Raw genomic sequence first — 288,358 nt, 5'->3', positions numbered from 1 at the left:
ATTAAAAAAAACTTTTTAGAAAACCAAAAACCATGATATAGTTTTTCATATACAGTATCTCTACATATGTCTCTATGTATTTTCTGTGAAGCTGCTTTGGAACAAGGCAAAACTGTGAAAAGTGCTGGAGAAATAAAATGTATATGAATTTAACAGCATATAATTATACTGTACATACCATCTGCTGTGTAAGTTCAGTGATCATCTTCTCTTTGTTTCTGAGCTCATTTTTCAATTCCTGCACCTCCTTCAGGAGCAACGTCACCTAGAAAATAGGCAGTTTAGTTAAGCAGAGAATATAGTATGCGTATTTGTCGTGCTGTCCGGGGAGAGGGCTCCGGGGTCGGCATTCTCTCCCGACCCCGGAGCACTCCCCCTTCCTGCACCTTCTTCAGGAGCAACGTGGTGATGTGTCTTTAAGGTGAGGAGTCGGGGTGGAGGTGGGATACTGCGAAAATTTAGAGTGGAAGAGGTAAGGCGATTTCACTATTTATAGAGCTCGCTCTGATTTGGTAGGACGGGTGGCGTGATTGTTAATTCCTGGCAGCTGCGTAATTACTTGCACGTGCTCCTCCCGAACTCTGTTAATAAAACATCATTTAATGACATGATCATCTTACTTGGAAAGCTACATGTCAAAGAAAGTCAGGGTCAGCTAATATGATGACAACGTACTGTAAGGCACGATATCTTCAGGATGCCAAAGAATGGCTTTAATTTCCCATCATCCTGCTGTCTATGGCATCTTCCCCAGCAGTGAAGGTGTTTTGGTCGAAATCCAAAATGACTTTCTTCCAAAAGCGTGTTGAAAACTGCCTCTGCCACTCTAAACATATGGCTGGAAACTGAAAATGTCCACAAGAGGAGCGGACATATGGGCTTATGCATTTGCTCACAGGCAAAGCTCAGAAAGTCTATACCGCCATGGAGCAAAAGCATGCTGATGTCTACGACTTGGCTTGTGTCAAATGACCAACCAGAACACCCACCAGCAAGAAAAAAAAGAAGTTAAAGAAGTCCAATAGTTTCTTAAGCCATTCATGTTGATAACCTTCAAGTTACATATGTACACTGTTAAACACAGCATGGGTCAATGGAAAAACCAGACTGATGGAAAATGCTGGGTTATTTTAACCCATTGTTTGTTCTAATGTAAACATTTTTCTGGGTTAATTTAGCCCAATGTGTACTGTAGGTTTGTCCCTTTCTGACCCAACTCTGGGTTGAAAGTAACCAAGCATTTTTAAAGTGCACCTTCCAATAAAATCAAGCTTCTCTGATACCCTGTAGACTAGCTGTCCCGACTACTAAAGCTCATCGGTCCTGGGGGGCAGCGATGTGACTCTTTTCTCCCAATAAGCAGATTTGAAAGGATTCACAATCGTTCTCCAAAGGTCTGTTTTTTAATAAAAATACTTTATTCATTTACAAATCAAATTGAGATCAAATTGAAAAGGTGCCACAGGAGAGAAGAAGGGGTAGACTTTCTGTGCCCCATTATGGGATGCCAAATGACTTTGGGGGCAAAATCTATTTCAGAGTGACTTCAGTAATGAACAGAAGGTCAAACACTGGGAAAAGCTACTTGTATAGTAGACACTGCGTTACAATACATTATTGTGTTATTTAATGCCACTTTATGTTTTTTAGGAAATGTACGGTTTTTAAAGTTTACGATAAAGTTTAATATGACCCCAAACTACTAAGAACCTGGTACTTTTTGAAAACCCTATCTCTCAATACACATTACAATTACGGATGAGAAACATGGATTTAAGGAAGGTGATGAAAAAATTTAAAAGTATAATTGGACTTTAACACAGGATCTTACCTTTTCTTCAAGTAAACATTGGTCAGTAGAATCTGGAGTCTGAGCCTCTAAAATCTCTTCAACTGAACCATCTTCCTTCATCTAAATCAAACAGGGGAAAAAATCATCAGTGTGTACTACATGGGGTGGGGGTTCAATTTACTTATGGCGAAATGTTATGGATTTGGAAAATTAGGGATTAATTCAGGTTTATAGTTGTAGTATATGTATATAGTTTTTGATAAAACTATACTGTATATAAAGAACTGTCAAATAGTTTGTTCAATAATCACAGTCTCCTAGACAGCCGCCAGAATAATAACTCTTCAAATAATGGTATGGGAGAGCCTTTCCTTCTTTACTCTGATCCCGGGCTGGGGGAGTGTTTGAAAAATGTCCAGCTGATAGTTCATTTACACAATAAATCCTATGTTAAATAATCTATTAGAATAATGACAACAAAAAATGTGCATATCATGCATGCAATGAGCTATAACTAGAAAAACTGTTGCCCAATGTCCAATCACAAGACCTAAATGCAGCCAGCCTCTGATCTATTGTATCTATCTCTTACAATCTTGCTCATCCTTTTATCCCTTCCAAAGCCTTTAAAGCTTGAAGTGTGACTATGGGAGTCTTAACACTCCTCCGAGGAGCTCTTGAACATGTCCCTCCAACCCAAAATGATCCACAGTAAGCTAAACAGAGACGCTTGAGATCTCGCATCTTACGGCAGGCTCAACAGGCTAAATCATGTTGGACAATGATATTCTAAACCTGTGACCTCTACACCAGGGGCAAATTCTCAGAAAGGAGTGCCTCCTAAAACAGAATATTAGATTAGAAGTAATACTGTTCTGAAAAAAAGGGAATGCAATGGGAGTCACATGATTTGATCAGAGCTAGACATATCACACAACTTTCAATGATACTTTCCTTTCGACATTTGACACCTTAACTATGAGTAGTTTGGAACCAACAGTTTTATAGCTTCCAAAACACTGTACTCGAACACAAATTAAACAGTTTCTTTCAACTTTATTGGTTTTACAGGCTCCTGTCATCAAACAAAAGGAAAACAGAAAACTGTTTTTTTTCTAATAACAGAACGCAAGTACTCTCTCTCGCATCTAATCAACACAACCGCCATTAAAACGACAATAGCCCTAAAAGGACTTGCATTTTTCCGTCTTGACCCAGACCACAGAAAAAAAACAGTCGCTGTAATCGCTGATATTGATATTTCGTCAGCAAAGAAAAATAATTGTGGTGGGTTTTCAATTTTTTGGTGTTGTTTGTTTGTTAGTCTTGCGTGAAAATTGCATCTCTGAATGTGACGCACACAGCAGCATTCATTCAGGGGGAAGCAAGTCAATATTATTTGTGCCATTCAGAAAAGTGATGGAGGATGTGAGAGCAGTGAAGGAAAGACATACCTCGCCTCAGCCTCATAAATCAAAAGAGCCATATAACACTGGAAGAGAATGATTTTGCTGCAAAATTGACAACCTGTTGGTAACTCGGGCAAAGTCGACCTTCGCTGACAGATGAATGTGCAGAAAATTACAAGTAGACAATTAAATGCATTAAAATGACGCTGAGGAAAGTAAATCGAGAAAGTTATCTTACTTGAAAGTTCACTGTAAAAAATGACACTGCTATTTACTTAAAAGTATTTTGTGTAATATTGTTACCAAAAGTACTTTAAAGCATTTTTAAACGCAACATCCCATGAATAAATCAATTAAAATTACCTTAATTATTTAAGCACGTCACATGATAAACTTAAAAAAATCAAGAAGAAATACTAATTTGAGCATTGGAGTTACTGTAACTTCTTGATCTTTTTTAACTTCAGTTGAACGTTTATTATTGTTTACAACATACTGTATATGACGTGCAAGTAAGCTGAGAGTTGTCTCAGTACTGGCATTAGCACCATTACTGTTCAAACAACTAGATTAACAATAAAAAAGAAATCATCCTTTGAAGTGTAGAGACCTAGTCTGAACTCAATCCTATCAATATTTCAGTGTTTCTGACACCAGTCTGAGAGGCCAGACAACACAGCAGGTGCCGATCAGACCCTCGCTCATTCCTTCACACCTTCTGCTTCCTGGTGCGTACGTTTTGTACCAACCATATGACTGCAAAGCTGTCTGGTCAAGATGAACGGTGCCTCAACTGTTACGAGCAAAATTCAATGCAACTAACAAAACCATATTTAACTAGACTTTTGATCGTTTATGACAGACATAAGGACAGGCTCAAACATTGAAACATGATATCACTATACAAAATCAGATTTGAGCAGAGCTTTGTGGTTTTTAATGCATCGTTATGGTTGCATGCTTCTATAGTTTATAAAGAGTGTTGTGAGTGGTTGGAAAGCCATTTATAAGCAGCTGCTATTGTTTTTAGCAGTTGTTAGCATGTTGATATGTGTTTGCTATGGAATTGTGGTAGCTGCCAGGGATTTGCTAAGTGCTGTGTGGTTCTGCGTGATTGTCTGGGCACTGCACAAGGAAAACACAAGTTCTCTCATGCTGTTGCTAGGACATTGCTATGCAGCTACGGTGTTCTTATTGAAAATAGCATGTTGCTTTGTTATGGCATTGGGCTAAGGGTTTATATAAATCTCCAAGCCAAGTATGCTTCAAGTATTGCTCCAAGTATGAGCAATAGAAAATAAAAATAAAAATCAACCATACTATAGTAACCATAGATTTCTGATTTTATTTTAATGTAAAATCATAGTAACCAATAGAGATGAATTTCTATCCTTATACCAATAGCCAATTATTCTGAGTGATTTCAGCCGATACGATATTGATTCTGAAGATTAAATTAATATAAATATAAAGAATAGATTATTATAATTCACATAATGACTATTAATATTGAATATCAAACTAGTGATGTTTCTTAACATTTTCTAAATCCATAGCAAAGATGCCTTGCATTTTCCTGTCCTCTTTTGATTGACAGAATGTATTAGTCCTGACAATCAGCTGTTTTGGGCCAGTAGCCAAAAAATTAATTCGACCGATACCGATTATTGGCCGATATATCAGCCATATCTAGTAACCAATATAGTAGTTTTGGTAACTCAAATGTAATGAATTCACCAACAAACAAAAAAACAATTTTTTTCACTTTTACTATAGTAAAACCAGTGGTTAACACCGCTTATTCAAAGTTTCTGTCTGTCAATTACATATGCTGAAAATCTTCAAAATGTTCATCTACCCATGTTAGTGCGTTTGTAATATAAGGGCAACATGCACGAAAGCCATTAAAGGTTACATCTGCACAGTATGTGTTTGTGTCTAACCTGAAGCAGTGTGTTCAACCGAAGCAGCTGCACTTTGACAGAGGAGCACTCCAGAGCCATGTGGTTCAGGGTCAACTCATCCAGCGTCACATGGTCCGACCCCGACCTCTCCAACCCCTGTCCCTGACACCCATCAAATGACTGCAAAATGCCACTTCTGCAGGCCAGACAGAAAGAAAGAGATCAGAGAACATCTACATGTACCAGGTCAACCAAACGCCTTAACCTACATTTAGTCATTAACATGTGGAATAAAGCGTTAGAAACAGTGTTGCCAACTTGGCAATTTTGTCGCTAGATTTAGCGACTTTTCAGACCCCTTCAGCGACATACTTTTCAATAAGCGACGAGCGAAAAAATCTAGCCACTTTCTGAATAAGCCTTGGCGACTTAGCGAAACATTCTGCTTCACTTCCACTGCCCTGTGCGAGTGAGTTTTTGCTGTTCAACGAAAGTGACTGTTGGGGCGTAGTTTTAAGTGGTCGAGTTCACTCACTATTACTATTACTATTACTATCTGTTGTCTGCCAACAGAAACACAAACATAAGTAATTAGGAACTTATTTATTGTGCATTTGGGTGTATTGTTTTAATTTAATACTGTATAGGACAGCTCATAGAGTAGAGATATGAAGGATACTATGTGATGACGTCACTGATATGCAAATTTGCCGTCATCTGGCGACATTTAGCGACTTTTCGGGCAGGCTTTAGCTACTTTCCATTGAAAAGAGTTGGCAACACTGGTTAGAAAGGTCAAAAATGACAAGCTGTCCAAATAAAGGCATGTTTCCCAGAGTTCCCCATGGTCTGGCACGAATATCTGGGGCATGCTGGCACAGGGGTCTTTTGAGGACGTGCCTTTCAGAACAGAAGAATGGAAAGGTGTCAAAAAGTGCTCGTGTTTGCTCTGATTTCTGAGACATGAAAATGTATAGTAAGACAAATTTGACGTTTTAGGGAGCATACACAGGTGTATCCTTTGTGGAAGTGTTTTATTATCTAAACCTGGGCGTGCTTATAAATTCTCCTCCAACCGGCACAGCAACTCCTGCCACAGGCACCCAAAAACATGTCTTTTAAGTTGTACTGGGGATTATGAACTCTACTTAAAGTATGTATTTAATTGAACTTTTTTATAGTTTCAATGTGCTATGTACAATCATCATTAACTGACGACGCTTTGAAGTGAGGCAATTTCACTTGATTTAATTCCTCGCATCCTGAAGTGGTGGAGCTAAGACTCGAGGAAAGGAAGCAAGGGAAGCAAATGAGGACGCATACATAAGAATTGAGAAGCGCCCTATATGGGTGATAGAAGCTAGTTGTGGGGTATGAGCAAGGTGGCAGTAAGTGCACTATTTAGGGTGCACACCTTCACTTAACAGAATAAAAACATGTCACTTTGAGCCAGACAAAATAAGCTATCACTAGTGATTCATTTATAGACCGCCGCTTATCCACATCACCACTTGTTCACAAGTATGCGACCGTGCACTATGGGTGGCACAGATACTGCATGTGCCTATTACATATATGTGATTGTTAAACACATGAACGATTTTTATAGACAACTGATTTTGAGAAATGGACCAAGTATGCTCAGAAAGGCTTGCACGCTATTCAGTGCGCAAAATGTGACAGCACACAAGAACACCAGCAAACCTGTCCTAGCTTTGTGAGTGGTGCTTCTAACCTGAAATCAAGATCTAAGAATATGTGTGACAAATACTGACATTGTATCTGCATCAATCTCACCAAATAACATTATGCATGGATGAAAAGGTTACCTGCTTTCACGGCAGAACTGATCATGTCTGCTCCAGAGCTGCTGTCGTCTCCTCCTCTGATTTGAAAAGCCTCCTGTTTCAGAGCATTCATGAAGTGACAGCTTATCGGTGTCTGCAACATATACAGAAATGTCACAAACTGCTTTTTAACATTCGCTGGTTACTGTTTTTTAACATCTGAAGAAACATACTAAATTTGTTTTAGTCAAATCTTGACCTCTGCAAATTCTTTGTAGCTAAACGGTGTTGTAGACACTTGCTAGGGTGTCGCCAGGCAAGGGGTTCTGGGTGATTGCTTACTTGCCAAAAGAGATCACCACTAGTCTCTGAGATTTTGGTGTTTGAACAGGACTCAGGTGTAGACTCAACCTTATTAAAATCACACATCTTTTTACGTAGGGAAGTATTTGCAAACCTCTCCTCAATGAGCCACATGACTGGAAGGACACTATCATTCATGTCTGTAGCACAAATAATAGTATGATCTGGCATATGTACAGTAGCATTATACTTTGTGAAGTATAAATGAATTGAAAAAAAGCCAAAAGAGTGAACATTGACAGGCTCTATATTCAGTGCTTAGATTTTTACATTATGTGAAGACCAGGCAGAATAAGACATCACAACCAATAAAAGCTCATAACTTTGTGTGAAGTGTAAAACTCATCTCAAACCACAGAATGACATCAGGATGTCAGTATGATGGTATTGATATGCTGCACTCTTATCTTCAGTAAAATTGAACAGCCACTCAAGCTGCACTGCAAGTCTAATGACACAATGAATGGAAACTGTCAGAGTAGCTAAGCATTAACTGACTAGAAAAAGCAGCTACAGTTCACACCAGAAAGAGACGAGAAACAAATGTGATCTAGAAACACCTCTGAGGACTGTTAATATGCAGTTTTTTTATCTCTGCATTTTGAAACCCCCTTAACAGCTATGTAATGGTGGAGAGCAAGGCACAATGAACACTTTTTGGTCTTGGCTCAATCTCTTAAAACTATTTCTGTTTAACCCGATTTCTACAAAAGCAACATACAGTACACATCTCTGCTACAAACTAGAGTAGCGACCTGTTCATGTGGATTCTTTGCATTGATGTATAGAATGATTTTATGTAGAAACAGTAAATCACAAAATACTTTAGCTAGGTTTTCACAAGCAGGGAAGCAACTATGTTTATTTACACTCTTAAAAGTAAAGGTGCTTCACGATGCCATAGAAGAACCTTTTTTGTCGAAATGGTTCCATAAAGAACCTTTAACATCCAAAGAACCTTTCTGTTTTACAAAAGGTTCTCTGTGGCGAAAAAAGTTTGTTCAGATTATAAAAAAGATAAGAGATTTGACCTTTGACTGAATGGTTCTTTGTGGACCCAAAAAATGGTTCTTCTATGGCTCAAGCACCTTTACTTTTAAGCGTGTATGCTTTTGTTTAATATAGCGAATGTTAAATCTTTGTTTAAGAATGTTGCGTTTTCTATGAATATTTTATTCATGTACTCATGTTCTATTACATTTACATTTGCACAGTAAATCATCTGCTAGCCACAGCCATGGTAGGTCTCAGACTAAATACTGATACTTAGTGGTCAAAAACAATAGCAAAAGTAACTAGATAGGTACATTTTCTGAAGAAAATGTGAGTTATGCTTTGTGGCAATCCTCGGAACTAGGCACTAGAGTGATAACACATTAAGCCACGAATTAATCTAACCAATCCCCATGTCTCTACGATGTTCTGATGCAGAGATATACATATTGCTAAACTGTTGCTAGGCTAATATGTTTGGTTGCTATTGGCGTGGCTTGGCATCTGCACTTGATAATACTCTAACCTATGAGTGAAACAAACCAACCTCCGTGTCTCTATGATGTTCTGATGCAGAGATATAGGCGTTGCTAAATGGTTGCTAGGCTAACCTGTTTGGTTGCTATGGGCGTGGCTTGGCATCTGCAATTGAAAATACTCCAACCCAGTGGTCACCAACCCTGCTCCTGGAGATCGACCGTCCTGAAGATTTCAGCTCTAACCCCAATCAAACACACCTGAACTATCTAATCAAGGTGTTCAGGTTTGCTTGATAATTACAGACAGGTGTGCTGAAGCAGGGTTGGAGCTGCAGTCTGCAGGACAGTCGATCTCCAGGAACAGGGTTGGTGACCACTGCTCTAACCTATGAGTGTAAAGAACCAACCCCCGTCTCTCTACAATGTTCCGATGCAGAGATATAGGTATTGCTAAAGGGTTGCTAGGCTGACATGTTTTGTTGCTATGGGCGTGGCTTCGAAGCTTCATGGTGATCCTGGGACACTGATTGGTTGCCTGAGTAAAACGAGCCCACCCCCTTGTCTCTATGACACTGTGTTGCAAAGATATCCACATGGACTTTTTATAATGGGAGTCTATGGGATCGGTTGCTAGGTTGCTGTAAATGGTTGCTATGGATGTGGCTTAATAACTTCATAATGATCATGTCACACTGATTGGTAGCCTGAGTAAAATGAGCCCAACCCCTTGTCTCTAAGCGGTTGTACTGCTAAGATATTCAACACGGGACGTTTTACGCCTTATATGGGCATGCTTCCTGTGATTGGGAAATTTTGGGATTTCCTTACACCCCAGGGGTACAACTTACACCCCATTTTGAGTGATGTTCTTACAGAGCCCGATAGCCTCTTCAAATCGTGTATTATTTTCATGTTTCTACGATAACCTCACTCGGAGCTACGACCCATCAAAGTTGGGCGCAATGTTAAGTCAATGGGATTTTTCGGGTTTTTATTCGCCCCCCTATCGCACCCCCCCCCACCCGATCGCTTCCAAAAGTCATCACACACCATTCCTCAATGGGCCGCTCGATTTGATGTAGTCATTCATGGGTCCAAAGCGAAAAAATAACGTGTGAATATATAGGTATCTAGGTTTTGAATGGGAGACTATGGCCGCCATTATACCCCAGGGGTGCAACTTACACCCCATTGTGAGTGATGTTCTTATAGAGCCTGATAACCCCTTCAAATCGTGTATTATGTTCATGTTTTTACGATATCCTCGCTCGGAGCTACGATCCCTCAAAGTTGAGCGGAATGTTAAGTCAATGGGATTTTTCGGGTGGTTTTTCACCCCCCTATCGCACCCCCCCCACCCGATCGCTTATAAAAGTCATAGCACACCATTCCCGAATAGGCCCATCGATGTGATGTATTCATTCATGGGTCTACTGTACGTCAAAAGTTGCGGGACAAGTAGCGTGCCAAACTTTTGGCGGAACAAGAATAATTATAAGAAGTATGTATGTTCGAATAACAATATTTATGCTTTTTCAAAGCATCACTAATTAGTCAGTATTATTAAATTGCAGACAATAATTTTGGACAGTTGGCTTGTATGTGTGGTGAGGAATGGGTGCGGTAGGGGGCCCAATCTCATATTCTTTCATTGGGCCCAAAATTGCTGGGAGTTGCTCACATGTTTCAAAATTAGTCTACATTTTTGGCAACAAGACAATGATTAAAATATTATATGGTTGGATTTGGTGACACACCCAACTCAAAAATTAATCATTATAATTTATGCCGCCAAAGCACTCCATGTCCAGTATCTCCACGAAGAAACATCAAAACTTTTCACATCTTTTTCAACACAACTTTTTTTAGAAGACAGTGAGAGAAAAATACCAAAGGCACAAATCACTTGACACCTGCATAACATTGTAAAAGGTCCTTGTTGCAAATAACCACGTGTTAGGTTGTGCCTCGCTCACCTCAACATTGTTTTAGTTAACTAACATTGTGTTTCTGGCATTTGTTCATTGAAACACAATACCCATTATACTGTATATATATTTAGAGCTCATAAGCAATTTTTAAATACTACATCATAACTTTCGGACACCACTTACCGCTTTGTAAGGATGCATTTTCAGACAGGTCTAAATCCAGCATGAGGTCATCTTCCTCCAGGTCACATGACTCCACATTCTCAAGGTCGTTTAGAATGTCCTTGTAACAGGTAGAAAGAGACAGAGAGAGTGAGTCAAGAATAGAGACACAATCTTGTCATTCTATCTGACACGACAGCAAACTTCAGTCCTCAAATTTGAACTCCAGCTTTTGAGAAGAGACAAATGGATATGTGGCAGGCAGTGAATTCAGGTTAAATCTTTTTATGGCTAATGCCTTCGATGAAGAAAGACCCGTAAAACCTTGTAACCCTAAAGGATATACACTTCCCAAACTGCTAAATTTACTTGCTTTTACTTTCTGACATAATCATATCTATATTTATTATATCTATCTGATATTATATCTGCATCATACGGACATAATAACACTATATAAGCAGCATTTTACCCAAAAGAAGAAAACAAATTAAAGATAAGCACAAGGTATATTCATGGGCAGAGTACTACAAAGAGGGAAAATGACAACTGATGCGTATCCAAGCGAAGAACAGTTATCGTACCTGAAGGAAGCCACCCTCCCCTTTGCACAACTCATCTGTCTGAGAGAAGGCTTAGTCCCAGCTGAGAACCTCCGTTAAATGACTTTTCCCCATGACCAACCCCCATCTACCCATGGCATGACAATAAAGCACTACTCAGAACGGAACAGCCCAACTGGAAAAGATACAACTGAGAGGTTTCCTAGAACAAACTGAAGGGCGAATTCACTAAACAGGCATGCCACGTTGGTGCCCAGTGTTTCAGCGCAGGTGCAAAATCCCGTGTCTACCCACCTGCGTTCTGCTGCTTGTGTTTGCACAGCTAGCTGATTTGCATAACTTCTTTTGTTAACCAGCTGCTAAAGCAAATGACACAAACAGTGCATGTACATAGATCATGCTATCAGCAGGTGCAGTTTATTTATTTGCTTACTTCCTCCATGGCGTCCTTTGGTTAACCTGTCACCGCCCCCTATTTCAGCACAAACCATGATAATGACACGCCCACAATAAAACGTTTCTTAACATTCAATCGTGGTCTAAAAATGTCAGAAGGTGACAAACACCACCAAAGTCCATGGAATTGCAGATTGAAGTTTTCAAATGTTAAGGGCTAGGGGTTCTGCCAAACCTGCTGGTACACACGAGCGGTGGCTCATGGACTGTCAACATTCCGCCGGTGAACCTAGTGCTTAAACTGTCACACCACAAGTACCGTATCACACCACATTAGCATCTTCTACCCCAGGCATGGCCCATTCTAGTAAAGGACATTATCCTTTTCTGTCTCCATCAACCATCAGTAGAGTGTGCCAATCCATTCCTGAATGGCTACCTGAAACTGCTAGTCATTGCCAGGTGGTTTTAGACAGAGGCACATTCTCATAATTGGATTGTATTGGAAATGCACGCAAGACGTAGATGATGTCACGGACATTTTTAGAGCATTTTTCCTAGAGAAAGGAAAAAAGCTGCTCTATCTTTATAAATGTCTGCCTATCCATTGAAATGACGACCTTGCCAACAGAAACAAAATAACAAACCTTTCTGCATTTCATTGACAATACATCATTACGTCACTCTTTCTGCAAGCTCTCAGGGCAGCCTTGTTTTTCTCTGCTCAAGACACAGGAAATGCTACTGGATGAACTTTACAGTCTCTGCTCCATTTTTTGGCTTTTTATTCTCTTAGAAAGTAATTTGCCATTTCATTGCACTTTTTTTCCAATGAATGCAACAAAAGGGCCATTTCTTATATAGCCTCCACATAGAGGTCTTCACACAATGGAGCCTTTTTGAAACCATGTTTGAAAGGAACGCAGCCTTTTAAACACGGCCCAGATGTGATCGTCTCTATTCAAACACAATTCCCTCACTCAGTCAATTACCTTGCTCATTGGTTACACCAAAGATAGTTGCTTGACTGCGCTCAGCCTGTGATAACCGTGCATGTCTCTGTCAACTTTTTAGAGTGTGGAAGTTGTCAATCATAAATAAAGCATCAACTAAGATTAAATGAGTTAATTTAACCAAACACTAACTTAATCCGTGTCAACTTGCTACTGTAAACAAGCGCATGTTTACATTAAAAAACAAGTACTGCAGTGCACTGGAAATAACGCATTCTTGGTGAGTGTCCTTTACAGTCTCTCTCTTTCATTCACACGCACGCCTTGTCTCATTATTTCTCACTAATAACTTCACTGAAGCAGCACAGTGCAAATTTAAAAGACGTGACGGTTTGGAATTAGTAACGGAGGTTTGTTCAACTGTTATGCTGGGCTGCGTTTTTTTCTGATTTATCTACACACTTGTTCGTGTAGTTCGTATAGTCGTGTGCTAGGGCTCTATACCAGTACGGCTTTGATTGCCTATGGCCTAATCACAGCCATGCTGATATAGAGCACTATCACACTCCTACTCGAGCGATATTGCATTAATATATATACACCTTGCAGAATATGTAAAATGTTGAAAATTTAGGTAAAATATAGGAATTTTTAAAATTAAGGTTTGCTTTTAATTTAGTACTGCCCTGAACAACATATATCATTCTTAACACAGAATAATAACAACATTCAAAAGTTGACTTGATACCTGATTCTTAAAACTGTACAATGTTACCTGGACAATTACTGATAGTTGTTATGTTGTGTAATAGTTGATAAAAGCCATTAATCTGTCCATTGGTCTTCAGAAAAATCCTTCTGATCAATTAGTGTTCAGGTATAACGGGCCACAGAAACTAGCAGAAAACTGAATACTTTAATAAAGGGATTGTGCGTACATTATGTGGTTGTGACAACAATGATTCATCAAGTGATTATGAAGATAGAGCAGAGTATTATAACTGGGCATATATCCAGATGTGTTATGTATGCAATTTCAGTAAATTACAGAGCCAATCCAGGTGACAATACAGTTTTAGTAATATATGCCAGATGGCAGTACTGCTGCATCCTTCACAATTCAGCACTCAGAACAAAACTCCATGCCAGGCAACAGCCTAGGCAAGGTGCGATTAGCACTAATTTGTGGGGAAGCGACCTCGAAAATGATTGATGAATCAAGGGGTTAAGAGTCTTCAAAACAGCCTTATATTACATGCCAATAAATGAAAGACTCATCAACTAACCCTGCATTTTTAGACACAAACTTGCAATTTTCAGATTTAGTTATGCCATTATGAGTCCTGACAGCCAAGTGAAACAAACGAGAAAATACGACCAAATTGATTGATTACTTCAAAAAAGAAAGAAAGAAAAAATAAACAAATCTGTGGCTTTCAGAAGCAGAGGGAGAAAAGGAAGTCACTCTGACTCATCAATATTTCAGATGGGTCCATGTGCCACTGGTGTGTGACAGCCTGAACACAAAATATTAAAATTCGGTAGTGTTTGTGTTTTAGACAAAACAAAAGAAAATAGGCAGGGTGGATGAAAACTAAACTCATCTTGTGTAACGCCTATTGTATTTAACTTATTTATTTTGTTAACGCAACCGTTTCAAACAGTCAACTTATTTATTAAAGAACACAGCCTCAAGTATACAGCATCTTTTAAAGGTCCAGTGTGTAGTTTTTTGGAGGATCTATTGACATAAATGCAATATAATATACTGTACATAACCATGTCTTCAGGGGTGTATAAAGAGCTTAGACAATGACGCATTATGTTTTATTACCTTAGAATGAGCTATTTCTATCTACATGCAGCGCAGGTCGCCTCGCATTGAATTCGCCCAGTGCTAGCTTACTTTCTGCATACACTGTGGAATATCATCTTGCCTTCTAGTTTGTCTTGTGTGCTAACGGTTTCTCTTTTAAGCGTATATACTACGATTCACCGAGCAACCTTGGTAAGTGAGTTGACCCTGTGAGTTATGGCTTCTACTCCTATTATTGTTACTTGCACCTCATGTCATATGTTTATCTTAGCCTTCTCTGTCAGCGGCGAGGGTTTTACATGCGATAAATGCAAGGAAATAGTTAGGCTGACAGAGAAGATCTTAGAATTAGAGTCTCGCATCCAATCTTTATTTGAGGATAGTAAGAGTGTAAGGACTAGGGATGCACCGACACCATTTTTTAAAGACCGAGTACGAGTACCGATACTTTCTTTCTGGTACTCGCCGATACCGATACCTAAAACCGATGCCTGTATAATGTACAATTATGTTAATAAACCAGTATCTTACTGGTACATTTTTTTCTTTTGTTTTTAGGTCTACTTAAATTTAAGTACTATTTTTAAATTAAGTTCAATTTTTTATGATAAGTAGCGCAATTTTACTAGCACATTTACTTCAGTTTGCTAAAGTAAACAATATACTCTGTGGTTGAATTATAAAAAATTCAAGGGGGGTGGTGTGGTAAAATGTGAGTGTATTATAACTTGTTCAAGTCAACCAGACTTTTATTTTGACGGTACGCCGCAAAGAGCATTTGTTTATGTTAACTGGACTTTTATTTTGACGGATCGCCGCAAATGGTGTTTGTTATGTGTTCGTGTCCTCGTGCAGTGAAACGCTGGCTCTGAAAGCTCCACAAGCACAATGCGTTCAGGTTCAGTACACGCAACCGCACCACTCTTTCACACACAGTCACGCAAAACAAGCAGAATACATATTTAAACAGTATCTGAATATTTTGTTAGTTGTTAGCGGTTCAGCGCTAATTTCTTGTTAGGAAATAATACATTTGCCAGATTCCGTGTCATTCCGTGTTGTACAGCAAATTCTGTTTTTATGCCTGGATCCCTCTATTCCGTCCGCGTTTTCCGCATTGCGGAAATCATAGGGCTCTATGTATGTCACGTGAGGTATCGGTCTTTGGTATCGGTGTGTCATTACGAGTACGAGTACGAGTACATGAGCTTGGTATCGGGCCGATACCCGATACTGGTATCGGTGCATCCCTAGTAAGGACCATAGAAAACACTTTGGATGCGAGCAACGTTAGCGCACACAGCTCGGTTCCGGTTGAAAATCCCCTGCAGCTGTGAAACTTTGTGACTGTGAGACGGCGTAGTTGCAGGACAAAACATCACTCAATCGTTCCGATTACAGTCTCGAACAGGTTTGTCCCGCTCAGTGACGCACCGACTGAGAAACCTGCTGAAAGTGCCCTGGTTATCGGTGATTCTATTGTTCGGGACGTTAACATAGAGGCACCAGCCACCATAGTCATGTTTACCGGGAGCCAGAGCGCCTGACATCAAGTCAAATTTAAATGTGCTGGCTAAGGCTAATCGTAAATTCAGCAAGATTGTTATTCACGTCGGCACAAATGACATTCGACTCCGTCAATCGGAGTTCACAAAAGATAATATTAAAGAGGTGTGTGAGCTCGCAAGCACGATGTCAGACACAATAATATTCTCTGGCCCCCTCACTGCTTATAGTGAGGGGATATGTGATTTATAGCAAATTATCTAAATGGCTGGTTGTCTGAGTGGTGCCTGCAGAATGATATAGTTTTTATAAATAACTGGAAGAGTTTTGATGAGTCTGTCCCCCAAGATTATTATTATTATAAACATGAGCCTTGTCTAAAAGGTAGAGGGGGAGGTGTCGCTGCACTTTACAATAACTCTATTAGCATTTCCCAGAAGTCTAACTCTAAATACAATTCTTTTGAAGTCATGGTACTTCATGTATCAACACCTAATACTAAGGATAAAACTATTATTAACTATTACTGGCTATTGTATATAGGCCTCCATGGCACCACACAGATTTTATTAAAGAATTTGGTGGGTTCTTATCAGAACTAGTACTGGCCGCAGACAGAGTCCTTGTCGTTGGTGACTTTAACATCCATGTAGATAACGATACAGATGCTTTTTGGAATGGCTTTCAAAGACACTCTTAACTCCATGGGCGTTAGACAACATGTGTCAGGACCCACTCACCTTTGTAATCATACTTTAGATTTAATACTGTTTTACGGTATAAATGTGGATGACGTTAAAATCCTTCAGCAGAGTGAAGACATTTCGGGTCATTATCTGGTATTATGTTTGCTTCACTGGCCTACAGCTGCAAATCAAACTCCTTGTTACAAATATGGTAGAACAATAACTTCAACTACCACAATTAGTTTCAAATTATCAGATTATAGTTAGGCAGATTATCGTTTCTCTATAATCTGCTTGAATTGTCTCAAATCTCTAGCATGAGTAATAGCGTTGAAGATCTTGACATTACCATTGGAAATTTTAACTCCACCTTCTCGGAAACGCTAGACACAGTTGCTCCTCTGCATTTAAAGAAGATAAAAAATGGCAGCCCAACACCGTGGTATAATGAACACATTCAGGCTGTAAATAAAGCGGCCTGAAAAATGTTGCACAACTTTAAGAAAACTAAATTAGAGGTATTTCGTACAGCATGGAAGGATAGTATTCGAAAATACAGGAAAGCCCTAAAACGTCTAGATCCACCTACTTTTCATCACTAATAGAAGAAAACCAGCACAACCCTAGGTTTTTATTTAACACAGTGGCTAAATTAGCAAAAAATAAATCATCAGCGACTTCAGATTCTGGATATCATCATAACAGTGATGAATTTATGAACTACTTCACAAATAAAATCCAAGATATTAGAGAAAAAATTATAACAATGCAACCAGAAGTGAAACCCGCTGAACAAACTAACTACAGCGCCCCTAAGGAGAAATTGCAATTATTTTCTAACATAGATCACGATGAACTGTCTAAAATCATTAGATCATCTAAATCAACAACATGCATGCTAGACCCTATACCTACAAAACTACTGAAAGAGATGCTCCCAGAAATTATAGATCCTTTTCTTGGTATTATTAACTCATCTCTGACATTAGGACATGTGCCTAAAGCATATAAGGTGGTTGTTATAAGGCCCCTTGTCAAAAAAACCCAACTCAACCCTAGAAAACTAGTTAACTACAGGCCTATATCGAATCTTCCTTTCATATCTAAAGTTCTGGAAAAAGTAGTTTCAACTCAATTATGTTCCTTTTTGGAGCATGCCACAGTACAGAGACTGCTTTGATCAGAGTTACAAATGATCTGCTTTTGGCGTCTGTCAAAGGTTGTATCTCATTATTGGTGCTGCTAAACCTTAGTTTTTTTTTTTTTTTCTTTTTTCTTTTTTTTTTTCTTTTTTATTTTTTTAAATTTTTTCTGTTTTTAATGTATTTTTTTTTAATTGTTTTAATTTTTTTTATCCGATCGTTTTCAATTTGTAGAAATAAACAATGAGGTGTCACGCAAATCGCAAGTCCAGTACGGTGTACCACAGGGCTCAGTCTTAGGGCCTCTGCTCTTCGCATTACACATGCTACCTCTAGGAGATATAATAAAGCGACATGGAGTTAGCTTTCACTGTTATGCTGATGATACTCAACTTTATATTTCCTCGAAGCCTCATGAAACACAGCAGTTCCATCGAATAATGGAATGCATAGGCGATATAAAAACTGCATGAGTAACAACTTTTTATTACTGAACTCGGACAAAACAGAAGTGTTACTTATTGGACCGAAAACCGCCATAAGTAACAACCAAGAATACTGCTTAACTATTGACGGATGTTCCATAAAACCCTCGTCGTCAGCAAAGAATCTTGGTTCTATTCGATAGCAATCTGTCATTTGAGAGCCACGTCGTTAACACCTGTAAAATTGTGTTTTTCCATCTTAAGAATATATCTAAACTACGTCATATGCTGTCAATGTCAGATGCAGAGAAGTTAATTCATGCATTCATGACATTAAGACTAGATTACTGTTATGCACTGTTAGGTGGTTGCCCTGCAGGCTTATTACAAAAACTCCAACTGGTCCAAAACGCGGCAGCTCGAGTTCTTACACGTACAAAAAAGTATGAACATATTAGCCCGGTTCTGTCAACCTTGCACTGGTTACCCATAAAGCATCGCATTAACTTTAAAATCTTGCTTATTACCTATAAAGCCTTACATGGTTTAGCTCCTCAGTACTTGAATGAACTCCTCTTGTATTACAGCCCTTCACGTGCATTACGCTCTCAGGCGTCCTGTCAGTTGGTAATACCTAGAATTTCAAAATCAAGTGCAGGTGGTAGATCCTTCTCCTATCTAGCGCCTAAACTTTGGAACAGTCTTCCCTGCACTGTCCGGGAGGCAGACACACTCTGTCAGTTTAAATCTAGACTAAAGATGCATCTTTTTAATCTTGCATACACTACACTTCCATAATATAAATCCTCTTGAGGGTTTAGGCCGCATTAGTTAGTTCAACCGGAACTAGGAACACTTCCAATAACAACTGATGTACTTGTTACTGTACATCAAAGAGTGCAGAACAGTACTCTACTCTCAGATGTCTTGTCTCATTGTTCCAAGGTTACCACAGCGAGCAGGATGAAGTTCATGGCCAGACCTGATGGTAGAGCGGAGAATGGAAAGCAGCGACCTGACAAGAGCTGAGATGATAGAGCTGGATAAAGAAACGCGGCGACTTGACACATCTTCACTACAAAATTTCAAATGCTATTAGATTATTAATGATAATCTTAAATCTATAATTTACCTTATTAGTAAGTTTATTTATTTTTATTTAGCCTTGTTGTGCAAGCACTGTCGAGCTTGTGCAAAGGCAGCAGCTTTTGCCAGAGGGGAACTGGAATCCCCTGGTTGGGCCTGGGTTCTCCTGAGGTTTTTTTTCTCTATTGGAGTTTTGGGTTCCTCGCCACCGTTTGCATACTGTTTTGCACTATTTGCTTGGCTGGGGGGGCTGCTTTACAATTAGAATTTAAAAGTTTTACTTAATTAATATTGCATATAGGAATTTATAGTCTGTTTAATATTTTACCTGTGTTTCTCTCTCCATTAACTTAAATGTGTGCTTCCACTGTGCGCGTGCGTGCGTGTCTGTGTGTGTGTGTGTGCGCGTGTGTGTGTGCATGTGTGTGTGCCTGTCTGTGTGTTTGCGTGACTGTGTGTGTGTGTGTGTGTGTGTGTGTGTGTGCATGCGCGTCCGTGTGTGTGCGCATTTGTGTGTGTCTATGTCTATGTGTGTTAGTACGTGTGCATATTGTGTGTGTGGAGTGTTTTGTATGTGGGTATGTCTGTCTTCTGTGTTTTCAACTTTTTCTGTGTTTTCATCTTTTTCTTGTTTTTACATGTATAACTTTAATTGTTTTGCTTATAGTCAATATGTCTCATGTACAGCTGCTTTGTAACAATGAAAATTGTAAAAAGCGCTATATAAATAAAGTTGACTTGAATTGACTTGACTATTTCTACAGTAGCCCTAAACGGACAAACTGCTCTACAGACTGCGTTTTGTAAAAATGTGTTATCTCCTTCGGCAAAGAAGCAAAAATGTGACAACATGTTTGTCCTCTGTCAGTTGCTGTAGTACTTTGAAAGGGAGGGGTGAAATGAGACAATTGCAATTGCAATTCGCAACCTCACAACTAGATGCAGCCAAATTCTCTACACTGCTCCTTTAAGCAAATCTTATGGTGCAATGGTCAAAAGTGTTTATTAAAATCAGATCAACCAGACAGCATAGCTTTCTACACCCAGGCTCTCATCGGTCGGACAAAAACATTTCACTTGTCATTGTCATTGAGCCATACAGTTGATGTCGGACCTAAATGGTAGACCAACTGAAAGGCCTGTTTTGCCATAACATCACGGCACTGCGCGAAGTGTCAAACACAAATGTTTTGTGTCGTTTTTGACTGTTCAAATCGGTCAAACCATGAAAGGTGTTTTTATGGTGCAGCAAAAGTTTATGTTCATGAAGGGGGGAAATGCGAGTATTGACTGAGAAACGGAGATAAAAGTGGCTTGTAAACCTGAATCTGCAGTTGGAATGAACCGAGCCGGATGACTTTCTAAAACGTTTAACGAGGCTTAACGTACTTAAACAACAACCAGGTAAGCTCAAATTTCTGTCAAACATGGTCATGAACACTAGCTGCAAAGTTCGAGTCCTGATTAAACGGATAAAGTGATTAATGAAGAAGAGGACTGTTATGGAAAGAGTGAGAGAAAGAATAAGAAGAGGTGGAACGATTTTAGCAACAGAAACCCAGATCATCAGATCAGACAAAACAAGACAAGGTTACACAGTAGGAGGCCACACGTCGTCCTCACTCCACATGATGGCTGTTGAAGAGATGTTCAGGATGCAGAGGAAATTGAAGGATAATGGAATTGTCAAGTAGCATCAGTAAAGTGGAGAGACAGGTCAGGACCATCACAGCGTGTGATTAGATCAGAGCTCAAGTAACTCCACACGGAAGACAGCAATCCCACAGCCACTAGACCCACGTCATTCACCAAAAATAGCGAGTTCTAACACATCGTTTAAGGATTAGTTGACCCAAAAATGTTAATTAGAATTTACCAAGACACAGGACTGAAAAACTCAAAAGATTTCTGGATTTCTTCTCCACTGAAGTTCTTAAATTCCATTACTTATCAAACAGACAGACTGTTATGTATGTTACGATGCTACAGTACATTTACGGTACTTTCATGGTGCTTTATCCTGTCATTTTTTAGATACTTAAAAGAAGAGAATGTAATTCTGTGGTTTGAAACAAATTAGGGTGAATAAGGAAAGAAAGAATTGTAATTTTTGGGTGAACTATAAAGAAGTCTTCATTTGGCATGACATATCTTGCTGAATTTATAAGGAGAGTTGTGCAGTCTCAGTAGCTTCAGATCTTAAATGCTCAGCTCTGTCAGGTCCCTTATGCCCTGTAAATCTTGTTCATTTAGCACAGTTCCAGAGGCTCGGGTAGTTTTATGTCTATCCTAATGACTCAAAACAAAGCAACTTAAAAGCCAACCTCATCTCGCAAGCTAATGAACAACCCATAGAGACCTCACAATGGGCCGAAGAACAAATAGTCCAGCTCACAGGAACACGTCACAGACAGGGTTGTAAAAGCACACAGATGTTGATGCCAATGAAATGAAGTCTGGGGATTGTGAGACTAATGCGAACAGGAATGAAAAAAGCCAAGAGAAAAGCTTTCTTGACAAGGGAAGTTAAAATGTCTTCACGCTTGTCAACAAAGAGGGACAAGCCAATTGTTTTAGCATTTCTGTCTATTCCATCAATTCCCAAATAAGTAGGGTTTCCACAAATACATGTTCCTGACGTGTCCAGTTCTAGTATTTAAAAATCATTAAGAGCAATTTCCAATACAATATTTTAGAGATCAGCACCGTATATGGTGAATGCACATAATGAATAGCATGGAGCTATCATGAACTAACAATATACCATATTTTCGCAGAATTTATTGGTCTTTGTTAATACAAAACAAATACAGTTGTATGAGGCGCCGCATAGGGTTTAAACTTTGCTAATCAATACATACACATATGTGTGTTTTCTGAAGTCCACAGTCAACTCAGCCATCTACCAGGAAATTTTAGAACACTTCATACTTTCTTCTGCTGACAAGCTTTATGGAGATGCTGATTTCATTTTCCAGCAGGACTTGGCACCTGCCCACACTGCCAAAGGTACCAAAAGCTGGTTCAATGACCATGGTGGTACTGTGCTTGATTATACTGTATATCGTCGCTGTCGAGCGGAAACCTCCTATGTCCAAATTTGGTCAATTTCATATTTTTTCACAAATCGATGCTATTGGTCAGTCCCAATGTGGGTCTGTTATTTTTACAAATTATTAACCAATCTAAAGTGTTGAAAATAGCTTGAGAGCAAATCTCTTAACTCCATTGGACACTTCAACTGTCTGAGAAGTCTCGTAACTCCACCTCTTCTTCACTCCGCGGGAGCTTCTCGGCATTACTTCTCCTGATTGAAAGTTTTTTAAACAATAACGAGTGAAAATAGTTAGGTTAGGTACATTTGAGTAGGTCTGTTTTGTTCAAAATCGATAGCTGTAATGCTTCGGTGCAGAAGGAAGCCCGTGAGCCACGAAGGTAAGTTTGCGAGCAGATTCGGCTAATTTCTGCCTATTAGACAGCCTAGTCAGCTCATCGTTTTTTGTATTACATCACTTATAGTTCTTAATCCTTTAAAATAGAGTTTAGGAAGATGTATGTAACCACAGTCGTTAGCTTTGGTTAACAATTGAAGCCTTTTCTCTTGTCAAGAGGCTCAACGCGACCGCCGACTTTATTTGCGTGCAGATTAATTTCCGCCTATATTAGACAGCCTGTTTAACGTTTTATTTTGGTATTGCATCACCCATAGCTCTAACGTTTAAAATAGAGTTTAGGAAGATGTATGTAACCACAATCATTAGCTTTCATTAGCTTTTAAAGCCTCGTCTCTTGTCAAAAGGCCCAACGCGACCGCAAAGATTTTGATGAACACTGCTGGCAGCAGCGACGTCTGTGTCCGTACCATTCTTATCAATGACAGTGTAATCTCGTATCTCCCTGCTCCCAAGTTATAAACCTTGTATCTCCCATTAAACATGGTTTTGGGGAAATGTTGTGTTAATGTTGGTACACAACAGTATATGATAGCAATATAAGGTATAATACCAACTTTAACGATACAATGTTTAATAACTCAAAAAAATGCAGTTTTTTAACTTCATGAAAAATAATGGTTTTGGAGATACGAGGATTCCGCCCGACAGCGACGATATATATATAATATATACTGTACAGTATACTGTATATATATATATATATATATATATACAGTATATATTACTCACATATATAGGTATACTATCGGATGTTCAAGCAAATACATGTGAAATACATGTGCATACTAATATGAAATCCATACCAATACATCTTATGTTGTATTGGTTAAGTATGCATATAACTTGCATATGCATGTAAACTATTTGCAGACATACACCTATAGACACTCGCTTATACATATAAAGTCGATACAAGCATATATATCTAAAAACATTTAAGAACAAACTTGTTCCATGCATACACGCATGTAAAACACTCGCATATATGTATATGCGTATGTTTATAGATGTACTGTATATGCATGTAGTTTAAATGTATACGCGAGTGTCTATAGGTGTATGTGTGCATGAAGTTTACATGCATATGCGAGATATAGTATGTTAGTATGCACATGTATTTCACATGTATTTGCTTGAACATCCGATAGTATACCTATACAGGGCTCTATACTGCGACCAAAATGCTCGCAAATGCGATCGTTTTTTTATAACGTGCAAGGTAAAATTTCCCAGAGTCGCATTGGTGCGAGTGCGTAAAACGAATGTTTGCCCCGCCAAAGAATTATTTTAACATTTAATGTGATTTACGAGTAATGAATGAGGTGCTTGTGATTAGTGCAGGAAAGAGCGAGCAGAGAGCTCGTGCACTCCCTCTGTCTCCAAACTAAAGTGTGTGTTTGACTTCATTCGGTGTTGCGCAGACCGAACGGCATAAAAGCATCGGGACAGAGCGCTCCATATGTTTTTAAAACGCTCTCACGGAACATTGATGTGATATTCCGATCGTTCTGCGCAGAGCTTAATGAAGTCGAACACGTCGGTTTCTGAACTGTCTCTCTCCCTCACATCTTGATCAAAAGCAAGGTCGGAAGACAGAATCCATGTTTCACGTGGCGCATTCGGAGAATATTTTTACCTGGATTGCAGCTGGATGTGAATGTGCTCAAAAACATGTTGCCTTTTCTTCCCTGACAAGTGTTCCGCACAGGCAGCAGACATAAAGGAAAACTCCTATCTAGTGAAGTGTTTTCCATGTTTTGCGATGTCCTAACAGCTGTGAAAAACAAATGTCCGCTCAATGTCCGCTAATGTCCGGCGTAGTGACTCACTTGAAACGATTCATTTTGTTGAAACAACTCCTATATCAAACACTGAACTCATGAGACTCATTGAGTGCGTTTACATGCACAGTCTTACTCCGATTAGCTTAATAAACTGATAAAGTGTAAGTCATGTAAACGGGAAAGCTCATATACGGAGTAAACAAACCCGCTCGGCAGAGGTAGTTTTTTGCCCATTACTCCGATTTCGCGCTGCATGTAAACTTTACTTTACCTTAACTTTACCAGCCTTTACTGGTTTTCTCTCAGTTTTGTTTATGTGCGCATGTCTGACAGCGCTATAGTAAAAGTCCCAAACGGAAGTTATAGTAAAATAACGCATAAAAGTCCACTCTCGAATCATGCAGTTGAAGTAAAAACGTCAAAATGAAGAACTATTGTTGCATATGCAAGTGCTGCGGACATGAAAAGAGATACAAAAATACAGCTTCTGACCGTTTTCCCGCTGCATTTTTAATTACAAATCAGACTTTTAACTATGACGTCACTGCACGTGAGAAACCCGGCAAGTCTCAAGCTTCCATGTAAATGCGGTTTTCTTCATAGCCGGTTTATTACTGTGCATGTAAACACATGAAAACTGGTTTCATTTTAAGTTGATTTTTGATAGATGTCGGTTTATTTTTTGCATGTAAACGCACTCAGTGACTGAACCTATCATATCAGTCACTGAAAACACATCAGAACTCAAGCTTGCTTAAACCATTTAACAAGAGTGGTTAGTAAGATTAAGTATTTAAAGTTTATTTATGACAAAGTGTAGTAAAGTACATATATAATAATTTAGTTCTGAGTTACTTTTGAGTTTTGAGCTAGCTAATTTGATTTAATTTTATGTGGTAAAAATAAAGAAGGCCAGTAGCAAAATTACAGCTTTTTGCAAAGAGGGCAATAAAGGAGGATTGTGAAGAGTGACAGGTTATATTTGTGTCATCATTTCATTGCCAATATATAACTTGAATATAAAACTAAATAATAACAACTGTATAAAATAACAAATACACAAAGTTTCTTTGCATTTATTTTGGATTAATTGGGCTTGCAAGTGTTAAAGCGCAAATTTGAAGTGGTCTATAGCCGACTATTTTAAAAGATAGAGTGACAAATTAACAGAATGATTCATCAACTGAGGTCATTATGCAAGGTCTTTATGAATACTATAAAAAAGGGTGCGACCAAATTTTAAGTTGGTGCGACCAACTGAGAAAGTGCGAAACTTTATCCTAGTTTATATATGTTTATATGTGAATAATTGATATGTATATGCATGTGTTTTATATGTATTCATAAGCAAAGTTTGATTTAAACCCTATACGGCGCCTCATACAATTGCATTACATTACAATACAATGCAATACAATTGCATTAACTAATGTGAACAGATATCAAATTAATTGATTTCTTAGTAACATTTATTAGTAAAAGTAACATTGACTAAAAATAATAAATGCAGAAGAATACAAGTTTTGATGTATGATTTTGTGTATGTACTTAAGACTAAATCTTAACTAAGACAACACAGGGAAGCTATTCAAGGATTCACGTTTTCTACCGCCTTTAAAAACTTCGCCCTTGGGTCTTCATCTCCTTGAAAACAAAGAAGTTGTACAATTCCAATACTAAAGAACCAAGGACGCTTGAATTTACCTGGATATGTTCTCGATAGCCAACACAACCTCTCTGCTGCCTCCATCAGGAGCAGCAATGCTCCTACTGCAACATTAAATTTGCACTGCTCTTTATAATTGCATATGATCTGTATAGCTGTTACAGTCTCAAGGCTGAGTGAAGACTTTTAGTGAAACCAGTCCAGGTTTTTTATCAAAAATAAGACACACTTGTTTTCAGGGTCATAGTAAGGGCACTTAAGTGAAACCAAAACAACAAAAGGCTCTAGAGAACTTGGGAGCTGTGTCAAGCCCATATGACGAAACAAATTAGAACGTTGCATTGAAACCCCATATGACGACTAAAAGCAAGAAAGACAGGACAAGAGAACAAGAGATGTTACAACCTTTCTTTTGCAGCAAATTTGCTTGCAAGATTACATTCTGGACCAACACTGCCCCCTAGAGGAACACTGTCAATTCACATCACAAAGAAAAAGTTTACCCAATAATTTGCCACCTTTTACTCCATTTTTTTTGTGGCGTTAAAAGCCATGGTCACTGTTTTCTTTCATTGCATGACAATGAACAAGAACAATTGTACTTTTTTTTATTTTTGTTTCCAGTATTTGAAATAACATGCAGGTGAGTAAACAATCAGAATTCTATGAGCCATTTAAAGAAGACCTGCTAGGAATACACAGTTTCTGGCCAATTGAATCCAAAAACTGAAAATCAGATTGTTGATTATATTAACTCAGTTATCAGCCAAAACTTGCTACCAAAAAGACTAACTACATCCATCAGTTTGGGGACTGCTATACAGACATCCAAATAAAGCACATAAATTGAACAAGTGACATCACTTTGGAACAGAGTTCTATGACTTTCAAATCCTTTGCTCAGCATAACGTAAATCACTCAGCAGGTGCAGACTCACAGGGACACTGGGTCAGCTGTACTGTCTGAGGAAATCCACATAGGCAGTTGGCAGGAAATCATCCCTTCTGACTCAGCCAGAGGAGGAGAAGCACTGATATCTCAGCATGACAGACGTTCCATCAAGACAGAACGGAGGAGAGAGAGAACGGAACAATGTCGCTCTGAGTTTTCCCGCTTGGCTGGGTCCTGAGAAGCTTCTGTGCTAGGTTTGACACGTGTGTGCGTGTGTGTGTGTGTGTGTGTGTGTGTGTGCGCGCGTGTGCGGGGTTATTTGCTGAACTTGTTAATTGACTTCTGTTTGACCAAGGATTCTCCAAAACTGATTGTGTCTTCAGAAAAATGACAAGCTCATTAATTTTAATATGTGACTGTGGTGAGGGGGGCGTGGTTTATCGAGGTCTTCGGCAGGAGAGAGAGAAACAGCCTCCGGAGAGGAGGAGAGAGAGACAGCCGGGAGGGGTTTGCCAACCCCAGGGCACACCACCATCTGGTCTTCTGCCAGTTGGATGGCTGAGTCCAGCAACGTCGGGCGGTGGCACTGGACCCACTCGGCCGTCCTCTTGGGAAGCCGAGCGATGAACTGCTCCAGCACCACGCGGTCGATGATGTCCTCGACGTCGCCTTTCCCAGCCAGCAGCCATTTGCGGCAGGAGTCCCGGAGCTGGTGGGCCATCACGAAGGGCCGGCGACTGGAATCGCTGACTATGCTCCTCCGGGCTACGGCCGACCCTCTGTAGGATGGCCCTCTTCAGGTCGTTTAAGACCAGGAGGTTCTGGACGGGCAGCGGCCGGGCCGCCAGTTGCGCTTCCCCCGACAGAAACGGCAGGAGTCGCCTCGCCCAATCCTCCGGGGCCCATCCGCTAGTCTCCGCCGTCTTCTCGAAGAGGTCGAGGAACGCCTCCGGGTCATCCTCTGGCCCCATCTTCGATAACGGCAGGAACGTGGCGTGTGTCGCTGGTACGGCCGCCCCTGCCCGAACTCCCCGGTCCACCCAGCTCCGGAACCTGTCTTGGTCCTCTTGTTGGGCCTGGAGGATCGTCTGGAAGCGGTGCTCCTGGTCACTCCGAAGATCCAGCAGCGCCTGGTGTTGTTCGCGGTGGAGGACCGCGTGGGATGCGATGATGTCCGCAAACGGCTTGCCCGATGTTGCCTGCATGATGGCGGTGGCCCTCCTGCTTCCTTCCTGGGTTTCGGCACCAATGTAGCAAAGCTCAATAAAACGGAAAAGGAAGGAGGTGGGAACCGACGAACATTCAAACACTTTAATCAAAAATAAATAAACAATAAACAGCAGTAAAAACAGGCCGGCAGCCCCTCACGGACGACTGCCGGCCACACGAACATAAACAAAACTTAACATTTCCGGGCCCAGTCCTCTCTCCTGTCGTTGTTTGTTGGGTCTTTATATACCGTCTCCCTGCGCCCTTACTGGAACGAGACACAGGTGTTGGTTGTTTGCATTTGCTCCACTCACTCACCGCTCGTCTCCTGGCTCTCTCTCCTGCCGCAGACCTCGCTAAACCATGCCCCCCTCGCCACAGTGACCCATTGTGTTGAAAAGGTACCTATCTATTTCAGTAACTATTTCAATGGTTTATGATTTGATTCTTAGATTATAGATTTATCATATGACTTAATGCAAGGGAAACAGCGTCGGTCAATCTAATATTCAAATGATTTTACAGTTTGATTTAACAGACCGTAACATGTCAGTCTTGTTTGTCTTTATGTCTTTTATTTTGAAGTGTAGTTTTGTAGTTCAAGTGTATGGTCACTGTAGTCTTTTTGTGTTACCTCACTTTGCCTTTGTCTTTTCTTAAGCTATGTTCACGTCAGTCACTATTGTAAAGTGAGCATTATGTAGCTAAGCCATGTCTTTATTTTTGTTTGTTCCACTGTAAATAAATATTGCACTAGGTTTAATCAACTTTCAGCATTCAGTAGACATTTGTGACACAAACAATAACACTATTGACAGACAATTTGTTTCTATGTTCATTTCAAACAGGAGACAAATATTTTATATTCTCTATAATAATATCAGCACATATAATAAGGACTTTACATCATCTAAAAATACATATTCATCTTCAGTTCAGTTAAGTTTGTCTTCCTGAGGTCCACGACTATTTCTTAAATTGAACAGCTTTTTTGTGACAGTTATCTGTAACAATTAAGCAAAATTAAAGGGATACTCCTCCCAATTCTGTCAGGAATAACTCACCCTCATGTTGTTCGACAAACGTAAGCCTTTCATTTATCTTCATAACACAAATTAAGATAGTTTTGTTGATGACAAAGCTTCTGACTAGGGATATAACAATTCACTGTGAGCCGGTTGAAAATCAATTATGTGACGATGCATGTTTTGAACAGCAAGGGCCACTGTGTTTACTGCAAACTTCGTAAACATGGATATGCTGATATTTCTTAAAAAATCTAACAAATTCAAGATATGAAAAGCACAAAGTCTTAGTTTGTTTATGTTAAAGGGACTTTTGTATTTTTATTTATTTATTTGGAAGTGGTATAAAAGGGATAGTTCACCCTAAAAAAATGTAAATCTGTCATGGATTACTCAACCTCAAGTTGTTCCAAGCTTGTATAAATATAAAATAAAGACCATTGACTACCATAGTAGAAAAAAATAACACGGAAGTCAAAGGTGCCCCAGAACTGTTTGTTTTTCCTAAATTCTTCAAAATGTTTTAGTTTGTGTTCAATAGAACACGCACACAAAAAAAGATTATACAATATTTTTTCTACTATGGTAGTCAATAGTGCCCCAGAAACCTCAGTTGCTAACATTCTTCCAAATAACTTTCTTTGTTTACAACCAAACAAAGAAATGCATACAGGTTTGGAACAACGCGAGCGTGAGCAATTCATGACAGAATTTTCATTTTTGGGTGAACTATCCCTTTAAAATTGCAATTTAGTTTTGTCGTGTGACAAAGATATTTTTATTTTACAAAGAAAGGTGCAGCATTTGAGCAATAATAAAAGGGCACTTCTTAATTTCTAATTTGTGTTTACTGATTTAGTAAAAATGAAAGCCGACCACCTAAGCTGTGGTCTTCACTTCCACTGCCAATGGAAATCAATCTGAAGAGACTCACAAATCGTGTTTTTGGATGGCATGAAACACAGAATCTATACCGGATGCAAACGGATGTAAATCTGTTGTAGGTGTGCTAGACGTGCCATTTGCAGATCGATCTGAATACTGTATATCGAGAGTGTGTCGATAGTGAGAGAGAGAGTGAGTCAGTACTGCTTTCAAATCACTCTCATGATAGTTTGATGTCATACGTCACGCACTGCATAAAGTCGCCACACAATTTCTAAAAGGAGAAACCGAGGAAGGATAATCCAGAAAGTATGCCATTGACAAGCGGCACAATGAGGAGGAATGTTACACTGGTTAAAATGTGATTTTTTTTTTTCGAAATTCATTGTTGAAAACATTTGGGATAATGTAAGTACGTAAATGAACAAAATATATAACTCTCTTCGAGTGTTTTTTGCAGATTTTAATAAAAAATCCTACATATTGTGCCTTTAAAGGTACAGTTCGCCCCAAGATGTTTTATTATCATTTACTCTTCCCGATGATATTCTAAACCCACTTAAATGTCTTTCTTCTGCAGCACACAAAAGTAGATATTTTGAAGAATGTTGGTAACCAAACAACACTGGACCCCGCCGACTTCCACTGCGTGGACACAAAACCACTAACGTTTATCTCAAACCATCTTGTGTGTTCCACTGAAGAAAGAGTCATAAACAGGTTTTGTACGATCTAGGGTGAATACATGATGCCAGAATTTTAATCGATTTATTTTTTGCTGGCAATTCAAAAGTTTGATATCATCATAACAGCACAGAAAATGTGTCAACCAGATTAGAACTACAAGCATGAAGATAAAACATGAAGAGCCAGTAATAAGATGAAAAACAGCTTGAAGACAGGGTGAGCAGAGGGCGACAAAAGGCAGGCAGAATAGATCAGAAAAACCTTTTGAACAGTTCTTATCAAACACAGCATGTTGGTATATTAAATAACATCATGATAAAAATGAGGGGATTTGAAGTGCTATCAAGACAGAGCTGTGTACCTGCACTGGAGACATGGGTAACTTTTTCAAGGACAGTATTGTACAGGTGGGGACAGGTGGCTTGCAAAAGGTGTAACAGGCCCCATCTGTATTTAGCCACACTTGAGAAAGGCAGATGCTGTCAACTTCTCATAACACCCCAATTCACACCCTGACAAAGCCCAGCAGACAATTATTATGACATTGTCTGTATTTTAGTGCAATGCATTCCTCTTGATCAGATACAGTAACTCACATGAGCTTTAAAGCATCTTAAAATCAACGGTCTCAACCCAAACTCACTTTGGCTGACATTACTAAACAATTGCATGTGTATCTCACAAAACCTAGCAAAAAAAACGGTTGTTGAAACATTATATCTTTTTTGATATTACTTCCACCTAGGATTAATCAATTCAGGGCTCGCAAAATCTATCACTGCCCTGCACACTATATAAATATTTAGTACAGTATTCTGCACTATAGTAAATTGATAAACTGTAGTAAATAAATACTTTATTATTTACTATGTTAAGGTTTAAAAACACTACAGTATCTAGGATCGCGTTATTTCATGTGGACAACTATATTACTACTGTATAGTTAAAAATGGAAAAAAAGAATTCAGAAGATTCAAAACATAAAAAAAAACACTTTGGGAAAAATAAGCTGGATTTGGGGAAAAATTAAAATATATTTCATAGGGCCCTGTGAAGACCTTGGCCTGGTTGCATAAAGCACCTTAAGTTTTTCCCTTAAGTGTGACACTTAAGGGGTGATTTTCCTTTACCAAAGACAATAGGAGAATAACTTAAGTAAAACTTAAGGTATAAGGACACACTTAAGGGAAAATTACACTTAAGGTGCTTTATGCAACCGGGCCCTTGCCTTCTCTTCTTCAAATGTTTGGAAAAGACAATATCTCTGATTCAGATTCTGGCACGGATTTATTCATGTACCAAATTGTTCACAGAAATTTCAGTTCAGTTAAAACCGAATGCATATTCGCAGCGATGACTGCAATTCGATAATTTTATATGTTGATATTTGTGTTTTGAAAATGTTTTTCATTTATGTTCCAACTCCTATCCAGTTTTCTACATAAAAATACAAAGTCATTTTATTTGGGCTAGTTAAATTCATGTTGGGCTTCCACAATATGCAGAATGCCTGCCCGAAGGGCTACGAGGGATTTTCAAAATTTGCGAGCCCTGACTTTGTTGTTCCCTTCACTCTTAAGGTCGCTAGATAAAAACATCTAAATGTCTAAATATAAATAAGATGTAAGTGAAAAGGTGAAAAGAGATGCACTTGCACCCTCATAACGCGATTATAATAGGATTTTATTACACGTTACCTCATGTAAACGCAATAATTTGATCTAAATGATGTGATTAACCTCATAATCGAAGCAAGATATGTGGCGTACGGCGGTTTTAATCGCAAAAAGAAGGCATGTAAACGCTTTAATCGCATTTATGCTGCTCTGACAAATGTGCATGTGCTTCTGTCACGCATCTTAAACGCAAATTGATGGTTTTACCGTCAACACAACACTGTCACTGTCTCTGATCCTTTTCTTCACACAGAAACACAATAACCATAAAATACACCAACTTAACGGTGTTTTGCATTTGACGCGAATAGGCCTATATCGAAACGAGTAACACACACCTATTGTATTGATACACATCGTTTGTGCTGTGTATATAGCAAATAATCAGACTCATAAAACTTTCATGTGTTCTCATGTCATGTAAACATGTTACTGCGATTAAGTTCTTACTCTGTCTGATTATTGGAATAATAGCATTATTGGTGCGCATGTTAACGTAGACTGGTCTTGGTGGTAGCTAGCTTTCCAGCTTTAATCTTTCCATTTAACCTCCTTTTATATCGACATTACCATGCATTTTGTTTTGGTAAAATACCTATCCATTCTTGACCTGGAATGCATATACACTTTCATTCATTTTCTGTTCTTTTGAAATATGGCCGGGCAAAAAAAATCGACTTGTCAATGAATCGTTTTTTTTTATGTGGTTGATTCAATATTGATTCTCATAGTTTCTGCAAACGTTAAATGCAACATTAGATGAATGTAAATGTTAATATTTTAAGGTAATACAAATGAATGGTATAATCAATCAGCAAAAAAGTACAAAGTTACTATAGGTTATGGTTATTTTTTCTAAGATTGAGCATACTGTTAGTCCTACTGTTTTTTGACACTGTTCATAGGATTGCAGCTTTCATGTTACAGCTAATGTTTTGAGATGTATATCTTTTCTGAACAAGGCATGCAACATCTCTGACAAAATTATGGCTACTCATTTGCAACAGAGAGGTGGCTTCTGTTTTAGTGTTTACCTAAAATGTAATATCTTGTTTAATATCCAAATTGCTTAATATATATCATTTTTTAAATTCACCATTGGTAACCTGAAGTTTACTGTTCACTTTTAGAAACAACAATATTTTTAAACTACATAAATTGAACCGAGAATCGAATCAAACTGAAATCCTGCCATAAAAAATCTATTTGACTTTTGCTTACACGGAAAAGGGATCTGTTCACACAACACAAAATGGATTCAATGTACAAACAATTTATGCTCTTATTTTCTGTCACATTTGACTTTCATCATGTATTAAATGGTTACTGAGTGAGCATTTTTAAACACATAGCCTATACAAGTATACACATACACAATTTGATGATGCACAGGAGTGTGGGGAAAAAATCTGTTTTACTATCATGTCTTTCCTATCCCAATGACAGCTACTCTCAGTTGCTGTGTGAGAAAGTATTTTATCATTGTGTTTATTACTATGGCAAATGTATTAGATAATTACTGTTAAACAATTAAATCAGATTTTATTACTAGCAAAATGACAGTGCAGAAAATGTGAAAAATGGTTTCTTCCAGCTATGACATCAAATATCCAGAAGATGGCCCCCTTGTACCAGCCATTTACTCTATGTGGCATTAGTTTGCAGTCAGCCCAAAAACAAAACACAAGACATTTGATAATGCAGTGTAAGTTGCTTTGGAAAAAAAGCATACGTGAATGCCTGTGTGTTTAGTTGCAGCAACTTGTCATTCTGTTGAAAACTATGAAAAATTCCACCCTTGCAGCAAATTTGCATAAGCGTTTGCCCAAGTTTTCCTGAACATACAGAGCAGATCTGGTTATACAAATTAAAACCAGTATGAAAACAGTTTGCAAATTAATGTTTCTGCTGCGCAGCTAGAACACATGTATACAGCGGGTTTAAAATCCTGAAGCTATCAAAGACATTTAGCATTGGTGTGTTCTCAATTAAATGGCTTTATCCAAAGACTTTCAACCATGTTTGAAAGATGAGATCATAGACAGTCAATAAGCCATTGGTCTAATTACTGTATGTAAGGGCAGAGTCATTATTTCATCTCACTATTTACTGACTGGCATGCGGTTGACAATCTCATTGGCTACTTTCAGTGGAAAGACATATGACTATCAACAAAAACCAATCGGAGCACTGTGAGTGCTATGATGAATCAGAGCCGCACCTCTTTATCCAGTCACTCTCGGAGCTATAATACGAAATGTATTTATTAATAATGCATTGACTCACTATGCTGTTGAGGTCAGAGTCAAAGCTCCCACATGGGTGTCCAGAGCCTCCCAGTGCCTCCATCCCCTCTTCATCCCACATGTACGTTCCACCAGAGCTGACTGAGGGTGAAAGGTCCAGAGATGAACCGTGTGGAAAATCGCCCACAGGAGACAAAATCTTGCTCTCAAAGTCATCTTTGCCAGCTGAAAAAAGACAGATAGGCTGTGATATAGGCCCAATCCCAATTCTACCCCTTACCCCTACACTTTCCCCTACCCCTCCTTTTGGCGCGTTCACGTGAAGGGGTAGGGGTGTCTCAATTCTCTTTTGGTTGGAGGGGTAGGGGTAAGCGCCAGATAGCCCTTCAAACGAAGTTTTTTTGGGACCTCACTTCAAACGAAGGGCTAAGAGAAATTTCCAACATGGCTGCTCACTCGAGCAAGCAGACCCAAATGTAAGTATTAATTAATTAATAAGGATTTTTATGACAATTTTTCATTTTATTTATGTTACATTCAATCTTGTGTTTGTATTTACGGTGACATTCTTTTAACGGTTGCAAAAAAAATCGCTAAAGTTTGTTAGCGTACAGCACTGATTGCACGATTTTAGAAAATATATTTTTATGTCATATACCCGGTGCATCGGCGCATGTCCTCTGACGTGAGATAGCAACGACGTATGATGACGTATACCAGTGTAGTAGTGGTGTCCCATTTCTTAGCGGAAAATTTGTAACCCTTCCCCTTGCCACTTTGTTTCAAGGGGCAAGTGGAAGGAGCGAGGGGTAGGCGAAGGGGTAGAAAATATAATTGGGATTGTTTTAAAACGTTCTAAAACCTGACGGAGCTGCCAAGTAGATAAATGTGCACTTCAGACATTGGTTGTTCATGAAGTTTGGAGGTAAATGCAGCCTCAACAAGATAACAGACCAAACATGGGTTAAAAATTTGGTTTCTTTTAAGTTGGAACACTTAAAAGTAGGCGGAAGATTATGAGGCAGCTCACTAGGGTTTAGAACCGAGTGAAAACATCAGAAAGTATGGGTAAAGTAGTTTTGAGTTTACCAAGTACAAAACAGTTCTTAGTCACACCTGTAAGGCCCATCCCTGCCCAATCAACAGTTTCTGACAAGAAGCTGTGCAGGCTGGCCGCTGATGAATCCTCATTGCACTTAGTAATTAGAACGCTGTCATCCTCATGCAGTCCTGGAACATCCAACCCCTCCTTGTGGACAGACAGCAGCAAGATCTCACCTCCATTACCCAGATTGTCAAAGTCATCCATATACTCTTCACTAGTGTCATTGTGCTCCAGGGAGGAAGAGGAAGAGAAGGACATGTCCTCTAAGACGTCCAAAGAAGGGCCCAAACGGTGCTCTATCTCTGCTTCATAAGGTGTCTTGTCCATGGTAGTTTCGGCACTTTCAACTTTGCTAGTTCGATCGAAACAGTTTTCTGAGTCTTTGTTCTTTTTACTTACCTCTTCTTCATTTTGATCAGCCCTGGCTCCAACAGTGCCACGATACTTGGTGAGTGAAGGGCGTGTAAGTCTATAGCTAAGTGACGAAGGCTTGTTACTTGAAAAGCTTGGTAATAAGGATTTCTTCATTGTGACCATTGGCTTAGAGCCACCACTTGTACTTCCAGGTGGCCTTAAAAACCCAAACTTGCTTGATTTTTCCCCTGTTAACACTGGATTAGGCTGAATAAGGGGTGACCTAGCCACTGGGGATTGTGCTAAAGGCCTGGGAATTTCATTAGCAAGTTCTGTAGCTTTGTTAAAAGAGAATGAACGGGTCATGGGTGGGTGGGCGGGGGATGCTGCCCTCTTGAAGTGCGTGAAACTCTGAGAGCGCACTATGTTCTCTTTAGAGGCCGACTTGAGGCTGTCATTGGATAAGGACAGTGGGTTATCCAAGGTTCTTGGCTGGGATGAATGACCCAGTCCAGACCCTGAGGAGCAAGATCCATTACGCCCCTTAACACCGGTCATTCCATTTAGAGTGGCTGTGCCATTATAGAGGGAATGCCTTGTGGAAAGGCATTTGGGGGTATTCCTCTGGGGATAGGTTTTGTTGGCCTGGGGTACAGATTTGGTAGCACTACTCTGTGCAGTGGGGACAACAGTCTTACATTTAACTGTAGCAGAGGATGGCTTTTGAATTGCCATTACAACTGGCTGAGGGCATGCAATTAAACTGGTCTCTTCCAAACTGTCAGTGTGCTGAAACTTATTTCCCTCTTCACATTTTCTCCATTTAAGGGATGGCACGCATGTCACACTATGTTCCCCCCCTAAAGGTGCACTTTTGCAACCCACAGAAGAGACAGGGAGGGCAGATCCTTGAGGAAGGGAGGTTATGGTGGTGCCTGGGGGACGACTAGCAAACTTGGGTAGTCTGGAGACCATGCTGAGCTGTTTGAGCGAGTTTCTTTCCATCGGCTAACTGCACCACCATGAATGTGGAGACAAAAAGATCTGCAAAAAGAGAGAAAGAGGAAAAAATGAAATTTCGGTCAAAGCAATTGTTTTTGCTGCACAAGTCAAGATCTTAAAACAATTCTATTATCCAAGGCTACAAATCTGTAGTCTTGGATCGCTGGTGTTACATGCTAACTGGCAGCTGATGAAAGGTAATTAAGATGAACATTTTCCTCCAATAAAATTCTGCCAGTGTCAAACATTTTGAGAAGCAAACTGTAGTGTGGCTTTCAACTCCAGATGAGTCTTCTTGCATGGGTGCGTTTTAAAAAAAGTCTTCCAACAGTTTTACCTGGGATTGTGTTTGTACAGTGTGACAAGCAACGATAATAAAGGACTATTTAACATGTACTTAGCACAGCATCAGTTCAGTTCTCATTTTCTAGTTCACACATAACGTGGGAGTTTAAGGTACTGGATGCAAGCTACAGGGGAGAGAAAGTGCTGCTGACAGGCCCATTTGTAACCCATCATCCGATTTACTCTGACTAATCACTACAAATCTGACCACAGCCCTAGACTGACAATGACTGCACCCTTATGACTGAACATGTAGTTGTATATTAAGCTTACACCTTAGACCTTCCTTTGCTTGATAAGGCCAACATGAAGATGAACAATAATAATAAGCCATTAAATGGTTTAATACTAAACTATAATATTAAAGACATCATATGAATTGCTTAACCTTTTAAACAATACAAATGAAGAGGTGAAGGCCACATGGGTACTGTAGGATAACTTGATTCAGGAACACAAGAGTTTATTCTTCAATAGATGATAAATGTTCAAAAACCAGCAATAATTAATGCACTGGAGGGAAATATCATGACCAAGTAGAGATATCACCATATCAGATAAGAGTTGGAGAACACAGAGTATCTATTCAAGAGTCAGACAGAGTGATGCTCCCGTGACAACAGCCAAGATCAGTGGTGGAGTCATGATGTTTCTCAGCCGTTAGGCCTCTACTGTGAGTATACAACAGGTAAAGGTTCTACTGAACTAAAAGTAGAGACCTTCAAGAGCTGTTACAAAATAACAAAACAAAGAAACATCTGTGAGCAAAATATGATTGGGGTGTGCCATGACTGAGCTTAGAAAACAGATTTGTCATCTGCTGTTGTGTAAGCCTATCTGTCTGGATGAGTATGCTACCCAGTTCTATTTATAAAGGGAGAGTGATGCTGCAAGTACCGGTATCAAACCATCAATTAGTTTCACATTTACTGTCGTCTGCAGGGAGAAAGAGGCAGTAATAATCTGGTGCAGAGACAGACACATATAATGGATATCTGAAGACCATAAGTCATAACATTTATGAGGAATTTTGTACCCTTGTAAACAATTTCGTGCTCTAGTGGTAATTTAATAACTGGCTGCATACAGTACATATAAATGGTGATAAGAGGGCACACAAGTCACATACAAAGTGAAAAATACAGATTCACAGGGATCACAAAAGGTTAAATATAGAGCATACATTTGAGCCATCGGAGTACTACACTAAAGGTGCTTTAGTTCTTCACAGCGATGCCATAGAAGAACCATTTTGGTTCCACAAAGAACCATTCAGTCAAAGGCTCTATAAAGAACCATCTCTTTTGTGAAACAGAAAGGATCTTTGGATGTTAACGTTTCTTCTATGGAACCATTTAGACAAAGAGGTTCTTCTATGGCATTGTGAAGCACCTTATTCTTAAGAGTGTAAAGTAAAATTACTTTCCTTTGTTAAACTATTTTATTTTTAGAATACTTAGAATACCTATTATTATTGATTAACGGTTATCTATTATTATTGATACATAAATACAAAAATGCATACAAAAATACATACTGGTCAAAAGTTCTGGATCACTTAACATAAATGTTCTCGTGATCTTGAAAATCCTTTAATTTCAAGGTGTTTCAATGTTTGACATTACTTCTGTAGACAAAAACATCATTTGCATTTTATAAAATATATAAATATATATATATATTTTTTTTTAATGGATTACTTGGACCAAATCTGAATTAAAAGCAGCCAATAAGAGTTCAGCATAGATGAAAATACCTTCAATACTGTTTAAAACGTTTCCCAGGTTGAGACCTCAGGTAGCTGGATGATACAATTTTACGAACAAATACGATATTGCAAATTCTAGGTAAACGGTGACTACTTTGAAGATGTAAAAATATAGAGTACATTTATTTTGGATGCTTTTAGTTACAACATAATTCCCGCCATTACAATTGTGTTATTCAATGGTTTTGATGGGTTTACTATTATTCTAAATGAGGGGGGGATCTGTTTAGCTAATACACATTTATGTGGCCAAGTGCCCTCTTTGGATATTAATCCTGGCTGGTGGAAAGCAAATGAAACTCGCTTCCCAAGACGTTGTCTCTGCATTCCCGGGACATTCGTGCCATCTGAGAGGGTGTTTTCTCCGCGGGTCTAACTGTCAACAGGCTCCACACTGTCCCCACAACACGTAAACATGTTACTTTATTAAATAAAAACTAGCCAAGCTTTGAATTGAGGTAGGCCTGCTATTTTTATTTGATGAAAAAACTTTCTGACGGAAATAAACTTTGCCGGTTCTTCTGTGTTTTCGTTTGTCATAATTTATTAATTATTTAAGTTATTTTCTTCCCTGTTTATTTTATGCTTTGGATTTATATTATTTTATTTTTTCACGATTGTCCAAAACGCTGCAGGTTCGTGAAAATGTGGTCATATGTGAATGCAGGTGCTGTTGTTGTTGATCTATTCGTCATGCTGTTGTTTGCATGTTAAAATAAATCTGTAAAACAAAATGTTTTGTATTTTTAATGCGTCACAGTCCCTCGTCAATTGTAGCTGCGTCTCATTTCGAAGTTTGCGTCCTCCGGAGGCAGCATGTTTTTTTATTTATTTCCAATTTAATATTAATATCTTATCAGTTAACGGTTTATGTTTGGATAACGAGCATCTGTTCTCGATTAGGGAAATGAACCGAAATGAACATAACTAGTGGTGATAAAATAACAAAACAGCCCCTTTACAGACCACAGCAAACACCAAAACACTTTTGTAAGTTGTGCCAAAGGATAAGAAAAAGTAACACCCAAAGCTCAATGTTTGAGTCTGACCCTGTCTGTCTTCTCATACTATAATAAAATTCAAGGCATTATTCTTCCACGTCCGTTCAAGAGGGAACGATGGAAACTAATATTGCTGACACATGAGCAATGGCGTTGCCTTTTGAAGAAATGTGCATTAGTAGCTGAAGAGTGGCTACTCCTCTTGAACTCCTCTTGAATCTTGAATGACTTTCTCATCAGCCGAAACACACTATAAAATAACAAAATGCCCCAGTGTATAACATATCTTAAAATTCTTATGAGGCTTTATCTGACAACATTCTAATGGTAAGTACCTATATTGTTGGAAGTTTGAAATATGTTAGTTAAATACGTTCGGTCTTTCTTTAATGATACAGTACTACTATAAACTTAAAAGACAGTGACTATTTGCTTACCTCTATGACACATATTTGCTTTTGTTCACTATTTGTTCTTGTATACTATATTGTGCTTTGAAAGTGACTAAGTGTGCTAGCGATTAAACCACCCAGCACATAGCAATGCTTACAAAGTGACACACAAAAAAACGAATAAAACTCAATAAGAGACGGTGTTAGAAGATCAGGAGTTTCCTCAGTAACTGGAGCATGCTATGACTAGCTTTGCCTACAGCATTTCTCTTTCTGATGGCTCGTACCAGGGCGATAATAGATGGTAATTCCAAGGTTAAACAGTATGAAATATTGTATACCACTGCACTAAATGGGTATCCTATCCATAGATCAGGGATTTTTATAAAAGAGAATTTAAATATAAAAGCAACAGCCTGTGATGCTGTTCTCTAATAGATGGATAGGGCCATAGCTAAATAACAAATGTAACATGTAAGCAGAGATATGTTCACAGACCATCTTAGGTTTGCTTACTGGGGGTCTACAGAAATCTTTTAAGACACATATTTTCTTACTGTCCGTTCACAAAATACACAATTATTTTTACAGTTTGCAATGAAAATTTCAATATTGTTATACATTCTCTCATCATACTATCTTACTACTTCAATCAAATGTAACAACTAGAATGGGGTATATGCATACTGGGTGATGACGTATTTCTGCTACGTATTCCAAACACTACGTCATCGACAACCAAAAATGAGAAGGGCTTTAAGCTATACGTTTCAAGCTTCATCCACAAATATGAAAAAAAAACATTAAAGGCGGGGTGTCCGATTTTTCCGTTGTTGATGTTCAAATCACCAAAACAAACACACCCCTACCCCCATCTTTCACTTTCGTCAGCGAAAGTCAGTCGGCTCGACTAATGTCCATCCTGTGCACCTTACTGCTGATTGGCTACAAGGTTGTTTTGGTACTCGGCCCGACTTTGTCTAAACAAGCGTAATTCGGAAATCGGACACCCCGCTTTTAAGTAGGCTTGATCACGGAGGCACTTAACAATGCACTGAAATTTGAACCATTTCTTAGTAAACACATCGTCATCGCTTGTGGAAAAATGACCTCAGCGCTATGAGAGCGGAAGTGGCTTAGCTGGCTGAGATTTTAGTGGAAGTACATCATCACCCCGTATGCATATACCCCATTGATCCCATTTTAACATCGCATAGACAACAGAGAAGTTCAAATGTTCACACTATTTTTTGTTGTATTTAGTTTGTGTGCAGTGAGATAATGCTTAATGTCCTTGAACAAAATTGAATAAGGTTTTTGTGCCCTCTGTAATGAAAAGGTCTCACAAAATGATACGTGTGGTCAGATGTTTATGAAAAACAAAGGGATTTCCATTAGTCTTGTGCTACATCACATGGCTGAAAAAGCTGGATTGTGCCAAGGCTTTGGGGGAGCGAGTTCTTTTATATCTGAGTGTATGTATAACTCCACCCTTACACACATCTCACATGGAAACAGGAAGAACATCTGTCTGTTTCTGAGAAAAAATAATCACTGACGCACAACAACAGAAGCAAGAGAGTGCAGGTTGAATACTGTTTTGGTGGAGAAACAATCTGAAGAGTTAGAGAATGTTAGCTAAACTGTCAGGCCACACTCTTTTAGAGTAAAGTAGTCAGGTGTGCGGCACAGCACAGTCAGGAAAGCGGGGTGAGATGGCGCAGTAAGCGGCAGAGCTGCTCGCCCCCGCTTACCACTGGAAGCCGAAAAAGTATCACAATTAGACCAGATCTGCAGTCTAGGCTACATAAAAGTCACCTTCATCTGAAAGTGTAACCAACAGTTTCCAGCCAAATTAGATCATATTGCGTCCTTTAACTTTTATAGGAGGAAGTATTCTTCCCACAGTCATAGGACTATTAGTACACATTATTGTATGACACAGATTTCTTTTACAAATCATAAAAGCATCCCTTGCAAGACATTCCATTTTTAATACCTCCTAAAATGTAAAAAAAGACACAGGTCACTCATGAAAATAAGCAGCGATAACCTTCTGCTAAACGGCTCCATTTATATTTTATGGATTTTGAACTATGTGAATTGTAGGCCTATTGCAATTAGATCTTCCTGCAATAACATAAGTAACAACTGGGCCAATGTCATTTGTAGTATTTAAAATTGCGCGTATGAGCACAGTCGAACGAACAGCCATGCTAAGTATACTTTATTTGACTCGTACGCATACACAGGCGTTTAACACATGTGCATTGTGACAAATTGCAAATTTGCCACCTCGTGTATAAACTAAAAAAATTGACAAAAATAAATACGTATGCGTGTTTACAGAGTATGTGCGGCTACAAAAATTTGGCGGTGCGTGTACAGTATGCACATTCAATTCTGTGGACGAAATTTGCTGAGTGTACGCGCAAAAAGTAAAGCATATTTGGGCTTTAGTCCATAGCCTTCTAAGTACCCCCAAAAGCTCATAGAACAAGCACTGTGTGGGTACAGACCTCATCCCTAATCTACTTGTTTGGTCCATTGTGTGTCTGTGAGCATTTGATGGTAGCGATTGCTGCTAAAAGTACATATGCCTTATGTCAACAGCACTTGAAAGTCAGGTCTCCAGGTGCCAGACACACCCTGTTTCACCTGTATTTAACACTGCTATTGTTGTGGGTCTGAGCATCTGTTGTGAACAAAACAGAATAACGTGAACTCCTGAAGGCGTCACGGTTTGTCCAACAAACCAGTAACGCACAGGGCTGCGTTTCCCAAAAGTATCGCAAGCCTACGTTGATCGTAGCTCCATTGGTGACAGTGGTTTTAAGATCAACTTTAGGTTACGATGCTTTTGGGAAACGCAGCCCAGGTCTGTACACCAAACAAACAGCAAGTGCTGGCTCGCTGCCTACCGTCAATATGAGTTCTCTTCTAATTCTTGTTCTCTTCTCTTGTTAATACTATAATTCCTTGTCCACCACATTGAGCCCATCGCATTAAATACAACCTCAAATTGTGGCCAAAACAGGGCTTGAAATTGCGACCATCTTGGTCGCATATGTTGCCTAAATCTTAGCTTCAAGAGTCTGCCCAAGATGCGGTTTCACTAAGTTTTTGAACACAAAAACAGTATTTATGTCTATAATAAGCGAAGCTACGGCTGTTCTTTGCCATGCAGGCATCCTCCGGCCTGCCCAGACAAATGCACAAACCACACCCAACCAACTAGCACAAGCCCAGTCAGGGAGGTCACATGAATTATCTATGGAGATCAGATATAGGATATCAGAGATACCCAAGAACAGCAGAAGGGAGAGTGACGTTCAGTGAGGGGGATGATAGTGTCTATTTTTATGTTGAACGTTCAAGTACTAAATGATCTCATGGACACTCGCAAATGACATAAAACGCATGACACAAACCCTTTATCCAGTATGGACTTTAGCCAGAGATGCTAAATCCTAGACTCACCAGTATCAAAGAAGCCTAACTGGATTGTTCACCCAAAAATGAATTTTTCATCATTTATTCATCCTCATGTCATTTCAAACCTGTGTGACTTACCTTCTTCTGCTGAATACAGCAGAAGACATATAGAAATAAAAAACATTGGTGACCGAACAACACTGCCCCCCTTTGACTTCCATTGTATGGATACAGAAACATTTCTCAAAATATCTTCTTTTGTGTTCCACTGAAAAAATAATAATATATGTACTACGAGAGGGTAATTAAGTGATGACAGTATTATGCTTGTGTGGGTATCCCTACACAAGTTTAACTGTGATTTACTACATTTTTTTGGTGAAACAATTTATACTCAAATATTTGAATATATTTTGAAGCTGTGAAATCAATTAAAATCCTTTTTAAATTGACTAAATGTAAGTAACAAATTAAGTAAATCTGAGTAACTCAAATATTTCTATTAGAATTTACCAAAATAATATAATTTGTTAATTAAATACGTATTTATTTTAATTAAATAAACTTAATATATGTACATTTTAGAGAAATTAACTGTTGATGTTAAATTAAGTTTTTTAATGTGTCCCCCTGAAAAAATCACTTAAATGATTTTAAAAGATTTTGTTAAGTAAATTTACGGCAGCTGTTTATTTTTGTGATATTTACTGAGCCAATTAATTATTTTTTAGAGTTACACAAAGTGTGTAAAATCAACATACACATTTGTATTGTCAAGTCCATACTAACAGACATCCAGAAGCAATCTGCATTTTGCAAAAATTATTATACTGATTATAAAAGATCACTTATTGTACCATAGTTTTGCACATACTTTATATGCACATATGGCAATATGTCTGTTTGCAGAGGTCTGCCACATGCCAAAAGCATCATTATCTGTATCTGACCTTACTAACCACAAATTGTCTGCGTTAATCATTCTTATCACAAAAACTAACACAGATTTTTAGTTCCAATGGGATAATGGTAAAATAACATATTGATCACCTTGTTTAGGACTATCTCTTTGAACATACATGCTGTACAGCCAGGATTTTTTTTAAAGATTAAATTAGATGCTTTTAATTTAGGGCTGTCAAACGATTAATCGTGATTAATCGCATCCAGAATAAAGGTTTGTGTTTACATAACATATGTCTATGTACTGTGCATATTCATTTTGTATTTATAAATACAAACACATACACAAGTATACATATTTAGGAAATATTTACATGTATTTATTTATATTTACCAATAATTGAAATGATATATAAATGTTTATTAATTTTTAGAATTTTTTTAAATATAAGCATGGATGTGCATGTGTTAATAAATACAAAATTATTATGCACAGTACACAGATATATATTATGTAAACACAAACTTTTATTCTGGATGCGATTAATCGCGATTAATCTTCCCTAGTTTAATTTCATACTCCCGTCTGATCAGGGAATAATAATTATTTAAATGTTTTAAATCGGTCACTATCTTTATGCTGGTAATGTGATAGCAAAATGAATAATATGATAAAGAAGAACATATTGGCCCAACATCACCAATTCATGTTCCAAAATTGAAGGCATTTTTGTATAAAAAATGTTTTATACAAGCGTACACTATATAATAAAGAGGCAATAATTTTATAAAAATATTACATTTACTCGCCCTATGGGATTGTATGCTTGATTGAGGTGTTACACTAAAGTAAAACACGGTGTGTAAAGTAGCCTATAACACCACTTCACTGACAGATTTAATAAATAAGTTTATTTAAAAAAAAGTGATCATATCACTTCATATCAACATTTTACTAACCAGCCTGCTAAAATGGCACAATAAAGCCACTGTAAAACGACAAAATTGTCTGACTTTCACACATATTTTATGTAAACTTAAAGCATTAAAGAGCAGTACTAATCTATTACCCTAAACCAATAGGCCTAGCCTACTATAAGAAACATTTACAAAAATATTGAAAATAGTCATAATACGATGTAAATTGAAGATCTGTTTAATGTTTAAAACATGTGGTTTTCTATAGGAATAGCGGAACTGTTACCTCTGTTACAGTACCTCTGTCCATCAGCATCTGTCACAGCAACTAAAGAGCCGGCAATGTAAACAAAGCCAAAACTAACTACGCATGATCATGCCACTATGCCTAAGCTATAATCTAAAGTAACATTTAAAAAAAATCAGCAACAGATATATAAGCGCACATAGAATGAAACCGCACCTTATCTGAACGGCTGCCTGGGCAATTTCATCATCCGATTCAAGGAGAACACAGCTGGGCGTGGGAATCCGCCATAGAAGCTGACACTGTTTAAGTATGCACCCAAGAACTCAGTCAATATACAGTAGTCGATTCATAAGATGATTGTGTGTTCCTCTGACACTATATCATTGTAAAAGGCCCCCGACTGACTGCATGTCTTGCAGGCATGAGACCACTCTGATTGATTGTGTTGTGTGAAGACAGCTGACACTGACGTCAGCATTCTAGCGGCCCCAACCAAAGACTAGATATAACAAGACGCCGCAGTTCTATTACTTAGAATGGCGAAGAGTGCTGCTTCAGCGAAGAAAGTTCCGCCTTCAAGTGCTACGCGCATGCGCAGTATATGGAACAACGCAGGGGGGAAATGTTTTTAGTGCAATATTAGCGTAAAATACAATCTTTATGGTACAGTTGGTATCATAGTGGGAAATATTTTTACTATGACCTCAGCAAGCTATTTTTAAGATGTGGGTCTTCACCTATTTAAGTAGATAGGACTTGGTCTTGTGTGAAATGCTCGCGTTGCAAATATAGCTGCTGAATGCGGAGACTTTCCTTAAAGGGACTCTGGCCCAACTCACGCTGCGGGTGCTGGATTTAGGATATTTCCCCACCTCAAACCCGGAAATATCGTCTGCGTTCAAGACACCTCGGAAGTGGAATATTTCCCACCACAAACGCGGTATAAACGTCTGGATTTACTAACATTAAAAGTATTTAGTAACATTGAAACATGAATGTTACTAATGAGCATTAAAACATTACAAGTATCTGTTAACATTAAAAGAGCACCGTTCCATAAATTTAATATTAATAAAATTAATGTTACTAATGTAAATAACATTAAAACAAATATATTAAATCCGAGGTGTGTCGAAAGGAGCGTTAATATTGCCTTCATCCGAGATTCCCACTGTATAACTCATCAATAAGGTATCTCCGTTTAAAATAGTGCAGCACACTAAACACTGTTCCGTAACTCTGCATTATGTTAAAATAGAATTAATAAAAAATATATATTAAGACAAATCATACCATACTTGACAAATCAAACATGTCATACCCGCCCCTTTTCAGGGCATGCTCTTCTTGTTCCGCTTAACTTACCTGGATCAAATTTCTAAAACGTTAATGACCACTAGATGGTACTGTGTGTTTAAACTTTGCCATGTTTAACTTTTTCTGCATTATTATTATGACAGGACATTTCCATCTATGCTTATGAAAATGGAATTTATATAAATAATCAAAACAATACTAAAACAATTTTCAAAAAATATAATAATAGAATATACTTATTATTATTATTATTTCAACTGCTGCTTTGATCTGATGTATTAAACATGCATATTTTAACATTTATTGTTGTACAAAGCTTATGGCCCTTTTAACGTTTTTAGACACATATTGCAATTATATGACAATTGAATAGCAATCGCAAAGAGTCAATCGAATGACTGATATGAATCAGGGGCATCATGTAGGCCTACCAATTTTTTTAGGGGGCACAGTGTGCAAAACATACAGCAACATGTACATACATTTAAAGCAATATTATAGAGAATATCTCTTAAGCGTTTTCAAAACATTCTACAAATCATTGCAAGAATTAAATTACAACGCTATCCGATTGATATATGAATAATTATTATTACATTATTATTATTATGTACATTTTTAAGGTAAATGCATCAGTCTGGTGTATTTTGAGAACAAATATCTTGTATAAAATTATGTGCTATAGGAGTAAAAGAGTCTGTATACGGTTTGCAAATGAACATAGAGCACAAAAGTTAAAGCAAATAAAAATGAAGCAGAGTGGTTACTCTTTGTTAAACTTCCTTTAATACAGATTTATTATCCATTACAAAATTCCTTGCATTATGAAACAAAAATACATAATGCAATATAATACATGATATAATAATTTAAGTGCATCTATTTCTTAATATATGAAAAGTGTCAATTCTTTATGTACAGTATTATTTAATATGATGTTAATGTTAATATGATTCTACTCTTTCAAAAAATAACTTAGCTTTGTATACTGTGGTAGGCTAGATGAGACCAGTTTTATTGCACTTATGCTTTTTGTTGTCCTTATGTTGTTCACCTCATTTGTAAGTCGCTTTGGCCTTTGGATAAAAGCGTCTGCTAAATGACTAAATGTAAATGATGTATATGTTGTTTGAACTAATATACCAGTCTATGCATTTCCAAATCTATATTAAATGATTTAATATATTATTGAGTTAATTTAGCGGAAAATATATTTTCTTTTAGAGTATTGTGTCTTTTCACCCTGAAATTGAACTGAAACATAAAAGTTCTTCACTTTAAACGATGCTACATGTATGCCAACTGGCAAGAGGTGTGTTCGACTGCGCAGACTACACCAACGTATGGCAAGAGCCATTTGAAAGTATGGAGCAGTCTGTTCTCACAGTAGACTGTGACGTACAGGTCGGTCTGGGCAGTGCCGCTTTCAATGAAAAAAACCCAGTTCATGTGTCCAGTTCTCGCACCCGCGTTTGGTCGCGGGGTCTAAACAAAAGTGGCTGACAAAAGCTTCGGGGATGCGAGTGTTTCCTTGAGCCGAGCTCCCGACCGCGCGCAGAAGCTGATTACATCATTAGCCAGCGTTGTTATGCTCATAACTGATACAGTGTCTTCCTATAGAATCGTGCAACTGATTAATAGATGCCTAACTCTTCATTTGGAGGTTGCATGGAAAACTAACTGTTCAAAAATCTGAGGGGGCACGTGCTCTGTTTGAATCGGCATGAAGCCTCTGATATGAATCAAAATCCCGATCCACGCCACCCAACACCCCCCCCCTGATGTATACTTGACTTTCCGCGTCCGTCTCGCGCAGAAACGCGCCCGCACAGCTTCATGAGCATACTCAGTCGCGGATAAGCGCGTATATACGAGTTGTACAAATGCGCAGTATGCGGTCAATTCAACCTTTTTCGCGCGTGCGCTGTTGTACGCGTTCCGTCCGTCATGTGTACGGCCGGACTAATCTTTGGGCTTTAGGGCCCGCCTCGTACACGTGCGCAGGTGTGTCCATTTACAAGCGCTGATAAGCACCTGTCATACAACACGCGGAGCTGTAGACGCTAACGTTTGTGGAATCGTGACAAAATATTTCACGGGATTGTGAAATAGACAATATTTAAATGGGTGATTCCGAAGTAAGTAGATCAAAAAAGCTGAGCACTGCAGTGATGTAGGCTAAAGGAAAAAAATACGATCTATAGCCCAACAAGTTTGTGCACTTAACGTTGACAAATTATATATTTTTTAAAGAGAAGATAAAATTATTCAATATGTGGTCTTTGTATATGATGTGTTATAATTGTGAAGTATTTTAAAATATGCTGTTTGACATAAATGGTTAAATGTTTGTAGAAAACAAAAATACAGCTGCGTCCCACTGCAGTAACTGATCGTCATGTCAACTTCCTCTATGCTACATTTAAATGAACTTCGTCATTGTTTACATCACTTAATTATAAATATTAAAGTAGTTTCTCTCGCGATCTCAGGAGAAAACGGGAGACTCCGTTCCAGATGCTGTTTGGCCAGAGGATGGGGATCAGTGGAGTGACCGAGGAGAAGATGAATGTGGGCTGTTACAGGAAATGGCAGAGGAGGATGAGGAGATTGATCTCTACAACGAGGAGACGTTTGGCTTAGGTTTAACATATTACGTGATATAATGTAACATTATATAAGAGTCGAACATTTCTGGATTTTGAACTGCTGTGCCATTCTAAAATTAACAAAATTGTCTAAATTAACCCAGATGCAAGCGTTGAAGGGCAAGAGGCTGACCCTATGGATCTTCTGCTGTTGTGTGGTGAGAACTCCCCAACGCTGAGGTCTTCACCCCGCAGCTCTCCTTCCCCTCTCAGTTTCCCTTCACCCTCCAAACCTAAACCTCCAGTTCAGTCCCATTCTTCAACGGGCCGGTCTCAGAGAGGAAGAGTTGGTCGCGGCCAGTTGTTTGATGACCCAGCTGTGGTGAAGACTGTTGAGGGTCGCCCGAGCCTGAAGGTTCACCTGTTGTTTTAGTGTTTGAGTACTTGGTTTTCCCCTTTATCATGTGTCTGGATAGCTTTTTCTTTTCAATCGCTTAAATGTTTTTCTAATTTCTATTGCCTGGATGTTTTCCCAGAGTATTGATAGTGCCATTGTGGACTGTAGCGTCAGCGCCTACTGGGAGGACCTCAACTCAAATACTGTGTGTAATCATCATCACAAAGCAATTTTTTGTTTTTGAATTGACATTGTCAAGTAATTTTTCCCACTGTCTTCCTCGCAGTGGATGATTTCCTCCAACAGACCATCTGCTGCATCTATACTTCAGGTGCATCTCTCACACGTCTATTGCAGTGGTACAATGGTTTTTTATACAAATGTTTTTGATTTTCATTTCTTTGTCAATCAGGACCAGGCAATCGTTGGAGTGATTGACCGATCTGGCCATAGCAGGGTCCCACCTGTGTCTCCAAACTTCATGTCTCCTTTGCGACCTTTTTCCACCACTCGGGGCAGAGGAGGCCAACCTTATGTTGGGGCCTTCAACCCGAGATGTCGTTATGAGGTAGTGGGGTTTTCTCTCACAACTCTTTGTCTATCGCTTTAAAAAGTGTGCAGCATGTAGCTTTGCATCTGACAAACGAATGTGTGTTTTTGTCAAGGCACCAATAAATCCCATGATGCCTAGCTCTCCTTTCCGTCCCCAAAGACTCTTCACACCCCAGCGACATTACAACCAGGTGACCATCCTACGTTTATTCACTGTAGTGATTTTTTTGTCTCCATTGATAAACATGGTATTCTTATGATGCTTATACAGGTTTTGTTTTTATCTTTTTCTAGCCAGGAGGTTTCATGTCACCTTCCCATCCTCGTCTCTCTTCCCCCCTGCCGCTCACTCCCAAGCTCATGCACCTACGTTTTGGGACGGACTCCCCCAGGCCGGCTCCATTCTACAGTCCATCCTCCAATATCATGCAAGGCTTTAGGTTGGCTCAAAAAACGTTATAAAATGGTTTCAAGGGAAGCTACTTTACACAGGTTGTTGTATCTGTCAGGTTTTTTGGGACGGTGTGTTGTTTCCATTCATTGATTCGTGTTATAAAAACACCCATTGCTGAAAAATGAAGGCTCCTCTCACATCAGATGCGACCCCTGTCACGGGAATTGTACGTCTCTTTTACTGCTAGTGATCGCAAAACAAATAACCAAGGCATAGCTTGATAATGATGTGAAGGATGTCGTTATTTTCACCCACTGCTGATGAAAATCAATCTGATGAGACTCACAAATGTTCTTCATGGATGGCATATACACCGTCTCTACACCGGATGCTACACACACACCAGACAAGATGTCAAAATATTAAAAGGTTAAAAGCTAGTCCGCAACTAACCTGAGCAGGGTACTGTCTAGCAGGAAATGTAAAACTTGAAAGGTAAATGAGTTGGAGTTGTGTAGAGTGTGCCTCGCACAGCAGGTTGTATGTCTTTATTGTGTTTTGTGTCCACTTTTAGACCTCCGGGTCCTGTCGCTCAGTTCCACCCCCAGCACAAACGGCTTTTGAGTCAAAGACAGCAGAGACCACACAGGTAATTTGTGCCAGTCATCTGGAAGACAACGATTGCATTGCTTTTCTTTTTCCTGTCCTGTAAATGAAGTGTTCTTATCAATTACAGAAAGCCAGTGAGCTGGGACCCTTATTCTCAGATCATGTCTGATAAAGAGAAGGAGTGGATAATCCGACTGCAAATGATCCAACTACAGAGTGAAAATCCACATTTAGATGACTACTATTATCAGGTCTGTATGTGCAAATGAATATGAACCGCTCAACTTTGTGAGCTTTACTGCTAGATTGTGACTCTTCAGTTTCACTAAGAAAAATCAAATGTGGAAAATAGTTTTTTTCCTTTTCCCACTCAAATTACACTCTCTTAAAAATAAAAGTGCTTGAAAGGTTCTTCACAGCGATGCCATAGAAGAACAATGTTTGGTTCCACGAAGAACCATTCAGTCAAAGGTTCTTGAAAGAACCATCTCTTTCTTTTTATAATCTGAAGATCCTTTTTTCGCCACAGAACCTTTTGTGAAACAAAACGTCTTCAGATGTTAAATGGTTCTATGGCATCAAAGCACCTTTTTTTTTAAGAGTGTAATTGGATGTAGATATGGATGCATTTTATCCAGAAATGAAGCTTGCTGCAGACAGACGGTTTCGTTTTTAGTGCACAGGATATTGATTTGAGTACAAAAAGTTCTGTTAAAATAGTAATCTCTCATACAATAATATATATATTTAATTACACAAGCATTTTAATTAAGATGCAACAAAAAATGCAACACGTCAGGCTGTGCTTAATGGGTTCCCAAAGCTGTCCTGGAGGTCCCCTAGTATTTGCAGTCTGTTCTAATACGTTCTTAATTCGATTCAGGTGTGTCAAATGAGGGAGACACACTAACAGCATGTCTACACCGGACGCACCGCATCCAGTGTGGACCAAATTTAAAATGATAGCGGGTTCTATTGTATTTTGTTGACGCATCGCGCCGCACCGTAGACTGTGTAAAGATGTGTCCGAATTTGTCCCCTATCTCCTATATAGTGCACTACATTGGGTGTCCGCCATTTTGTAGTGTTGTCCAAATTCATTGCCTACAACTCATTCCCTACATTTGTTCACTATTGTTTTTATCCACAATGCACTCTGATTTTGAGTGTATATCCAATGTACGCTCGCTCACTCACTATTTCCCATGATACAACGCGAATCAACTGCCTGATTAGAATGAGCTGGAGGAGAGTTACCGTTAATGCCACGAATGTATATGATTATACACTTGGGTTTGTTCTTGTTGACAGTTATTTTCACCGTAAAAATATAACGCATAAAAAAGTTTTATTAAACATAATAAATAAACATAATAGTACAATGTGACAGTTATTTTGGTCTCTTTATTAAACTAGTTTTTATTAAACTAAAAGCCACACAGGTGTAATTAAGCGTTACGACGAATGTGCGTGACCGTATTGTCAGACGCAGGGTATATTACGTCAGTGTCTGAAATCGTTCACTCATTTTTGTTCACTTCCTATATAGTGGACTATTTAGCATTCGCTATATAGGGAATAGTGAATGAGTGAGCGAATTCGGACGCATATCGTGTTTGTTATTCTTAAACCATAGATGCATAAAATCTTTCTGAATTTATGTATGAAATTTGCATATCCTTTTGAGGCTATAAAAAATTGATATTCTCTACGTTTTGAGGTGGAACTCATTCCTGCCTTGAAAGAAACTGACACGTCAGGCATGATTGTGACTCCCTGCAGGAATACTATCAGAGGATGGAGGCAAAACTAGCTGAGGAGGAGATGCTGGGAGACCGGTTAAAAAAGGAACCACCTAAACTCACAACCCCTTATGTTACCAAAACAGACTTGTACATCCCAGGTCTGGCACAAAAAACTGTTGTAATGTCTTGCATTAAAACTAAACTCTATGGGGCGGTTTACCGGATAGTCTGGGACTATAGGCTTAAGTCTATAAATGTTAGAGCTGTCTTGATCAGAAACAAATTGCACTGACATAAATTAAAATGCATCACTACGATTGTTTTGACAAAAATGTAAAAAAAATCATTTTTTTTTTTTTGAAAGACTACTCAAATATGCCAATTTAATTAAAGCCTAGTCCTGGCTTTAGCAAATCTCTGTCTGGGAAACCGCCCCTAAATTTAAAATAAGTGTGGACATTTGGCAGTAATTCTTGTTCCCACAGTTGTCCACATTGAAGGGTCATTAGGACAGGTCGCCGTGTCCACTTGTTTCTCTCCTAGACGAGCAATTGATGCCGTTCATGCGCACACACCCGATGAGGTAAGAACTGTTGACTTCAGGAGGCAAATCATTGGTTTCATTTACTTAGAATTGTTTTTTATCAGGAACACAAAGACACTAGACTGCAAAGATTGGAAGTGTTGAGCACCGTTGAAAAGGTAAAGTCCTTTTTAGTTTTCATTTTGCATTGTTGCATAAACTAGAGCGGTTCTTTGATAAGTTGCATAAACAAACAACATGCAGCCGATTAATTTTAAGAGACAATGGGCATTACTTTTTAAAAGCCATTAGGCCAAAACAATATGTGAATTTTTACTTAATTGCCATCTTTAGCTTGAAATGTTATAATGCTATGCATTTCCGTGACTAATTTAGATGTAAACTAATACACAACTGTTACAATTCAACAATATAGATTGTTTTGCCGGCAACCACGTAAAAAAAAAAAAAAAATACTTTCCGCCACGCACGCTTTTTTGGCCCAAACTTCCAGGATACCTCCAAATTATATATACCACCTGCAGAGTATTGTTGAAAACCAGCAAAATAAATAAGTAAAATATATAGCAAGTTCAAATTATGCCTAGCAAGTATTATTTTTGGGTTACCAGTAGAAGAACCAGCACTGGGAGTTTTCCCAAACAGATAAGGGGAAGCAGAACACCATAGCGAATCGACTGAGGGCAGCACCCCAAAATGCAACAGTGAACAGACCAGATGGAAGGGGGAACCGCCACCAAGTAACGGTTCGTTACTTGACTAAACTTAATTGCGACAAAGTTACATGACCATTCAACAAATTATTTATTAAAAACAATATACAATTATATTCATTTTAATTGATCTTAAAATTATAATTAAATATAATATAAATCATTGGTGAATTCAATGGAAATTTCAAATAATAAAAACCTAGTTTTGATCCTTTAAAAAAAAAACCTTGTAAAACCATACCACTTAAAGAATTACAACACTAACTGTTCCCATCTGTAAAATTTACTTGTTTGACTTTACAAGTTCCAATCTGTGTCGCATACAGTTTATACATACTGTGTCGCAAGATTTTCTTGTTTTGAGACGTTTCTTCCTAATATTGTTAATGAGTTGCAAAATGCTATGTAGAATCACAATCTTTGTGACAACCTGTGAACATTTTCTGAAGGGTATCATCTTCACTAACCATTTGCTGAATTAGTTTGGAAATCGCTTTGACCTTCGCTGCCCATTTTGTACCCCATTATTGTAAAACACCAGATGATTTTTAGTTACAATCTTGAATTTCACTTATATGCGTCCCTGCTTTGTTTTCTAATCTTTTAACTCCACTGCTGTCCATGCAGTTGTTCATAGTTTTGTTAGAGGTGGAAGAAGCAAAGAAAATCAAGGCAACCGTGTCCAACAAAGAGGAGGAGAGGAGGTTAATGCAGAACACGCAGAAAAAGGTCGAACGGATCTATAGCCGTCTACAGAGCCCTACTTTCTCGTAAGTTAGACCTGCTGTTTACATTTCACACATGAGCAGTTCTTCAGGTTCTGATCTTGCATACGTCTTGCATGGCTTTTAAACTCTAGGGAGTCCGGTGAGGAGTTTCTTTCCTCCCTGCTTATTTCGAAAGGAAAGAAGATGTTGGCGAGACTCCTCCCCTTTCTTTCACATGATGCTGCTCTGAATATTCTTGCTGCTGTGACCAAACACCTGCCAGAGTTAATGAGCAAAGATACAGATGAGGTCTGAATCGAACGTTTGTGTGTTCACATTCATGGCTTTTTAGTGTTTAATATACAATTAAAGTGGTGCTTTGCTGCTTAACAGGCCCTGCCGGTTTTGTATCCATCCCTCCGCACCGTGGTGAGTGGTCTGACGTTTAGTCAGCTAATCAGAATTCTGAAAGAGTTCACCACACCGCTCCCTGACTCGAAAGATACGCGGTTAACACTGGCCTGCCAGAACAAGGTGTGCTTTTACATTCAATCTTTCCCTAATGCGCAGGTTGCAATGATTTTAATTTCTTCAACTCTTTGTTTGCAGTTTGGTCTGTCCCTGCTGTACGCTCTGCTCTCTCACGGAGAAAGACTTCTGTCTTCTGAACTTCCCATGGAGCCCAGTATTGGAGATTTTGAAACCTGGTACATTTAACCAATTATTCACTGCTTTAGTTTAGATCTTAACTTATTTATGCATCTGCTTGGTACAGTATGCGTGATGTTCAGTGCAATTTAAGGGATAGTCCACCCAAACATGAAATTTCTGTCATGAATTGCTCACCCTCGAGTTGTTCCAAACCTGTATACATTCCTTTGTTTGGTTGAACACGAGATATTTGAAAAAATGTTAGCAACTGAGATTTCTGGGGCACCGTTGACTACCGTAGTAGAGAGAATTGTTGTGTTTCTTTGTTCCGTTAAACACGATAAAAGATATTTACACATAAACAAACGGTTCTGGTGCACCTTTGACTACCACTTTTGACCATCTCGGTTGCTAACATTCTTCTAAATTTACTGTATTTCTGTGTGTTCAATAGAGGTTTGGAACTGCTTGAGGTTGAGCAACTCATGAGTTTTTATTTATGGGTGGAATATCCAACATGGCAGAAAAGTTATGCACACAAAGCACGTGAAGTTTCACCAGCATTAAACGGGCAGAGGGAAGACCAAGGGTGATTCATAGTTTATTACTTTATGGGGTGGTTTCCCAGACAGTGCTCAAGCCTAGTCCCAGTCTAATTAAAATATTAAAGATGTCTTGATCGACAACGTCTTGCACTGACTTATCTTAAGGCAAAACAATCACACTGATATATTTTAAGATGCACACCAGCAAGGTTTTTTTGTGAAGTATGTTTTTAAAAATGACTTATATATTCTAATTTAACGAAGTCCTGGTTTAAACTAATCCCTGTCTGGGAAACCACCCCAAATTAAGGAAAAACTTAAAATCCTTTTAATCTTTTAGGACAGACACCGTATTCCATGTTGCCCGGCAACTCTCTCAGACGACACTTGTTGAACCCCTTCTTCTGCCCTCCAACCTGCTTACGCTCTTCTGTCGCTATCTGGACAAGCGGACCGTCCATCAGCTCAAAAGCAATATGGAGTAAGTCACGGTTTGTGATAGGGTTGTTGATGGGTAATATTTTTGTTTGTCGCATTTGATCTCTATCTCTAAATTTAAATGTACCTTTTTTTATTTCGTTGCCAATTACAATAGAATTTCACACTTGAGTGTGATGTTACAAATAGTGTAAATATCTTCCTCTGCAGATCTGCTACAGGGTATCTAGCTGTAGCGTCATAATTGTGACCACTGACCCCATGATCTCTCTTTAAATTGACCTGAAACGTGGGACTGGTTCTCCTCACAGAAGATATCCAGCCAAGCTTTATCCGTATCCATTATTCTTAAAACTTCATTGTTTACTTTCAACTTCTATGCTGTCCATCTGTATACTGTCGGTCTGTCAGGGTTTGCTTTGCGCTCTAGAAAGCCTTTTGACACTTCAGTATTTAGCAAAAAAGTGACTGACTTGGTCTTTAATCATGACCATGAAAAGATTAATGATGTTTGTTGCTGGTAAAGCTGATCACTTTGGATTTGTGGTCTGCAGGTCTCTTGGTGCGAGTTTTGGGGTTTAACGTAAATTATACTGTTGCACTTAAGGTGTCGGGTTTAATTTATAATTATGAAAACATATGTTATTGAAGTCTAACTATGTCTTTAAAAAGGTTTTGGGTGCCAATTCAAGTGTAAATTTGTGATAAATGTTTGCTGTATAGTTTATTTTTTTATTTTGTCCTTTTTTCCCCCGATTTAAAGCAACCCCATGTCAAACTTATATTTTCACAGTTGCAGAGCACTTGCAAAAGAAAAAATGAAATAAAAATCTGTAAAAGGGACTGGGTGGTTTTACTTAATGTTATAATCCACTAATGGACGAAAGATTAATAATTGAAGTTTATCCATAATTTTTAAAGCGAACAACTGTATAAATGTATATTTTTTTATAAATGTATAAAAAAACCTTTAAGTATAATAATGGCTATAAGATGTCAAGCATTGGTGTGCATGGATACCTTTTTGCGAAGATGAAAAAATGCAGACTACATCAAAAAAGTAAATTCATGACACTGCATACGTGATCAAACATTGCTATACAAGAGAAAAGTCAGCTGCTCTAAATGTTTTTACGCAAGTATTTCTGTTCCCATTGTCAGAAGTTCTGAATTTCAAGTAATGGTACTGCTCCAACTGTTGGACACAACAGGACATGTAATAGTGGGATTTAGCACTGACTTAATGGTATCAAATAAAATAGCGGGATTACTGCGGTATTTTACAAGTAAATCAGCATAATATTTACTCTTGGCTGACCTCACTGCATTTTCGTAGGCATATAATGACTCGTATAAGTGTGTGTGTTTGAATGTGTGTGTGTTTGATTTTTTACTTATCTGTTTCATATTACTTTCAGGGCTATATTCTTATTTATTCTATATTTGATTAACATGTGTTTTATCGTCTGCTTTGATACAATGCAAATAGTAAAAGGTGCTATTTAAAATAAAACTGACTTATTTACAGCTGAACTAGTTATTAAAATGGGTTGTGTGCCCGTGTCAAGCTATTGAGGGAGATGGGTGGATGAAGGAAGTGTGCTTCGGTTTTAACAGAACCTGTCCAATCACATCCTCATTCTAACTAACAGAAAGACCTTCTTTGTGTGCGTGTGTGTGTGCGTGTGTGTGTGTGTTGGGGTGGGTCAGGGTGATGTCATTCTACGTATCAGTTAAATGCATGAGAGGTCAGAAAACAGAAGTATGATGGGTTAAAGGTCAGCTTTTCAACTCCCCTTGAACCCTTGATATGAGGATTTAGGCACAGTGTGTGGAATGTTGGTGGGAGGTGAGACCCTTTGGTATTCTTTTGCTGTTTTACTTTAGCCACATTGTTTTACTTTCTCATGAGTTGAAATTATAAATTTATTTTGATTTAAATTCACAGAGGACATAATGCAAATATTTAAAATAGTATGTGTATAAAATAATACAGTATATACTATATAAATACATAATAATAATGGAGACAATAAATGAAACATGTCTAAAACATCACTGAGGAACAAAATGCTTGTAATTCTTTTTGCAGGTATGTCACCTTAAATATTAAGCTTTGTTATAGCAACAGTTTTAGTTTAACATTCGCTATTGTCAATATAGTTGTTCTCAGGGGCGGACTGGCCATCTGGCGATCCGGGCATTTTCCCGGTGGGCCGCTATCGTTTGGGGCCGGAACGGACGCTTTGGCTGCTCAGACGGACGTATAAATTATAAATGCGAATGCACGCAATGCGAATGCAAAAGACACGTATGCATTCCACCCCAACCACCCCCCCCCCACCGTCGACAGAAATGTTGGAGGGCCGATTTTTCTTCCCAGTCCAGCCCTGGTTGTTCTTATCATTAAAATGATGAGAACATTGTATTGCATAATACTGCCATATTTTAAAAATGCATGTTTACTACACCCTCAAAATCGGTAGGCCTAGCACCCTGAAATTCTATCAGGACCTATTCTGTTTGTTTTCTTCTGGATCATCACTGAGTGTTTGCACATCGTTTCCGGTGTGGTAGTGTTTGAGTGACAACTCTCATAGTTTACTCAGTGTCTGACTGTGAGTTGGTTTTACAACGTCTAGAATTCAAGATTGTGCATTCAAGATCAGGCATAGCGCGAAAGTCACTAGCTAGCACAGACGTAATGGTTCATTTAATGAGCAAACAGTGAGCTCCTGTTTAAACAACTGCTCAGTTTAACATGCACTTAACATATTCTGGTGGAAATATTCGATTTGCATCTGCTTTTGTTTCACTCATTTAAATGTAATGTAATATTGGAACAAGTCTCCTTAATTAGGAGGTATTAGCCACCAAGACAATAAAAAGTACATTTCCAGAAGATATGATTGTTGTTTTTTTCAAGTAACCCATTTAGAGTCAATATAAAAAATGAAGGGCATTAGTAGGAAATTGATTATCATTGATTTTGAAGATTGACGGTTTGTTTGTTATATATGCAGTTTTGCAATTTAGCAGTCATTATGTGAAGTATTTTGAGGATTCCGCCATTGACCAATCAGATCTAAGCACAGAACCAATGTCAGGTACTAAATCTTCAAAGATTGAACAACTAACTGATAATATGTGTTGAACATGCATGCACACTGAAACCTGAAACTTCTTTAACATAAGAAGAGCTTGGTTCCAAAACGAGATAACTTTAAAAAAAATCCAAATTCATGTTTTTTTATTGTGCATTCCAATTAATATCAATCAAACTGCAGTTGCTTTCTTTTGATTTAAGTAAGGGATAATGTACAGGCAGCCGATTGTAATTGCAGAAATAAGGCCCGACAGTGTGACCAGGACCCGACGCGAATGCGGCTACTTGCCACATGAGAAAAAAACTGGACATAAAATGTGAATTTGAAATATTTTATTAGCACATTTTTACCGATTGCAGACCTTCCGCGAGGAAAAGCCATTTAGTTTCGGTTTTAAAGTACGAAACGACGTTCAAACGTCACGAACAGGCAAATTGGTTTAATCATTTGTAAATATAATGCCATGTATGTTATTAGAAGACATATTTATAATTCATTTTTGTGTAATATTAAACTGCCCCTCTCAAAATGATTTGCAGCATCCGGGTTACAGGGTGTTATTAGTTTTGAGCGGTTGTTATTTGAAAATAACACCACCTTGGAATGTCGCGACTGGCCAATCAGAATCAAGCATTCAAATGAGCCTTGTAATAAGCCATAATAACAAAAAAATACAGCTAACTAACGCAATAAAAACATGATTATTGAACAATTTTAAAAACTGAGTTATCTCATTTGGGAACCAAACTCTTCATATATAGCTGAAGTTTTGTCTATAGGTAAAGATGGATTAGTGGCTATCTATCCTCCAGTTATGTAGCATGTGCAGTGAGATATAAGGGTACATCAAGTTTTACGGGCCCACATAGGGGTGAAATGAAAGCACGTCTCTTTTTTGATGGCCCCTAAGAGGAGGTGCCACTACACACAGATGGTTTATAAAGCTCAAGAGACAACTGCATGTCTTCTGTCTATGCAACCATCTTCTTTGCATTTTGGGCTTTTTTTGCATTTTCCTGTCGCCTGCTTCTTTTCTTGGTTCTATTCTTTAGTTTTCTCCACAATGTTGGGATGGACACTTTTAAGGATGATGTTATTGCTCTGGATGACAAGAGCCACACTTCAAGGCGGCACAGGTAAGGATGCAGAAATCGTGACAATTCAAATATATGTTATGTGGAATCCATGTTGTATGTTCTACGTGTGTCTTAAATCCACTTTAACCTTTACCAGGAAGATACGTGGACTAGAAACAATGAATCTCATCAAAGCATCTCATTGTATGAAGTGTTATTAGTTTTTGTGTGTGTTTGTGCGAACTCTATAGAACTGCTAGACCGAGACTGTGGCTAAAAGCAACAAAGGGCGATTATTGCTCGTGCTATCTACAAAGTGATGTTCGTGAGGACGTGAAGGCATACTTTCTTTTGACTTCAAAGTAAACAAATATCTTCATTTATATAAAGACCATAAAGCCTGTTTTGATATATTTGTTGGACCAATAACTACTCGGCTATTTTTGATATAATTTTATATTTTATACACTGCCCACCCAAAAAAAAGTCACACACTCTAATATTTCGTTGGACCGCCTTTAGCTTTGATAGCTTTGATGGACGGCTGCTCAAAGTTTTCTCCAGCACATCCCAAAGATGCTCAATGGGGTTAAGGTGTGAAAATGATGTCTCATGCTCCCTGAAGCACTCTTTCACAATTTCGGCCCGATGAACCCTGGCATTGTCATCTTGGAATACGCCCGTGCCATCAGGGAAGAAAAATCCATTGATGGGATAACCTGGTCATTCAGGCAGTCAGCTGACCTCATTCTTTGGTCACAGAACGTCGCTGAACCTAGACCTGACCAACTGCAGCAAACCCAGATCATAGCACTGCCCAGGTGGTGACTTATGAAAAGTTATATTGTTTTATGGGCCATATACAATATATAAGGAAGCTATGAGAAGGCAGGCCAAACAACTGCTTATTCCCTGAAAATCTTCACAGCATTTTGTGAAACATCTTTCCTCTGCCAAAAGCTTCTGACTAAACTAAATCAAACAAATGAGGTTTTTCTGGCACTGCCTATCTGAATTCAACATCTTGTTGTGAGAATGGAATGGAATTTTATTACTTGTACACAGTCAGTCTGTTGATGAATTTTCCTCTTTGCCTCCATTATTATGCCATGTGTATGATATTTAGATATGCAATTACCTTCGCATTTGTTTACAAAAAGGAGAGACTCAATTTAATTAAGAAAAGATCACCTTATTTGTATTTGCAAGTATATGAAACAATCTTGTTTTCTGAAATCTGTTGTTTTAGGTTACAGTTTGGGCCCCAATAGCGGATCAGCTAATATTAAAGGAAACGGTAAGCAGAATAGTTCCACACTCTGATTTTGTTTGTATCATTTCTTCATCTCATGTCCTTTTAGTATTTACAGTATACTTTAATCATATACGATTAACAAGTTAGGACGTGACAATTCACATTTACACAAAATTATATTTATTTCAATTCATGTTTTATTTTAAATAATAACAAAACCTGATTTACTGTAATACAATATTCTTTCTGTTTTCTCAAATGTTTTAGGATATGGCTATAGCTCCTGGAAATAATGGTGTTTGCAACAGTTTATTAACACTAATTTTTTTTTTAACTGCAGTGGCATTATAACCCCACTTATTCGTATTCCATATTCATTAAATATGATTTTTTTGTTCATTTTTTCTTGACTTCTGCAGGTCTAAGTGCCTCTCTTGCAGCAGCCAGTGGAAATGGAGCTGCATTCAAAGGTAAAGTTCATTCTGTATGATGGTTGGAAAGTATTGTGGAGACTTTGGATCTGTATTTGCTATAGCAAATAGACAAGCAGCCAAACCCAATGGTATTTCATTTATGAAATGTTAATAAAAGGAATTTGTGGTCAGAGTATCTCTTCTAGTGCACAATGATTTTGTCTGTATCGTTTATTTTCTTTCTAATTGAATAAAATATTTATGGTTTATAAAATCCCAGGTATACGATGTAAAAAATCTATACTGAAATATTGTTTGGGCAGGCATTTACGCAAAAATACATTTATTTTATATACTTTGTTATAAATGTAGTTTTTAATTTTAACATTACTTGTGTTCGTTTTAAAAACTGAATTGTAAATTGTGAGTATATTAACTAATATTAACCAGCCATTCTTTTCTAACCGTAGAGGCATTATTCAGCGTTTACATGTTTATTAAATATGATTGCTTGTTCCTTGCTCTTGACTCCTGTGCAGGTCAAAGTGTCTCTCTTCCAGCAGCCAATGGAAATGGAGCTATGTTGAAAGGTAAAGACTATTATGTTTAACGCTTAGAGAGTAGGGGTGAGTGGGGCACAGCCTAACTCAAGGTTAACTACAACACAGACTTCTTACATAGTTACACATGGAAAAAAGCTAAACCTCACATCTCCTCTGATGTCTTGAAGAATTGTTTGTCTTTATATCAGGGAGCTGTTAAGACAGCCAAAGCGTCCTAGTTTGCAAATCTGAAACATCACCATACCCAAGATTTTTTTTCTTTTTTTCTTTTTTTTCAATTCAACGTTAAATACTCCTGTTAATCCCTTTCACAATCCTACCTTTGCACTTTGTGAAGATTTCTTGAAATACTTGACACATCCTCAAATCTGAGGGCCCAGAAATACAGTAGTTAACAGATTATGAAATGTTGATAGTCAGAAATCCTTTAGGCTCTTTTATGGGAAGTCATCGCAAAACTTAATCCTTCTTTATGTCCTTATGACATTATACACCCTCATTATTTGAGGCAACTCTGTCGTTTTAGTAACTATGGACCTGTCCCCAGCCTGTAAATCACAAGATTCTATTATATGAAGTTTCACCTCCTCTTTAGGCAATCTAACCTGCGGTGTACCTCAAGGTTCTGTTTTAGCACCTGCTTTCTTTTCTCTCTACTTACTTTCCCTGGGTTTCTATCATCGCTCGCTTTCAAATATCTTTTTTTTTTCTCCGAGCCCTCTCTAAAGTTAGCAATCTATGCTTTTATTACATTTTGGTTAGATTATTGCAACACCCTCTACTATGGCATATCTAAGACCCAAATCTCCTGCCCACATGTAGTTCAAAATGCAGCACTTAGATTTCTGACAGGACATAAAAAATTATCCTGCTTTTGAGATCCCTACACTGGCTGCCAAATCATTATAGAATCGAATTTTAAATCTTGCTTCTTGTCTACAAAGCCAAACTAAACGAAATGTATAACTTATAGTTATGATGTTGTAGAATTTGGTAGTCCACCTGCTTTAGCTCTTGGACATAATGGTGAGTCCAGTGGCTAATATTAACTTTGTACATTCATTAAATATGATTGGTTGTTTGTTTTTATGAAATCTTTGGCAGGTTACAGTGCCTCTCTTCCAACAGCCAATGGAAATGGAGCTACAGTCAAAGGTACACATTATTTTGTTTTCATATTTAATGAAAGCAAATGGTGACGCAAAGTATTTCCACTATAGTGCTGATTTTCTCTATATAATTTATCTTTCATATTGAATAAAATACAGTATGGTTTTACAAATCCCAGGTATAACAAATCTACACTGAAAATTGCTTTAATGAGAGGCGGTGACAAAAATGTACAATAACACACACGCACGCACGCACGCACGCACGCACACACACACACACACACACACGCGCACACACACACACACACACACACACACACACACACACACACACACACACACACAGTAATCAGTAATAACAAGTAATTAATAACAATGTTTCCAGCCAATTATTTGTATTCTGTATAGCCAATATTCTGCTTTGCATATTTATTAAATCGGATTGTTTATTTGTTTTTTTCTACTCAGGTCAAAGTTTCTTTCCTGTAGCAGCCAATGGAAATGGAGCATTCAAAGGTAAATATAATTCTGTTTGTTGGTCAGAGAGTATGTTTGCTGGTTGTATTTAATATTTATCTCATAAAAGGTTATGGATCTTCAGCTGCAGCCACACAAAATGGATATGGAGCAAAACCCAATGGTGATCAAACATAATCTGCAGTACAGTAAATCACAGTATTGTATGTGTGTACTTACAGTTGTTTTTGCTTTAACACACTGGCATTCTCTGTATTGTTGCAGTCCCTGTTAACCAGAATGTATATGGAGGAAAAGCTAGGAGTAAGTACAAACAATTTTATTACAGTATTTTATCTGTCTACTGAACATGTTTATTTTCATGCATCAACAGACTATGACGCTGTGTCTGCTATAGCAAACTGGTCTGTTCAGTTGTTGTATTCTATCATAATTTACCTGTCTGTTTACATTCAGGTGCTTTTGTGAACACACAAAGTCAACCTGGATATGGAGGACGTCCCTCATATGGTACCACCTACCTGTTGTTCACACTCTGAATCATAAAACCGCATTACTCCCACATTTAATGTTACATTGATTTCAATCAACGAGAAAGTACATTATCTACTGTATCCACATTTACATATAAAGCATTATCAATTTAGATTTAGAAGTATAGTAAAAAAACTCACAGGACTTTATCACAGGACAAAACAATGCCAAAACGGAAGTGGTGAAATCTACACCTCTATCCACAACAAGTCAGCAATAATACAAACAGAATAGTGCATCACCAGACTGAAAGCATGTGCTACTTAAGACAGAGAATGAGTGTCCTGGTCCCAACATAGGAACAGAAGCAATAACCCATAACGTTATGACCCAAATACCCTTACAAAGTCATAGCCACAAGATAATCTATTCTACATTTCCACTGTCATTGCCCAGGAAAAAATAAGGTTTGTTGAACACACATTAACCATCTGTGACAACATTCACAAATGGAAAGGCACTCTGTGGTATAAATTGTCATATTGATGTCAGTTGTCGTGGCTATTTCCCGAATTTTCAGTGGGAGTTGCACCACTGCCTGTATAAGGTATATTTATATGGTATATTTTATCTGTACATTTTAATATATGTGACCCTGGATCACAAAACCAGTCTTAAGTAGCACGGGAACATTTTTAGTAAAAGCCAAAATGACATTGTATGGCTCAAAATTATCGATTTTTCTTTTATGCCAAAAAAAATCATTAGGGTATTAAATTAAGATCACGTTCCATGAAGATATTTTGTAAATTTCCTACCCTAAATATATAAAAAAATATTTTTGTGAGTGGATGGCCTGCTTCAGTGCCTCTGATTAACAACTTCAAATGCAATTTTCTCAATATTATTATCATTTTTTTGCACTCTTAAATTACAGAGTTTTAAACTGTTGTGTCTATACAGATGTATACATGTGCGGGGTACTGCATTGCTTTTAGGTTGTTTGCCTCAGTTCAAGTCACATTTAATTCATGGCATTTGTAAAGATATAAATGGTTTCATAAATATTTCGGATTTCAAAGATATTTTAGAGCCCCTAACCTTGCCCTCACCCTAAACCTAACATACAAAACACAACACATGAGTGAAAGTACAGTATAAAGGTATTACAAAACAACTCGCGTTGCAAACCTTGTGAACTGAAGCCATAAACAACTTTATATGAAGAACTCCGTGAATGCAATGACCACATGCAGTCACGTCTCGTTCAAATGTAAATCATGACGCGATCAGTCACGAGAGATAATGACACTTCACATTCAAAGCTGACGTAATGACGCAATCAGTCAAGACACACACTAGAGCCAATGATGTAGCGCTTCTGGCAGCAATTTTGAATGTGATCACCAGAGATTTACGGCCAGTGGTGATCGCTTTTGCATCTGATATTCATACAAATCTATCATTTGACCTCGGTATGTGTGGAATATTTGTAGTTTCTGAAAAGGTTTTGCATCCTGTGTTTTATATTATATGTGTTACATTACAATATCAAAATGACTAAACAGTGTAATGCAAAAACAATTATTCTGGCTGTTTAAATTGAAAATAATACCCCGATGCATGTCATTGTAAAATGATAATTTCTTAATAACAGTAAAATAACGCATGCCCATCTCGTCTGCATACTGACGGCAAAGGTTTGTCATTTAAAGCAGAGTACCACGCACGTCGAAAACTGATGCTAAAGGGTGCCCTGTGCTTTAAGTAAGAAATAATTCACAGCTAGCCGTGCGTTAAAGGGTTTTAATGCACGACGTGGAGGCCACGAACCACCCGACGCAAAGCGGAAGGTGTTTGCCTCTGCGAAGTGCATTAAAATCCTTTAACGCATGGCTAGCTTTGGATTATCCCGCTTATACCATGGTCATTTACAAAGTTAAATCTTTTATTGATGTTTACAGTGAAATTTTAAATCAAACGGGTGAAAATTACAGTGATTTTGTCAGTTAAATTTCAAATGTAATCAAACTTACTGGAGCTACCTGTGCGTTAAAGGGTTTTAATGCACACCTTCCAGCCAATCAGAATCGAGTATTCAAAAAGACCATGGTATAAGCTTCAATATGTGATGAGTTGGGAGTGAGAATGTGTTGGTAAAACAGCTTATTTACTATGCACACCAATGAGTGGATCTCAGTTCAATTCTTTATGCACAATTTATTGTTATTGAACTTTACCACTTGCTATGCAACGCGGGTGTTGTATCTGTTTCTTGACAATCTGTGCAACCCCTTTAAACCACATGGTAAAATGTTGTTAGGAGTTATTTAGTTAATATAAAGATTTGTGTTCTTTAATTAGGTTCTTCTCTAGGAAATATGGGCTATCCCAATAATGGGGGCAATGGACCTAAACCAGGTAAACGTTTTAATTGTGTGTGATAAAGGACTTAATCGTTCTGCATTAATGGTTTGATTTAATGATATATTTGGATACCATCTGAATCTCATGTGTGTTGGGTCTGATCCGCAGGGTATGGTGCAAAGGCTGGACCCTACAATGGACAAGCAGCCAAGCCCCAGGGTAAATTACATTTAATCATTACTATTGTGAAATGAAACGTTCTGGTTCTTATTGGATGACACATGTTCATAGCTACTGTAAAAGAGCTGATGTATGCACACCATTTGAGTGTATCTCAGTTCAATTCTTTATGCAACAGTTGAGTTATTGAACTTTACCATTTGCTAGGCAATGCAGGTGTTGTATCTGTTTCCTGTCAATCCGTGTAACCCCTTTAAACCACATGGTAAAATGTTGTTAGGAGTTATTTAGTTAATATAAAGATTTGTGTTCTTTAATTAGGTTCTTCTCTAGGAAATATGGGCTATCCCAATAATGGGGGCAATGGACCTAAACCAGGTAAACGTTTTAATTGTGTGTGATAAAGGACTTAATCGTTCTGCATTAATGGTTTGATTTAATGATATATTTGGATACCATCTGAATCTCATGTGTGTTGGGTCTGATCCGCAGGGTATGGTGCAAAAGCTGGACCCTACAATGGACAAGCAGCCAAGCCCCAGGGTAAATTACATGTAGTCATTAATGTTGTGAAATGAAACGTTCTTATTGGATGAACCTGATTGGATGACACATTTTAAAAGCAATTGAAAAAAGCTAATGCTTGCACAGTTTTTAGAAGTTATTTAGGTAATAAGACATATTTTTTTTCTCTACTTAGGTTCTTTTCTAGGAAATCTGGGCTATCCAAATAGTGGAATCAATGGACCTAAACCAGGTGAACTTTTTATTTGTGTGTGACAAATATTTAATGGTTCTGCCTTGATTTAATCAGATTTATGGATCCCATCTTAATCTCATGTGTGTTGGTTCTGATCCACAGGGTATGGTGCAAAGGCCGGACCTTACAATGGACAAGCAGCCAAGCCTCAGGGTAAATGACATTTAATCATTATAAAATGAATACCTATGAGTGGATATAACACAAAAATTCTTTATTAATGCACCAACTGAGTTATTGCCCTTTATTACTTGCCAAGCACTGAAATTGTTGTACTGTTTGTGTCACTTCCTGTCCTCTCTCCCACTGTGCTATGTAAATAAAGGCAACAAATGCTAAAAATAAATCAGTGGTCAGAATGATGTCCACAAAATCATTTAGGTGACCATTCTAAATGCTAGAGCTCATTCTGTAGGCAGGGCTCCCAACCAGTTCAAGGATCAAAAACCAGAAACACATTGTAAAAATCAACTTAAAGTTCAGTTCAAGCGCTGCCTTAAATTGGTAAGTTATATGAAATTGACTTTACAAGTCACATGTACTTATAAAATAAAGTTAGTTAAACTTGATTTTTTTAAGTTACAAAATTCAACTAGATTTTTTTAATCAGTTGAATATAATTTAAATTCAAATGAAAATTTGATTTAGCTTAAAAATTTAAGGCAGCTTTTGAAAAGTTTTTAAGTTGAAATGAAAAGAAATTTAGTCCCAGTATCTCGCTTTTTTTGTGGAGGCAGACAGCTGAGACCTGAGTGAGAATTCCTTCCTGGGATATTTCGATAGCCCTAAAAGTTGAAAATTTTTAAACAATGATAAACTTTGTTGTAAAAGAATGTTCTTTACATTACGCTCTGTTATGTCAATTTCATCCCCTGTGATCTTCAGGTTATAGTGTCCCTGGTGGTCTGTCCAAAGGACCTTATAGCAAAGGTATTAATTCAGGTAAAATATGATTTTATATAGTTTATTCCGTTTTCTTTCATGTACAAGAAACATAATATTCTGTTTTGCAATCTGCAATGTAAAACATGCGCACTAAAAAATGCTGGGTTATTTTCAAGCCACCGTTATGTCAAAAAGGGACAAACCCAACTGTTGGGTTAAATTAATCCAGAAAATGTTTTTATTTGATCCAACAATGGGTAAAAACCAGTGACGTGCAGTGGGGTTCATGGCTGGTGAGGCATTTACTCCTTCAGAGTCAGATTTACAAATATATGAGCCCAAAATAGTAGCTTATTCACTATTCAATTGCCAGCATGCACATTGAATACTCTTTATGTTTTATATCTCATCAGCATACTTTACACACACACACACACACACACACACACACACACACGCACACACACACACACACGGGTAAGGAAATTATTTGGCTAAGAAAGAACGTTAAATTTATAGCGGCGAGAGAGCGCATTTCCACTGCACCCTCCATGTGTTCTAAATGTGTTGCACATTGCAATTTCACAATTACACCGTGTCTACACCAGACACGGCGCGATGTGACGCGACACATGGCTTGTTCTAATGGGATTGTCACGCCACGTCCGGTGTGGACACATTTTAAAATTATTATGGGTTCTAATTCATTCTATTGTCGAGTCGCATCGTGCCGCACCGCATCCGGTGTAGAAATGGTGTAAATTTCATAATCATACATTACAATACAAATGAAAGAGTGGTGTACAAAAACAAATATTTTAAATATTTAGTTGTTTAAAAGCATTTCGTTTTGATGGTTTAATCATTTTAATACAGACAGTATGTCCAACAAAAGAATGACAGGAAAAACTAAAGAATTTTCTATTTAAGGTCAAAATTTAGTTTTTAAATATTTAAAAAAAAATTGGGTCAGGTCCTTTTTTGTCTACAATTGAAAACCGTTTATGGTCTTAACTTTATTTATAAATGAAGTCCATCCACCTATCCTTCTTCACGAAAATCTCCGTCACTTTGTTGTAAAAGTCATCCTCATGGCTTTGGCTCATATCTGCCCCCTTCAGTTGCGGCACGGTAACTGTCTGCCTCACCTTGTGCCTTTTCACTGCGGTTTTATGTCCGATTAGCCATACTAATTATGTCACACACATTTATGAAAGATATTAGCCAGACTGTTGAAAGTGAGGGTGTATAATAAATGTGCCTGCAAACATTATATTGGCGACATACAGAGAGACAGCAACAGGCACGCGCCAATTGGACGCATCAACCCAGTGTGTGAGTGATAGTGCAGTCCGACGTGAGGCTCGCCTCGTCGCTGCCGCACATCGCATTTCACCCGTTTATCTGATTTTGACTATAAAAATGATCGAATTATTTGAATCATACAGAAAACAAAAGTTATAGCACAGAACAGGTTTCATTTATTCAATTTTATTGTATGTTATCATTATTAGTTTTTTTTCATGATGACAGGTGAGGCTCTGCCTGCTCTGCCTCCCCTGACCGCACGTCACTGGTTAAAACAAGCCTGCATTTTGGGTTGAAACAACCCAGCATAGGTTACAACCCAACAGCTGGGTTTGTCCCTTTTTGACCCAACGCTGGCTTCAGACTAACCCAGCATTTTTTGTTTTTCAACATGTTTTGCATGTTTGCATTTTTCTTTTCAATGTGATGTATATTTCCATTTTTTTTTGCCGATCAGTTTAATGAAAAAAAAGTTATTAAAGCTGCTTTGGTGTCTAGGGTATACCCCTGCAAAAAATGGAAAAGGTGGTGTTTCCAGTGGAAAGGGACCTAAAGGAGAAACTTTGAGCCTCAATGAACAAGGCGGTCTCCCTGTATCAGCTAACACAAAAGGCCTTTTACCACAAACTGAACATGAGACAAGCACAATATTTCCATCAGACTTTCCATCAATTATGCAACAAACAAAAGGGCCAAGACCATTACTTCCGCAGGGCAAAGCCCCAAAACCTTTAGCACCTCAGCCTGTTGTACCACAAGGACTGCCTTCAAACACATTGGTGCAGGGTGCATCCTCTTATAAACCAGGTAAAGCTTACAAACCAGTTGCAGAAGCCTTTTCTCCATCAGAGTCATCCCGCATTCCTCAAGGAAAAGCTCCCAAACCATTTCATCAGGTTCCACAGACAGTTGCACTAGCACCAGAACAAGGCACTTTACAAGAACAAAACACACGACTATTGATATCACAGCAAATTGTTCCACAAAGAGATATTTCTTCAACCACCTCTCTGGTACAAGGTCCACAGTCAAAAGCTTCAAGACCAGAAACGCAACTTTCAGTGGCTTTTCAACCCAACCAGGCCATGACTCAACCGTGGTATCCTTCAACAACAAATTCTGGTACATAGCTATGGTTTTACACGTGTATAAGTATATAGTATATATAGTTTATACTAAGTATATATAATCCATGACTAAATGTCCTGATTTGAAGGGGTCTTTATTATGTTTATGATGTGTTAAACAATACAGTTGGTGTTCATGTTTTGTTTTTCAAAAATGCTTTATATATTACATATTTCACCTGTGTTTAACACCGTCATGTCGATTCTCAGAAAACAGGTTGTTCAGTTCATGGTTCTATGAAGTCGATACTTCCGAAACGTTCTGATTGGTTAATCTGAGCCAGTCTTTTGTGATTGGTCTACCGCTTAGCTTGTGTTGAGATGCCCCGCCCATTACCCTTTCCGTGTTCCGGGGGCAGGGTTTATGTAAAATGTGTCCGTCATGATGTAACTACTGCAGGAAGTAGCTGGTTGTAGTCCCAATGAGCCATTCATTGTAGTCTTTGAAAAAAGTTATTTCTGTTAAATAAAATACCTTCCTTTTCTGTGAACATTGAGTGTCTTGACTTGGCAGATGTTGTTTATCCTCAAACGGCTATACTAGTCACCAACTAAATCTAACTAAAAATTATGTTTGCATCATTTACTCAATCATGCACCCCCATGTGTATATGTACGTGTGAAAAAAATCTGATTTCAAACTTGTTTATGTGTGTGTGTGTGTGTGTTCTACAGAACTCCTTGGACTGGGATAAATTGATGGACAGCATCAGGCAGCTAAACCTGCAAAGCCTGGTAATTTATAACTGTAAATCCAGCTTTATAAATCATCTTAAATAATCACATTTAATTCAATAACTGAAATTTAGTCACCAATAATGAAGTTTTGTGTTTTTTTTCCAATGTTTGCTGAGTTGTTTATTCGGATGATTACAAAATGTTTTAATGGACCTATTGAAAAATGTTTAGATTGTGGACCCGAGGGCAGACCTAATGGACAATGGATGAAACTACCAAGTCCTGGTAAATTATTTCTTTTTTGTTGTTTTTGCTAAAAACAGTCTAAAACTTTTGTATAATTTGTCTGCAGGGTTGATGTACCCCAAACAAAATGGGGCAAAGCCATCCCAACCAAGTTTAAATTACTTTTGACAACTCTCAGTTTAACCAACACTGACACTGATAAAACTAGAATAATGTTGTTGTGTAAAATTTGAATACTTTAGGGGAAAAAGGCTTCCTTTGTGGGGAACATATTAGGATAATGGTAGTATTATACATTAAGGCAGATATGGCAGTTTATATTACATTTTTCTATTTGTTCTGTAGCCTTTGGAGCAGGAGTGAGTGGCTATTCCGTCCCTGGCGTGAACAATGGATACAAAGGTGAATGTCTGAAAAAACGTTTCTCTTTTTCCTCACATAATATAAACTTTGTACATTTGCATTTATTTAATATCTACTGTTGCTTTTTTCTGTCTGTCTAGTATTTGGTGGTGGCCATGGATCTTTCCCAGGTGCAGAATTTGGCAATGGATATGGTGAGGCAGTGTTATTGAGAGCCCTAATACTGATAATAATTGATAATGTGTATGTAATAGTTATATATTACGTATATATATACTACGGGAGTAACAGTACACAAATTTTACGGTTCGGTCGTACCTCAGTTTTTAAGTCACACTTCGGTAAAATTTCGGTACAGTTAGAAACACAGAAGTTCTCCAATAAATAAGATATAGGAATAAAATAAGAATAAACCAGTTACAATAGTACACTTAATACTTTAGTGTACTAGTTTGCTAGTTTCTACAGTAGCCTTAAACGGACAAACTGCTCTAACTGCGCCTTTGGTAAATATGTTATCTCCTTCGGCAAAGAATCGGAAACGCGACTTAACTTAGTACTGCATGTGCAGTCACCAAATGCTTCGAAGGGGAGGGGTGGAGTGGCGCTTTCACTACTACATTTACTACAGTTTACATAAGTAAATAATATAGTATACTGACGTTTTTTCATGTGGGTGTGTCATAATTTGTTAATGTTACCCGGGCTTGACCAAATTCAGTAAAATTAAAAAAACTTTTTTTTTAAACTTCATGGAGTCAAGGGTTTCCATAACTGAGATGACCATAAGACACAGAAACTTTGTGTTCAAAGAAACGATCCCCCAAATGTTTAAAATGTGGTTACAACTTAGCAGTCAGTCATCTGAAATTCATTATAGTATGTAAATATTTTTCTGTCTGTGGCTCTGACAGCTGGTCTTCAAGGCGGGCTACCAAAAGGATTGGGATCCGAAGGAAAATCTCAAACTAAATATGGTAAATGTGTTTTACATGTGCATGATACTGATGTCAGTTGTCATTATCCCATTTTCAACCTGTCCCTTCTGTGGCTTAACAGGCATAGGGGGACGAGCATTTGCTAACTCCCCCCATGGATACCAAAGTAACCTCTTTGAAAAATATGGTATGGCTTGTCTTGCTCAATTAAATTATAAAAATAGTTTATAGCATGGGTGTGTGTGTTTTGTTAGGAGGTTAGGAGGTAAAGTTAACTCTGGATGCACAAGTGTATGTGACATTTCAGTGTTTTTCTCTTAGGTAATGATGGTCATCAATATGGAACCAAACCCTACAATGTTAAAGCAGGTATGAAATATGGTGTATTTTTAATGAAGTCATATAAACATGTACGGTATAAATGTAGACACACATACATGCATACACACATTGTTTTGTAGCCAGTCGTCAGCATACTGCAACTCAAGGATCCGTATTGTTGGGACCTCGATGTCAGTTTGTAATTCTTAATAATTTAAGTGGTTTCCATCTAACCTGAAGCCAACAGTGATCCCACTGCTGCTTTTAAGTTGAACAGGCAGAAGCTTTGTGACACATAGGAGGGAGATGTTAAAAAGTACAGGCACCAGCATGCATCCCTGTCTTACCCCAGTGCGTACGTTAAAAGCAGAGCCGATCCTTCCTATACGCAGACTACGCAGGTTGAGTAGGGCCCCTGCACCACCAGGGGACCCCCTTGAGTACTGAATCAAAAACACTTTTGTAAACAAGACACTAGTTTTATAACTTGCGCATTTAGCTTTAGAGGAATCGTTTGGAAATTTCCTTTTTAATACTTATCCCAGGGATTGCATATACTATGATTATAAAAACAAATGTATAGTATAATGCAATGTAAGTCGCGTTGGATAAAAGCGTCTGCCAAATACATAAAAGTAAATGTAAAATGTAGTAGTAAAAACATAGCGTTTGCGTGTTACAGTTTTTTTAACAGTTAGATGGTTCCAGAGCCACGCGTTAGGTCAATCATAATTTGTATTTAATTTCATATTTATAAAATTATAGTATAAAATTAACCCCCAGTTTAATGTTTAATGTTTTTCTTCATTCGTTACAGTGTGTTAATTGAGTTCATATTTTTATTTCTTATAGTTTACAGTTGTTTAGGCCTAATTAGGCCTAATTTTAATTATTTGTACAAGGGCCCCTCACAAGTTTGCTTAGGGCCCCCAAGACGTCTAGGATCTGGTTAAAAAGGTTTTTGTTAAAAACTGGTTAAAAGCTACAACTCTTGACCACCAATCACATGAGCCATCATCCCTTCATGGAACTGTGACAAGATGTTACCAAATTTTGTAAGGATGGTCCAAAGCAGCTCCTGATTAACAGTGTCGAATGCCTTGAAAAGATCAACAAAGCCTATGGATAGGTCCTGATGCTGTTCACAAAATTTCTTTGAAGCTATCTCACTATGAAAATCATGTCCACAGTACTCCGATTTACAATACTCTGGCTTTTGCCAGGACCTAACAGGCAACAGATTTTTCAGATTCTGAGTTACCGAAAGCCATTGTTTGATGTTGTTGCTGCGAAAAGAGGTTTGATCAGCTTTAACTCTAAGGGTTCCCTTTTTCCTGCAGCACTGTGAATGTAGTGTATTGTAAGAATTGTGCGTGGGTTATCAGCTTAAGTACATTGTGTTTGTCCAATTTGGTGACTTACTGTAGATAAGGATCAGATCACATTTTATTGCAAATTACTACAGAAAACCAGTTAAGTCCAAGGGGTTCACATACTTTCTCTTGTCACTGTATAATACATAATAATATGATCATCTGTATCTGCAGGATTTGGAGGGTTACCTTACAATAAACAGCCGCTTGGCTACGGTGGTGAAAAATCCTCTGGCAAAAATGGTAAGTTTTGTTAAGATTTTAACTACCTTTTTATCAAACAAGTGTTATAACAGTTATATTGAACTGTTACAGCGATTAAGGCTATACATAATTATATATATATATATTAATTCTCTCAGGATTCGAGGGTTTTCCATATGGTGGTCAGCCCCTTGGCCATGGGACTGACGCAAATTTGGGTATTAGTATTATAATTACTTATTAGTATGTCCCTCCTTTCTCTCTGGGACCCAGAAGCATTTTATAATTGAAAATCTCAATCAGCTTTATATGTTTTTTTCTTTTGTCTTAAACCAATTCATCTGAAGTTTAAACTTCTCTTACATACTGCTTTTTGGGCATTAATCGGCACCAATAATAATTGTTTTATCAAGATATTTTAAAATGAAAATGTCTAAAGAATAAGGTACTTGGTTTTAAAACCTTAATTGTTCCACAAGGCTTCAAGTATTCAGTTCAAATAAAATACCTTTTAGTGTTTTTTATAGGTAATCCTGCTGTGTCATATGAGCTCCTTGGCCCAGTGACGGATGGCCAGTCTGTTGACGGTAAAGACATTTCCATACATAACATTATGTATGGAATTAATTAATTAACATTAATTAATTGTAACATCATTGTTTATTGTATATTATTATATAATATATAGCATTACATTTCTGTCATTGAGCCTTTTTTATATATAAAAACAGAAAACAGAAATCTGGAGGCTTTTCCCCATGGCCCTGTAATTGATGGACAAAATTCCATTGACCATTTTGGTAAGTCATGTTTCTCCATTACTACAGTATTTTAAGACATTTATTTACAGGTACCATTACGTTTGTCATTTAATGTATCGTTTTTCACTTTTATCCAGCGTGACAAAGTGCATTTAGAGTATTTTGTCCATTATAGAATGTGTTTTTCAGATTCGCTTATTAGGACTAGTTGTTATAATCCCACTATATCAGCACAGATGAATTGCTTAATAGGACATTTCCCACGCCTTTTGCAGGGGGAAGCAGATTTTAATACGTGACTCTTTTAACACTGAACTCTTGGTTGTTCTGTTTGTCTATGGTTAATTTAGGAGAAGGAGAGGTCCCACCCCAGCCTGATGATCCTGTGATACTGGCAGCGGGAGATCCACCTACAAAATTCACTGACAAATATGGTACACACATTTTTTTTGACAATGCTTAACCAAATGTGTTTGTGTGTGTTTTTGCATGTTAAAATTATTCTACATGTGCATACTGACATTCTTCATATTTTACTCTCTTCGTTGCAGGAAAGGATGATTTTGAAAGAATACAACCGGAGGGTAAATAAAAAGTTAACACTATAAAAGACTTGTGTACAGTAATATATTTAAAATGGAAAACCACAGGGCAATGTGAAATGTGTTGTTCATATTTATTTTAAAATGCTTAAGCTTTAGATATTCATTTGGCTGCTTATCATTATTTCTGCAGTCGCATTTCTGATTTGATATCCACATTAACATTTTGTTTATAAACCTCTAACTTTGTTTTTTGTTTTACTTTCTTGAAATGTTTTTTTTTTCTTTATTCCTTGCCTTGTTTTCATCGTGTTCTCTGTTGCGATTTGTTTTGTCTCTCCTGCAGTTGTCTCATTCCCTGCTGCTCCCACTGAGACTCCCGTCCGTCACATTCCCGCTGTCACCTCATTTGACTCACCCGAGGGTTCCCCCCTTGCACTTGTCACAGGACATGTGGACTCAGTGGTGCCTGACATTGTGTCTGAGGTGTCTGCTTCACCTGTGCCCCCTCAGTCTGAATTTCCCACTTTATTGCTGCAGCCAGCACCACCACAGCAGATCCACATCCAACAGCACCTCAAGTTCCACTTCCACCCGCATGGCAACTCTGAGACAGGTAATACACCTAGAGAGCTTTAGTGTCTAGAGATTTACTTTGACATCTAAAAAATGATGTACTTGCATGAGAACACACATGGACTGTTTCGTGTCGGCCACCATGTCGAAATATGTGACCAAATGAATCATTTTCAGTTTGCCAAGTAATTCTACAGTAAACTGTCAAATTAAATTCCTTCTTGTAACATTTTTTTTTAGGAGGAAAGGAAGGCAAACATAATTTGAAAGGAATCTTTGGAAATAAATACCAAGGTATGTGTGAAACATGAACTGTTAAGATATCATATTCATGGTATTCTGAGTAATATACTTATTCATATTTCTCCCCTCAGGATAATTTGAAAATAAAGCTTCAGACCAGTTCTTTAGACTGCAATGAAAACGCAGACAGCAACAGGTCTGAGAGGAGGGATGTTCCTGGGTAAAAGGTTCTGGGACAAATTGATCCAGTTCATTTCGATCAAAATGTGGCTTTACTGAGTAAAGTTGAATCTTCACTTTGTTTCTGTGAACTGTTGTATATTTTTCTCTTTTTAATTACTTTTTTCTGTAATTAACCTGTTTTCTATTGTTTATGTATTTTCAGTCAATTAAGAGTTCCTATTTAAAATGTATTCAATAAATGGTTGCATGCACAAATTATGACATTTTACATTTATATTGACTACAACTGCAGATTACATATTTCTCTTTGTCAATCTTTGCTCAGGATTTCTGAATACAAAAATGTTTCACTTTTTTGCTATAACCGGAACTATTTATTTATGTATATCTCTTTTTGTGCTATGACTTTTACAGTTTTAAATACGTAAAATAAACCTTAAACCCAGTCTTTGTGTTCACAGCATTCCAACTGTATTGAATTGTAAGACAGTATTATCTTGACCACATGTTTAAATACAACACAAACATTTTCACAACATGGTAGGTTTAAATGAACACCAAATATAAAAAAACAAACAAATATGTGTATATATATATATATATATATAAAACTGTTTGCAGTTTGCCAGTAACTTACTGTAGATTTACTGTAATTACTTTCCTATTAGAACAGTTTTTAATTTGAGTTAAGATTTACTTAAAAATAATTAAAGCACTTTGACATTCAAGATTCAAAATGAGCAAGAAGAGAAAAAATGTCATTCTTCCTAAGCGTTTATGAAAGGTAAAAAAATATTTAAAATTTCTTAAATTACGATATATTACATAACAAGAAAAGGGACTTAGTCTTGTTTCATGAAAGAAAATATAAGAACTAGGTAAGTTTATGTTTAAAACAAGATTGTAAATTAAATCTACAGTAAGTTACTGGCAAACCTGCTGCAAAACTACAGCAAAGTTTTACAGTATATACTGTATATAGTCTATTTAATATTGTATTTGGTATTTACAATGTAGTTTGGTCTATCAATTAATTTTGTAAGAACACCTGTGCGCGCATTGGATTTGCAACAAATGTATAAATAGGTTGCCTTGGTATGGTTACAAAAATAGCACAGAAAAGTGCAACTGGTTCTTGCAGCATAGTGGCATTTTTGCCTGCACTACCATGATTTCTTCAGATATTTTGTCTAATGCAATGAAACTGATACATTAAGGGGTCTAAAATACCTTTTGGGGGGCATTGTAATCACCACATCTTAACATGACGGTGAACAATCATGTGTCCAAGTCTTTTAATATATCAGTGGTTGGACTTAAAGAACTCTAATCTCCCATGAGCTGACTCCTGCTCAGCCCAACTGCTGGCTGCTGATTGGCTATAACACTAATTACCAGTCACTCGGCCCACAGCCTTTCTGCAAGCCACAAGTACTGCTATTCTACCTACCTGCTGGCACTTTTAAGATGATGGGTCTCTGGTGTCAGAGTTAGAACTTTTTAATGCTATGTAAAACATTGCTTTAAACGATGTCTTTGCAGCCGGATTAAGATTATAGAATAGGTCTTTCAAGGTCAAGTGGGCGGTCAAGGACAACTGATCGTTTTATTTCTTCCTCTCACTATGTCTTATTTTAATGGGCCAAAACTTCTGGATTTTAAGAATTCACCGCCACATCTTCAGTTCAACAAGTATGTCCTGACAGGATACCGGCCTTTATCCACTTACAGAGATTGTCTGCGAAGTTTGTTCTATCTGCACAATGAATTGGGAAACATCTATACACATGGTACGAAAACAACTAACTGCTTAATTTTCTATGTCTAGCAAATTTCAACATGCATAACCTCCAACTGAGACTTAAGCTAAGCAAAGAATCTGTGGTTTTAAATAATTCAGTGCATTTTTCTACCAATGGAACAATTCCTGAGATGAGGGGGGATACTGAATCTCCTAAATTTGTCATTTAGGACGACTTTCTCTGCTGATCATCCTGTAACACACTTCACAAGAGCACATAAATAGCATTAAACGGGATTACATCTAATCCTTTTAAGGGATCACTGTCGTGGAAATGATGGTGTAAAAATGGCTGTTATCAATGTTCCAACACCTCGAGTAAAAGTTATATGCTGTAGGACTTTATTTTAGAAGGTTAAGCTATATTTTTACATATTTGTCTTGGATTGTGAAAGAAAACAATTTAGTCTGTATTTTTAAAAAAATGTCTGAAATCCTTGTTAATCATTGTATTTGGCATTATTATATTGAATTATTGTAATTATTCTATAATTTGCATGTCTCTAATAACCTTGACCTTAAAGTGTCTGTGATATACAGTAAAGGCTTGTCTTATGTAATGAACATTAGTGCTAATAATGATTTTGGTGACACACGTCTCGATTAAACTTTTTTATTTCACCATACAAACCAATATCATAACATATCGTAATCCTTTCCTTTTTGTTTTCACAAGGTATTCCCTTCTTCTGTTTTTTGCTGTTTTTGCCTGTGAGTATTCCATGGGCTGATGTAGATGAATGGTGGATCGGTGTGGTGCATTATCTGGCTTGTCTTTCTCCGACTCTCTGCTCAGTCTTCTATCATCTCTTTATGAACCACGAGGGTGGAGCACCGATTTACGACACATTGCTGTGCTTTGACATGTTTGGCGTCTGTCTAGTCAACACTCTTGGTGAGCAACTCTCAGTTTAGATTGATGACTTTTATAGGGCAATTCCCGATATGATGTACTTGCAGTCATATGGAAACTTCTGCTAATAAAGGTGCACACACTTGCTGATGATCAGTTAATCAAAAGCATTTGATTAGTAGTGCCTGACCATTACTTACCCTCTTAACTCCTATGGAAGCAATAAGGGTGTCCTCACTTTTTCACTCATGGTTTTTCCATTTTGGCCTAAATTTTGTTACATAAATAATGATGCAGTGTAAGTCATGTGTCTGAAGTTGTGTTTACCTCATTTTAATGCCTGCCATGGACCAGATGAGTTTTTATTATGTCCTGATATGTGTATAAAATTCAATTGGGTGTCCTTGATATTTCACATGACTGTTATAAGTAAGGAATAATTGACGACGGGCTGTTGAATTCTTAGAAAATAATGCACACCCCGAGATTGTGATACACGTCGTTACACCTTATTTTCTAAGAATTCAACGGACTGGAGTCAATAGTAAAGCTACTATTTGAAAACTACTTCAAATGAGACTATTTTCATTTACTATATCAGTGAACTAATGTAGGGAAAAGTGAATGAGGGGTTAGGGGGCAATTTCGGACACAGCCTTAATGAATGACTCACTGAATCATTATCTCATCCGAGTCATTCAAAATAAAGATTAGTTTAGGAGAGAAACACCTCACAAAAGCCGATTTAAGTGTTCAAATGTACATTAATGCATATATGCAAGATGACTGACGGTACCGTTTAAATCGCAGATATTTTGAAGCTTGAGCATCGCGATGCTACCATAGCACCAGTACACCGTACAACCCTATTGCCGCATAATATTTTAGTCCTTAAAGGAACAGTTCACCCAAAAATGAAAATGCTGACTTTTACTCACCCTCAAGTTGTTCCAAATCTTTATAAATTTCTTTGTCCTGTTGAAGATATTTTGAAAAATGTAGGAAAGCAAACAGTTCTGGGACACTTTTGACTACCATTGTAATCTTTCCTACTATGGTAGTGTAATTTAGGACTACTTTACTACTTTCTCACAGGGGAAAAATCAAATCATAACAAAACATATTCCAGTGAGACTGTTGGCTTGCACCATAATTGTTGCAATTGTTGCTCAATTGAACCTTCGCAAAGCCCGCCCCCTTTTTCAATATCCCACATCAGCCAAAGCGCTCCCACTGCACTAAAGAATATTCGTTGTTAAAGAATCATTTCTGGAAAAAAATGACGTGTCTGCAATATGCATTTGAAGTATATATTCAGGATGTGAAAGTAACTCTGAATAAAGGTAACAAAATAAAGATCGAAGCTCGAGCCTAACGTACTGTGCGAAGGACTTTTTAAAACTGCATAATGCGCATCCGGTTAAACTCTATGGTTTGATTGTCAGACAAAATGGAGAATAGCAACAGGTGGCGCATTATATCGGCATTTACTTATTTGGTTTTAATATTGCCAAGTAAACATAACATGCTAATCTCACACACACACACACATATCGTGGCATCTTTCATATCTCTGTGAAGGAATTTTGTCGAATGCTTCTTTGCAGAATTTTAAAATTCAGCCACATTGGAGGGTTTTCGAGCATGAACGGCCTGTTTAAGGTCATGCCACAGGATCTCAATGGAGTATATGCACATAGGGCGATGACGTACTTCCGCTGGAATCTCAGCCAGCTAAGCCACTTCCGCTCCATAGCGCTGAGGTATTTTTTCACCAAGCAATAATGATGTTTTTTAGTAAGACAGCGTTCAAATTTCAGTGAACCGACTGCACTACGGCTGAGAATTGCAATGTGTCACTGTAATCAAGTAAGTGTACGTTTATTTAGCTTTTTCATATTTGTAAATGTAGCTTGAAACGGATAGCCTGAAGTGCTTCTCCTTTTTGGTTGTCGATGTATGCCGTAGTGTTTGGATAATTTGACTCACGTCGTTGACCGTAATCCTTACAGTATGTGCATCTTGAAGCGGCTGAGTGAAAAACGCCATTGCTCCTTATGGATGCTACGTATGCCGGATGTAACAAAGCTGGCTGAGATTTTAACGGAAATACGCATATGCTCCATGTGCATATACCCCATTGGATTTAAGTCCGGACTTTGACAAATTCAAACCCTTCATTTATTGACTTGCTGGCATGTTTCGGATCATTGTCCTACTGCATAATTCAAGTTTGAGGTCACAAACTGATGGCCAGACATTCTCCTTCAGGATTTTCTGGTAGAGTGCAGAATTCATTGTTCCGTCTATTATGGCAAGACATACATGGGTCCTGAGGCTGGAAAGCAGCCCCAAACCATCATACCACAACCACCATGTTTGACTGTTGGTATGATGTTCTTTTAATGAAATGCTGTTTGTTTTATGCCAGATGAATTGGGACGCACACCTTTCAAAAAGTTTGACTTATGTCTCATCAGTCCACTGAATACTTGCCCAAAACTCTTGGGGATCATCAAGATGTTGTTTTGCAAATATGAGATGAGCCTTTACGTTCTTGTTGATGAGACATGGCTTTCGCCTTGGAACTCTCCCATGGATGCCATTTTTGCCAAGTCTTTTTCTTACGGAGTCAACAATGCACTCCTGGAGTAATATTGGTAGGCCGGCCACTCCTTGGAAGGTTCATCACTGTCGCAAGTTTTCTTCATCTGTGGTTCTGGTGTACCAAAGCCTTATAAAGACTGATGCATGTCAGTTACTTTGTTTCTCATCTGTTCTTGAATCTTTTTGATTTCGCCATGATGTTTTGCTTTTTATCTTTTAGCCTGCTTTACTTTGTCAGACAAGTGTTACAGTTATGCAATAAAATAGGGTAAAATCCTTTTTCACAACACTGTAAGTCAAATACATTTGGAATGGTAAGGGTAGCCTAATTTCTAAATTTCTGAGTGACCTTGTCCTTTATCGTTTGTGTTTTTACTTACCACTGCTTGTTTTCTTTGCAGGAGCTCTGCCGATCATCTACATCACTTTGCTGTGTTACCCATTCTGTCGTTGCGTGGCGATGTTAGCCCATCTACTTTTATCTGGATACGGTGTGTACTGTGCGCTCAGGGCGCGAAGTAACATGCACCGTCTGCGCTCCTTCGCCTGGCAGGCGCTGTTTCGTTTTGTTCTCTTCATGCTGCGTCTAATTGGTGCAGGGAGAGGAAGCCCCGCCTCTCTACGACTCTACCTCAGTATGGATGCACTTGCCTTGCTTGGAGGGCTCGTCAACATTTCCCGCTTGCCTGAGTGCTTCAGCCCTGGACGCTTTGACTACTGGTGTAACAGTCATCAAATAATGCACATCATGGTCATCCTCTCTATCGTGTACTTACACTGGGGCATGCTTGAGGATTTAACCTGGTTAAAGGGATTTCATTGTCCCTAATAATATACCTGGATCCTATATTTCTATAATCTAGACAATTCATGCTGCACAGCTGCAGCATTACAAAGAACTGTGCCCATAAACCAAGTGGCATGGTGAGATATACCATCGTATATGTGGGGTATGACAAAAGTTTTTTTGTTAGCGCCATTTTACATGGGAACCATTATGCCTATGTAATCAAATGCACAGAATAAGCCAGGATGAGACACCAACATGGAGAGTATTTTGGGCATCATATGGTTATATGTGGTAAAGCTACGAAAGACAGGTTAATTTTTCAAGTCGACAAAGTTGAAATTTGCGATCATGTTTTATTAGGCCTACTAACACAACGCGGTTCCGACATTTAGACCCGATGCGGCGGGGCAGCTGGGTGACTGTCAGGCGGCATGGCCGTAAGGAAACGCGGCACCACATTCCCGCTCCTGTTATCATTTCGAACAGGTTCTCCTCCCTCAACAACACGCCGGTTGAGACGCCTGTCACAAGGACCCTGGTTATCAGTGATTCTATTTTACGGAACGTGGAAATAGAGGCTCCAGCCACCATAGTTGAATGTATATGTCAGAGCGTCTGACATTAGATCAAAGCTAAAAGTGCTGGCTAATGCTAAACATAAATACTCTAAGATTTGTATTCATGTCGGCACTAATGATGTTCCACTTCGTCAGTCAGAGATCACTAAATATAATGTTAAAGAGGTGTGTGGGCTGGCAAAAATGATGTCAGACAACGTAATATGCTCTGGTCCCCTCCCTGCTTATCGGGGTGATGAAATCATTTGAAGTAATGGTGCTTAACATGATGCTGTCAGATTCAAAAAATAAATCTCTCTCATTTATTCTTGCTACTATTTACAGCATTTTTGTTTCAAAGTATGTGCAATACCCTGGGATCGAACCCACGACATTGGCGTTGTTAGCGCCATGCTCTAATCACTGACCTACAGGAAAGCTATTTACAGACCACCGGGTCATCATACAGACTTCTTAAAATAATTAGGAGAATTTTTATCTGAATTGGTAATTATAGTAGATATAGCCTTAATCATAGGTGACTTTGACATCCACATCAATAATCAAAAGGATACTTTTGGACTAGATTTTATAGATATTCTTAACTCTGCTGGTGTTAAACAAAATGTGACTGGACCCACACACAACCGTAATCATACTTTAGACTTAATTCTGTCATATGGTCTTGATGTCGATAATGTAGAAATCCTGCACCAGAGCGATGATATCTCGGACCACTGCCTCGTTGCCTGTATGATTAATCTAGCAAAAACCTCTCGATGTATTCCACACTATCGACTGGGTGGAACCATTATTTCAACAACGAAAAATAGCTTTATCACTAATCTCCCAGACCTGTCTCAAATATGTCATGTTGCAAACAACCTAAAAGACCCTGATGCTTTAAAGGAAACTTTTAACAACGTCTTCTCTAACACCCTAGAAACTGTCGCTCCCCTTCGGTTGAAGAAGGTAAAAGCACTGGCACCATGGTATGATCATAACACCTCTGCTCTTAAAAAAGCTACTAGAAAAATGGAACGTAGATGGAAAACTACAAAATTAGAAGTATTTTGTGATACATGGAAGGAGAGTGTACGTATACAGACAGTCTCTTAAAACGGCTAGGACTGCATTTCTTATGAGGAAAACCTATAGAGGAAAATCATAATAATCCTAGATACCTATTCAACACAGTTGCGAAACTGACAAAAAGTAGATCCTCAACAGATTTAGATGTTAAATTACTGCACAGTAGCAATGATTTTATGGACTTCTTCTCTAATAAAATTGATATCATTAGAGAAAATATTTCAGCTGTGAGGCCTGCCAATTAAGCATTCACTAATACACTTAGTAACAAAACCCCACATGAACAGCTTCAGTTATTCACTGCAATTGGTCAGGGAGAGCTCACAACAGTGATATAAGCAGCTAAATTGTCATTGTGCATGTTAGACCCTATTCCCACTAACCTACTGAAAGAGGTTCTTCCTGCTGTAACTGAACCTCTGCTCAATATTATAAACTCATCACTTGCATTAGGATATGTCCCACAAGCTTTAAAACTAGCAGTCATCAGGCCCCTTATAAAAAAGCCACAACTCAATCCAAAAGCTTTCCTGTGGCTCAGTGGTTCGAGCATGGCACTAGCAATGCCAACGTCATGGGTCCAATCCCAGGGGATTGCATATAATCAGAAATAATTTATAAATGCATAAATATAAATGTATACGGTAGAATCAGCTAACTTTAGACCAATCTCAAACCTACTTTTTTAATCCAAAAGAAAGTTAAAAAAACATTTTTATCCAAAAAGTAGTCTCAAGCCAACTATGCACTCCTGCAGGGCAGCAAAATTTCAGTCAGGATTTAGGCCCAACCACAGCATGGAGACAGCACTACTTAAAGTGACAAATGATCTTCATGTAGCATCTGATTGCAGTGCCATCTCTATTTTAGTCCTACTGGACCCGAGTGCCGCTTTTGATACTTAAGACCACGCCATTCTAATAGATAGACTAGAAAACTATGTTGGCATTGGTGGTCAGGCATTAGCCTGGCTTAAATCCTATTTATCCAACTGCTACCACTTTGTCTATTTAAATGATGAAATGTCACATAAATCTCGGGTTAAATTCGGCGTGCCACAGGGATCAGTTTTAGGGCCCATCCTTTTTTCACTTTACATGCTTCCCTTAGGAGACATTATCAGGAAATAAAGTAAACCATTGCTATGCTGATGATACCCAGCTTTACATTTCCTCAAAACTGGGTGACATCGTCCACAGTTAAGAACCTGGGTGTGTTGCTAGATGGCAGTCTGTCGTTTGATAGTCATATCTCAAATGTGTGTCGTACAAAATTCTTCCATCTTAGAAACATCTCTAAACTGCGGCCAATGCTTTCTGCTTTAGACGCAGAGAAACTTATTCATGCATTTATGACCTCACGAATAGATATTGTAATTCATTGTTGGATCTCCTGCAACGCTTCTGAATAAACTCCAACGGGTTCAAAATGCAGCAGCCAGAGTGCTCACTAGATCAAAGAAATTTGACCATATAAGCCCAATTCTGTTATCATTGCACTGGCTTCCTATTAAGTTCCGAATAGATTTCAAAATCCTGTTAATAATTTCTAAAGCATTGAGCTGTATTTCTGAAGACTGGTATATTTCAAATAATTTGAACATTTGTTAATGAAGTTGTAAATGTTAACACAAACATGACTGGAGTACTTGTGCATTCTTTAGTATTTTCATTTCATTTCATTTTTAGAATTCTATCTTCCAAACTATGGAATTAAATTCAAGTTTTTCGACTTTTGTTTATGGAGGCTCAAATCAGTCTTTAATTGCAAAATATGTTCCAATGAGACCCATCATAGCAAAGAGTGTAATAATGTTAGTCTTCATCTGAGCTGCTGTCCTCCTCTGGCTCAGACACGTCAGCGATGGGAAACCTCAAGATGGCTGCCACTCCACTCAACTGATTCAACTCTGCAGAGATAAAGCACATCGTTTCAAAGTCGAAATTAGCATAGTATTGTTTTTCCCTAAGCAGTCTAAGAAACAAACTTACGTTCTCCAGACACATGCAGACTTGAGAACATCCTTAAACCGAAATGGCAAAGAAAAGATGACTTACTTATTAGTGTCAAATAAGAAAAACACAGGTAGCATTATATCAATGTAATGCTCGACTCTTTTAGATACCTGACAATTCCGCCGTTCTCTCTTACGTTGTCAACCAGACGAACATATCGGTTGCGTGTGGCTACATCCTGATGTCTGAAATGATTAAAAAAAAAGTTTCTCAATTTATTACATGTAACAAAGCAAACCAGAGAGATGCAGAAGTGCTCATCTGTTGTCCCCTGTCTTTCCATCTCGTTTTACATTTAAACATGAATGTTAGGCATGACTATTAATCTGACTGGAATCTTATTATGAACTAAGTATTACACTCTCGTGAACGCGCGCCATACACTGACAAGACAGAGGAGAATATATCGATTAAAGTTGGTATTTTGGTTTGTTTTTCGCACATAAAGCATTCTCGTCGCTTCAAAAAAATTCAACTGAGGCACTTTGCGCGGAAGGACCAATTTAACGATGTCTTTAGTACTTTTCTGGACCTTGGCAAAAACTGACACCATGATGTCTATGAGGAGGCCTAGAAATCTCTCGGATGTCACCTAAATATCTCTATTTGTGCTCCGAAGATGCCGGAAGTTCTCTAAACATGTTTAACGTCATGTGGGTGAGTAAAAAAATCAACTATCCCTTTAAATCTACCTCAGAAAATTGAAGACCCTCACAGCAATGAGTGACGGTTCACCAGACGTTTTCCAGCTGGCTTATATTATTGCGGAACTTCTTAAGACAGCTCCGTGCATATGGTCAGTTTTGAGAGCAAAAACTAGTGAATTAGATCTATGAGGAATTTTGTACTCATGAAAACAGTTTTGTGCTCTAGTAGTAAATCATTGGTTGCGCAGATATGAAGGGTGATGATAGGGCACACAAGTCTGACACACATATGGTACAACAGTTGACAAATGGTCAAAACATGTTAAGTATATATTTGAGCTATCATAAAAGTAAACGAAAGCACTTACTTTTTGTTAAACTGATTTATTTTTGGAATAATTAGTGGGATGGAACAATTTGAAATTGCAACGCTGTAAAAAATTATGCTGTGTCGTAGTAGATTTCATGAAATGAATTGAGTAAACTTCACTTAATACAATTGTGTTCTTGTTTTTTTTTAACCAAAATTTCAGTATTTCAAAATGATAGAAACAATCTTGGAATTCTAAATGCACAAATTATTGAGTGAATTCAATTTAATTTTATCATGTTCAACCCACTTCAACTTGTTTAAAGGATCTTTACTTGTGGTGGGACTACAATTTGTTACTGTACATGTTACTGAGCATGCGACAGCATTAGGAGAGTAATTTTTGTGAAAAAAGTGCTATTTTATGTGCTTTACAATAAAATGAAAGACTTGATAGTGTTTACTGTTCAGTTGTCTTTAAGTTGTCTAAGATTTAGAAGCGATAAAATAGATCAATAATCAATGCTCAAATTAGTATTTCTTCTTGATTTTTTTAAATTTATTATTTTTTATAATTTTTTATTGCATCGATTGTGGAGAGTTACATTTACACAAATGAATATGTTTTGTACTTAAAGACACCGCGTTTCATTGTTTTGAATTGAGGCTCGTAAATGTGCGCTAAACAAGCCTAAAACAATTTCTTTTATTTTCGTTTAAGAGTTTATATATTCACCATAGGCTAAGTTCAACACATTTCTTTTTAAAAGGCATTGAGCCTACCTTGTGTTCTTTTCTTAATGTAACTCATTGCCTTTCTGTGTTGGGCATTTAACAATAACAAGTATTTAAAAATATCAACATGTCATTTTAAATCCAACAAATATGCTATAATAATAACCCAGCAACAAGAACTTAATATATGATTTGTGACTTCCTGGCTGTTGCTGATTTTTTACGTTTTTAAGCTTGATGAAACGCTTTATAATTTGTTTCCACAAACTTGATTTTGATTTGTGTCCAGTTATGCGCACATACTCACATTTATGCATAGCGCTACGCTTTCATTTAAAGCAACTTACAAAGTCTTAACAGTCGTTTAGAAAAATAAAAGCTTGAAGAGGGACAGACGAAATATAGGAGAGTTTTAATAAGAATTTGAGAATTTAATGTGATCGGATTGAAGGTGAAGAATGAACGGGATATATTGCGTGCCCTTTTGTGAGAGAACCAGTAGGCGTCGCTCATGTTCGGATTAACGCAGTGTTTTGGATCGAATGTAAACGTGTACAGTCAGAGAGAGTGGAGGTATGACTTTTACCTGATTAGTTTTTAAATTTTAATTGTTGTTTTGCGCCAATCACAAAGACAATTTAACCGATTTGAGTCAATGACAACATTAAAAATTACTTTAATTACTTTAGGGTCATTAAGAGTCGAGGAATCGACTCTTTTGGAGTCGACTCCCCATCCCTAATGAACACACCATCCCATAACTACAGCAGTGTTTCCTCCATGAAATGAGCTCGGGAAAAATGTATTTGATGCGGAAGAAGCGATCTCCTGAACAGCATTTCACCACTCGCTCGCCTTAGCAGTATGAACACACAATGTGATCAGTACGACTCTCAAACGAATGACTTTAAATTGATTAGTTTTAATAACAGATAAAACAATTCAGCCACTGAGTGAATCAATCGGAGATCAGCCAATCAGTGAATCGCAGAACAGAGGATGTGAATGAGCTGGTTAATGAGATTTACCCTCAATAATACAAAATACTGATAGATTGTTGACAAGTTACAAGTTAATGATTACTTAAATACCTACAAATCCAGTTTTGCCTGGCGTGAGGTAATTAACGTCAAAGCAGACATGCAAGTGCAATGGACGACGCATCCTTTGTATTAGGAAAAGTTGGTACGCCTCTCAGAAATGTACAAATAAAGATCATTTTATATGTTTCATTTCTATTTGAAGCATAGGGATCGCTAGAGGGCTTAATGTACTTATTTTTATGAAAACCTCAAATTCTACCAACATTGTCATTTTCGCTTCTTTTGCCTATAGCTCCAGATTAGACATGCGTATTCCGACTCATTATGCCATCACAGGTCACAAATTATTTTTAAACTCTGCTTTATATGATAGGTCCTGAAATTGAAATTGACTGAAATTGTCAAAGAAAATTATCATAATAATAATATAATATTTAAAACAATAACAATCACAATACACGTGTAATGAGAGGTTTTTATGCTTTTGTTTTTTTAAGACATTCCTACCTTTTCATCCATTTTTAAGAGTTTGGTTTATGTGATTTGAGTAACCTTTAAACTTTTCTTTCAGTATTAATACACTGTTTTCCTCACTCAGACCTGAAACTGGTGATAATGACTTAGTTTCATTTAAAAAAATACCTGAATAGTTTGTCACTGATCAGTAAGATGTCGATGGCTAAAGCTTCACTCGCTCTTTCCACATGTGCCAGCCTGTACAGAACAAAAAATGTATACAAGATCATGGATTTAGAATTTTACAGCATGAACTAATTAAAAGGTTAAAATGGCAGAAGTTATTAAGCAAGTTTTATTACCCATAAAAGGCTCTATCTGGTTCTTGTTGGAGCATCTTGTAAAAGTCCTCCAGGGCTTTCACCTCTCCAGCTGCCTAAAACAAAAAAGAAGCAGAAAATCTGAATAGCAATTTACCGATTGCTAAAAACTGTATGTGTATGTGCAAATCCAAACGTAGTCACCTTTGTGTCAGACAGCCGAGCTGTTACTGCTGGATCACACAGAACTTCTGTGGAAATACCATACATCTAAAATGTCATACAAGTCTATGTAGCTATACATATAGAGGGTTACTTTGTAATGAAACCCAACGTGCTTGCGAACATACACATAACCAGTTTTGAACCAGATCCCAGCTAACAATTTTTGGTTCCCAGAATGTTATTTTTTAAGGTTTTTGGTTTTCCAGTAAATTTCTTTACAGAAATAGAACGTTAGTTTCTGGTTTCTATAACGTTCCGGGAACCAAAAACTAACGTTCCCCTAAAGTTATAGAAACCAAAAAACTAAGGTTTTATTTTCGTAAAGACAATGCTTAAAAAAACTTTCTGGGAAAAAAATAAGGTTAGGGGAACGTTTAAATAATTTTTCTCGGATCGTTTTGGTCTGGCTGCACGTCAGTAATGAGTACATCCATGCTGTATTTTATCCATCGCTTCTCTAATTAAAATATGTAAAATTCATCATTCCACACAATATGGAGGATTAAATCAATGTACTCGAATATTATGTAATATCTAATAATTATTTTTTCATTACTGAAGTATTTTTTCAATTTTGTGTTAGTGACTGAGGTAAAACGAAATGACCGTTCATTTTTAAATGACGGCAGTTTGCAGTTAAGAATGCGCGTGCTCATATAACAAACACCCGCACTAAAGAAATACACAAGGATTTATGATTTATGACCCAAACGCTCATCATTTTCATGACTGATCGTCGCTGTCGCATCCGAGTACTCAGGTACTCGTGCCCATCCCTATAAGGTCCCAGGGTTGCCAGATCTGCATTATATTTCACATGAACTATAACAATAAAGAATGTTTCCCACTGAGAAAAACTCTTCAACAAGCTTATTTTACTATTGGTTATATAACTTTGATAAGTGTTATTATTAGCGGCATCAACAGTTCACAAATTTACAACTACAATTTTTGTTAAATTCTTATGATATTTGGTTAGGCTTGTGCCGGTATCAAATTTCCATGCTGCGATTAGTTGATTAAGGTTTCGTCGCGGTAAGCGGTATTATCTCAGTATTCAATTCTATGAGAAATGCAGGTTTAAAATATAAACCAACTTCAGTGTTTTCCTCTTGATAACAACTTTATTTTAAATAATAAAGAGAACCTCAAACATTTAAATACAAATAAATATAAATAAAACAACACACAGTAATGATGTATAAAGTGAGTTTATTCAAACAGAATAAAGTGCAAACTGCAAAAGAACAACTTTAGTTAACTGCTTTTAAATATACTTATGTCTGTACAACGCTAGTACTACAATTCATATTATTATTATTATTGTTTGAATAACAAGCCAAGCCAGTGTGTTAACTATTATAGCAAGCTAAACATTTATAAACAGCAAATTCACTCGCACTTTGTGACAGTGTATGACTTTATTGCGTTTCATCAACGTATAATTAAAATAACTATTCTGCCACAGTGTCAAATTTCATTACTCGGCTTACTTTTAACCCAAAATATTTCCAAACCTTAGACTTCACCCTTTTAGAAGGGGGATAAATCGTCGGCAGCGTTCCTCCTTCCGCCATGCTTCCTCTCCGTGTGGTACTGTTTACATCAGAGTGCGCACTTCATACGCAGCATACACGCAGTGTACTTTTATCCGGTTGATGAAAAATAAACAAATACGCGTTCTAAAAATCAAAATGCTGATCTATAGTTTTTCGCGGTATTTGAAAGTGCCCGCGATAACAACATCGCGCGAATCCATTACCGCAGTTAATCGCATTACCGAATATTGGCACATGTCTATATTTGGCTTGAATAATCTTTGGACCAAGCCGCACAGAAATTAATGAACAGAATTTAGGTTTGTATCTTTGTTTAAAAGTTGTAACGTCACAATGATATATTCAGAGTTGGGCACGTTACTTTTAAAAAGTAATTAGTTATAGTTACTTCTCACAAATAGTAATTGAGTTATTAACTGAGTTACATCATTATAAAAGTAACTAATTACCAGGGAATGTAACTATTGCGTTACCTTTTAAAAAATATTTTATATTGGGGCATCCAAGTTATTTGACATATTGGAACATGTTAAATGAATGAAATGGAAACTAAATAGAATAAATTATTTGTATAAAACATTGCACACTCATCTACACTATTTTAATGTTGCTGTGGGTCAATGTGAGAGACACCAATTAAATTCAATATTTTTTATATTATTATTGTCAATATTATCATTACTATACTGGAACAATAAAAAATAATAGAATAGTTCAGAACTTTTACTATTTATTGCATCTAATAATACTTCTAATGCTTCTAAAGACATGTACCAACTTCACAGCTGCTAGACATAATGTTCTGTACTACTAATTTTTTGTAGTTTCTTATAAAAGTAAACAATTTAATAAGAAGTGCTCTTAAGGTTTTGACTGCTGTCCAGTATGATAGCAGAATGTTAGTTTGTGGATACTTGAGATTGCATTTTAGGACTCTGAATATTTAAGTACTCGCATTTATTGTTTGACAGTGGAGCGCGAGGATAGTTTCACTTTCGCTTTGGAAGTTTTGTGTTTCCCTTCCTCATTCCATCCATTTACAAAAGTCTCTGCGCTTTGCTTCACATTGCCGTGACAAAGGCAATAGCATCATATGTTTTACTGCGCAGCATGGATGTATATGTTTTCAACATGTTTCAGTTTGGATAGGCAGCATTTGGAAAACACTTCAAAACGATAGTGGTCGAAGACCGTTTTAAAACGAAAACTCCGTTTTCAAAGGGAAACGTATGGACAAGGTCTCAGCTACTAATTTTGTGGCGGCATGTGACAATGTGAGGAGCTTCATTATAATAGAATTACTTGCCACCGACACGGAGCCTCTTCTTCCTGGGCATAAGTTGCACGTTACATACACATTCCTTGCGTTTCACCACAACGAGGGAAAAGCTACATTTGAACTTGTTGCTCCTAGTAGGCATTGGTGTACTCTGTGCGACTGTGTTTGTGTGTGAAAACCCGCCCTACTCTGCCTGGCAAAATATTAAAATGTACTTTACCCAAGCCAAACCCAAGCCAATCATCATCAGTTATGCATTTATCTCCCACCCCACTCACACACACACACACACACCAATCAAAATCAGTTATGTGTGTCCCAGTCCCACCCCCCAACACACAAACCAGAGAAAAAAAACTTTGCAGGTCCTTTGAATGAGAGAGAGCCTACTCGGATGAAAACTGCTTCAGTGAGCTTAATTATAGTAACTCTGCATTGTATTGTCAGTAATGGTAATGGCGTTGTAACGAAGGAAACAGTACTTCGTTTGATTTCTCCTTACTGAAAAAACTAACGTCGTTAGTAACGATGTTTATTTATAATGCCGTTATTCCCATCACTGACCAAGACAAATAAACATAATGGTGGAACTTAAATATGACATTCTGGAAACAAGATTTGAAGTTAGCGGGATTAGTTGGGTCGAGAAGAAAATCATTAGACTGATTAAAAGCAGGATTAAAACAAGTAGTTGCATATGTCACGAGACAGAACCTTTGAGTGAGTACTTGTGTCCGGATGAGGAGTGCACCAGCATGAATTTAGATCTGTTCTCCAGCAGAATCTTGCAGTCTTGCCTTACAGCTTCTTTGAAGAGGTAAGCGATGAACTGATCTTTCACAAAGCCTGGACTGGCCACCAGAACACACTTTATCACTAAAAAGCACATAAGACAAAACAATCTGTATTTTGACACCCTTCCTATTAGTTGAAATGAAAATAGAAAAACAATGAAACTTCACCATCAAAATTGAAATGTCTCAGAATCCCCTGCATAACAGCTTCATAAAATCGCTCTAATGCCTGAAATAGAGCAGACAGCACCATTGTATACATACGTTTCACATATTGACGTAATATCTGTCAGTTCAACATTGCATTATAATTAAAAACAAGCAGACATGAGAATAATCAAAAGAGCATTCCAACTGGTATAAACATTGTACTGGACACCATATGTAAATTTGGGGGGGACAATTCAGGGCTACGTTTTACCTTTTCAAAATATAAGTGAACGAAATACTACATCTACATATAAAATTTGCATAGCGTTTGGTGGCAATTTCAAGTATTAAATAAAAAGGGAAATCCTCTATATTTTGAGGTGTCAAAAAACTCTGTCCCCCCTTAATATTCACTCCCTGGACTCTGCCTGTATGAAGGACCGGGAGTGCCGATTAGAAATAAAATGAAGAATCAATTGATCAATTTAATAATTAAAACATAAAAATGTAAACAAATAAATAACTTTTTAAATTGGAGAAATTAATAGACTTATTTAAAATGGTTTATTTAATTTGTGTTTTAAAATGTAGTTTAATTGAACAATAAAATGTTTCAAAAAAATCATATCGTATAAAAAAAATCGTATAAAAAATAGATACATTTAAAACTGTTTATTTAATTCATGCTTTAAAACGTAAAAAAGCTTTTTTTTGGCAAATGCTTTTCTATCTCTATTTGCCAAATGCTTTTCTTTATCACATTAAAGTACCGCAAGAGCGATTCAAGTGCAAACTGCTTTGTATGCTTTTGAATCGCTCTTGCGGTACTTTAACGTGATACTCCAAGCAATCTGCGCAGCGCAGATTGTTCCATCGCATCGCATCCAGGGACAGAATTTCTGTTTATAACGGGTTATAGTCTTTTGCCGCGCTGCTCGCGTGCGGTGTATTGTTAAACAGGGTGTAAATGAAAATGGATTGCAGGCAGCTTTCCTGGCAGCATTGTGGGTACAGCTAACGCTGAATTCAGTTTATAACTTAGATTTCTGGGCGGACCTCCAGCTCTGTCTCTCGCCATTGTAAAAGATCAACGCGACCATGCCTCTCACGTGCTGAACTTCGATCATTCTGTGCTGGAGTTTGTGTGTGAGATTGATGAAGAGTAGTTGGGGTTTATGTTCTTTATGCTTGTTCACATATGCTGTGTCTGAATTAACTTCTGCCATGTTATGTAGTTATGGCGCGCAAGGTATAACGTTACTGTTTTAGGAAGGTCTTTCTTGCTGTCCAATGAAATTCCGCCTTACATTTACTTCGTGTAGCATGTGGGAGAAGGGGTGTATCCTAAAACTGAGCCAAAAGCTGATTGGTTGCCACCACGTGTGTACTGTCCAATGGCATCTTTTAACTCGATTGACAAATGGATAAAGAAAATAATTTGGCAAAACGACAAAGAAAGGCAATTAGCAAATGCTTTTTTAAAAAGCGATTTAAAATGATTAATTAATGAACTTTTTATTGTTTTATTTTTTATGTTTTAGAGTATGAATTAAATAAACAGTTTTAAACGTATCTATTTATTTATTTACACATTTAAAAAAAATGTTTTAACGTTTTATTGTTAAACTACATTTTAAAACACAAATTAAATAAACCATTTCAAATAAGTCTTTTAATTTCTCCATTTAAAAAGTGATTTATTTGTTTACATTTTTGTTTTAATTATTAAATTGATCAATTGATTCTTCATTTTATTTTTAATCGGCACTCCCAGTCCTCCATATGCCGTCCAGGTTCTCCCCATGATAACTGGCTTATATGCCAACACAAAAATGCTATATTTGTTAAGGGCATATGTAGATATATTTGGAAGCACACATATGTTATAAGATTACTAATATCTCATACTAAATGTTTATCATTTCATACACTGTATACTGTACTGTAAAAAGTACAGTAAACAGGTATGCCATTCTGAACACCGCAACTATAAATGTGTGATTTTAGTCTCTAGATACAGATGTATGTAATAATATCAAAATGCATTTTCACCTTGTCATGTTGGGTGCAGCTACCTTTCCTTTTGCGTGGAATGGTGACTTCAACTTTAGCCCTCATCAAGGTCATAGCAGGGGTCACAAGAACCAGGTTGGCTAGACCTTCCTGCATCACCACAGCGGCCACATCCGCTTTCTGAGCAGGATCACATGCTTGTTCTGTAAACGAAGTCATCGGTGATAACAGAAAGTTCAGCCAAAAATGATCAATCTGTCATTATCAGACATGTTCACAAGTCTCTGAGGTCCAACTCTCAAGTCTTTGATGTTGATTCTAAAGTAGTTAAAGTGGACATCACGTAAGTCCGTAATTTTGAGTAAAATCACAGGCTTCATTTATCCCGTGCGAATGCGTCCCCAGATAATACTAATCTTGTGCGAATAAGGCGAATGTGTAACCTAACGTTACGTCTCTAACCAAATTCACAGACGGCTCCAACTAAGTTTACTACGCAAACTGCTATCCAATCATAGCAGTGGGCGTTTACTTCCAAGTCTTCATGGCGGAACGCCCATTCAAACCGATCGTTTGTAGAGCCGGCCTCAAAACCCGTTTAGAAAGTATCTTATTTATTACTGATTTTAATGTTTTTGAATGTAAAAACCACACGTACGTCATAAGTAGACCTCATACAACAGTTTAAAACAATAAATAAGCCCAGTTCATGACACCTTTAAATTTCATTGGGACTGTCACACAAAGCTAACATTTTAAGACACTTGAAATACAGTACACAAACAGCATATTTGTCATATATTGGAGCATAAACCTTCCTATTTACTTTGTGTATGTAGAAGGCCAGAATGAACATTATCATTTGATATTTCATGAAAGAAAAAATCATACAGGGTTAAGATGATAAGAGGTTTCGGGTGAATTAAATGTATTAATTTATACAATTGGCTGGGTGTTTTCTTTTCAGCTTTTCTGATGTGGCAAACACACGAGAAAGCTTACTAAATGCAAAAAAAGTAAACATTTCATCTTAAGCCTCCTTTAAAACTGATGCAGAGATGGATTTTTTCTGCTGGTAAGACCTCACTAACGTGATTTATTTTAAAACATTTACGTTTTTATTTCGTCAGAACAAAAGCAGCAGATATACTTTGTTGAGATTTTTTGGGATAAATGATTTGTAGGGCGTACTTCTTACTGTCACACTGTTGGATGCTGATAGAGAGGCAAAAGTTTGTGATTGCAGCTTTAAATATTGGGCAAAACTGTTACTGGACACATCTGAAAATACAAAACAATAAAATAAAATAAAACACATTACCAATTCTGTCCAGCACTACACTGTCCCAGACTTTCTTGGCAAGGGTGAAATTTCTGTTTAGCTCCAGCTCAATGGTGTGATAAGCGCCCATCTGCATGTGCATGACACAACAGAAAAAAACATTCACATTTCATTACAGCTATGTAAATGTAACACTAATGTTAAGTTAAGAAAAAAAGACCATAAAGTTGCCTAAACGTTAACATGAGTGATTTTTCTTTCATTTAAAGCACGCTGAAAGAAGTGTAATATTAAAGTTAGGCTATTTACTGAGTATGCTGTACTTTATGAAAGAAAGACAACATATAAAAACCCATGACCACTGACCTTGACATACTGGTTCTCCTGGATATTGGTTCCTTTCACTCTTAGTTGACAGGCCTGTGAATCAAAGTCTATTGTCTCCACACATAAAGTCAGTGTGGTTCTTACGCGTGAGCTGCCCACACTGCCAGTAGAGGACTCTGTCTGCACCTTCCTGTTAGGGATATCAGTTCATCCTCATTGAGCCAAATCCTGACATCAGGTATACTGTCGATTTGAGACAGTTAACAAGTGTGTGTGTGTGTCTCACCTTATGGTTGAGGCTCTGAGGCTGTCACCCACCTGCAGCAGATTGTAGGTGTGCCACATGTCTTCTGCCTCCTCAGGTATGAGCGTCACCTGTCTGAAAGAGAAAACAACGAGATCATATAACAAACAATTTAAAGAAATCATTAGTTTGTACTGTGTACACATACTAAATTTCATATGCTGCACCCCAATTTGACTACTTATAGAATTCCCCAAAAGGATGTCCTTTTTTTGTTTTGTGAGGCAAGTACATATTAGTGTGAAACAGCATACTCTAAACAGCGTTTTAAATTTGAATCACTCCATAAAGCTCATAATACAATAAATACATAATACTTTCCAATGCAGATAATGGCCAAATAACAGATGATATTGTGGTCTATCGTTACTTGACTTCCCAAGAAACCGATAACTCCTCTGCTTATCAACATGCACATCATATAGCAGGAAAAATACCAAACCGTGATTATCTAGTACCACAACAAACTCGTTACACGAGTATCAGCTGTCTCGGAAACCAAACCCAAAAAGATTGACAACTCGCTTTGTTTTGACACCCAGCCCATGTGTTCACAAACACTTACCCCGCATTGTCCTTCTCGATGTCTTTATGAACCAACTTCATGGTCAAACAGGTTAACTATTCAAAAACAAAACGCATCTTTCTTTATTCTGTATCAACGACAGATTTTTTTTGAGTTTGCACCGTCAGCACTGGCATTCTCGTGCTTGGGAACAACCACACGATACGAACTGTCGCTTTCTGATTGCGTCATTGGCTGATACAATTGCGTCATACTATGCGTCATACTACTAGCAATTTTTAACTTCCTTGTTGGTCGGATGAAAAGTTGTATCTTTAGGAATAAATTATACGTTTATTGCAGGTGTTTTGCATGTTCCATTAATTTAATAGACCGCTGATAGATAGATAGATAGATAGATAGATAGATAGATAGATAGATAGATAGATAGATAGATAGATAGATAGATAGATAGATAGATAGATAGATAGATGATAGATAGATAGATAGACCAGTTTTTATACAATACGTTAAATATCAAGCGCAAGTACATTTTTACACCGCATATAATATAGTGACACGATATGTGAATACAGTGTTTGGGTTTAGCCAAACTAAGATTGTACGACAGTATATGTAGTTTAATATGCCTATAAACTGGATTGTATTAAATCCGGAAATTCAAAAAAGAGTGACACACTTAATATCCAATCGTCTTTCGTGATATGTGATTTGAGGTGTCGTCATGAGGCGAGAGTAGCCAATCTTAAACGTGTTTCACCCTCCGTCCCGCCCTTATAGCGCTTCCTGCAACCGTCTGCGGTCGCCTTGTTAGTTACCTCAAATAGGGACCTGCAAAAAGGATTATTCGCAGCAATATTATCATAATCCAAACTCAGGAATACTAACAGCAGTGGGAAGTTTTTATATCGGTCGTTTTATAGATTATTGTTGTGTATTTGTATTGGGCGGTTTCCCGGTTCGTCCTATTTCCTGGCTCTCTGTTAGCCGGCTAATCTCCAGCGAGCAACAAAATGGCTGAATCGGACAAATTAAACATCGACTCGATCATTCAGCGTCTTTTGGAGGGTAATACATCTATATTGTCATAACTACTGTGTGGTTTTAGGTTCTATTAACATGACTGACTGACCAAACACTTGTGTTTATAAAATAATTATCCTCCGTGTGTGTTCATTTGGTTTTTTAAATTGTGTGAAATATTTTATGTTCTGTTTTATCCGAATGTGAAATTAGATTTTTTTTGTCATGTTGGTTTGTGTTTAATGTAAAGTTATGTTTGGCTAACAACACGTAATTTCTTTACCAAAGCTCACAAACGATGCGGCAAACTATGTTCTCATTACGATCAGCGAATTCGCAACAAACTCGGACGCTGTATTGCGACGAAACGCGTCAGAATGCTTTCTTTAAAGCAACGAATATTGCTTATTTTGCAAACAAGAACGCTCCAGTTGCGAGGCGACATGCCACAACGCCATCGTTATAATAATCAAAGATGGGACAAACTGAAACTGACTTTTTATGTGAGAACTTTCTCATAGTCAACAAAGATGTAACAAAGTAACTTACACCTCATATAAACACAACCCAAAAAGTAGAACCTATGGGATTATTTTTGTGTCAATAAAAATGAACGCAAACTTAAAAAAAACGAACGTAAATATACAATGAGAAAGAAAAAAAAAACACTTTGATAATGAAAACAATAAACTCAATTGCAAGAATGTGACATGATTTTCAAATAAACTGCTATTTTTCTTAACAATTTTCTAAGTTTCGTTTTTGCAAATAATAGTTTTGAATTCGCTGCTAGATTTTTCATTTGCGCTTTTCGAGTTTTCGTTTAGCTTCTGAAGTTTTCGTTCGCCTCTTTGGTACAAATCTCACGTGTAGGCGGGACTTGTGGCCGCTTTACGCTGATTGGCTAGTGAGTTTTTGATTGATAGCTCCCTGACAAGGCAGTCGATACTGAAGACAGTACAGTGCAACGGATTTTAGAGAAGGATCTGCATGCTGTTATCTTTATTGTTTGTACTTAAAACTACTTTCTTATTTAGTTAGTATATTAGTAATTGGTATTTGAAGTTGGTAAGGCATGCGCGGTGTGGATCCAAGCGTCCTCCTCACCCTCTCCCCCAATGTAATTCAGATAATAAAGAAAATCGCTAAAAGTTTTATTCCTGTACACTAGCAATTCTTTATTTACTTAGCTCGTTTATTGTGTGCTTTATATTTTTTTGTCGGGTATTTTTTATGGTCTATTAAGATAAAAAGGAATGAACAACTTGCATTATAACATCCAATAAAGACACGTTACAGATTATTGGGTTGTGTGAAATTAACATGCTAAATGAAAACATTGCTGCATAGTTACTGTACAGAGAAACTTTTAGCGATTTTATTATCTCGGTTACATAAATATACCTGAGGGTGACTTGTGTCCAGCTGAGGAGGAGGATGACGATGTCGCTCTTGCATAGTCTCCTTTTAAAGAATTAAGTCCACGTATAAGTCAAGTACTGTATCTTTTTTACACTCATGGTGAATGTGCGGTATTATACCCCTTTCTTTACATTCACAGAAAGTACACCTCATAAAACAGTACCAATACATTCAAATGACATTTATGTTTTCTCACTAACCAATGAGAGTAAAGTGGCCATAAGTCCTGCCCACACGTGAGATTTGTGCCAGAAAGGAGAACGAAAACTTGAGAAGTGTAAACGAAAACTCGAAAAGCGCAAATGAAAAATCTATCAGCGAATTCAAAACTATTATTTGCAAAAACGAAACTTAGAAAATTGTTAAGAAAAATAGCAGTTTATTTGAAAATCATGTCACATTCTTGCAATTGAGTGTTTTCATTATCAAAGTGTTTTTTTTCTTTCTCTTTGTATATTTTTGTTCGTTTTTTTAAGTTTGCGTTCATTTTTATTGACACAGAAGTAATCCCATAAGAACCACAAAGACGATCTATAACTTGTGCAGGTGCTTTAACGGGAGTGTTCTAGTTTGTGTTTTCTGTGTGTTTTGGTTTCAGCCCTGTAGTTAATGTTGTGTTTAATGTATGTTTAAAAGTGTTTTTAAGTGTCTCATGTTTTCATGTATTTTCAGTAAAGGGCTCCAGACCTGGTAAAAATGTCCAGTTAACAGAGAATGAGATCCGCGGATTGTGTCTAAAATCTCGGGAAATCTTCCTCAGTCAGCCAATACTGCTGGAGCTGGAAGCACCACTTAAAATCTGCGGTAAAATCCCCATCCACTTGGAAAAACCCTGCTCTCAGTCTTGGTTTTGAATAGATTGAAGCAGTCTTCATTATTTTTTTTCTACAGGGGATGTTCATGGTCAGTACTACGACCTGCTCAGGCTCTTCGAGTATGGAGGATATCCTCCAGAGAGTAATTACCTGTTTCTGGGAGACTATGTAGACCGAGGCAAGCAGTCATTGGAGACCATCTGCTTGCTGCTTGCCTACAAAATCAAATATCCAGAGAACTTCTTTCTTCTCAGAGGAAACCATGAATGTGCCTCCATCAATAGGATATATGGATTTTATGATGAATGTAAGTATGAACAGAAAGTGTCTGGCCAAGTTGTTTGCACACACTTGCAGTCGCAACACACTGCTGCACAACAGAACGATATATGTCACACACTGATAATGTTTTGCTGTACGTAACGGCGCATCTCTGAACAATCGGTTGTCTTTTGGCAGGTAAAAGGCGGTATAACATCAAGCTTTGGAAAACATTCACAGACTGTTTCAACTGCTTGCCAGTAGCTGCTATTGTGGATGAAAAGATCTTTTGTTGTCATGGAGGTATGTATGTGCGTTTAATATATGTTTATATAATATATGTTCACCTCAAAACTGACTGTAACACTGTATTGAATAGACTCTTTCCAGTAGCCTTTAAGTACTGTCCCTTTTTAAGATCCTCTCTGCGTTGTGATTACTAGGGCTTAAGCTTATGATGTTTTACTCTAGCATACTAATTTCTATAGCACTTTTCCCGATGTGCATAAATCATTTAAAAATGTTTAAATGGCTTGGGCAAAAAAGCAACTGGCAATAATGTGTTTTTCTTTTCATAGTCTTGAAAGACATTTTGTGGCTGTGAAACATGGCAAACCATTTTAACAATGTATTTATATAGAATATATGGCATTTATACCAATATATTTGAATATATCTGTGTTATCAACATCAAGTCATGTTTTGTAGTTACATTTATGTGTGTCCGCTCACATTTTGTCTGACCCACACAAAACTGAGAATAACGAAAACAAGCTAGTCCCAATGCTTTTTTCCAGTATGAGTGTGAATAGAAATGTTACCAAAAACTAAGGCTCTGCCTCCAGTAACTACCTTGTCAATTGCTTTTATCAGTAATATATCATTAAGTGCAAACGAATTGAAATGTAGTCCAGATCTATGATTAATAGACTAATACTTATCCTAGAAATGCACTATAGACAGAAAATCATATATATTGACATGGCAGTGTGGGGGTTAGATCATATTGAAAGTGAAAGTGACCTATTAGTCAGATATGGTGACCCATACCCGAAATGTGACCTCTGCTTTTAACCCATCCAGAGAGTAGTGAACACACGCACAGCAAGTGGTGAACACACGTACACCCGGAGCAGTGGGCAGCTATCACTGCAGCGCCCGGGGAGCAAGTAGGGGTAAGGTGCCTTGCTCAAGGGCACCTCAGTCGTTACCCGCCGGCCCTGGGAATCAAACCGGCAACCTTCTGGTCACGAGTCCGACTCTGTAACCATTAGGCCACGACTGCCACCCTATTAGTGTCTGACACCATTTTTTGTTTTTTTTGTTCAGGGCTTTCTCCAGACCTGCAGTCTATGGAGCAGATCAGACGTGTGATGAGGCCTACGGATGTTCCCGACCAGGGTTTGCTTTGTGATCTGCTATGGGCTGACCCTGATAAAGATGTCATGGGCTGGGGAGAGAATGACCGTGGTGTCTCCTTTACCTTTGGGTCTGATGTAGTTGCCAAGTTCCTTCACAAACATGATATGGACCTCATATGCAGGGCACACCAGGTGAGAAATTTTGTTTCATCTTTATCCAAAAACACAATTTTTGTTGAAAACATATTATAGTGTTTGACATCTTTTAAACCGTTTTTGTTAGTAAATATTTTGAATTCAGCTGGTAATTTCAGAAACAAAGTTAGGTAACTAGTAGCAAGGTCATTTGCAGACTTTGTTTTCCTTTGGGCCGTTTTCTGATTGCATTCACACTGGCGTTAGACCTTCTGAAGTGACGTAAGCCAACAGAGCGTGGTATTTAAAAAAACATAAACAACTGAAGAAGGAAGAAGGAGCTCTTTTCGTTCTTCCTAAAGACAATTCTGAACTAAACGTTCTCCCAGTTCCTGCAACAGAAAGCGTGTTCTTCCGCCAAATATTTTTGCAACTACAAAAACATTCTGCACTGCTCTGGGTCTGACTGCACGCTGTGTAACAGGTTGCCGGTGGCATAGGGCTGGTTATGTTATGAGATACAGTTGCCAATAGGGATGGGTACTGAAACCCGGTATTAAATGGGCCCCAGGGCAAAATTATGAAAGACCGGAGCATCGATAAGCTCCGCCCTTATCGGTTCTGCTTTCGGTCCTCAGGGAAAAAAATCTTATGTTATTGCTACATTGACGTTATCTTGCACATTTTATCTCAACAATAGTTACTAATTTTCAATAACACCAAGAATTTTAGTCTTTGGCGCATGCATTCGTTATTCCCAGCAGAGCGTGCGAGGCGGCATGTCACGTGTCTCTTATGCAGTTTGAGTCTACTCAGCGTGCGCGCACACAAACAGCCGCACAGAAGAAAGACGCTCTTAATTTGCGAAGATGGCGGAGAGAACTAAACGTTCAAAAGTTTGGTTACACTTCACCAAAGTTGATGATGACAGTGACAATGCTCGTTGCCACAAGTGCAACAAAACCTTTGCTTGTAAGGGTGGAAACACAAGTAATCTGTCAAAGCACCTGTCAAAAGTGCATCATATACAGACAAACAGCCATTTTCCCTCCCCGGTGTCATGTGATTCGTTAGTGTTACAAGGTCTCAGGTGTGAATGGGGAGCAGGTGTGTTAAATTTGTTGTTATCGCTCAATCTCTCATACTGGTCACTGGAAGTTCAACATGGCACCTCATGGCAAAGAACTCTCTGAGGATCTGGAAAAAAAAAGAATTGTTGCTCTACATAAAGATGGCCTAGGCCAGTGGTCACCAACCCTGTTCCTGGAGATCGACCGTCCTGCAGACTGCAGCTCCAACCCTGCTTCAGCACACCTGTCTGTAATTATCAAGAAAACCTGAACACCTTGATTAGATCGTTCAGGTGTGTTTGATTGGGGTTAGAGCTGAAATCTTCAGGACGGTCGATCTCCAGGAGCAGGGTTGGTGACCACTGGCCTAGGCTATAAGAAGATTGCCAAGACCCTAAAACTGAGCTGCAAGCACGGTGGCCAAGACCATACAGCTGTTTAACAGGACGGGTTCCACTCGATGGTCATGGTCGACCAAAAAAGTTGAGTGCACGTGCTCAGCGTCATATCCAGAGGTTGTCTTTGGGAAATAGACGTATGAGTGCTGCCAGCATTGCTGCGGAGGTTGAAGGGGTGGGGGGTCAGCCTGTCAGTGCTCAAGACCATATGCCAGACACTGCATCAAATTGGTCTGCATGGCTGTCTCCCAGAAGGAAGCCTCTTCTAAAGATGATGCACAAGAAAACCCGCAAACAGTTTGCTGAAAACAAGCAGACTCTAAGGACATGGATTACTGGAACCATGTCCTGTGGTCTGATGAGACCAAGATAAACTCATTTGGTTCAGATGGTGTCAAGCGTGTGTGGAGGCAACCAGGTGAGGAGTACAAAGAGGACTCCAGTGACACCTGTGAAGCTCTGGTGAACTCCATGCCCAAGAGGGTTAAGGCAGTGCTGGACAATAATGGTGGCCACACAAATTATTGACACTTTGAGCTCAATTTGGACATTTTCACTTAGGGGTGTACTCACTTTTGTTGCCAGTGGTTAGACATTAATGGCTGTGTGTGTTGTTATTTTGAGGGGACAGCAAATATACACTGTTATACAAGCTGTACTCTCACTACTTTACATTGTAGCAAATCGTAATTTCTTCAGTGTTGTCACATGAAAATATATAATAAAATATTTACTAAAATGTGAAGGGTGTACTCTCTTCTGTGAGATACTGCGTGCGTGCGTGTGTATTAGGGCTGTCAATCGATTAAAATATTTAATCGTGATTAATCGTATGATAGTAATGAGTTAACTCGCGATTAATCGCACATTTTAGCACAAAAGCACAAATTCACTGAAATTTCATATTTTTTGACTAAAAACTAGACTTCTTTTCTTAGGTCATTTTGCTCATCAAGAAAATCCATCTTGATTCAAGAATTTGTAGACATTTTTAATGGAAAACAAGACTAAGAAAGTCATTTTTTGCAGTGTGAGACCTCGATCACACGTGACAGGTGACACAATGCTGGCAGCACAACTGAGCATGAAACAAACTTCTCTCCTCCTAGTAGTTCACTCACATACCTACAATAATAGAGAATGGCATTTTAGTTTGACATAAGACATAATGAGTCTCACTCTCTTGTAATCTCTCACTGACTCACACGTGTACACACACACGTGCACGCACAACACACACGCCTATACGACGCACATGCACTACACACACTTACTTTGATTGAGAAACCCAGAACACCCATTTAGCTATCGATGTGGTGAGTCTGTTGCTTGTGGAGTTGTGCATCCGTCTCCGCTGAAAACAATCTAGTGTGGTCTGCCTTTGGCGAGGAGGAGGAGAGCTCTCTGCGTCAGTCGTATGCTTCGCCATCAAGTGATATTTTAAACTCGACGTGCTGCGGTGATAACTTAATTCACATCGACAATAAATGCAGATCACTTTAGTCTTGTCGACAGAACCATCAGACATCGTTTTATATATGAATTTTCCGTTCAGAAGACCCATTTTCTTTCTCCATTTCTGTTTGCTGCTGCATCGTTTACTTTCTCAAACTACGGGCAAGGCCAAGGGTCAAACAGAAAATGTGCTGTTAATCGCACGTTAATAATATTAGTGCCGTTTAAAGGAATTTGCGTTAACGCGTTAATTTTGACAGCCCTAATATATATATATATATATATATATATCAATCCTTGACTTCAGTACTAACTTGATTTATGTCCAGAAACCACAGTCTCACTTATGGTCCCTGTGGGGATCAATTGTTGTTTTCCTTTAATGAGATAACATGTCCACAGACAACTCAAAAACAGTGAAACAAACAAAAACAGTGCATACATCTGGGGCTCCAAAAAAAAGATTTCCATTACTTCTAAACAACCTACAGGTCTTACTTTTTAGGTCTCCATTATATCTAACATATAACAATTTAAAAAAGTGCACATTCCTTTAGTACTGATACTCACAAAATACTGCATGTGTCTTCTGACATTGCATAAGGTATGTTCGACGTCTTGAAATGCTGCAGACCGATCGGCGAATGTCTGATATCAAAGGTACCGCCAGAATGTTTCGAAAGCACACGGCTCTCTGCTCTCGCGGCACTTTGATGTCATACGCCGATTGGTCTGCGCAACACCTCATGAAAGCGAACATAACTAGCGTCTTGCTAATAGCTTTGTAGTTCGGTTCGTACGTAGTCAAGATGCTTACATACTGGCATTGAAACTCCTCTGTCAACCTTAACAGCTGTATGTATGGGCTTCATACGATTCATATGCGAGACTGCTCACACATATATGAGGAGTTAAACACGGTATTCTTTACGTCACGACTTAAGGGACAGTTCATCCAAAAATGAAAATGCTGTCATCATGTACTCAAGATCGTGTATAAATTTCTTTCTTGTAACCAAACAGATCTCATCCCCCATTTACTGCCACAGTAGGGAAAATAAATACTATGTCAGTAAATGGGAGATAAGATCTGTTTGGTTCTTCCAAAAATTCTTTGAAAATTGATTGGTTTGTTGAAATTTGGAAGCCTTGCCATTGAGCTGTCAATATAGTCCCACCTTCGTTTGGAGGGGAAGTTTCTGATATTTATGAAAAATAATGAGGGCACAAGAAATAAAAAATTGATTGATCATATAATAACTACTGCAAGATTCCATTAAAGTAACACTGAAATCAAAACTGATATCAAATCAAATCAAAACGTTTTTGTAACCCTCATTGTTTTTTCATGTTTCTGCTTACATATTTTCTGTTGACCATTGAACTGTTGTATAAAAGCAGCATTGCACTCGCATCATGGTGTGTTAGTTTTATATCAGCACACTGATTATCTGTGGCTTCGTGCCAATGGCCAAATCGCGTCCTGCAGATGCGACAAAGTGAAAAAAAAAACATTTGTTCTTCTGAATTTTGACGTGTCTGGTTCTTTGTAAACAGGTGGTGGAGGATGGATATGAATTCTTTGCAAAGAGGCAGTTAGTCACACTTTTCTCAGCTCCCAACTACTGTGGAGAGTTTGACAACGCAGGTGCTATGATGAGCGTTGATGAAACCCTCATGTGCTCGTTTCAGGTTTGTGCTTTTTTATAATGAAACTAAAGGTTTGGCAAGTATAAAATTGTATAAAAAAAAAATTTAACCAACAAAATTTTAAATGTCTGTTTAGTAGATCGCATAGTCTGTCATGCATTAGCACAGTGAGTTTTAACATTCTTTTTTTTTCTGTCAGATTCTGAAACCAGCTGAGAAGAAAATTCTCTCATATGGTGCAGGCGCATTTGGTTCTGGCAGGCCCGTAACTCCTCCACGAAATGCAGCCAAGGGTGGCAAACCCAAGAAATAACACCAACTCCTGCAACACACGCATCCATCTTTTCCTTCACTCTACCTCTCCTTCCTCCTTTACTCCAAACACCAAATCAGTGCAGGGCCTTTTTTAGCTGTCTCCATCAAGATGAGATTGCTGTGAATCTGAGTGATATTAAATCTTGGAGTCTGTTGGTGTGTATGTAAAACATCTAAAGTATCTATTTGTAGAAACTTTTGTTGTGGTGTGTCTGTGCGTGCGAATGAGATGTTTCTTTTCTAGTAATTGATTATTTTACTGCATTTTTAGCCATGTTGGTTCATCTCTTTGTAATGCATCTTTAGCCATAACTTGATAACTTGGGATGTTTATTGGACCTAAGTGACACATTTCTTTAAAAACAAAGCCTCAGGGTCTGGCTGTTTATCCCCATAGTGGGAACGGGCTGCTTCATTACCCTCTAGCTCTAAAGCAATCTAAACAGAGGTGATTGTGTCCTTAAATGTGTGTACATCACTGCCACTCTCTTAAATGTGAAACTTTAAGTGTGTGTTTCTTGACTAGTTATTGACGGCATTCTGTACATTTTCTGAAATACCGCCCATTTTGGCACATTCTTCAGCAAAATTCCCAATGTTGTAATAGCTCGATCTGTTAAAATATTTAGTTTTTCCCTTTTTTAGACCATGATGCATATGTGAATAATACCGTGTGAAAGCCTGCAAGTGACATGGGTGCCATCATAGTTGCATTTTGCACAGAAAACTACTGTGCTACTCTTTCTTTTATGGCACATGTCTGTGACTGTGGCTGTGTCCCACTTTGAAAATTACCTTTCATGAATTAAAAGGACATTTTGTTTCTTTTTGTAGTCTTATGAATTCAGGCCAATAAAGTGAGAATCTACTGCAACCACGTGGAGTGTAATTTTAAATTGCTGATATAAAATTAATGTATTCAATGTTTTTAAAAAGGTAGATTCTCATGGCCCAGCTTTATCATAAGAGCGAGGTTATGCAAGGGATTGTGATACCAAAAAATGTAAACTTATTTACTCGCCCCCATTTCATTTGTTTTCCGACAAAGTTGTTGACCAAACAACATTAGCACCATTGACTTGTATTGTATGCACACAAAACCACAGAGACATTAGTCAACGTATAATTTAGGTTTAACAGATAACCATTCACAAAAGTAAATCAAAGAACTATCCCTTTACTACGGAAGCCCTGAACCACAATGTAAAAAAAACCTTCAAGAATGTTTTTTCTTACATTCCCTCCTGTAGCTTAAAACTGTCCTAGTTCTATTTTTTCCTCTTGAAAGCAATGTTTGTTTCTCTTTAAGAGACTACACATGGGAAGAAAAACTTTTGCTAGCTAACAATTAGCATACAGTAACAACACTGACCACCAGGTGCCACTGTCAGCCGTCAGTAAGAATTCAATCTTGTGCTCACTATGCCTCTGTGCTGACATCGTTTAATACCATTATTTTGTTATGGTTACTTGTGTTTGATAGGGCAGTGGTTCTCAACTGGTTTGGTCATGGGACCCACATTTTCACATAGTCATCAAGCCGCGACCCACTTTTTCTGAAATTTGTAAATGGGGATTTTTGGACCCCTAACGCACTTAGAACCTTCTAATGCTGAAAAAAATCACTTTTTTCTTGGAATTATAAGGTTCTATCTGTAGAACATTCATTATAGCAATACATTTTCAAGCAACACAAACAATTTACTTATCATCTTTGTTAAAACAAGAAATTAGTGTTTTAATAATGTGTAAATAAGCTACATTTACATGTTTTTTAATGACATTTATTTCATATTTTAGGGCGCTTTTTTCTTGTTCAGGTTAAGCATAAGATTTCGGAATCTATCGCTGCTGGGTAGTGTTGTGTTCATAAATATAAACAAATAATCTCAACAAAACAAAAGAATATTGCAGTTTGCGCTGCTCTCATTGACAAGAGTGTCAATACACATTAGCTGTGTCTGAATTCGCCCACTATGTCAGATATAGGCTAGTGCACTATATCGGGTGTCCGCCATTTTGTAGTGGTGTCCGAAACCTGAGTGAACTACTTCATTCCCTACATTCGTTCACTCTTTTTACCCACAATGCACTCTGATGTTCAGTGTACATTCGATGTAGGCTGTGTTCCAATTCGGGGGCTGCGTGCTTTGAAGGCTGCATTTTAAGACCAATTGCGTCACAGCAGAGCGACTGAAGGCTGGTAAGGCTGTCCCAATTCAAAGGTTGCTTCAAAAGCAGCCCCAAAATGCGACCTTATTTCCGCAGGGTTTTAAGGATACAACATATGTATCCTTCACAGCTTTGGCTATCCCGAGATTCATTGCGCGCCTGTAACGGCTTGATATTTTTTAATAATCCATCAAAACTTTAGGTAAATAAAAGTATGTAATTCATAAAAACGGTCAATTTCAGTGTTTTAATATTATATATGATGTTGTTAATTAACATTATTGGTGCATTATTGTGTTTTTTTTAATTTTGTAAGGTTGGTTAATTTAATATACTGTTGGGCTGTTTTAATCTACATATTCTCGAAAATAAAATATATATTTTTTCTGGCTCCGTATTTGTTTAAAAAAGTCAGAAACGTCTCTGCTGTGTCCTGCTGGCACACGCAACAGGAGCAGCATGTGACGCAAATCACGCAATTAGGAAATCCTCCGCGAGCTAGACCGTCTCATTCAGTTCGCTTCTTGAACTTTTGAGGCTGCGTGCTTTGAAAACCAAGTCCTCGTTTTTAAGTCCGCGACCTTAAAGGTTGCAGCCCCTGAATTGGGACACAGCTGTACTGTTCCTTTTCAATGGCGGGTGGCTGGCAACTTACGTTTGAGGCGCATATCCGCCACCTACTGTCCTGGAGTGTGGGCCATAGATTTGCCATGTGATGTAATGACAAGCGCAACAACTTAAATTATGAGAGACAGGCTGCATTAACAACGTAACATGGGTTTTGTACAAGTAAACAACACTTAAAACAAAGCTTTCAATTTTCTTCAAGTACAGCACATTCGGGTCTTTTTATTTTCATGTATTTTCATTTTTACCTTGTAGGGCTGTATGCTTTTGATAACAGTAAACAATTAAAAGGAATACAACAGCTTTGTGATTTTGCGGTGCGTTTTCTCAGTTAAATTTCGGCAATAACAGGCCCATCCACACTTCCCATTGTGAAGAAGGATTATGCCAATGCAATGTTCTTTTTGTAACAGGAACATGCTTGACTGTAAACTGCTGCAAATTGTTATTTTGTCTGTATTGGTTGATGTCTCTCACGTAGATACGTTGCTCCAATATGCATTTTATTGTAGTATTAAAAACAACCTGAGTAAATCTCTTCTGTGGTGTTTTCATGTGCTAAGTATGTTTTAACATGGACGTTATCCAAATCCAAACATTTAAGCAATATATAATATTTTAAAGGGCAAACATTTACATTTTACATTTAGTCATTTAGCAGACGCTTTTATCCAAAGCGACTTACAAAGAGTATAAGGAGCAATAAGCAATATGTCATACAGGAGCAATAATGCAATAGGTGCCAAACATACATATAAAACACAAACGTAAATAAACTGCTGAAAATAAGCTCAAAATTAATGCTTCGTATTTAAATTCTATGAATTAAAACTACACAGCAAAATCACCAGTGTTAAAAAAGGTCAAATTAACTCTCACAGTGTATATATAATCCACACTTTGAGATTGAGGTCAATGTTAATGTTACATTGGCTTTACAATAATTAACAACATGTTTAATTGTACATGAAAGTCGGCGGACACTGTTTTGTTGGCTGTGCGTGGTATTCTGTCCCGTGGGCTCATGGGATATAGAGAATCTCAAGTATCCGTCGCGGAGTACTTCTAAATCTGGGTGTAACCAGTAATCCATCCGGGAATTTCTCGCCTACTGTTTTATGAATAGCCTACTGATTCGGACATAGCTGTTCAAGTACTGTTTTCTTCTACTAGGCGTATTCGGACGCAACTTTAGTATTCACATGTCCAAATCTAGCGAGAAATAGTCCACCACCAGGGTATTTCTCGCCTACTGTTTTGTGAATACTGACGATTCGGGCATACTATTCGTTCGCCTATTGCTTTTTGCCTACTATATAGCAAGGAAGTATGCCATTTTGGATTCAGCCTTGGTTTTTTGGAGTCGGATCCGATTCTCGTCTCACACTTTTGGAGTCGATGGAATCGACACTTCGACTCCATTTACTGTCATTCAAAACGGGCTCAGGAATACAAATATGAAATAAATTAATGTAACTAATGTTATAAGCTCTCCTTGTTATTCGTAAACATTTACTCAGTAACTTTTAATCAAAGTCACTGAGTGCAGCACTGACACGTCAGAGGTGTTCTGGCCCTCCCGGCTGAGACTGGTTTCTCCTGAGGTTTGTTCTCCATTTATTTATTATTGGAGTTTGTGTTCCTCGTCATAATTGTTTAATTGCTTTTTACTTTGAGTAACAAACATTACATTTTCTTACACAAAGCACAAACTGGCCAAAGACATACTTAAAATCATAATAAATTAAAAACTCTATGATTGTGTGTACTTAGTTTTTGATGAACATGGTCTGAAATCAACATGCTCAGACATGAGGCAGCTCCTTTTCTCCTTTGTGCTGTTATGGCGATATCTTCAGGACTGACCTTAACATAATCTCTGGTGCAGGCATTGTGAATCAATTTGGGTCATTTCAGAGGGTTTGTTTAATCATCTTACCTGATCTTCCAGCAGAAGAAAAATTGTAACATAATTTAGACATCATGTATATAAATGTTATCATATAAATAACTAAAAAGGCATTGACTACTGTAGCTTTAATGTAGATTTTACATATCTAGACATAAGGCTTGCTTTGCTTTGAAACATGTAATATGGCCTGTGGAGGGAGGCATGTGTGAACCCAAATATTTATCACAACCTCTCCATTCAACTAGGCTCATCAACCATCAAACCTTCCAGAACGGCCAGAAACCTGGGAGTGGTAATCGATAATCAGCTAAACTTCACGGATCATGTTGCCAGCACCACCCGGTTCTGTAGAGTCATCCTCTACAACATTAGGAAAATTAGACCTTTTCTGTCCGAGCATGCTACGCAAGTCCTAGTCCAGGCTCTTGTCCTGTCCAGACTGGACTATTGCAATGCGCTACTGGCTGGACTTCCAGCTTGCACAACCAAACCTCTACAGATGATCCAGAATGCATCGGCAGGAGTGGTCTTCAATGAACCAAAGAGAGCACACGTCACCCCTCTCTTCATTAAGTAATATTGGCTCCCTATAGTCGCTCACATCAAATTCAAAGCTCTTGGTCTACAAGACCACCACTGGTTCTGCACTCCCATATCTTCACTCGCTAATACAGACTTATGTACCCGCCAGATCCCTACGCTCGGCAAACAAACAATGTCTTGTAGTGCCATCCCAAAGAGGGATAACATCGCTCTCACGTTCCTTCTCGGGATCTGTTACACATTTGTGGAATGATCTGCCCGATGCTACAAGATCAGCAGATTCTGTAGCCATCTTAAAGAATCGGCTGAAAACACATCTCTTCCGTCAACACCTGACCCATTAGTACTGACTTCAATTTCTTTACTCTTAAAAATCCATAGCTTTGTATATGTTTTTTGTTGTCCTTATGTTGTTACAATTATTTATATTGTTTACCTCATTTGTAAGTCACTGTGGATAAAAGCGTATGCTAAATGACTAAATGTAAATGTCAAATGTAAATGAACAACTGCACCAACTGGAAAAAGAGTACATGTTACAACCTTTGAAAGGAACAGTCAGTCAAGTAAATTAAATTAAAACCTGTTGTGGGAAATGACATACTGGTGCATAGCACTGCGTTTTTAACATGCGGGTAAAGACTTCTAGTTATGCAAGCTTACAGTGAGTATTTGCCTCTCTTTGAATGTTGCGGAGTAGGAGGAAAGTTTGTTTAACTGTCTAGCTAGCTATCAAAAAATAAAAAAAATGCTGGTACTGTATCTCTATCGCCTCCTTAAGTACTGAGGTTTGTTAGAGCTACAGTATGCAGTAGTTAAGTGTACAGCAAGACCGCACCCACCAATCTTTTGCATCTGTGTTTCATGGCTTGTATGTCTAGTGTAACTCTTCAGAAAGAGTTACACTATTCAGTGTCTTCAGAAATTCTTACTCCCAAACTGTTTTTTTGAAATAACAGCATGTATGCAATGCACAATACTTTTCTGTATTCATGACCACAATGCATAGTATTCAAAACAGTACTATTTTCAACAATTCAGTGCATTTGACCAGTATGACAAATACACAGAAAATAATATCAGCAGCTATTTTTTCCTATCTTTTTTGATTAAATAAGAAGGGTGTAATTTTTTGTAATGTGATCGTTTGCCATATGACTGTTTGGAATGTTTAATGTTACTGTTGCACATTGTTTCATAATGTGAATGTAAGAATTACTATGTTTAGTAAGTAGTAGTAGTATGCTATTGTAAACCAAGCCAAATATTAAAAGTGTGTTATAAAATGTCTGCACTGTGCAGTGACGTGTGTCTTGGAATATTTTTAGTTCTGATACCATTCAAGTTAACACAAATGTTGCTACTAGCTCAATTCTTAACACTAACACCTCTAAGTATATAATACACCAGTGCAAAAAAACACTAGATGCACATCACTACTGTGTCTACAAATGTCAGTGTACCATGTTTGAAAGAGTTTGGACTTAAGAATAATAAATAGCACATGCTACAGCACAGCTCTGTACTTTGACAGTGGTATGAACTCTAAGCTCAGCAGTATCTCCTTTCATGTCAGCAGAAACCAGGAACACCAGGTTGAGTAACTCGAAACGTATCTGTGCCAAGTGTGTGCGTGTGTGTGCGTGTGTGCGTGTGTGTGTGTTGGGGTGTTCATGCACTAAAGCAATTAGAGGGGAATAAGAAAAGTTCATGTTGTCTTCACTCTTAATGTGAATTCATGACATGACATCATTAGCCTGGCAAGAACATGTCCAGCTTATATTTCAGTCTCAACGAAAGAAAGAAATAAGCAATTATATTTAGCATAAAATTCAAGCATATTTTTAGAACAATTCATGATATTTTCATAATATTCTTAGATAATATTGCAATACATATTCATATTTTGTGTCCACTATCGTTAAAAATAGACATTTGCTTAAAGGAATAGTTCACCCAAAAATAAAAAAATCTGTCATCATTTCCTCACCCAGATGTTGTTCCAAATTTATATACATTTTCTTATTGTGCTGTACACATAGAAAGATATTTGGAAGAATGTTTGTAACCATCATTAAGGAAGAAAAACTACTATGGTTATCAATGGTGCCCCAGAACTGATTGGTTTCCCACATTCTTAAAAATATCTTGTTTTGTGTTCAACCGAACAAATAAATGTATATAGCTTTGAAACACCTTCAGGGTGAGTAAATGATGACATAACTTTTAGTTTTGGGTGAACTTTCCCCTTAATTGTCCTCAAAACCAACATACAATCCAATAAAATGGTATCTTGCTTGTATGTACTGTTGCCTAAAGACTAATTTTAATTTTAAGTTCACCTAACATTAGAGGACAGAATGCCAACATGTATCATATATACTGTACTAGATTTAGTATACAGGCATGTTAATTGATTATAGCAGTATATTTTTAATAATAATCATAATTTCAAACAGTTTGTTTTATTTAGGCAGCTTTAAAGTTTGGTTCGTTGCAAAAACAAAAATACTGGAAAAGATATAGATTACAGCTGTTCTATGGTCGTGCGGTGTATATATGAAACAGTAAAGTAAGATTGATGAACTGGTTTCAGCTAAGCCCCTGAGCTGTGAGTCCGAGGATAGTCTGTCCTGTGAGATATTGAGTTAAATGTCATTGGGTGCTCGGAGGAAAACGACACACCCGTCTGCATTGCTATAATCACAGTGTGTTGAATGAACAACAAGATAGAAAGCACAGATGCATGTACAAAGAACTTTCAATAGAATAAGTGGTAATGTCGCTTTCGTGTACTTTCCCCAGCATACCTTTTGAATGAATGATAATATTCTATTAAACTGTCCAGTGGATGGGTGTGTCAGACGTGTGAAATATGTCAATGCAGCTGTCCGACAGATTTCAAAAGTGAAGACAGGCCATTTATTGTCTGCTTTTGCTTGCCTCTCAGCTCTCTCTTCTGTACACTTCAGATCACAATTTTGTAAGCTGGTATATGGCAATTCATGCTGCCTTCAAGTGATGTCGGAAATATTGTATTTATGTGTTCCGCAGACATGAATGCTCTTAATAAAGTTGTTTGAAGTTGGTTCTTGGCCAACATCAAAAACATTTGTTGTAATTACCAAGAAAGACATTAGGCCATTTAATGTCGTTTGCAGGGTTTTGCCACAGTCAGAAAAAAATAGCGATAAAGTTATTTAACTTCTGGTCTATTTTATATTTACCCTATACATAGCACTTTAAAGAATGCTTTTTCTACCATTGCATGCTAGTTTAGTTGATGAGTCATTCTTCATATGTGTCGCATTAATTATCTCATTCGTTTTCTTTGTTTGGTCCTTGTATTTAAATCCCGAGTTCTCCCTTGTTTCTATTTTGATGTCATTTGTCTCCTGAGTTGATTATTAAAGATTTACTCAGTGTTGTTGTCAGGGAGGCGGGAGAAGAACCCAAGTGCAGGCAGCAGTTAATATAACAAAGATTTATTTAAAACTCAAAACAAAACCCACGATGGGGAAAAACCAAAACTTAACAAAGATGAACTCACGCAAAACTGTAAAAGATTTCCCACGAGGGGCAAAAACAAGATAACTAAACTTCCAAGAACTTAGACAGACTGGAAAAACAAGGCATCAAGACAAGGTACGAATATCTGCGACAGAACGGTACAAAGCTAACAAGCAAATGGTACAAAACGAACGAGCACAGGACAGCAGACACAAGGGTATTAAATAAGGGAACTAACAAAGAAGATAACAATGGGCAGGTGTGGGTAATGAGACACAGGCGGAAGCTAAACGAGGAAACGAGAGGGGCGGGGCCAAGGACGAGACCGGAGAGAACGCACATTATGTCGTGGCCGACAATAATATGTTTCTCTCCACACAAAACAAGAGACTCTGCCATGATTCTGCCACAAGACCAAGAAAGACATGACATGATGAGGCAGAACCATGACAGTGGTCTTTAGTGAGATTATGATACTTTAGTGCGGGATTTACCACAGTACCTAACATTCATAACACTTGTCATATTTTCGTTTCTCATCTATCATTGATTACTCGGGGGCAGCTAGCAGATGACAATCCAAGGCTCAGTTTAGATAATCGGAGGATCACATCAGGCATGGACACCTATTTTTTCACTATTTCTTCATTATACATGAATATTACGTGATTTTTTTGTCATTTGAGGACATGTAGTCCAACATCCAGTAAATGTTTTAAAGAATATTTAAATTCTATAATTTAAATTACTCTCCTTAAATTATATACAGCATATATATATATCACTGGAGTTAGTTGTACATATTTGATGTGATATCAGAAGCTTTTTAAGGCTACTATTTTGATAACAATCAAACAAATACTGTATTTGAATATTTGGTGTTGTATTGATATTTTAATAATCTTCCTGATCTACTGTGTTTATTAGTTCGTGGGATCTGAGTTTCTTAAAAGGAATCTGAGTATGTGTAGTGTCTGAGAGGCGATGGAAATTCTCCAGGCTGACGTCTTCCCCTCCATCTCTGTTTCGCCTTGTGGTTGAGTAAGCGCTAAACAAGAAGCCCACCATCTTTGAGTAACAGACAAAGTCCGTTTTTAGGTTTACGTTTAATCTAAACCTTGGCATAGTTGGATCTATCAGTTAACAAAAAAATCTATAAATGTATACAGCATGTTATCTACATATATGGTTAGTGGAACATTAAAATGATTTACAGTATTAGTGCTAGCCAATAAGGACAAAGCAAGTATAGGTGTCCGCTGTTAGAAGTCAGGTTGGAACTAGATTACCTAATGTCCCGGCCTGTGAAAGCTGATCTTGAAAGGTGCTCTTCAGACTGAATTGCTGAGAAGCTCTCAAACATTTTTAAAGCAGCATGACAGATTTGTATAAATCAAATTGGATCGATGTAAAATCAAATGAGATCTGAATTTGATCATAAGTGATGATATTATCCTTTTCAAAAACTGTTCTTTCTCATGCCAAAGGCGTGGATCTCAGTGTGGCATTCACTTGTTGTAACCACACTCCTTTAATGCTTGTACCAAATTAACCCACCAGCACATCTATACACCCCCTCCCCACATCAGAGGCCATTTGGCCCATCACTCACTTTCTTCTGTCTCTCACTCTCTCTCTCACCTTCTCCTCTCTCCTTATTCCACTGACCATGCATGTTCCAAAAACAGATCAACTTTTCATTTCATTCAGCCCTTAGGTATCTACCCTCATGCTCCTTGCCCACCCCGTTACCCCCTAGATTATCAAGTCAAGTCGTCCAACCCCTTAACCATGACCCTGCCCTGCAAAGCCATATGCAGGAGACTGGAATTCTGGGGTGTGGCGATCGACAACTTAGGCCAATGGAGCAGCTGGCAGCCATATAAAAGGGCACACAAGTGGGAATTTATTCGCTCTTTCTGTCAGTCCATCGCTCCTGTGAGGAGGGGGTCCAAGTAAGGGGTCAGATTTTGCAGTGCAGAGAACACCAAGTGCAATAGATACAATCAATAAGAAGCACGGATAGACCCGTTTAACGAAGCTTTTTGCTACTACTGAAGTTCCTTCACTCCTGACAGGATGGAGGACTCTTACACCAAGACCCCGGTCGAGACTCTGGCCTACTTCGGGGTTAGTGAGAGCACTGGCTTGTCCCCTGATCAAGTCAAGAAGAACCTGGCCAAGTACGGCTATAATGGTGAGATCCATCAGATGCATGCAGCGATTGCTTAGAAAATCTGAACGTTGGGAACATCTCTTATTTCAAAGCCACAGCTTTTGGGTTAACAGCTTTGGAATAGTGATAATGCTCAACACAACTGCATAGACTATATGCTACTCTGAGGCTACGTGTTTCCCTTTGTTAGAAATACATAATAGATGTTTAAGGATATTCTGAAATGTTCCCTACTCGGTGACATTTGAAGTGACATCAACAGGTTGTGGCGCAGAAGCTGAGAAGCAGGCTTTGAAAATAGCCTGTGGCAGAGGGGGTGAAGGGGAGAGAGACATGTGATGGCACAGGGGTCTTGCTTGGTTATTTGAGACGTCTTATTAAATGAACAGTATATGGGGGTAGGCAGATTCTTAGATGCTGCCTGAAGTTGGCCTGGGAGATCACATATGTTATTGTCATTGCAAAGTCGCACAACAGGTCTTCTTATAAAGAGAGGCTTTAGCATGCACAAGCGCTTTTTACTTCCAATACGTTTTCCTGAAGTGTTGGAAACACGAAAGACTTGATAACATGAAAACACTTGTGTGAAAGGCCATTTCAAAATAATGTGTATTAGCAAGCATTTCATTTACAAAAAATATGTGTTTTGGATGATTGTGTGAAGATATTTAAATATATTTCAATGTTAGACTGTATAACTGGAATCTATAAATTATGTTAGGAAAAATAGTGTTTAATCGTCTTCTTAATCCAGGATCTTATTGTTTAAATACACTTTTTAATTAATTTGCATTCTTAAATATTGTATGTGTTTAGGGTGATGTATATTAGGGGTCATAATTCATTCATCTGTATTCATCAAAAAAGACTCTACTTTGATTTACACATACTGTATGCCAAATGTCTTGCCTATTTGCAATTAATTAATGATTCTTAATCAGTTTATTCTTTTTCTTTTTATTCTGCCTGCTCCATATACTTTGATTCTCAGAGCTGCCAGCTGAAGAGGGTACGTATGAACATTTCGCTGTTAAAGGAACAACATTTTATTATACTAGTTACTGTGTTGTCATTAGTGATAAGCACTAGATTTTAATCATGTATCTTGAAAAAAAAGGAAATACTAAACTTTGGTCCATTCCCTTGCAGGAAAGTCCATCTGGGAGTTGATTGTTGAGCAGTTTGAGGATCTGTTGGTCAGAATTTTGCTGCTTGCCGCCTGCATCTCTTTCGTAAGTCAGCAATTAAAAGTGGCCAATTAAAGTGCATCACAAACCCAATGGTAAACTAAATATACTAGTTATTATTTAGAATATTTTTTTTTGGATGAAACTAGTTCGACAGAATGTGGAAGATGCTGTCATTCATATATGCTGTGATCTTTGACATTCACTTTTAAACATACCCTTTCAAGTACTTTAACCAGCTGTTGTAGTACGGTGTAAGTTGCCATATGCACAAACCCAAGCATCTGTGGAGTTGTGCAACAAGGCACATATGCACTGTCATTCTAATACAACTGAGAACTCTTTGTTGCTTAAAAAATAGTTTTCTAAACACTAGTGTGGAAGCCGCACATTTTTTTTAGTGTCAAGTTGAAAAGTATCAGTAGGGTGGAGGCTTGGGGGTTGGAAGTGTGTTGGGAGGTTAGAGGTGAACGCGGGGGGGTATTCATTTCTGACTCCCACCTCTCTGCGTCTTGGCCAGTTGTTTCAATGTCCTTAGAAGGGAAATATCGAGGAGTACTGAAGGAGGGTGAGTGGGAGAAGAGGTTTATTTTAAGAAGGAGTCAAGTAAAAGACAGAAACTCTATCCTTCAGGAAAGGTCAGGGGAGATGTTGGGCTAGGGCAGAAAATATGAAGGTAGCGTAGATATATCAAAGTCTGTTGTGCAACAATATTGTGCAATACAGTTTTGAGTGGCACATTTATATGCCTAAAGTGTGTTGCACAAGAGGCAAATAAACCTCATGACCATTAGAATCATGTTATAAGAATATAGCATTTCTCCACTTCATAAATAACATTTAATATGGGCCCAGTGAGCCCATAAGCCTTCATCTGGTTAACAAATCAAGAGTTTATACAAATGCAGTATATTTCTTTGCATTGATGAACATGCTCAACAAATGTTTACGACACATGCCTATATGCCTATATTTCATATTTGAAAAACACGTTATGAGGAGGTAATTTAATAACATGTCATTTTTTCAAAGTGTTTTGGAATTATGAGTAATTTCTCACAAGATATCAATCCAGTCTCAAGGCAGTTCGTGGCATAGGCCCAACATTTAGAATCTATTGATTCGTGTGGACACAAACTTTTGTTTCGTGTCACTCAGCACAACTTTCAATACACAGACCGCGTGTATATATACATTTCTATATTTATAACCTGATATTAAAGGAAATCGTACATATTTAAGGTGGCTAACCCACCCTTACCCCTCCCCTAAACCTAACGTCACAGGGGCAAAATCAAATCATAATAAAACGTACGAATGAGATCGTAGGAGATCGTAGTGAAATAGGTGCGAATTCCCATCAGATTGCGCTGATATATATTTATACATAGGAAAGGTACTGCCTATTAGATTGAAAGTCGTGCTGGGTGACACGAAAAAAGTCGTGCTGAGTGACACGAAACAAACGTTTGTGTGGAAAGGGGAAATTCGTGTCTATTAACACAAATCAATAGATTACATTTCGTGACAATGTCATGAATTGCCGTGAGACTGTGTGGAAGATATACACAGGACAACGTTGTATACAGTGTGCTAAGTGTTTCATCTTTTATAATATTGTGTGTGGACTATATGACACAATGACTGAAATTAGGACTAATAGATATCTTGTGTTGCTCCCTTATTTTTCTTTGTTTTAGGTGCTGGCTTGGTTTGAGGAGGGTGAGGAAACAGTCACTGCCTTCGTCGAGCCTTTTGTCATCTTGCTCATTCTTATTGCCAATGCTGTTGTCGGTGTCTGGCAGGTAATGCAGCAAACATACACAGTTACCTCAAAACAGGAAAGAATAAGTGAATGCATAGTTCGCTTGCATACACATACAAATATCTGTCTGTCGTACAGGAGCGTAATGCCGAGAGCGCCATCGAGGCACTGAAGGAGTATGAGCCTGAGATGGGTAAGGTCTACCGCTCTGACAGAAAGAGCGTCCAGATGATCAAGGCCAGAGAGATTGTCCCTGGTGACATTGTGGAGGTGTCTGGTAAGGTTTCTTCTAAAAAGCTCTTCTCTTGTTGCCATATCAAATAAACCTTCAATTATTGTTTTTTGTGAGTGTTAGGATTGGAGAACAAAATGTTGACAGACATGACAATAGTTACAGTGGCAATATATGTGGCCTAATGGCATTTAATGCATTGGTGTCAGTTTGTACTGGGTAGCAAGTGGTTAATAAAACTGTGCTGTGGTAAAAACTGTATATTTTTTTGCATAAATATCTATAACTGTTTGCCTCCATTAGGTTGCCATACTGTAAACCCTCTTTCCTCTTTCTCAGTTGGTGATAAAGTCCCTGCTGACATCAGACTTACTTCTATTCGTTCCACCACTATTCGTGTTGACCAGTCCATCCTGACTGGTTAGTACCTCTAGGATTGTACTGTAACTTAAATATCATCAAACAGATGATCCCTACTATCATGCATCTTCTTATCTGACTTTCAATTTTAATGTTATATAAGCAAGAATAACTCTGTGTAGGTGAGTCCGTCAGTGTGATCAAGCACACCGAACCTGTCCCCGACCTCAGAGCTGTCAATCAGGACAAGAAGAACATGCTTTTCTCTGTGAGTGAAGACAAAAGAAGAATCTTTCATTTTGTGTCCAATATTTTTTTCTTGATCTAGCCATACACGTTATTCTAACATTTTATATGGTTGATAGGAGATTGTACATGGCCTACTTTCTAAAAGTTCAGTAAGTCCCCATTCCTAAACTGGCCCGTGAATTTAGAGTTGATTTATTGGTTTATAGAAATGTTTTTCACATTTCTAACCCCAATTCTACATTAAACCCTATCTATAATTCCATTGGTTTGATGGTTAAAGCTATGTCCTTCAGCACCAACAGAAGGTGGTAATTCAAGAACAGGACCTACAGTATTTAGGTAAATCACATTTAGTTACCTGTCATTTGTTTGAATTTTTCCACGATATGCTCTCCCACATGTAGGGCACAAACATTGCTGCTGGCAAAGCTATTGGCGTTGCTATTGCTACTGGTGTGTCAACTGAGATCGGTAAGATCCGTGACCAGATGGCTGCCACCGAGCAGGAGAAGACCCCCCTGCAGCAGAAACTGGATGAATTTGGTGAGCAGCTCTCTAAGGTTATCTCGCTGATCTGCGTTGCTGTCTGGATGATCAACATTGGCCACTTCAATGACCCTGTCCATGGTGGATCCTGGATCCGTGGTGCCGTTTATTACTTTAAGATTGCTGTCGCTCTGGCTGTGGCTGCCATCCCAGAAGGTGAGGATAGCAATTCACTCAACACATCTCTCTAATGAGATTCTGATTTTCCACCGTTCAGGTAGCAATCACCTTTTGTCGACATTTCACGTTACATTTTTTGCATTTGGCAAAACTTTGATCTCAAGTGCCTAGAAGACACTTTTTATCAAGACATGCTTTTATTGGCAAAACTCATGACTTTTGCACTGTTTACCAATCTGCATCCATGAAAATGTCTGAATTTGTGGTCTTTCTTCAATGTTTGCTACATCAGATCAATTGAAGGTTGTTGCACCGAATCTTTCAGTCTTAAAAGTTTGTTACATTAAGGATTACCCTTACCTGTAATCAGGTAGGCAACCCCTAACTTGTTTCTCCTCACCTCTCAGGTTTGCCTGCTGTCATCACTACCTGCCTGGCTCTTGGTACTAGACGTATGGCCAAGAAAAATGCCATTGTCCGTTCTCTGCCCTCCGTGGAGACCCTGGGCTGCACCTCTGTCATCTGCTCTGACAAGACTGGCACTTTGACCACCAACCAGATGTGTGTGACCAAAGTATGTGTTCACATGCAGAGCAGTTCACATGCACATACAGACATCCAGTATTTATTAACGAGGCTAGGGCTAATACTGGTATAATGTAACCAGAACTTTTTAGAATGTAAACACAAATGCGTCCCTCTCTGCCTTGGTAACGCAAGAGTCTGAGCAATGACTTGAAAACATTTTCATTTCTCTTTGAACCCCCAGGTCCATCTATTAACCAACTAAGTTAACTTTTTTAATAACTTGCTTTCTTGGCTACAAAGAGAAACTGGTATCTAACCGACGAGTGACCAATCCTAAGTGGCGATGTCACTATAAGCATTGTATTTCCACGATTCAACACGTTTAGACAACCATGCTGAAAATTCCAGGCCGAAAGCATTTTGTAATCGTTCTGTGCCGAGCCAGGCTCAAGTGGAAACATAACCGTAATCGTTTCAGAAAGTGCTTGGAATGGTTCGGCGCGATGGTGGAAAAGTGCTCATTGATGTTGATATATACATTTTTATACACCTATTTACTCAGAGACTAAAAAGAAAGTATGTTTTTACAGATGTTCGTCATTGACAAAGTTGAGGGTGATCACGTTGAACTTGACTGCTTTGATATCTCTGGCTCCAAGTACACCCCTGAGGGTGAGGTGTAAGTATACAATCAAATGTTCCTTCTTAACAGACTATACGGTATGTTAGGCAATCCTAATCAGAGTCGTGAATGTAACCCCTTTAGAACAAAGTTGGGTGCTCGCGTTGACTGTAGTCAGTATGACAGTTTGGTTGAGCTGGCCACAATCTGCGCCCTGTGCAATGACTCCTCCCTCGACTACAACGAGGTAGGTGTGCATTCTTTCAGACATACTTGGTCAAGCTATAATATGATTTTTTTCATGATTAAACTATTTTAATTGTCTGTTGCAGTCCAAGAAGATCTTTGAGAAGGTTGGCGAGGCCACTGAGACTGCCCTGAGCTGCTTAGTTGAAAAGATGAATGTGTTCAAGAGCAATGTTAACAACCTGTCTCTGGTCGAGAGAGCCAATGCCTGCTGCAGTGTACGTATAGGAGTAAACCTTACTAGATACGCTAATAATATAGAGCTAATAGGAGATGTAAATATAACAGTATAACTCCAATGTGAATCCACTGTCACCTTGTGTAGGTTGTGAAGCAGCTAATGAAGAAAAACTTCACTCTGGAGTTCTCCCGTGATAGGAAATCCATGTCTGTTTATTGTACCCCTGTAAAAGGTGATGCAGGCTGCAAAATGTTTGTGAAGGTGTGTTTTTATAATTTTTTACCACACTGTATATCAAAGTACCATAGCCTTCGACATGTTTAATAGCATTACTGTACCATGGTTCCCATGCTAGTTTAAGAAACACATTATTACAGTCAATCATTTTGTTTAAGCATTCTGTTTTACTGCTTGTTTTACTTTGTGTCATTAATTGATGGATGTATCACATTTTCACTTTCCTTGTTTGGGTAATAGGGAGCTCCAGAGGGTGTGATTGACAGGTGTGCCTATGTGCGTGTTGGTGCTACACGTTTGCCCTTAACTGGTATTGTGAAGGATAAGATCATGGCCATTATCAAGGAGTGGGGTACCGGCCGTGATACCCTTCGTTGTTTGGCCCTGGCCACCCGTGACCATCCCTTGAAGGTTGAGGAAATGATACTTGAGGACTCTACTAAATTTGCTGACTATGAGGTAAACATTAAAAGAGTACACTTTGATAGATTTATACCAAGCAACATCCCAACTGCAAAGAACAGTTCGACTCCTGCTGTGTTAGGGGCTGTTTACACCTGGTGTTAAGATGCGTTTTGGTCAATCGGATCACAAGAGATTGACACTAAATACAGGTCTAAACGGGTGTGAAACGTTTTGAGCTTGTCCACTTTCGACCACTTCCAGAGGTAGTCCAAAACTCATTCTACCGAATTGTGTTCGTGGTGTAGACGCTCATGTGGTTGAATGCATTCGAACAGCCACAAGAGACCGCCTACTTTCTACATACGGCCATAATACGTCAAATTTCTTAATTGCGCAGACAGGATTTAAACTTTGCCGGTTGAACCTAAACGTTTGGTTTAAAAACGAAAAACTTTTTTACTATTATTATTTTTTTGCCATCTCCGGTCACGTTCATATGTATATTGAATGTGCTTATTTAGTCCATTTGATCTAAAAAAAATCCTTGAACAGCCCTTGTATTTAGCCGCCAATAAACATTTCCTTAAATAATTTAGAACAGAAGTGGTCGAAAGTGGACACATGAGATGAATTAAAACACCAGGTGTAAACAGGTATGTGTCTCTTTTGTCCACTTTCCGATCGACCAAAATGCATCTTAATGCCAGGAATAGGAAAGTTTGACATTCTTTTTCTGTCTTATTTGTTATTTCTCAGACTGACCTTACTTTCGTTGGCTGTGTTGGTATGTTGGACCCTCCCCGCAAAGAGGTTACTGGCGCCATTGAACTGTGCAGGGCTGCTGGCATTCGTGTTATTATGATCACTGGTGCGGATTTTCACTCCAGTTCACTACTTTTCCATTCTTTTATTAGTTTTTTCCATCACTTTGATCTTGTACTCTTGCAATGCCTAACAAATGACTAAGGAACCTTATTATAATGGAAATGTTCAGGTGACAACAAGGGTACTGCTGTGGCCATCTGTCGTCGTATTGGCATCTTTTCTGAGGATCAGGATGTGACTGGCAGGGCTTACACTGGCCGTGAGTTTGATGACCTGCCCCACGCTGAGCAGAGTGAGGCTGTCCGCAGGGCCTGTTGCTTCGCTCGTGTTGAGCCTTCCCACAAGTCTAAGATTGTTGAGTTCCTGCAGGGCTATGATGAGATTACTGCCATGGTAAGACATACGTTTCTATACTACTAAACACAGGCTAATTGAGACAATATCATGGACACCTTGTGATATGATTTACCTCAAGAGACCTTTGAGATTGTTTGTTTCTTCTAGACTGGTGATGGTGTCAACGATGCCCCTGCCTTGAAAAAGGCAGAGATTGGCATTGCCATGGGCTCTGGCACTGCCGTTGCCAAGTCAGCCTCTGAGATGGTCCTGGCCGACGACAACTTTTCTTCCATTGTGGCCGCTGTTGAGGAAGGCAGAGCCATTTACAACAACATGAAGCAGTTCATTCGTTATCTGATTTCTTCAAATGTTGGAGAGGTCGTCTGGTGAGAATCCATGCCTCACACTGAACACCCGATGCCCTTGTTTCATATTATGTTTAATATTCTCATGTTTGTGACACTCTTCTCTTCCAGTATTTTCTTGACTGCTGCTCTTGGTATGCCTGAGGCTCTGATCCCAGTTCAGCTGCTGTGGGTGAACTTGGTAACTGACGGACTGCCCGCCACTGCTTTGGGCTTCAACCCTCCTGATCTTGATATCATGGGCAAGCCACCCCGCTCTGCCAAAGAGCCTCTCATCTCTGGCTGGCTGTTCTTTAGATACATGGTCATTGGAGGTTGGTATCCTTAACATCTTTTTGGAAAAGCTTATGTTCTCTGTGTAAGCTTTGGTTGTATTCCTAAAAACTCATTGTCTTCAGGTTATGTGGGTGCTGCTACTGTGGCTGCTGCTGCACACTGGTTCCTGTATGATCATGAGGGTCCTGGTATCACATTTTACCAGCTGGTAAATATAAATATCTCAACTATATTATTTTGAATAAAGATATGGCTTTCTGTTAATTTCTGGTGATTTATCTTCTGGTATGCTGCGGTTTTTTGTAGTCTCACTTTATGCAGTGTCATGGAGAGAATGAGGACTTCACTGGCATTGACTGTGAGGTGTTTGAGGCTGCTCCACCTATGACCATGGCTCTGTCTGTCTTGGTGACAATTGAGATGTTCAATGCCCTAAACAGGTTACACATTTCATCTGATTCTGTTATACTGTTACACACTGTTGTGGCTTCTCTTAATCAATACTATAGCTCTGTTCCAAAACCTGCTGTTTACTTGGGAGCACCAAAAATATATATATATAATAGAATGTATAAAATATATATTCTTTGAAGCTTTACATAGACATTAATTCCCTGTCTTTTTCTGTAGTTTGTCTGAGAACCAGTCTCTTTTACGTATGCCTCCATGGAGTAATGGCTGGCTGATCGGCGCCATGACCCTCTCCATGTCCCTCCACTTTATGATCCTCTATGTGGACCCCCTGCCTGTATGAGTCTTTATCTTGTTTTTCACATTTGAAACCTATCCACTGACTGTGACTGTCCACTAACCATGATCTTCCTTTTCCTTTTCTAGATGATCTTCAAGTTAACTGACCTGAGCACTGAACAGTGGATAGTGGTACTGAAGCTCTCTTTCCCTGTCATTCTCATTGATGAGGTATTGAAATTTGTTGCCCGCAACCACCTGGAAGGTAAGTTCTAAAACATATGTAAATATGCATGAATCCACATAATTATAAAAATAAAATCTGTCTTATATCAGTATTAATAACTTTATTAATAACAATATTTTGTTCCTGGTTCTTTCATACTACTTGGGTCAATACTACTCATTCTACTACTGATTTACAGTTTACCACTGGATTTTACTGCACTATCTGTCATGAATCCCCATTCCCTCTCTTCATTTTTAACTCTCACACTCAAGTAATCTATTTAACACTAACCTGCTGTATTCACTTCCAGCCTAAACCAGTGCCCCCTCCCTCAGTTTTCAAGTAACAAAAGCAAGGTATCCAACACTCACCTCTTACAACACACGTGTTGTTCCTGTCTTTAAACAGTATGTGTTTGTTCAAATGTTCGTGTGTATCTGTACTTGTATTTGCTTTGGTGGAATGGTTTTGCTTTCAGAAAACAAGTGATTTTAAACTTATGTATGTATGTTATGTACTTATGTTATGTTATGTGCTATTACATTTTTTTAATGACAGTAATACATAATGTCAGGGCAACTATCCACATATATTTTGGGGATGTTTAGATGTTTGTTGGTTCCTTTTCAAGTAAATGCCTGATTGGTTTATCAACCAAGAAACAACAATTAACTACATATTCAATATATCCTAATTTAGATTTTATAATTCAATATTTAATAACGTACGTGTATTGAACACGTACAGTATGACTCTACCTTGATTTTTCTTAGACATATACCTAGTCATTCGATTCGCTTTAGATTTCATGTGACATTAACTTGGCCCTAAAACATCAATGACTTCTATTTATGACAAGGAATACATAGAGAGCCAGATTATCAATAAGTAATGCCTTATTTTATCCCTGTTACTATTATAATTCTTGTGACCGCAAAACACTTTTGGCGTAGTGTAGCCTAATGTATGACTTGCAAGCATTTGTGCATATATTGTAAATATATATATATATATATATGACCTACATACAGTATATATATATATATATATATACACACGTGTGACCCTGGACAACAAAACAAGTTATATGAGTCAATTTTTCGAAATTGAGATTTATACATCATCTGAAAGCTGAATAAATAAGCTTTACATTGATGTATGGTTTGTTATATTATATAACTTATATAAATATTTGGCCAAGATTTATTTATTTAACTTTTAAAACTCTGGAATCTGACGGTACAAAAAAATTAAAATATTGAGAAAATCGGCTTTAAAGTTGTTAATCAGAGGTGCAGTAGTAGGCTGTTGCTAAGAAGAAACAGGTTTGTTTTAATGCTCTCTATGGGCTTACGATGTTGTGGAGAGTAGATGAACCTGAAAGTGGAAATTCTAAGCTTTACATAGATGCCAAACTTCAGTGGTTAATTACCAAAGAGCGTGCAGCAGCGAGTAACGTTTGGAGGTGTTTTTATGGCCATTTTTGTTAGCGATTTTGCTGCATCCACTCACAAAAGTAAAGTTTTGATATATTTATGGTAGGAATTCATGGAACATGATCTTTACTTAATATCCTAATGATTTTTGGCATGAAAGGAAAACATAGATATATACAGTATATATATATTTCTACATATATTAATGTTTGCATTACCAAACCAACTCCATGTATAAGGCTTTTGCAAGTGCATTAAGCTTGTTTACTAATTTAACTAGTAGGTTGTGGCACTTAAAACTTAAGAATGAGTTCTGTGTAACACAAGTTTCGAATAAAGAATAAAAATGACATATAGAATAACATAGTTAATTACATTTTTGTGTTTTTATCTAACCATATCATCAAAAAAAAATTTACCAGGAACATCTACTTTGTGTATTAAAACTGCAAATTCAAGCATGGCTTTCAATGTTTAGCTATTTGTTGTGACACTGTGTATAATACCATTTGCTTTGTAGAAGTTTGTGTGCAGGCTAGAGGTAAAGTAATAGTTCTTTAAAAAATATCACATTTGTCAAAACAATATAATTGATGCCATTTGAATGCACGCAAATAAGATTTAAAAACAATGACAGAATGTTCTAATACTGTTTCTCCAACTGTTTCAGTTGACAGCGCTAGAACAGAGGATAATAAATGTGTGCTTGCATGCCTACATTATTTATATTCATTTAGATCATTTGAGATCATTTGCTAAACACACAGTAGAATAGCACTGAATAGCAACTGGAGCGTTCCATAGGATGACAATCAAATACAGTACTGCTTATTATTTCTTTAAGTCAGGGGTGTCAAAGTCAGTTCCTTGAGGGTCAATATGGGCGGGGAACAGGATATGAGAAAACTAGCGCTTCTCACGCCGTGAGTCCATCTGGTCGCACCTCTTCACGTGATGTAAATTCGCAGGTCAGAGTTCAACAAACTTGAAATTTGGAACGCAACGGCATGTGCAACTTCGCAGCAGAAGCTTGCGTTTCCGGTCTGTCGCATTCGCATGCGTATAAATGAAAGTCAATGGAGCAAAAAGACAGGTATGGCCTATGCGTTACTTGAAACTTCAAGGCAGGTGTGGTTGGAGCTAAACTAAACACTGGCCCTCAAGGAACTGAGTTTGACACCTGTGCTCTGTGATCTGTATTAAACTTCTGTAATGAACTCTTTTTTTTAATCACTTTCCAGCTAAAATTTGAAATGTAGAGATGAAAAGTGGGAGTGAAAGAAATGGGAGAAAATAATGAGAAGACGACAGAAAGGAGGAGGATTAAAGGAAGAATGTATAACATCCAGGTGGAGCTTCAGTGAGCCTGTTCACAACACAGAGAAGAAGAAATCATCAGAAAATGATCCAGAAAACAAAACTGGTATATTTAGGGACAGAGATTAATATATAGGACAACCCTTTCCAAATTAGTGTTTGAATTATGAAGTATTTTATTCTTAAAATTACCAAGAAAGGCATTAAAACACTTTTTTTGTTTAAATGGTACATATTGAGTTATCTGTCTTGTCTTACTTTTTTGTCTTTAACTCTATTTACACATTCTATTTTTCCAATCACAAGTCATGCCATGAAAAAAACACTACTACTACTACTAATTAATTGACTTTACTAATTAATTGACTTGGTAAGTACCTAAAGTTCATTTAAAAAGTATTTTATTTAGCTTTAAAGTGAGACAATGATTCTGTTCAGGGAAAAGGTAGTTGCTGAAATCACACATTTATTTTTATGTTATCACTAGTAGTAGACTATAGTTTCCAATAATTTAAACATATCTTCACATATAGCCCATATACAGTAATAGTTATTAAATGGCAATTTAAAAATATACATTTAATGTTTATCTGGTCAAGAAACATAAATAAATAAAATTCTAATATGAGTCAAATAAACTGCCGTTAAGTTGCAGTCTATAATGTTGTGGGAACATGACCAGGAAAGCAGGAGACAATGCTTGTAGTTCTATAACAACTTCTTTATTATAAGTTGACATACACAATAGCTGACCCTCCCCAGCCACAACTAACCAAAAACACAGAGAGAAAACCTTTTCTACCCAGAGGATCAAATCAAATTAAATACATGTAGGTCAATTGGAATTCATATACATAAGTAAATAACTAACTAAATAACCATAATTAACACACAAGTTCAAAGTAAATAAAACCAATACACAAACCAAAAACAAAACATTTAGATAACTGGCCTGCAGCCATATCACCCTGTAGCCCAAGACCGGTTGCCCACTGAAGCTAAGCAGGGCTGAGCCTGGTCAGTACCTGGACGGGAGACCTCCTGGGAAGCTAGGTCGCTGCTGGAAGAGGTGTTAGAGAGACAAGCAGGGGGTGCTCACCCTGTGATCTGTATGGGTCCTGATGCCCCACGACGATAGTGATGGGGACACTATACTGTAAAAAGCACCGTCCTTCGGATGAGACGTTAAACCGAGGTCCTGACTCCCTGTGGTCATTTAAGATCCCATGGCACTTCTCGTATAGAGTAGGGGTGTAACCCCGTTGTCCTGGTCAGATCCCCTCCACTGGCCCTTGTCAATCATGGCCTCCTAATAATCCCCACCCTCTGAATTGGCTCTATCTCTCGCTCTCTCCTCTCCACTTATAGCTGGTGTGTGATGAGCGCACTGGCGCAGATGTACTGTGGCTGCCGTCGCATCATCCGGGTGGATGCTGCACACTGGTGGTGGTTGAGGAGAGACCCCCTCATATGATTGTAAAGCGCTATATAAATGCCTCATTCATTCATAACATAAAACATAACAATAACCCCCAAACATAATAAATGAACCAAGCCTACCCATAATCTTCGGCGATAGAATAAAAAGGGAAACAGGAAGGCCGCACACCCTCTTACCGCCCCCGGAACCATGCTGCAGCATGAACCCAGAGACAAAGGTTATGAGAAGAAATACAACTTCTAAATAAAGTAAAGGAATGAAAATGACTGGTGTCTTTCTTCCAATCTAATGTGCACCTTAGGCTAGAAATATAACAGAAAACATTTCCAAAAAATTAACCACACAAACATGTAAACAGAAGAATATAAACTTAACCCACAAATTACTGAGGGTATTTATGAAATCTTCACAAATGTATACCTTAAAATGCCTGAAAAGACAAACTTCTTGTGTTTTTATTTACCTGTCCAACAGCAAGACATACAGTAAATATGAGGACATATGGTGGGATCTCTTAGTTTTATCTCAGTTAATATTTAAACAATACCTTTTTGACGTAACATTTCAATATTAATACAAATTACATCATAGCAAGACTATAGTGGAAAGACAGATATTTCTAAAATTACTGCTTACTTTTTCAAACTATTTTCTACACAAAGAAATATATTTGGAAAATATTAGCAGTTTTCAGTTCGGGGTCATCATTTACTACCACAGCAGAAAAAAAATATTATAAGTCTGTATTTTCGGGGGAACTATCCCTTTAATGTCCCAGACGAAAACTGACCCTCCTAGCTTTTTTCAATCATGCTCAGGGCTGTACAGTGTGACATGTATGTCGCACATGCTACGAAAAAAACGGTCTGTGCTAAGAATATATTTAATAGTGTAGCATGCGGCCAATACAGTTTGGCAGGTGCATTAGACAGAGCTGCTTGTTTGTGTGAAGTGCGTTTGTCGTTGTGTTTTTATCTAGCCCTATGATCTGTGCGATGTGGGAAAACATGGAAGGAATCACATAAGCGAAATTCTACTATTTAAATATGTCCTCTGCTTGTTCTGCGTGTCTATGAGTGAATGAGCTGCTCACTTTAACATGTTACAAGCGGGACACTCGTGGATTTGTCTGTATCTTACTATACGAGGACAAGAACACATAATTTTCTCTCGTAAATAATTTTAACTATTTGGTACACATTAGTATACATTCACAATCTTGAATTATGTTAAATACAGTTATAAAAATATCTGCATATCACTTACAGTGGAAACGTTCATTAGGAAAGTGTTTTTACTACAAACCAAAGTTTTATCATGGTGTTTGTAGAACAGTAACAACAAATGTACCATGTTTTTACAACAGTAACTGTTGTTTAAGAATGATATTTATAGTAAAAACATTTGTATTAACTGTAATGCAAAATAAATCATAAAGGTCTTCGCATTGCATTAGTTTCTGTACATGTTGAACAAGAGCTCTCGTTCATAAATGAGACATCTCTTTGTTATTTCTGGGAAAACACATTTCGATACTTTTAACGCCATTTGTGTGGTTCCTTTAAGTAGTGTTAAAATAACAACTAGGGGCTTTACAAAAAACATAATTTGTGTGCATTTTGAGAGTACACAATGGCACTGATGTCTTTTAAGCAATCCAGTCTCATGGCAGTTTGTGGCATTGGCGCGAAATTTGGAATCTACTGTATATATTTGTGTTCATGGACACGAATTTCCCTCTTTTTCGTGTCAGTCAGCATGACTTTCAATACACAGACCGCGTGTGTATGTACATTTATATATTTATAAACTGATATCAAAAGAATTCATACATATTTTAGGAGGTGGCCAACCAACACTTTACCTCACCCCAAACCATAAAGCAAAGTCAAATCATTACAAAACATACGAATGAGATCGTAGGAAATAGGAATTCACAGGAATGAGCCAACTTGTAATAGGTATGAATTCCCATGCGTTGATATATATTATATACATATGAAATACAGTGTATTAAAATACGTTAGATTGAAAGTCGTGCTGGGTCACACGAAAAAACGAATGAATAGATTGCAGTTCGTGACAATGTCACAAAGTCCCGTGAGACTGTGTTGATTTTAAGATATGTCAGTGCAAGTTGTTTTAAGTCTATTACTAGTCTTAAGTATCCGGGAATCCGCCCCATAATGTGTCAAATAGTGTAACAGAAACAATGTGTTAATAATTAACAAATTAACTTTTTAAGAACGTGTTGCTTCTCTTTGTGCAGCCCCCAAGGAAAATTCATAACACAGAGCAATCTCAAGCTCAGTAATTTAACTAAAGAAAAACATTAAATTACACAATGCTAGAACTTCAACTTGTTATTCTGATAGTATTCAATGTTTCATACTGTGCAAGTCTGAAAACCACCGATGTAAATGAATTACTTTTTCTACAAGTTGCACAAAACAATAAGTAATCAAATTCTAAAACGGAACTGAATATCCACATCTTTCATTTGTTTTGCATAGTCTTCGTCAAACATCTGGGATTGAGCTGGAGTGAAATGGTTGACCCAGTCACCGACCTCTCCTGTGCAATCAAAACAAACACATGCCACTCATTGTACGGATTGTACAGACGTACGCTGTGTTACTACTCGACAACTAAAAGGTAGGCTTTTCAAACTAGATTAGGCATCATGTCACAAGGCACTGTTTCATATGCTACGTGTCAAAGAGTTAACTGCTTTTGTCACTGCAAAAAACGTTAAAAACTGAGCAATTAACTTATATAGGGTAATAAATAATGAGTTAAATATTGTATGTGTGAACCTTTTCTCATGAAGAGAGAAACAGACTGATCAAACACTAGCTTTGGAATAAAGGAGTAGTTGGCCATAGGATTATCCTTCATGGTTTTGAAAGATGTCAACTGCACAATCCTCTCTATGACATCATCAGAAACCGACACACCAAGATAGCGCCTAATCTTCTTGATTTCCCGACCAGGATTCTTGGTGGAAAAAAGAAAACATAGGATCACTGAAAAACACATTATTTATGGACTTTTATTAAATAATAGCCTAGCAAAGATGACTTCCTGGTTAACAGCATCCTGATGCTTGGAATTTTTTTCTACACAGATCAAAGTACTTAAAAATGAAACAAACATTTTGTGCATTTCATAGAGAATTTGTTTTGTGTACAAAAGCCCTTTTGTGTACAAAACGATGAATAAGAAAAATGCAAGAAAACTTTTTTCCATTATTTTAGAATATGAACATAGCCCCTTGTATAATTAATTACATATTTTTTTCTTCTTTTGTTAATTACAATTGTATTTCACCTGGTCTGTATTTTCTATTACAAAGATGTTTTGTAATGCCATGTTGTTTGTATACAAATAATTGTTCAATAAAAAAATACATACGATCCTCTGAGAAATTGATCCAACAAGGAGGAATTTAAAAACTATAATACATATTTTAGATGAGAAAAGCATGAACAAACTGCATTAAAACTTTACCTCTTTCATGTCCTCATAGAGAAGGTAAAGGATATTTCTTTCCTTTCGTTCCCTCCAGTAGCCTTTCACGTGATCATACCAAGAGCCCCAAGACACTGTAGAACACAAAACGTCAACATGGCCTCATAGGAAATATGAACCACTGTACTTTTTTTGCAGCGCCACAAAATACGTGTCATCAGTACAACAAGTACTGTTACAACAGTAACGTTAACAACACTATATTATATTGGAGTGTAATGATTTTGAATTTAATCAGTTTATTCAATTTATTATTTAGACGTATTTGAGCATGTCACCCAACCCCGCCCCTAAACCTAACAGTTTGTATATTATACAATATAAAACACAACACGTAACAGGAAGATACATATGCTGTTTATTCAAAAAGTGCAATTATTCCAAGTGTTCCGAAGCCAAATAACAGGGGTTTCATTTATAAATGCTGCGTATGCACAAAATGGGTCTGGAAACGTATGTACGCCACTTTCCACGCAAAGGTTGTGATCTATTAAAAACAAACGTGACGGGAGACCCTTACGAAAATTGGTAAATGGTAAAACAATGGTTATCACAAAATAACCATGGTTTTGAAAACCATGTTTTTTGTAAAAACCATAGTAAACGATGGTTACTGTAGTAAAACCATGGTTTTGCCCTGAGTAATCAATGCACCAAAAAACCATGGTTACTACACTTGTACCACAAAAAAAACATGGTTCATTTTCGTAAGGGTCGAATTTTCACATTCTGGGGACAAGGGGCGACACAAATGGTGAGTTAGTGAACTTAGATTGCAGAAAGTAAGTGTGATAGAAACTATTATAAGCATTAATGCCTCACACACATTTAATTTGACCTCATATCCGTTAAAGATCCACATTATCACGAAGGTTAAATCTGCAGTTATTTGCGCTTGTATTGAGTGATAATAGTGTCATGCACCTTCTTGTAAAATCCAACTCAAATCTTAAATAAAAATTCAATCTAAATATTTAATCAGCGCTGTCTCACCATCACACTATGAGCGCATGAGGAGGAGATGATCTGACTGAATGGGGACGGCATCAAATATGATAACTGCAGAACACAGTGTAAATAAATACTAAATATATTTTCCTTAAATACTGTGCATAATCATCGAATGTCAAAGTCTGGAAATACAGCCATTAAGCTCTCGCACAATCGTTTCTCTTTGTGTTCTGAACTATGAACTATGTTCATAACAAAACCTGAATGAAGAAACATTCATCTGTTACAATTATGTCTTCAAATTTTATCTCAGGTGAAGGACACCACTAATTAATGAGGTGATTTTAATGAGGTGTTAATGATCAGTCTAAATGTTGTAAACATATAAATGCTGCAGAGACCTTCTTTGGCTTTAATTTAATTGTAATAATTATTATTAATAATAATGAATTATTCATTTGTAAATTGTAGTGAATCTCATGTGTGGTCATTTGTGATTTCGTTGCGGAGATAAAGGTTGGGATCGGGGGTTTTCGGCAGTTTTACATGATTTTTTGTTGTTTTCCTATGGCATCTGATAGCGGTTGGACTCGGAAACAGTTTACATCCATTATGGTGCTTGACACCAGGCTTAACAACAAGCGTATTGGATGTCAGTCTAATTAATATACAAATCAGTATTCATGAGGTGCTTTGCATTGACTATTTATGGGTAAAAATGGGCGTGTACAAGGCGGGATATGAGGCTGATTCACGTACGCTCACTTGCAGATGATATATGATTTATAAAGCGGTTTTATAATTCAGAATATTTTTTTGCGTACGCTATTTTTGGCTTTCGGGCGCACGTACACTTTTAGTAATGATTCTACGCACAGTTTTATAAATGAGACCCCAGACCGGAAAGCGATCCATTTTTCCTTCCGCCATAAAACTCTGATCCAGACCGGCTCACAGTGACAGCATCTTTGTCCCCGCCCCCTCGTTTCCTCATTATTGCTTGTTAAGGATTTCATGCCCTGCACCTGTTCGCCTCTTGATTTGGTTCCCTTTATTATGCCCCTGTGTTTTCTGTTCTGTGCTGGTTCATTGTGATTGTATGGCGAGTTCCTGTGCCTAGTCTAGTCTAGTCTAGTCTAGTCTAGTCTATGTAACTTTAGTCTTCTTTAAGTGTAGTTAGTCTTAGTCCTGTCTTGTCATGTATTATATTCCCCTGTTTTGTTATTTTACCTCCTTGTGGGTTTTTGGTTTTGTCTTTGTTATTATTAAACGTCTTATTAACCCCTTACCCGCTGTCTGCACCTGGGTCCTCTGTCTGTGTCTCACCTCCACGGTCATGACAAGTATTTTGTGACGCTGCAAAAAGTGTACAGAGGTACGTATTTCCTTTGAGACCAGGTTGCAAAACGTAGTAAAGATTCTATCATGCTGTACTCCATTTGTTAGATAAATCATTATAAACTTGAAAAGTTATAGAGAGTGACTGAATGTGTAGTTTTCTCTCACATTGTCCCTTCATGAACTTCTGAATGTATCCATCCCAAGAGCCTGGTTCTGGGTGGGTTAAATTCATCTGATCAAAGTAGAAGTAGCTTACAACATTGTCTTTAGCATTTCGAGCCACATAGATGACCTGGGCAAGAAGGATGGACAGATGATCTGGTTGCTAGTAGCAAATCTGTATTGTCAGCCTCAATAAATAAATCAAGCAAGCAAGCTACAGGAGCCTGGGGGACTGTGTTGAAGGCTTCCATAAAACAAATTAAACAAATTCTTTTATTAGTTGATGTCCATGTAAAAATCAAAATGTAACAGATATAGCCATACTCACTTTCAAATCGTCCTTTATGCACTACAAAGATTGTACAAACCTGTACAAACACATGTGACTTGTGTGTAGGCTTATCTTAACTGACCACATACCTTGCATTTATTGTCCCAGAATCCTTTAGGCACTAGTTGAATGGGCATATGAGTCTTGATGACTCTTGGGGGTTTCATTTCTTTGAGTAAGTCAAGCCCTAAATATGACAGAAAAGTTATGTGTATTGTACATTTACATTTATGCATTTGGCAGATGCTTTTATCCAAAGTGACTTACATTGCATTGTACTATACATTTGTTTTGGACTATTTGCAATCCCCTGGGATCAAACCCATGACCTTGGCATTGTACAAATATAAATAGATGCATTAGCAAACAAAAAAATCTATTATGAAGAGAAAGCGCAAAATGTTAATACATAAATAAATAGACATGTGGTAGAACCTATTAATTAATGGCTTTTTTATTCGTATTTCCCATGTAATGTGCAGACTAGGGTGAAGCTGTATGCACATTAAAGAATATTTCAGATAAATATCATGCTTAAGTTAAGTTTGTTGTAATGGGATTGTTATAGTCCCATGTTCTCTTTTGAGTGTGAGGGAGGCTTGTTCTAGAATTGATTCTTCCTTCTGGCGTCAGGATCGAAAATCTATGATTTGTGCCTTTTTCTCTTGGGTCACAAGGTTTATTTGCCACAATCGCCTGAGTTCAGTGGATACGTTTACGTGACAACAAGGTACTAAACACCGAAAAGTGCATTTTGCATACAGACGATAACTTGTCAATATGATTTCTATTCACATGAATTGATGAAAACAACTAAAGATGCAGTATTATGCATGTCAGGCCAGTAGTTGGGGATGTCACTTTGTAAAGAAATACGCATGCACAAGAGGGTTGCCTACAGTTTTCAAAAAATGACATTGTAGTGCCAAATCCTGCAAAGTCTAGCTCCTCCAACCCTAATCAACACGCGCGTTGTATTATCGTGTAATACGTACGCCAAAGTTAGATTTTGCGTGCATATGATACGCCTATTTTTGCGTGCATATGATACGCCAATTTAGCGCGTGTGCATATTAACCGGCAATTTGTCTTATTAACCTGTCCCCTAACCCAAACCCTAAACCTAATGTTAGCGTGCGTGCATATTATAACGTCTACCCTAACCCAAACCCTAAACCTAACAGTATTATTTTAATTATTTCAGTGTTTCCTCTTCAAGTACGTTTCAAAATGGCTGCTCTCCAGCGAGGTGCATGCAAACATTGGCGTATCATATGCACGCAAAATCTAACTTTGGCGTACGTATTACACGATAATGCAACAGCGTATTATTTATACGCAATTCATGAGACCGGGTTGAAATACCAGCCTGTAATTTTCAAGTAATTCTAAAGATCTTAGGCTTATGGTGAAATTTACCACTTGCAATAAAGGAAGGAGATGAAAACTAATCAATCAAGTCTGCCATTCATGTAAATAAATTTAATTTCACTTTAAATTCACTTTCATAAAAATCAGTCCACTAAATAAAACACAGTGAGAACCTACTATCCTACCTTTTTCAAGTGACATCAAAATAGCAATTTCATGGAATATCCGTGGCCACTAATACAAGACTGTAGTACTCAATGGCTGCATTTTCTGAAATCTATAAACCAATGTTGTAGAACCTCTTAAGTTCTATTTTATTTTATATAAATGGTGAAAAAAAAACTTTGGTTTGGGTGAGACTGTGCAAAGATGCCAAATGCCAAAATATGCTTACAGACAAATCTGACCATGTTATAAGGAAAAGGCAAAGTTGGAGATTTATTGTAACAAACAATAAATTATGTTTTGTTAACAATAATCATTAATTAGTATTAATCAAGCCCGGCTGATACGCATCATCAACGGCTTCCACCCTATTAGCTCAGCAAGCTATCCAATAAATAAGGCAGCCGTCTTATGTATTGGTCAATTATTGGCTCATTCATACTTGTTTGTGTATGCGTGAGTAGCTGATTTTTTATTTGACAAAATTTCTGGAAATGCTCTGTTATAGGCTCATTCAAATCTTTGTGGATGTGGGCCACATTGAGGACGTTGTGTGTACGTATGCTCTGCATTGTTTTGGATTTATTGGACAAATAAAAAATACTGTGTGTTTAAAGAGATGGTTCACCTATAATGAAAATGTTGTCATCATTTACTCACCCTCTTGTCATTTCTAACCTGAATTGCTTTCTTTCTTCTGCACAACACAAAATAAAATATTTTACAGAATATTGGTAACCGGACAATGGCACAACCCAATGACTTGCATTGGTTTTGTGTCCAGACGATCGAAGTAAATGGTTACGACCATTGTTCGGTACCAATAACCTTAAAAAAATGTTTTGTGTGTGTTCTGTGAAAGAAAACTCATAAAGGTTGGAAATGAGAGAGGGTAAGTAAATGATGCCAGAATTTTTGTGTGAACTATCCCTTCAAGAGTAGGCTATTTGGTTTGACAGCAGCTTTAAATGATGTTTTGAAAAGCCTCGTATAGTACCTGATGGTAAAGGTGGAGAAAGGCAGCTGTCCAGGAAAGGATTACGATTAATTATGGGTGCTCTCTTGCATGCTTCAGCATCTCCATTGTTCAGCAGAAGATCTACAATTTCCTGAACCCAGGTTGTTCCTAAAACCAAAGATTTTAAAAAACATCATGCACAAAAAATGTCATACAAATTATTTCCCTTCAGAATGTTTTAAGTGGAAACCAGCATTACATTTTATTTGTGGTCATATATTAGCTATTGTTAGTTAATATATTAGCCTGTTGTCATTTTACACCAAAAGTTGTCTTCAGCTAAATTATGATAGCACAGTAGTTGGCACTAATTAAGATTTTTTTCCAGCTTTTTTGCACAAGCACTGATAATACTCAGCTCTATATTTCCTCAAGACCTCACGAGACACATCAGTTTACCAGAACAATAGTTTAATGCTTATGAAAAAACTGGATGACTAGCAAGTGCAACTTCCTATTGTTGAATTCAGACAAGACAGAAGTTTTACTTATTGGAGCATAGCTCCTCAGTACCTGACGGAACTGACAGGCCCTCCCGTTTACTGCAGTCTCCGAATTGTGCCCAGTTGAATTACACACAGTCTTTTAAAACCAAGTGCAGGTGGTAGATCCTTTTCCTATTTATGATCTATATGTTTAACTTGTTTTCTGTAAAGCTGCTAAAAAAAATAAAAATAACTTGAATTGAATTGGTCTTTCACTATAGAGAAGAAACACTTGTAAAGTTAAAAAACATGTCACAGGGTTCTCTGATCATTCTCTCCATCGTCCACCATAGGGCACTCACACAGTTTAGCAACTCTAATGCACGCGCTTAACATAATAGAAATGGGATTAACACACTCTCAGTGAGTCTCCTTTTCAAAGTCTATTTCTAACAAAATTTCAGCTTTATATTATTTGGTTTTACGTAGCTTTTGAATATTGTCTCAAATAATTCTTAAATACTATAAAGGGGGTGACTTAAATATATATATATATAGAGCTAACATTTTTAGCTAACAAAAGTAAGTTATTAATCAAAAAACCTTTTTGACCTCCTTCTTCACAGTTTCCATGTTTCATTTTTTATAAAGGACATGTTAAAATCAACCACATTTTAATTATTTAACCACAATTTCACTTTGTCCAGGAATGAATATTTCTATGCAGATGAAATATACTTTGTGTTTTCTGTAAAGGGGTTACAGCATTTACACAATTTTAAATCTAAACCTTAGGAACTCTCCAGATGGATATAAAGCCAATTTTTTTAATGAATTTCTTTAATTATGGGATAAACCGGAAACTTTAAATAGGAGGTTCTAATATGTTTAAGCATTCGTTTGTCAAAGAAAATATCTCAATTCTTTCTTACATACTTGACATGGTTGAGAGTTTGTCTAATATAAGTTTTAGAACATTTCTCACTTTTAAACTCAGTCGGCCCAAGAAAATGCGATAAAAACCGTGAACGCGATTTATTTAATTGCTGACGTTTCCAGTCGACTCGTTAGTGCGGTTTATGGAAGTGTTCGTCTTGCCTGCGCTGTTTTCACTCCTCCCCTTACTGCTTACTACTCCCGTCTTCTTTTCAGGCGAGGCCAGGCGCATCTCAGACAAGCCTAATATGTTCCTGATGGTACGTATTTTTTGGTGCTGCAAAAAGTGGACAGGGGTACGTATTTCCTATGAGACCAGGTTGGTTTTTACTCACAAATGTATTGTTACACTTCATATAGGCACATTTAGAAACTTCCAAAAATGGAACACTCCCCAACATCATTACCAAGCTGGGATGAGCCATATTTCAGAATTACTTAAATTGTGTTTGGCTGAAGAAAGAAAGTCATGTACCCCTAGGATGGCATGGCGGTGAGTAAATTATTGATTGAAATTCATTCTTGGGTGAACTATTAAAGTGTAAAGTATTTTATTAATTAAGTTTCAAACGTGTATTATTGGATCTTAACTTATTTTTACACTTAGTCAGTAAACTTTGTCTTTAATACATGTATTATCCTTATCTGTATTGTTACCTGCTTTAGGGTAGGTAGCAATAAGCAGGTCAGATGGGTCAGGGCAGAATTGCAAAATTGAATCCAAGTTGTTTACAATCTGACTTTTGAGAGGTACACCTTGAACATCGATTAGAGAAAGGCGATGAACAGTTTTCTCAGACTTCTTAAAGGCTTCCTTATTGCTCGCTGGTCCGCCTTCCATTGTCACAAAAACAACTTCAAAAACGATCCTATCTTGCACTTGCCTCTGCTTCCTGCTGGTTAAAAAAACACCACATCATTTATTTATATAGCACTGTTCCCAAGCTCAAACAATCATCATATTATTCATTGGTATAACTATAGTATGCAAAAATACATTTCATTCAGCAACAGAGGGAAATTAGCACCAATAAGATTAGATCAAATTTTGCATAGAAAAGAATAATAGCACACAAAACGAACACAAAATTATGTATGGTGAAAAAACAGAATCTCCTGTAGGTACAGACTAAAGACCAAGTTTCAAATTACTGATTAGGAGATGCGAGAGTAGCGATTAAGCCAGACTTAACAGACCGCAGCACCGATCAAAGTCAGACTGGTTTTCTAACTAGAATGCATTTCTCTTTGTCAAGCGGCTGTTGTTTTTTGTGGCGCTGCATGAAGTCGAACATTAGTGAATTTAGTTTCTTAACAAATCTTTGTTAATTTGTAATAAAGTTTAAGAAAGTGGCCAGTGGGCGGGGGCGCTGAAAGGGAGGTTTCGCCCAGGGCACCATACAAGCTAAACATGGCACTGATTATTCCACATGGAACAACACAAATGTGTAGGCATAAACTGCTTCATCTAAATTAATATACAAACAAATCAGTTTAAGGAATAAACTGATTTGTCTAGATCAGTGGTTCTCAAACTGGGGGCCGTGGCCCCCTGGGGGACCCCAAGATGGATCCAGGGGGGCCACAGATTTTGTGGCATTTTATGAAATATAGAAATTTATCATAGATTTTATGCAATCAAACATCAGAAAAATGACACCACCAACCAAACGAACTGAGGTTCCAGCATTGTTTAACTGAATGTTTTTGGTTTAATTAAAATTCGAAGTTTAAGATTATACGTCTTTATATGGGGGGCCGCAAAGCGATGCACTTAACACAAAGGGGGCCTTACAACGAAAATGTTTGAACCACTGGTCTAGATCAATCCAGATTTAGTGAATATGTCTTTTATTTACAATATGTGAATATTAAAAAATATTGAATGTATATGTAAAATATTTGAATGGGATGCTAGGCTCACTTTCCATTTAGTAAACTCCATGGCCCGGTTTCACAGACACAGTTTAGTTTAAACCAGGACTATGCCTTATTAAATTAAGATATTTATTTCGCTTTTATAAAAATGCCTTAGAAGAATACATTACTGGTGTGCATCTCAAGACAAAACAATGGCACTAATATATTTTAAGATATTTCTGGGCAAGTTATATTCAGTTAAAACAGGTCACACATTCTTTTTAGTCTGGGACTAGCCTTATGGATGACCTATTAAAGGAATAGTTCACCCTAAAATTAAAATTCTGTCTTAATATACTCATACGTGTATAAATTACATTGTTCTGATTAACACAGAGAAATATTTTGGAAGAATGTTAGCAATTTTCACTTCTGGAACATCACTGACTTCCATAGTAGGAAAATGTGAATGGTAGTCAATGGTGCCCCAGAACTGTTTGTTTTCCTAAATTCTTCGAAATATCTCATTTTGTGTTCAACAAAACAAAACAAATTTTTAATAGATATTTTTGGATGATGTCCCAGAACTGAAAATTGCTAACATTCTACCAAATATCTTTCTTTGTGTTCATCAGAACAAAGACATTTATACAGGTTTGAAGTAAATTACTATTTTTATTTTTGGGTGAACTATCCCTTTAATTTAAAATATAAACTGTTAGATTAATTTGTAAAAGACTCCAGAAGTCTTTTCAAAAGTGGTATTGATTTTTTTGTTAAATGCCAGACTTGCAATATTTAGCTCATATTGTGAAAATATGAATCATTTTAAATATAAATAAGAGGAATTATAAGATTGCCTTTTTATTATTTAGAAGTGCCATGAAGAAGGTATTTCACGGAGATGTAAAAGAGAAAAAATACTCCAGGTCCGGCACAATCTTGGCTTTTCCAGCTTCTTCTGCTTATTTGTCCCAATTCCATCACTCTCTATATGATGTTGAGATTCATCTTTTTACACCGACAATAGTAGGGGCTTACCCATAACTATTACAAAATGTTCAAACATTCACTTACGCTCAAGAAGGCAACATGACACATTAAGGTATCAGGGTTATGTAAATATTTAAACAGGGTGATGGGTGTAAATTGCTATTTTTTTATCTTATTAGTGATAAGTGATTATTAGTAATTGTTATTTTAGTAGTAATCTACAACGAAGTTTCAAATTCAAGAATCAAATTAAGATGATCAAATGAACAGAGAGAAATAGTGGTGGAAACAGATGAACAAAGACATGTCTGAAACAGTTACCAACCATGTTGGTATGGGTTTAATAATGTTCTTGTAACAAGGTCATGGCAGGTAAGAATGTATGGCCATATAAAGACAGAAATTACTGAGTGTAGACTCACCGTACCAAGAGAGTGTGGAGACGAATGCAAAAACAGTCAAGTCCAGAGACCTGTTGCACAAAGCTAGCAGAAAAAACCCAGCGTTTCAGAGTTCACAAAACCTTGTTTTCAAAAAAGCTTGCTATAAATCTTCTACATCAACTCAAATTAAGTTCATGATTAACCCTAAAGCTTTTATGGCAAGTCATAGTAACGCCTACTCTTTACAGTTTTCAGATAAGACAAGTATATCATTAAAGTTGTGGAAAAGTTTTAAACTGAAAGCTTTAAACCAGCTTAATATTAGACTGACCTTTATTTAGCTCTGCAATAATTTACCCTTGCAGCCCCATTTTAAACCCATCATAGAGAGTATTGATTTTAAGATGCTTTCGCTAAAGGTTGCTTTCTTATTGGCTTTCTTGACTGCAAAGGGGGCAGTGAACTTTATGCTCTGTCGGTTTTTAACTCTTGTATGCTGTTCGATACAGATTCATTAACAGCAACTCTCAAAACTAATCCAGCGTTTGCGCCTAAATTGAACAAATCAGCACTCATCTGTAGGCCTGTGCATTTAATGGCTTTTCATCCTTTGCCTTATATATATATATTGCTTTATTGTTTGTGCCATATTCTTAAATTGCATGACTATGTGGACAAAACTATGAAACGCTAATCAATTATGTCTCATGGGCTGATTCTGGTAAGATTAAACTGTAAACTGTATAAGCATTACTTCCAGTGTACAGTATGTCTATTTGTGTTTGCACTTCAAATCTGAATTTAAGAATATGTGCTTGGCCTATGCATTTGTGTCTGTCAGCGTATTTTTTTCAGTTTTTGCCTTAAAAACATTTATTTCTGATCCTGCTAGTAACTAAGCACCCTTAATTAATTAACCATAACCTGCACGATAAATGCATATCTTCTGTATTACCTGCTGCTGGTGAAGTAACTGAAAAGACACGCCAGTTAGTACAGCAGTACTCTATTCCCTCATTCACTATTCCCTACATTAGTTCACTAATATAGTCCACTTTAAGGAGCGGGTGAAAACGAGTGAGTAAATTCGGACACTTGGTGCACTGGAAACGCTGCGGGCGCCATCTTCTGCCGAGAGGCGGGAATTCATTCAGCGCGAGCATCACGATAGATGGCTAGCAGCTGGCCGTGAGTGTACATCGATTGCACACTTGTTATTACGATGCATTGTGGGATTGAATGAGTGCACTCAATAATGTCCACTATGAATTCGGACACCACTAAAAATGGATGTCCCCTCAAATAGTGCACTATATTAGGGTATAGGGGGCTATTTCGGACACAGCCTAAGATCTTGGCCGAGAATTTCAAAATAAAAGTACTTGGAGTTTAACAGAAAAAAACTGAAAACTTGACAAAGCAAATGAATACGTTATTTATTGTTTGTAATCAGACATTTATTTTAAATGCATTAAACAAAAACAATTTCCTGTTATAAAAAAGCATAAATCAATTATAAGCCACTTACAGAAATTTAAGAGAACTTGTGATTAGTGTTGCTTTCGTCGACTAAATATCGTCGTCAACGAACCTTTATCACGTGACGAAAACGAGACGAGACGCAACGTAAATGCTGGTCATGTGACGATGACTAATTAAAAGTATAATGCAATATTGTTGACGAATAAAAACGAGACTGAGTGTCTGAGTGAATTATGTCATGGATAATTCTGACTAAAATAAGACTAAAATGCTCAGACTTTTAGTCGACTGAAACTTGACTAGACTTAAGGTCTTTGCACATACAGTCCGAAATATTCATATGCGTTTTTTCGTATTTGGCTCTCGTTTGTAGGGTGTCTCTGAATTGTTAAAAAAGGCCACTCAAAATGCTTGACGGATGCGAAAAACGCAGAAAATCGAACCCGGTTCAAAATTTTTTATGACGGACGAAAATATCGGAGGCAGTGTGTAAATGTGATGTACACAACGTGAGGTCGTATTTATTTTTTAACGTGCGGAAATTTCGGACGCAAATTTCTGACTCAATGTGCAATGGGCTTAAAAAGAGTATGAACATGACTAAAACTAATAAAAACTAAAATGACAGCTTGACACTAAGACTAGACTAAAACTAAAATTAAAACAGGCCTCCAAAAACAACACGACTTGTGATTTGAGATGTGTTTTGGTTGATTACTTTCTCTCAAACATAGGCCTAACTTGGTAGATTGTTTCATATTCTGTCATTGCATATTGTAAACTTTGACACACTGACATGTGACTAGCTACAACGATTATCTTACATACAGATTATACATGCATAAAATAAACCAGTCAAATGCTGAAGCGGAACGGAATATTCACATCTTTCATTTGTTTTGCATAGTCTTCATCAAACACCTGGGATTGAGCTGGAGTGAAATGGTTGACCCAGTCACCGACTTCCCCTGTGTAAACAAACAGTAATTTAATTTGTTAAGACGCTATTATTTGTATCATTCATAACCTGTCGTTTATATACTATGAGCAGACGAAAACTTGAGACTGTGGCTCACATTTAAATCAGACAAAGCTTATTTCAGACTTGATTTGTACTCCACATTAGAGACTCATGAACAACCCAAGCCATTTGGACCAACAAAGCAAATATTTGCTCTACATATATTGCAATGCTGTTTAGGTAAATAAATCTTGTTGACACCAGTAGCCCAGTTGACTGTGTGCTGACATTTTGTACAGTAGCGCTTTGGGTGACGCAAGTTCAAGTGTAGGATCTTGGTTCCGCTTTCCTGTCTCTTTATTAAAGTATTAAATAAAAGGCCAAAAAACAATCTCTCAGCATAATGAATAAACTGCTAACACGCATGTTTTTGAAGAGCTCATATACATTGTTTTAGATACACATCGATTAACATTGGAAAGGTTTATAAAACTTCCAGCATATGGAAAACCAGCAAATGGAAGACTTTGACCTGTTAACGGAAGGTGAGAATTTACTCTAATATAGTGTTTGTTTTGCAGCTGCTTTAAAAAGTTTGCCGTTAACAAAACTGTTTAATAGTTACTGTACGAATAGAATAATTTACATGCTTTAGGTATTTGCGTTTTAAGAATTTAGACTTCCAATACAAAAATGGTGAATGGTGGAAGTTAAGCAGTCAGTCAGGTTAACATAATTTAGTAATTGGGTTTATATATAACTCAAAAAATATATAACAAAATCTATAACTATTTAAAAGAAAAAAATATGTTTTGTTATAGTTTTTAAAGCAAGGGCAGCCGGTGATCATTAAAAAAGTCCACCGAGAGGCTCATTTAGAGAGTTTTTTTTGTGATGCAAAATATAATTTAGATCAAATTTACTTTTTATTTCTTCTTTTTATTGCATAAACTGGTGTTACAAAGAAAATAAAAACGATGACTATAGTGCTCACGGTCAAAAATGTGTATATCCTCCCTGTTCACCTTGTTCCCTTTAAAAAAGTATCGAATGACAAGGTACAGTAAATGTACTAAACCTTTTCTCATGAAGACAGATATGGATTGATCAAACACAGGCTTTGGCATATATGAGTAGTTGGCCATTGGATTGTCCTTCATGACATTGAAAGATGTCAGCTGTACAATCCTCTCGATGACATCATCAGGAACTGAGAGGTCCATATAGCGCATGATTCTCTCGATTTCCTTATGAGGATTCTTGGTGAAACATGAAAAAGAAATGAATCCTCATGGTGGGACAATTGAAATGACTAAAACATAGTAAGAGACATTAACATGACAAAACTACCTCTTTCATGTCCTCATAGAAGATGTAGAGGATGTTCCTTTCTTTTCGTTCCTTCCAGTAACCTTTTACATGATCATACCAAGAGCCCCAGCCCACTATAACAACATTGGAACACAAAGATTCTTGGTAAATGATTCAATTTCACATACCTGCTCAAATACAATAGAACCCTGCCAAAAACACAGGGGAAATTCAAAATCTTATGGATTTAATGGTTATAAAGGGAATTTTATTCGTTTTAATGGGAATTATAATGAAGTCTACAGGCATGTGATGGGTTCTATTGGTGAGGTGTTATCTGGCAGATTAATCATATTGGAATAATGGTCAAAACACACTCCAAAAAATAATTTTGTAATGGTTTTAATTATTGGAAAAAGCTAATGGTTTAAAATGGTATATTAATGAAAACCACTAAAATTTCTGTGATGGTTTCTATTGGGTTTCTATTGTTTCTTCACCAGGAACATGTTACAAAACAACCTTTTCACTCTGTTGGTTATATAAATACAGCACTTTGCACAACAGTGAATATAATACAATTTATTTAGAAAGCAAATGAATATGTAGCTTTATCTTACATTGCCCCTTCATGAACTTGTCTACATATCCATCCCAAGGTCCTGGCTCTGGCTGGGTTAAGTTCATACGATCAAAGTGAAAGTAGCTTACAGCATTGTCCTTCGCGTTTCGGGCCACATAGATAACCTGAAAAGGTCAGTGTGGTTATGCCACATGATGTGATTTGAGGACCTCTATAGATTACCTCAGAGATGACGTATTTTTGTATGTAAACCCCAGAAGCGAGTTAGCATTTTAGCACTTCCGGTTTCATTGCCCCGAAGTCTATGGGTTTTTTGAGCGGGTTTTTGGTAAATCACCTGAAATAGGTCTGTGGTTAACAAAACCTCTAAATATTTTCATGTGGCAAAAAGCACACCAGTTATAATCCCCTCGGGATATTTTCAAGCTTTTTGTGTCTTAAAATGGCAGTTGCTAGCAAGTTGCTAAAAGAGACTACATGCTTTGGCGGGACGTTAGATGTCATCGCACATATAAATCTCACAAATAATGCAACATGGACACAATCTCTAAAAACGTAGATGGGGATTAGTGTGCCGTAGTGTAGTCTGTCTAGCCTCATGTTAGCTTTTTACTTCTGGCAATTGTATTAAGGCTTCAAAGGTAACAAATGTTGTGTTCATTTGTAAACATTATCTTCATAGACAAAACGTGTGAACATCTTAAATATTTGTTAATCATAGAGATTCCTTTTAGCGATCTTCCACAAGTCAGTGGGACAGGCTTTCGGTCAAGGGAACCAGTGTGGCGCTAACTTCTGGGTTGGCCTACAAAAATATGTCATCCCTGCACCACTCCATGGCCAGAGGCAGTTTGTGTGTTTTTAACAGATTTTATAAACATCACATTAGTATGTTTTATTTCCTGCCGTGCAGGGGAGAAATATCAATAACCCCAATTAGCTTTTACGTTGAGCTGATCAGCACTGTACTTAGTTATCCTAATTGATCTCTTACCTTGCATTTATTTTCCCAGAAACCTTTTGGCACTAGTTGAATGGGCAGGTGAGTCTTGATGACTCTTGGAGGCTTCATTTGCTTAAGTAAGTCAAGCCCTAAATGCAGCATAAATCAACATCGACCTCAAGATGTAAGTTATATACATACACAGATTAACTGAGAGGCCACACACACAACAGAAGTCATATTATAGAATAGTCATGAGGATATAATAGAGAGTAAGGATACTATGGCTAACGTGAATGTGTGTTTGTGCCCTGTACCTGATGGTATAGGTGGAGGAGAGACGATTTCTAAGAATGGGATACGGACAGTTGTGGGTGCTCTCTTGCACATCTCAGCATCTCCATTGTGCAGGAGAAGATCCACTATCTCCTGAGTCCAGGTTGTACCTGAACACACAAAAAAATCCCCTAAAAAGTTGGGACGCTGTGTAAAACAAAAATAAAAACACAATGCAATGATTTGCAAATCTCATATTTTATTCACAATAGAACACAATGTTTAAGCTCAAGAAAATGTACGACCCAAAATTGACAAAAAATAAGGTACATTTTAATATGGGCCGGACAACAAAAGGCTGGAAAGTGTTACTAAAAACAAACAGCTAGAGGAACGTATAGCAACTAATTAGTTCACTGGTAAAAGGACAATAACATGATTTGACGAGTTTGCCTGCCCGTTCAATCTTAATAGTTAATGGTAAACGAATTTGGCTTGCTATCCTCAAGCTCAAACCCGTGGCTCGGCTCAATCTCTGAGCTCAACCCCCCTTGTTATAAAACTAGTCGCTTTTTTGGGGGTCCTTGGTGATTTATTATTTAAAAAATTGAGGCAATTGGTTTGCGCATATGTCAGCAATGTGTTCCAAACCGCGTTTTTGTGCAGTTGAAAGGCACTGCTAAAGACTCCCATCTGAATTCCCACTTCAAGAGCTGTGCCATTCAGTGAACAGGAAACGTGTGCGATTAGTGTTCGCCTGAAGTTTCAGATGCGGTACATTACCGACAATTATCTTGTTCAGTTCAGTTTCTTGCACAGACCAAAACCAACCAATTGACTTGCTTTATGGGACATTCATATGGTTTTATTGTATGTGTTTATGTTTATCTTACTGTGGACTTTTAGTTTGTACTTTTGAGTTCCTGTGTCCTGTCTTGTGTTGTAGTAGTTATTTTGTTCATTGGTTCCCCAGGTGTGTCTTGTTTGCTTGTTAACCCTGATTAGTCTGTGCATTTACAGTGTTTCTCTAGTCATTTGTCCTGTATTGTTTCATCTGGATCCAACCCCAGAGTTACAAGCACATTAATATGTTTTACATTAGTTTGTAAAATAATAGCAAAATGGATGAATACACACATGTGAAGTCTATTTAATTAAAGAGTAAAATATAAACATGAACAAAGGTTCATTTCGAAGGGTGAGAAGCAAAGGGGCGTAAGTAACATATTGGGTGAAATGGAGATATATATATATATATATATATATATATATATATATATATCAAATGAAAGCCCCCGATAAGCTCTTTCTACTGCCAAAAGTGAAATCTTAATCAATTTGGAGTTATTCATTAGAAGCCAAAAGACTTACTGAACTTACTAAGCCAGTTGGTGCCAAAAGGGCGTAACTGTATTGTGGAGAAAAGCCTTTGGATAGCAGATGATTCAAAATGGCTGAAACATTGGTGCCAAAAAGACGCATGTGACAATATTTTTATTAGTTTTCTTCTGAACAAATGTTTAAATAGTGTTCAATAACTATACTGTCAGTCATGTGTGTAAAATATTTATTATAAAAGATTGAAATCAATACACAAAGTCAGATGAAACTATATTTCTTGTTTTGTCTCTTCAGTAAAGTTGATGAAATGTCACTTAATAATGAAAGTTGGATTTTGGGTGAACTTTTCTTTTAATTCTCTCTTTTTTTAATCACATTAAGAGGAAATGCAAAATATAACAGTTCATTACATTGTGTATTTTATAGTTTGCGCACATCAAAATCGCTTGACTTCAACATGGTTTAGCAATAGTTTTCTGTATTGTACCTGCTTTAGGGTAGGTAGCAATAAGCAGGTCCGATGGGTCGGGAGAGAATTCAGAAATTGATTTCCAGTTTGCGGCAATCGTGCTCATGAGAGGTACACCCTGAACGTCTATCAGAGGAAAGCGTTTAAGAGCATCACCAGCCCTCCTTATGGATTCTTCATAGCTCAGTGGTTTCTCTTCCATGACCACACAAACGTCTTCTGGAATATCCTACTATCCTCTGGCAGCCCTACTGCTGGTTCTGTAGAACGTGTATTTATTCCAGGTTTTCCTCCTCCCTTTTCGTGGAATCTTCCTCTTTGCCTTGAAGGAGGTTCTTTTTCTATTGTACCCTTGTGTGCCGTCTCTGTTTTTCTGCCTCTTGCAGTATTTTTTTTTCAGTTGAACCCTAGCACCCTTTAAACTACACTTTAACCCTTTTGCACTTATCTGTCTTCGGCAACTCCTAAAGTAAGCTAGTGCTTTGCCAGCCACTGTAAATTGTTGTCACTTTTCATTTACTGTTCGTAGAGCTCTTTTTACTGCCATATTTTGTGATTTCTATCTTTTATCTTTCTGCGTTACTCTGTTCAGCGGGTTCACGTGCAAGCTTATATAACTCATGGACAGCCATGGCAAAATTCCAAACTTTCTGCAATATTATCTTAACTTCTGGGTGCAAGGGAGTGTTCTTTTAAACAGTAAAATTCATGGAATTTCCTTTTTAAAACACTGAGAATACTTAATTGGAGTTAGAGCAGAAGATTACAGTAAAACTATCAATATAATACAGTATATTAGCACATAATCTACATTTATGTAAAATTATGCTTGCAACACAAGGAAAATACATTTTAGTATTTGCGCCAAGAGCAAAACTAAGCCACTCACATTTAATAAAAATGCTGTTATAGATAAAACAGTCTAGAACCAGTGGAATTGAAATGAATTATGTTTACTTATCATTCAGCTTTTACAAGTAAACCTTAGCTATTTCTGTTTTATATTACTCATTTTTAAATTGTTGCTGTAGTATTGCAAGCATCATTTCCATGTGGCCTCATGTACTGCTGTAATGTTAAAAATGTTGCTACTGTGAAATAAGCCTAAAATAAGATGTCATTTCTGTTTAATATTAACCCACACATAAACAAATCAAGAGTGCCCTCTTACAAACACCCCCTTGTCAGGCATAGGTTCACTTTGTACTGGAGCTGTATGAGATAAGCAGATACTGGTCTCAGGAGATATCACAACAATTCAAACTTCCCTGTAATTATACCCATAAGAATTCATGAGACATTTGTGTCTCAGAACGGGCTGGTCTTTTAAGACTATAGTAAAAAGAGTCAATAACACAATAAAACATTCTGGTTATGCATTTAAAAACACTGAAAACCCTGAATTAGCATATTTCAAGTCAGATCAATTTTGTCAAGTGGTTAATGATGTAACTTTACATCATTAACAGCAGAATTGTTTAGAGAGTATATTCACACCTTGATTTCTTTTGTATGCTTTTTAAACATCAACAGTTGGTAAATGTACAGACAGCTAATATAACACATATTCGTTTGAACACTCCCTGCGTTGTTTTTTATTGTTTGGTTCCAGAGTCTGTATGTATAAAAGGCATGAATAGTATTTATAGTTGAGACGTGATCTTTGTAAAAAAAAGTGGATTGTTTCTCATGACTTTGTGTTATCTCAAATTGGGCTTGGGAAGGGGGCTTTAGTGGGTAATTATAGACCCCCCATAAAGTCATGTTTAACCCTTGTCACTCCTAGAGAAAATGACTAAAGTGAAGTATTTGGAGGACACATGTGTATAGGTTTAAATAAGGTGCATTGCACCGATCTAATTTAGAATGAATGTGCTTGTTGGCATTTTTTAGTTTTTGGTTTCTTTCTAACCCAAGGCAATACTACCATCACTGTTGACACTAATAATACTGTGTCAGTTTCATATATTTGAAGCACATATTAAGAATATTTACAAATATCTAATAATCGGAATATTATATAGGCTATATAAAAAACAGGGCAAGTTCCCAGTCACATTGAAGTGTCATGAGGTGACACGCTTGATATGTAATTTACTAAATTCATGCTGGAGTTCATTTACAATAATTCTAATTTGTGTAAAAAGCTAAGCATTCTACATTTTTTTAGCATTCTACATTTGTTTTTAATTCTACAGTTTAACCCGTCCTCTTGGGTCAGTACACAGTAAAATCGCCAGTGTTAAAAAAGGTCAAATTAACACGCACGGTGTATATATAATCCACACTCTCAAAGTGTGGATTATACACTGTGAGTGTTAGTTTGACTTTTTTTAACACTGGCGATTTTGCTGTCAGATAGCACAATTAACGTTACATGTGTTCAGCAAAACAAAGAAATGTATAGGCCTACAGTACAATCTGAGGGTGAGAAAAGGATGACACGATTTTTAATTTTTGCGTGAAATTTCCCTTTAAAGGATTTGTTGCTTCTGCATGTGTGTTTGTGTCGCGTGCTTGTGTGGGAGCCTAGCTGGGAGGTTTACGGTTTTCACGTCTATCTCATAAACAGGTAGACATATATAAGAATCAATTTGTATTAAAATCGTGATCATTTTAGATGACACAACACAACTTTATCAAATTCTGTAAAGCGGTATCTGTTTACAGATAATGATGTTCACAAAACAAATATATGAATTTTAATGAATTGTTTGCATCACTAACTTTCTTAAGACACAGACTAGCGCGACTAAATATATATTTATTGTGGATTTTAATTATACCATCTATGAAGTCCTATGTTTGGCTGATTTTATTTTCTGTAGCCTACTTTTCTTTTCTTGTGAAATATGCAGCTTGGCAACAAAATCTTTTAGCATAATCATGATTTACTGTATTATATGCCATTAATATATTTTGTTTAGCATAAATATTTGAAAACATTTCCTCGCAAAATCACAAACTAAAACAAGTGTCGCAATTTCCTCGCGTATTACGGTAGGAGAGCCCCTCACATTGGCGGAGAAACCCGGAAGTGCGCAAGTTAGTATTTCCTTAACGACGGACTCGGACGCTCACAGTCATTTGTCAAGTCTTTGGTGTTCGTGGTTATATAGATAAATCGATTCATTATGGAGTTTTAAATTCATGCAACGACAGCGACATGATACCAGCTTTTAAGAGTGCATCGCTAATAAAACCCGAAAACGATTTATGTCGAAAACGAAATGACGACTCGTGTCTTCTTTTGCATTTTAATTCTTTACAAGTTCCCTTTCCCCCCAGTAACTTATTCTCAGAACACGCCGAATTTCACTGCCCAGACTTCACTGAGCACTGATTTAAGCGAATACCCGTTTAATGTCACGGATAACCCACCTGCAACCACTAACCAGTCTCCGTTAGCAGCAACAACTAGTCCTTTCAGGGCGGAATCATATTCGCCGGTTTCACCTGCAAGCGCGGATGCTTCTGCGGCCCAGAACACTGATTCCATCACAAAACAGACCACTAATCCAACAGGTTAGTAGACGGTGTTTCACTCCTGAACGAGGACTTCTAAGCACGTGCGAAAATTATTTTTAGGATCTGTGTGATTTATTGTGATATTAAACACGCACACAAAAATGATACAATAAAAAAGTCTCTTTGCTTTAATATGGCCCAGGTTCAAATCTGCAACCTTCCATTATCTGCCCACATCTTCAGTGCAATTTCTAAAATTCTTTGTTTTTCCTTTTCTCCGGTGACTTTTCTCCGGTGAAGTTATCAAGAAAACAACACAGAATTTTACTGATCAGAGTACTGGTCTGATCACATACCCCTTTACTGACATCCCACCTATAACCACTAACCAGTCATCATTAACCGCAGCAGTGACCAGTGAATCAAACTCACTGAATCAACTCAACTCGTCAGTTACATCTGCAACTGCACATCCCAACGCCACAGTCACTGCTGCCACCACAGAGTCCAAAACAAACCCATCGGGTGAGTCATAACAAAAGTTGTTGTGATAATCAGAAGGCGTCCACATATGTTTGGTCTTAAAGTGTATTTCCAAGTTTTGAAATCTATTTTTAAACAACCGCCCTAACTCATCCTCGTCATCACTGGTTAGACGAATCGTTAATGTTATTCGTGTGCTTTCTCTCCTACAGATTGCCCGTGTGACGTCACACCTGATTTTTGTGATATTGGGTGCTGTTGTGATGTTATGGACTGTGGCCTCCTAAACCCCGGCTCTGTGTTCATTGGCTGCCAGCAGAGCACAGGGTAATAATAATGACCTCCGTACCATCAAATGTGATGTCGAACGGGATTGTATACTCATATTGGTTTTTCGCACAAAGGTCTGGCATTTGTCTTGAAAGCTGGTTGATGTTTAAGGCCAATGTCAATCCAACGCTGGTTACAGTGTCCGGAGACCGCTTTTGTGTTCAGAAAGAAGAGGGTAAATTATGACGCAACACTATTCTAACACCTCTTGGCTATGTTCAGAATAACATCTTACAATACGCAAAAGCATTTTGCACTACACAGTTTGTGAATTTTCTATATGCACTGCATGTGAACATGAAGTTGAAATTAGCCTTACTTAAGCTTTATTTATATATTTATATCCTGGTTCCTTTGTTTGCCCTGGTCCTGATTTTTTATTATTACAATCGTTTCTCAATGATAAAAGCAATATTTTTGTTGATCTAACACTTTTTTGTTTACTTTGTCTGTGAAAAGTAAAGTACACCATTGTAATAATAATTGTTCAAATATTTGTTCTATAAATCTCCTATACAGTGCACTTTTATTGCAAAGTTTTACTTAAATGCATGAATAATTTACATATGCGTGTCTTTGTTTCAATAGATTTAGAAAACCAGTCTGATGTTCAGACTTCCCCTGCCCTCTTTCAGTCCAGTTACCTTTATCCGCTTTTACTGAGAGAGCCTACAGCCTTCAACAGTCAGAAAACCAACTTTTACAAGGTAAACTGCGTTCATGTGGCATAAAGCTACTAATTCTCATCTTGTTTTAAAAAGTAAAGAGGTTTGTTGACACTGATACTTTAAGGTTGGCTTGATAGAAAAGTCTTTATGGAAGAATTTGACTGGCCTCCACAAAGCCCATAGCTGGACACTGACGTGAAACATTAAGCCACGCCCCATCGATCAACTTTGCCCTAGATCTTTACTCTGTAAATCTGATCTCTGATTCATTAACACGCCAAATCGGCCGAATAAATGTGACAACGACTGGCTTGAGCCAACAGTGCCAAAAATGAAGTCCGACGATGTCCAAAAAACTGCCCAACGGCCGACTGTCGGCTTGGTGTGTTCCGGGCCTAATCTGAATTGCTAAAACAATCAAAGCTCATTTTTACATTTATTTGTATATACCTTCTTACCCATAAACAAACATGTATTTTTAGCGCAGCATCTTCACTTCCGTCTTCATTGCAGGTTGATGACATCATTCTGACATATTTCAACGGCACGTCCATAGTGAGCACTTTTAGACAGCCATCCCCAGGCCCAGCGTCATCTGCTTGTGTCAACCGCAATCCAGCAAGTATGGTTAAGACATTGTGTCTGTCTTGTTAACATGAAAATTGTAAAATAATCGTGTATTGATAACAGCCTCTGTTAGGGTTCTTGCGTTCTAGTTCTTTGTCCTGCTCTCGCACGGTGACGACACGCTCCTGTGTGGAGGACGGCGGTTTAAGTGCTCGCACTTACTTCACAGGATTTAGCCTACTGAGGGTAAGACTATATATACAGTAGGCAAAGAGGCCCTGACCGCTTGGATTGGATTGAGAATGGCTTGTTAATGCAATTGCAATTTACTAGTAATCAAGATAGTTGGCTACTTCGGTGTAATTTGGTTTTAAGGGAAATAATCCCAAATTGTGCATGCCACTGAAATGTATTGTTTATTTTAAAGCATTAAGTAGTGTTTTTGGTGTTGTACTTTAGGCTCCTGAGGCCCAAGTGGAGGACAGGCCAGAGCTGTTAGTAAGTTACAGTACATAAAACATATGTAACCATATACAGTGACCATTTCATTGTTTAAGAAACAACGGTCAATGCATCTCATATACTGTATATAACCAGAACCGTATGATCAAGTCATAAGTATCCTCACATCGGATGAAAGTGTCTTGTAAATGATGTTTATTAACTGTAGTGACGCATTCATATTTCGGACCAAATGCAAATGTTCTTCCCACTGTCTTAAGATTCCAGTTTCTACTGTCCGTGACTGGCCAGAGCCTCGTTTACACAATGGCTCGTGTTTAAATGTGGTGTCAGAGGTAAGTGCAGCAATTTGTGAGGATGCACTTCTGGATATACTGTATGAAGAGTTTGGTTCCAAAATGAGAGAACTTAAAATGTTTCAAAAATCACGTTTTTTTTATTGTGCATTCCAATTAATATCAATTAAACTGCAGTTGGTTTGTTTTGATATAAGACATAATAACTCCAAAAAAGTTAACTAACTCAATAAAATGATGTTATCATGAACACATTAATGGATTTTATTTGAACCCACAGGTGGAATATGGGATTGAGTACACTGGCAAAGGAGAGATTGTCAAGATTACACTGAATGCAAAAACAATTAACACAAATATAAACACGCAGTTACTGCAAAATCATGCCATTACGTTTCAGGTAATTTTCTCTCGAAATGTTTTTGGGTGTACAGCAGCTGCCTTGAAGCAGTTATAGTAGTGTGTTGTTTATATTGCAGTTGGTCACATCCACTCCCCTCATGGCTACACCCACACCTCTGTCAGGTCCAGAGGGACTGAAACCTGGATCTCCAGTGATTGGTTGGTTTGGTGAAAAGGCACAACCTGTATCCTTCACAATGCACTCTGCATTTACTCTGATAATGGAGAACTTGAATACGATTTATATGACAGGGCTGTGGAATGCTTCAGTCTAATCGTTTATTTAGCTCATAGCACATTTCTGTGATCACTGCATCATTCTTTGACGTCTGTGGAAGTTGACGGTGTTGGGGTCATCTGAGAATGGAGGGTGTACAGCAAGGCTTCTTAATCGACCCCCTGTTCTTTTCACACAAAACATCATCACTGGATGCACCTTCAGGTATTATTTCTACAAAACCAGGAACTACTAGTTCTGCATGGGGATTTTTAGCTTTTTACCACTGTTGGACAACATAGTACTATAAGGTTCGGTGTGTAGTTTTTGGTGATCTAATGACAGAAATGCAATATAATATACATAACTATGTCTTCAGAGGTGTATAAAGACCTCACGTAATGAAGCGTTATGTTTTTAATACTTTAGAATGAGCTATTTCTATCTACATACACTGCGGGTCCCCTTACATGGAATTGGCCATGTTGTTTCTACAGTAGCCCTAAATGGACAAACTGCTCTACAGAGCGTGTTTCGTAAATACGTTAACTCCTCGGCAAAGAAGCGAAAACGTGACGACATCTTAGTCCTGTGTCAGCTGACGTAGTGCTTCGAAAGGGAGGGGGAGGGGTGGTGTGAGCCGCTAAATTTCATACACTGGACCTTTAAATATACGTGAGAAAAGCAACAACATAATTATTGCTATATGTTAACTGTTGAATCACAGGTCTTTGGCCAGTCAGTGTGGTGTGTTGCGGACTGAACTGATAGAGGTTTTAACAGCAACGGCAGTGCCAGAGCTGATCAGTATGACCACAGGTGATGAGACCGAGAAAAGTAAAGTCATCTTCGAGGACTGCCCGACACCAGCTTCAGTGAGTTGATTTACTCTTCAGTTGGCGTATTATGTAATTGAGTAAAAGTACATTTTTCATGACCGTAATGTTGTCCCCTAAATGTAACACATTTAGAATCATAACTTAAAATGCAAAACGATGTGAACCTAGACCTACCTTGCGTTCGAAATCGCCTACTTCCATACTATATAGTAGGTGAAATTAAGTATGATTCATGAATAGTATGTCCGAAACCTCAGTATGCAAAAAACAGTAGACGAGAAATAACTGGTCTGGTCTACTGCTTCCACCGAGATTTGTGAGTGTGCATTGGATGAACATTACTCTATCCCATGATGCCACGGTAGCTGAGCAAGGGTCAAATTTCAAAAGTAAATCAAATAAATATAGCGGAAAACTTTAAGGCGGATGTCCGTTTTTCAAATGTAAGTACCGATAAATGAAATTCTCATGAATTAATTGTTTTTTTATTAAGGCCAACGTACAGGTTGTTAATACGTCATAGGTCAAAGAGCATATGGGTCACATGACAATAAAACATGGCGGTTGCAGAATGTCCAAATTGTTTTCATACTACTCCCACTCATACTATATAGAACAGTGTTTTAACTTCGATAGGTAGGTACTTATTCAAATGCTGTACGTACTGTGATAGTATGCAGTTGCGGACGCAGCTCTAGTCTACAGTGGATGCATTCTAAAACAACGATAGCCAATTGCTCCAATAGAATGTTTGTTATATTTTCAACTACACAATATACATGTACTTTATTTATGGATACAGTTTACATACTTCTTGGAGAATGCATCATCTAGAGACGCTTTTGGGCAAAAGTCTTCAGTCAAACTGTTTGTAATATATAAGCCAATTAAATCTATGGACGTGCCCACTTTCACTAATTAGTTAAGTCTAATTACTAACATTCTTCCAAATATCTTTCACTGTGTTCATCAGAACAAAGTCATTTATACAGGTATTAAATTACATGAGGGGGTGAGTAAATGATGACAGAATTCACATTTTTGGGTGAACTGTCCCTTTAAAAACTATTTTAAATTTCTAGCGCCGCAACCCTGTGTGATTAAAATCTTTTTGTGATATAAACTTGTGTACACCGTTTAAACAATTTCAATTTTTTTGCAAAAACAACTTTTTCAGACTCCACTCATCTATATTGTGGTGTATTCTATCCGTTTCATATTGACATAGGAGGTGTGTGAGACTGGCTGTACGCTGCCCGTTGCTCTATCAGTGCGGGTGCTCTGGGCTCAGAGGGGACTCAGGGCCATGCCACAGAATCACATCCTAGGGGCTAAATTCATCTTTACATGTCAGAGACTAAAGGTAAAAGACTTTAAAAACTACAATTCATAAATGTTTTAATATACAAAATCAAACACTGACTTGTTTAAATAAACTATAATGAATTATTTGTTTAAAATGTAAAACTGATATTGTTACATATTCCTCTTGTCCACAGTGTCCTCTTCTTTCTTCTATAACTGTGACTGCTGAGGTAGTATTCACAGATACCACCATTTACCCAGAAGCCCCGCGAGGGCAACCTGAGCCTGAATGGAAGTTTCCATTTTCATTTTTCTCCAGAGGAGCTGGAGAATTTGATCAAGAATAAAACTTACACTCAGGCAATGATGCAATCATGTCAGACACTATTTAAAAGTGTCACTATTTCACAACTTTGCTTGGTGTGCTGCTCAAATCACAGAAATTACACTTTAACGAGAAGAACATGTTTCTTCAGCCTGAGCCAAAGTTTTATCCGAAACAGCTGACATCTTTTCCGGTCCCATGATTCCTGTTTTTTTCTCTTTGCACATAGTTGAGTAGATGAATAATGGCTGCTGGGGTGATGCCTGGCAGACGGGAAGCCGCTCCCAGCTAAAAAAATAACCAAAGCATAGCAATTCACAACTGGGTCTAAAGAACAGGGTTTTTTTTATGTGTACTTAAGGTAACACTAATGGCCATGGACCTGGTGGTAGTTTACGTGTCTCTTTTATCATTTTTGTTCAAAGAGAAAGGCAACTCCACACAAACTAACAGGAAGGCATAAGGTTTACCTCTAATGTTCAGAGAGCAATAATGTGAAAAATAAGACACTTGAGAGGCATGTATCTGTCTTAGAGGTTTAGAGTTAAGATACGCAAAGATCTAAATGTGTATATCTCACAGTAAATGAGTGACAGAAGTTACAATTATTTTAGACTCCAATGTAGTGTAAAGAGTGTCATGCCTAAATAATACAGCTGAACAAGAAAACTAGAATAAAAAAAGACAATATTTTGTATGTTTCTGGTGTCTGAGTGTTTGTCAGACAAATGCCAGTTTTGTAGAAATAGTTGCAAAAAAAGCAGCCAAACAAACTGCTGGATGGTCTAACTATTGGTCCTCAAACTACTGGCAGACCATACATTAAAATATAATTGCTCGTGTAACTCTGATAAAAGATTTTAGTAGTAGTGACATGCAAAATGTTTTGTTTTTATTTGTAATTTTTTGTGCTTGTATTATTGTAATGGAATATATTTTTTCACAAAAAAACCTGAGTAAAGCAAAATAAAAGAACTGAATTGTAAACACTATTTTACTACTTCACCTCTGGCCACAGATTCATTTTTTTCCATAATAAGTTATTATCTTTGTTGTTGGATGAAAATGAACTATACCGCTCAGATAACCCCCCCAAAAAACTGATTACACTGGCTAAAACACACAGTTGACAAATAAATGTGTAAATGTATCCTATATGTGACAGCAAAAATGTAGAAAAACTAACAAAGATTATATCTTATAATCTTGTAAATGTACAGTGTGTGTGTATGAATTCTATAGAATTGGTGCAAAATCAGAGTTGGAAACATCTTGAAAAAATGTTTTTTTTTTATGTATGCAAATAGTTTAATATTAGAGGTACACATTTCTAGTAATTGTGCAGTTAATTTTCATATTGTAATTTCAGAAAGTTTTGGGATATTCTTCCTCTCCCCAAATTTTGTCACTACCGCAACACAATAATATATAATTTAATAAAAAGGATTATATTTACATATTACGATTTTGTTTAAATCTACTTTTAAAATATATTTTTTGCTATTTTTAAAAAAATGTTTTCACGTGTAAATCAATACCAGTACAATTTTAACAATATTTCAAGTGTAATTTATGAGATCTGTTGTATTTTGAATCCAATCTTTCTTTGTAAAAGGCATAAAATTGATCGTGCTGACTTCAAAGTTAAGGATTCTTTAGTTTATATACATTGACCCAAACACTATCATAACATCTTAGTTGATCATTTAATATACTTTATTTTTGAATAAACATCCCATGTTTTGGTCGTGACACACACATTTTCAGTAGTGATGGTAATGTTTTGGTAGTGATCACAATATTTAATTTGCACAGCTGAATCAGACTTTCAAAATGTTATGTTAGAAATATTTTGCGTTGGGTCAGTTGTTTGTGTAATTACAGTTGGCCAGTTTGGGTATTCTTACTGTAGACACCCCAATTTCTTATTCGTTTATCTTGTCTGAATGAAAAAAAACCATTACAAACATATAACACTTAATGGACTGAATGTCTTACTGTATTTGGTCTAGTACTATCCAGAATCTCTCGGACCTCCTTGGAGAGAGACACAGGGAGAGTCAGATAATCGATGTCCTGAGGCAAATATAAACTCTCCTCGGCCTGCATTCTCTCAATGTCTCTCCTCTGTTTCTCACAGTGAGGGTGGTACAAAGCTGCAGAGAGCACACTACATTTACATTTATGCATTTGGCAGACATTGCATTATCCTATACATTTGTTTCTAAGTATGTACAATCCCCTGGGATCGAACCCACGACCTTGGCATTGTTAACACCATGCTCTTACCACTGAGAAAATCATGTTAAGATCTTCATTGACGCACAGAAGTAATGTTCTGGAATATATTACCTTCAACTTTAATTCTCTCTGAAAACTCTAGAAATGGTGCAAGAAGCTCTGGAAAGGCAGAGGCTAACATCTGGAAGGAAACATCTTTATATTGCAACACCTCCTCGCCACTGAACAACAAAAAAGAAATTGCAGTATTTTTATTATCTTTAGTACCATGTTCTTTCAAAGTTTCTCTAAAATAAAAACATTTCGATGTAACGTATGCAGTGGCATTTATAATTGTGATGAAAGCATACCTGAGAATGGTGCTCTTAGTCTCGCTGATGTTGACATGTTGCAGTTTATTTCTCCAGCGAGTAGCGGACAGCGAGATAGACCGCAGGGCAGACAGGGCCTCGTTCAGACTTTGCTTAACTTGCAGAGCTTCATTGTAGCGTTGCTGAGACACGCACCCCATCTCCTCAAAGCCTGAGAAAAAAAAGTGTTCGTTAAATTCAAGATGATAGATGATGAGGGTATGTGACACAATTATGTATGTAAATGATTTACATTCCATGCACGTTTTAGTACCTCTGTGAGTAAGTCGCATGTCAGCGTTGTCTGGTCTAAGTGATGTTCTGAACTCTGACCTGCTCGTGAACATACGGTATGGTTCAGTCACTCCACGACAAACTAGATCATCAATCAGTACCCCGATATAGCTCTGAGTGCGTGAGAGAGACAGTGGAACTTTGGAAAGAGAAGTCCTGCCTGCGTTTACCCCAGCCCATAGACCCTATAGTAGAACAGAAACCGTAATTGCGTCAGAAAGCACGCAAGTGAACTCGACTTAAGAGGAAAAACCCAGCATATTGAAATAAGATTTATGCATTACTTCAAATAATTACTGCTCAACTGGATCTACAAGCAATTGAATCATGTGGTGTCCTTACTTTGTCACCCAAGGCTTTTCCATTCTGGCCTAGTTTTTGTTAATAAATAACGACACGGTTTAATATATTACGTGTTGTTGTTTTTCCTGACACCGAAAACCATGGAATTCAATAGGATGTCCTTTCTTGTTCACATGACTGTACATGGTTTCATATCTTGCTTTGTGGATGGGTGCAGTGTGGTTTACCTGTGCTGCTGCCTCCTCATAGCCTGTCGTGCCATTAATCTGTCCAGCCAGGAAGAGACCTTGAGTGCTCTTTACCTGCAGCCACGGATAGAGTTGTGTCGGACATACAAAATCATACTGCACCCCATAACCTGAAGCGAAACGACAGGTTTTACCGGAGCATTCACAAATACCATTCTTCTGCAAATGGCTGATATCATTCGGCATCAGATGGACAATGCATGATGTGTGTACACAAAAATATGCTTTCCTAAAGCAGCAAGATCTAATCCGACTAGAAGGCTTCACCCAACTTGGAACGTGACGTTCCACTGGAATATTCCAGAAACAGCGCTGGCTCATATTATTGCACATACACGCTAAATATTGTCTATATAGCTTCATGCACAGTAAAAAGGTGTGGCTGTGCAATATTAAAATATACAGTACCTGGAGTGTGGATCTGGGCTTTATGTAGACCAGGGATCTCTCGGATGAGGCAGAGCTGCATATCAGGGGGCATGGTCATGGACAAACCCTGAGGGTACATGAGGTCAGAAGTCCAGCCTTCTGGTTCAAGCCATACCTGGTGAAGTCTTCCGGGAAACCGTAACACTTTTGACTCAATGGATGGGCAGTACCTACAGGACACATCCAATTGTTGGATACCAACGGAACATTTCATACTAGCGTAGATAACGACTTAATGAACCATTTACTGTACATCCTAGAACGAACATAACACGGCAGCAGATCTTTGTGTTCTGTGCTGGTGGATACAGCAAAAACTGTTTATAGCATATTACCTGTACATTAATTCACCCTCTTTATGCTTATATTTAAAAAGCGCACCCACACACACTGGCTAGAATAAGAATTGCATTAAACAGTAAAATTACCTGGGTCCTTTAGTGTCTTGATGGATGTGGGAGTTGACATGCATGCTTTCATTCACCACTCTCTCTACTCCAGGGGTTGTGTACGTTAAAAAACATGGAAGTTGATCCTCATGCTACAAGAAAAATGAAAGAACGTTTTATTTGTTGTTATCTTATGGTATCCCCTCAAAGTTGGCATTGAGTAGTAGTATTACAAGTAAATATTGGTGACATTCCATTTTGTATTTTGACAAAACAAAATAAAAAGCGGTCTTTTTATCTTTCTCATCACAGCTCGGATCATAACTTCCCTGCAAATCTGCAATAGCTCTCAAATGTCATTCTGCAAATGCAAGTCTGCAGTGTCACTAGACGCGTAAAATCCTACTGTATGCAGTTTCTTCTTGTTATATGACATATGGCTGTTTTTAATATTTAAGAATGACTGGTGAATATGAATCACACATAATTAGAAGATGGAGTGAGTAACGGCAGAAATCTTGGATACGGTATGGCTAGTATGTCATTAATCATTTAGTATTGTAAATGATTTCTATCTTTACCTTACAGTTTACGTGTGCGTTAATGAAGCTGAACGGCGTGGGCTTTTCATCAGGTAAGCGAATTTCAGTACAGGAGAAGTCAATTGTATCCTTGATGATTCTGGGAGGAGTACCAGTCCTTAGCCGACCAATCTTCAACCCTAAAATCTCTTTCAGACTATAAGACAGGCCCGCACAGGATGGGGGGTCACCGATTCGGCCCCCTGGAGATGAATTGGGACCCATGAAGAGAGAACCAGACAGGAAGGTACCAGTGGTCAAAACCATTGAGCGGGAATGGATTTCACCTCCTCCGTGAGCTGTCAGAGTAAACTTACAATCACATGAGTCGGCCATCAACAGCAGATTATTTCATAGCTACGTCGGTTCGATTTGTTTCTCACCTAAACGTATTCCGTACACTTTATGTCTTCCTGGTTTATCTGGGTCAGCTGCAGACACTAGGAGATCCTCCACTGACCCCTCTAAGATGGTCAGTCTCTCTGTAGATAAGAGCTCGGACTGTAAGACAAAAATTTGGTGTGGTGTTACACTGCGTGGCTCTCAAAGTCACTTTAAAACATTTTAAGAGCTGAATGTGAAAAGTGATCACAGTTACTACAAGCGATTTCATAAAAAGTGGTAATGGACACCCTTGAGTGGCTTATTGCTGCTATAAATTAGGAATGCACCTGTATGAAGTCTCTATAGTGTCCACGGTCGAGCTGGGCTCTCGGGCCCCACACTGCGGGCCCCTTACTGCGGTTTAGAATAGAGAAATGAATCCCAGCCCAGTCACCCGCCCGTCCCATCAAACCATCCAGAGCATCGATCTCCTTGACCAGATGACCTTTTCCCACACCTCCCAGAGATGGGTTACATGAAAGCGCCCCTGCAGGTCACACGAAAAATGCAGTTAGAGGTTGCACGACGAATGTCTCGGTATGGTTTGGTTACAAAAAGTATTTGGACTAACCTATAGTTTGGATTTTCTGCGTGATAAGCAACGTGTTTGCCCCAGCCCTGCTGGCTGCAGCAGCTGCTTCGGTCCCAGCATGACCCCCACCCACCACTATGACGTCATAATGTTGAGTGTGGACGTCAGCAACCTGAATGGAGCAGGTGCATAAAGCCTTGTGGAGAACGGGCAGTCTCCTTACCAACATGTGTGTGACTGATAAACAGAGAGATGGAGGTTAAAAAGATATTCCGTCTGTGAGAAAATGCCGTTTTAAAACGATCTTAATCGAGACTTTCTATCAATTTAACCCAAACGAAACACCGTGGCTAACTACGCCTGTGGTTTCTTTTCAAAGAAACTTGACTAAACTTGTAGGTAGACATCAGACTACATGCATTGAATAACGTTGACATTAGTTGCTTAATATACTTTTCTCGAAACTAACTATAGCTAACATAAACACAATAGTTTGTACCAACGAAGTGATTCAAATTGCAGGTAAATATTGTATAACAGTGAAGTCAATATGTACGCTATAGTGGTCATTTGTTATCATGACACCTGATGAGACACTATATTATGTAATTCTAAGTTATATTAAAGAACTGATACTCACAGTTACGATCTATCCTGTTTAAATAAGTTCATTCACTGAGGTCACACCAAACACACTACCAAACACAGCGCGCTGCCATGTTTCAGCAAAATATTACCGTAAGAACTCTAATAGTCGTCACTTTTATACCGTAAGATTGTTACAGCCAGGCTGTCGTAATCATTTTTATTTTTCTCAGGCAAATATTGTATGTATATTTAAACATTTCTTCATAAAAACTAACACTGTGATATTTATCTCTCTTATGAGTTATGGGGAGTTCACAGGATGATAACTATATTGGTCCACACCAGCGGTCCGAGTCCAAACGTTTATGGCCTTCCCTTGCAAACTTCCCTCAGTCTCGTTGACTCGGATGTGCGTCATTGCTTACGTTGCACGACTGCCCACTACAGGCGGAACTCGTGAATAAGGTTTAAATGGAATTCACTAAGCCCTTGATCACTTGGTATTCAGTTTGAAGCTGAATTATTAAATAAACCCCTATTCGCTTATGTAGCCTATAGCGTATAATGCTGCATGAAACAAATTTATATCAGTTGTTGTAGAAAATATAAAAAAAACCTCTAGATAGCTGTATTGGAGAAAAATAAAATTACACATTCATAACATCAGTAGTATAAACTTTGACTGTAAACATAGGCTAAGCTAGCTAGACGTATTATGCAATTAAATCTCACAATATCTGTAATATACGTTAGACTAGAGTTGAGCGATCTGCTGTGACGTCACATCAAGTTGAATTGTGGGATATAAAGCAGCTTGAAGTGTACACATGAAGTAGACTCGCTCCCTCGGTGAAAATCGAGGGAACGAGGGTCTGTCCATATAAACTTCCCTCGATCACTGAACGAAGTGGAACGCACTTCAAAATGGCGGCGGGGATTCGGGAAGCGCTTAGGGAAGTTGGCGAGGGTCTGTCTAAAAGTGAAGTGGAACGCACCCAATGCAGCGTTTGGACAGACGTTATGAAAAAAATATGTTTATAAATATATACGTTATAAAACGTTCCATTAACCTTTATCTATAAATAATGGAATAATTCGTGAGCTCTATTCAATTATATATGGAAAAATCAGTTCACGCACACACCCTGACTTTAAATGAACCGTGTTGCCTTTATGGGCATCACTGAATATCTAGTGTAATAGTTGTGTATGAGTCTCTTGATTGTCCTCAATGTAAAAAGATGAATCTCAAAATCATGCGGTTACTGCTGGACATGACTCAAATATACAGAAATGGTGAAAAAGCAAAGATTCTGGAGTACCTGGGTCATTTTTCTGAAGATCAGGACAGTTTAATGACTCGGGACAAACAAGACACCCTTAAACAACTATGACAAAACATAAAAACTGTCATTGATTCTTCAGGTCACATCATACAGTATTAAGAATCAGCGGGCTGTAAACTTTTTCCCTTGGCTATATTTAGAAATTCTGTTATTACTCTTTGGTGTGAACTTTATGTTAACATTTCTTTCGTGAAATAACTTGCTCAGGGCAGGAATAAATTAAAAATAAACATTAATATTCAAAATTCCTCTTCTTTTTCTCAAATTTTCAGCTTTTTCCAGATTCTGCAAGGGGTGTGTAAACTTTTGAGCAGCGCTGTATAGGGAGACATCTAAAACATTCTGGGAGGGGGGCCCCCACAATTTTTAGCGTCGGCCAACATCTGTTATTTGAATAAACGGCAACAGCTGCACATTCAATCAAATATGTGGTGTTTAAATTAAACATCTCGTTTAATTCTAAGTTGAGAATCCTCCGTATACCGCATCCTTTAGAGGACGATACCTCTGGAGGACACAAGGATGCCGCCTTACGAAACATGACACAGCTACAGTGTTGAGTGCAGTGCATATGGGGGAGGGAGTATAATACTGCAAATTACAACATAATAGTACGTTTTTCTTTCTTTTTGTGTCGGGAATTGTTCATAGTTTTAGTGTAGTGTAGTGCTTATGGAACTGGGGTGATAATGGAGCAAACTGCAACACAGCATTTTTTGAACAGTGTCGGGGTAGATGATTCCTCTTCTTTGACAAAACCTGTCCAGCCTTGGAAAAGATCCTTTCAGAAGGAGCAGACGATGCAGGAGAACATAAAAATACCAGTGCCAGCTGGTATAAGTGAGGATACTGATGCTTCTGTTGAGGTCAATGTACTAGTGGGTCCTCAGATCGTATATTCATTTTAAACATTTTAGGTAAACATTAGGGTCAGGAACAAGCACGGTTGATGAATACTTATTCCTGTAGCAAGCTGCCATTCCCAAACTGTATCATTGTACCATTAACTGTATAATAATAAACTGTACCATTAACTATAATGCAGTAAACACACAAAAAAGAACTTCCAACAATTGTAGCATGTTTGAGATTTGTTCATTTGATACATAACTGGGCAATCATAGAAATGCATCTAACATGTATTTTAAAATCAAATTTTACAGTAAACTGTCACAAATTAGATCTAAAGAAGGGTTTATGCAGAATACTGGTATATGGTGACGCCTATATTTTCAAATTAATTCGCAGAATCGAAACCAGAAACCAAAACAAACACATTAAAGCTAAAAGGAAATAATGATTTGAAGTTTAATTTCAGCGCTATCCGATGTAAGGCCATAAAATATTGTCATACATACTAATATTCATTTGTCCTTAGCTGAAGGAAGGAAGTCATACATATATCTGAGATGGCATTCATTATGAGTCTTTCAAGCAAAGCGTATTCTTTCAAAAGATGTATTATTGTACTTTTTTGCTTGTTTCTCACACTAGGTGTGTTTTCCTTTGTGAGTTTGCCTCTGTATCAGTGAGAAAGAGCATATAGTTTTTCAGCTGTGCTTTCCAGACGGCCTCTGTACTCCAGGTTTTTATAGTTACACTCGGGCACTCCCTCTGTCCCATACAGCAGACCCCAACAGCAGCAGGCGATCACTGCAGTACTGTCACTGTCTCCTATAAGCAATGATGCAAAATATTGATTTCAGAACAATGCAGTGTTTGCACACATACATAATTTACGTAGTACATTTTTGTTCCTCATACTAGCTGTTATGTGCTTTCAGAAGAACTATAGAAATATTTATGATATAGTCATTTTTCTTTTATTTTGGAACTTGACAATGCCTGTCCCCCATTAACCTTTCATTGTATGGAAATATTTTCTTTCCAACATTATACAAAAATGATCCAGGTTTTTTGGAACAATGTAAGCATTTGAAATTGATAGCAAAATTGTCTGTATGATATAACTAATCCAAAAGAGGATATGGAACTTGATTTATCAGTTAGAAGCTATTTCTTGTGTCAAAAGGCATAAAAAATGCTTTCAGAATATACTGATTGAAAATAATCTGCCCGTAGCTAAATCTAACATACAATATAGTGAGGTCTCAAAAGGTTTAAAAAAACTTTATTATTATGTATGTGTCCCTGGATTTTAAAAAAAAGGTCTTAAGTGGCATAGGAACATTTTTAGTAATAGCCCAAAATACACTGTATGGGTCAAAATGATAGATTTTTCTTTTATGCCAAAAATCAATAGGATATTAAGTAAAGATCATGTTCCATGAAGATATTTAGTCAATTTCCTACCATAAATATATAAAAACTTTATTTTTGTGAGTGGATGGCCTGCTACAGCGCCTCTGGTTATCTTCTCGGTATTTTGAATATTTTGCACCCTCAGATTCCAGAGTTTTAAACGGTTGTATCTCCTCCAGATATTATCCTATCCTAACAAACATCAATAGAACTCTTATTTATTCAGCTTTTTTATTCAATTTCGTAAGACTGGTTTTGTTGTCCAGGGTCGCATATAGTTAACATACAATTGCAACAAAACGTTTGTGAGCCCTTGGTCACAAATACAGTCTTCTATCTGGTAAAGATTTAAGAAAGATTGCCAACTGACCTCCATGTAATCCCGCTCGACTCATGAGTTCCTCCCAGTTTGAGCCAGCCCCCAAAATGGCATCCAGAGCTATCATTGGAGCATCATGACCGCTGCGACCGGCCCACCCTGATAGGCTAAAGCTTTTGTAAGCCTTATCTCGTTCAGCTGGCCCATACTGGTCCGGCAGGTTAACTGGCCCAGTCCCAGAAGACAGTTCCCTGAGATCTAAGTACCTTAGTGGATGAGAATAAAAATGCAGAAAATTCTCAATATCTTTTTACATTCGTTTCTTCATAGGCATTTTATAACATTTAAATATAGTTAGAGAACATACAAGCGTTTTATTTGATGTACTGAACTGCTGTAATATGTGTTTTTTTTTTTTCATTTTATGCTTAAAATATTGCTGATCAACAATTCGATCCTCCTTCACTTTTACTGTATTGACCTACGAACTGAAGCTAAAGGAGTCAGGGCTATATGTTAACTTTTTTGCACATGGTGCTTACAAAGGTTTAAAGTTTTATAGCACAGGCCAAACAGCTGTAGCACAAGTCTAAAATCATGTTAAAAAACACAAGGTAAGGTCATCACATAATTAGGCAGGTTACTGATGAGTAATGAGTAAGAACATGTGAGCCAAAACTGGTCACGTCTGGATACATTTTGGACAAAGCAGCATTAGATTTGACAAAAAAAGAGAATTCAGAAATGGAAAACATCCAGTTTAGTTCAAATCTAGAAAGAAAGCTAGCCCGGTAAATGGTTCTATTACTATTAATAGTACTCATCATAAGTCAAACACTGCCTTAATTTGGTTTCTCACCATTTCCATTTCTCAATAAAGTAGTCCCAGTCTCTCTGAGTCTCAGTAACAGCATAACCTGTAGACTGCACAAATGACTTTGCTATAGGACAAGCCTCTTCCAGCAAACCCAAACCCCAAGTCACGACTGGTCTCCGCTGGACTGCGTAGGCGACAAACAAGGCTGAAGCCACAGCGCCGAGAAATCCGGTTGGATGAGGATGCGTCATTCTTCCAGTCTCCACAGCAACTGCAACCAGTGAGGACAGTTGCTCAGGACGAGGATATCTGTGCAGTAAATATACTTAGCTGCAATACTACCACCAAGTATCTTTAATAATACAAAAAACACAAGTGTGACCTTCACCTAAGGCCGATGCACATGGACCTCATAGCTGCCCCACAACCTGTGCCCTCTGGATTGTAGAGAATCCTGAAACCTCCTTCAATGCCTGGCCGCAACTGAGAAATACCTTCAAGGAGTCGAAACAGAATGCATGTTTTAGAGACCAAAGCCCTTTTATATAAAAAAAATCCGGAAAATCTGTATCTGTATATTATGCAATTTATGTATGTTTTATGATATGATAAAGGTGATTTCAGGATGATTTGGGATAGTGCTCTAGGACTCAAGACCAGGCTCCAGACTAATGTTTTTACCAGGAGCTGTCCCTCACTAAAAATATGAGGGGGTCAAGCAGAAAACATACTGTAGGGGCAAACCTTAAACTCCTATTTAAATGACAAAAGTTCTTCGATCAAGAGCAGAGAGTGATTTTATTGTCAGAACATGACAAACACTTGCCAGAAAGATGAACATTTTAGAAACGTAAAGTAGATTTTTCAGATAATAAAAAATATTATTTTTTCTACATTTTTTCCCTCAACAGAATATCTTCTGAATTAAGAACTATATTGTGAAACAACACACATGTAACATGGCTCAGACTGCAAAATTTAAAGTATTTAAAGAAATAGACTAATTAAAGGGATACTTCACCCCAAAATGAAAATGAACCGTTTGTATACATGGCTTGAAATATTTGTAAACGTTTTGTTTTAGCTGACAGTGTAAGCTAAATAAAAATCTTAACTGTGCAAACAGGCCACAGTTTTCATGTTCAAGTTTTCAACTTTTCAATTACCCTACAGGTTACGGGCAAGAAACCGGTGGACCTTCCGATGTGGTGACGGAACTTTACAGGTGCTTGAAACGTCCGGAGACTACAATGATGAAGGAGAAACTTGTGTTGGCTGACGCGGGTTAACCGAGCAAGGTTAACTCAAGCAAACCTTTTTAAAGTTTCTGATAATATGACAATTACCAGCAACTAGAGCGCACACGCTATAATCCTTGACTGACAGGACAGCTGTTTCGGTGGTTACCTAGCAACATTAAAAAAAACTCTGCGCGCTGCTCTTTTCAAAGAGCAGCGCAAAAAAACGAGTTGGACGTATGACGTACACAGTAAAAAAAACCTGTAATTTAAAAAAAATTTCGAGTTGTTTTTTTACAGATTTTCCATGTAAAATGTAAAAAAAACTGAATTTTACCGTTTTTTTTAACAGATTTTATGTATTTATAACGTAAAATTACAAAGATTTAAAGCCGCAAATTTACAAGAAAAACAAGGGGAATGTAATTTTACAGGGAAAAACTGTTATGCTCATTTTCTCTACTCCTGTCAGCCACTGACTTTAATTATCCTGGACGCTAAGCTTTCCAGAAGCCCGGCCTGCATTCATGCACAGTATTACTTGTACCTGTGCATACACTATTTTGAACATTTATTGAACTTTTGTTATAGTTTTATATTGACAAAAATTATTTTGCAATAAGTATTGTTATTGTTTTGTTCATATATTAATAGAACACATTTCTATTGGCCTTCAAAGTTTGTAAGAATGATCAAAAATGCTGGCATGGCTGGCAAGTTTAAAAATAAAATGTTGTCACAGAAAGAGTTAATGACACGTCAAGGTTCAGATCAAAAGATAACTATGGTATTTATGCTTTACAAAAACATACTTATTCAAGGAAAAAATACTTTCAACCTTGAAAAAAAGGCGTAAACTTAAAATAATTATGATCAATAAATAACCACCATGTGGGGTCTTTTACCCAGAATGCTAGATGGTCCAGGCTTTCTTCCTTCCATGTCCTTCATTCCCTCTACATAACCAAAGGCAACCTCGTGCAGTAACTCCTCACCTTCTTTTCCTACAACACGACAATTAAAAATATTAAAAATCACCATTATTTGAATTGTGAGGCCCTTAGACCCCTCCATGTTGATGGACCAACCTGTTGCTAGAGCCTCAGCAGTTGCTAAGTGAAGTACTGTGTCATCACTCACAGGCCATTCAGGAAGTTCTGCATAGATGTTTTCTAGCCCTCCGAGCGCTTGCAGTTCCTAAATGATTAGGATGAATTGTTGACTGCTGAGGTTAACCAGCATTAAGGTTTAATATGAAGTCAGCTGTAACTAATTCATCCTCTGTCAATTCCCAAAGTAAAAAGTCACAGTTTGTTAAAACAAACAAGAAATGGTAAGGTATTTATGGTGCCCATGTTGGGCACTTTGTGGCTGCCTGTTCAGTATGAGCCAGGAGCAAGTCTTTCTATCAGCATCCCCTTATGGCGCTTTTCCACTGCATGATTTGGCTCATTTTGGGTTAAACTGGGCCGTCCGGGGCAGAGCCCCGACACATAGGCTGGTGGTCTCGCTCTGCTCCCCACCAGTGTGAAGCTCTTCTGGTGTTGTAGTGCGGCACTCCATCGTGCCCCAGTTTAAATCTGCTTTACCCCAGTATAAATCTCAAGTTTAAGTAACAATTTACCTTTTTGTCGGTGTATACACTTACATTGATAATCATGGAAAAACGGATCTATATCCGCAGTAACCCAATTCACAGTTGCACATTAACCGCGTACGTGCAGAAATCCGTGTCTGTGCGTGCTTGTGTTTCCTTTTGCAGCGCCCAGACGTGCATTGCCTATTTGCGAGTTGTAGACATGACGCTCGGCACTGCTCCTCATCCGGTGCGCACTGTTGTCTGCAAGTTTCAAAACATAATGAGCTGTTTTAAGATTTTATTCTTATCACATGTAGAGGGCATCTCAACTTATATTTGACAATTTGTCAAATTAATAAGTTTTGTATACTCACCCCTCAAAATTCCCCAGAGAGCTCTGCCACATAACAAATCCCAATTAAATCCCTGCTAGTGCCTGCTATTTTATTTTAGTACCACCTCGGCTAAGGTTCCAAGCTAAAATGTGACACGTAAACACACAGATGACTGACTGGTCAGAGAGAATCATCATTACCAGCACCATTAGGTTTGTGACATGATAATACATTATTCTGACCATTATTACGTATTAAAATGCATACAATGCAGACAATGTTGATGAAAAAAGGTTGAGTGTTATGTTGTGCTGCTGTCATTGCCTTTCCTGCATACATGTGCGATTCGCAATTGCGTTCGCGTTCCGTGCATACGCGCCCAATTCACGCTTCTAAACGGTCCATCTCTCTGGCCCATGCGTCCGTTTCGGCCCAAAAAGTACATCGGCCCACCGGGAAAATGCCCGGTATGCCCAATCCAGCCCTGACGACAGTACTTTCATAACAAGTATCTAAAACACCTTGATGAAACAGAAATGTGGTTATAGAGATGCTGGGTATCATTTAGAGATGCTGTAATAGATATGTGTTATACCTGATGAATAGCAGGGCCAGATTGGTTGTATTCCCACATCTGATTTCTGTAACCAATGGCATCTCCTACCCCACTGAGCAGCATACCTGCTTTGTAATGCTCCACAGATGCAATTCTGCAAGAAAACATATTTATTTGTATTAACAACATTCATATGGGCACATTCTGGATATTTCAGCAGTTGAGTATATGTTGAGTATATAGTACAGATGTTGTTATAGCTAAATTTCTCAGTGGTGATTGTAGCTATTTCTAAAATAATGTAGCAAGGAGACATTTTTGATTAGGCAATGGTGTAGTAAATTAACATTTTGTTATTGGTAGCACTGGCAATATGACTCATATTATATTATCATAGCATATTATATGAGTTTGCTTCAATTGACTGCCAAGTGCACAATGCCCATAGACTAACTTGTCGTGCGCTAAACATCTCAAAATATTCTCTTTTTAAAGTACTTAGTGCATGCATTTGCATACTGCACCCGCCGTTTAATGATCAATATTTGATATTTTGTTCAAAGTTTCGGAATAGCAGCAGTCTGCAGCGCATGTGACAGTAACTCACCGGTCCATAAGCGGATCTCACACCGAGTTCAGTGACTGGTTATCAGCGGACAATGCTGGCTAACGCCGCGGATAAAAACTTTTAAACCTCTGCCGTTTAACTCTGCCGAGTCTACGGTTTTTCTTGAATTTAATAAACCTTAATAAACTTAAAGAGCTATAAAGGCTTTTATGTATTCCTTTCCTAATACGGTTGGGGGGAGTATTAGGCCAGTTAAATCACACCGTTTTGAGAGAACCACGAGACCAAGGGGGCGGAACACAGGGTGTGATTTGTCATTGGACAGAAAACGGAAAACTTTCTACATCAGAACTTTCTTTCTTTCTTTCTTTCTTTCTTTCTTTCTTTCTTTCTTTCTTTCTTTCTTTCTTTCTTTCTTTCTTTCTTTCTTTCTTTCTTTCTTTGCTTTTCTTTATTTTCATTTACAACATTATTATATAATGCAATAGGCCTATTTAAAAAATCAAAAGTAAAAGTATGTCCTTTGTCTAAAATGGTTAGAATTTTATATTCAAAATCTATCAATTCAAAGGAATCAAGACAGAAAATGTGTAGAAACTTGACAAGTACTGTTATTGACTAAAAGAAACCCTTAGTAATTGCAGCGTGGAGCTGTAGATGGCGCAGTTTCTCACCCTCAGGATGTCTTACAGCACTGACAGCACTTATTGAGATATAATGCGAAATTAATTGTAATGGTGAAATTATTTCTAAATATTTTAATTGTGATATGACTGAAATTGAAATTTACTGCTAACATCTTATGGATTTCCTGCTACAGTTGCCTTTGGCTTGCTCATTGAGAGCATAAAGACATTTACTGTATGCATTACATACATTAGGGAGACGATCTATTCAAATTTAAATTAATTTAAAACTTAAAACTTAAATTAAAACTTTTAAAGTTAATTATTACTTAGTTAATTTTCACTTAACTGAATACTTAGTTTCAAGTTTCTCAAAAGGAACATTTTATAATGTTTTATACAATTAATTGCATAAAAATATTACAATGTTACATTGATAGCGATAAATGAATTGACATAACCAAAGTAAAGAACTGCGTTCTCTTGACAAAATGTATATTATTTGTATGTCACTTTGCAGAAGACTGTCATGTTGTGTGTGTGTGTGTGTGCAAATCACTGGAGCCCTTGAGCAATATTGTGGTTGATAACATTTTATGTGTTTATTCAATGTGTGTCAAGTGCATTAAAGTAAGATGGTGTAAAACTGCCTCCAGCTGTGCTGTCAGAGCACATTTTTGTTACTGCAGATGACTGTTTAGCTGCATTCATTTTCCAAAACAAAGTAAAAACTGTTGCTTGAGTTCATCATAGACTACACAAGATGTTTTTGCACAGATTTGCTCACATGAATTGTTGTTTAAATCACCAAAGTATTTATTATTCATTTATTGTTAAATGTTGAACAGGGGTCAGGTGAGCAACACACATTTTCTCCCATATGGAAAAAAGGATTATTAAGCATTGCTCCCTTAGCTAGTCTGTTTAGTACACATCTACGGAGCTTGAAGTTAAAAACTAAGTCAGTATTTGTGCAGCCGTGACTGCGAGAAAGTAATGCAATATAATAATGCAATAGGCTATAACTATATTATATTATATATAATGGCAATATACTGCTGTATAGGCAAAAGCACGGGATGTTAGCATTAAGCTAAAACATTTTTTATAAAAACATTCGAAAATTCTACCTAATAAACAATTGATCATTTATATAAAGGGATACTTCACCCTGAAATAAAAATTCTGTCATCATTGACTCACCTTCGAGTTGTTCCAAATCTGTATACATGTCTTTGTTCTGATGAACACATATAAAGATATCTGGAAGAATGCTTATAACCAAACAGTTCTTGAACCCCATTGACTACTATGGTTAGAAAGCATCTTAGGGATTTCAGAAAAGTCTAATGTGTTGATTTAATGTGTTAGATAGATATCGAAATAAATAGCAGAAGTCAAAATTGCAAAAAATGTCCCAGATAACCCGAATTCACCCTTTTATAAAGTTCACCTATACTGCTTTACTGTGGGAAAACATGGTTAGACATTAGTTGTTGCGTTTATGTTCTGGTCTTGTTTGCTTGCCTGTATCGAGTCTGCTTTATTACAGTTTGCACTGGATTTTGTCTTTTAATATCTCCTGGACTTAGGTCGGCCTGTCTTCTCCTTCTGTGACCTTGGGTTCTTGCTTTTCACTCCAAATCTCTCCACCCCATAGGTGTAGATGATCCCCCCATCTTCTCCAGTTTTCTTTCGACATCTCCTTTTTGGCCTGCTAAAAGCTGGACGAGATCTGAGTCAATGGTTGCCCATTCTTTGTTGCAGGATGGAGGCCAAAGTATCTGAGTTCTTCTTCCATCCATTTTCCTTTCTACTGCTAGCTGCGGCTGGGTAGTCTCCGGGTTGCTGATTGCTGGTAAGTTTATGCCTGGTTGGGCTTCGTCTGGGGTTCTGATACCCTGTGGGCTGTGGTGCTTGTCCCTCCACTGGGCTTCACCCGACTGATTTGCCCTACCTCTTGTGAAGTATTGGTCAATGCGAGGCCCCTCACTAAGATCTCTCGGGCACTTCTTCCTGCCCTGATGGATTTTAAGACCTTTCTCTGATGTTACCTTTGTCCAGCCGCAAATGCATCTCTGTAGTTTCTGTCCTGTTGTTCCAACGTCTGCTTGTGCTGATCTCCTGGTTCTTGTCATTTCCATTCTGAGATCTGTTGCCATGTGATCCGCCGATGAGTCATCTTGAGCCCCCGCTCTTGCAGACTCCAGGGGTATTCTTTCTCTTGTGTTTTTCGTAGCCATAGATGGGTGGACCCATTACGCTTATGGTAACAGATCCTGCCGACATGGGTAGCTAGCCCATGTCTGCCCCGGTGGGGTCTATTCCCTCCTGCCAGCAGTCTCTCCAGGCTGTCACCAGGTCTTTCCCTGCTTGTAAGCTGCCCTTTCACAGCAGTCACTGGTTTTAACCAAATTATTCAGATTCACTTAATAGGACTAGGTGTTATAATCCCACTATTTCAGCACAGTTGAATTGCCCAATAGGACATTACCCACGCCTTGTGCAGGGGGAAGCAGTCAAGAATATGAATAGAGGAAAGGAGGTCTGAGGTTTCACTGGGTTCGTCGGGTAGGCATCCTCTGTGTTTGGGGGATAAATGATTATAGAAATACATAGCATACTTACCTTTCCTTGCCATTATCAGAGAGACAACTCATGAGTTGTGTGTCCCACTTTCATCACATCCATTATCCTGGGTGAAAGATGCCTTTTGGTGAGGTGCGGCTGATAATGCCCTTTGTATTGTCATTATTGGGATTGCTCACTGGGAGCCTGCTGATATCAGGCTTAGTGCTCTATACTTGAATTTTGCTTTTAACGTATTAGTCAGACTAAAATCGTAATAACAACAACTATTTTTCTAGGAATGCTAATTGTTCAGTCCGTGATATTATTGCAAATTCACATGACTTCCCTTGACGGCATGTATAAAGATACGTGTATGTTTCTGTGCCTTGTCAATTTCATATTTCTTAAGGTTATTCTGTGTGTGTTCAAAATATATTCTCTTTTTGGTTTTGGTTTTACTTGTACAGCTGCTTTGATGCACTGCAAATTGTAAAACGTGCTATAAAGTCAAATTGACTTGACTTGAATTGACTTGAGCTAGAGCTATTAAAGCTATAAACTGAGCAAATGAAAGGCCCAACTTCTGATTCAAAATGTGCTTCTGAATATTTTTGTAGAATGTGTGACAGAATGACAGAAGACACATAATAAGCAATTACTGAAGACACTGAAGACCTACTGACACGCTGAATATGTCTACACAACAGAAAACAATAAAGGGGAAAACAGCTGAATTGAGCTGTCGCACAAACGCTAGGAATAGCACACTGTTGTCTGTTAGGGACTGACAAGTCACCTATAATTAGAGAGGCTGAGAGAGAGAGAGAGCATTTTTGCATGCATGTGGTGTAAATTATAAACTCATGAATATAACTATCTTCAGCTACATCCTATAAAGGCTCACGTTTTATAAAGAAATACATAGCTTTTGTCTCCACCCACTTGAACATGCACATGACTTCTATATCTCTCTGTTTAGAAATGGATAAAGACTAGAGGTCTCCATCACCCTATCTGCTCTTCCTCACACACACACACACACTCTCTCTCTCTCTCTCTCTCTCTCTCTCTTTATTCCTCTCACCGTTTCTCATCCTCTCATTCTTTATCTCTCTCTCTCATTCTTTATCTCTCTCTCTCTCTCTCTCTCTCTCTCTCTCTCTGGTGGACTTCTCTCCACAGCGTTGTGTGACGTCTCTGTTGTGAAATTCAGTTTTTCTTTTGTCATCGCATATCATTGAGGTAAGATGTTTTATATTATACAGGATCACTCATATTGCCTTTTCTTCATCTTTTTTATAATTTTTTATCTATAATGCTTTTATACATTTTATTTAATATTATTTATTGTTAAGGCTTGTATTTTTACACGTGACTTATTATGTTTTTGTTTTTAGTTTTAGTTCTTTATTTTCACATATGTACATATTTTCATTCTAATGTGTTCATGTTCATGGTATATAGCCAGTTTTTTATTCTTTTTTATTCTCTTCTTTGTCAACCTGTTTTTAATGACTATCACGCTGACTTCGAAAGAAGGGGAATCATCCAACACAAATACACACATTATCATGTTACTGTTGTTTTTCCAATTTATATTTCCTGAGTATAAATTAAATCTTCATAAAATCCCTAAATTTTGAATGTATGGTCACTGTCATGGAAGAAAAATCATATATAAATAACAACATCATAGGATGACTGGAATGATAGAGAGGTTATAAGAGAATGGCGGAGTGTCTATATGAGCGATGAGTGTAATTAGAAAGGAAAGCAGGGGTTTATGTAGGGGGAGAGCTATTTGTCATATGTTGCTGTTTTGTGATCAACATGTTTTTGCCTGCTTTTTCTGGAAAAAAGTAATATATAAAACTGTGAGTTCTTTTAGGGTCTTAAAGTCTGTCTGGATCTTTTTTTCTTTCATCCTTTTTTCTATATAGAAAATATATATCAGTACTTAGTAAGTAATAAATATTATCTGTATTATTTACAATTAAACATTATTTATACTTCCTTTAAATTTGCATTGAAAAAAAATGTTTCCTGTTTTATACTAATATTCATGGAAAGTACAAAAGTAAGAAGGTGCTTCACGATCCCATTAGAACCATTTTTGGCTGAATGGTTTGAGAAAGAACCTGTAACATTCAAAGACCCTTTTCGTTTCACAAAAGGTCCTTTGTAGTGGAAGAAGCCGGTTATTTAGATTATAAAAATAAGTAAGAAATGATTCTTATAAGAACCTTTGGGTTGATGATTCTTCTAGAACCAAAAATGGTTCTTCTTTGGCATCACTGTGAAGAACCTTTTGAAGCACCTTTTCAAGAGTGTATGTGTTCTATATATTAAAGTAATGAGAATTTTGGGTGTGAAATGAGAAAACAATGTACAGTAAATTTAAAATAAGCTTATTTTTAAAAAATTACATTGATGCACGTGTACTGTATATCACACAATATATGTCTGAAGTAGAGGATTGGCCAATGTTGCGATTATGATGCATCTTACATGTTACGGTTGCAGTGCTCTTTCCACTTTAATGCAATGAGTCATCCACAGCTGGCCTGAAGTGCTTAGCTGTCATGGCTCTGCCTCACTTAGTCATGTTTTTCTTGGTTCCTGTGGCAGAGTCATGGCAAAGCCTTTGGTTATGTGTGGAGAGAAACATATTATTGTCCTTTTGACAATAATATGCTTTCTCTCCAGTGTCTCGTCATTGGCCCCGCCCCTCTCGTTTCCTGTATTGTTTCCCGGCCGTGTCTGATTACCCTCACCTGCCCTGTGTCGTTATCCTTCATTTGTCTTTCCTATATATACCCTCTTCTTTCTTTGTCCTGTGCTCGTGGATTGTTCGGAGTATGTACTGTGTTAGTGAACCTTGAACCTTGTTTCATGCGTTTTGTCTACCTGTTCCCCAAGTTCTTGCCCTGTCTGTAAGTTTGGTTTATTCTTTAGCCTTAGTTTCTGTTTTGCCCCATAGTGGGAAGTTTTTCTTTGTTTTTTTTAAAAGCTTTTTGGTTATTGTGTTTTTCCCCCATCGAGGGTTTTTGTTTTCATTATTAAAGTCTTGTTTTGTTAACCCCTTCATTGCTGTCCTGCATTTGGGTTCTTTCCTGCCACATCTGTGACAGAATCCACGAGCCAACAACGAACCCAGCAGGCTACCATGGACGCTGGGCGGTCCCGCCAAGCCCGCCTCCTCTGCGGCGTTCGCCAGGAGAACATGGACCTTGAGGACTACTTGGACAGATTCCTAGGCGCCGCAGAGGAGGGTGTCTTCGGGGAGGCGGAACTGGCGGTGCTCTTTAACGCTGGTCTCAGGAGCCCCCTTTCGCGAGTGGAGATGAGGGCGCTGAGACCACTGGATTTAACGCTGTGTGGCAGTACGTCACGTACCGTTCGGGGTCCAGGGTCTCAGCCCAATCCAGCTACTCGTCTCCACTGGCCGCGATTCCAGAGGGTCGGGCCCTGCAGATCGGGGTTCTGGGCACTGCCACACCTTCCGCCTCAGCCCCTGCAGTCTCGTCTCCACCAGTCAGCCTGGGTGGCAAGCGGGGGAGATGAGAGTCTTGGGGGACCACCTCCGTGCCTTATACATCCTTCCTTCAGCCGACCACCAGGCGGATGGCTCGGCGGAAGAAGAGAGGCAGTGGCGGGCAGCGTGGACTCCAATCCAGCCGGTGCAGCAGCCGACGTCCCAGCCGGTTCAGCCGGCGCCCAGTCCCGTGTCCAGTCCCATGTCCAGTCCCGTGTCCAGTCCTGTGTCCAGTCCTGTGTCCAGTCCTGTGTCCAGTCCTGTGTCCAGTCCTGTGTCCAGTCCTGTGTCCAGTCCTGTGTCCAGTCCGCGTCCCGTCCGGTGCAGTTGGCGTCCAGTCCGGTGCAGCCGGTGTCCCAGCCGGTACAGCAGCCAGCCCTCCAGCCGGCGTCAAGCTCTGTCCAGCCGGCCTTCCAGCCGGCGTCAAGCCCTGTCCAGCCGGCCTTCCAGCCGGCGTCAAGCCCTGTCCAGCCGGCCTTCCAGCCGGCGTCAAGCCCTGTCCAGCCGGCCTTCCAGCCGGCATCAAGCCCTGTCCAGCCGGCCTTCCAGCCATAGTCAAGCCCTGTCCAGCCGGCATCAAGCCCTGTCCAGCCGGCCTTCCAGCCGGCGTCAAGCCCTGTCCGGCCGGTCTTCCAGCCGGGTCCCAGCCTTGGGCGTCGGCGGTCCCCCCCGGACTTCCCCCACAGAATCCCCCAGGACTCCGCGCTCTCGAGCGCAGCCGGGGATTAAAACTGTTCCCCCCATGAACCTTGTTGTTCCCCCCTCCCCTCCCTTGTTTATTGTTTTTGTTATCCCACCCTAGTCCTGTGGTTATCCTGTCTTGTTTGCCCTTGATATTATTTTCTTTGTTTTGCCTTGTCCTGTCTGTCTTGTCTCGTCCATCTACCCCTTGGTGACATTTTCAGTTTATTAAAAATATAAGTTGGATTTGGTGACATTTGGTGACAATATATTTTTTAAATATGTTATATAAATAAATATATTTTAAACTGTTTTATTTAATATACATCAGTCTTATTTGATTTATATAAGCAATTGGTTTTTAACCTAACCAACCACTCTACAGCAGGATTGGGATCGGCCAATACACAAAGAACATATTTCTTTTTTGTTTGTACTCTTCAGCTAGATGACAGTACGAAAAGGAAAGCGGATGGCGATCTCAATTCAGGAACACATGGCGATAAACGTCTGTCCTGGCCCAATTCAACCCATCCGTCAAATATCAGCATACTTTCCCAGACACTCCCCGACATCCTCCTTCTCTGATTCGTTATCGCCAAACCTGACTAGCTGTTCCTCAGATGCAGTTGGAGCCAAAGCAGATGGAGTTCTGTTGTCTCCTCACTCAGCAGGAGCCACTGGAGGTGGAGGCACACTTTCAGCAATGTGTAGCATGGACACGTCCATAGAAATTGACAGTTGTGACAGTGATGACAACAGTGAGTCCAAAGATCAGCCGAGTGACCATATTTATAACAACAAACAAAGAAGTGTATGTGCTTTAATGCATCTTAAATGACTCTTAAATTCATCTGTAGGCCTATGTCCCAAAGCAACTTCAGACAAAAATTCAGAGCTGCATATTTGACAAAAACAAACATATCTTATCCTGTCCTGTTGTTTTAGAAAGCTCTATTTTGACCAGTTTCATTGTGATTTCATGAATAACACTGGAGCAAATGTGTCTAACATTTTAAACCAGCTTTGTTAGATAGGCCTCAAGATTACGTTCCCAGATAGCACAGTTACTTCTGTGATATATCTGCTAAAGAAACATCTGGAATGTAAAAAAACATCTGATGAACGTCTTAGAAAAGGCAGTTTTACATACATTCTAAATCATGAACCTCTTACAGACATCATGGACTTAAAGCAACATATCTTTGATTGAATGGGGTCTTTAATAAACATATTTTGATGTTTCATATGTGGCAGCATCCTTGGGAACCCTGGAGTTCCAACTGCTCTATGAAACCGCGACAAGTGCTCTTCACTGCACTGTCATTAGAGCAAAGGTAACTGTATAATCTGAATTCCTGTTTGATGTTTACTAACTCCCTTTATCATCCTGGATATATGGCTCTCACAGCTAGTAAAATATAGTAATGTTATGATAAGTTGCTGAACAAATGTAGGCAATGTAGCAATTTAACTGGCTGTTTAATCAATTAAAATTATTATATTTATACTTTTCTTTAATTCCCTACATTCTATACAAATCCTTAATTACTTTCCTACATGTATACAGGGTTTGAAGCCCATGGACTTTAATGGTTTGGCTGACCCATATGTGAAACTGCATCTGCTTCCTGGTGCCTGCAAGGTCTGGTCTATCTCTGTTCCTCTTTTCTCACAGCATGTTGAATTTTCAGGTCGTGCAATTTAATTAAACCTATTACACAACCTTGTTAATAAAAATTCAGTTTGCTCAAAAATACCAACTACAGCTGTCAGGGAGGGACAAGGAGAGAACCCAAGCGCAGGCAGCTTGACACAAAACAATGATTTATTTAAATAAAACACAAAACAAAGACCCACGAGGGGGTAAAACAACAAAACAGGGGTATATAATAACAGAGACAAAACAGGAACGTAGATTAACTAAACTAGACTAATACAACACTTGACAAACTACACTGACTAAACTAGACAATACCTTACAGGACACAGGGGAGGAACTGGACATGGAGTCTTCAACAGACACGGAACAAAAGAACTAGCACAGGACAGAAGACACAAGGGCATAAAAAAGGGAACCAAATCAAGAAGGGAACAGGTGCGGGGCATGAAATCATTGACAGTCAATAATGAGGAAACGAGGGGGCGGGGACATAGACGAGACCAGAGAGAGCGCATGTTATGTCAGAACCAACAATAACATGTCTCTCTCCACATAAAACATGAGGCTCTGTCATGATCCTGCCACTAGATCAAGAAAGACATGACATGATGAGGCAGAATCATGACAGAAGCCCCCCCTTAAGGAGCAACATCCTGGCTCTCCTCAAGGTGACGAACAAGACGAGACAGACTGTGAAGGGTGACAAGAACTGCAAAACATAGTAAATAAAAGCAAAGGCAAAAAGGCATACATAACATTAGGATAGGGGTGACATAGTAAAAAAACACAACTAGGGGAACAAACAAAGGTGCCGGCTGCACCGGACTGGATGCCGGCAGCCTCGACCCTGGAGGGGAACCCGGAGGCCTCAATCCTGGAGGGGAACCCAGTGGAATCGACCCTGGAGGAGAACCCGGTGGCCTCAATCCTGGAGGGGAACCCGGCGACCTCGACCCTGGAGGAGAACCCGGCGGCCACGACCCTGGATGGGAACCCGGAGGCATTGACCTTTTGAGGGGAGCCTGGCAGCGTCGACCTTTAGAGGGGAACCTGGCGGCCTCGACCCTGAAGAGGGACCCTGACGGCCTTCGACCCTGGAGAGGGACCCCGACGGTCTTCAATGCTCCTGGGGGGGAAGGAGCCTGCCCGCAGTCCATGGCTGCCTGCTGGGTTCAGTAATGGCGAGTTCGTTCTGTCAGGGAGGGACAAGGAGAGAACCCAAGCGCAGGCAGCTTGACACAAAACAATGATTTATTTAAATAAAACATGGAACAAAACGAACTAGCGGACAGAAGACACAAGGGCATAATAGGTGCGGGGCATGAAATCATTAACAGTCAATAATGAGGAAACGAGGGGGCCGGGACATAGACGAGACCAGAGAGATTGCATGTTGTGTCAGAACCAACAATAACATGTCCCTCTCCACACAAAACATGAGGCTCTGTCATGATCCTGCCACTAGATCAAGAAAGACATGACATGATGAGGCAGAATCATGACAACAGCACAACATTCAACAAAAATATTTCTTTTATCTTCATAAATTCCCTTCTGCAGATTTAGTGGTACAAATTTGGGTTAACGTAAATACAATGCTGGTAATGTCAAACTAATAGCAACTTTGCAAATATTTTGTCATTTTATTAATACAATTACCACAATTGTTTTGTGTTAATATTGTATTTTTATTACTGTACGAATGCAAAAGTGAATTATTTTTTACTTAATTTCGTTGACTGGTACAGCTATGCTTTGTGAATTCTGCACTTAAACATTGTGTAATGGAATTTTATGTTTTTATTGTTCTAATAACCTGTCCAAGGCCAATAAGCTAAAGACGAAGATTGTGAAAAACACCCTAAACCCAGTGTGGAATGAAACCCTTACATATTGTGGCATCACAGTGGAGGATATGTACAGAAAAACCCTCAGGTATGACCAGTCATCTCACCAACAATGAATACAACTAAACCTTATGCCACAGATGCTGTCCAGAGAAAATCATTTCAGCACGTTTATTACTCTAAAAAAAGAATGTGGATTAATTCTTAAAGTATACATAACAAATGTATGGTACTGTGGATGCTTAAAATATAAAATTGTCACACTTATATGCACTGGCAAAAATATGCACTGTATGTAGACCTTAGCTTCCTTGTTGGAGCTCCCAACTCCCATAATATCAATTGGGCATCAGTTCAAATTCCACGTTTTTCAGGAGGTTAAGCCAAACTAGTTACAAATTGCACACTAATGCATTTAAATTGTTCAAAATAGTACAGTAGGTCTCTTCTACCTGTCACGATGGCAGGAGCTGTTTTAGTGTTGATAGAACACTTTAAGCACTTGAGTTTGTTTGGAAAATAATTTGAAATTGGACATACTTTGCATTGAAGATTTCTTGTTGTAACGGATCTGCCAGGCTCTCTCACCACGCAACCCTCAAGATCCCTCTCTCCCGAGTACTGATCACCCGATTACCTGCACCTCATCACCCCCTCATCAACAAACCTTTCAAAAGCACACACCTCACTTGCATTCATCGTCTGGTCATTGTATGGATACAGACTCACACGTCTACCTGTTGATATTACTTAGCTATCTCCACGTTATCTGATCTTCCCAAGTCATCTCCTACTCTGCTCCTTTGTCTCCAGTTCCCCAAGTCAGCTCCACTGTCATCTCACCTTCTTCATCCCCACAAGGTGTGTGCTGTCATCCGGCTAGCCCTGCGTCCACGATCTCCATCATGACCATCTGTAATCATAAGAACAGTATAACTACCATATCCATTATACGCAAATATACTGCTGAACATTGACTTACCTGCCATTTTACTGCTCTGCATCTGTTGAATAAACCAAGCCTTATCCTTACCGTCACTCTCAGAGTTGTTCTGTTACAGAAGACCAGACCAACAATGTTAAGATGAGTACAACGGATAACTTTGAAGAGATCGTGGACACTTTAGTGGGCTCTAACACCCACCGTCATGCAGAGCACCCCTACTTCTGACAACAACTCTACCTCTCTTGTGATCGTCGGCAGTCCCATGGCGAATCCTGCACCCTACTCTGGTTTGGCGCAGGATTGCAACAGTTTCATTCTCCAGTGCTCTCTCGTCCTCGAGATGCAGCCGCATAAGCTTCCTACTGAAAGAGCTAAAATTGCTTTTGTACCAGCTCTGTTAAAAGGATGAGCACTGCAATGGGCTGAAACCATCCGGGCTCAAGAGGGACCTCCTGTCCAGTCACTGTTATGCTTCTTCGATGATTTCAGGGAATTTTTTGAACGCTCCCCCTCCCTAAAACAAGGAAAGGTGTCTATACAAGATTACTCTCTCAAGTTCCATACCCTGGCAGCAGCAAGCGGATGGAATGAGTCATCGCTCATAACAACGTATCGTCAGGGGCTCAACCCACAGTTGTGGCTGTATCTTGCAACATCCAGCGATGACATCTGCCTGGAGAGTTTGATTCAAATGTCCATTCAAGTTGCACACCATATACATCTATGTACCCCGAATGCTCAGTTTTCCCCGTTCCACCAACCAGAGTTGGGTGCATTTTGCATCCACGCTCCAGAACTAGTCGATGAGCCCATGTAACTGCCACTCAGATGCTTGTAAACGGGAGATGCTTAGGGGCGGCTGACTCTTTTATACTGTTATTGCCTATACTGTGGTGCCCCGGGACATGTTATCTGCACATGTCCCATCCGACCTCCTCGTCTCATGGTGAGTGTCATCCATGACCCCTCTGTAGACAATACGCCACTCACTATAGATGTTCAAATATCTGTCGCTGATGTGTCTCTCACCCTCACAGCGCTCCTTGACTCTGGGTCAGAAGGCAATTTCCTATTCGGAGACCTCTGCCGCCAGCAACCTCCCGAAGTAAAACATCCCGATCCAGTACATGATCCAGGTAATTACTACTTTCGTTCCTGTTTCCCAAGTCTACCTTTAACTCCTGTGTGTCATTCTCCCAGTTGGATTTGTGTTCAACCTCCATTGAAAGCCCTCCTGAGAAGCAATCTACAGAGATCCCTTCCTGCTATTATGCATTTAAAGATGTTTTCTTGAAGATGTTTTTCTGTCCAGCCAGGGCGACCCAGCTGCCTCTGCATAGACCATGGGACTGTGCGACTGACCTGCTCCTGGGTGAGCCAATGCCCCATGGGAGAATCTATCCCCTCTCTGTTCCAGATCAGAAGGCCATGGATGAATACATCACAGAGGCTCTCAAGCAAGGTTTCATCCACTCTTCTAAGTCCCCTGCTGCTTCCAGATTTTTTTTGTGGGCAAGAAGGACGGAGGCTTGAAGAACTGCATCAATTACCTTGCCCTCAACAAGATAACAGTGAAATTCTGCTACCCACTTCCCCTTGTCCCAGCCTCTCTGGAACAGCTCCTAGGCGCCGCAGTTTTCACCAAACTTGACTTCCGCAGCGCATACACTCTCATCCAGATACGTAAGGGGAACGAGTGGAAGACTGCTTTTATCATGCCCACAGGTCATTATGAATACCTAGTTGTGCCATATGGACTGGGCCCCTCCGTGTTCCAGGATTTCATGCTCGAGGTGATCTGTCAGTTCCTGCACAAGTTCATCCTGGTGTACATCGATGACATCCTTGTCTACTCCCGGAGCATTGGTGAACATCGCCATGAAGTTCCAGAGGTCCTGCAACAAGCTCTTCCTCAAAGCCGAAAAATGCAGCTTTCACCGGACCTCAGTTCAGTCCATGGGTTACAACATCAACCAACAGGGTATTAAGATGGAAAAGGGGAAGGTGAACACCGTCCACAACTGGCCCATTCCCACTACTATAAACGAACTTCAACGATTCCTTGTGTTTGCAAATTTCTACCGCCATTTCATCCAGGACTTTAGCTCTGTCGTACCCCCTAACCAGTCTGCTCAAAGGCAAGCCCAAGTCTCTGTTCTGGTCTTCCTTGGCCACACAGGCATTCAAACTCCTGAAGCTGAGATTCACCACCGCACCCCTCCTCAGCCATCCTGATGCCTCATAGCCCTTCATTGTGGAGGTTGATATTTCTTCGTCCGGGGTAAGAGCAGTGCTATCACAGCAGCTGGGGATAAAACCACACTCTGTCTATGTGCCTTTTTCTCTCATAAACTAACCCTGGCGGAATCAAAGTACAATATCGTTGGCTGTTGGCCATCAAGCTGGCCCTGCATGAGTGGAGCCATTGGCTGGAGGGAGCTCAATACCCATTTCAAGTACTCAGCGACCATAAAAACTTTAATTATCTCAATGATGCCAAACATCTCACCCCTCGTTAGACAAGATGGGCTATATTTTTTATGAGATTCCAGTTGTCCATATCCCATCGCCCCGGTTCCAAGAACTCTGGAGCATACACCCTGTGTATGCTTCAGACAAAACTCCCGCTGAACCAGAGCCCATCTTGCCCTCGCACATCTTCGTCAACCTCATACAGTGGGAACTCAGTGAGGAGATAACCTCAGCCAATGCCCCAAATGTTGCTTTTAATCATCTACTTTAACCAGTATTTAAGAAATAAAGTCAGAGAGATTTCGATTTTGCCTTTTCTTGTAAAATGTCAGTTGTGAAGTATCACAGTGCGCTTACATCACAGAAAAGTAAGTCATCAGTGTCCCAATGTGAAGTAAGCTAGGGCCCTTACCAGTGCCCGAACCTGTGTACATTATATACTGATTCACAACCTATAGAGAGCTAGGGAGCTGATTGGGACACATCCTAGTTCTTCCTAGTTCTCCGGTTCATGGTTCTTAATGTTTTGCCTGCCATCTGGATTACCCATTTGTCTGTGTTTTTCTCTGGTGTTCTTGTGGACTGTTTACATGTGTTATTAACCCCTTGCCTGTTTTTGGATTACATCTTTCGATGACCTTTCAGTAAAGACTGCATTTGGATCCTCAACCCTTATTTGTGTGTATTTATGCAGCTTGTGACAGTCACAAGCACCTTTCACATTTCCCCTTCAGTCAGTCTCTCGACGTTGTGTTGACTGGGGTTTGATCTTGAGAACCTATCATCTCCGAGAGGAATTTAAAACGCCAATGGGCTTTGGCAAATGGCACACACACGCCAGTCCCCGCCCCGTGCATACGGGTATAAAAGGGAGGTGGCGTTGGCCATTCACTCATCCTTTTTTCTTCGGAACCTGCATGACGGTACATGTCAAGCGATTCTTCAAGCAAGAATTCTCCTTCCAGACTTCTGGATTTACGATGCGAAGCAGCGGATTTCTCCCTCTCGGTAGCGGACTTCCCCTGGGCGTCTCGGCAGCGAGCCGCAGATATTTCTAAAAGAGCAAATTTCCTCTCACAGTCTGCGCTGTCTTCGGGCATGTCTCGCAGCTGTGTTCTTGGGTATGACAGACTCATCCTCGAGTCTGACGGGCACGACACCTGTATTGCATGTTGGGGTTCCAGCATGCAGTGGCAGGGCTCGTCGATTAAGGTGTTGCGGTCACGGTCGGCTACGTTCTCCGGAATGTAGCCGCAACCCCATCTGCTTCCCGAGCGAGTTCGACTGCTGCTTCGGTGAGGTCTGTCCCCCTACTCGGGCTGGCGCATTTTTTCCCATGTGTTCTCTCCACTGGTGAGACCATGTTGGTGTCTCAACATGTTACCTCCCCTTGTGGTAGGATGTAGCCTCCGTAACACACTCTTCAACGAGGAGAGCAGTGTTTCCCCAGTGTTCCTTACGGCACCGGGCGGTGTCTCGCTAATACGCCACCATCTGTGACAGCCGTCGGTATGAACCTCTCAGGGTATGCTACTAAGTACTGATCCCACTGGAAGATTACGTCTCGCAGTAGCGCTCACTCGTGACTCGCTAGTCTAGTCAGTGTCGCTCCGCTTGAGGTCTTGATACGGCTCAGCGCCGTGGCGTGTAAAGATAGGTCCCCAGTCTGTCTCTCAACACAACGTCGAGAGACCGACTGAAGGGAAACGTCTCGGTTACTACTGTAACGGAGGTCTTCATGCCACAACAGTATAACAATGAGTAGTTGAGAATTATATATGAAAATATTTAAATACATAAGATTTTAGCACATTATTATCCCAAATAATTGGTAAAGCAAATTCCCACAATGTATATGATGAAATATTTCATTAAAAATTGGCTTCTAAAACTGATAAACTGAAAGAGGATGGAATAAAGAATGGGTTCTTCACTTTTCACAAAACGGTTCTCTCTCTTTTACCATTGTCAAGAAGCGTTTAAAGGACCATATTTGTTTTAAGAGAGACTTTATTTGAAGAGTATTAAACATGCTTTCCACATGCAATTATTTGGTTTCCCATAATATTCATTTAATTTCGCAGTTACTTTTACTTCCACTTCTCATCTCACTTCCTTTCTCTCTCTTTGTCTGTCCTCACTCTTGGCGTGTCTTTCTTAGCTGTAGTGACAGATTGAGGTCATTGTTGTATCTGGGGCTTTTGATTTCACTGACCCCTGAAAAATCTGGGAATCGTTTGCATGAGGCTAAAGTTTCTGCATGTGAGAGATTGTTTGTGTTTTATGACACCCAGAGGCTGGAAATTGTTAGTCTGGGGGTTAAACTAGATTGAATCAGTCAGGTCAAACAATTGTAACTACTTATAACAACAAGGACACATGAAGGCTTGAAGAAGTTCTTTACAGAAGCTTACACTATACTGTATGTATTTAATGTGTATGTCTGTACTAACTTTTCGTGCAATCTGATTGTATTATTTCCTAGAACATTCTTTAAGGATACTTTACCAAGTTTTTTTTTAAGATAAAGAAAATGTTTAACAGAATATCTTTGCAGTATCTACAACTGTTTATTCACTTTTAATACATTAACTAGCCTACTAACGATCTTCACCCATTTGGTGAATTGTCAAATCCTAGCATGGCACTCATATTGATGCATCAACAAATGAATATGTTTTATACAGTATTTTATGTGTTTTTTCTAAGGTGTAAACCGTAACAATGGCATCAATTTCTCCTTATCAGTTCAACACGCGGATTGATCGGAAGAATTTTTTGGCAAATGCATGAGAGGACTGCTAGTGTCTGAAGTGTCCATTTTTTTTTAAGTTGGACTTTCATGTTAATGTGAGTAAAGATATTGTCTGTCTCTCTTAGGGTGTCTGTGTGTGATGAGGACAAGCTGACTCATAATGAGTTCATTGGAGAGTCACGGGTGGCATTGCGCAAAGTGAAGCCTGACCAGCCTAAACACTATAACATCTGCTTAGAGCATCCACCTCCGGTGAGTGTCTGTGAGAGCAAAGCAGTAATAGCTATCAGTAAAAAATATATGAAAATTGTTATCATTTACCCCCTCTTATGCTGTTCCAAACTAATGTGACCTTCTTCAGACAAGGGCAGTATTTTAACAGCTTCCGTATAAAACCCATAAATGTGGTTAGTTACATACATTTACATTATTTAGATAAAGTTCATTAATCATTAAATAATAATTAAAGGAATGGTTCACCTTTAAAATGGAAATTCTGTTATCATTTACTCATCTGTTGTCATTTTAAACCTGTGTGGTTTTCTTTCTTTTGCAAAACACAAAGGAAGATATTTTGAAAAATGCTGGTAAACAAAAACCGTGGGCCGAAGTCAATGGGGACCAATGGTTTTCATTTTTCAAAATATCTTCTTTTGTGTTCTGCAGAAGAAAGAAAGTCATACAGGTTTGAAATGACAAGAGGGTGTGTAAATAATGACAGACTTTTCATTTCAAAGGTGAACTATTCCTTTAAATAAAATCATAGTTTCGACATTATTTATTCACCATTGTGTCGTTCAGACCCGCTCAACCTGATTTTGCCAAGCGGTTGATTTCCTCAGGACAGCATATTTTGTTGATCTAAGGACAACATTTTTATAAGTAAAACCTAAACCCACACCAAACCCCAACCCTAACCATAACTTACCCCTAAAACCAGAGGGAAATGATAAGTGAAAAACAATGGTCTAGAAGCACCTAATCCTGGTTGTAAGATTAAACTTAAAATAAACTGTAAATTTATTTCTGAAATCTGATTGGTTGATTTAAATGTTGTCCCAGGGTCAACATGATGTTGTCCTAAGGATATCAACCACTTGGCAAAAACAGGAGAGCTGTTCAGACCCCTGGTGGTTTTCTTTGATCTTCAAAAGAAATGTTAAAAAGCTGTGTTTCTGGTCGCTATGGGAGTGGATGTGACCCTCTTTTCAAGCCTTAAAGTACAAAGCATTAAAAAATAACTCCAGAGAGGGTAGGGCCTGGATCATTTCGTAGGCTAATATACAGTAGTATATACTGTAGAACAATGTACTTTAGAATACAAATAAGAATCTGGTTGTTGTTTCATGTTAGCAAATTTTGTTTTTTTGAGGATCGAATTTGAGGATCTTGTGTCTTAAATTTACATTTATTAATTTGGCAGACACTTTTATCCAAAGCAACATACAAGTAGAACAGCATATAACATTTTGTTAACACGCTAAACAGTTCCGATAGTTTACAAGGCCATGCTACTAGAGGATTAAAGCCGAAGTAAGCATTAAGAACCTGATGTTCCAAATATGGTAAGAGTCGTTACATTTCCGTCACATGCTTGCAGTATTCCACCAATCACTACGCACTGGTTAACTGGCCAATCATAGCACACCTCGCTTTTCAGAGCGATTGATTTTGAGGTTTGATGTTAAATCTTATGATTGCAGTAATGTACAGAGGGAGATCAATATTGATGACTCTGTACCTTAACCACAAATAAAATTGGATGATAGTGTTGTGGATTTTAAATGTCTTGACACCAAAGAGGCAACTGGGCTGGTGGTCTTTCTGCTTTTGTTTTGAAACCTTTGCAGATGAATTATCAAGACCTAATCCTCAAGAGTATAAACCTAATTAACCCTAATGACATTAAAAACCTGTATGACACTGTGAAACACACACAAAAAATGCTGTCATAAATGTTTGGAATGACATGAGGCTTACTAAATGATCAAATAATTTTCATTGTTTGGGTAAACTATCAATTTAAGGTTAGCGTTTTATTGGTTCTTCAATAGTCACTGTGGATGTAATATGTGTGTATATTTCTCTCTGTCTATCAGTTGTCATCTCCCACAGCAATGAGTTCAGCTATGAGAGGAATCTCCTGCTATCTGAGAGAGGTAAAGATAACAGTTGTTCTTTTTTTCTGACATGTTCTCCAAGACTAAATGTAGGTTCATCAATCCCATATTGGCAATTCAAGCTTTGTTCTTGAAACATTCAGCTATATCGTTCAGTCATCTGTAAAATGATCTTATAGGAATGCTTTTTATATCCTGCTGTGTACCATCTAATTACCAGACATACTGACGCACAGAGATGGTAGTTTAGTGGACTGCAGACTAATAATTAGTTTAGAGGCGGTGATAATCAGATTTAAATAGAAACAATCATACGCTAATGATGAAATAAAATCAACCACATTTTCAGAATTCGAAAAACTTTCAATTGAGTACATGATCAGAATCTATTCGTCTGTGTTTTAGCCTTGACACAGGGATAAATTGTGACTCTCATACAGCTGAAAATAACATAAATCACTAACAATATATAGCAGTGCCTATGGACATAAATGACACACTCTATGTTTGTGTCCTTTCTGCTCCTCGTGGAGCCTCAGGTTCCATGTTCTCTGCTTCCCTAATGGTTTTCTCACTTGACTTCCATGATGCTTTTTGCTTTTCCTTTTCTCACTTGACTCCCTGCTGCCTCATATTCAGAGGAGCTTCTTAACATTGAATTGATTGTGATTACAATGAATTGCTTTGTCGTTTCCTCTGATGACCTAATCTAGGCAAATATTTCTGATGCCTCTTTCTATGATGCCTATACACTATTGACATGGATGTTTCCCACATTTTTATTAAGTATGGTATAATCTGATGAATGTACCAGCATTTGTGTTAATGTCGGTACTATGTAATATTAGTCTAATGTGAAAGAGCAAAGCAAAATAATCACTTTTATTTTACTTGGCAAAAATGTTTTGTTTTCTTTGCTCACTTGTAAATGGATGAAATGTAGGCTACTGATGTCAGATCTATGTGACAAAAACAGTCCTAGACAAATACAAACATTGATAACCTTACTGATGTAGTGGTTTAAATCATTCTACTCGTGCTTTTGTTACTGTTTGACTTTATTTTAATGCTGAAACAACAAGGTTTCCGTGACTGTAAAAAGCTTGTGATATGAGGCACATGTGTTCAGTTTCTCGTTGTCTGTTGCTAAGCAACAAGCGGTAACATTCTAATGGCCTGTCCACAACGGGAGGATAATCGCGCGTGTTTATTGTCAACGTTTAATGCGTCGAGGCCGCCAATGTGATTGTGCACACCAACGCACAAAACTGCAGGCGTAAAAGCGTCATTTTGTTTTTAAGCGCATCGGGCTCATTTATTTGGTTTGATGCGCCACGTCAAAAACTGGCCGACCAATGAGATTGGCGCTTTTGTTCACGTGCCTGGAGCTGCTGAAGTTACAGTAAAACATGACTTGGTGGCGCTCAAGCACAAAACGGTCTTGCCGAGAACACATTGACGAAGAGGACGAAAGATGAATTCTTCTTCTGTGTGGCAAGCGAGTGTCAGAAGCAGTTGTGCAGCGCCACCTTGTGTACCGGGGTATTTCTGTTTTTCATTAAGCGGCATTTAAATAACAATCAACTGTCTAGCTGCCTCCCTTTCCCGAACAAGGGTGCGTTTCCTGAAACTTGCTGCTTAGCCAGTATGATACATTGTTGAACGGTCGCTCATGGTGTGGAGGTATTTTCAATTATCTGAGGTAACTCTAAAGGGATATTTCACTACCAAATCAAAATTTCCCCATGTTTTACTCATCCTCAAGGTATCCTAACTGAATATGGTTTTCTTCTGGAAGAATAATCCATTCAGAGTTATAATACCACGTATAATTTTGCTTCCAAGCGGTAGAATGGGAGTGACCAAGTGTTGATTTTTTGAAGCTCCAAAAAGTGCATCCACCGATTAAAGAACTGCTCGACGCGGCTCCGTGGTCTTAACAAAGGTATTCTGAAGCGAATAGACAATTATTTTGCTCAATGACGTGATCTGTATACACTCTTAAAATCTTAAAAGGTTCTTCACAGCGATGCCATAGAAGAACCATTTTGGGTTCCACAAAGAACCATTCAGCCAAAGGTTCATTAAAGAACCATCACTTTCTTACTTTTTTATAATCTGAAAAACCCTTTTTCGCCACAAAGAACCTTTTGTGTAACAGAAAGGTTCTTCAGATGTTAAAGGTTCTTTATGGAACCAAAAGGTTCTTCTATGGGATTGACCCTAGTTGGGTAATGAGGCTTTTGGGAAACGCACCCCTGACCAGTTAATTACCTTCATCATCTTAGCTCAGAGCTCTTCAAAGCATAAGTATAAAGAAGTCCGGCCTTCCCAGTAGGTTACCCAATTCCAAGCTGTGCCAGTGAGCAAACCAACGGAACATTAAAAATGTTAGGAAAGCTATGCATGGATTGTTGTCACCTCTATAACAGATGGTGGGTTGACCCATGCGGAAAATCTTCATGTTTGTAGTTTCTTTCTCAACTTGGATGGTGAGGCCTATGTAAATAGTGTTTTAGGTAAAACAGAGGGGATGAAACTGAAAGAATCTGTTTTCTTAGTTAATATACTGTATGTGATAGAAAATGACAGGGGAGAGCCATTTACATACATTTAAAAAACAAATACAAATACTTTAAACATATGCGTTGGGTTTACACATGTAACAATACTTAATGCAATACATATCACTAGCAAAAATGTGACTACAAACACAGCGTTTTAGGCAAAACAAATTGGAACAAACTGTTGTTCATAAATTCAGCTAATTTGAAAGAAAATAATAAGCAAGAACCTTCTTAATGTCAACTTTAAACTAAAATTTTAAAACATGTTTACATATACAGTAATACTACTGACAATGCATATGTGGTTGAAAATCTGCAAAGTGAAAATTGGATGCAGTGATATTGCAGTGATTAATATGTTTCACCTGGCAACTTCTCTTTAAGCCAAAGCTCATCCAATATGTACATTTTCCATTACCATAATAACCATGTCTGATGGTGTCATGGCTCTGCTTCCTTAGTCATGTTTTTCTTGGTCCTGTAGCAGAGTCATGACAAAGTCTTTGGTTATGTGTGGAGAGAAACATATTATTGTCCGTTTGACAATAATATACGTTCTCTCCAGTGTCTTGTCATTGGCCCCATTCCTCTTGTTGCCTCGTTATCTTTCCCTGAGTGTTTAATGTCTCACACCTGCCCCATGTCGTTATCCCTCGTTTGTGTTTCCTATAAATACCCTCTTGTTTCTTTGTCTTGTGCTCGTGCATTGTATGTGTTTGGTGCCTGTACTGTGTGTTTCTGTATCGTGGTCGTGCTCTTGCCCGTGTTCCTGTTCGTGTTCGTGTTCCTGTTCGTGTTCCTGTTCGTGTTCCTGTTCGTGTTCCTGTTCGTGTTCCTGTTCGTGTTCCTGTTCGTGTTCGTGTTCGTGTTTTGTGAGTTTTGTGCCTTGTATGACTTAAGACGTTTGGTCGTGTCTTTGTGTTTAGTTTATTTGTCTTGTTTTCATTTTGCCCCCTCGTGGGAAGTCTCTTGTTTTATATATGTATATCAGTTTCGTTTCCCCCATTGTGAGTGTCTTTGGTTGTGTTGTGTAAAATAAAAGTATCTGTTAACCCCTTCACTGCCTGCCTGCGCTTGGGTTCTCTCTTCCATCTGCATTTCTTGACATGATGGCATATCCCCAAGTTGTGGAAATGAGACTGAAGTTTCAAGAGTATGAACAGTCAAAAATAATTTCAAGACACTTGTAAATATGATTAAACAACAGTACCTATGGTAACATAATAATCAATTATAGATGTGTGAAAACAACAATTTTGTGCTTGTGTACAGTGGGATAGTGAGCAGCAGCGCAATTTGGAAGAGAGAGGTCGTCTGCTACTATGTCTGCAATTTCTGCCTGAATCCCAGTATTCGGAAAGGGTAGGACAGACAGAAGCTAAAGAGCAAGCCAAAGGTGGGCTATGTGTGGGGGTCCGCCGCTGTGCCCACTTAGCAGCTATGGACGTTAATGGCTTCTCTGACCCATATGTGAAAATGTGAGTATAGAACTACAGCTTGATCCACATGTAAAGCTATAAATATTTGCACTGCTGGTAACCACATTTTTCCACATTATCGTGGTGACAACTAGAATCCACATATTCAAAACATGTCTTTGCAAAATCACATTAACTGTGGCCATTTTAAACATATTAATTATAATTGCACTGTCGATGATTTTGTGAATCATCGTTGGTTTAATAAGGCTGATATTTGGGAGGCAATAAGTGTTTTCTCTAATTTAACTAGTAGTTTATTGTTCTTAAAAACAATTGTACTGACTCTTACAAATTTTGCTTTTATGTGCTGTTTAAAGACCTTTTCTTTAGATGCAATGATGCTGTTGATCTAGCCATAAGTGTAACTTGTGTCTATTAATAGTATACTGCGTTTGTGAATATGATTCATACTGACAGATATTAGATAGAGGTTAATGGAAAATGTTTCTATGTTTCTATTTGCCTCAGTGCCTCTAATGTCTATTATTGCAGGTTTGACACAAGTTAAGCTATATGTAAGGCATCAATGACATGATTACCCCTGAAAATAATTTAAACCGGGTTAATAACAAAAGAAAACAAGCAAAAGTATGTTTACAGCAGTGCTTTTACAATATCCTCCAAGAATAAATGTCTTATTCCATATTCCAGTGGATGTGGGGTCGAGCAATTTGTACTTTTGGTGGATGGATTATCTCGGCAAAGGAGAAGTGCTCACTAACACAGATTTAGACAGATTTTTGAACAATATTTGAGAGTAATAGGCCTTTTGTGTACATAGGTCTTAGATCTTTGAGTTCAGCTCATGAAAAATGGGGGCAAAAACAAGTGTGTTGCGTTTATAATTTTGTTCAGTGTATAAATAATAATAAATTAATAAAATAAGACACAATTACTGTAGACATTATTAGACCAAACGAGCATTTATATGTAACAACTTTGTGCTGAATTCTGAAAAACCCTTCAAAAAGCTCACCTAAAGGCCTCAGTGTAACAAACCACAGTCGATGAACGATGGCACATGTGATCAGGAGTAAGGTGCAAAGATTTTAATAACAAAAACCGAACTCAGGAACAAAAAGGGTACTCCAAACAGCAGGGGTGACAAACTAATATATCCATAGAACAAACCGGAAACAGCCAAAAACATCCACGGAGCAAAAACAGGGTAATCCACCGAGGAGCAAAAACAGGGTAATCCAACGAGTAAATTACATCCACAGAAACATAGGGGTTCGGTACTAGCAAACATGAATTTACATCTAGACCAGACAACATACAACAGGCGAGTGAAACACAAATAGTGTCCGGGTAATGGGGTGCAGGTGTAAGAGTCAATCAGAACTCGGGTGAGCGGGAACGTGGGAGCGCTGATGCAGGGGGCGTGGTCGGCTGCGCAGACGTGGCTGTCACACTCAGCCCATCTAAGGAAACAGGGCATAGGGATGCTCAATTCTGTTAGGAAAATGCCCACTGAAGACTTAGTGTACTGTATATTCTGGAGAGGCTTTATATTAACTTAAAAAAACAGTTGTTTGCTTTCATTGTTTTCAACAGATATCTCAAACCTGACCTTAAGAAGAAATCCAAGCATAAGACTGCAGTCATCAAAAAGACTCTGAACCCTGAGTTTAATGAGGTAAATTAGGATGTATATTTATGTCTATGACATACATGTAGATCATGTTTTTAAGCTAATTGTTTGCATATGCAGTGCTTTCTAGCCTACACCCATCATGCTCAATAAATGTTATAATAAAACAACAGAGAGCAAAAATAAGAGAATTTAGATGTCATGTTTGTTATTTACAACAATCATTTTGACATTGATTTGATGGGAATGGATTCATAAAATAATGTTAATTATTACTTTACCACCTCTCTGACATTGTCAACTATACTGTTTAATAAACATGATTTGAACAAATAGTCGAATGTGCGAATAGTCACTTTTGGAAAATAGTAGTGAACAGGGCTTGACATTAACACCCGCCAAATGCGGGTAGATTTCAGCTGTGGCCAGCAAAACTAGCCATTTTGTCTGGTTGAATATCATATTTTAATTGTAGTTTTCTTTTTTAGTATTTTTTTAGTCATGTGAAATAACAAACAATGTGCAATGCAACACTACGAAACTCCAACTTCCATGAGCACTACCTGTGCCCGAAAAGACGAAGATACTAGTTGCGTCTCAGTTCGAAGGCTCCCCCCTCCGCATTTGTCGGGTGCATCTAGGTTTATTATTTCAGGTTTTATTTCAGAAAGGCAACCGTTACATTTCAAGTTAAGAAACAACGATTACTTCTTAAGAGAAATAAATAGTATTTTATAATATTTTTTTCACTGCAATGAGACAACCTTGATGACGTATGCGGTCGGCAAATGCGAACTCCGGAGGACGCAGCCTTCGAATTGAGCTACCGTTTCGGAACCTACACGCTATTTGGAAGAAAGGTAGACGCTTCACAGATTACGTGTGGATGTACAAGTAAGTATTGTGGTGTATACCAGCTGATATACAGTATTTGGGTGGTCAATCTGTATTTGAAAAGGTTTTCAATCTAGTTAAATCAAGTAATTGTACTCTAATCAATTAAATTTCACTTTAATCATAATGTATTTTCCCAACAACAAAATTGTGGCCAGTGAAAATGCTGAGTGGCTAGTAACTTTGGAAAACCACTAGCCACTGTGGCCGGAGAGCAAACAAGTTAATGTCAAGCCCTGATAGTGACTATCTAGTTGGTGGTTAAGCAGCGAGTCATCATCTGGGAAACGCACTCATGGTCATGGTTGGAAGCTCACAAGCTGGACTTTTACTGAATAAACCATTTTTGGCTAACCTATTCCTTTATTTTCTAAAACAAAATCAAGAATATATTGTATTATAAAATTACTTGTGTTTATCGCTATGTTAAATAAACTAATTTGTATTTTCTGCTGTTGTCTATTTAAAAATCTTGTTTCAGGAGTTTTTTTATGAGATTACATTTAATGAGTTATCCGCCAAGACATTAGAAGTTTCGGTCTGGGACTATGATTTGGGGCGGTCCAATGATTTCATTGGTAAGCAGTAATTTGTCACCGTTTTAAATCTGAGATGCATACTATTCACTATTATATCTCAAAATAAAGCATCACATAGGTTTTGTTGATTGCATGCAGTATTGAAATGCATGTTTAATTTATTATTATTATGGTTGTCAATACCTTATAAACAACTAAATTGGTTTTTGTAGGCCTACCTTACAATACATTTATTCATTCATTTAGCAGATGCTTTTATCCAAACTGACCGTAAAATTGAGGGAGCATTTAACATCAAGCAACAATTTTTTTGTGTAATGCTAAAAAATAAATAAACTTTATTAGCAGGAATACCCATTGTTTTAGGATTTTCTTTTCCAAGAACCAAAGCATTATATGTTCTCCAACAGGGGTGGTTCTAAGGTGAGTGGATATCCGGGGCTTAGCCCAAAGACCTCCACATATGTGTCCGAATACAGTGGCATAGCAAGTCATATCCGGGCCCATATGCAAAAACTTTTAACGGGTCATCTCCGTCTGTTCGCGACCGCGTTGCACATTACTGGACATCGGTTGTTTACTCAGGTTTGTTATTTAAATGTTAATAGGCGCCAATTGCGCTCAAATAGTAACGGCAGACCCCAAGGCATCACAAACTCCCAAGCGCCAGAAAGAGGGGAAAAGTTTCGGCACTATTTTTGTATGCAAAACCCAGAAGCAAGTTAGCATTTTAGGACTTCCGGTTCCATCGCTCCAAAGTCTATTGCTGCATCCCATTCCGCATACTATCCTAAATAGTATTTGAAAGTAGAATTAGTATGTCCCAAATAGTAGTATGTTGAAAAGAGTATTCCAAAGATTCCCGGATGGTCTACTAATTCCAGTAGAAATTCGAAGTGCAGAACGATGCACACTCTAATGGCTAATATTACCCACAACTCACCACGAGTAGGCGAAGTTTAATGACGCTACACCGCATTACTAAATTAATAAATGTAAGTATACAGTAAACATTACATACAAAATAATGAATGAATAAATACCTTAATGGAAAGAAGAGCTGTATTTTGATGTGTGTGATAGTTAATGGCCACACTGTTGTCTAGGCAATAACGGGCCACTTCAGCTCCCTGTTAGTATGTCCCAGTGTGTGCATATTGTTTTGCTACACACTAGAATGTATATACTTTTCCATTACAAAAACAGTACATACTTTTAGTGCATAGTATAAGTAGGCGAATTGGGATGCAGCATATGGGTTTTTTGAATGGGTTTTTGGGAAATCGCCCGAAATAAGGTCTGTGGTAAACAAAACCTCTAAATATTTTCATGTTTTATTCTATGACATAAAACACACCAATTATAACCCGCTTGTGATTTTTTAAAGCCTTATTGTGTCTTAAAAATGGCGGTTGCTAACAAGTTGCTAAAAGTGACTACTTCCTTTGGCGGGGACGTTAGACGTCATCGCGCTTACAAAGCTCACAAATAACAAACAACATGGGCACAAATCTCTTAAAACGTAGATGCGGATTCATTCACGGAGTAATTACTTTCTAGGGAACACATTTTTATAAAGTTTGAAAGCGTTGTCGGAGGCTTGGTGGTGGTGACGTTGATATTAGCTTTTTACTTCTGCCGATTGTATTTCGGCTTCAAAAGTAACAAATGTGGTGTTCATTTGTAAAATTATCTTGATAGACAAAACGTGTAAACATCATAAACAGTTGTTAATCACAGAGCTTATGTGCCCTCGATGCGGTCTTCAGTGAAGACCACAAGTTACCTACCCAGGAATCCTTGCGAACGACCAATCACAGAACACATGGGAGGAGTGTCGTGGATGTGATATACGTAAACATGACAGATATTATTTTTATGAATGATGATTTAAAATTAAAATATCTTCTTATTCACATTATTGCTTATTTATTTTCTATTAAAGGGTTCATATGACACGGCTAAAATGAATATTATCGTTTGTTTTAGATGTAATGCAATGTGTATACACGATTTAAGGTTCAAAAAAGCTGTATTATCCATGTACCGTGCATTTCTCCTCTTTGCCCCGCCTCTCTGAAATGCGCAGATTTTTTACAAAGCTCATTGCTCTGAAAAGAGAGGTGTGCTATGATTGGCCAGTTAACCAGTGCGCAGTGATTGGTCGAATACTGCAAGCGTGTGACGGAAGTGTAACGCCTCTTACCATATTTGGAACATCAGGTTCCAAAGCAATTGTACTGACAGGTGCGCCCACCTTACTTGCGTACACATTTGGGCGGTCTTAGTCAAATCAGACCACCAACTGACGTAGATTTGTGGGGGTGTGGTAACACGAGGCGTTTCAGGCAGGTCTGGGTGAGCATTCGCTTTTAGATAGAATGCATCTTTTGTTCCGACACTTTAATTTTTGCAATTTTACGTGTCTAATACATGCATGGGCAACTTATAACACACCAAAGACACAGAAAAACACGTATTTGCGCCATATGACCCCTTTAAGCCAACTATTCAAGAATAAAAACTTTTAATGCAGTGCATTTTCTTTCTCAAGGCAATAAGCCATGTTTTGTTGTAGATTTATATCTAGTTGTCTCTGGGCTCATTGAAGCTGAACAACACAGCTTCTGTTTATAGAGAAATATTTAATAACATTAAGGATTGTGTATACAAGTAAATAAATATACATAAGTAGTTGCATTACAAACCCAAGGATCTATTGCATAATGCTCGGGTGACATAATCACCATATGAAATACAGAACTACAAAAACCGGCAGCTCCTTTCCCAAATAACAACAATGGGACAGCAGTGTGGTCAACTTCATACGGCTCTGAGCGGACTGATCAGTATGACATCAAAGTACCGCGAGAGCCATTAGAAAGCACTGCTTCTTCTTTCTGGTGTGATGACCTCAAGTCTGTCCCAAAATTGCACTCCCATGTACACTTGTGGACTCGTGCCTAGTGCCCTATAGGTCTGCACTTCCTTACGTCACCAAGTGTGGACTCGGAGGAGGTCCAGAAGACCGGAGTGTGCCATTTGGGACAGGGCCATATAGTGCCAGTGCACTTGCGGCCCGACCTGAGTTCGATTCCCGTCTCAAGCATCTTTTGTCGGTCCCACTCCCCTGTCTCTAACCAAAGCTTTCCTGTCTGTTCTCCACTGTCCTATCAAGTAAAGGCAAAAAGCCCCTAAAATTTAACTTTAAAAATAGGGAAAGAGGGAAAAAGCGACGCAGCCAGCGTTTTGCACGTGTTTTACACGCAACATGTGAATGGCCCTAACATTTCTATGATAAAACAGTTATCAAACATTAAACATTTAGCCACTTACATCGCGCTGGCTCTTTCACAGTTAAAGCGGACCTTAACCTCGGCTTCTGTCCATAGCAAATCCCACCTTCTTTCATTTGTTTGGTCACCTCAATTAGATTGATATTGACGAGCTCATTCAGAGTCCATATAAATTAAACGTCATTCTGTTTCGACATGGCAAGTAAGCAAATAATGTTATACATTATACAATAATAATAGAATGTAAATGATTATATGTATTAAAATGATTAAATAGATGACAACTACAGTAATTGGGACAATAAAGACCTCTCTACTACCCTCTACTATGCCATTTTCAAATATTTTCTTCATTTTGTTGAAAACAAATGCCTGTATGATCTGATATGTGATGTGAATGTAATTCGGCAAAAGGTGGAATCGATCTTGCAGTCTTATGTAGTGTCAGTTCTACTCGTCATGCCTCTTACTCACTACACCACAGAATCTGCAGGGAAAGTAGAGTTGTTTTTACACTGTACATTTTACATTTACGGAGAAGGACCCTCTCTCATTTGCCCATGGGTAGATGCGCAAAAGACGCAAAATGTAAACGGCCCTAAGTGATTCGTACACGGCGTGGTAATAAAACATTCGTGACTTTACTGAAAACTTTCGGGGCTTCAGCCCCCTTAGCCCACCCCTAGCGCCGCCCCTGTAATCTCCAATAAAATGCTTTTTTGATGAAAGTGTTGTTGACTTAATACAACTTGCCACAGCTGATAGCAAATTACAAATCATCATCAAACCAATTCATGAGGACTACAATACATGCTGCTAATCAGCTTTATTATGTTTTGATCTGACAGGGGGCGTATCGCTAGGATGTAACTCACATGGTGACGCTCTTCAGCACTGGATAGACTGTCTCAAAAATAAAGGCCAGAAGGTTGAGCGTTGGCACACACTGACCAATGATCTGCCAGGATCAACAATTTAACAGAACCAAGGTTTATCCTCAGTAAGACTTTATCTGTCACCTTCATTCGTTTACATTTTACCATTGGATTGTGTTAATTAAGTCAACATAACAACTTCTCTATCAACATTTACCTATGTAAAGGGCCTGAATCTTTTCTTTATTTTAGACTATACTTTGTTATTTAAGTAATTTTGTATAGTTGTTCATTTGTATTATCTGAAACTATTATAATGTAATATATTTGTGTTCAATGCAGTAATTTGTGAATTTACGTGCTTTTAACAAAGGTTCCGACATATTTTATTTCCTACATTTTTTTTATAAAGGTAAAGTGGCTCTACTGTTTGAAAGAAACGCTTTGCATTGTTTGCTGCTAATATTGCTATATTTTTTAGGATAGTTTTAGGATATCATCGTCCTTGGAAATATAAGGGTCCAACTACATTCTGAGCAGTTTTGAGATAACGAGCTTCAATTCCATTTGCATTCCGTTTGTCTTAGTATATAAAATCTTTTTGTTTTGTAAAAAAGTCCTAAAATGTACACAACATAAAGAAACAATACATTGCATTATGTAAATAAGTTGTCGCAAAATAAGAATATGGGATTTTTGACAAACATGTGAGATAGAACCTTCTAAGACAATGAAATCAAAAGATTTTTTTAAACGGATCAGCTGTAATGAGATGTATTTTCCCATCAACAGTCATTGAGTCATTATTTGACTGTAACATAGAGAAACACCACAAAAAACAACCAGGGTTGTAACAACTTATTGTACTACTCATTGTTTGGTTCAGGGTTGGTTTGCAACGATGCACAATTTTCTGTTATTACTATATTAAATACTTGTAACATGTAACAAAGGACATATTAAAATAAAGTGCTCCTGTTTTTTCTGGCTTAACTGCTGTGTTGTTGCCTGTAATTCTTGTTGTAACCTTCTTATGAGACAAACATGTTTTATGCATGTTTATATCACTTATATGTGATGGTCAAACTGTTTGGTTTGTTTACTCGGGTGCTTCCCTCTTATACCCCAGCTAAAAAATGTATTGTGTCTAATGCCTTTCATTAAAGACGAAACTATGAGAACTATGGCGTTTTGGAAAGGAACTCAGTCCTACAAAAATAATCACTCTCTGAAGTAAATCGGAAATTGGTTTAGTGTTAATTATTGTCAGGTGTTCCTTGTTTGCCCGCTTTTTATCCCATGTGTATATATAGCCCTTGTGTTTCATTTGTCAGTTGTTGTTTCAGTGTCCCTGTTATTTGATGTTTTCATTGATTGCTTTTGTTCCTTGTTGCTTTATTTTTTTATTACTTTGTTTTTTTGTTTAATTAAGTCATATATTGCACGTGGATCAGCTTCCTGCCTGGCTTACTTATCGTTACAGAAAGACTGACCACAAAAATGGATCCAGCAGTTGTTCTTGTCAGCATGCGCCAGGGTATGCGTACTCTTGAGGACCACACTAAAGATTTTTTGGACATTGCTTTTCATTCATACCTTCCAGATATTGCCCTGATCTATTTTTTTCTGTTACGGACTCAATCAACCACTAAAAGATCACCTCACCCGTTATGGTCCTCGAGAGTCGCTGCAAAAATTCATGGACTATGCATTGGCGTGCGTCGGGTCTCCCCTCACCGTTGGCGAGGAGGAGAAGAACCTCTCTAAACATTTTTTGGGAGGGGGCAGTATACCTCAGGCTCCGCTGGCCACAGAGTCTGCTTGCCCCGCTCTGAGGGTGGCGAGCCCTGGGTTTGTGGAGGCCGCCAGCCCAGAGCCTGCTCGCAAGATGGCCACCAGTCCAGAGCCCCCTCGCAGGATGGCCGCCAGCCCAGAGCCTCCAGCCACATGGCTACCACGCCAGTGGTCCCAAGTCCGGTGGCGTCCGTTTCTGAGGTTCTGCCCTTGGAGTCAACTTTATGAACGTTTTGTATCAGAAATGAGTGATGGCCACAGAAGAGGTGCAGATCCTGCAATCAATCCTGGCCTACGGTTTATGTGAAGAGACAACCAGGGCCGGGTTTCCCGATAATGATGGAATTGGCACTTAAAGGCGGGGTGTTTCTCTTAGCTGTTGTTGATGTTCAAATCACCAAAACAAACACACCCCTACCCCCATCTTTGCTTTCATCAGCGCTCGGTTAATGTCCGTCCTGTGCACTGTGCACCTTACTGCTGATTGGCTACAAGGTTGTTTTGGTACTTGGCCCGACTCAGTTGTCTAAAGCGTAATTTGGAAATCGGTTACCTCACCTTTAAGAGCGTTTTCTACGAGCCACTTTGCGAACGTTTGTCATCGTTTCACGTACGTTTCCCAAAAATGCATTAAACACGACTGCACGTTGCACTGCTTTAAGTGCTACTTACGAGTCGTTGAAATGTCACCTTATACAATGGCTCGTTTTTGTAGCACGTGCTTGTTTTCGAAATGTTTAGGCTTATTATTTTCTCCCGATGTGCATGTGGTAGGTGAATATTGTTTAATGTTGTTTAACATATTTTTTTGTGCAATGTGTAATACTTTTTCTATGTGTAGATAGGACTTATCTACTGTAATTGTGCAATGTATTTAACACTTTCTAGGGAAAATAAAAAAGTTAAAATCAAAAGTAACATAAATACTGTTTGTCTTTGTTGAACCACACTTTTGGGTGATGTGGAGGTGGCAATTTCAAGTTAAGTTTTTATTAGGGCCTATGTATTATTTAGCGTTCTAGCTCCAAACAAAATGTTTATTGTACACATACATTACCAGCACTTTATTATTAATAAGCACAAAGTGTGTTCATTATGAATATGAACCTTTCAATTAGAGAACGATAAAGGGAAGAGCTAATCGATCCAATTTCTCAGCAAATCATGCATTCAGTTTCTTTAAGTATTGCCTTCTGCAGTTGTTGGAACATATGATAGGCAGTGTGTAATATATAAAGTTTGTAACCGCCTGAAAACCTCTAATCACATGGTTCCTCTAAATAATTAGAGGATAGTTCACAATAGTCTCAAAGAAGAAATCATGACGTCACTAGGCTACAGCAGCAGGAGAAAGACAAAGACACTGACAACCACAAAGTAAGCATATTGACCATTTCTCTTTTAAACAACATTTTTACTTTGCATAAAATGTGGAGTTACTTTAATACAGCAATCCAGCAACAAATTTGGGTCTGTAATGTTAATATGATCAAGCCTTATGTTGAAAGGGCAGGTATTATGCAAACTGATATTTCCAATGAGTCAGTACCTATAATTGCTGTGTCATCAATGACAAAGGTTGAACCTGTGGATGATGGGTTGATTGGCTGTGACACTGCCACCGTTACAGCCAAACTTCCTAATTCTGTAATTTTAAAAGATATTCATCCTATGTAACAAAACTTGATTTATTAAAAGGGTATTGGCAGGTGCTAGTAACTGCTCATGCCTTGGATGTCTTTGCTCTCATTTGGCATCATACAAAAGCCCTATGCGCTGAGCGCGGCGGAGGGATGTGTCTTGGCAGGGTTCTGCTGGAGGTGATGCTCTCAAAAAGGAGGTGAGACAGTTCCTGGGCTGGCGGGATACTACAGACGGCGGGATACTACAGACGGTTTGTGCCCGTGAAACGGTGCAGGAATCACTTGGTTTCTGCCCCGCTGTATGTGGCCCGTTAAAGCTGTTGAATGAACAGTTTTTAACGGCAGCCACAGCTCCTGTGTTGGTACTTGATTACGTGATTCAAGCTTGTGAGTGTTTGCATCTTGCCTGTGAAATGGCAAAGAACCATCTATCCGCAAAGCAAGCACAAATGAAAGAACATTTTGACAAGCACAATATTAACTTCTTAATTTTGTAATATTAAAAGATATTCATCCTATGTAACAAAATTTGATTTATTAAAAGGGTATTGGCAGGTGCTACCTGCTATATCTGCTATCACTGGATATCATCCAATGCACATCCATGACATTTGCGTATCCAGTTTATGTATAATCTGTTGCACTTTCACATATTATTGAATGTCTACATAATGTAGAATTTGTACATACGATGTATAATGTGTATTGATAACTTTAAGTATGTCTAATAGTACACTGTGTGTACTGAGTTTATGTATGTGTATATTGCACATTGTCATCTGTATAAGTCTGTAAGTATGTAAATGGTACTGTCTATAATTGTTTCTGCACTTTCTGGAGCACGCTCTCAAGAATTTCACTCACCAAGGCACTTGTGCTGTGGTGATGTTACAATAAAAGTGATTTGATTTGTACTACTGAAGAGGAAGCTCAAATTTTGTCTGTTCTACTGTTCTTCTGTGCAATGACATGGTATTCTATTCTATTTTATTCTAAAAAGTTGATTGTGTAAAGCCAGAATAAAGAGTGTGCTGTATAAGTAAGAAAAATTGTACCATGGAGAAACAGGAGGGTTTTACTTGTGAACACTATTCAATTGTCTCTTCACTGATTTCACATTTTTCGTTATAGAAACAGTCCTATTAAAAAAACTAAAATATATCAGTGCCCGTTTGCATGAAAACCCAGGCTACAAAACATACATACCATTGACTTTAATAGACCACAAATTTATCATTACAGCTACTTAAACATTTGAGTAGCCCTTACAGATAAGACACACGAAATTCACATGTGCAAAAAACACATGTGATCACATGTGAAATGTGTGTTTTTGGAACATTTTGGTGTGAATTCCATGTGAATTCCCACGTGAAACCCATGGGATAACATGTAAAAACCCATGGGATAACATATGCGACATGTCTCCACATGTGATCACATGTTCTTCACGTCACCACATGTTGCACATGTGGAACCGATGCCATCCTGCCAGGTGAGGAGCGTACACAGAGTCAGTGCAGGTGTGGATTTACATGGAGCCGATGCAGATCCTGGCGCAGGTGAGGCTACACAGAGTCAGTGCAGGTGTGGATTTACATGGAGCCGATGCAGATCCTGGCGCAGGTGAGGGCGTACACAGAGTCAGTGCAGGTGGGATTACATGAGCGATGCAGATCCTGGCGCATGAGGGCGTACACAGAGTCAGTGCAGGTGTGGATTACATGGACGAGTGCAGATCCTGGCGCAGTGAGGCGTACACAGATCAGTCAGGTGTGGATTTACATGGAGCCGATGCAGATCCTGGCGCAGTGAGGCGTACACAGAGTCAGTGCAGGTGTGGATTTACATGGAGCGATGCAGATCCTGGCGCAATGAGGCGTACACAGAGTCAGTGCAGGTGGATTTACATGGAGCCATGCAGAGACCTGGCGCAGGTGAGGGCGTACACAGAGTCAGTGCAGGTGTGGATTTACATGGAGCCGATGCAATCCTGGCAGTGAGGCGTACACAGAAGTCAGTGCAGGGTGGATTTACATGGAGCCGATGCAAATCCTGGCGCAGGTGAGGGCGTACACAGAGTCAGTGCAGGTATTTGATTTATGCCATGCAATCCTGGGCAAGTGAGGGCGTACACAGAGTCAGTGCAGGTGTGGATTTACATGGAGCCGATGCAGATCCTGGCCAGGTGAGCGTACACAGATCATGCAGGTGTGGATTTACATGGAGCCGATGCAGACCTGTGCAGGAGAGGCTACACAGAGTCAATGCAGGGTGGATTTACATGGAGCCGATGCAGATCCTGGCAGAGTGAGGCGTACACAGAGTCAGTGCAGGTGGATTTACATGGAGCCGATGCAGATCCTGGCGCAGGTGAGGCGTACACAGAGTCAGTGCAGGTGTGGATTTACATGGAGCAGATGCAGATCCTGCAGTGAGGGCACACAGAGTCATGCATGTGGATTTACATTGAGCCGATGCAGATCCTGGCGCATGAGGACGTGCAAGAGTCATGCAGGTGTGGATTCTATGAGCAGATGCAGATCCTGGCGCAGGTGAGGACGTCAAGGAGTCAGTGCAGGTGTGGATTTCCATGGAGCCGATGCAGATCCTGGCGCAGATGAGGACGTACAGAGTCATGCAGATGGGTGGATTTCCATGGCAGATGCAGATCCTGGCGCAGGTGAGGACGTGCAAGGAATCAGTGCATAGTGGATTTCCATGGAGCCGATGCAGATCCTGGCGCAGATGAGCTGCACAGAGCATGCATGTGTGATTTCCATGAGCGATGCAGATCCTGCCAGGTGAGGCTACCACTAAGCATTGCAAAGTGATTACATTTTGACCGATGCAGATCCTGGCGCAGGTGAGGGCGTACACAGAGTCAGTGCAGGTGTGGATTTACATGGAGCCGATGCAGATCCTGGCGCAGGTGAGGGCGTACACAGAGTCAGTGCAGGTGTGGATTTACATGGAGCTGATGCAGATCCTGGCGCAGGTGAGGGCGTACACAGAGTCAGTGCAGGTGTGGATTCCATGGGGCCGATGCAGATGCAGATGCTGACGCAGGAGAGGACATGCATGCAGCCAGAGCCGGTGCAGATGGGGAGGATGAAGGAAGTTGAGGTTGTATATATGATGGTAAGCACTTCTGCAGGTGAGCCTCCATTGTATTTCTTCTCAGAACAGTTTTGCTGCGAGTAGGGCAATGATATCGGGCCTCTGTTCTGCAGGCCAAATGGCATTTGAATAATCTTTTATTTAGAAAATGTAAACAGTATGCATATCAGAAAGGAAAACATTTAAACAGATTTGACAAAGATTGAATACCTCTAACACCCCCCTTCACAGTACCGTTAGAGGCCGTTCAATACATATTTAAAATTTTCCTCTCGTACATGCTATCGAACTCTCTCTCATTCTCTACTATACTATCTCTCACACACTATCAAAGCATTCACATGCATGCTATAAAACTCATTCACACACGCACAACTCTCTTACACTCACAAAAAAATTTGCTTCATTTTTTGTTTTTCATTCAGGGCTACAAGTATGTATAATCAACTTGATTATAAAATTAAAAAAGAAAATGAACGGATGACACACGGACTGAATGATTTTTGGTAGTGTGCGCAAGAGTACGTTTGAAATGTCTTGAACGGCCTCTCATACATTTTTGTACCCTTTTAACTACTTCAAACAGACAAATTCAGATCAATTTCAACTTCACTAATTTTACCTTGGAAAATGATTGCATTTTTTATGTGGCCTTCCCAATGAGCCTGAACTTTCTTTTTTGTCACTGGCACAAGGGGCAATGATACAATGTGCAACAAGAAGTGCACTTTGGTATCAGGTGCTTTACACCTGCTAGGACTATTGACTGATGCACCTGTAAGCATAAATTGAGACAGAAATTAAAATGATTCTGATGTGTATAATATATTCTTTTATTTTTCTTATTTGTTTGGTCGTATTCCATGCATCTCTCATTTTAAAGAACAATTGTTAACAACATTAAAATAACTTTTGTTATTTTATAGATTCCAACGTCCTATTAAATAATGTTAAGTAACAGCTCGTCTAAAAAATAATTATACAGAGCAGGTCACCTACAAACCTCCTTGTCACTTTTCAGAACAACAGCCAAAAACACAGAGCCGTGTAAAACACAATTTTTTTTCACCGCCTAAACAAAATGAATTTAGATAACTTTTGTTCTTCACTAATTTACTGTATGAAGAACAGGTAACTTTACCCAATTAACACAGACTCGATATATCTGGTAACGTAGATTATACGGATAGTTTTCAAAAACATTATCTTATTGATTAAAGTTAAAATTTAGACTTTTACATATATCTAATATTGTATGAATGAAATCAATATACTTACAACAATCCTCTAAAACACGTGCGTCTCGGGGCCTATGCGTCTGATAATGTTAAAGACCGTCTTCGATAACATTTGCCAAATAATTCAAAATACCACTTTTATTTCGACTTAATCTTGTTCGAATTGAATATAGTTAAAACGGCACTTTTACTTCGATTTAATCTTGTATGAGAATAAATAAATTGAATATTGAATAAATATAGTACAAGTGGCCTGTAGGTGTACTTGATTCACACACGTGTCTGACGCGGCTGAGCGTGCATGTGCCTGAGTGCGCATGCGCGGCCGAGAGCGCATCGTCTGCAGCCAGACCCTTCTCAAAATGTTGCGCACCGGTTTGAGCTTGAACATGCCCCTGTACTCTACTAAAATGCCTCCGTGCACAAATGCTATCTTTGAACATTGCCGGTGGTCTGTCGAATTGTCCTACCTTGTCAGATTTTCCTACCGCAGGGCAAAACTTAATTTAATTTAAACCACATCGACAAAATAAAAAGGTGTGATTTATTATTTACAATGCAAAATACTCCGTAGTCCTGCCATCTTAAAATAAACACATAAAATAAATTTACATCGTAAATACCGTGTCAGATTATCCCACCAGTATAAAATAAACATGATTAATTTACAGCACAATAGCCTAAATTGCAGTATTAAATAAATATGTAGAATGATTTAAAAACGAATCAGATTCCCGTAGCAGTATAAAATAAACAGGTAGGGTGATTTTATAGCGCAAAAAAATGACGTAACATTGATGTGCGCGTGCCTGGTAGGATAATCTGACGGGTAGGATGAAATTTCAGGATAAAGGCAGTTTCTCCCGAACTCGGAGTACTCTCCCCATGTCCGGGGAGAAGGGTCCGGGTCCGGTATTTGCCCGAACCCAGAGCTCGTAGTGGTTACAAATAGCAGCCGGGTCGAATTGTCCCACCCTGTCATATTTTCCTCTACCGCAGGGCAAAATTTCATATAATCTAAACCACATCAAAATAAACAGGTAGAATGATTGTACAATGCAAATATATACCCTGTCAGTTACTGTATAAAAGATGGAGTCAGATATGTATTCGTTGGACATCTTCAGATGAACTCTGTGTGTCTCACTTTATTGCTTGCTCGAGCAAATAAAGATTGAAACTCTTGAAACCTTGGTCTTCGTGAATTCTTTCTACATTGGGCGATCGATTTTGCCACGACATCAGATAGTCCTACCATCTTAAAACAAACACATAACATAAATTTACAGCGCAAGTAGCCTGTCAGATTATCCTAGCAGCATGAAAGAAACGGATTAATTTACAGCGCAATAGCTGTTAAACTTCAGGTTCCCAACACTAAGTTTCTTTCTGTTTTGGATCACCCTTTAAATCGAATCATAATAGGTTGGATGTTGTGAAAGAATTCTTCTGCAGATCTGGGAGCACAAAGACAAGACACAGAGAGGCATCAAGCTTTGAGCTCATTTATTCTAGGGAAGACACGTCTTTGTGTAGTGCACAATAAGACACCTGTTACAACCAAATAAGGTATAGAAACTATATGGAACAAATGTGTAGGGTCTGTTTATAACCTAACAAACAACATGACAAAGAATGTCGGCCCCCTTCTCTATATGGTCTTGCATACAATAGGCTATATTTATTTGTGTGGGGAACTAAAACCTAACAATAGCCTATCAAATTGTACTACCAGTATTAAATAAATACAAAGTATGTAGAATGATTTAAAAACGAAAATACACTATCAGATTCCAGTAGCAGTATAAAATAAACAGGTAGGATAATTTTATTAAAAAAATTAAAAATGACGTAACATTGATGTGCGCATCCCTGGTAGGATAATCTGACGGGTATGACATTTCAGGACACCGGGCTCGGAGCCCTCTCCCCGGACAGCACGCCAAATACGCATACCTTTTAACCTTCTCGTGAATTATCTATTGATGAATATCGCACGCGTTGACTCGCGCGTGTTTGAATTCAAATCCTCCCATAAAACGTATTCACATAATTCACATACAGCCTACTGGGCTGGGGACTCAGGTTGAGCGATTCGAGTGGGCGTGGCTTCAGCGCCATCAGCGAAAACGCCCCCAGCGTTTGAGAGCAGAGAGTCCCAAGTGCCCCAGAGTGAAGGCTGGACGATGGGGCGGGGCAACACATTTGGAAGGAGTGACACGTGTGGCCCCGCCCACTTCACCTTTCATTGGTTCATGATCAGGAGTTTATTGGTATAGAGAATTTGATGCTTTACAACTTATTGGTTTAGAGAAGCATGATGACAGTATAAGGAGAGTACATTTTTTTTCTATTTATTTAACTTTATATTTTAACGTTTACCATGATGTTCGATGTTCGCCAGTTACTTAACAAACACTGCCTCCGAAGTCACTGCGTGACAGGAGGGCAGCAAGGCAACAAGCTTTCGGACGCAGCTCATACCACACCTCAGCTCATACCACAGTGTCTCTTAACCTATAAAATTAAAATGTTCATTGTTTTTTCTACTTTAGAAAATTTCAACTACCGACTAACCGTATCTCCAACAACCACTAAGAAGCACCACACCATTTAAACCAGAGAAGAATATGTTTTTATCTATTAAACTGTGCCCGTTTTGTAATTTTACAAACAGTGTCTCATGTGGTACAGATCAGGGCTGGACTGCGAAGAAAAATCGGCGCTGTCATTTTTAGGCCTGCATCGGTCCTCCACCGAGTCTGTCGACGGGGTGGGGGGGGTGCATGCATACAAATGTGTCTTTTGCATTCGCGTTGCATGCATTCGCATTTATAATACGTCCGTCTAAGCGGCCAACGCCTCCGTTACGGCCCCATATGGTAGCGGCCACCGCCTCTGTTCCGGCCCCATACGTTAGCGGCCCACCGGGAAAACGCCTGGTACGCCAGATGGCCAGTCCTCCCCTGGTACAGATCCATGTGCGTGGATGACATTTGGAAACTGTACAAATGGAACGCGGGTTTTGCAGCCTGTTTGGAAATAACACATCTGTAAAAGACGGAGAAAACAACACCTTCTTTAACATTGTACACCCGTTTTTTGTTCATGTTTTTTTCACATTACTCTTATTTAAGGCAAGGACATTGCATGTATTGACAACATTGTGACCGTATCTGTGCCTATTAATAATACGTGTTGTTATAAATCATTTACATTTAAATTTATGCATTTAGCAGAATCCATATCTTATCCAAGCTATACTTTTTATCAGTTTGTGAGTTCATGGAATCGAACCCACGATCTTTTGCTCAACCACTGTGCCACAGGAACACACAAATCCTGTTACCTATGCATGTACAGTATATACTGCAATATCAGCGTTATTCATGATGTATATCACAAGTAATTTAATAAACGACTACAACTATTTCAATTCTGCATCTTTTTATTTGTGTATCATAACGTATTGCGCCAAAAACTGAAGTTTGGCTAGACACAAAGCAGAAGTTGCTGTCAAATGCAGCTTCCTAGATGGAGAACATATGAAAAGTTTGGAACTCCTTTTTAAAAAAAATCAAAATTCATGTTTTTTTATTGTGCATTCCAATTATTATGAATCAAACTGCAGTTGGTTTGTTTTGATTTAAGTCATAATAATGCAGAAAATACAGCTAACTAACACAATAAAAAAACATGATAACATAATAAAAAAATATGTTGCTTTATTGTTGACATTTCTACTAAATGGAACTTTCCATATATTATCCTGTTTCCAGACAGGAAAACTCATTGTTGTGACAGTGCCATATAAATTCTGAAAATGTCTGAAAGTTGTGTGATTGACAGATCTACAAATTATTTGTGTGAACAGGCAGTCAATAGGGTGATAGGTCATATTGTTAATTAATCCACATGGGATTAAACAGAGTCCTACAGTAAAGCCAGCAACTTCTTGGACTTTCCATATTTGTCTACAAGGTAAACCAAACTATGGCCAAAATTACTGGACTGAATTCACCTCATTCCAAGGCTTGCAAATCCTATTTTGGACCAGAAACGAAAGGTGACACCCAAAGCACGCTATACTCCCATCTTTAACATTCACCAGCACTATCTCTCCCTGCCAAACCTGATGGCTGGGCTAAAGTTAGCACACAGGGGGTTGTATATAAGACCACAGAAAGGCACAACATGTCACGTCAGTGGCATCGCTGTTGTGTAGAGTTGTCTTTTGACCGAACCCCAAACTTTTAAAGATGGTGAGTGTTTCCTAGCAAACTTTTACAATTGTTTTAAAGGAGAATTTAGGAATGATATTCTTTTGCAAATAAGATAATTACATTTCTGACAATGCATTGCATCATTTACTAAAGAATCATAAACAAAACCAGATATTTCGTAGTCTGTGTTCATAGACGTTCATAAGTGACGTTGAGGTGCCAAAGAACTTAACAGCTTTACTAGACATCCTCGAATGCTGACTATACAGGGTATCACTTGCCCAACCTCTAACCAAACCACAACTTCAAAAACCACTAATGTTTTTGCTTGCATTTTCCTGGTAACTGAAAATCTGTCTGCAGCAATAACAACCCATTTTCTTCAAAAAATATTCAATTATTAAGAAGCAAAATATTGTTGTTTTTCTTTCAGACACTCTATTTGACAGAGCCCGTTAAATTTTTCGAAAATGTCCCTCAACCGATTGACGTGTATTGCATGGTTTTCTTTCTAGGCACCCAAGAAGGCCAAAAGAAGGCAGCAGGCAGAAGGAGGCAGCTCTAACGTCTTCTCTATGTTTGAACAGAGCCAGATCCAGGAATACAAGGAGGTGCGGCGCTTTCACATTCTTACATTTGCATTTAGGCAGTTTGCTTTTACTTTTACCCAAAGCAGCTAGGAATAGTGAGAATAGCAATAAAGCAATTCATTTTAGGGAGGTAATAATATGAGAAGTGCTATACAAATTTTTAACACATTTTTACGAAATTCCTACTTTACACCCATAAATCGAAAGCTACACACGTGTCTTTCTTTTTGATAATCTCTTAATATATACAGTGCGCATCAAAAGATGGGAGGCTGTTCAGCATTATCCCATGCTAAAGTGTTCAAAAATGTTAAATTACAATGAGTATTACAAACCTAGTGAAGAGATAACTTTTACCTAAAACTCTTAAAAAATGCAGATATATATTTTAATAATAGGTTGCAGAATTCGCGTATGTGTTATATTTTAAAATATTTTGGTTACAATGTTGTTACAAGCAGTGAATTGTTTCCCACTTGTTAAGGCATACCTGTTGTTAAACAACTTCAGGCTTTGTAATAGAAAATGGGTTAAAATCGCATATTAACAAAAGAGTCTATGTGCAAAATTCGAAATGAAGAGATTCAAAGAATTGCTTAAAACATATTCACTCCAAAATGATCACACAGACATCATGTCAAAATGATGTAAGCGCATGCTGTTAACAACGCCAAGGTTGTGGGTTCGATCCCAGAGGATTGCGCATACTTAGAAACAAATGTATAGGATAATGCAATGTAAGTCGCTTTCGATAAAAGCGTCTTCCAAATGCATAAATGTAAATGTATTGCAAGAAGAACGAAAGGCTGCTATGAAGCGGGGACAGAAAGATTAACTCATGAGGGTGGCAAACGTAACTAATCCCCTCTCCTTAAATATCCCCTAAGAATTCTTCGTACATTCTGTGACCATTTTAACAACTTAGAAAAACAAGTGGACAGCACCTGCCAAGAGACTTCTTGGTCTCAGATGTCGTCTCAAGTTTCCAGGGTGGTAGAAGAACACAAAGATCTCATAGAAAGAAAGACACGTTAAAAATCTTAAGGCTTGGCTTTATTTGAGCAGACACATCTCTGGGGACAGTCATTTACAATCAAACTTTTATATACAACTTACATTATCTTTAATGTAGAATATCCCATTAAACTAGTGCATACTGGAAATGTGATTTTGTGTGCATCTTGTATGCTTATGAGAAGAATGCGATATGAATTGGCATTTAATGTCTATAAACTGTCTCCAAAACAAACAGGCCTTCACAATCATTGACCAGAATAGGGACGGTATCATCAGCAAGGACGATTTGAGAGATGTGTTGGCCTCCATGGGTCAGCTGAACGTGAAGAACGAAGAGTTGGAAGCCATGATCAAGGAGGCCAGTGGCCCAATCAATTTCACTGTTTTCCTCACCATGTTTGGTGAGAAGCTAAAGGGTAAGTTGTCTTTTCTGACATTTCTTCCTGTATTAATAGATATTTTTGATCCCACGTTTAATTTTTTGGTAAAACTCTTCTCCCAGGTGCTGACCCTGAGGATGTTATCGTGAGCGCTTTTAAAGTTCTGGACCCTGAGGCTACTGGCACCATCAAGACAGAATTGTAAGCGGTCTGACCAATTGCTGTTTTTTTAAACTACACGATTGATCTTCCCTAAAGCTTTCTTGGTACAAAAACAACCTTTTAAAGGTTTGTATAGAAAAAATGGTTTTGTATAAATCTGTTAAACATATTTGGGTGCAACTCTAAATGCAGAGTTATTAAATAATATCATGACTCTTCCTATCTTTGTATTGTCAATAGTAGTGCGTTGCATTTTTAACGCTAAGTTCACCTATTGGGGATGTCACCTAATTCCCCAATATCTGTAGATAGATCCTGCTTACTTAAGATTTGAACGCACAATGTAATTATAATGTAAACGTTAATAATGTAATTATTAGTCCACGTGTCAGCAATCAAAGTCTTAAAAATCTCTAGGAACATAAATGTATTTATTTTTATAGCCTTGAGGAACTCTTAACCACACAGTGTGACCGGTTCACTGCAGAAGAGGTTAGTGGTTCTTTACTAGGTTTTGTTTGTATTCTTTTTTGTTGACCGATGTTTTAAAGACTTCTGACGGTGTTCTTTCTCTTAGATAAAGAACCTCTGGGCTGCTTTCCCTCCGGATGTAGCTGGCAACATAGACTACAAGAACATCTGTTACGTCATTACTCATGGAGAGGATAAAGAGGAAGAATAAAGAATAACTGTCTCATTGCTGCATCCACTAATGTCATTACAAGTTTGCAAACTCAGTCTTTCTATGGTCCAGTTGTCCTCTGAAAGGAATGTTTTTTCTCAACCGAAGGACGGTTGGCATTTGAGTTGCGTTAATGCAAGTCACATGGAGCATGTGAGATTGTTTTCAATAAAATAATCTTAAATCATCAAAAGAGATTGGGTCTCATTCACTAAGCACGCGTACACACACATTTGTGCGTGAAATGTGCGTAGGAACGATTTTACTAAAAATCATGATTCACCAAAACTTTCATGTTGAAATTTATTCTAAATGTACGTAAAAATGTAAGAACTGCAGAAACTACGCACTAATCACAAGGGGTTTGAACACTGAAATACTGAAAAAATAAATATATATACAGTATATATTCAATACTGTATAGGGCCTACATGCATGTAGGCATATAATACATAAAATATTATAATACATATTACATATAATTACTAATTAGAGGTCCAAACAACAATCACCTGATCTAGACCTAAATATAGCTATATAGGCGATAGCTGTATTATTTAGGAGGCATTTGAACAGAAAAATTACCATTCCATCAACGTTCAGTTAGTCTGCGATGCTAGCTGCAACATATTAAGTGTTGTTTCTCACAGGCCCGGAGGAACACACGATTCCTTTATTTTACAAAACAGTTATTTGGGATAACACTTGGATGCTGGAGCGGTTGGAGACGGATTGCTTCTGGGTAGGTAGAAGCGCTCAACGATAACGAACAATTGGGTTACTCAAATCTCGTTGGATGTAGCTGGTGGAATGCTCTTATACAGGCCAGAGAAAGTCTGTCAGATTATTTTAACCTGCTGTGTACTGCATATCATCGCGACGGCACAGGGTGTATATCCCTTTTGGACTGCATGCTCAGCCCGAACCTTTGGGTGAAGATGCAAATAAACGTTCCCGTCCAAGGAGCGCTTCAGGCACGCATTCAGCTGATACAACGTTTATAATGGTATGTAATATGTCCATTATAGTTTTGCTACAGAGTGATTAAGAAGGGTGAAATATGTAAAAGTTTTAGAGGATATTTAAATACTTCAAAGCAATCGATATTATTTGCTTCAATACAATTATTCACATTTATTTGACTGCTAAGCAATGCTAACAATTTATCAAGGTGTCATTTATTTCCCGTAGACCAGCTGCCAAGTCCTTGACGGCAATGATGAGGGCATCTTGACTGGCGAGCACCTCGGTATTGTCAAGAGGAAGATGAGAGACACCAGACCCAACAAGGCCGCTATCAAAGCAACCTGGGCTTCCATTACACCTGAGCAGTGCCACAGGCTGATTGCCTCCATGCCACGCCGCATTGACGCAGTAATTCATGCAAAAGGAGGCCCAACCAAATATTGAGTGCATAGAAATGAACATACTTTTCAGAAGCCTGACATTTCTGTTGAAAATATCATTTTTTTACTGATCTTATGTAATTTTCTAATTTTGAGACACTGAACTTTGGGTTGAAATATTTCACTCTATGTGTAATGAATCTATATAATATATGGGTTTCACTGTCTGAAATGAGTGACAAAAAATATTGACCTTTTTCATGATATTCTAATTTTTTTAGATCAAAATTTTTTTTTTAGTAGCCTACGTCAACGCCGCCGCCATATTGGTGAGGGCAAAAGCCGACTATAAAGACATACGAGTGAATGATGGAGCTGCAGTTATCTGGATAAAAACACAACATCGTTTTCATTTCTCAACTAATTTCAATACTTTTCTATTTACGTGGAGTACGCAGAAACGTTTTGGCTCCAGTTAAAGATGGTTAGACTTGAAAATGTATTTATTGTCATACGGAACTGTTAAAACTCAGGCTTGTCAAGCAATCGTTTAGGCTTAATAATTGTGTACACATCGCTAATGTGAAATAATTTAAGGTAGATTAAATGCACATGATCAGAACACAGCTCATTCACTTTAAAATCATGGGAAAAATCAAACCAATTCGTCTTTACTATATGACTGTATACTGCTATTTCATACTTACAATGCACGGCAGTGTTATTTGTTTTACTATATCACATACATCATGTTTTACTGCTGTAACGGGTTTACCGGATAAATAAAATAACATCATTTATCTTTTTATCATTTAAATTAGCTACTACATTACTACTGCTACTTGCTTGTCTTGTCTACTACATATCAATGAACATGGTGCCATCTAGTGGATTCTCACGAATAACAGGCACAAATAATGGATTTTCAAATCTTTCTTGATGGATTTTGGTTTTACAGTGTGATTTTTACCGCGTTTTCTTTCTTTTCTTTTCTTCTTTTTTTTCTTTTGTTTGTTTGTTTATGTAATATATGTAGAATTTATGGTGTACAATTCACTACAGATTGTGGAGGATGAATGTTATTATTGTCTTTTTGTCGTTAATCATAAATCATAATAAAGGGAAAAAAACAATGGAAGGAAGCAGCGTCACGCTTTCCATCTTTTCAGCTACATTCTTGCGAGATATTTACAAAACAATCTTTACATAACAACTTACAATTGACTTTTATTTTATTTTGTGTAACGTTGTACAAATATAATGTACTACAAACGAATGTATTTATTGGATACTGAATAATGATACAGCACTGATCATAAATGATGCAAACACTGATTTGTTTTTTTGTATATAGTTTGCATTACAAAAACAAATGTCTCTACATTAATAATGGAAAAGAAAAATATTTAAAAAAAATGCTTTAGCAATGAACATATGTTGCAGCACAAAGCTGAAGTGTAAAATGAAATGTTTGATTTGTAAAAAAGGCAAAAAATATATAATTTTGAACATGTTTTTAACAAATAATTGAGTCAAATATGAACATTATCTCAGAATTTTCTCACCCTTGTGCCATCCCAGATGTATAGGACTTTCTACAAGCTAAGCCCTATATGTAATTAACTAAATAACATTTTGAGCTTATTTAGTGATATTGAAATGCTTTCCTGTAGCTCAGTGGTGAGATCATGGCAAGGTCGTGGGTTCGATCCCAGGGGATTGCACATACTTAGAAACAAATGTATAGGATAATGCAATGTAAGTCTCTTTAAAGCGTCTGCCAGATGTGTAAACGTAAATAAAATGAAAACAAGCACATTCAAGTGCTAAATTCTTTATTTGGCATATTTAGTAAAATAGCTCAAAATATTGCTTTCTCTTGCAAACATTTAATTTCCAAAGAAGTTAACCCGCGGAAGTCATTTGAATTACTTTAATGATAAATTGATGTTCTATTTGCAGCTTTACCACCTAGAAGCCTACGAACTAAGCTAGGCTAAAATAATGAAATTTTAACCCTTTCCTGCATGAATTACGACAAGCACAGTCAAGATGTTTTCCTTTATGTTTTCATTGCAACTATGCCATCAAGACCCATGCATAAGAAAGAGATGGCTTTCTGAATAGCGGTCCATTGTAGTGATCTGTAGGCGTGAACATTATTAATTTGTTTTTAACAAAAAAATGTCATATACATGCGGGAAGGCATAAGAGAAAGTAAATTGAGATATAATTTGGGAAATAATTTTTTACCTTTTTGACTCAACTTGAAGACTCCCCTTAAAACTTCCAAGTACAACAACCACCACCACCCTCCCCCCAACAAGAACTCAATGAGTAACTGCAACATGTCCACCCGATCCCCATACGAAACTGCTCTTACTACACTGAGCATGTTAAAGTATAAAGAGGTGTTCACACTGACGTTAACATCAAGTCATTTATTTGTATTGCTTACTAAATAAAATGTTTTGCTTACTAAAACTTTGGATTTCCATCCTCTTCATGCGTTAATTTATTGTATTCACCATAGTTGAAGCATTTGGCATCTCCTTGTCCTATCAACATTTGCATTTTTATACATTTTTATTGTATGGTAGTTGAGAATTTCTCATTTTCCTCTCATTATCCTTAGCCAAAGAGTTTGATGAAGCAGGGATGGCAGTAAGGTTTGCTTTCCTGCTCTTTGAAACAGCCCTTGCTAAGTGGTTTTAGGCAGAAGTGGCACACCAGATGGTGGGGATGAAACTTGGCACCCATCGCACTGACACAACGCCCCAGGATGGGCTGCTGGCATGCTTGGCACATGCTGCCTCGGGACTGGTGGTAGTGGGCTTCACACAAGGGCTGCCCTTCAAACTCAAAGAAACTTCCATTCACAAATGGGCAATAGCATTCCTGCAAAGAAATATATGAAGAATAAACAACATAAATATGTGTTTTCAAACCCCAAATATTTTCACTTCAAGCACAATTGCAATTAGTATAGAGGGTATGCACGTGACATCACCACACATGAAAATCAGGCGAGTTATACACACTGAGTGGCAGAAAGATTGAATGCAGCAGTGTTTACCGTTATCTGTACAAAATAAATATCAGGAAACTCAATTCCGCACAACATTTCAAGGACACCTGGTTCCTATGTAAGTCATAAGGATCACCGTCGAGTCCAACTATTTTCATTTCAGCAAATAATTGCGTGTTTTAGTCCCAGTTTCTTTATTTCTAGTGTTTTGCCACTCAAGGGGGCGTGTTCTGGCGTGTTCATGTGGGAAAGTGACATCATTGCATACCCTCTATAAATTTAAGCACAGCTACAGTATAACATTCATCTCGAAATTATAGGCTTCAATCCCAGGTGTGCTTGGAGACTCAAGCACCCAATGAAATGGCTGAGCACCTACTGTATAAGATACATCAATGTACAGTTTGGTGTGTTCAACTTCATGCGGCATATGACACCAAAGCACCATGAGAACGATTCAAAAGCTTATGGAGCAGTCTGATCTCGAATTGCTGTCGTGTTACTTTGATGTCAGGCCGAGCGGTCTGTGTGGCGCCATGTGAAGTCAAATGCATATTGACCAATGAACAAGTTAGCATTTATTGCCTATATTAGCTGTAAAATGATATAAATATAATAAAAGGTTTTTCATGAAATGTCATGACCTTTGTCTCACTCACCCTACAAACAAAGCATTGTGGATGCCACAGAGCATTTAGAGCCGAGATGTAATTCTCAATGATGGGTTGGGAACAAGCTTGACAGCGAGAGGCAAAGAGGGCCAGAAAACACTGCTGGCAGTATTGCAGCCCCTCACGGTCATGAAAACCTGAGAAGCAGTATAAATACTTGTTAACCAGAAGATCTTCAATCTATATTTAAGGTTACAGAATGCTGAAATTGTACATTTATGTAATGTGCTTGTGGTACAACAGAATACTTTGGTTGCGCCAGTCAATGGTCAAATCAATAAAGCAAATCAACTGAGATGATGTGGATAAAGATGATAAAGCATCAACAATCTAATGTGTGTCTGCACATTACACTATTATAAATATCCCAGAAGCACTAACTGTGATGTTAACTGTGATTAACTACTACAATTAAACAATTGACAGTTTCTGACAATGAAATATAGCATTTATTTCAGTTAAGTTTCATCAATCTACATTTCATAGAGAAAAACTTGCCATAATGCCATGTATTTTAATACATTGTATTGTCTATACTGTATTTATTTATTCATCCATCCATCAATTATTACTAATATTACTATTTATAATGCATGTAGAGCTGCTTTGCAACAATAAAAATCGTGAAAAGTGCTATATAAATGACATTGAATTGAATGCAAGCGTACATGAGGTTTGGCAGCTTTGTTGGAGGAGAAGATTATCAGTGACTTCATTTTAACATTTCTGACTATTCTTGACACAAATCTATTGTACAACAATAGTGTTTTTAAGATAATCTTGGTGTTTGATATTCTGGAGCTATAGACTGAGACCGACATACTGTACCGTATGTGCTATTTTATTAATCAAAAGAATATTTCCCTGAAACCCCATTTGCACATACCTTCATCTCCAAATGATCGGCTGCATTTCACACAGTTAAAGCATTCAGGATGCCAGGTTTTATCCAGCGCAGTCACCATTTTCTGGAGAGGAAAATTGCACAGGTGATTGGACCAAATAATGAGACCAGAGTTTATAATTTCCTAATTTCCTACTGTAGATGTGGTCCTGCATCCATGTTGTTTAGTTATATCACTATTTGCATAATCTCTACATAAACATTATTAAATAAAATGGCCAAAATAAGGACAATAATGAGTTTTCCCCAAACAGGTTTCACAAAAAAATCCCATTGTCTATTAATAATCTACTAAACACATAGTCCCATTCCAAAATGACAAGAAATAAGATTACACAAACATATGCTTACGTTGAGTATGGGCTTGTTGCATTGTGCGCAGTGAGGCGAGTACAGGGTAAAGTAATCTGTCTCACAGTATGGTCGACCGTCTTTCTCAAAGAAATTACGATTGCCAAGCTCACATTCACACTCAGAGCAAACAAAATGCTCTGGATGCCAAACCCGTCCTAGAGCTGTCACAACCTACAGTAAGAGAGATATAACCATATACAGTACATGAGAAAATGATTCATGAGCTTACCAATATCAAGATGACTTTAGCTTATGGCGCTCATATGGCTTTAAATTGTACTACATATTTAAAAGAATAAATACTGTAGATTAACAATGTGTACAAAGCAATTGACAATGAATAAATAATAATGAATACCCCATGGTAAGTTAGAGTGGTTGTTAGTACTTAGCATATGTAACAGCCTTACTTGACTAAGTCTTCAATATAAAATACATTTTTATAATGTCACAAAGCCAAACTTTCTACACATTTAAGACAGGGAAACCTGCAAGTCAAAGAACAAACCAAGCTAAGACTACTTTTCCCAAGGTTGTTTCTCTACTTCTGCACCCTTCAGACCTTTGGTTTCTTGCCAGAGTCGCAGATGGAGCACCCTCGTCATTACTACTGTAGTTCCACCAGTTTTCTGTCTCCTTTGTTGCCACTGGTTCACACTCACTCTACATTGCTACTGATTATGCCTAGACTAAGATCGCTGCTGGTTTCGTCTCCTTTGTCCTTCATTTCCGCTGGTCCAACTCCCTCCATCTCCTTACCTTCATCTCTGCTGGCTCTCTTTAGCTATGTCTATGGTGGCTCTGCCCACCTCTTCCAATCCCCCGGCTGGCTCCATTCAGGTCTTCTGCTCGGTGTTGACGGCTCTGCCTTGAGCTTCCTGGTCTTCAGCCCTGCCTTGGTTTAATGCTCTACCTCAGGCCTCTGAGCACATGCCTGTGCCTCAATCTGTTGACCCATTGGCTCCATGTTCCCTTGTTTTCATTACTTTCATTCATAGTGGCTCACACTAGGCATGGTTGCCCTGAACGGTTCCTAAGCGCGATTGTCCCGATTATGTCCAACAAACCTAATATTTGAAGAAGTTTTGGGCACGGTGACACATGCCTGCACATAATAGTGTTTTACAGTGAAAGTTGAACTTCAGGGAGGAATTTAAACAGTCGCATAATTAACGTCATTCTTTCAGTTCCGGGCTCCGGCACGGTTTGTGCTCACACTGCTCCCTTACCATGCTCAAGTCCACATCTTCCAAGCGGGCCAGGGTACGTTTAGCAAACCGCGCCCAAGCACAGTTGGGAGCGCAGGCTATAGTCGAACCAGGCTTTAGGTGTCAAATGCGCCAGGGCACGATTTGATTAGGATAGTGTGAGCAGGCCCTTAAGCGAGAAGTATGGTCCGTCCATCCGCATCCGCACACCCCGTCCGCGTGCAGCCCATTTTTTGAGACCGCGCGGACGTGCCTCGTACAATAGCGCATGCGTGCCCTAGTCCACTAGAGGTCAATACACACACAGCAAGTGTGCAGTGTGTCGTTGTCGAAGAAGAATGATACAAAACCAACACGCTGAAACCAAGAACAGTAAGCTTAGAAGCATATCCTTCTCCATACTGTTTGGTTGTTGTTCTTGTTGTCTTGCTGTTCGCTCGGATTTTTTGCAATAGCTGAAACACTTCCTTTTGTGCACAAGACGGAGACGGACGTGGAAAGTCAAGTATACCCACGGCTTTAGAGTGCATTCAAGGCATACATTTATATCAGTATGTGTGTTCCCTAGGAATCAAATCCACAGATCAGAAAATGTGTTGCTATCTGTGTCGTACACTGCCATTGTAAGGACAAGAACCAGCAGAACATTAAGTGTATTTTTATCAGATTTCCCAGGGAATATGCTTGCTTATCTTTTTTATCATTACTCGTTTGATTTATTGTATGTATTTATCAATCATCATGCCTTCCCTAATAAGCTTTCACAGCCCCATCCCACTTGTCAATGAAGAGGATTTCACCTGTCCCACAACTGGTTTTTGACAGGCAGAACAGTTTCCTTTAGAGGAGGTGGACACTCCCTGTCTGCTCAGATCTGATTGAAGGAGACCCAGCATGCTGTCCAAGGAGCCTCCAGTGGTGGCAGCCAGCGAAGATCCAGTCTGCTGTATCGAAGGGGTCGAAGGACTCACAGGACTTGAAGAGGCTGTAGGCTGGTATAGAAAATGTGGGTCAAAAGGAAGAAAGAAGAAGAGGAAGAAAGAATATTCATATTAAATAATAAATATATTGTTTTCATTAAAGGTAAAGGGCCAGATTTATGTTTGGATAATGTGGTGTTCTGGAATTTCAAATAAATTCATATGTGTGGAAAAAATCCTCTCCCTTCTACCATGCGCTCTCTGATCTCTGCGGTGCCTCCTTCTAGCAGCAACAATTGCAGCCATTTTAAATGCAAAGTGGTTTAAGACATGCTTTTTTGGGCGTTAAATAATGGCGCAAATACCAGTAAATTGATATACTTTAGTCAATTGCGTTGCTTGATTGGTTTAAATACTCTCCTCCCACAAAGTTTGTCTGAAGAGTAAATACCAACATTCGTTTTTTACGCCAAAAGAGGCGTTTGCGTTGTCGCAAGCAGTTAGTAAATCTGGCACAAAGTGTGTAATTTTTTATATTAAAATGAACCAAAATCAACCTAAATAACAAAGGCAATAAGGCAATTTGATTGATTGATTTCAGAACCTCAAAAACAATCATTAGCAACTAAAGGATAGAATGCAGTTTTATTATGATTCAGATGTCTGTAAAGTTTGAGTAAACAATCTTGGAAACGTGTGTGTGTAAGCATACACAGCCATACGATATTATCACAAAATAAACAGCACAGGATTATGCCAACTAACTGCATTAATAATAAAAAAATGGTGTGAGACATACCGTGCTTTGGACTCTAAAGTCTGACAGAGATGCCATTAGTTTGTCCAGCTCTAGAGTTGCAGATGTAGCCGAGGGTTTCGCCGCTCTAGAATCATTGACAAATTCTATCCATAACATATTCTATAAAACTATATGAATTATATGATCTTTGTGAATTAGACTTTTTTTCCATTAAGTAGACTTTTCTACAAATTCAAATATTTTTATTATGGAGTTTTTTATTTTGAAAACATGTATATGGTTATGAGGGGTTTTTCATCAAATATAATTAACAACAAATGGTCTGTAAATAGATGTCTGATATTTACTGTAAGAGAATGGTAAATGGGTAAATAGAAAAAAACATACATGGAAAATACTCTGGTGTACTAACCCAGTAGAAGAAGAATCACACTTTGGAGATTTGTCATCTTTTTTCGTGGTGGGGAATTGGGCCAAAATCTCATCTAAACTCACATCAAAATAATATTAGTTTTAGTTTACCAAATTATCACATGAAATGAAGTAAACATAGGCTAATTGTTGACATTTTAAAGTATTTATGAATTATATATTACATGTAAATAGTTGCTTGCATATTTACAGGTACACATAATGGGTCTCATTCATAAAAACACGAGATGTGATTACGTCACATTATTAACAAATCAGCAACCACATTAGGTTTGGTGCAGCAAGTCAATTTACAGCACCATGTTAAACAGTCCCATGTGCACACAGATTATTTTTCAGGCTTCAAGTTTAGGATATTTTTAATTGTCGGAATGAAACATTGGTTAATATCGACCAAAGACAACGCAGAGAAGCGCCGCAGTCAGAAAGGCCATCGTCCTTAGGTACGAGAAGAGGCCGAGTACATCCATCAGCACTCAAATCAGTTTGATGAAATTCAACCATCTGTAGCAATAGTTCATAGTTTATGTATAACAACAAGTAAAGTAATGAGTAAATAGCTATAAAATAATATTATGTTAGACTGTGTTCTTTTGTGTTGTCGTTATGCATGTGTCTTGATAGACCTAATAAGTGCATGTACGCAGTTGCACGCAATGTTTGTATACTGTAACCACCTCCGAGGATAGTGGGGGTCTCGAGTCACTGGCACTGTTATTTTGAGGGTCTCGAGCTGAAAAGTTTGGGAACCCCTGACTTATAACAGCACACACCTGTTATGTTGAACTGTGTAGCATTGAGCTCCTGTAGTAAATGATCGAGCTCACTCAGACCTCCACCCAATACTGATGAGGAGGAGAAAGCTGGAGAAGAGCCTGCTGTGCGGGGAGAGTGTGGCTTACATACTGTACTGATGAAAAGAAAAAGGTTGACAAAGGTCTGTAGTATTAGTAAGCAGTAATACAGTTGTTCATTCATGTTTATTGTGCATCAACTAATGCTAAAGGGGTCATATGACACGGCTAAAACTTACATTATCATTTGTTTTAGATGTAATGCAATGTGTTTACGGGATTTTAGGTTTAAAAATGCTGTATGTTTGTATCTCCTCTTTGCTCCGCCTCTCTGAAACGCTGAGATTTTTTACAAAGCTCATGGCTCTGAAAAGCGAGGTGTGCTATGATTGGCCAGTTCACCAGTGCGTATTGGTCAAATACTGCAAGCGTGTGAGGGAAATGTAACGCCCCTTACCATATTTGGAACATCAGGTTCCTCTTCAATTGTACTGACAGGTACGCCCACCTTACTTGCGAACACATTTGGGCGGTCTTAGTCAAATCAGACCACCAACTGATGTAGATTTGTGGGGGTGTGGTTACACGAGGCGTTTCAGGCAGGTCTGGGTGAGCATTCAATTTTAGATAGAATTCATCTTTTGTTCCCACACTTTAATTTTTGCAATTTTGTCATGAATACGGGGTGAGACACAAGGATACAGAGAGAACAGAGGACCCAGGCGCAGACAGCGGGTAAGGGGTTAACATGACATTTAATAATAAACAAAACAAAAAGCCACGAGGGGGTAACATAATAAAACAAGGGGATAACACGACATGACAAGAAAGGACTAAGACTAACTACACTGACCAGACTGAAGATAACATTAAGGAGGACTACAATAAACTAGACTAGACTAGACTAGACTAGACTAGACTAGACTAGACTAGACACGGAACAGGAACTCACCAGACAAAGGACAATGAACCAGCATGGGACAGAAAACACAAGGGCATTATAAAGGGGATAAATCAAGAGGGGAACAGGTGAAGGGCATGAAACAATAAACGAGCAATAACGAGGAGACGAGAGGGCGGGAACAGAGACCAGACCGGAGAGAGTATGGCAAGCCAAAAGGGCCAAAATTACCTCCCTCCACATGAAACATGGGGTTCCGTCATGACACAATTTTATATGTCTAATTCATGCATGAGCAACTTAAAACACACCAAAGACACAGAAAAACACGTATTCGCGCCATATGACCCCTTTGTAACAAGATTTAACTATTGTTTTTTAGTGTATTAGGAAAGAGTCAACAAGGTTAATAAAAGCTGTAAAATTTTAATTCTATGCTAGTTCTTGTTAAAAATTGTCATTTCATGTTGTTAGTAGCTATTGTACCTGTAAAGTTTGTTTGGGTCAGAGTTCTGAGATCCTGATTTCATTGCAGCAGAAACAGTCTTTCAAAGAGATAAATAGAAAACACATATTAATAAATCTATTTCGTATAGAAAACTTCAAAGATGTATTTCTGTTTTTCAGTTAAGTCTAAGAACATACTTGTTGCGGTGTGTATGCCGGAGGGGGTGGTCGGATTTGAACAGAATCCTGAGCACTGGATGAGGGGTCAGAGGTCAATGGAGGGTCAGAGGTCAGTGGAGGGTCAGACGTCAGCAGGACGGGAGAGCGAGCAAGAGGGAATGCTGAGTTCTCAAGATCAGCTAGCAGAGCATCTACAAAATCAAACAAAGTTATCAAGAAATATATCTTCTAGGGCAGTGGTTCTCAAACTTTTTCGTTGTAAGGCCCCCTTTGTGTAGAGTGCATCGCTTTGCGGCCCCCCAAATAAAGACTTATAATCTTATATTTAACATTTTTATTTAAACAAAAACATATTCAGTTATACAATGCTGAAACATCAATTCTTTTGTCTGGTGGTCTTATTTTTCTGATGTTTGATTGCATAAAATCTATGATCAATTTCTATATTTCATAAAATGCCACAAAATCTGTGGCCCCCTGGATCCATCTCGGGGCCCCCCCAGGGGCCACGGCCCCCAGTTTGAGAACTACTGCTCTAGGGACATCCCGTATATAAATCAATGTCCGTATATTGCTTATTATTGTCATCTATTTTTCTAACAGTATCTTCAGTCAGTTCATTCTCATTGTAGTGCTGCAGAGTCAAATAAAATATAAAACACATTACAAAAATGATCTTAAAGTTAACTTAAGTTACAAATATGTCTTTCTTAAAACTGTGAGACTTGCAATTGGTCGGATCAGTGTGAAACCCTTGATGGCTTTTCTTGGTCTTTTTGAATGTTGGTGCTTGTTGGAGTTTGTTATGTGAATTAGCCTTATTTATTATTTATCTTTTCATATATTATGTATATATTCAGAATAATCATTGGTTGTTTTCTCTAAATGCAACAGCTGTTTCACGTTAACTGCCTTTTCCTCGAGTTTTAGATTGTAGTTTTGTCATTTCTGTTGATACTTTTTCTGTAGTTATGTCCTACTTCCAGTTTGTTCCCTTAAAACGAGGTTTTGTGCTGTCAATTATAAAACATTAACAAGAAGGAAAACACAGAAAATTACATACCAAACATAACAATACGAGGACTGAGGGGGTAGTTAAATGCATCAGGAACACCTGAGGAAAGACAGACATGCTAAGAAACCACAGACAGAGAGACAGACAGACAGTATTAGAGAGCACAGCAAAAACGGCAACCATTACCATGTTTTTACATCAGGCAAACAGAAAACGCATTTGTCCAGCGAGAGTGAACACTTGTGTAGTAAGAGCTCCAAAGATGGCATGCAAAATTTTGCTTAAGCCACAACAAAATTCCAACAAAGTCTAAACCACAGAGGGGAAACAGCAGGCTGTATCATTAACGGCTATGCAGAGAGGAAGTGTGTTGTCCTGTTGATAGCTTGTGTGTTTATTCAATATCTCTTGTTATTTATGTAATCAAGAACATAGCACAAGTGTATTTTTAAAGGGACAGTTCATCTTAAAGATTTTTTAAATTTTCATTTTCCAAACCCATTTGTTTGATATAGAAATGTCATTATAAAACAGTCTGGTCTGGTCCTCGATTCTAATTGGTTGAGCAGCGTTCTGCTGACCGCATTACATACAATACATTACATAAGTATTGCTTGGCCTTGATATACAGTATTAACCGTTTTATAAAGGCAATACGTCCTCTGAAGCAATGGGTTACAAGTCCATTTTTATAACAACTAAGGAGGCTTTGCATCTTGCCCTACAAATACAGCAGCACGTCTAGTCTTCAATAAGCCTAAAAGACCCTGCTTATTTCACTCCATTGGGTGTCTGTAGCTGCCCGCTGCCCTAAACAGTTCTTTTTTGGGGAACCAAAAATGGTTCTTCTATGGCATCGCTGTAAAGAAGCTTTGTAGCACCCCTATTTTATAAGTGTACAACATTCAAATGTATAAAACTATCGCAAGAAGGTTTGAAGCTGTATCAAAAGCAAACAATGGTCCAATACCTTTAAAAATGTTAGGTTTTAAAATGTGTGTGTAAATGACTTGTGATAAAGGGAGGATTATTACTGACTACAGATTTAAATCTTGTTTGTTTTTCCACAGAAAGGAATTGTACAGAAAGAAGTAATATGGCTTTCTTATGGACATAGCGGCCGGCTATGCAGGTGCCTATGGGTCAGGGCGAATTGGGACCTGCATCCACAAAACTATGAACTCGCTTAGTTTACTTAACAGCCTCATCAACTCCTCTGCATTGTGTCAGTATTGCCTCATCAATTAAAACGTAAAGATTAAAAACTTTCATTGACTATGAAGTGCAACATGCAGTCTGTTATTTACAGTATTGTGGACTTTTCCTGTTTTTGCTCCCTGTGGCTGCCATATAGATATTTTCTGCGTCTTAAGTGCAATGCTGTGGCCCAAATGAAAAAATAAGCTTTGGGTGTATGAGGTTGGTATCTAGCTTGTTGAAAAGAATATTATGGAAGGACAGCAAAACTGAATGGACACTTTTAAAACTAAAGGTAATAAACAATGGTTTGCGAAGAGCCGTGACAAACTCTGGATAGTCTGCAGTGTTGCCAGGTATAGTTAAATATAGTATTTTTGTGTTGCTCTTTCCACATAATGACAAATTTTACAGTAGGACGTGAATAAAGTGGAAAGTTGTAAGTAAAATATTTGTTATTGGGGGGGACTTTCTAAATCTAAATACTCATTTCTCATTCTAAATACCTAAGATTCTAAGATCTTTAAAAGGTTTGGGCTTCTCTAGAAATGGGGCTCATTTATCTGTTACCCCTTATGCCTCTCTGTATTTTTTTAGATGTCCCTTTGTTCCGTTTACTTAGCTTGTTTATGGATTGATTTGGTATCAGGTGCGGACTGGCCATTGGGAGAACCGGGACAATTCCCGGTGGCCTGGCAGAAGTGAGGCAGTGCGCACTGCGCAGTTTCCCGGTATATCAGTTTAACAGGTTTTGTCAACTTAAAGTGATAGTTCACCCCCAAAAAATTTGTCATCATTTACTCACTTGTCATTTCAAACCTATATGACTTTCTTTCTTCTGAAGAACCCAAAAGAAAGTGTTTTACAGAAAATTAGTAATTGGTATTTTATAGACACAAAACCAATGCAAGTCAATGGGTACCACCATTGTTCGTGATACAGTATCTTCTTTTGTGTTCTGCAGAAGAATTCATACAAGTTTTAAAGGACAATCATTTTTGAGTGAACTACTATGGTGGCCGCTAGGTGTCACTGTGCTGCAACGGAAGAAAACACAGAAAGCATCTTCATTAGTTTGTCGACACATGCCCTGTAAATACTCGCAACACAAACAAATGCAGAAACTCGCTGCAAATCCTCGCAACACAAACAAATACAAAAATGTGCTGTAAATTCAAGCAAATACAAGAAACGCACTGCAAGGCACAAACAACAACGGAAGGGGACTCAAAAAACTGATGCACCATGGCTGGGCCGGCGCGCTTCATTTCACTGTTGTCATATTCGTAGGTGGCGTTATCAACAAAGAACTTATATTGGGGTCCTATTTTCTTTGTTATTGAACTTAATAATTGATTAAATAATATTAAACTTTTCCTTCCTTCCACGCTATTGACACTTGTGAAAGCATGTCGGGCAGCTAACACTACGTTTCATAGTCTATTTTGTTCAATTGTTTAAATCTGCCGGCTAGAATAGAAAAAAAAGAAAAATGGATAAAAACTGCGTTTAAATCCAAGCGGAGCAAACGCATAAAACAAAACGTACAAAAATGGACAAAACAGAATGTTTATTGACAGTCTGTGGTATATGGTTATCTTTTGTATTTTGTTTACATGTTTTCTTGATAAGAAAACAAGCGTAAAAGCCTATTTTAAGTCTGTTCCTCAGCCTGTTACAGTAAAGGCGACAGCGGAGAAGACTAGTTGTTCTTCGTTTGTCCGGTAACAAAAGCCGGACAAGAATATCTGTTTTTATCATTTATAATCTCGATAATAAATTTTAAAAAAAACTTGATACCTCCATGTCGACTGTATGAGTTATGATCTTAACAATTGCCCCGCAACTTAGTCGGAGCCATTTGCTTGTTTTCCCGTTTATTAGTGACCGTCATCTGAGGAAGATATTTACTAATTCTACTGATCACCACCGCATATAAATGTTGTTCTCTTTGTCGTTTCATTGTCATTGTCTGTCTTATTTAGCTCTGCATTGTATAAATAAATAAAATCAACTAAGGTAACAGGACTACAGCGCGTTTTAAAATGAAAAAAACATCTGTGCAAATTTCAACATTAATTTACAGGCTATAACTTGAAGGCGACGGCTCCATCGTTATTCTCATAATTTCTTAGTAGGAAAATGTAGGTTTTTAGGTAGGTTATGGAAAAGGTACCAATCTAATGGCCCGTCTACACCGGGACTATAATCGCGCGCGTTTATCGTCGACGTTTAACGCCTCATGACTAAACAAAGGCGCCAATGTGAGTGTTCACACCGACGCGGAAAATGCCAGGTGTAAAAGCGTCATTTTTTTAACGCCTCGGGCTCGTTTTTTTGGTTTGACGCGCCGCGTTAAAAACTGGCCTTCCAATGATATTGGCGCTTTTGTTCATGTGCCTGGAGCTGCTGAAGTTACAGTAAAACACGACTTGGTGGCGCTCAAGCACAAAGCGGTCTTGCCGAGCACACATTGACGAAGAGGAACCAAGATGAATTCTTTTTCTGTGTGACAAAGCGAGTGTCAGAACGCATAAAGTTGAGCAGCGCCACCTTGTGTACCGGGGTGTTTCTGTTTTTCATTAAGCGCCATCTATGTCAGGGAGTGATTTTGCACGTTCCTCGGCTCATCGCCAGTGAAAATCGTTTGGGTATGAACGCTGAAAAACCTCTCGAGAAACGTTGACGATAAGCGTGTGCGATTAACATCCCGGTCTGTACGTACCTTTAAGCTAAAGCCAAATTCATTACTTGCTGTGAAATGTATATTTTCATGTTTTAAGCTTGAATTAGCATTAAGTTATGAACATGAATTTAAATAACAACCATTTTTAAGTTATGGTAATAAATAAAATATGTTAATTATTTCATATTACGTTGGTGTTTTTATACAAAATGTATTATGTTAACGAATTCTGTGGCTTACCAGTTTACTCTTTTTGTAATGCAATAACAATGCTACAAAAAGTAAAATAACTAATTTATGTGAAACAAATCATAGTATTAAAGATCATTTAAAATAGTAAAATAATCTTTCACAGGGCTATATGTAAACTCGTCCGTTGTTTTTCTGACTAGTGATGCTGCGCAGTTAGGTGGTTTTCCTTCTCCACTTCTAGCGAAGAGATGTAAATGTTTCCTTATTCTATAACAGTTACGCCGTTCACAGTGCCCTTCGAACTGAACATGTTTTCTCACTTCGGATTGGAATCTCACTGAAATGACGCACGTCAGCCATGGTGTATCCGTTTTGGAGTCCACTGGAAACCCTTCCGTTGTCGTCAGTGGCATTTGCATCGCGTTTCTGTATTTGTGTTGCTAGAATTTGCAGTGCATTTCTGTATTTGTTTGTGTTGCGAGAATTTGCAGGGCATGTGTCGCCAAACTAATGAAGATGCTATCTGAATGTGCTTGTGTTTTTTCTATTTGCATATGTTTTCTACCATTGCAGCGCGGTGACACTTAGCGGTTTTGGTAACTATCCCTTTAAAACTTTCTCTGAAACTCAGAGTTTGTTCATCTCACTTTGTGCAAAAGGAATGTTGAGGGGCAGGGGGACATTAGTGTTTGATCAATCAATGGCAGACCATTTAATGAAATTTGGCAACGTGTTTCATAATACGCTAAATTTGTATGAACAATTGACTTTTGAGAGATGTGGTAAATTCGAGTAGTAGATTATTGGATGTACATTTTGTCTGTTACCAAAGCTTACAAAGTCAGAGCATAGTCATATTTGTAGATACGTTGGCAACGAGAGCTAAGTGTTTCACCAGCTTTAGCCAATTAATGTATTTTACTGTTTTTATAGTTTTTGTACCCTGTGCAAGGAAAATACAGTTTAATAAACAAACAAACAAAAACGTTTCTATACCAGGACAAAGAATAAAGTATATCAGTATATCATCTAGTTAGTTATTCCATCATCCAGTTATAAAAGAGCAAAACATAATTCGAACACACTTGGTATAAAAGTCTTTAGAATATAGTTACACACATGCAGACAAAGCACCGTGTTCATATAAGGAGCTGAAATTTGTCTCTTTGGGAATTCAAACCATATTTAGAGTTGCCTGTCTGTTTGGCTTGGCGTAATTCTGCCACAGACCAGCCCACTCTAAATTCATGAGGGTTGATGCAACAAATACCTCTGCAAACACCGCCAAACACACAAGAGAGAAAGAGCAATTTTTGCTCAAATGCATGATTAAAAATATATAAAATAACTAACTAACACAAACCAAAAAACAACAGCCATTTTTAGTAAAAGGGCGTCTCTATACGATCCATCCATTCTTCTCTCTTTATACCCCTCAAACGTTACCAGATGTGGGCAGATGTGTGGCACACACACATGTGGAGGCAGACCCACATGTACGACATAGCAAATATATTTATGGTTTGATAGTAAAGTCCAAGTGGATCTGTCTAATATTTACTTTGTCTTAAGCTCATCGAAACGATTTAACGTGTCATGGAATGTTTTAAAATAAGTTAATCGCCGCACAAGAAAAAACAAATAAAAAAACGACGCCAACATTTGTCTCCACCCTTTCTCTATTTCTTCTTTCTGTTGCATCGGTTTAGTGATAGTAGCGAAAGGAAAATCTATAAAACATAAAAAATGTAAAATCACCTACCCAAATCGTCCATCAGTAAAGAATCAAATTAGTGACTTCGAGTAAAATAAAAAATGGTTGTATTTGCGAAATACAAATGTGATGCTTTTCCTTTTTTGAAGAGATGGAATAAATGATTCCCGCTTATCCGGAATAAGTTTTCATGCTCCGAGTTTTCCTTGAACTGCACCGTTTTCTTTTCAGAGGATGTGACGGGCCTGCGGAGGCGGGTCGGGTGACATTCCCAGCCCATATTTGGGATTGTGAATTCGTGGCTTACGCCAGTGTTTATAAAGCTGTCAAAAAACGGGATACTTTCACCGAACGATAAATGTTTCGAATGTAAACGAATCAAATCGTATCGTGACAACACCATGTTTTCTGGACACGGTACCGTTATATTCTCTTATGAACCACCGCACCACCACTGTAAGGCAGAAAAAACGAGCAGAAGGTAGCGTATGCAACTTCATAAATGTAATACTTTTACAAAACACGGATTTTGATAAAGATACGAAATGAGAGGGGGAAAAGCAAAACGTATTTTTTTGCAATATTTCACTGTCCAATCCCATAAAAACCTATAACTATGCTTATAAAGTAACTGGTTTGAGAAAAAATGTAATAAATACTAGGGTGCAAGAAGAAATACATAAACAAATGCAGAGGACAAAAAGGGAACAGACACAGTTGATGCAAAACTGTAATTTAATAATCTGTTGGACTGTTTAAATAAGGGGTTACCAAAATCTTCATAAAAATGTAAAACACGTGATGCACAAAAGATCAGGGTATTCAGATTCAGAAGTTAAATGAATAAAAAAGCTTACACCCTGAAACTGATAAATGCACATCTGCATTGTTATATACATTAGCATATGCATTACAAATGCTTCATTGAGTGGTTAGATCTCAATTCTTTGTTCAAATGATAAAATCAGTCTCCTAAATAAAAAGTGTCCCTCAAATATTATTTAGCCCAAATAAAAAACGTTTGGTATACAAAACGAGGTCACTTGAGACAGAAATGTATGTCAAGATTATAAAGACAGCATTTACAAACAATAATAATGTTACCATTTTTAATTGACTTATTTAAGCAGCAGTCAGGGACTGGAATAATTTTTTCTTAAATCCCTAAAATTTGTATTTGCTTAGTCATGATGTGTGGTGGTGTCAGTCCCCCCAACTCTACTCATCACGGTGGTGCTCAAGTCCTGTGGCTTCATAACATCAGGAAGTTCAGGAGGGCAAGAGAATGGCTCCACCTGCAGGGGCTCAAATGATTCGTCTGAGAAGGGAAAATGTATTATTTTAGCAAAGAAGCACCTTCCCATACAATGACAGATAGTAACTTTATCAGTCTAAAAAAAGCTAAATAAATCCACAAAATGTATGATCTTAGACAACATTTATTTGTAGTGAAGGATCCAAAGTGATTGTGTGGTATTACACCAGGGACACATTTCCGTAAGAAGGTTCAACCAACTGAGTTGATTTACCCGGAGATGGGAAACTTTTTGGTACTGTTGAAGTCTCTTGCAGAAATTCTTGCAATGTCGACCCCTGTGTAAGTGCATTTTCCTTCAGTTGGAAAAAGAGACAGTATCTTGCATCTACACAGGCTGAGCTTGTTACAGAGACCCTCACCATGTGGGGTTCACGACAAAATATAACAGAGGTTTTTTGAGCAGGAGAAAGCTCGGGTCATTGAAAAAACTAGGCAGTTTGTTCATGGCAAGACATGGAGTGTGTGAGTAAAGCTGTGGGTCCTCTGCACGACTTCACTGATGCGTTGTCCGTGATGCTTCCAGATCTGGTATTTTGTCCCTCAATGTATTTGGACTACATTTGCTTTCATATTTCATTCATATATTTAAAGGTCCAGTGTGTTCGTGGACCGTTCATTCGTGTCTGTGCCGTGATTGCATTCCAGGTGGAAGTAGTATGCTTATTAACAGGTGTGTCTATATTTAAACAGTCAGTAACAGTGACAGGTTTTGGAAACGCTGTTTTGTACTCTTTCATTCACAAGCCGGCTGCGGTACGGTGAACTGAATGTGCTGTTTCTCCCTGCCGCTCATTGCACAGAGTGGACGCCGAGAGAGGTGATCCCTCTGCCGGAAGAGCAAGACCTCATGCAAAAGAGTTGCTAACTTAGCAACACTGGCAGGACAAATTAGGAATGAATGGACACTGCGTCAGTCAGAGAAGCTGCAGCCGTGGCAGGGAGGATTGGCAGCATGCCACAGCAAAATGAATATAGCAGAAACGCCGTTCCATCCATTGGCTATCGTGTTCCAGGCTTGTGATTGCTTTTCTTAGTTTGCCGGTGTATTATAATTTCTTTGGTTCTGCTGATCACCTGCACCCCCTCCGCAGTACCTAAATGCCCCATCTAGCTGAGCTAAGGGGTGTTGTAAGGCACGACTCAAAGCAGAGTGATTAAAACCCCCTTAGCGGTTATAAAATGCACTGTAACCCACTGCTTCTTGCTTCTTACATGTGGGCCTCATTATGAGCGTCTTCGATGTTTCTGTAAGACACATACCGCTGACACGAAAGGCCAGTCCTACAGTTGCAGGGGCTTCTGGTCTAGCTGTCTGATTCGTGAAGCCACAGTCTCCTAGCATCTTACTGTCTTCTAACGGCTGCTCATCCTAAAACACATATAACATAGAAATCATGCCAAATTTCACACAATGGTCTCCTAAAACATTTATAATGTAGTACCTTGCTCTAATAGACTATTAAAGTCTAAACAAAACAAACATTTGAATGGGGTAAAATACACAGGACAAAGCTGAAATATCAACACTGAAAAAACATTTTTAAGCTCACACCTTGTAGAGTTTTTGTTCTTCAGGTGATCTCTTCAGGATGCCCTCGACAATGCGCTTCAGCTCATAGACAGTTGTGGATTCTTTGGCATCTGTCAAGATTGTGGTCTTGTGATGCCGGATGATTAAGAACACATCCTGTAAAACGGTGTGGAGTTTGATTAGTAGTTTTAAAATGGGGCCTAATAATAAAAGAAGCACATGAGTTTCTGGCCTTATTTCCACTCTCTATTAAAATCCCAGATAGCAAAGACAATTGATTTAATGTTGAATCAATGTTGAGAATAACCAATTCATCACTGATTCCGCATTAAATTAATTATCTTTGCTATCTGGGATCTGATTTGGTTGAGTATGTCAAAAGTGAACAGAGATGCACCGAATGTTCGGCAACCAAAATTAAAAAGTGAAATATGGCCGAATACATTTTAGCGAACATGACGTCTGATGCAATCAAGCAGTAACCAGTGCAGAGAGAGAGACGCGAATGCTTTATTAATGCAGCAAACATGTCGGCAGTGTGTGGAAGCATTTTAAAGTGTCAGAGAAAGACACGACATGTGACCTGTGGAGCGGGAGTCAATTTCTGGACGAAAGCGTCTTTACTTCAGACGGGAGCATTTTGATGATTCAGTTTATGCAATAGTGAAATAATTGGCTAAATAAATAGAAGAAATGCCAAGTGTTTCATTTTTATTCAACTTCGGCCAAGAATTTTCATTTTGGTGCATCCCTAAAAAAGTGTATTTGGGTGCATGTACTGGTATTGATATGTGTGATATGATCCTTAAAGATTCTTGGTAATGGACTGAAAAAAAACTACTCAAGGTAGCTTAAAGTGCAGCATTTCATTGCCATCTTATGTCAAAATCCAGGGTAACATCATGCCCCTTCTTCATTTTTGAGCTGTGAGCTGGCTAGTGTTGTGTATATAGCTAAATATAAAAATAAACTCCTCAACAAAACCTAAAACAAAACCAAAAAATACTGTAGTTTGAGCTGCTCTCCTTGACAAGAGTATCAATAAAACAGTCAAACTTAAGGTTTCATTTACAACATTGTTTTGCGTTGCACCATTTCCTCAGATATTTCTCACTGTCACTGAGGAGCCCAGCCACACGACAAAGAAAGCTGATCCTGACTGGTCCTCTTGTGTGCATTCAAAATGCTGATTGGCTTATAGAACCTTTTTGTTTTCTTTAAGCGGTTGTAACATGCAATTTCTGCCAATCTAATATTAATCTTGAGTACCTATAGAGTAGTATTGTATACTTCGTATCTTCGAAGAGTCTTTAGTTTGATCAAATTTATTATAGACAGATACAGTTGTACGATTATTTCCAAAAACAGGCAACCTCCTAAATGCGGGGGGGGGGGATTCTGGGGGGGTGAACTGTTGATTCACAATAAATTCATGTGGTGTACCTTATGCACAGGCACGTGCAGATAGGGCTCAACCTATGCAGAGCACATGCCCTTTTTGCCTTTACACTCTGAAGTGCCCTTTTATGGTGGGTTTTTTTTCAAAGTTTGGGTGCATCCCATTCTTCAAGCACTTAAAAAGCATGGTGAATTTCATCAACTAATCCAAGAGCTCTGTCTGGACGATGGGAGATTCAAAGCCTATTTCAGAGTCGACAAAGACCAGTTTGATGATCTTCTAAGAAAAGTTGGCCCCAGCTTTTGCAAACAGACATTCTGCCGTAAAACTATATCCCCTGCACAGCAGGTATATGCATTTGTCTGAGGTAATAATGCAACCATTAGAAATTAAAAGGCAGTGTAGAATAACTATTACCAACTGATACATTTGTCTAACACTGTTTTATAATGTGGTAGTAGTACTTCTTAATTTTTGGTTTGACTGTATACTGTATATATGTACATTTATTACAGGTATCTTGCAACTGGGGATTCTTTTAAGACCATTGCCTTCAGTTATTGTGTGGGTCACTCAACGGTTGCAGGCATTGTGAAAGATGTATCTGGAGCCATATGGGACAACCTTGTGGAAGAGTACATGCCCACACCCACCAGGGAATGCTGGAGAGAAATTGCAGCTGATTTCATGAAGATGTGGAATTTCCCTAACTGTGTTGGAGCAGTTGATGGCAGGCGCACAAGATAGCGCTAGGGACGGGGGGTTTGAAGGCGCACAAGATAGTGCTAGGGACGGGGTAAATGAACCCCTCAGATCCCGATCCGTCCCCCTCACTTTCCCTACGAAAGCGACAAACATCGGTAAAACTGAGGATCAATCAGGATTTCCACTATGTAAAGTTACATTAGCCTAAGTAGTGGCAGACAGGGCCGCTGCTCCTTAATTATTTTGCCGTTGCTGCTTCAGAACCGGGTCAGCCACCGACATTTACGTTCTCTGTGCTCTCTGTGTGCTGCTAGCCTGCTACGACTCCTTACCCCGCCCCCGGGGTCCTACGAGAAGCTGTTAGCTGCCTCAATTGTGCCTGTAGTAGCAGTAACCATAGTGATCAAATGCCATCGTCGATGACCGAGCTGGTGAATTTTATGGACTGAAAAAAAATAGACTGCACTGCATAACTGTTACATAAAGGCAACGAAGAGACAAAAAACAATCACTTCGTTTTTCAAAAACGAAACAATGTAAGTGTCCTAAGCCTGTTGACTTTTCCCAGATGTGGCAGATACGTTTTGTTATATAATTGTATAGCTAGTCTTTTGCACTTAGCAAACACAGCAAAACACTGAGAGCACGACAATGCAATTAGGTGAGTGGACAGAGGCAAATAGCGAATTAACACAAAAAGAATGGTTGGATAAATCAAACAATTTATTGTCAGGAAATAATGATTAATCTGATCTTGCAATACTAAATTAGGGTCCTGGCATTACATTATTATCAAACCCATTGTGCTCTATAATTTGACTGAGGTAAATTGACTGATTTATGTTTAAATAAAACATATTTTGCAGAAGGCATGACGTTTTGGTGGGTGATAAGCATACTTGTTTATCCATGATTTCAAATAAGAATCCTCCAATGGCTTTTGTTCATTGTTGTTTATCCATGATTTCAAATAAGTGTCCTCTAATGGCTTTTTAGTGCAAACAATTAGCCCAATTTACGCAAAGTAAATACTACAGCACTAGTTAAAGCCCAAATTACGCAAAATAACTAACTGAGTTGAAATCATTTGCTGACAGCTTGGTCCCACCCAGTTAAAAAATTCCATCTGCGCCCCTGGTTGATGGAAAGCACATAGTAATCCAGGCCCCTGCCTCCAGTGGATCCCTACACTACAATTACAAAGGCTCCTTCTCAATTGTGCTTCTTGCCTTGGTTGATGCTCGGTATCGCTGGTATAGTGGTGGATGTTGGGGTTTATGGCCGAAGAGGTGATGGTGGAACATTGGCTGTTTCAGCATTTGGAAAATCTCTCCGCCAGGGCAGTCTTGACCTACCAGAGGTCACACCTCTCGCAGGTGCAGAACAGCTGGGGCCTATGCTACATGTATTTGTTGCAGATGAAGCCTTTCCACTCAGATGGCACATGATGCACCCACATCCTGGCCAGAACATCGTCAGAGAGAAAAGGGTGTACATCTACAGGCTGTCCAGGGCCATACGAATGGTGGAGTGTACTTTTGGTATACTGGCAACACAGTGGCGGCTGTACAGAAGAGTGCTTGGAGTGACCCCAGAAACGGCGGAGAAAAGTTCACCTCAAAATCAAAATTGTGTTAATTTTTACTCATCCACATGATGTTCAACATGTTTTAAAACCTCCTGGCGAGAATACTTTATGTGCGAAAAACAAACCAAAATAACGAGTTTAATCGATATGTTCTCCTCTGTCATGCGCCATTTGGCGTTAGGCGCACAAACCGAACGCGTATGCGTCGATGTGCTCTCGTGCACGCGCACCATAGACTGACAAGAAAAAATAAGAGCGTATGCGCGTCGTGACCTCGTCGCTCCCTATTTGCGCACACCTGCCGCGTGTCTACATTTAAAATAACGATTATGTGTTCGCAAAAGACGCGAAATGTGAATCGCGCCTCAGACATGTGGCTATTGAGAACATTTTTCTGGAAAAACATCTATAGGTTGTTTATTAAATATACCAGAAAAGTTTGAAGGTTAAAGAATCATTCACTAGTGTAAAGTAGGCTTGGATGTTAGTTAGTTTGGAGCTTTTTTTCCTGTTAGCTAACGCCAGTTAGCTAGCTAACGTCAGGTTAGACTTTACATTCACAAAGTTAATGTTAGATTTGGTTTCTGTTTCACCTGGAATATCTTACTGCAGGGTTTCCCACAGCACTTTACAGCGGCCACCTAAGCAACACACGCCTGCCTCCTTAACTAACCTAAGTCGAAAAAAAGAAATATTTTTTATGAGCGATATCCGCCGTGTTACTCTGTCCTGTCCGATCAGCGTCATCTGGTGGAATGTCATCGCGCTATCTATCATCGTTCGCCAAACATTCTCCAACATATAAATGGCAAGTGCAAGGAAAGCCATTACTAGCCATTACTTTTCCTTTCATGAAATTAAAGACTAACAAAACTAACACATTTTCTGGGGGAAACCCTGTTACTGGAATAGTAAACATTTCTCTAATTGAATATGGGCTAGGTGACTGCCCTCTTATTTTATAAAAAAAAAACTAACTTGACAGTAGGCTACTTGACTGTCTGCTCATTCTAACAAAACCATAATGCCATGGTTTTCTTTATGTAGAGGATAACCATAACCAGATTTTGTAAATGGTACATTTGTTTAATCCATTTGTTCTTGCACTTCAATTAAAATTGACTTGACTTGAGAGGATTCCTGTTCATTTACAATGTTTTGTGAGGTTTTGTTTCAACATTTAATAGATGAATTCCCAATAGATTTATAGGTATCATGAGTATGAAGTTGCACTTGCACCCAGTGGAAAAATACTTTAATATAATTGATACGCAATATATCAATAGCATGCATGTTGTTTTACAGTAATATAATAATTATATTTGTGTTTAAACAATAATCAAAAGGGTAACCCGTTGGTCTCCCACCATATGCGCTTTCATCAGCACAAACGATATGTCCCTAAACGTTAAATCCAATCCACCATCCCCCCTGATTTTTCTTACAACTCGAGTACTGTATATATATATATATATATGTATATGGGGTATCTATATATCTATGGTCCGAAATGTATTCATACTACTCCCACTCATCACTCTATATATCACTACTATATAGAACATACTGTTTTAACGGCCGATAGGTAGGTACTTATTCAAATTCAGTACGTACTGTCACAGTATGCGAGTTCGGACGCAGGACCAGTGTCACAGTGTGTGCGTATTGTTTTGCTACACACTAAAATGTATAACTCTTCCATTACAAAAGCAGTACATACTTTTAGTGCATAGTATAAGTAGGCGAATTGGGACGCAGCGATGGACACAACGCTGAATGCAATAAACAAATGAAACTAGTGGACAAGCAACGCCTCTACCAGCCGTTCTCAGACCAGTGACTTATTACAGCATAACAAATTAACCGAAATAGGAACATTAAATAACAAACGTCGCGCATTTCACCTAGTTAAAAAAGTTTTACTCACCATTTCTGGGGTTGCAGTCACCATTCACCGCCACACTGTACGCCCCTAGACCACAATGCACCGGTCCTTGCGCATACGTCATTATCTGCTTCTGGCGCGTAATCTGACCGTGGCGCGAGACATCATGGTGAAGTAAACATGCTACACGTAAGTGATGAATTACACGACGATATTTAACAACACCCAGAAGCGAAGTATTATAAGTAAGTAAAGCACCAGATAACCGATAAATGGTTGGTCACGTTATTCATTAAAACTTTTGTGGTCCGTTTTCTACAGCACTAACGTACAGTAACCAAAGGTACTGTGGTATTACGTGTTTACTAAGATGGTGCTGTGTTTTGGACATTTAACGTTACAATTAACTTAGGCATTTAGCGACGTATATAGAGAAGATAAAGGAAACAAAGCGATGTGTCAATAGGAGGCAATAAGTGCTTCACATATACCGAGATACTAGTTTTTACAAAGCCGGATTGAGAGAGGTTTTTTGTACGTCAGATAAATCAACATTTACCAGTCAAGCATTCACGAGTTGTTTTTGAATGTTGAGAGAGATGTGGTTGAGCGGACTAACGTTACATTTGGAAGATCGTTTCACCAGCAAGGCAACTAGTGAAGGAGAATGAGCGAGTTTTGGACACTACCCGTGTAATACCATAACATTCTTTCAAATAATTTGGTCTGCCAGCTATGTTGTATTTGTATGTTTGAAATGAAATGTTTATCGAGGCATCTTGTGTTCTATTACAGGTTATTGGATATCGAGGAGCATCTGATTTCTTTCGAGTCTGCATTTACATTAGTGAAGCCTATTGTCTGTATTTCTCATGTCGGTTTCCCATCAGACAACAGTGGTCAGCTCTCCCATTCCACAGCCTACTCATTTCTCTCATGCCCAGCAGTCTTTCTCCCTGAGGAAACGCAGACTTCCCTTATCTTCATCAACATCATCTTCCTCCCTGTCCCCCCGTCCGCTTTCTCATTCTTTACCACCACGACCCCCGTCCAAAGGATGCCCCCCACTCAGTCGAGTTTTCCCCCACCGGCCTGTCCCGTGGACGCCCTTGTCACGCTCCCTTATAGAGTCACCTGCTCCTCGCTCAGTTTATGATCCGTCTCGACCGCAGTCGTTTTTCGACCAGTGCTTCGTCAATCTGGGCTTGGTTGGACAAGGCTCTTTTGGTGAAGTGTTTAAGGTGAGAAACACCCAATGGGCGTAATACTAGGATGTGTTCGGAAAGCATTCCGCTCGTACTATTTCTGCTGTATGCATTATTGTCAAAGTTGCTTGCATCTTTTGCGAAAATTGTACCGTCTAAAACGGAACCACCAAACTCCAGCGGTGTTTGTAAATAATAAGAAATAATACTGTTGTGTTCGTGTTTTATAAGGTTGTGAGTCTTTTGGATGGCTGTCAGTATGCCGTCAAGCGCTCGGCACAGCGCTTCCGCAGTGAGGGGGAGCGAGCGAGGAGCATAAAGGAGGCTCGTAGTCATGAGGGACTGTATCCACACCCTCATGTGCTGGAATTCATCGCAGCCTGGGAGGAGGGTGGTCGTCTCTACATACAGACTGAGCTCTGTTGCAACAATCTGTTGGTTCAAACTGAAGAAATGCCATCCCATACTGGTATATTGCACACTACGAAAAAAATCCTGTTGCCAGTTTTCTGAAGAAAGTGTTTTCATAGCAGTATTTAAGTGTTTGTGCGCGTTTTGTGTCAGGTGAGGCATGGGCCTGGACATACCTGTGTGACATTCTCTCAGCACTCGAGCATCTTCATGCTCGAGGGTTTGCCCACCTGGACATCAAACCAGCAAATGTTTTCATTACAAAGTCTGGACGCCTCAAACTCGGAGACTTTGGCTTGTTGATAAAGCTATCGAGTGATGCTCAAAAACAAGAGAGAGACCAGGATGATTTACAGGAAGGGGACCCCAGATACATGGCCCCTGAGCTGCTAAGAGGGAGGTATGGGACTGCTGCAGACATATTTAGGTTAGTATATGTTATTCTTGGTTGCTTTGCTGTTTATTTCTTATTGCCCTGTTTAGTGTTTAACTCATGCCACAGTGGGCTTCCAGCTGTGGATCCTTTTTTGTGTGAAGTGTTTGGTTAAGCCACTTAAAGGTACGGTAGGCTAGGCCTACCTTTATTCCGCGTTACTTTCACATCCTGAATATATACTTCAAATAAATATTGCAGACTTTCTTATTGCTTTTGGCCGGAAGGACACGTCATTATTTTTCCAGAAATGTTTATTTCACAAAAAAAGATTCTTAAGTGCAGCGGGAGCGCTTTGGCTGATGTCGGACATAGCAAAAGGGGGCGGGCTTTGCGAAGGGTCAATTGAAAGTACCAAATAAATTACAGGGCTCCAGGCTAACTTTTTTTACTAGGAGCGCTGTAGCCCCTGACTGACATTTTTAGGAGCGCAATGCAATTATTGACATTTTTCCCCAAAATAGCTGTATTACTGACAAATACTTTGATTATAAAAAGACTCACAGAAATTACAATGTGCAGTTTTATTTTCATTTCAGAGGGATATGACATTACTCAATACCAGGTACATACGGAATCTGCAGACTTTTTTGTTAATTCCGTGCTAAAATTTTGGAAAACTCCATAAAAAAAATGTTTTAAATGCGTTTACATTTGTACAGAAATGTAAATATGTGTTAAAACAGTTTTAAAATACTACCTGTCTATGCATTTAACTGCAGGTAACAGTAGTTTGGTTCTGCTCGTCATTTAAAAAGAGGAAGAGCCTACAGAGAAGCTGGCTAAGTAAAGAGACTGTTTAAACTCTGAATGCACCAGACCAAAAAAACGTGCATGTCATTTTGTATGAAAAAGTATATATTTTATTGTTTACAGTGTTCAAGCAAAACGAAAGGGCTCGTCTTAATACGTTCTTATGGTGATTTTATTGTGTATTAAGGACACTTTTATCATGTTCACAACGCAATGTAAAGATAACTTCACATAAACTTAACAAGAGCATTCGCCTGTCGTTCATTCTTGTTGTGAACTGATTGGAAATGATTCAGCGCTGTCTCGAGTAATCAACAGATAAATGACCTATTCTGAACTCCTCCGCTGTTAGTTTCATTTTAAACATCTCAATATCAAATCGTTCGGCTCAAAAAATCCGTCACCGACGCCATGACAGCGAGAAACCTCAGTCACCCAGCCGCGCAGCTCTCCCCTTCTCACACACATAGGGTTCACGATCTACTCGTCTTTTCACATGAGATGGAACAACTACAACAAAATCCAAATAGGCAGGTCGCACATGCGCTCACGCCGTCTCCAAAACTGGTCGCAAAATGCAACCATTTAGTCGCAGTCTGGAGCCCTAAATTATGATTTTATATATATTAAGCTTACTGATCATTTAAATATTATTGTGGGTTTCAATAGATCTTAGTAAACAACTATGATTTGAATACTTTAATGCTTTTCAAATGTGTTTTTCTATGTGGGACAGCAGTTTGCACCAATTCTGTAGAATGGCCCATATGGAATCCCAAGAACACCTCTCCCTATTGTTTGGTTGGGACGATAAAGCAGAATATTAGTTGTTCCATCTCAGAATAATATATTTCTCTTCATTTTTTATTTTCATTCATTTCTTTTTCCTGCTTGTTTCTCATCTTTCTTTCGCTTTAATGTTTGGATATCACCCTATCAGCAGTGAAACAATCAGCCAGTTGTTCCTTTGGATATTTATGAAATGAGCTAAACTAATAGAACACAAAATCAGGGGTTTTCCTGGCTCAAAATGAGACCGAGTTCGCGCCATCCTGGTCTTGTACACGCATGCATATGTAGGTCACCTTACCATGCCTACCTTAACACTTTTATTGAAAAACAACGCCCCGTTGTGGCATAATGCCGCAACAGTGGAGGCGGCAAGAAATTCTATGCAGGAAAAACCCTGAAAATGTTTGTTTACTGTATGGTCCATGTCCTTCTGCTGTAAAACACACCCTGATCTGAGAGTTCTGTTATGTCTTGGTATTGCTAATATTTCTATTATTGTGTTGTGTCAGACCGTTTCGTGTTTGTATTGCAAATTGTATTTATAGATTTTGTTATGGCTCTAAACAAGTTGTGTTATATGTGAATAAACATGTCTTGTCTTTTCTGTTAGTTTAGGAGTGTCTATTCTGGAATTGGCCTGTAACATTGAGGTTCCTAAAGGTGGAGATGACTGGCAACAGCTCAGACAGGGTCACTTGCCCGCTGAATTCACTAATGGTACATTACTATCAAGCATCTGCTTTTTCATATTCCATTGCGTAATTAATATTACTCACATAAACAAAATATTGAATATTGAAGACAAACACTTACTGTACTACACTTTGCTGGAATATCTTTAGTTGCATCAATACAATTTGTACAAATTAAAACCAAGGCAGCCTAAATCCATAAAGGCCCACTGAAGTGCCTTAGTTGGCAGGTATGTTGTTTTTATTTGGAAATGCAAAAGGGCATTACAAGAGAATTTCAAAATGTCATAAAATGTTTGTCCTTTTCAAGGTATAGTAGAAATATGTGGATACTGTACCTAACTGTGCTTGCAGCATCTGTGGTGGTTCGTGGCACATTTACTTGATAGTTTGACAGGAAGAACTCCTGTGTTGAATTGTCAAAAAATCAGAATTAAATTTAAGTCACACGTGTTACTTTTTGAGTACCCAGACGTTCATACCCTTCCATGTATTTAACATGTTTATAGATTGATATCGAAACAAAATGAGTGGTTTAATGGCGCAGACATTTAAAGTACTAGTACGCATGCACACTAGGAACGCACTCGATATTTATGTACTTGCTGTAGGAAATATTTTTGTATGTATTTTTCAGCGCTGTCAGCAGAGCTGCAGTATGTACTATGCCTCATGTTGACACCAGAGCCCTGTGACAGAGCTACAGCATCGCAGCTGCTATCTCTGCCCTCTGTGTGCAAATACAAATGGCGACGGCAGCTGTCCCTCTACATCATCGAAAGCTTCCTATTCCTATTCCATAGCTGTCAAGTAAGTGTGGCATCAGTTCTGTGTGTTTTGAGCTTTTAATTCTATTCAATCCAAAAATGAAACGAAAAACACTCATTTATGTGCTTTCATGGAATATTGCAGGTCATTTTTAAAGTAAGCTTTACAGATGGCGCCTGGCGATTACGGCAAGAGAATTTAATCGGCCCTCAGTTTGTAAAATGTAAGCTGGGCTCTAGACTGCGACCAAATGGTCACATTTTGCGAGTATTTTATCAGCCAAACGGATCAATAAATATTTCAACTTTAATGCGCATTAATAACATGCTCACTTGGGATCTTCATGCCCACTAGAACATTTGAGAACACGTGGTCAAGTGCAAAGACTCCAAATGTGACTGCATTCACACTCAATTTTTCATGCTTACCAGGAATGATTTATTTTTCACAATCCACGAGACTTACAAATATGTGACTGTGAGCATTAACATTACTGCTTGTTCTTTTTTTCCTCTACAGTCCCTTCTTACAGCTAGTTGGCGTTTTATTTCATCCCTCAGTCATCCATTTACCTTCAGTCTTCCATTTGCATCCTCACCACCCAGTACTCCTCCTAAAAACAGTTGGGAGAGAGAAACGGATCTGAGCAACGTTAACTCGGATTCAGACAGCCCTCTCATTCATGACTGTGTGTTTCCTCCAGATGAACCCTTTCACTCTCCCATCTTCTCACACAGGTACAACTCACTGTGCAAAATGTGCTATGGAAGGTTTATTACAGTTGTTGATGAAGGAATACCCTAGTAAAAAAATTCATTTAAAATGCATTTATTTCGTGCCAAGTATATTTAAAAGTATTAACATGTTTACTGACATGACTTACTAATATAAAATTATTATTAAACATTATTTGGAGAACTATTTATACACAATGCACATTTCTTCATATTAAGCCTGTGTTTAAATAAAAATGTGTTCTAATGTCACTTTTGATAAGGATTTTATGATTGTTTTAATGAAATCAATCTTTCAACGCAAGATATTTAAAGTGTACCTGAAGCATACTTGCAATAGTTCCACTTTAGCACAATCAAATACACTTACATGTATCTTTAGTTGGACTTGAGCACTATTTCTGCACAATTAAAGTATATTAAGTACAAAATTAGTTGTTCTAATGTAGCAGACTTTAAGTGTACCAATTTAGTATCCCACAAATACAATCGCAGTGTATTTTCATGAAGTACACAAGATGTAAATGGATTTGCTGTATACTTGGCATGAAATAAATGTATTTCAAATACATTTTAGTATATTTATTTTTCACTAGGGTAGTCCTATGTAATAATAAACAGGTTTTGAATGACATTAGGGTGATTAAATGATTATCTCTTTACGACTGCTCCGGTCATACTTTTCCATGCAGTGATCATGGAGACTGAGGCTTCAAAGCACAAAAAAGTCAGTCATTGAAGGTTTATATATAATTCATGACCTTCAAATATTTGTGTTATATTTATTGTCAGCTCTCCCCATTTTTGTTCAACGTGGAAAGATAAATGGCTTCAATATTAAATAAGTTAATATTACTGTACAGCTCTCTAACGTTGCGGCAAACACCACCCATGTTTGCATCAGAAGATTTTCAAGTCAACATGCTCTGTATGATTTTGATCTCTTGTTGTTTTTTCTACTTGTACAGAGTCGAGGCGAGGTTGTCCGCGGGCAGCACCTCTACACCACTGCCAAACACTGACACGAGCACTACACACACACCAACACACTGCCAGCAAACACACACTCCCTCCAGTGTCCACTCGAGGAGCAGTCTTAGCCCTATTCATCACAGCATACATCACCATCTATCAGACTCGCCACACAGCCGAAACACAAGCTGGATCAACCCTGAACTGTCCAATAAAAGCAACTTTGAGCCAAAAAACTTGCTCACTCTTTTTGATGAGGTCGGCCTAGATAGTGAGCCATGACTTCTCAGAGTATCTCTCTTATGGACAGATGGTGTCATTTCAGAAGTAGCGGCCTGTTTTTGTGCGATAAATGTGCTTTTGCTTTATTTTGGGAGTCATTTAAAGGCATGTAAGGTGCTTTAGACCAGTTTGATGTTTCTTTTTGGGGGGTATGGGGGAGGGTTGTCCAGTACAAATAAGAACTTCAAATTCAGCAAACAGCTGTATTTCATTAAAAGGCTAATATATCTTTTGTTAATTCTTAAAGGATTCAGCAACATGTTTGTAATCTTATTTGCATCCACTGTACAATGCATTGAGCAGAGGCAAACTTTGCAAAATAACTGTCAAATACTCCACAAAATGAACAAACTTGTAATTATAAATGAATATCAAATAAACACATTTATGTTAACGTTTTTTGAAAGGCACCATGTTTTTTGAAAGGCACCAGGGTACCATGTGTTGGTCCACTGTGTTTTATCAAGTCAGAAGGAATGGAGCAGTCTACCAGGAGATTTTAGAGGACTTTATACTTGCGTCTGCTGGCAAGCTTTGTGGAGATGCCAATTTTCTTTTGCAGCCGAACTTGGCACCTGCCCATGTTTGCTGACCATGATATTACCGTGCTCGATTGGCCAGCCAACTTATCTGACCTGAACCCCATAGAGATTCTAAGGTGTATTGTCAAGAGGAAGATTGGAAACATCTGATCAAACAATACAGACAAGCTGATGGCCGCTATCAAACCAACCTGCGCTTCAATAACACCTCAGCAGTGCCACAGGCTGATCACCTCCATGCCACGCCACATTAAAGCAGTAATTCATGCAAAAGGAGCCCCAAACAAATATTGAGTACATAATTTAGCTCATTTTTTATTCATCTTTGAGAAAATATTCTATTTATTGTTGTTTGCTTTTTGGAGTAAAATTACAAAAGAAAAATAACTTAAAGTGCATGTCATGAACTTTTAAATAATCCTCCTAGGGGATTCATGCGGTTGCTACCAAACTTGGTGAACATGTTAAAGGATGTAAAATAGGATGAAGAATATTTGATCATAATATGCATAACTATATACTATTGATTAAAACAGGCTTACATAAAAGAACAGGCTTCTTTTACTGTATTTTGGATCAAATCAATGCAGGCTTGGTGAACAGAAATGACTTTTGAACAGTAGTGTACGTCCAACAGAATAATTCTAGCATTATTTACCAATGTAGTACTTACTATTTTCCCTAAAAACAACTATGGTTGACACTTTGTGATAATAATGTTTGTTCCAACAGACTTGTTTAAATGCAAGATAAATTGTGACAAGACCGGCTGTCAGTCTGTGTGTTAGTGTTGTGGGTATTCGATTTCAGTGCAGTTTACAGTTACATCCAGGAGGTGGCGGCATGGGACTGTGATGAGTGAGTCTGTCAGTCAGCAGACTATTCAACCATTTCAGTCCAAAAGTCTGCTTTATTCAGGAATTAACTATGGCTATCAATATGTCAATCATAGCTTTTATATACCGATGTAATTCCCGAAACTTCCCAGCGTGTATGTGGCCGTTGGTCTTATCAGCATGAAAAACAAGTTTTATACAATTCTAATGGAGTATATATTGCACAGAAACCGCACAACGAGCACTCCCTTTATAATGACTAAAAAGCTGTCACTCATCTTCATCGAGATCTCTAGCACCCCAGAACCAGGCCTAATAATCATTTACGCAAGGAATACAAAAGCCCCGACATGGAGTTGATAAATATAGTGGAACGATATAGAGAGAGAGAAAATTATCCCTCAAAAAAGTAGAAGCTTCCTCTTCCAGACTGCGAGTGGAGGTTTATTATTCTCCATTTTTCAGGTGAAGTTAGCTTCACCGGAGCGACGCCAATCAAGCAGTCGTGTCAACGACGTCCTGCGCTTAGCGGTCTTTAGACGTGGGGCGGGGCGTTTAAAATTTAAAGAGACATGACAACTAGCCCATAAACAAACTTAATATAAATTATGGTAAATAATTAATTCACGAAATTTACCATATCCATTGCATGAATTAATCACATTTGTCACTTGTTAGGACCCCCTAAGTCCATTTTTTACTTCTTATGGGGGCCCCGGACCCCCCCTTCAATTCGAGCACTGGTTCGATCCCAGTTATTGCATATACTTAGAAACAAATGTAGGTAAACAAAAAGTCGCTTTGGACAAAAGCGTCTGCCAAATGCATAAATGTAAATGAATGGGATATTAAGATTATGTTTCATGAAGATATTTTGTACATTTCCTACCCTGAATATATATCAAAAACTTGACTCGCTGCTACACGCTCTTTGGGAATTATAGTTTGGTATCCATGTAAAGCTTAGAATTTCTGCTTTTGGGTTCATCAACGTCATTACAGCGGCAAGCCAATAGAGAGCGTTGTTGTTGAATATATCTGGTGCAAAACCACTCTTTTGGAGACCACCCTTTAATTCCAAATAATTCCACGTCACAGATTTGTGATTTAAAACATTTTATTTATTAATATTATTACTTGAATCAAATTATGGTTTCATTTACATGCCTTACCAATTTGTATCACATTGAGTGTATTACTTTATTTAGGTTAAAAATGTCATCGAAATGGATGGAAATTCTACATGCAATCAAAATACATTCTTAATACACAAATACAATCAAAAGTATTAGGCCCAAATATTATATGCTCACTTTTTGTTTTTATGTTTAAAAAAAATGTGGGAAGCTTAATTATATTTATTGTTTAACTTTTTATGTTAATTTCATTTCATTTAATTTTTTTGAATCTGCCCTCTCCTTGGCTCCTGTGACATCATGGGATAGAATAGTGCCCATCCAATACATGCTCCCAAATCTCAGTGGAGCCAGTAAACCATCCGGGTATTTTTCACCTACTTTTTTCTACTCAAGGTTTTCAGACCTCAACGAGGTCTGTTTCTGAACAGCTGCTTTAAAAGGGTTATGAACAAACTTGACTTAAACAACTTTTCCTCTTTGCCTTAAGCCAAATCCTTATACTACTACACTGCTAAAATCTGACAAAAACCTGTAACAAACCTATTCATTTAAAATGTCATACTTTTAACAGTTGAGGACCAGAATATAAATTGAACATATCTGAACGAGAATGTATAACCCGAAACTAAATGGTTCTATGTCAATAGAGAGGAATACGGCATTTGTCTAGACATCAAGCATTTAAAGCTAATCTCAAATCAACTACAGAACTTTGCTCATGGGTTCTCCCATGTGGTTGATAAGCACAATTGTCTGTTAACAGTGTGGTAAATTTGTCGCTGTAGCTTCCCCGTGGTTTTGTTTACTAAGCTGATGCAACTGGCAAAAGCAGAAAGGTTGTTTGGAAACCATGTCGCACTCTTCTGTAGGCTGTAGACCCAAACAGGGCCGTCGCTAGTGGGGTGAAAGGTGGGGACAATTCTAGGGGCCCCCACCGCCCAGGGGGCACCACAAAATCCATTAATTATACTATATAGGCCCATGTTCTGTGAATAATTCTAATATTTTATTAGTTGTATAACTGAGATATTATGAAAACCACAAAAAGCATGCAATTTGGTTAAATACATTTTCTAATATCTGCTCCTCTACCCTCCCGAAAAATGGTTTAGTCTGATACGAAGTATTCAGTCCCACCCCAGCTCGTGAACAAGACGACCCCAATCAGAGTGGAGACGTCAGATGAAGTTAGCGATGTACATGCTGACTGACAATGTCGGGGAAAAGAAAATATAAATCAGGTTACCAGAAACGTAATGAAAATAAGGAGAGAGAGGCCAGGAGAATTGCTGTATCCCAGTCTATCAAGACCTTCTTTAAGACAGGTTTGTCATGTAAACTATCAACCACCGCTGCCGCCGCATCACATAATTTTATTTAGGCTACTGGCGCGTATTGGCCGCCGACCGTTTTTTTTTTAACGCAACTGTAAAGAGAGTTAATTGCTTTGTATAACAAACAGAAAAAAAACTGTCACGACGCATTGACAAGCATTACGGACCTGCCGGCTGTGTTACGATCAAGAAAACATGAATGCAACACAATGCTCTTGGAAGAAGAAATGTAGCTATTAGCTTTGTTCAATAATATATTATGCAGCACCATTTATTATCTAAATTAAGACAACGAGTAATATTAGTGTTTTATTTATTAATTTAATTATTTATTTATTTTTACATTACATTGCTATATTATCTGTTTCTGAATTTTTACTTTTTGATTTAAGAATTATAACAGGCTGGTGGGAAATACTATTATATTGCTGGTCCTTTTTTTAAAAAAAAGGTTTTTATTATTATTTAATTTATTAATATGTTTAGCATTTATTTGTTAACTGTTTTGTTATTTTGTAAAAAACACCTATTAGGATATACAGTATGTGGGCCTCCATGCTTGTATATTGTACAGTATATGATGTGTGCGTGGGGGGCCCATATCAATATTTTTTCAGGGGGGCCCCCAATCCTCTAGCTACGGCCCTGGACCCGAACACAGAACTTGCATAGTGCGGTTGTAGCCGCTTAATTTGTCCGCTTAAGAGTTGTTCTACCACTGAAATAATTTTAGAGACATCATTTTAAGGTTGGAAATCTCCAAAGTTTTGCTTTAACAAGCACTGTCTAAACTGGTTTCTCAATTTCTGCCTCATTTTAAGTCAGTTTGATAAAAGAATCTACTTACAAATGAATACAATCAAACAAACTGATGTTTTGTGGTTTTTTTATTACAACCGAAACTAGGTTTGCCATTAGATGAACACTCATTTTTTGGTCTCCTCCTCCTTTGACGGGGTTTTGATGATCTCCTCTTTTTTGGCCTGCAGACGCTCTTCGCGGCGCTTACGGGCCTCCCTGGTCTTAGAGCGACGAGCCTCAGCCTGGTCACTATGACAAAAGGTGTTAGAAAATACTCAGTCATCACTTGCACATTTTTTTCTAACAGCCTACCCTCTTTGATTACTAGGAGTGTGGCGAGATCCGATTGGTCTTGCGAGTCACGCGTCTCGAGGGATACGTGTCTCGTCACACCCCTATGATTTACTGCAGTGGTTCTCAAACTGGGGACCGTGGCCCCCCTGGGGGGCCCCAAGATGGATCCAGGGGGCCACAGATTTTGTGGCATTTTATGAAATATAGAAATTTATCATAGATTTTATGCAATCAAACATCAGAAAAATGACACCACCAACCAAAAGAATTGAGGTTCCAGCATTGTATAACTTGAATGTTTTTGGTTTAATTAAAATTCTAAGTTTAAGATTATACGTCTTTATATGGGGGGCCGCAAAGTGATGCACTTAACACAAAGGGGGCCTTACAACAAAAAAGTTTGAGAACCACTGGATTACTGTACTCTTTATGATAAATATTCAACTAAAGCAGCAATTCTCAACTCTGGACTGGAGCAAACCCATCCCACACTGCAGACATTGCAGTCCCTAATTTGCAATTTTATGCCAACGTTACGAGATACCAGTGTAAGCATTTTCAAATCCTGCTATTTTGACTTACGACAGGAGCTTCTTGCGAGCCTTGTCAGCCTTCAGTTTGTGGATGTGTTCCATGAGGATCCGCTTGTTTTTGAAAACATTTCCCTTAGCTCTGAGGTACAGGCTGTGGTACCTAAAAAGGAAACCATAAAAAAAAAAAACTTTACTTCAATCGTATTTTTGTTTGTTTTTAATAAAGTATGAAGACAAGAAAAACGTAGCCTACATGTGCCTGTCAATCTTCTTGGACTCCCTGTAACGACGCAGGAGACGGCGCAGGATTCTCATGCGACTCATCCAGACAACCTTCTCTGGCATTCGGGCATTAGCTGTACCCTTCCTCTTACCTGACAGCGATTAACAAATGAGGAAGGAAAAAATATAAGATATATACACAAGAGAGCTTGCACAAACCAGTCAACTTTAATGCTCTACCATGACGCTTCAGGCTTGACGTTTGACTTTTCACCGATCATTAAGGGTTAGCTACAGAGACTAAGACTGGTATGTACCGGACAAATTCAGAACACAAATTTTGGCACCTCACGTGATCGCTAGTTATTCATGTGGTGCGAGAATATTTTCGGACTGGGAAAATTCATGAGGATGGATTGTGCATATGTCATATTTGTCATAATGGACTTAAAAGCTGCCACCCGCTTAGGCTTTATAAACTTACTCTCTATCCTGCCGACTGTTCGCTTGCTAACGTACTCTCCAACGTGACGTCTCCACTCCGGCAACCAAGACCCGCCCATTTTAATTCTGATTGGCTAGTAATGTTTGTTTGGTTGAGAGTGATAGCCGTGTTTCTCTCATACCATTGGTAGGCGAACTTATGAATTCGAACTGATATCAATAAGCTTTTTAAATGTAATCTTTTTAAAGGAAAACATTTTTTTCCGCAGTCAAACGCCGCAAGCCGGAGATCCGGCACGGTGCCGGAAAGCCCTGCATTACTTTTGTTTCCTTTATTAATGACATGATCAGTGACAAGTTGACATCGACTTGACTTATAACCATCAACCAGATACAACCACAATGCACAGTCAACGAAACCCCTTTAAAGGGATGGTTCACAAAAAAATGAAAATTCTGTCATCATTTACTCACCGTTGTTACTTCAAACCTGTATGCCTTTCCTTTTTTCAGCAGAAAACAAAAGATAATTTGAAGGATGTTGGTAATAGGAGCACAGCTGTACCCACTGACTTGCATTGGTTTTAATTTTCACAGAATTTTCATTTGTTGGCGAACTATGACATTTTTTTCATCATTTCCTTACCGTCATGTCAATCCAAAACTGTATAACTTTCTTCTGCAGGACACAAAAGATATTTTGAAGAACGTTGGTAATCAAACAACATTGGGGCCCCATTAACTGTATGGACACAAACCCATTGAGACATTTCTCAAAATATCTTCTTGTGTTCCACAGAGGAAAGGGTCATATCACGTTTTGGGTAACTTACCCCTTAAACGATTGACACATTTTTGAAATTGTAGGAAAACAACAAAATGCATCTTGGCTCAACATACCGACACCCGTGTGGCGCCCCTTGCGACGTGCCAATGTGTTCTTGCGGCAGCGGGCACGAGAGTGAACAGTGACAGGTTTCTTAATGATCAGACCATCCTTCACCAGTTTGCGAATTTGCTGGCCTACAAACAAAAGAAAGTCATGTTTGTACATTAAGACAAGAATTCATAAAGCATGTTGACAGATCCCGTTCATTATTCTGCAGACACTTAACAATTGCAACAGTGTACATTCAAGGTATATACACAAATCCTGTGCTGTTTTAATGGTTGGGTCAAATATGGATATTTTCTAGGTCAAGTGAACCCTACAACTAGGTTTGTCCCTTTCTGACCCAACCATGGATTGAAAACAACAAAGCTTTTTTAAGTATCTATTTTCAGTATGGGTATTCCTAACACCCTGTGTACACCAGACACAAGACCTGACAAACCCATTAAAGAGCGGGTGACTTGAATTTCCTGAAACTATCTTTATTGCAGTGTGTAACAAAGCTTTCCTTCGATGTTAACAATCTGCAAAGTTGTTAATCAAAAAAGTCCATGATAAATAAAGATACTGTGGACCATGAATCGCCTTAACGAGTCGTTCTTTTTTTTATCTCAGGCATGTAACATTCAGACATAACGAATTAACACATTTGCATAATTCCGCCTGCCCGTGAAACACGAACACTGACCTGTCTACAAACACTTCTGATAGTTTGTGTTTACACATCCTGTCAAAAAAAGCTGTTCTCTGCGCTGCAAAATCAAGGATGTAGTTGATTTTACTTGCAAAGGATAATGATGTAAAGAACCCGAGGATACAATTATTTCCCCACGATTAAACAGCAGTATAATCCAAACCTTTCGTTTTTACCCGTAATTTTCCTGACAATTGTTTCTCCAACCTTGGTGAGTTCAATGTGGGATTTGCTAAACGCTTGTCCATGAAAGATGGGTCAGCACGATTCGGACCAATAAACGTCTCTGAATCACAACCTGTAAGTGTGATTAATAAGATGCGTGTATATCTTCTATTGAATGTTGAAAATTGCTCATTTTGTGTGTTGTGGTTAGTGCAGCTATTATAGTCTTACTGAAATAGTTCTGACAATCAGATGTGAGCCCACAATTGTCTAAAAAAATTGTCGTTTTTATTACTTGGATTCACGATAAAGGATGTGGATAGATTTAGTTTATAAGCTGTAATGTTTCATTAATCAGTCACGTTAGCATTCGGCTAACGCATGTACCATTATTGTTTTGATGAGTGTTTACTGTTCAGCTGCGGGTCCAGTTAGCTTGCATAAGTGTATAAATGTGTAGATTATCGTAGAGTATCTGTTGTCGTTACTTGAGTAAAGGATAGGCTAATAAAGACTGTGGAAAGATTTCGATTGACAAACTGTAATGTTTAATCAGTCACGTTAGCACGCATTAACATTGTTTTACAGTGCTGCGTTTAATGTTTAGCTGTGGGTCCAGTTCGCTTACATAAGTGTCATTGGATCTCATTCATGAAACACGTTGTGTTTTTTGTGTAAATCGTTCGTAAATTTAAACATAAATTTAAGGATTGATGAAATTGTTCGTATTTTCAAAATGTTAGTTGGTACGAAAGAAATTTACACCTGCTCCATACCACGTCTAAATAGTGTGTAAAACCGCATGTAACGTTCTGTATTCTCTTAGACAAACTGATGAAGATCTAAAGTTCAGACCCCACGAACACCAGTTTATAACCTTTTCATGGCCGTGCCCCCCCTGTAAACCCTGTTTTTATTACTTAATAAATATTTTTTAATTGAACAGTTTGTTCTTTAATGTCATCCACTGGTGTTTTGTGGCTCTTTTTTAAAAGTGTCGATTTAGGCACCTGTGTCGGAAAAACCCAAACGATACCCAACCCTAATAATAAGTAACCATTCTCATTTTACATTCTGACTGGAGCATTCTTTTAAGACAATCTTAAAATGCCAAATGAATGGTATCAAACTTGACTCAAAAAAGACTGAAAATTCTAAATGAATAAAGTAAATTACTTACGAGAATTAGCATTGGCAATCTCATTGGTTTCATTGGGGTCCAGCCAGACCTTCTTCTTGCCACAGTGCAAGACGCTGGACGCCAAGCGCTTCTGCAGCCGGAGCATGCTAGAAAATAAAATGCATAACAATTCTAAACAAATAAAATAACGTCATCAGTTAAGTCACCAATTAGACTTAAAGCCGACTATGGTATCTAAACGTAATTCCAATGCACTTCAAAGACTTAAAATATTACAGTTTTACGCGTCAAAACAAAATGGTAACGTAACGCCCGAATCACGTTGTAGTACGTTACCCTGGGGCTGGGACGTTAAGCTTACTTCAAATATTACACATTTTTACGCGTCAAACCGGCTGGGTCAAAGTCAACTATGTTATACAAAGCAATTACGGGGTACACAAATGTCTTATAAGTTGTGCTGTTTGGGGGCCGACTACGAAACAACGTGGAGGGTGATGTGACCGCTTCGAGTTGTAAAACTCATTAACAACGCCAGATAACATCGTCAAGGATAAGTTCTATAAATTACGTTTAACAGTTTGTCAAAACAAAAAAGATAAACACCATATTTACCACAACTTTCATCATTTTTGAAGGAGCAATATCGTACCCTCACCTCATCGCGGCGACTCGCTGAGGAAAAGGAGCGTGTTCTTTGAGCGCTGGGGTATACCATTATAAGGGTTGGGTAGATTTGACAAATCATTAGCTTTCACATTTGTTTTTACAAGCAATTATCACAGTGTCTTATACTATACTATTTAAATAATATGTTACTTAAAACTATACGTTCCTGTGTAAGCCAGTGTGACTGTTTGTTAAGGGGGACGTAAACTGGAAACATGAGGGCCCTTAAAATCGAAATGGTATTTTCCAACAAAAAGTGGCATATGGTCTACGACATGACGTAAACACACATGATGTGACTGAATCCGCTGCCTCGTTCACCCCTTCACTATTCCCTATATAGCGAATGACATTTGAGTCCACTATATGGGGAAGAAGTGAGCAGTGTCGCGGACATTCGTCATAAACATAACGATTAGCTTATATTACGCTTGTGTGGCTTTTTGGATTGTTTTATAAAATACTAAAGATTATTTTCACTTTACAAGTATTATGTTAAAAACACTAATACCCAATCATTTTACTACAATTTACTCCCATGCTACAGTGTTTTTTCATGTGGAAGTGTAACAGATTGCAATTGACACTGATTCCTATATTTGTGTATACTTTGGGACAGTTGTAGTTGCAGTTGTACCTGATATCCACAAGAGGTCATCAAACACCACGCAACAAAGTCCTTGAATGGAATCGAAGGACGTTGTGGCCAGTTATTATTTAGCTCATTTATAATCGAATAATAATATTATATCTGCCAAAATGTATAACTGTAAATGCACTGTCATTTAACCCACAAATTAGATGGAATCATTTCATCCTTATACAGTGTATTGTCACTAAGCCGAATTAGCCTAGGTATGCCATTGCTTAATTGCTTGCACTTCTTACAAATAGTTATTGTTTTTGTATTGTATAGATCTGTTGGGCAGACTCAAATGCTAAAGAACAGAACAAAAAATGATTGAAGCAGCTTGAAACACAAAAGGCTGGTGTCAAGAGTCCTAGCTAGGGAATAAATCAAAAATCAAACCAAGGCAATTTGACAGGCAGAGAGGCAGTCATGTGTCAATAACCAAGCAAACAGGTGTGTGTGGGGAAATAGAATTAACACCCCCAAAATTTGAGACTTCGCCTTTTAAGGTGTGTATGGAAAAGAAAAAAAATTGGGCTATTTATCTAGTCTTTAGGACTATCATGTAATGATCAAAATGTAAAAATTAACATTTTTCAGAAAAGGGAAAACAACCACTGAAACTTGCTGAAAATGAATAAAAAAAGCAGCTATGGATTATAATAAAAAAATCTAATAGCCTTATTTTGTGTTTTGAATCCTCACCTCTGGATGAAAAAGAACTGATGGATTAATCGTTGTCACTCTTTCTTATTTATTTCTGAAAGTTGTTGCACAAGAACATATTTTCACTTAGCCTACCCATAGGGCTACATGTGTTTGTGCTGTGACAAAATGAGATCTGGTTTTTTGATATCCGGTTCAGATGTTCACTTTTTAAAAAATCTACAGCTCCTAACATGAAACCACACAAAATGCATAGTCACACATCTTTAACAAAAGAAAACACTTGCTTTAAATCTCTAAAACCTGTTTTAACTCATCAAAAAATGGGGGACATATTTAATTCTCATTGTATTTTTCATCCATGTATCACTGTATTTTCATTGTCTCCTTACTTTCCTCCTTTGTCCTTGTCTCTATATTCCCATCTTACTCTCACTTCTCTTCCGCTCTCCCCTATTCATCTTCCTTAACACTCACTCATCGAAGACACTCCTCTATCTTGAATTCCTCTTCATCCTATTCTCACTCCAAAATTGGCCTCGGCTGTTGTACAAACAATGTAATTCTGAAGGTGGGCAGTCATGGCCTAATGGTTAGAGAGTCGGACTTTTCAATATCATTATTTCCCAATAAAACCCAAGTGCTATTCATTTTTTCTCTACATGGCTCTCATTCTGAGCATGTGTTTAATTTGACCGTGCAGACCTTAACTCTGATACAGTATCTATTTTCATTCAGTGCCTGTTCTGTAGCAGCAAATTAATAAATTCTGTTTTGGTTCTTTGCTCGCCTCTCTCTCTTGGGTCTTCACAAAGTCCTAATTCACAAAGAGAATAAAATTATTTAAACCTATTTACAGTGGAACAAAGTTTTTTTTCATCTGGTGGATAACCTTAGTATTACAGCCTTTTTAATGTTACTTAAAAGAAATCTTCATGGCAACACTATTCAAGATATCTAAAATCCATTTGCAACTTTTGCAACAAAGTTTGGTGTTACAGCACGAGTCTCCTAGGAGAAGTAAGCATTAATTCCAAAATTCCACCTTCAAACCAAAATAGCCGACTTGCTGTTGATCGTGGCTAATGACTGTGAAAAAGTTGTCTGGCTTGATAAGAACGATATATGTACCAAGTTTGGTGACTGTAGGAAAAACGAACCCCAAACTTTTGTCAAAGGTGCCGCCATAGAGCGCCTGCTCTACGCCTTTTTTGTCAGTGTCTATCATTAATACTGATGTGTGTGTCGAATTTCATGCAATTATAACCATGTTAAGTGCTTAAAAACACCTGAAAAGAATATTCAAATTTGACACGTATGAGTAAGTTATAATACACTTCCCGTTTCTCATTTCTCGCCAACATTTTTTGCATTGCCACTGCTAAACCGTTCCAGATATACAAAATCCCTTCGCAATTTTGCATCCCCAATGTCTTGAGATCATGTCGATGACGTTTGGTGGCGGGTTTGGCTCAATGAGGTCTACATGTGTACCGAGTTTCATATTTCTATGTGCAAGTATGCATGAGATATGGACCACCAGATTACAAGGGGTTCTGTAGAGCCCCTGTGCCACGCCCGGGTCCCAGCCTCAGATTTTATTTTTAAAGCAGAATTATCAGCACAACTAAACACTTTTAAAAAAGTTATATTTGAGGGAATAGGGCAAAATACGGTTTTGTAAAAAATGAATAGAGCCTATACCCCTGCAGAAATGTATTCATAGGGTTGACCTATTACGTTGAGGGGGCACAAAAAATTTCAGTACACAAACAAACACGCGACTTATCTATCCCTCTTTTTATAAAATATAATGAACAATTACTAAATTGACATTTATCAAATGATTGAAAACCGTCATTAACTCAACCTTCCGAATTACTTTATGAACAAGCAACAGCATTTATTACGTATTAACAACAAAGCATAAGCGTGTAAGTCACGCAATATCTGCCTTTGATCTCATATGCGGATGGTCCATAGGTGAGGACTGAATTTATTTCACACCTTTACTGGCTGCAACCTTCTCAGATGCGCAAACTGATCAGTGTATGACATCAAAGGACCCCGAAAGCAGTAAGTTATGTTTCTCTCACGGTACTTTGATGTAAAATGCAGAACTCAGAATTTGCCAGAGTGTGTTTTACATTATAATCACTGTGTTTTCCAAAAAAACTGAGTGCTTTATAAAGGCCACCGCCAGCGTCTTTTTCTGCAGACCAGGTTTAAAAGGTCTATACGAGCTTCAGGTCATCTCTAATGACTAAGAATCTTGCTCAGACCTACTGTAGGTGGAGCAGTGTAATAATAAGTGATGTTTTTTGTTAACACATTTTTATGAAAAAAAAGTTAAAAGGGGGTTGGGGAGTGAATCAGTCATATTCTCCTCATGTTCCTGTAGAGCACTGCGTTACCATCTCAAAAGTCATGGGTTCGATACAAAGGAACATTCATACAGAGGTGATAATGTCAACAACTACTTTTTACAATTTCTCTTAAATTTCTCAAAAATAAATACTGTAATATTTGTAAAATCACATCCATTTTCATATGAAAACAATTGTTTATTAAATTCATATAATAAATAAAATAAAACTATCATCCCAATTCCTTCATGCCTATCGTCAGCCATGCTAATTCTGAAGTCTCAAGAGATTTTGCTAGATTTCCCGTGTTCACAGTCGGGACTCTGTTCGTTTGTGGTTTTGAAGTCAAACATTTATTTTCTTAAACACACACACCTACAGTATTTCACCACCGAAGACATTTATTAACCCACTAGAGGTGACTGGATTACTTCTATGATGAATGTGCTGTTCACTGAAAAATAAAATGCTATGCTATAATAACTGATACAATTTCAACCGCTCACACTTTTTACCATGCACTACAGTTTCATGGACTATAATGCATCATGGCACCTAATGCAATAACCATCCATTACCAAATTGACATACCCATATCTGTACTATGTGCACTGCATGGTTGACTCATTATACATTCATGTTCATGTGTACACCGGCATGTTTAATTAGCATATTCAACGTCTAATGTGTATATACTGTCCATATGTGTATAATGTATATTGTCTTTTTTGTACAGTTTGTCTATTTATACTTTGCACTGCATACTGTCACTTAAGTTTGTATAGTCATACAGTTGTCTGTCCAACTACATTCTACTTTGTGTGGAGTACGCACCCAAGACTTTCAACTCACCACAGCAATATGAGCAAGTTGATACTGAACCAATGTATATTTCTACAACACACTTCTCATTTAAGGTGGCAACCTGAAATGTTGCCACTATTCTAGATGACCTCTTAATAAAGTAACTTAAGTAAGTAACACAGCTTACTCCATTGTATGCCCTAATTCTATTTTATTATGTACCTATAACTAGCAAATTGTGATAACCAATGATTTCAAGATATAAACAATACAGATCTGTAGTTTCCTTGGTTCTAATACTTACTGTGTTCAACATTTAGTGTTACCCTGGTCTTGTGATACACTTCATGGGCAAACCATTCCAGATCATAAAAGCTTGGTACTACTAAAATATTTATTTTACTACAACTATTGTAGAAAAACAAGCTTAAAATACATGCTTAATCCCCACTCCAGCTATTAACTAAAGACTAAATAAACCTGAAATATTTTGAACAACCATTAGGCCATTTTATGCTTCATATTTGTTTAAACATTAAAAATTAGAATGTAACATTAGAAACATTAGACTGTCTATTTTCAGGTAAAAAAAAAAAGTAAAATATGGATCTGTCAAGTAACGTGTGGGTTAAATGACACACATGACAACAATACTTTAAAATGCCACATTGTATATTGATATAATTAAGGCATATGCAAAACAAAGCAAGGCTTCCAATAATAAAAATAACATACTATGAATATTTAAAATCTTACACCAGAATCTTTTGTATACCGCTAAAAAAATTACCAAATACTTGGAAAACAAGACTCTTACAACAGTCTAACATAATTTGCATAAATGAGGCCAAAGTTAGAAAAGGTATGACATTTAAAAAATATAAACAATCATTATAAAATAGTTTTTCTAATGTAAGGAATCTAATTACAATCAAACATTTTGTTTTTCAGGAAATGGAAAAAAACACTGTATTTTTTAAATGATTAAATACTGCATTGTCAAAGTTGACAAGCACTTTTTAATAGTTTTTATTGGTTAGATTTTTGCTAAACCCAGCGACAAACATGAAGGGTAACTAAGAATAATAATTTATGGCAAAAAATAAAAATCATGAACTATGGAGATACAAGGTTTCAGGAGGAAAACAGCGATATGCTGCAATATTGTGTTATAGTCTCTGTGTACTGTTGTTGCTGTTTCTGTGTACTGGATGCTCCTGTCAAAACAAATTCCTTGTATGTGCAAACATACTTGGCAATAAATCTTTTTCTGATCATATGCCACTACAAAGTACAGTCATACCATTGACTCAATTATTTGAATGGTTCTAAATTGCCTGTTAAGGCTGAGTCCATGAGGTCGTCATCTTCTGTATGCATATACACAGGACTTGGTCGTGAGTTGCGCTCAGAACTAAGCATTGACATTGAAGATTCTGAAGATATAGGTGATCTGGACCAACTATCTGTCTTTATTGAGTGAGATGATGGCCCACAAGATGATTTCTTTTTTTCTTTTTCTCTGTCTCTGTCCCTATCCCTTTCTCGATCTTTTTGCTTTTTCTTTTCTTTTTTATGCTTCTTGTGTTTTTCACCTTGGCTAATTGATATGGAACTCATGTATTCTTGGGGGGGTTGGTGTGGTCTAATAGCTTGGTCATCTTCTGAGCTAGGGCTGTTCTGATGAGACTTTTCAGCGACTGAACTGCTTCCAGACTCACTCTCACTGTCTGGGTTGAGAGGAGTGTAACCAGGGGAACGGCCATGGCTTGGCGAGCTCCGATCATGTTTTGGTGTTGAGCCACTGAAAAGAGGTGATGCTTTGAGACCTGTGTGCTGGGATCGCATGGAGCCATCTCCAGAACCTTCTCCAGGTTTCTGTAGAGTTACTTTTGACTTGATGCTTGGAGAGCCCCCATCTGGTTTGCTGATAATAATCTTTGCCACACCTGTGCCACTCGCAGCACCACTTTTTGAATCGATTAACTTCTTATCACCAGAGTTACCTCCTGAAACCCTGGACTTGCTATCTTTGTCAATCTTGTCTCGTTTGTTTACAAAGTCTCCTCCCTGGGAGGACATACCATGCTTGGAGGATGAGGTACCAACATTTGAAGGCACTCCTCCACCTGCACTCCCACCACTACATTCACCCTCTTCCCCACCAGTACCACCACTACCCACACTTTTAAGTTTGTCTATAACTGCTGTAAGAGATGGCTTTTTGTTTCGGCTTGGTGACTTACCCTTTGCATTAGGGTTGTTCCCACCCCCACTACCTCCACCCCCACTGCTCCCGTACTGTGACTGGCCCCCTGAAGAAAATGACATGTACCCAGACGAAGATGATGCAGATGAGCTTGAGGATGAGCTATTGCCTAACTGTTTTTGGGTACCCATTCCACCACCTGAGGAGGGCTTGGACCCTCCCGATCCCACACTACCTGAACCAATAGGAGATTTCGCTTTTGAAGAGGGTGGAGTCCCAGGAACCTGCCCTTGCTGAAGTTTCATTGGAGAGGAGAGTTTGTCTGATGTGCCAGAACGAGAGTGTGAAGGAGAAATGTTGGGCTTGATGTTAGGGTTCATGAGTGAGCCAGAGGGTTTACCACCTTGTGGCTTAATTTTGTTTCCACTTCCTGTTCCACTACTGCCACCACTGCCTGAGCCTGATATCCCATGCTTGGTAATGGGAGAAGAGGAAAGCTTGCCAGTGCTCATCCCTAAGGATGACCCTTTGGATTGAGGAGCCATACCACTCCCAACACCTCCAGTATTTGATGGTTTGGAGATGTTGCCTTGCCCAGTGACTTCAAGTTTACTACTCTTTAACTTCCCAGATGAAGAAGAGGAGTGGGAATGGTGACTTTTGCTACTGCTTGTGCTACCTGCACTACCAGTACCTCCACTTGTTGAGCTACTTGATGTGTATCCTCCATGAGAAGTTGTTTTTCCTCCAGTCCTAGGAATTTGTATAGTAATCTTAGGGATTGGTGGAGTAGCACCTCCTGGTGGGGTCTGAGATCTACCTGAACTGCCAGGTGACTTAGATCCACCTGCACTACCTGTTCCTCCAGAACTGCCACTCCCACATGGAGGAGTATAAGGTCGACCCCCTGAGCTGTATGAAGGGGACTTGCCATCTGGATCCAGCTTCTTGCGCTTAGGTGGTTTGTCTTTTGATTTGCTCTCACTTGAAGGAGTTCGACTACGCTTCACCTGTTTCATCTCAGAAGAGCATGCACCACTTATTCCAATTCCAGAACTTCCTCCACTATCCTCCTTTGCTCTTATTTGCTGCTGCTTATTTTTTGTATCACTGCTTTTAAAATCACTACTTGCTGCCCCAATGGCCATCATGAGTGGGCTTTGACCTCCACTAACATGAGAAGGGTGTGAGTCCCCCATATCTGATGCTGGGCCCAGCATTGGCTTTCCTCCACTACTGTTCCCACTAAACATTCCAATGTCAAAATGGTCTTTTAACAAGCCCTCTGGAGTATTTTGCCCATGTGGAGTGGGATTCTGAGGTGTGCCTGTAGGGGTGTTCTGCTGACTACCTCCACTAAAACCTTTGGCAAGGTCATTATCTGGGTCAGGGCTGGGGGAACTGTCTTCAAAGTAATTCTGAGAAAAACCTCCCTGTCCAGAGAGAAGTTCTGGGTTGAAGTCTGTATCTGGAAAGAAATTTGTTGAGGAAGAATCACTGTTGGGTGTTGCTGCAGTAGCAGCCTCTGCAATCAGGTCTGCTGCATCAGTAAAGGGATTTTCATTGCTGTTTGCATTAAAAAGGTCTGCCTCAAACACAGTGCTACCTTGGCCTGAGCTGGAGGAATCCCGAAGTGGAGTTCCCAAGGAACCTCCTTCTTCCCCAGACATGAGATGTTGGCTGCTTCCTTTGTTGGCCTGATCAGGAACATCAGATAGAATGTCAATAATATCAGGCCCAATACTTTCAGAGCTAGAGAGACGGACCATACGGGGTATGGATCCTTGTGGATGATTTTGGACATGAGATTGTGGGTGGTATGCCATTGCAGGACCAGAAGGGGGAGTACCACACTGACTTGGGGCTGGAGTGATGCTGTGAGGGGTGTCAAGTCCATCGCCTGCAAGACTGACATCAAATATTGGGTTCTGGGAGGCATCAACATCCATGGAGAAAAGCTCACGGTGGAAATCATCTTCAGAGTGGTGTGTGTGATGATGCTGTTGCGTCATGACTCCCACCTGCTGCTGAGATTGTTGCTTCATGCCAATTCCTCCACTTGTTCCCATTAGTCCCTTTTCAGAGCCTCTTGGACGTTTTTTCTTACCTTTGGTGCCAGAGCAGGACTGCCCTTGGCTATCAGTCCGTGGGGACCCAGATGAGTTCTGTCTGTCTAAAGGGCTACCTCCATACAACGCAAATTCTTGTGAAGGGTTATCTTTTAGTAGGTTCATTAGCATGGGGTGGTTTTTGGTGTTGCTTGCTGGTGAGGTGGTCGGTGGTGGAGTCTGGTGAGGCTGAGGAGGAGGACTGGACCCGACACTGCCTGTGATTTTCAGAAGGCTTGTTAAGATTGGATTCTGAGTGACTTTGTTAAAGTCATCTGAACTGTGGCTCTGCAACTGAGGTTGTTGTTGCATTGATTGCTGCTGGCCTCCTACATGTCCAACACTATCCATACTTGAGCCTCCCTGACTTGTTCGATTGATGTTAAATGAGGTAATTGGGCCTTGGAAAGACCCACTCCCCCCTACACCCACAACACTGTTGCTTCCTGTGGATGTGGTCCCACCACTTACACCAGGAAGGCCTATTGGGTTGCTTCCATCAGCCCCTGTACCAATTCCCAAGTAACCTGGGCTACTAGTTGGGGGCAGGTTCCTCTTCACCATTATTTCCACAGTCTCAGCAATAAGGGACAATGCTGGGGTATCTGCCTGAATAGTTTCCGCCTTGCATCGGATGGCACGCATAGTCACAGGAATAGACATACATCTAGAAAAAAATACATAATGGGAATTCCAGTTCATTAACTTTGAATATGATTATTGACATACTGTAATACTGTCTTTTTTTTAAGTTTCTAGTATGTAGTCATTTAGCTCTAGTTTTCATCCAGCTTATGACAGCTTACTGATCACCCCTTTGTAGGATGCAACACTACAACCTCCGTCAGTTACCAAACATTTTAATAAGGGTCCTACCACCTCAACTTCAGACAGGAATACATTTATTCCAAATTATTAAATAATAGTATTTAACAATTTACTTGGGCTTAATTTGCTACTAGTTTATTGTAGGTTTTTTTATATCAGTGATCGCATTATTGTATATACGTTTGTATATTGTATATGCCGTATATATTATTGCATTTATATTATAAGCATGAGCTATCGAATGTTTCATCGGATGCACGCGTCATGCCCAAAGTTAACTTCCGGTCTATGTTTGTTTATCAGTCTGGCTAGTGGTTAATAAAAACGATTTATATTTTATGTAATTTATATTAATATTGTATTGTATAATTTTTTTTAAATAAACCATTTGTTGAATGGGATGTGTAACTTTGTCGCATTTAAGTTTAGCCAAGTAAAGTTTTTTCTACTGGTAACCCAAAATAATGAATGAATGAGGCATTTTATATACCGCTTTAATGTTGAAGGGACCGGTGCCGTGGCTTCACCTTACTTCAAATATAAATACTTTTATGTGGTTTTGAGTAGTTGAGTTTGGGCCACAAAAGTGTGCATGCGCAGTAACGTTTGTTTATGTAGTTGCTTTGAAACCGTCTATATACTTTATGCGAATGTTCATTCCCTGGGAACAGAATTCCAAACCTAGGTGTTGCTACCACTTGAGCTACAGAATAAAACATTTGTTCATACCTCTGGACAACTTTGGTAATAAAGTCATCAGTGCAGATCAAAGCATCAGATAATCCCTTATACAGTTTACAGGCTACCTGCCTTGAGTCAATCACCTCCATCACCACTGTAATAAAGAGTAATAAAGACAGAGTCACAAAATGCTGTACGTTACAGATTACATTAAGGGTTTTCTTGAGAGACAGTTGTAAAGTGAGAATAATTTGTGTCTTACCACAGACAAGTGATTCATTGACTGGGTGTTGGAAGGACACACTAAAGCTCGAGTCTGTTAGTGGGCACACCTCAAACTGCAGAAGTGCTGGGGTATCTGCTACAAACAGTAAATACTATTATAACTTTTCTCCACACACCAAAACAGAAGCAAGACAAGAACAGTGTGTACAAGAGAGTTGTAACTGCTAGTCAAAAGTTCATGAAAACCTTTTGGGTTAAAAGCTTACGCTTGCATGTTTGAAATTAGTGATGTATAAAAATTGCAGAAAAAATTGACAAGCTAAAATGTTAATTAAAAATGAGTTGAAGATTATGGAATCTATATAAAGGGTCAGTCCCTGAAAGAAGCTCAAATATGATATCTGTATATATACAGTATATACAAACATATACATCCATACAGTATATATACGGTATATATTATGGCATGCCATTCAGGAAATTAAAGTATTTATAATATGATTGGTTGAATATATGGATTGAAACTTGAATATATGGAATGTAACTATTGAATGAAAGTATGAATATATGGAATAAAACTGACGTCATCAAAGCACCATCTTGTGTTTTTATTTGTGATTGTTGAGATGTTGAACATTGAGTGAGTCTGCGCGTAATCTAGTAGCAGCAACTTTAAGTAATAACAAATGAATGTGAATGCGTGTACAGGCCAAAATGCTGGCAATCAGACTCAATACGCTTCGAACAATGAAGAAATATGTTTGCTATTTCATCGCGATAGCCATTTTAAAGTCATCAATTGAGAAGGTGGTTGTTCTGATAACAAGGAAATAAATAGTTTTACTTTATTAAGTATTATCAAATTTGCACTTTCATTCCATATATTTAGAGTTTCATTCAATATATTCAGACTTTCATTCCGTATATATATATATATATATATATATATTTGTGCTGTCAATTGATTAAAAAAATAATCTGATTAATCACGATTAATTGCACATAATGTTTTTAAATATACTTTTACATTATAATAATTTCACATTTAATCTCCAAATGAATGTAAAACAACAATTTCTTTAACAACATCATTTTACTCATCATCTGACAAATAGGTCACTTTCACTTTCACTTTATAAATGAAAGTCAACATTCTGATATTAATACTGCAACTGATGTCTTTATTAATTGTTTTATTTTTTTATTTTAACATTAAGTATAGCCGTTCAACATTGAAGTACAGTATTTTGAGAGCTATCATGTCTAACAAGTAGGAAATATACAGAAATTGAAATAAGTGTACAGTACAGTCTTTAATGCTAAATTCTAAATTAAATACAGAATTCAAGCTACAAAACACAATCATTTCTTCTTTTCCTCTTCGATTAACATTAGTGACAGGAGTCGCAGCAGCAGGTTTAAGAATGCGGCCCCTTCAAGAGCCGCCGCTCTGCGCAGATCTGACCCACTTTCCCATTTTAAAGGAGCTGTATGTAAGATTGACACCTAGCGGTTGAGCTTGGTATGGCAGTCCAAATTCAAAATATTGGCGAGGTTTTTCCCCGCCCCTCCTCAGACTCCACGCTCACAGGAGTTGCCAGACACTTACAGGAGTGCAATGGACAGCATCAACTCTTACACTAAGTTTATCTGATAATCTATATGTTTGCAGTGGTTTTGTTGTTTGCCAATATAACTCAATCAGCAGCTCGTTTCAGTGGTTGCGTCCTCCGGAGGTCGCATTTACGGGCCATATTCCTGTCTCGTTTAAATAACCGTAATAAAATTGTATATTACTCCTCGTAAGTTGTAAAATAATATAGTAATTCTTTCTAAGTTTGCAACGTAATAGTACCGGAAAGGGTGGAATCTGCTCTGCCCCAGATCGTTTGTTTGCTGCAATATGCAGTGATTGTCGCCAACTGGCTAGTACACTACACTAGTGGGTAAATCGTCAGTGGGCGGGGTCACACGGACCAAAACAAAAACAGACATTCTGTTATGGAAAGCACATTTCTGAGTGGAATAACTGGCTATAACATTGTTTTTTGGACAAACCGATATATGAACTTAGCACGTTTTCTAAATGCCTATGAACATATTAAGGTATTGTTTTGATTTAATACAGTAAAATTATTACATACAGCTACTTTAAGAACATTTTGCATTCATTTAAGATTTTATTTAGCACGTTGAAATCTGTGCTTACGAAAATACTTGACAAAACGGGCTTTCTGGCATAATCTTGTGAGTATTGTCTGACAGAGATTCACTGACGCAGCCTTTAGCCCGTGACTGTATACACCAGACTGGACCGCTGTCGTGTTGCGCCGCATCTCACAGCTAAAAGCTGAATCGCGAAGGAGGCCGCCGGCCCGGGTCTGGCCTCAGTGCGTTTTGCCCTTGGCCAGCCGCCCCAGTGGAGAGACGCGCCGAGCACGCCAAGGGGCGGGGAGACGGCAAAGACGGGGGGGGGGCATTCGGGTTCCGCACTGTCTATCTATACTGAACGCGTCACTGAGCGTTCCCACCAAATGCGACTTGCGCGAATGAATCGCGATATTTGCGCGTAGTTGGACCCTTGAACATTTTGAGTTTACTTGCTCGCCCCTTGAAATTCACAACAGACACAAGCTCGAAAAAATAAAATTGTGGCCGAAACGCCCGTTGGAGCATAGTTTTGTATAAATGTAAGTTTCATTTTCACTTTCAACAACTTCTGATTGCATTTCTAGACAGTAATTAGTATTGTAGTTTTTAAATATGTGATTAGTTACTGTAAAGATGCTCTCTGTTTATAATTCAAATAGACTTCAGTTGCGCTGTTTATCTGTTTCTCTGGGCTGCCTTCGTGCACAGACGCTGCACGTCACTACTAGAGCAAGCTCCTGATTGGTTAACGCGACGCGAATTTTCGCCAAAGTTCAGATTTTTCAACTCGCGCGAATCACGCCCGAAACGCTCAATTCGGGTCATTCGTGCCGCCTCATTCGCGCGAATCGCGCCACAAGGAGGTCTATCGCGTCTTTGCATTGACTTAACATGTAAATCACTCGCGCTTAACGCTTCATTCGCGTCTGGTGGGAAACAGCTGTTTCAAATCACGCTTAAATGATTTAAAGGCCTTTACATGAATGAGAGCGTGATTATATAACGTAACGCTAGACGAAGACTGACAACATAAACGGATGCTGCGTTAATTGTGTTTAATATTTTAACGCGTTAATCGGAAAAAATGAAACGCATGCGTTAACGTTGACAACCCTAATATATATATATATATATATATATATTATACAGTTAAACCAAACATATCTAATCGCCACAAATACCGCCCCTTAAAAGATTATATACCCACCTTCCTTAATATTGGTCTTTTTGACACAGCTACCAATCAGTGTGTTGTAAGCAGCCTGGTGTCGAATAATGTCAAGGAGAGTGGGCACTTGCGCAGGATGTCTAAAGGGAATCTTGTGAACCAAAGCTCCTTGCAGAGATCTTCCATCCTGGACTGGAGCATCACCATTTAGATAATAGCAGTGCTGCTGTCCTGGTAAACACTTATTAAATATAGGGGCATTTAGAGAGTGGGACATTTTAATTGTATTAAATCAGAATACATACATTTTGAAGTCTTGATGAACCAGGGGTTAAGTCACACAAACCCTCTCTGAAACCTCTCTAATCCATGGTTAAAACATATGTTAAACTAAAGGATAACTGTAGTGATAAAGATGAAATAAATAAAACTCTTCTTAAATATGTCAAGATCTTCAGAATTCACAGCAGAACCATGTACCATCTAGAATATATTCATGCTGTAATCAAAAGATTGTTCTGCCTCATTTTTAGGTCGCTTTGGATAAAAGCGTCTGCTAAATGACTAAATGTAAATGCAAAACATTTAATGGCATCTAACACTCACTGCATAGAAGCGCATTGATTTGTCCAGACCAGGAGAGACACAACCCTCTTCACGCAGTTGACTTTTAATAATGAGTTCATAGAGTGAGGACAAGGTGGGCGCAGATTCAAATACTGGGATTCCTAAAAATCGTAAGAGGTAGACAATTGGTGACATTCACTGGTACGCGAGTCCCCATGGGAAACGACACATCACATGATTATTATTTGCATGCGTGGTGGAACTGAAAACATCTGAACTGAAAATATTTGAGCAATTTGCTTTAGTAAAAGACATATTTTCTCACCCGTGATATTTCCCATCTTTTGAACAAATGATAAAGAAAAAGGCATTGGATGGTTCATCTTCAAGAAGAAGCACGCAGGTAAATCTACACAGTTTGAGTTCGTTACTGAAGAAAATGATGGAGTCCTAGAAACACAATACGGAGTAAACGAATATCTGACTTGACACTCCAACAATGACAAACTGCCAGAATGAATTACTAAATAAAAACATGCCAATGAACATAAAAACCAGTTACAAAACAACAATTCAAAAATGAAACTTCTGTCAAAACTGTTTCTCAGAAAAAAGAAAGTTTAAAAAGCCTGGTATGTTACGTTGTGGATTTCATTTAACGTTTTTTTGTAGTTCTAAGTTACCTTGTGTTTTCACGAATCAGAACAGTGTACAAGTTTGGACGTTCTGCTTGACATATCATTTTTTGTTAATAGAAAGTTTATTCGGGTTTGAAACTATGAAATTATGACAGAAATTTCATTTTTGTTAAACTATTTCATTGCCTGTATGTCTGACCCTTTGTTGTCAACTGGATGGGATCCTGTAATAAGTGGAGCAATGGGAAGCTTATATACCGATGAGGTGCCCTCGACAGTCACCAATACACTCACACCTAAAGTACGAGGAACTGCAGAACACAAAAGACGGAGGAAAACAAGCGTGGTTAACTATGTGAATGAGCTTTTGCATTTTGTCGGATTGAAAAACGATCTCACTATTGGCATCTGTGAAGTTGAGCGGCATTCCTGATCCTTCCTCAAAGATGTCGTATGGAGAAACATAACACTGCAGAGACACTAGATGACCACCACTCCTCGCTGTCAACAGACCCACGCCTCCATGAAGAATTGTCTCCACAGTGCTGGCATTCATGGCTATCCTGTAGCAGAAAATGTATGAGTGTAAAGCTGCTTTGAAACAATTTGACAAAAAAGTGTCACTATACCATGGCATAAAAGGTTGTGTAATACGACCCACAATAACCAGTGGAAAATGGTTCCAACACTTCTGAGTCCCCCTGTGGTGAAAATCAAGTTTTGAATGATGTTTATATGTCAATGTAGTGTTTTTTTTATTTATTTATTGTTGCCGTTCTTGCCTTTATATGTACAGAACAGAGGAAGTGACAGGAAGCGAAGTGGGAGAGAGAAGGGGGTTGGATCGGGAAAGATGACGAGACGGGAATTAAACCCGGGTCGCTCGAAGTGCATTTAAGGCATGAAGAAATGATCATCACAGGAAAAAATATTCTGCTTTTTTAAATTATCGAATGCAGTGGGACTTTAATATCACTCCTTTATGCCAAAGCAGTGCTTTTCCTAGTTCAAAATGAGGTGGGGGTTGTGCCATCCCCAGATAGCACAATCCATCTGGTTTACGTCTATTTGACGTCTGCATTTACATCTGCAAGACATCTTAAATACATAGTTTGCTCATCTGCAATACGTCTCGGAGACGTCTGAACGTCTGTAATACATCTGCTAAAGATCTGGAGATCTGCTGCTTAAAAACATCTGCTAAACATCTTAGAAAGAGCTGTTGTACATCCATTCTAAATCATAAACATCTTACAGACATCTTCTAGATGTCTATATGATGTCTGACAGCAGACATCTCCGAGACGTATTGCAGATGAGCAAACTATGTATTGTAGATGTCTTGCAGATGTAAATGCAGACGTCAAATAGACGTAAACCAGATGTATGTGTGCTATCAGGGTCCTGATTATGTGCATATGTGTAGGCCTTCCTTACCCTTAAGTGGCTTACCCAAACATTTTACAAACAACATTTTAAGGTTTCTAATAATTATATGATTGAAAAAATATATAATTAGGTTACATAAAGCATTATTTAATAAAACGCTTAGTCAATTAAATACAACCTAGTAGCTCATGTGTTAGTTTACAGTTTAAAATCAAATCATAAGCTTTTCATTTACAGTTTATTGGGGAACTTGCTATGTGCAAATTGTAGTGCCGGTTTAACAAGCTATTGCCAACCCTTATAACATTAAACAAATGGGATCTCTATGCAGAAAAGAACCTGCAAAGACTGCCATTAGTGCACACAGTCCATATAATAACGTATAACATTAAATTTTGTTCATCTTCACGACACAACTAAAGATGGTTTTGATGAGTTCTGAGAACTTTCTGACTCGCTGTAGACAGTGTGAAAATGTAAAATTGAGTATCATTTTAAGATCATCTGATTCTCTTACTCTTCCCTATATTAACAACAAATATTAAAGTGATAGTTCACCCAAAAATGAAAATTCATTTACTCACCCTCAGATTGTTCCAAACCTGTATACATTTATTTGTTCTGCTAAACACAAAGGAAGATATTTGGAAGAATGACAGTAACCGAGCAGATCTCTTCCCTCATTTACTGCCATAGTAAGGAAGATAAATACTATGGGAGTCAATGGGGGATGAGATCTGCTTGGTTACTGACAATCTTCCAAATATCTTCCTTTGTGTTTAGCAGAACAAAGAATTTTGGTGAGTAAATAACAGAATTTTCATTTGCGGGTGAACTATCCCTTTAAAGTGAAATAAAATAAAACCCTAGCTCACTTCACATTGGGACAATGTTCACTTGTTTTCCTGTGATGTGACGCGTTGGCACGTTGTGATAATTCACAGCTGGTATTTATCAACAACAGGCAAAACTAAGATCTCTCCGACTCTCCATTTTTTAATACTGATTAAAGTAAACTATGAAAAACACTTTCATTAATCTGTTACATATCCATGCATAAATTTGGAGGAATATTACATTTAAATGTTACATTAAAAAAATTATATTTAATCATATTACATTTAAAAGTAGATTGTGTTCCCTGCCTGACTAGCAACGTGTTCATATTTGAACAAAAATAAATGTTTGTCTTTTCAAAAGTTCTGTCGGGTTTGATGAAGTTTATCGAGTTGGTTCGTGCGATTTCGGTTAAACGGATAAAAAAAGTCACGTGATTTCCGTTAAGAGAACATAGGGAGCATCGATGCATACTGGTTTTTGCGTTGCATTGTGGGAATTTTGGGGAACAAACGCTTCAGTGCATTGGAAGGATTTTGCGAATGTGACAGCCCTTAAAATGGCCGACTCCCTGATCAGTGCCCTGACAATGAGTGCTTTTCCATCATCTCGCCATCTCGTTCTTGTTGCTTCATCATTCCACTCCACGCCGATTCAAGCCAGCCAGTAAGTAAATGGTTTCGTTTTCAACCACAGGGCTGATAAGGGACCTTTTTAAGAATATAAATCCCATGGTACCCATGGTAGAAACAAATCAATGTACCTGAACATATGCATCATCTTGGTGAGGTCTAACTCCAGAGACTGGAGAGCCAGGTACATCTTAGTCTTCAATTTGCTGACGAAAATGAGAAAATCATCTTAATCATGTGTGGACTGCATGTGTTGATGTAATACATGATATGATTATGAAAAATATAAAACAAAACAAAAACTAAAGCAATACACACTTGTCTCCGGGTAACTTGTAAAGGTTGACCAGCCCCTTCAGATGTTTGGAGAACTCGTCAAAGTTTTTGTCTCTGTAAAAATAAAAGTTTGTATTATAAAAAA

The 288,358-nt window shown here is 38.4% G+C and overlaps 18 protein-coding genes and 1 long non-coding RNA gene across 28 annotated transcripts in view; 9 read left to right on the top strand and 10 right to left on the bottom strand.

Moving 5' to 3' along the window:
• Positions 1-46,865, bottom strand: part of ccser2b (coiled-coil serine-rich protein 2b) — a 70,199-nt gene extending 23,334 nt beyond the window's left edge. Inside the window, exons 1-8 of the mRNA XM_057357838.1 lie at positions 46,605-46,865; positions 36,035-37,421; positions 34,959-35,143; positions 10,842-10,941; positions 6,935-7,046; positions 5,145-5,301; positions 1,832-1,912; positions 179-265 (exon numbers count right to left, since the gene is read on the bottom strand). Coding sequence (XP_057213821.1) covers positions 179-265; positions 1,832-1,912; positions 5,145-5,301; positions 6,935-7,046; positions 10,842-10,941; positions 34,959-35,143; positions 36,035-37,382 — 2,070 coding nt within the window. The 5' untranslated portion in view covers positions 37,383-37,421; positions 46,605-46,865. The remainder of the gene's footprint in view (positions 1-178; positions 266-1,831; positions 1,913-5,144; positions 5,302-6,934; positions 7,047-10,841; positions 10,942-34,958; positions 35,144-36,034; positions 37,422-46,604) is intronic.
• A 2,906-nt stretch (positions 46,866-49,771) lies between these two features.
• patl2 (PAT1 homolog 2) lies at positions 49,772-58,414 on the top strand. Its single transcript, XM_057359017.1, has 19 exons — positions 49,772-49,846; positions 50,201-50,351; positions 50,461-50,711; positions 50,833-50,898; positions 50,980-51,024; positions 51,106-51,261; positions 51,359-51,436; positions 51,540-51,685; positions 52,214-52,288; positions 52,376-52,499; positions 54,031-54,151; positions 54,479-54,576; positions 54,642-54,695; positions 55,878-56,020; positions 56,110-56,266; positions 56,351-56,491; positions 56,567-56,664; positions 57,494-57,634; positions 57,802-58,414. Exons 1-19 carry the CDS (start codon positions 49,832-49,834, stop codon positions 57,833-57,835), a joined length of 2,094 nt encoding a protein of 697 aa, XP_057215000.1. The 5' UTR covers positions 49,772-49,831; the 3' UTR covers positions 57,836-58,414.
• Positions 58,415-68,609: 10,195 nt separating this feature from the next.
• On the top strand, positions 68,610-69,152 carry LOC130568897 (uncharacterized). The gene is made up of 3 exons (XR_008964763.1): positions 68,610-68,654; positions 68,937-68,993; positions 69,108-69,152. It is a non-coding gene; the product is annotated as an uncharacterized LOC130568897 (long non-coding RNA).
• Positions 69,153-80,590: 11,438 nt separating this feature from the next.
• Positions 80,591-85,213, top strand: paqr4b (progestin and adipoQ receptor family member IVb). The gene is made up of 3 exons (XM_057359328.1): positions 80,591-80,913; positions 81,601-81,819; positions 84,786-85,213. Exons 1-3 carry the CDS (start codon positions 80,748-80,750, stop codon positions 85,211-85,213), a joined length of 813 nt encoding a protein of 270 aa, XP_057215311.1. The 5' UTR covers positions 80,591-80,747.
• Positions 85,214-88,349: 3,136 nt separating this feature from the next.
• Positions 88,350-101,044, bottom strand: pelo (pelota mRNA surveillance and ribosome rescue factor). The gene is made up of 13 exons (XM_057358193.1): positions 100,848-101,044; positions 100,265-100,357; positions 100,018-100,168; positions 99,691-99,781; positions 98,409-98,572; positions 96,375-96,435; positions 96,127-96,288; positions 92,554-92,600; positions 92,392-92,465; positions 92,216-92,287; positions 88,949-89,023; positions 88,815-88,846; positions 88,350-88,732 (listed from the first exon to the last, which is right to left on the bottom strand). The coding sequence occupies exons 1-13, from the start codon at positions 100,886-100,888 to the stop codon at positions 88,638-88,640; spliced, it is 1,158 nt and encodes a 385-aa protein (XP_057214176.1). The 5' UTR covers positions 100,889-101,044; the 3' UTR covers positions 88,350-88,637.
• Positions 101,045-101,559: 515 nt separating this feature from the next.
• On the top strand, positions 101,560-111,587 carry ppp1cab (protein phosphatase 1, catalytic subunit, alpha isozyme b). Its single transcript, XM_057358194.1, has 7 exons — positions 101,560-101,876; positions 103,926-104,057; positions 104,145-104,375; positions 104,528-104,632; positions 105,659-105,882; positions 110,306-110,440; positions 110,598-111,587. Exons 1-7 carry the CDS (start codon positions 101,822-101,824, stop codon positions 110,709-110,711), a joined length of 996 nt encoding a protein of 331 aa, XP_057214177.1. The 5' UTR covers positions 101,560-101,821; the 3' UTR covers positions 110,712-111,587.
• Positions 111,588-121,377: 9,790 nt separating this feature from the next.
• Positions 121,378-134,039, top strand: atp2a1l (ATPase sarcoplasmic/endoplasmic reticulum Ca2+ transporting 1, like). Of its 2 annotated transcripts, XM_057358567.1 has the most exons (24): positions 121,378-121,674; positions 122,645-122,662; positions 122,803-122,885; positions 124,541-124,645; positions 124,744-124,882; positions 125,177-125,257; positions 125,380-125,465; positions 125,851-126,148; positions 126,520-126,686; positions 127,231-127,319; positions 127,407-127,509; positions 127,595-127,726; positions 127,834-127,950; positions 128,167-128,385; positions 129,088-129,199; positions 129,326-129,549; positions 129,661-129,881; positions 129,972-130,174; positions 130,259-130,344; positions 130,443-130,576; positions 130,767-130,884; positions 130,974-131,091; positions 131,366-131,411; positions 133,733-134,039. In XM_057358567.1, exons 1-23 carry the CDS (start codon positions 121,557-121,559, stop codon positions 131,368-131,370), a joined length of 2,976 nt encoding a protein of 991 aa, XP_057214550.1. In that variant the 5' UTR covers positions 121,378-121,556; the 3' UTR covers positions 131,371-131,411; positions 133,733-134,039. The 2 variants fall into 2 exon arrangements, with proteins under 2 accessions (XP_057214550.1, XP_057214549.1); XM_057358566.1 differs by lacking the exon at positions 131,366-131,411.
• Positions 134,040-135,308: 1,269 nt separating this feature from the next.
• On the bottom strand, positions 135,309-146,321 carry LOC130568791 (sulfotransferase 1 family member D1-like). The gene is made up of 7 exons (XM_057357836.1): positions 146,138-146,321; positions 144,099-144,227; positions 141,655-141,752; positions 141,238-141,364; positions 138,760-138,854; positions 138,066-138,246; positions 135,309-137,823 (listed from the first exon to the last, which is right to left on the bottom strand). The coding sequence occupies exons 1-7, from the start codon at positions 146,319-146,321 to the stop codon at positions 137,711-137,713; spliced, it is 927 nt and encodes a 308-aa protein (XP_057213819.1). The 3' UTR covers positions 135,309-137,710.
• A 3,843-nt stretch (positions 146,322-150,164) lies between these two features.
• On the bottom strand, positions 150,165-156,660 carry sult1st6 (sulfotransferase family 1, cytosolic sulfotransferase 6). The gene is made up of 7 exons (XM_057358517.1): positions 156,101-156,660; positions 154,314-154,442; positions 154,048-154,145; positions 153,091-153,217; positions 152,510-152,604; positions 152,238-152,418; positions 150,165-151,166 (listed from the first exon to the last, which is right to left on the bottom strand). Exons 1-7 carry the CDS (start codon positions 156,282-156,284, stop codon positions 151,054-151,056), a joined length of 927 nt encoding a protein of 308 aa, XP_057214500.1. The 5' UTR covers positions 156,285-156,660; the 3' UTR covers positions 150,165-151,053.
• Positions 156,661-159,123: 2,463 nt separating this feature from the next.
• On the top strand, positions 159,124-165,473 carry LOC130569471 (tectonic-3-like). Its single transcript, XM_057359140.1, has 15 exons — positions 159,124-159,607; positions 159,851-160,075; positions 160,246-160,360; positions 160,438-160,538; positions 160,952-161,070; positions 161,545-161,653; positions 161,732-161,844; positions 162,058-162,096; positions 162,321-162,395; positions 162,637-162,756; positions 162,836-162,943; positions 163,097-163,200; positions 163,703-163,850; positions 165,043-165,177; positions 165,314-165,473. The coding sequence occupies exons 1-15, from the start codon at positions 159,313-159,315 to the stop codon at positions 165,464-165,466; spliced, it is 1,959 nt and encodes a 652-aa protein (XP_057215123.1). The 5' UTR covers positions 159,124-159,312; the 3' UTR covers positions 165,467-165,473.
• Positions 165,474-165,599: 126 nt separating this feature from the next.
• Positions 165,600-172,166, bottom strand: mto1 (mitochondrial tRNA translation optimization 1). The gene is made up of 13 exons (XM_057359139.1): positions 171,836-172,166; positions 171,235-171,432; positions 170,951-171,150; positions 170,663-170,780; positions 170,280-170,578; positions 169,738-169,850; positions 169,289-169,479; positions 168,860-168,990; positions 168,310-168,514; positions 168,036-168,207; positions 167,797-167,906; positions 167,443-167,600; positions 165,600-165,732 (listed from the first exon to the last, which is right to left on the bottom strand). Exons 2-13 carry the CDS (start codon positions 171,422-171,424, stop codon positions 165,610-165,612), a joined length of 2,010 nt encoding a protein of 669 aa, XP_057215122.1. The 5' UTR covers positions 171,425-171,432; positions 171,836-172,166; the 3' UTR covers positions 165,600-165,609.
• Positions 172,167-174,221: 2,055 nt separating this feature from the next.
• adprh (ADP-ribosylarginine hydrolase) lies at positions 174,222-181,368 on the bottom strand. 4 transcript variants are annotated; one of them, XM_057358733.1, is made up of 9 exons: positions 180,275-180,372; positions 180,017-180,200; positions 179,414-179,605; positions 178,854-178,962; positions 178,671-178,769; positions 176,916-177,021; positions 176,570-176,836; positions 175,762-175,976; positions 174,222-174,803 (listed from the first exon to the last, which is right to left on the bottom strand). In XM_057358733.1, the coding sequence occupies exons 3-9, from the start codon at positions 179,423-179,425 to the stop codon at positions 174,655-174,657; spliced, it is 957 nt and encodes a 318-aa protein (XP_057214716.1). In that variant the 5' UTR covers positions 179,426-179,605; positions 180,017-180,200; positions 180,275-180,372; the 3' UTR covers positions 174,222-174,654. The 4 variants fall into 4 exon arrangements, with proteins under 4 accessions (XP_057214716.1, XP_057214714.1, XP_057214715.1 ...); XM_057358731.1 differs by lacking the exons at positions 179,414-179,605; positions 180,017-180,200 and adding an exon at positions 180,843-181,368 and having other exon boundaries at positions 180,275-180,389; XM_057358732.1 differs by having other exon boundaries at positions 179,414-180,200.
• Positions 181,369-185,161: 3,793 nt separating this feature from the next.
• LOC130569258 (double C2-like domain-containing protein alpha) lies at positions 185,162-212,167 on the top strand. The gene is made up of 11 exons (XM_057358784.1): positions 185,162-185,242; positions 188,661-188,977; positions 189,474-189,553; positions 189,787-189,861; positions 191,705-191,814; positions 198,025-198,151; positions 199,999-200,058; positions 203,859-204,064; positions 205,625-205,706; positions 207,037-207,133; positions 211,239-212,167. The coding sequence occupies exons 2-11, from the start codon at positions 188,665-188,667 to the stop codon at positions 211,367-211,369; spliced, it is 1,281 nt and encodes a 426-aa protein (XP_057214767.1). The 5' UTR covers positions 185,162-185,242; positions 188,661-188,664; the 3' UTR covers positions 211,370-212,167.
• An 11,089-nt stretch (positions 212,168-223,256) lies between these two features.
• Positions 223,257-226,295, top strand: mylpfb (myosin light chain, phosphorylatable, fast skeletal muscle b). Its single transcript, XM_057358486.1, has 6 exons — positions 223,257-223,322; positions 223,799-223,894; positions 225,126-225,306; positions 225,393-225,471; positions 225,876-225,924; positions 226,010-226,295. Exons 1-6 carry the CDS (start codon positions 223,320-223,322, stop codon positions 226,112-226,114), a joined length of 513 nt encoding a protein of 170 aa, XP_057214469.1. The 5' UTR covers positions 223,257-223,319; the 3' UTR covers positions 226,115-226,295.
• Positions 226,296-227,908: 1,613 nt separating this feature from the next.
• LOC130569622 (transforming growth factor beta-1-induced transcript 1 protein-like) lies at positions 227,909-245,075 on the bottom strand. Of its 2 annotated transcripts, XM_057359371.1 has the most exons (12): positions 244,912-245,075; positions 239,123-239,173; positions 238,078-238,250; positions 237,919-237,977; positions 236,511-236,647; positions 235,718-235,790; positions 235,345-235,429; positions 234,426-234,617; positions 232,415-232,588; positions 232,046-232,127; positions 231,148-231,296; positions 227,909-230,358 (listed from the first exon to the last, which is right to left on the bottom strand). In XM_057359371.1, exons 1-12 carry the CDS (start codon positions 244,922-244,924, stop codon positions 230,092-230,094), a joined length of 1,455 nt encoding a protein of 484 aa, XP_057215354.1. In that variant the 5' UTR covers positions 244,925-245,075; the 3' UTR covers positions 227,909-230,091. The 2 variants fall into 2 exon arrangements, with proteins under 2 accessions (XP_057215354.1, XP_057215355.1); XM_057359372.1 differs by lacking the exon at positions 239,123-239,173.
• Positions 245,076-245,586: 511 nt separating this feature from the next.
• On the bottom strand, positions 245,587-253,420 carry LOC130569483 (elongin-B-like). Its single transcript, XM_057359158.1, has 4 exons — positions 253,332-253,420; positions 247,734-247,868; positions 247,442-247,550; positions 245,587-246,181 (listed from the first exon to the last, which is right to left on the bottom strand). The coding sequence occupies exons 1-4, from the start codon at positions 253,353-253,355 to the stop codon at positions 246,045-246,047; spliced, it is 405 nt and encodes a 134-aa protein (XP_057215141.1). The 5' UTR covers positions 253,356-253,420; the 3' UTR covers positions 245,587-246,044.
• pkmyt1 (protein kinase, membrane associated tyrosine/threonine 1) lies at positions 253,412-260,727 on the top strand. Of its 2 annotated transcripts, none has more exons than XM_057359156.1 (8): positions 253,412-253,478; positions 254,085-254,530; positions 254,726-254,963; positions 255,059-255,332; positions 257,494-257,600; positions 258,213-258,385; positions 258,863-259,080; positions 260,046-260,727. In XM_057359156.1, the coding sequence occupies exons 2-8, from the start codon at positions 254,162-254,164 to the stop codon at positions 260,329-260,331; spliced, it is 1,665 nt and encodes a 554-aa protein (XP_057215139.1). In that variant the 5' UTR covers positions 253,412-253,478; positions 254,085-254,161; the 3' UTR covers positions 260,332-260,727. The 2 variants fall into 2 exon arrangements, with proteins under 2 accessions (XP_057215139.1, XP_057215140.1); XM_057359157.1 differs by having other exon boundaries at positions 253,446-253,534.
• Positions 260,728-265,054: 4,327 nt separating this feature from the next.
• On the bottom strand, positions 265,055-270,071 carry LOC130569623 (60S ribosomal protein L19-like). Of its 2 annotated transcripts, none has more exons than XM_057359373.1 (6): positions 270,027-270,071; positions 269,408-269,514; positions 267,377-267,499; positions 266,064-266,184; positions 265,860-265,970; positions 265,055-265,232 (listed from the first exon to the last, which is right to left on the bottom strand). In XM_057359373.1, exons 1-6 carry the CDS (start codon positions 270,029-270,031, stop codon positions 265,109-265,111), a joined length of 591 nt encoding a protein of 196 aa, XP_057215356.1. In that variant the 5' UTR covers positions 270,032-270,071; the 3' UTR covers positions 265,055-265,108. The 2 variants fall into 2 exon arrangements, with proteins under 2 accessions (XP_057215356.1, XP_057215357.1); XM_057359374.1 differs by lacking the exon at positions 270,027-270,071 and adding an exon at positions 269,984-270,004.
• A 4,532-nt stretch (positions 270,072-274,603) lies between these two features.
• med1 (mediator complex subunit 1) overlaps positions 274,604-288,358 on the bottom strand; it is a 21,856-nt gene continuing 8,101 nt past the window's right edge. The window contains exons 7-16 of one of the 3 annotated variants that reach the window (XM_057358447.1): positions 288,256-288,327; positions 288,069-288,143; positions 285,479-285,642; positions 285,279-285,390; positions 284,767-284,891; positions 284,481-284,602; positions 283,914-284,115; positions 280,593-280,691; positions 280,379-280,484; positions 274,604-279,488 (exon numbers count right to left, since the gene is read on the bottom strand). In XM_057358447.1, coding sequence (XP_057214430.1) covers positions 275,819-279,488; positions 280,379-280,484; positions 280,593-280,691; positions 283,914-284,115; positions 284,481-284,602; positions 284,767-284,891; positions 285,279-285,390; positions 285,479-285,642; positions 288,069-288,143; positions 288,256-288,327 — 4,747 coding nt within the window. In that variant the 3' untranslated portion in view covers positions 274,604-275,818. Of the gene's footprint in view, positions 279,489-280,378; positions 280,485-280,592; positions 280,692-283,913; positions 284,116-284,480; positions 284,603-284,766; positions 285,242-285,278; positions 285,391-285,478; positions 285,643-288,068; positions 288,144-288,255; positions 288,328-288,358 lie in introns of those variants that run through there. The other 2 variants (XM_057358448.1, XM_057358449.1) reach the window with 2 other exon arrangements.

This window comes from Triplophysa rosa, linkage group LG18 (genome assembly GCF_024868665.1).
Source record: "Triplophysa rosa linkage group LG18, Trosa_1v2, whole genome shotgun sequence".
Classification (NCBI taxonomy): domain Eukaryota; kingdom Metazoa; phylum Chordata; class Actinopteri; order Cypriniformes; family Nemacheilidae; genus Triplophysa; species Triplophysa rosa.
Note: the sequence above shows the minus strand (reverse complement) of the source record. Positions and strands in the feature narration are given on the sequence as shown.

Bases quoted from the DNA above. Each gene is read 5' to 3' on its own strand.
- mto1 (XM_057359139.1), bottom strand. From the start codon at position 171,424: ATGTTGGTAAGGAGACTGCCCGTTCTCCACAAGGCTTTATGCACCTGC. The intron at 168,991-169,288 runs GTACTGTATATT...GTTTCGCTTCAG, and splicing joins AGCCCAGATCCACACTCCAG to GTTATGGGGTGCAGTATGAT. The intron at 165,733-167,442 runs GTAAGACATTCA...TTATTTTTTTAG, and splicing joins ATAGTACTAGACCAAATACA to CTGGGAGCGGCTTCCCGTCT.
- LOC130569258 (XM_057358784.1), top strand. From the start codon at position 188,665: ATGACAGTACGAAAAGGAAAGCGGATGGCGATCTCAATTCAGGAACAC. The intron at 188,978-189,473 runs GTGAGTCCAAAG...CATATGTGGCAG, and splicing joins TTGTGACAGTGATGACAACA to CATCCTTGGGAACCCTGGAG. The intron at 205,707-207,036 runs GTAAATTAGGAT...ATCTTGTTTCAG, and splicing joins TGAACCCTGAGTTTAATGAG to GAGTTTTTTTATGAGATTAC.
- mylpfb (XM_057358486.1), top strand. The intron at 225,307-225,392 runs GTAAGTTGTCTT...CTCTTCTCCCAG, and splicing joins GTTTGGTGAGAAGCTAAAGG to GTGCTGACCCTGAGGATGTT. The intron at 225,925-226,009 runs GTTAGTGGTTCT...TCTTTCTCTTAG, and splicing joins ACCGGTTCACTGCAGAAGAG to ATAAAGAACCTCTGGGCTGC.
- atp2a1l (XM_057358566.1), top strand. From the start codon at position 121,557: ATGGAGGACTCTTACACCAAGACCCCGGTCGAGACTCTGGCCTACTTC. The intron at 128,386-129,087 runs GTAAACATTAAA...GTTATTTCTCAG, and splicing joins CTAAATTTGCTGACTATGAG to ACTGACCTTACTTTCGTTGG. The intron at 130,175-130,258 runs GTTGGTATCCTT...CATTGTCTTCAG, and splicing joins TAGATACATGGTCATTGGAG to GTTATGTGGGTGCTGCTACT.
- ppp1cab (XM_057358194.1), top strand. From the start codon at position 101,822: ATGGCTGAATCGGACAAATTAAACATCGACTCGATCATTCAGCGTCTT. The intron at 101,877-103,925 runs GTAATACATCTA...ATGTATTTTCAG, and splicing joins CATTCAGCGTCTTTTGGAGG to TAAAGGGCTCCAGACCTGGT. The intron at 110,441-110,597 runs GTTTGTGCTTTT...TTTTTCTGTCAG, and splicing joins CCCTCATGTGCTCGTTTCAG to ATTCTGAAACCAGCTGAGAA.
- patl2 (XM_057359017.1), top strand. The intron at 51,262-51,358 runs GTAGTGGGGTTT...GTTTTTGTCAAG, and splicing joins ACCCGAGATGTCGTTATGAG to GCACCAATAAATCCCATGAT. The intron at 56,665-57,493 runs GTACATTTAACC...TTAATCTTTTAG, and splicing joins ATTGGAGATTTTGAAACCTG to GACAGACACCGTATTCCATG.
- LOC130569483 (XM_057359158.1), bottom strand. From the start codon at position 253,355: ATGGTGACTGCAACCCCAGAAATG. The intron at 247,551-247,733 runs GTGTGAGCTTAA...TATGTGTTTTAG, and splicing joins AAGAACAAAAACTCTACAAG to GATGAGCAGCCGTTAGAAGA. The intron at 246,182-247,441 runs GTATGTGTCTTA...TTCCCTTCTCAG, and splicing joins ACTGGCCTTTCGTGTCAGCG to ACGAATCATTTGAGCCCCTG.
- paqr4b (XM_057359328.1), top strand. From the start codon at position 80,748: ATGTCTTATTTTAATGGGCCAAAACTTCTGGATTTTAAGAATTCACCG. The intron at 80,914-81,600 runs GTACGAAAACAA...TGTTTTCACAAG, and splicing joins GGGAAACATCTATACACATG to GTATTCCCTTCTTCTGTTTT. The intron at 81,820-84,785 runs GTGAGCAACTCT...TTTTCTTTGCAG, and splicing joins CTGTCTAGTCAACACTCTTG to GAGCTCTGCCGATCATCTAC.
- sult1st6 (XM_057358517.1), bottom strand. From the start codon at position 156,284: ATGGAAGAGAAACCACTGAGCTATGAAGAATCCATAAGGAGGGCTGGT. The intron at 154,443-156,100 runs GTACAATACAGA...TTGTGTGTTCAG, and splicing joins TGCTACCTACCCTAAAGCAG to GTACAACCTGGACTCAGGAG. The intron at 152,605-153,090 runs GTAAGATAAAGC...ATGTTGTTATAG, and splicing joins CAAGTTCATGAAGGGGCAAT to TGGGCTGGGGCTCTTGGTAT.
- LOC130568791 (XM_057357836.1), bottom strand. From the start codon at position 146,321: ATGGAAGGCGGACCAGCGAGCAATAAGGAAGCCTTTAAGAAGTCTGAG. The intron at 141,753-144,098 runs GTACTATACGAG...TGTCATATTTAG, and splicing joins TTCTCCACCTTTACCATCAG to GGCTTGACTTACTCAAAGAA. The intron at 138,855-141,237 runs GTGAGAGAAAAC...TGTGTTCTACAG, and splicing joins GAAGTTCATGAAGGGACAAT to TGTCTTGGGGCTCTTGGTAT.
- LOC130569623 (XM_057359373.1), bottom strand. The intron at 265,971-266,063 runs GTAGGCTACGTT...TTTCCTTTTTAG, and splicing joins AAGAAGATTGACAGGCACAT to GTACCACAGCCTGTACCTCA. The intron at 265,233-265,859 runs GTAAGTCAAAAT...CTTTTGTCATAG, and splicing joins GCTCGCAAGAAGCTCCTGTC to TGACCAGGCTGAGGCTCGTC.
- pelo (XM_057358193.1), bottom strand. From the start codon at position 100,888: ATGAAGTTGGTTCATAAAGACATCGAGAAGGACAATGCGGG. The intron at 100,169-100,264 runs GTGAGACACACA...TATCCCTAACAG, and splicing joins CTCAGAGCCTCAACCATAAG to GAAGGTGCAGACAGAGTCCT. The intron at 88,847-88,948 runs GTATCTAAAAGA...TTTCGGTTTAAG, and splicing joins GAGAACGGCGGAATTGTCAG to GATGTTCTCAAGTCTGCATG.
- adprh (XM_057358731.1), bottom strand. The intron at 178,963-180,274 runs GTATAACACATA...CTAATCATTTAG, and splicing joins CTGGCCCTGCTATTCATCAG to GAACTGCAAGCGCTCGGAGG. The intron at 178,770-178,853 runs GTTGGTCCATCA...GTCGTGTTGTAG, and splicing joins TGCTGAGGCTCTAGCAACAG to GAAAAGAAGGTGAGGAGTTA.
- LOC130569471 (XM_057359140.1), top strand. From the start codon at position 159,313: ATGACGACTCGTGTCTTCTTTTGCATTTTAATTCTTTACAAGTTCCCT. The intron at 162,757-162,835 runs GTAATTTTCTCT...TTTATATTGCAG, and splicing joins ATCATGCCATTACGTTTCAG to TTGGTCACATCCACTCCCCT. The intron at 162,944-163,096 runs GTATCCTTCACA...CGTCTGTGGAAG, and splicing joins TTGGTGAAAAGGCACAACCT to TTGACGGTGTTGGGGTCATC.
- pkmyt1 (XM_057359156.1), top strand. From the start codon at position 254,162: ATGTCGGTTTCCCATCAGACAACAGTGGTCAGCTCTCCCATTCCACAG. The intron at 255,333-257,493 runs GTTAGTATATGT...CTTTTCTGTTAG, and splicing joins ACTGCTGCAGACATATTTAG to TTTAGGAGTGTCTATTCTGG. The intron at 259,081-260,045 runs GTACAACTCACT...CTACTTGTACAG, and splicing joins TCTCCCATCTTCTCACACAG to AGTCGAGGCGAGGTTGTCCG.
- LOC130569622 (XM_057359371.1), bottom strand. The intron at 237,978-238,077 runs GTATGTTCTTAG...TCTCTTTGAAAG, and splicing joins CGGCATACACACCGCAACAA to ACTGTTTCTGCTGCAATGAA. The intron at 235,791-236,510 runs GTGTGTGCTGTT...ATGTGAGTTTAG, and splicing joins TACACAGTTCAACATAACAG to ATGAGATTTTGGCCCAATTC.